Below are 288,358 nucleotides of genomic sequence, written 5' to 3' on the forward strand. Positions count from 1 at the left end.
TAAAGAACTGCCAGGTAATATTCAGAGTATGTTTTTTTTGAAAGAAGGAAGTTATAATTTAAGGGGTTTTTGTAACTTCAAAACAATGAAGGTACGTACTACAAGAAAAGGCTTTTGTGTTTCTGTTCATGGAGTGAAACTATGGAACAGTCTGAATATGGAATTAAAGCAACGTCCAAACATAAAACTGTTCAAAAAGAGTTATAAAAATATGATCTTCTCAAACTATAAAGAAAAGGAAAATATTTAAATTAAGTGAATGTCTCTATTTAAAAAAAACAAAAAAAACAACTCATGATGTGATATTATAGTATATAGTATATCAGAAATCTGTTCACTATTTTTATTACAAATTATATCAGTAAGGAAGCTGACTGATATAATTGATTAACTGATAATTTATGGCAAAGGGGTGGGATTAAATAAGTGTTTACTTCTTCCCACTCCCTTTCAACATGTAAATTAATCGTACGGTTTTTTTTGTATGTAATTAATAATAATAATAATAATGGATTGGATTTATATAGCGCTTTTCAAGGCACCCAAAGCGCTTTACAATGCCACTATTCATTCACTCTTACATTCACACACTGGTGGAGGCAAGCTACAGTTGTAGCCACAGCTGCCCTGGGGCAGACTGACAGAGGCGAGGCTGCCATATCGCGCCATCAGCCCCTCTGGCCAACACCAGTAGGCGGTAGGGTAAAGTGTCTTGCCCAAGGACACAACGACCAGGACAGAGAGCCCGGGGATCGAACCAGCGACCTTCCGGTTACAGATACGCCTGTATGTGGAAAAAGGAGCTAGTTTTCAAGCCAAACTTCGTCTACATGGAACTTTACAATCATATTCTAAATACATGAACAGGAGCATCAATATATTACATTGTTCATGACAGAGTGAGAGATGGGGTACATCCTGCACAAGGTGTCAGTTTATGACAAGACTACCATAGAGATATGTTGTTTTTACAGATTGTATTTCTGAATAGAATCTATTATTGAATTATTCCATGTATAAGGAGCGTTGTAGGTGAGTGAAGTGTGGTGATTGTTAAAAGCATTGCATGTATTTGTTTTGATAATGAATCAGTCTGTTGATATTATTATTATTGTCTTGCATTCCCCCCCCCCCCCCCCCCCCCCCCAATAAAAGTATGAATTATCTTGCATAAATAGGCTGTTGATTTTCTTTACTCATTTCAGTTATTACCAGCAAAATAGTTGCATGTTTAATCATCTGGGAATCAACCCCAAAATTACTCATTTGATTAGACAGAGATCTTTGTCAATGCTGTGTTGGTGTATTGCAATCAGAAGCTGCCTTTTATCTGCTAACTTCCAGTAGCTAGGTTAGAGAGCTGTGTACCATAAACTGTGTGGACACGAGGCAGAGACACACAGACTTATGTTGCTGGAGCACTGGGTCACTGTGCTCACACCCCTAGATGATGCATGGTTCATGGACTGGTAATTATATAGCACTTTTCTACTCCAACTGAGCGCTCAAAGTGCTTTTTACTTCAAGTGACTGTGAGCAACTATGGCTCAATATGTACAACTTATTGTGTAGAGGTGGAGGAAATATAAAAAAATCACCTTAAACTGAACTAATATGAAAGATGAAACTTTTAGAGTGTACCAGGCTACAAATATGCTTTTCAAAGAGTATTGTATCATGGCAGCCTATGATCGCAGACCAACCCTTGGAGCCAGCCTCAAGTGGCACCTGGAGAAACTGAAGTTTTTGCCGCATTGGCACTGGCTTCATATTTCAGCTGCAAAGATTGGTTGTCATTGATGACGACTTAGACCTCAAAGGGTTACCTTCAATTTAGAGTAACTAGATAACAGTACATGTCATTAAACTGCAGGAACTCCAACTGAATAGTTACTTAACAAATTCATTAAATAAAAGCTTTTATATTTGAATTCTGATGATGTGTAAGAGAAGGGCCCGTTGCACAGGGGCAGGAAGAGCAACTTTAAGTGTATAGTCATGTCTTTTACTTTTTAATGAGAGGGTTTTAGGAATGGGACAAAATGAATAAAACTGTGCAAAAAGAAGTGAGATGGAAGAATGATACAGCAGAAAGGAAAGAGAGAGACTTGAGCGGATAGATGGTGTGACAGATTGGGTTTCGGTAAGGCAGGACCAGAGATGCTGATGATAGAAAGAGAGGAGGGGGGATGATGCACATAGACAGGGACATTACATAACACTTCATCAGAGCAGAAGAGGAAAAGGGAGGGTAATAGGAGGAGAGGCTGTCACGCAGACTGTGAATGAGAAGAAACCACTCCTCTATTCTGCAAGAACCTTGAGGCCATGCCCCCTGGTTTGACCCATCAGGAGTAATTACAGTCGGGAAAGGAAAACAGAAATGGATGAGTTCAGAACAGGTTTAAAGCTAGAACTTTTTACTTTTTCAAGGATGCCCTCCTGATAATCACTCAAAATTTTATTTGAACAAATAAAATTTGTTTTTTGTTTTATTAATACAAGAACAGATCAAACTGGTACATGTATTATTGATACGATACTAATCAGTATTTTATGTGTAATGATGATATTTTTGAATCAACAATGAATAATGAAAGAACTGCTATTATAAGCGTTCCTCTCAGCTCTTTTGGGGATAAAAAAAAAATGTATCTCTGCAAATGGATAAGAAAGTTCTTTGCAACCCACCTCTACCCCCAACATCACTGTTTCTGACTTAATCAGTGTAACATATCTGTTGTCACTGATACCTGCTCTGTTTTGTGCTGGGTCTTGCTGTAGCTCTCTGGCTTTCAACATGTGAATGTGGAGCTATGCCACCAAACAAAAATTACTGGCAATTCTGGATCTGACTGAAGTAAGAATATGCCGATGTTCAATTACAGCAGCTACTTTTATTAATGAACATATCAAGTTCTTCATTTCATTTATTTTATTTCATCATTTCATAACAATAGATGAGATTATGAAGTAAGTAGTAATAGATAGTGATTGGTGTCAGATGAATGGTGCCCCCAACTGTGATGAATATATTCATAAGAACAGTCGACAATAGGTGCTAACAAATCCTGGCTTAGGGGATCAGTTAGGTACATGTTGTTATCAATCATATACAAAGATTGGACGTGATTATTAGTGTCTGAATTGAGTTAGACTGGTGTAAATACACAATTACTTTCTGCAAGGAGAGTTCTATAGGAACTTTGTTACTTTGATATTTTGCTTGTTGACCATTTTTGTGCTTGTGTATTGTAAACAATATGTGTTATTTGGAGATTACAAACAAACTGCACTGAATCAAATGGAAGGCATAATCCTAGATAATCCTAAAGAAACCTCTGTGTCCCCCAGCAGCCACTCAGTCCTCTGGTTCGCTAGCAGCTCACACAATTATCTTAACAAATGTGAAAATATTAAAAGTTAAAGGACACAAGGCAGGCAAAGCTGATGGAAACTGCAGATCAAAAAGATAATTTCAAACATTTTATCATAGAATATCCCATGTACCCGGGTAACCTGAGACTAGAATGTCCACTAGCAACCAACAATAGCTACAAAGTGAACTAGCCCTCTTTGTTAATGGGGTTGTCTGAGAAATAATATGACTTACTGCATGGTTCAGCCCATGCAGAAGGTTTGTGGTTCAGTTTTAATGAGTGAATATTAAATATTTTTATTAGCACTAATATTAGACTTTAAATTGAGAACTTCAGAAACCAAATGTCCATTTTTTTTATATAATGTCTCTGGTTGCTGTGTATGTCTCTTAATGTCAAGGATAATTACATTTATAACACAAGATTTAGTTGTATGAAATTATAATTCATTTTCATATTTGGGATTGAAAAATACATCTTGTTAATAACAACTTTTTATCGTCCCTTTCCCAGAAGGAGAGAAGCAAAATGCCCTCACACATAAAACAGCAACCAGAGCCCCTCAATGTGGAGACCAACGGTTGCATATTTTTCTCGAATTTGTCACCCACTGTACGTGTTTTCACATTAACACGCTCCCCCTGAGATGTACGATTAAATCTCTAAATAATCAAGCCAAAACAAATACCGCTGTCACCGGCGGTCCGTAAAGGCAGCAGCTTCCCCTCCCGCATGCAGACTCTGAAGACTCCTCGTTTGACGCTCCAGGCTCCTGATTGGTCGAGCTGTTCGGGGAAAGGGGCGTGGCTCGCGTCTCAGTCCTGGCACCAGTTTGCTCTGCAAGCACCGAAAGGTGGAGAGATTTTCCCCATCACACACTCTTACTGTCAAACACACACGTTCAGCGAGAGACTCGGGACGCATCCACACGGTGAGTTTCACTGTTTTAACGTGATTCGGGACGTGTCATCGCGCGATTGTGTTCTCTGCATCCTGGCGACGCGCCAGCCTCGCGTGGGCCTTTATAAATGAAATGTAATTGGTGCCATATTTATATTCAGGTCTGCAGGCTGCAGTGGCACGGATGCAGGCCTATATTTAGCTTATGATATGGCGGAATCATAGTCGGAGACATCGCTGTGCGCGGTGTTTCCCATCCCAATGGGGAGAGGATGGTGGGCGTGTGAGGAGGAGAAAGAGTCGGGGTGGCGGGGGGTGAGGGGGGTTCAGTGTCTCATGCAGAGGTCCGTGGATTCGTGTCTCTTTGTTATGGTGGTGCCGCAGAGTCGGGATGATACACCCCTCCTGCTGAAAAATCACTACAAATCAGATTCCTCCGATAGTCCTGCTTTGGCTCCTCATTAGTAAGGCAGTAATTAATTGTAGTGGTCTCAGTGCATTTAGCCAGCACCTCTGTCATTATAATATTCCTACATGGGACCGTAGTAGGTTTTACATGATGTTTATCTCTATGGTGAAACAGATGCATCTCCAGTACAGCGAAGGCCTTGTTATATAAAGAATAGAAGAGTATCTGATTTTCTATACATAGTACCTCCCCAGTCGAGACACATACACACTTACACGCAGACACACTCTGCATGCTGTGTGTGTGTGGATTAGAGCGCATTGTTTCGTCTATGCTCATTTTTTCTGCCTTTTCTCTATCTCACACGTGAAACCGCATCGAGCTACAGGACTGTAGACAGTCTGTGGGAATACTATGGGAAAATGGTTGTCTCTATTCTGCACTCAAAGTAGAAATGGATTGAAGGTTCAAGTAAACGGTGCATATCTGCTCTGTGTGTGATAGCTGGAGCCAAAGAAGCTACATGATGCAATGCTGAGTAAAATCTCTAAAGCTGAAGAACGTGGCTGCCCCGTTACATAAAGTGGGCATCATCTGTAGCCTGGTACACGGTGCAGAGCGTATGTTACTTTGACATGCTCAGTGTGTTTGGGGAGACAGACATCTGAAATAATGTACTCTCATTACACCAGTCAGACTCATCTGACACTGTATTTCAAAGTTGTTGTGTGTTTGTTTATAACTGACATTTCATTAAAAACAGATCGCTGTTTCTGTTTGATCAGTTAATTATTTGCTCTATAGATTGTGAAGATGCAGAAAATCGTAATGTTTAAAAAGGCGAAAAGACTTTGCCATTTGATTGATAGTCACCACGGTCACCAACTCATTTCCAGAGGTTTCTCATATCACTTTATTGTCATTTTGTTGCTGATTATAGCAACAACAAACTCATACTACAATGTCATTGTTCCGCATTATCATCTTAAAATTATCATATATAATATCGTTCAGGTATTTTAATATTGTGATATTGTATTTGACTTAAAAGAGGTTGATGGATCTTTCCTTTCTGTGTTCTGAGTTAAAGAAGTAATTAAGCAAAGTCACATTTGCAACATATAGTAAATGGACTGGTTCTTAGAGAGCGCTTTTCTACTCTACTTGAGCACTCCAAGTGCCTTATACACCTTATTCACACAAGCACTTTTTTTGGTGTCTAAGTGCTTTCTATCTAACACTCTGATCAGTGTATTAGGGACAGGCAACTTGAGTTTCAGTATCTTGACCAAGGACACTTTGGCATGCAGACTGGAGCAGCCGGGTATCAAACTACCAACCTTCCAATTAGATGGCCTGTTCTACCTCCTGAGTCACAACCACTCTTGTATGTAGTCGTAGTCTAAAAATGTAATCACCGGGATCTAAACAGCCCTAAAGCTGACCCTTAACTAGAGCATGTGATTTCTGATTACTAAGACTTGGAAGAATGATTATCAAAATTGTTCTTGGCAATCAGGAGACACCCCCCCCCCACCCCCCACCCCCCAATATTCTAACTGGCATACTTTAGGATTAAGTTTATGACAATGAGCAAAGACTGTCATTTAATCTGAAATGACTTAAAATGTCCAACTCACTGAATTGTGAGAACAGGCCGAGTACAACATTTGTATCCAAAACGACCAAAACTTCCAGTGGCTTATTAGCTAAACTGTTCCCATTCCAATGGTGTCATGTTTGGCTGTTTTGTCAAAGCCCCTGGTGTCTCACAGCCCCTGGTGTCTCACATATAGGCGTAAGATATCCTTTGATGATGGTATTATTGGATGCCAAGGGCGAATGCTAAAAACAGGACCAGGAGACTGCAGTTTTTATCTCTTCTCACTTCTTAGCTTCTGGCACCAACACTGCTTACTTAGGGTTAGAAAAAGAACGCTATTTGGGCTAAAACAAACCCATTCAAAGTGATAACTCTGCATGCTAAAAAATAAATGATGCTAAAAGGATAGCCAGTCACCTCAAATTTGACAGTAAGGGACCTGAAGAGTGTATATGTGATGAGTTCAGATTAAAACTGAGCTCAGATATTCTAAATCTTTGCAAACAGGAAGTAATTTTTGTAGGTGAGAGTGCAGAGAACTACACAGTCCAAGTAACCGCAGAGTAGCAAATCAGGATAACATCCAGATTCCAGACCAGGTGCATGAAAATTCCAGATCATGAATATATAAATGAAAAAGGCATGTCAGTTCAACTCCTTTGACTCCTTGAATGTTTGAATCACAGAGATGCTAAATGTAAAAAACGTCAGGCCATTTTTTGCCTGAGACTGCTGGCACAGAAGCTAGATGGATTATCAGAGATGTTTTAATGCATGAGCGTTGTAATGATGATGATGCCATAATTTCTGCCTCAGGGATTGGTGGGATTACATCCAATCCCTCTCAAAGGGATCAACCAAGTAGCCCGGAAGTCAGCAGGCACCCAGCTAGGTATAGTTAACATTTTTGCATCATTTGTAAGGCAATAGGCTTTTCTAGGCTTTTCCACTAAACCAAGCAAACAATATCATTATAGAGCTGGTCAAACCTTCACTACATATATAAGTCATTTTACAGTGTAGCATTGACAGTAATGATCAGTTGTTAGCAGGAAATGTGTAAGCTCTGTTGTCATTCAGTAAGTCAACAAGTCAGCCAGGCAGAGCTTGTACTGTAGAGATACGATCTAATCATGTTGTAGCTTCTCCAGGCGATATCATAGGCCTGGTTTGTAAAATAAGATAAGATGACCTTTATTAGTCCCACAGGTGGGAAATTTGTTAAAATGTAAGAATTATGTAAAAAATGTAAGATTATGTAACAAAATATGGAGTTATCTCATAAGATTTGTGCCCAGCATGAAACCAGGCGATATGAAGAGTGATAGCATTCTGTAGCCATTAGGTTTCTCTGGAACTTTAAAGAAAATCTATGGACTACAAGATGAACTTTATTTGTTATCCAAAACTATGATGTTTCCTATTTTTTTCTGTTAAGTAAAGAAGAATGGAACAGTGGAAAAGATGACTAGATTACCAACAGTTAGTGGTCTACAAAAAAAGTAGTAATGGTTGTGAATGATATTGCTAATTATTAAAGTCCTACGGTCAGGAGGAGTCCTAGGTAAGGAGCTTCTGGAGTTAAGGAGTTTTCCTTTAACTCTGAGCTTCCGTACACCTCTATGGAGAATTTTACCCTATTGTAGCAATTTGTTTCGCTTTTCAGTTCAATTCAATTAAGTTTAATTTATGTAGTACCAAATCCCAACAACAGTCATATCAAGTTGCTTTATATTTTAAGATAAGGACCCTACAATTTATAAAGAACAATCCCAATGATCAGACTGTGAGCAAGTACTTGGCGACAGCAGGAAGGTAAAACCCCCTTTCAACAGGAAGAAACCTTCGGCAGAACCAGGCTCAGGGAGGAGCAGCCGTCTGCCACAACTGGATGGGGGTGAGGGGAGGAAAACAGGACGAAAGACGTACCGTAGAAGAGAGCCAGAGTTTAATAAGAGCTCATGATTAAATGCACAGTGTGTAGTCCTTTCCAACTGATTGCTGTTCTATCTCTAAACACCCATGTTTCATGGTGCACAAGGGATGTGTATTCACCAAAAATGTTTGGGTAACACAAACACCAACCAGGAGTCAAAATAAGCAACTAGCTGTTGAAAATAGTGCGAATACTAGCTGAAATGTCAGACCAAATACATTAATAATAAGGATAAAATTACCGTAGGTAAATTATCAGATAATGGAACAGCTAATGAAAGATAATACTGCTTTTTGTATGCTGGCTCATAAGCCCTTGATTTGTGTGACATATTTGGGTTTACAGCTTGCTGCATTGCTTTTAAGTGACAACACAAGTCAAATAATGCAGCTGTGTTACTCACACATGGAAATAAACTGTCTATCAAATTCCACAAACTTTCATCTTGACACGTTTCAAAACATTATGTTAAGACTAACTGTAAATCCACTGAAATGGAAATTGTGCTTGCAGTCTCACTCCTGCTTAGTAATGAATTCACAGTGAATTAACTTTTCATTAATTCTATATATTTATAAGTTTCCCCCCTCTGAATATTTTAATGTTATCCAGTCAGCTTTTCACTTTGCTAATATATGGATCCTTAACGTGTTACACCAGTCACTTTGAGAATTCCTCTAAAGACTTTCAACAAACTTCACTATACTTCATTTATTATTGAAGCCAATTTTATTGCCAGATTGGGGACAAGGTGCGTTAACCTCCCTCAAACATTTATTATGTCTGATGAAATATATCAGTCACTGAAAGAAACATTTTTGTTATGTAGTGTTTTAATCCTGCACACATTTTATCCGCTACTGGAAATATCAGGTTATGTGCTTTGATTGTACTGTTATCTTCAAATTATTTGGTTCATGTGAGGATTGGCGAGGAGGTGACCATGTTAAGCAGTATGAACATGGTGCTGCGGCCTTATTTGTGGTTACCATAGTGATCTGCCTTGGTTAAAAGGGGATCACATTAAAGCACTTTTCCTGCTTTGTGAAACAGATCTTTTAAGAGAAATGTCGTTGCTAAATCTAAAAATAAACAGTTCAGTGCATTTTTAAAGGTTGATTGATAGCTGTAACTTCAAGATGGAAAGAGCAAAGAGCTTAATTGGTCAACCTCTAATAGTTAGCAAGACAGCAGTTCTTCTGTGAGGACTGTCAGTTTGCTTGAGGGCTTGGCGTTGAACAAAAGTGCTTCAAATGGGAATGCACATCAGATAACACTGTGTATGAAACCTTTAGAACGGGAAAGGCTGGTGTTGTATTGCAGCGGACCCCAACCTTTTTTGCGCCACGGACCGGTTTATGCCCGACAATATTTTCATGGACCGGCCTTTAAGTTGTCGCGGATAAATACAACAAAATAAAACTAGTACTGGTACCGAAAAAAAGAAAATTTATTCATAACACACGTGAAAAGACCCAGGAAAACCGAGTAAACGATAAAAACGATAACAAAATAACGCTGAAAACCGATAAAAACCCTAAAAACTATACATTTCACACCTGAGCCTCAAGTCTCGCGGCCCGGTACCAAACGACTCACGGACCGGTACCGGTCCGAGGCCCGGGGGTTGGGGACCGCTGTTGTATTGGATGTTAAAGTACTTGCTGTATGTGATGATCAGTCCCTGTTACATCCAGGGTATCCAGTGGCATCTGTGCATTGACGGATGGGTTAACATTATAGATTGCATTTAAACAGAGCCTTTAGTATTACTATTAATACCATTACTAGTAACTCAATTATCCATTTACTAATTTACACATCATGATCTTTATCAGATCACCCAGATGAGCTACTTCAATGTGACCAAGGTAAATACCAACAGATATCAAGCACAGTGCAAAAATGATTGTCCATGTAGCCTTTGGAGTGAGGTTCAGTGAATAGATCAAACAATGGCTTCAGAGGCAACAACAAAGGTCAGTTTTTCCTGTGGAGAAAAGAGGCGGAGATTCAAATCAGACCTGACATCATGTGGCAGTTGAACCAGGAATGATGGGAAACACTGTGTCCCTTTCTCATCTTCATATTCATCCTTCTGAGAGCTTCCATTATTATGCGTTCATGATTTGGAATAAGCAAAGGTTATTTCTGTCCTACTGAGCTTAAGATCAGACCAGCCATCAGCCAGTACAGCAGAGCGAGGCAGGAATGAGTATAAAATGTCCCCTTCATTTAAGGCATCAAAACATGCACCCTGCTCCCAGGATGTAAGCAAGAGTTCATTATTTAAACCCAAAGTCTGGAGTGCAGTCACAGTTCATCCCAGTTAAATGTTTGGGTGCAGAAAAATTTTAGCTGCTCAAAATAAGTTGAAGTTTATCCAATCCTTCCATATCCATCCAGTCACAATGTTTATTTTTAAACAATAAAATAAACACATCTCAGTGGTCCGAAACGCAGTGTATTCACTGGCTGAGTCATCCCTAATGGCTTTTCAGTTAAATGGAACTGCAGTTCTGAATACAAAAGGACACATGAGCTCAATGTAATTGTTTCTCAAACTGAATTCATTATCAATCACATGTCACTAAGCACACGCAGTATGCTTAGATGAGTGACTACTGTGTTGTCACTCAATTAGTCGAGTCCCATTTTTGAAGCCTAAGATGAGCATTTTTGCTGTTGCTGCTTGTTTTTGCAAACAGACGTGATGAAGTGATTTGTGACCTCTCAGTCACAAGCTTGGTTTGATGTTTGACATCATATGACAGAATATCTCGTGAAGTTGGATTGCAAACTTGGAAACTTTATTGGTAACTACTAGCCTAACACAAAGACATTTCTTATTTGACTATCAACTGCTTAGTTTAAATGTATCAAGCTTTCATTTATGAAAAGATGAATGTGACTATGGTCATATACAGTTCAACATTTTTACTTTTAGACTTTACTAGAGTAGCTTTGCATGATTTACAGTTCAAAATAAACCTTATTCTTACTTTTGGTACCGTTTCTTAAGTAATCATCCATCAAAAACAAGATGTTAAAGCTCCCTTTTTTCCTCTCTTTAGGCCAAATTCTTGCTAGTACATAACATGTAGCTGTGCACACTAGGGCTGCCACGATTAGTCGACTAGTCACGATTACGTCGACTATCAAAATCGTCGACGACTGATTTAATAGTCGACGCGTCGTTTGAAGCTTTGTAAGATCACAAAAGACGCAGGAATAAGTAGTAGGATTTAAGAGTGTAATAACAGACTGAAACAGAAGATGGCAGCACTGCATGTACAAGGATGCCAGCTGCCGTTAAACCCCGAAGAAGAAGTAGCTCTGTCCCAGAATTCATAGCGCAGCCCAGCTCAGTTTCCAACAATGGCGGCAGCTAGTTAGTGTTAATATTACTCTTATTATTCTTTCTGGGTCACAAAATAAACCTTAAACATATTTTCAGGCGAGAATGTAACTGTGTAAACCTCAAATATCTGCTCAGTTTATCAAGACACCACATATTTTCAAAAGCGCTCCAATGTTTTCGGAGACGTCTGTTACCCACTAGCTCGATAGCTAACCGGGGGCTAGGCTCATTAGAGCCGTGAGAACACCGGACTCCCGGCAAATCGTTTTCAAACCCACCGCCGTCTTTCGCTACTCAGGTTAAACATATATAAGTCACTTAGATAACTTAAAAATGTTATTGTTTGGCTTTTTTTTTAGTATTTTATTTGTTCCTGAGTAAATCGGTTTGGCTGAGATTAAAGTTATAGTTTTACACAGCTGAATAAACGTCAAGCAGACAGCTGATTATCAGAAGTGTGAGATGCTCGAGAATTTACTCCGGTGTCCCGTTATATTTTAGATAGCAAGGAGTTTATTAAACTTCACCGAAACAATCTGTAAATTTCATTAAAATTTAATAAACTATCATCTTGTCTTTATTTTTAGTTAGCACATACACTTAAACACTTAAAGCTGTAAGCTAATGATAGTTATATAAGAGCAGATGCTGCTGGTGCAATAAGCTGTACGCTGTACGTCCAATGGATGCATGATCTGATTAGTCGACTAATCGCAAAAATAATCGGTGACGAGTCGACTATCAAAATAATCGTTTGTGGCAGCCCTAGTGCACACAAACTGGCTGTCTTAGCCATATCCTCTCTTTTGACATCATACTGAACAAAAAAGTAAAAAACTACTGAGCCAAGCTGAGTTTTTACAGTCTAATGAGCCTCTGCTTTTTTCTGCTTTTTGCTATTTGTGCATACATCAACCTCATTATTAAACCTTGGCCATGTTTAACACGAACCTCCACCACTGAATCAGTAAATATGTCTCCAGAAAAAAAAGCACAAGCATAATAGACCCACCTTAATGGACCAAGAATGAAAGATAACAGAAACAGTGTTCTGTTGAATGAATGTGGTACAAAACACAGAAAGAAAAATCTATGAAATCAGAGTATGCACACAGCAAGAAAAAAGTGAGATGGAAAGATACAGTATCATTTCATGCAGATCAGTTTCCATTTGTTCTCCTCTATTTAACTTCACCAGCTCATATCATCTTTGCACTTCTTGTTTTCTTGAGTACCTTGACAACACACACACACACAGAAACTGAAACACAACACAAAGTCACACTTGACAGGTTTGCGCAGTTAGTAATCTGGATTTAGCTGACTTGTCTGAACCTACCCTCATATACTGGAACGTGTGTGTGCGTGTCTGTGTGTGTGTGTGCGTGTGTGTGTGCGTGTGTGTGCGTGTGTGCGTGCGTGCGTGTGTGTGTGTGCGTGTGCGTGCGTGCGTGCGTGTGTGTGTGTGTTATCAGCGGTAATATAAACTGCTGCTCATCAGAGACAGTCTGTGCATGTGTGTGTGTGGTGGTGTCAGAACTTGTACCCATCAAGGAGGAGACAGTGAGGAGCTGCTGAGTCACCATGGCGACTGGCTGGGCAGCCATGACAGGATTTTGTTAACACGTTTTGATGGCATGAGTCTGAAAAACAGAAACCTTCTTATATCACTGATATGATGTTTTTGTCCTGATTCTTTAATCAACGAGAATGGTTCTTTATAGTTACCTCCATGTTTCCTGTTTTCATATCACATTGTTTTCCTGCTGTCAGCACCATGCGTTTGTCACACCAGGTTTTATTAAAAACATAAAAGGAGAAAAGCAAGAAAACATACGTAGCATCTTGAAAGCACGATTGAACTGGTATTGCTTTCAGAGTCAACATTTCTAAACCAGTTAATGGACTCTCAGACACATTTCAGCTCTCTAGATTACTTGCTCCCAATTAAATCAGGGAACATATTTATTCTCCACATCTGCCAGCTTTGTCATCTAGCTGTTGAGAGGAGCTGCCTGTCATTGTGGGACAGATCCCTGCTTGGCATGTAACCACGCAGATGAAATCGACTTTGTTCACCGAGTAGTGAGTGTGGATGAGCTCCTTCTATTTCCCTAAAGCTGCACATAACAATTTGTAACTACTTATTAGAACTTATTTAACCTCAGATGTTACTGCTTGCTGTGGAGTCATCATTCAAATGACTTGCTTCACATTAGATATAGTTGTTTGATCTTTCATTAATATGAAAGTATAGATCAGTAGAGCTTCAAAATACATATGTGCATTGTGTTTAGATTGATGATATGGCACCATGTGGTTAGTCTCCAATAGAGATTTGCAGCTGTGATGGTGGAAGAGCATACAGCCCACTGTCCCTGTCCCTTAACAGACATTGTTGTTTTTTTATTATTTTGAGCGAGCTGTTTTCCTACTTTAAGGTACAGATACATCAATCCAGCTATGTTTAGTTCCATCTGAAATACACACCTTGTCTTAAGGTATTTGACGTCACTAGTACAAATCTCATACCAGTGTTAAATGAGTTTGTGTTTTGTTCCATTTGCGTTTTTGTTTTTTTGTGCAAAGTGCAAATCTATATGAAACGGGTCGATGGAGATGCAGCCAGGATTCAAATTTGGTGGAATGCAATGTCAAGCCAAATTACAGTGTCCTTCTTGATCTTAGATCTGGAAAATGACAATAAATTCAGTACACACATATTGCATTATTCTTTTTTCTTATTACTCCGACTTTCAATACCATGGTAAGTGCTGCTACAGCAGCGATGTGCTCCTCTACTTTTTTGTGAATAAGCCTGATGTATTTAAATGAATATATGTGCTATGTTGACTCATAAAATCTCATAATGAACCAGAATCCTGAATATAACCATGTGTTGGTAACTGTACTTAATACTGTAGCTACAAAAATTTGTGGTCTTCTAAGCCAAGCAGAAGTGCAAATGCATATGATTTTTTTTGCCATTTTTAGCCACCAACGAGTACAGTGAATGTGGGAAAGTGTATGTCCCCGGGGCCACTAACCTCTCCATTCACTGCTGTTACATCATTAGCACAGATTTAGATATTGTACTGTGAGTCATCACAGAGCTGAACTGACCTACAGCTTAGCTGAAAAACTGACTTGTATCTTTCTGTGTAATGAAAACAAGTGTTTTCTAGTCTGTGGTGAGATGAGAACTTGACCAGATGTGTAACAAAATCAGAACTGTATTCATTCCAATTTTGTAAATCTATTTTAACCCACATACAGATGAGAAGTGAATGGAAAAAAAAATTACAGTGTAAAAGAAAATTGTGTGAATTCCATCTTGACAGTAACTGATAGTGTCCTGGAGTCCATCTCTCCACCTGGTTGCATTGAGTCTTCTGTCATGCAGACGTCGGTGGTGAACAAAACAGTAATCACATAGTCACGGTTGTAAGCGTGAAGTGTTAAAGTCAGCAGTGTAGAGGAGCGAATCACCAGTTTTGTTTGTGGCTGAACTATGTCATGAGCTGACTTGTGCTGCTGCTGTAGCTCAGAGGTTTACTTTACGTTATGGACGTAGCTGTGTAGTAATCGCGCAGCAGACCACAGTCCACAGTTCAGTGCTTTTCAGCATACTTGCTTTATTAACGGTTGCTGTTCACACACTCGTGCTGCAGCTTTACAGCTCACACTATACTTCCACTATACTTCAAGCCCCTGGCTGTCACCACTAATCTCACAATGTACTGGGCCCAGCTGCTTGTCTTCCTAGGAACACTATATGATATAATACTATATAATAATATATTAACAATGGATAGTTATGTGCACACTGACATATGTTTAGGACATGCACAAAAGTACCACATTTGGTGTAAATCCCATAATAATCATTGATTATGAATGGTCAGTTCAGTCACATCAGTGATGTTAACTTGGTCAAAACACAATAAGGGCAAGAGATGTTCAGCACCAACGGCCTGATAGCGAATTGAGTCTTAGTCCAACTTCTCAGGCACTCATGCTGCCTGTCATCATCATAGAATCAGTTTCAGCTGGGTCTTCATCTCTCTTTTTAAAATCTAGCTAGCTAGTATTGTTTCCCCTGACGCCTCTGTGTTGCATCAGAATAAAAGTGGTCAAGTTGTTTTCTGCTTTTGTCAGAACTATCAGTCTGGCTTTGGTTGAGAACAAGCGTAGGGATTGGAATTGAGAAGAGCTTCCAAATTCTTATCAATCTCAGCACTTCCTGTTTTCAATGTTGGCACAGTTTTCTGATAAGTGCACATTGCAAAAATATATCAAACTCAACTTGCACGTTTGAGTCATATGCAAGTTTTATTTGTAGTCTATATCTACCATTCATGCTGATCATTAAGAGTGTAAAAGATGGATGTCATCATTTATTATTTGATTTGTCAGTGCTGTTGCTGCTGTATGTTTGGAACCAGAAGTAACATCATTTGAGTGAAAGAACATCAGTGCTAAGTTGTCAGCTAATGGTAGCTAGCTTGGTTGTCAAGCTTCCCCCTTTAAAGAGATCCGGTGTAACACACAGACACACATATCTGCTAAGCTAAAATGATTTGCAAATAAATAATAGACTATAATGGTAAAAGGTAAGTGGACTGGTTCTTATATAGGGCTTCCCTACTCTACCTGAGCGTTCAAAATGTTTAATATAACAGTCCTCACTCACACAAGCACTTTTTTCTAAGGGCTTTCTAGCTACCAGTCACACACTAATACTGCAATGGATGCAAGTTGGGGTTAGTATCTTGCTCAAAGACATTTGGCATGTAGACTGGGAGCAATCAGGGATTGAACTACCAAACTTACAATTAGTTGACCTGCTCTACTTCCTGAGCTTCAGCCTTTTTTTTTTAAACTCTGGAGGTTGGGTCAAACCCAGAAACATACACAGTTGCAATGATGCTGAAAACGTGTACCTTTTGTTCCACATGGAAAGTTGTGAAAGGATCAGTAAGGAAACTGATAAAGAATCAGACTACTGTATCAACAAAAAAAATATCTACAGGATTTAGATAATATCTTGGTAAACTTCTTACCAAGCTTCTTGCTTCTGAAACGCTTAAGAATCAGATTACTCCCTCCTCGAGTTGTTCATTAGACTACTCAGCTGCTTTACCTGTTGGTGCTGATAAACTGTTCTCTGACATGTTACTATCTTATTTCTCTGTCTGGATTAACTAAGGTTGTAAAAACAGCCCGATGTACAACCTGTTCTTTGGATCCTCTAACAGCCTGGGCTATAAAAGAACAGTGGTCAGGATTAGGACCCTACATTCTGTTTCCCTTAAGTACTTCGTTGACAACCGGAGTCTTCCCTGAATCTTTTAAATCAGCTGTGGTAGTACCAATCTTGAAAAAGCCTGGACTGGACGTTGACATGGTCGCAAACTATAGACCCATCTCACGTCTGTCTTTTTTGTCTAAGGTCTTTGAAAAAGTGGTTTTTAAGCAGCTCATTGAGCATTTGTTAACAGACAACGATCGCACTTCAGCTTTATTACTGCTGGATCTAAGTGCTGCGTTTGACACTGTGGATCACTGTATTTTATTGGATAGGCTTGAACATTTTATTGGAGTTACAGGAAATATTTTATCATGGCTGAGATCTTACCTGTCTGGGAGGTCTCAGACTGTTAGTTTTAAAAATGATCTCTCTGAGACCTGGGCAATGAGGCATGGGGTTCCTCAGGGCTCTGTACTTGGACCATTGCTGTTTTCTATGTATCTGCTGCCTCTTGGTGTTCTTTTACGTTCTTTTAATGTAACCTTTCATTGTTACGTTAACGACCTGCAGCTTTATATTCCTCTAACCTTTGGAAATTGTGCTGAGGTGTCTAAACTAGAATCTTGTCTATCTGCAATTAGGGGCTGGTTATCGGATAATTTCTTGCTCCTAAACACTGATAAGACAGAGTACTTGTCAAAAAACTTCAGTACTTGTCCCAAAATTTAATCTTGAAAATTGATGACATAAATTGCAGGGACAAGGTAAAAAACTTGGGCGTGTGGTTCGACATGGTGCTCTCCTTCGAGTCTCATGTTAAAGAGATAACAAAGACCGCCTTGTATCATTTGAGGAACATAGCCAAATTCAAAATCAAGTTTTGCCAAGCGACACTGCAGAGGTTCTTGTCCATGCATTTGTGTCTTCACGTATTGATTATTGTAATGCTCTTCTTTCTGGGCTACCAAAGAAAGGTTTTAGAGGTCTACAGATGGTGCAAAATGCAGCTGCTCACATTTTAACAAGAACTGGAAAATTTGAGCACATTAGCCCTCTACTGAGATCTCTTCGTTGGCTACCTTGTTAGGTTCGAGCAGATTTTAAGATCCTGCTGCTCACCTACAAGGCCAATGGATTGGCACCTTCATACCTCTCCGACCTTTTACACCTTTATGTTCCATCCCGTGCTCTACGATCTTAGGACTCTGGCCTTCTAAAGGTTCCCAGAACCAGAAAAAAGACAATTGGAGAACGTGCATTTTCTTTTCGTGCACCATATTTGTGGAACAACCCTCCCTCAAGATGTTAGGCAGGCATGCTCTGTGGGGGTTTTTAAAATTAAGTTGAAGACACATTTGTTCAGCCTATCCTACATGTCTTAATTCTATGCCTTCTAGTTTTTAAATTCTTATTGTTTTTTACTTGTATTGCTATGTATTGCTTTTATTTATTTATCCTTTTAGTTTCAAATAGCTGTACAGAACTTTGTTTATTATTGTTGATAGTTTTGTAGCCCAGGGATTGAAGGCTACAATGGGCCTACAATTGGATTGTAGACCCATTCTAGGTCCTGACATCCAAGTATATGTAGCTCAGGAAGTCCATTGGCGTATGAATGTGTGGGAATGTTAGACAGTATGCAAAAAGAAAAAAGTGCTTGTGTGAATGAGACAAGTTGTATAAATTGTTTTGACTTCTCAGAGTAGAAAAATCCTATATAATAACTACTTCATTTACCATATGACTGCTCTTTGGTCTTGCCCATAGTGGTGGAGAGGCTGGAATTGGAAATTGATTCTGTAGACAGGTGTGCTTTAATCACATAACAAGTTGAGATCAGGACTATCTACAATTGATTGAGCCAATCTGTGGGAGCCAAAATTCTAGCTGTATTGTAGGGGATCAAATATTTCACTCAGTGACATGCAAATTAACTTCTAACTTTTATATAATAGTTTGTTTTGTGGGGGGATATTTTGGTTGATCTTCTGTCTCTGTCCAATAAAACTGCAATAAAAATTAGACACTAATTAGAATTAGAATGTGAGCTAACTTACAAGTTCAATAGATCAAATAAACTGTGACAGGTAAGAATGTTGTAAATAAACACTTTCCAACCAACTGATAGTTTAATTGTTGATTTTGATTGTTAATAACTTTTTTGCATCAGAAATGTTCATTTATAGTTATAAGAATGAGTCTATAGCAGAAATGTAACTGTATACATTTTTAGTTTTAGTATGACATTTCCTTTTTTGTTTGGTTTTATTGGAGCAGATTATGTGGTCTGACTGAGCACTCTAAGCACTTTAGACAGCATAGCTCATTCACCCATTCACACCTACTGATGCAAGCATTTTTTCTACTTTTTTCTACATAAATTGTTGTTTCTTCAAGATTGAAAAATCTATAATGCAAACTCCTCCCAGAAAACTTTGTCAGCCTGGTCAAAATAATTACAAAACCTAGCTAATACCCTTTTTATGTAAAGCAGAAAAAGGCAGCAATTTGGAAATAGAGCTTAATTGACATTATGTTTTGCGTTACCTCACACACAGTTACAAAAATATCCTCAGGTTAATCTCAGTTGTATTATGATGGTACAGCAAAGTGTTTAAATTCCTGCCAGTGTGTGTGTCATAGCTTGTGTGAGGACTGCCAGTGGTTTGGAGGGTGAAGTGATTACGTTGCAGACGGTTGGCTTCAGACAGGGAGAGGTGGTGGTTTTCGGGTAGAAAGACAGTTTTTAATCCTTCAGACCTGAACAGCTCACTCAACAGTCTTACCGTCACTATCAGCTTTTTCTTTTTTCCTCCTTACTTTATGTACTGCTTTTTCTTTGCCAACATAGTAACATGATAATACAGATGTGTAGCACTGATGTTAAAGTTTATTCTAAGAGGGAACCCGCTGATTGTAGCCATCCTGTTGAAATAATGTTGTTTGTAAAAAAAGAAGAAAAAAAAAGAAAATGTGATTCACAGAATGTTTATTTGAATAGAAATAAATTTTCACATATTTTAAACTTAACTAACTGTCTCTGTTTCGTGCAACTTTCTTGTAGTTGCCCACTATATTTCAACATTGTAATAAAGTTCACAGGTATAGTAACTGTTGACTTTGCAGATTACATTTTTAGAAAACTACCTAAAAACAAACAGAATATATTATTCTGCATCTAAAATGATGAGCATGACCAGCTGTTAACTTTTGGAGTGCACCACTTTTACTAGTACTAGTACTACCTTAAGATAATGTTCTTTCATATGTATTATACATTGTGGGAAGAAATATTGAGAAATATATAAGCCAGATTCACTCTTCTTACAGCTCAGCTGTGATACAGTTATTACAGCTTATTCACTAGCCACTCATTAACTATGCATGCTGTAATGCACATTGGTTTTATCAGAGCTTTTTCATCTGAAAATATCTGCGTACTGCAGACATAAATAGACAAAAAGCAGCTTCAAACTGAGCAGAACTGCAGTCCTGTGATCATCTTTAGTGTTTTTATCATTGTTTTGAGTAATTCTCTGTAAGTAAATCTTCGTATTGAATCTAGAAATTATATACACTGTTACCTTCAAAACGTGAAGCTTTTCCATAATTGGGATTCCGGATAAGCTTCTGTATGGGTTGTATTTCCAGACACAAAACTTAATTGTTATTCTGTATAATTCTGTGTGTCAGTATTGATAAAAAAAAATGTCTGCTATTGTGAGTAACAACAGTAGATAGACAGATTCAATGAGGCAAAAAAAAAGCCCCCCCAAAGAACCCCAAGTCCAGGCCTCTGAATGTTCTGGCTTATGAAACCTGTCCAATGAAGCGATAAATATTGCAGTATAATACGCTAGGAGGGCAATGGAGGCTTCTATTTAGGGATAGTTCATTTTGAAAATTAGAATGATGGCATTATTGAGTACATCCTGATTGTGTTTGTGTGAGGAAGAGTCAGGAGGAATGTGTGACTGTGACACAAAGTACTTGGAATACTTGGAATGAGCACTTTTGGTAAAAATGTATGTTTATGAGAAAAATGAGAGGAGAGTGAAAGAATAAGACACTTGCGTGTGGATTAGCGCAACAGTGAAAACCAACAAGAGAAAACAAGACTGTTAAAGAACCCCAAAGTGACTCTCAGTTTGGGAATGTGTGTGGTGACCACTGTAAGGTGTCTGACCCCTGAAACAATGGCCTACAGTTCTTCTCAAGGCCTGCTAACACTCTACTGTATGTCCTCATCCTGGCTGCTGGCCACAGAGTGTCAGTGTGTGTGTGTTTGGTACAGTTGCAAGACAATGACAGCTTGTTTGCCGCGAGTGTGGATGGAGGGATAAACAGAAATAAAGAACAGGGAGAAAGAAGAGTTTGTAATAGGGTCATGCTGTCTAAGTGTTGGGCTGCAGTGTGTATTTGTGGGATTTAGAAAGTTGTAAGGGGTAATTTCTTAACTGAACATATTGATTTAAGTTATGTCAGGATGGAGTGCATTTCATTTTCTTATTTCCTTCCTTGATGCATCTTATTCCAGAAACGGTTTGTCAGTCAAAGTGTGCCTCTGTGTCATGGATTAGTTTGCATCGTATTTGCTTTTTATGCTGTACTGTATATTACCGCTCTACTTTTCTCCACATTGGAGCTTGCTGAACAGGTGCTTCAATTAAGCATTTAATTAAGCAGTATTCCTCATGATTCCTTCCAAATTAATACGATTCCCAGTAGGGCTTTTCATCGTTTTGATGGTCACTGTAGTGGCTATATTAATTTCTCAGAGTTCTCTCTTTCTCTTATATTTAATATAACCACACTACGGACGGACAAGCGCCTGTTTTTATGCATTGCTGTTAGCAACAATGACAGTAAACAATGACTTGTTTATTTTCCACATAAACCTTTCACAATAAAGCTCAAGATCCTGTTGAGACTTTTCAAAATAAACTGAATCACGTGAAAGAGTATGCAGAGTATTTACGGATGAGAAGTAAAAAAGAGCCGCCAGGTGCTAAAAAAATAAACCTTAGACTCAAAGGTTAGAACAGGCTTTTCCCCGCAGCACGCCGTGTAATAAATACTCACAAAGAAAACGGCGGCCGTTACAACTTATGTCTAAAAATTTATCGGTTAATGCATCGGTTAAAACACTCAACTCCAGCTACATGACGCCCAGCTGGAAACACTTCGCGCAAGTCGAACTGCCCGAGATTCACAGAATTTACAGAAAATGTTAAATCTTTGTGATTTATATCGTTAACGGGACGATAGATGTCTTATATGAGATTTTGGTCATATCGCACAGCCCTAATTCCCAGTTCCAGATGCACTGAAGCATCCCCACAGCATAATACTCCCACTAACATGTTTCACTGTGGGGACGGTGATCTTCATTCTTTCTTCGCAAATAAGTAACACATCTGTGCTTATAGTTTCATCTCATCATCAGTAATTCTTTTCTTTTTTTTCAACTCTGAACTGGTTGCTTTTGTTTTTGGCACGATGCTTTCTCAAGTAACAGTTCAGGCCCTTTGTGAAGCTTTTATATTGTGAGTAAAGATACTCCTCAGTTTTGACTAGATTTTTCAAGCTTTGAACATTTGAAAGGTGCTTAAAAAGAAGTAAATGGTTCAATAAAAAGGTCTGTTTTCAAGTTGCTTATTAATATTTACCCAGGTCATTTTTTCTGAAATATGCCTGCTACTTTCTGTAGATAGAAATAATTTACGTTTTCTAAAAAAGAAGTCATATGTTGAAAATCCATTGCTCTGTTAAAAAAAAGAACTTGGGAGATTTTTTCCTAAAAACTGCCTGATTAAGTTTATAAGTGTAGTGAGCAACATGGGCGCCCGACTAAAGGTGAAGAAAAATATCATTAAGCAAAAATTAATATAAGTAATTTTGTCCCTTTTCTCTCCAGTAACGGGACTATGGACCTGAGCCTGCGAGATGCTCTGGGTGGGGGTGGCGGTGGCGTCCAAGGTGGGGCCCCTGGTGATGCCCTTTTGAAGAGAGACTTTGTGGCTTCACTGGAGAAAGAGAGCTACGATGACAAAGTTGGGGAGACGGTCTCCAAGAGTGACTACCGACCCTTACTGGATGGAAAGGACACCAAGAGCGGTAAGTTGCTACAAGCATTTAAACATGGACATAGGGATTTTCTTCATGTGTTCTTCTGGCTGAATGGGTTGGTTGGTAACCCATTAGATATTTAGATATTTTGGCATCACTAGAGTTCAATTTAAGTTGTCTGCCTCACACTGGCATCCAGTTCACTCTGAAGAACTGAAAAACACAACCTGTATTTACCAGTTGGTTCTGTAGAATGAGCCATCAGTTGATGTGTGCTGGGATCAGCTGTTACTGCAACTAAGCTTGACTTCATGGCCTGCTTGAAATAACATTAGGCTTGCAGCGCTTTTAAAATGAGTTACATCTTATCAATCTGATGGTAAGTGATAGCTTAATAATGACGCTGTGTATTTTAAAGTCTACCACATATCTATATGATAATATATGTAATTTAATAGAAACAGAAAGGCAACATTATGGTACAGGACTCGGTGATTGGATTGTATGCTGCTTAGTTTTTTTGTCATGTTAGAAACACATCAGACAGGCTCCCACTGTCAATCTTTTTAAATCTTATCTTAAAACGCATTTTTATTTACTGGCTTTTAGTACAGCATAAGAGTTATTTGTTATTTTATAGGTATGTTGTATTCTTGTACAGTGTTTTTATTATGTATGTTGTATTCTTGTACAGCACTTTGGTCAACGCTCCTGTTGTAATTAAATGTACTATATAAATAATTAAACCAAACCAAACCTGATCACTTGAAGAACCTCTGGCACTCAGCGTGGATCCAACACTTACTATAATTCAGTTTGACACCATCCTTTTTTAGACAGTCCGTCTCTGGGTCAAAGTTCATTTTCAGACTTTACCTCTTAAAGAAACACAGAAGAAATAATTAGTTATAGAAATAGAAGAAATAATTTCCCAGGCTGCGTTGTATCCTTTGTGACTGCTAACATATTATTAACTTGACACCTTTTTGAAGATGATCGGTGAAAGAGTCACGTCAGATTTGTCCGAAGCTGTAGGAAAACATTAGTGTGGAGGCGGCTGGATCTCAGGGAAGTAATGTAGCACAGATAAAGTTCTGTTAACTGTTCATAATATCAGACAAAATGTGCTGAAAAAGTAAAGCAACTTGAAGCTGACTTGGCCTCAAAATGATAATTTGTCACACAAGCCTGTGATTCAAATGAAAATACCACCAAAGCAAGGTATGACATGACCATGTTAATCTTCCATAGACGTTGAGTTGATCAAAACTGGTGGAGTACAACTGTCCTGTTAGTTTGGCAATGTTTCCTGGCTTGCGGTACTATAATATGGAGAACTGAAGACATATCACTAGATGTTAAGAACGACAGGTGGACAGGGGAGGAGATTTCGATTGCTTTTTGCCAGCACAATGTGTCTGACACTGCTTGGTTACTGACTTTTAATAAATAAATAAATCTGAGATGCTTGTAAAAACGTGTATACAGCAACTGTTGCCTGAATATTTTTCTGTGATTCATTCCCTACATCATGGTAAATAAATACGGTAGCAGTAGTAGTGGTTTTAAAGTATACAAACATTGTCTATGAGGGCACAGTGGAGAGATAAGCTTTGAGGCTTGCCTTCCTTCCATAATTGAACCATAGAGAAATGAAAGAAGGAAATGTTAGAGCATCAAGGTTAAGAGCAAAGTAAAATGGATAGCTAACTACAGGGTGTGAGGAAGAGAACACTGGAGGAAGGACAGCAAAGGAGTCATCCAGTCTGCAGAGTTAAATAGAGAATACACAATAGCTTCATAGACACACAGAGACATGCATTATTATAGCCTTGAGAGAGGGATTTATCTAAATTTCAAGGTGGCTGATTTGTGCTAACAAGGGACTACAGCAGTATTTTAGTTCTGTTAAGTCTACATGTAGAGTCTATAGTCGCTGTGTGGGCCTGTACCAGTATCCAGGGTCCCTTTACAAGGTAGTTTTTTTCCCGTTTCAACTGGGAAATGCTGGGTATAAAAAGCAGAGCACTGCTAAAGCAAAGCTAACCATAACCACAGATTGTTGGGTAATGTTTGTATGTTTTACATACACCTGTGACATTTATTTATCTGTGGTATCACCGAGCACAGCATGTAGACCTACTGATAACTGTTCTGTACTCAGATTTGTTAAACTGTCAAATGGAAACAATGGTTATGGATATGTAGTGATACATTAGATGGTAGAGGTGGCCTCCTCAGGTCACATATTTGGCACTAGTTAGGAGGTCTCCTACAGCTGCTGCTCCCTCGTTCCTCTTTTTAAAAGAATGATGGAGAGGCTTTTCATAGAATTCGAGTTTACAGCTATTTGGTTAATGCTACCATGGGGCCAAGCTAAAGAGGTACTTGGAAACCAAACATCCATTAAGAGAGAAACTTAGCCTTCTTTAGACAAATGATTGGTATGAACCAGATCCAGCCAGATGGTTGGATAGTAGGAAGTAGCTATTTGCAAATAAATAAACAAAAAGAAATAAAGAATTAAGAATTTAATGCTGGGCCCCCAAATGGGCAATCAGAAATATGACCAAAACCAAAAAAAAGAAGAAACATTACCAAAACAAGAATTAACAATGTCACATAACATTGCACAGATATGAATTTAAAAAATGCCAGTGTATGTCCTTATTTTACATAATCACTTATTTCAGTTATATTTAGTTAGCATTTGTTTCACAGATTAATTGTCTATTTTTTAGATTTAGATTTAGATTTAGGGAATAATGAATCTAGTAACGAACCTCGTCCCCTATTCAGAATTGCATGCTGGCTGAAAAAAGAATAACAATAACATTTCACTAAATAATTTATTGTTAGTTGTCTTTTGCATGATAATGAAGATACTTCAGCATCATCATTAATTCACATATACTCACAGATTTTTCTTTAATTCAGAATGGTTTAAGTTCATATAAAACAGGGACAGCTCATGTTCCTCAGATTATACTCTACATATCCAGGCTATCGGGGATCTTCCTGGGACTGTGTGTCACTTTAAAGATTGCTTTAAAGTGTACATGACACTTTGGCTGACCCTGTCTAGACTGAAACTGGCTGTAGGACTGTCGGTCTTTTCTCTCAGGCTTGTTCTCTGCATTTTTTCATAGTTTCATTTTTATTTCACTTTCTCTTTCTCTCAGTTTCTGTTCCATCCCTCTTTCTTGTCTCTCTCCCTTCCTGTCATTGTCATGCTGTGTCGGTCCGGAGACAGTGCTGCCTTAGCATCATTGCCTTCACACACACACACACACATACTCACACAAAGCCATAATTAGCAGCCACCTTGAGGCACAGCATCATCCATCGAGTTGAAAGTGAACCTGTCTGGCTTTTAGTGTTTTACTTGCAATAATCCAGAGCTTTAAGGAGCCAAAATAATGCATAAACCCTAATCTATGGCACTAGTATGGCATGTTGGTAACTAAAGGACATATACTCGATCTTCCCCTTGCTCATACCCCCACACCCAACCCAGTACTGTATCTCTCTTTAGCAGAGTCAAGTGATGTCTTTTCACAGACATCTATACAGTCTGACCTTTGCAGCCAGAGGAGTTGTCCTCTGTTGGGTATGAGAAACAATGGAGTCTACCTCTAACAGGAGTTAACCTTGATGATATCAACATGGTTTGATGATTTATAAGCAGTTTATTATGTTAACATTTTAGTTTGCCTTGCACAATCAGTAGTCTGATACAAAACTCTTACTCTAACCCCCACAAACCAAGCCTAGTCAAGTGCTACAGGCAAACAGAATTATGACTGTCAGAATGAATGCTGCAAGAGTTGTGAAAAAGCTACATTTAATGTCTGTTTTAATGTATGTTAGGCCTGTAAATGGTAAGTAGAGTTGCTCTCAAAAATGAAAAATATGCATATGTTTAATGCAGTTTTTCCAGGCATAATTAGTGCACTACTAATATTTTAGCTTTTTTGGTATTTGCTTAATTCATAGGCTGGATGAAAGTATCGTTGACTTCATTTTTGTGAATAAAAAGTTATCTGCATGTTTCATTTGTCACATATCTGTCCCATTGTGGAAAAAGATACATTTGATATATGAAGCCAAAATTTTGCAGAAGTCACTGGAACATAAAATCTGTATTCAAGTTAGAGATGGTTGACCAGAAATGGTCTTAAAACTGTGATGAGTTGAGATGGAATTGCCCATGCATGAGATTCAATTTTTTCAATTCAATTCAATTGAAATGCAATTCAAACATTAGCTTCAAGGCATTATATATTGCAATGTAAAGTAACAGAGAGCAACCCCACCAATCAAAGGACCCCTTATGAGCAAGCATTTGGCAACATTGTGAAGGAAAAACTCCCTTTGAACAGGAAGTAACCTTCGGCCAAACCAAGCTAAGGGAAGGGCAGCTATCTGCCGTGACCGTTGGGGGGTGAGGGGAGGGAGACACAACGAGAACATCTAAGCATTGGTGACTATACGCAGTAGGCCTGTAGGTCATATGAGTGTTCCTGTCCAAAAGAGAGGATCATACTGTGTCTGAGAGCAGATGTTTTACCACAGGGGTTTCTCTGATGTTGTCATATCACAACTCCTCAAATGCATCAGACACACAAGTGAGACCTGAAATGTCCATTGGAGGCCGACTTTTTTCCATGCCTAATTGACTTGGAAAGAAAAGGCAATCTAAATACAAAAGTTGCACCCAAGTTAAAATAAGTTATTCATATGTTGATTTGCTGTTCGATGTTCCAGACTTCATTAATGACAAACCTGTCAGTAAACTGTTCAATTTGAGTTGCTCAGTCCAGTTGTTAGACTTTATTATACACTGCTGTCTTTTATAGAGTAAAAAGTAATCGAAATTGTGTAAAAATATTAGCAGTGCAATTTTCAGATATATAATAGTTTAAATTAAGGGTGGGTGGTATAAACGGTATATGGTAGAAACAATATGAATTTGGCCAGTGGTAGAGATTTTGACTATACCGCTCCACCGCGATAGCGTATGTTGATGGTGTCATCAAGCTGCGCCTGTTTTGGTTGAAAGTATCGCAGCGGCTGCAAACAATATCATCTGCAAATTATGCCGGGCGACAGTAATAGCGAAGAGACAAAGCATGTTTTGGAATATGAAGAAAGCCAAAAACTGCGCTTCCTCCACTTCCGTACTATTGATTCATTAATGTTGAATTCTCTCGCAGCTGCTCTATTCCCATGTTGTTGCAGTATATTAACGACTAACCTCGTATTGTGGATGGATTATCTCCCTAACCCTCAGGAACCCTCACGTTAACTTTTATCAAGTGGAAAAAAGTTGGCGTTCATCCTCCAGCTTCACTGTGTTTATGTTATGCTAACATAGCTGTGTCGCTAGCAATCACGTAGCACATCATTATATACCAGCTAGCCCAACTTCAGTAACCCTACAAACTTCACTGCTGTTTATTTTCTGTCTTCATTTGTGTTGGAAGTGACAGCAGAGCTGTACGTTTGAATTTTTCAGTCAATACATGCTATATCATGTTTAGGTGGAAACTAGCGAGCTAACTTCCTGTTAACTTCCTGCTAACTTCTAACTCCATTAAATTTAATAAATTCTGTTTTCATGGATTCCTGGATGTTAAACTTAATTGTTACACCTTGTAAAGCAGCAACTCTGATCATTTTATTAAAGATGAAAGAATTTAGACAGTTTTTAACTCTCAGTGATGCCGCAGTGTTCGTTTGACTTTGGACCCTGACTACGGTAGCCGTAATCCTCCAACAATCCATCAAGCGGTGCGGCTTCATAGCTTACCAAAGTCGTACTAAAACATTTTTTGACAGATTTTTGAGCGCCGTGTACCACATATAATCAGTTCGAGGTCAGTAAGCATAACCAGAATTCATACATTAGGTGCGAAAATTAAAGGATTTTAAGTGTGCCTTATAGTATGAAAATACGTTATACCGAAGAAAAGAATATATCGCGATATATATCATTACCACACATGCTTCAAATTATACCGCAATATGGATTTTAGGCCATATCACCCAGCCCTAGTTTCAATAGTAAAACAATTTAATAGTAAACACAATTAATCTGGTATTTAGAGTAGTAGTTCTCTGGAATTACAATTCAAAGACTACTTTCTTAAAGCAACTCGGTAACATAATTCATAAAGGGCATTGAAAGCTGTGCTCTTTGACCTGTTCATTAACAATAATTTTTACAACGGAATAAAAACATCTGTCTGCACTGATTACAGTGACTTTGGTTGCTTTTTGGTTGATCAGACTAATAATCTACATGGCAAAAAATCTGATTCTGGATCGTCAGTAGTAGCCAGGCCAGTCAGTAATTTGAGTGGTATACCAGAAAATACATTGCATTACATTTCCAAAAAGTAGAAGATTTCAAAGTTAGGAGTTTTTCTCCAGGAGGATTTATATCAGCACTTCTTCCAGTTTGGAGGAGCGCTTATTTGATAAGAGAAGAGGAAAGAGGAAAGAGCCAATATACAATCTGTCAAATGGACAAAAATGAACTCTAACAGCTGCCTTAATGTTATACAGGATAAAATACTGCTTTAACATGGTCAACATTAACAGAATAACACAACTTGACTGCAGTTCAAATACATTCTATATTAAGAGGAACTTGGTGAATCATTTTTACATAATGACTTGTTAGACTGGCACATTGACATCTCTAGGTGGATGGTGAAGACACGTCAGACACAATATCAATCAATGTCTCAGACATTGTCAGTCAGCTTCTGTTTTCTCTGCTTTTTTAACTGCATTGTTTTTTCCATGTCCTCCGATTTCTGTTATTCAGTAGTAGCAGGCGTTTACTCTTCCTTTGCTGTGCTCTTAATGTGGAAGTTGTAATGTCTGAGGCCTCAGCTGGGATGAAGGCCTTTAATACACCTTCTTGTAATATGAGCTGAATATGAAGCCAGGTGCTCATGTGTCCTCAATGTCACTGAGGACAGCATGTTTTCGTTCTGCCTCGTTTTTCATCCTCACATCTCATTTTACACAAACAGCACCTACTTTACTGCTTCAGAGTGGACTGAACACGAGTGGCCTTATCTCACTTTACACATAGCAGCGGAAAGATCAAGACCAGTACAATCAGAATTCTAATTTAAGAAAGAAAAACAGAGTATTAAGTGTAGTTCAAACAAATAAATATCATATATAATAAATAATTAAATAAATAATTATTATATTAAATTAAGATAATAATTATTATTATATTAAATTATTTAATTAATGATGCCTTAACACCAATTTCTTGTCATCTCCTCTCAACCAGGCACATGATAATTTACCAGTGCATAGTCATGACCCAGTGTGGAGTACTCTCAGCATTTGTTAAATCTAGATTTATACATATATATTAGGGCTGGGTATTGTCACTGATTTCTAGAATCGATTCAATTCCGATTCACAAGGTCCCGAATCGATTCGATCCACGATTCGATTTAATTAGATTAGATTCGATTCACTTCGATTTGAATCTGGGAAATTTTGACAGTCAGAAATATTATAATTCAGATCAGTACATTTACATATTTTTGTATCTATAAAAAGGAAGCTGACACACGCAAGACTTTGACACAAAGGCCTCTGCTGTGATGCTCACACCTGTGTGAGCATCACAGCAGAGGCCTTTGTGTCAAAGTAGCTGAAGATAAAACACAGAAACACAGAAAAACATGAAGGCAATTTTCCTGGCCTGGGATTTTATAAAAATATTCTGTACATCAAACACGAAAGAAAACCATTAATCAACACATGAACATTACCTCTGAAGTTACAGCGGTTTTATTAGAGACACGGCTAAGCGTTTTGCATTTTGCATAATTTTAAAAAGTTTAAATTTGTTCAGTATTGAACGGCAGAAATTAGGTTTTATTTTCGGAAGTATATAAAACGGAAAAAAAAAACGTCGGCCGACAGCGCTGTAAACAACGGTAGACGGTAGAAGCAAGTGAATAATGCAGAAAACAGAGAGAGAGAGAGCTGTGCATCGTGGTCGAAGCAAAAGAGTGAATACATGACGATGTTTATGTGAAGTGTAGTTTGGATCTTCTTTTGCTGCTGGTTCGGTCAATATTGTTTGGAGAGAGATCAAACTAACAGCTTTAGAATCAGCGCATAAAGGGCGTGAACACAAAGCGCGGACGCGCCGACAGATCAGAATCAGCGAGCTGTCGGCTTTCAGCCCCGACTGTGAGAAAGGCGACATCTAACTGATTCTGATCCGCGGGTTGCGCTGTGTTTAAGTCTTTGTGCAGAATCCGTGTTCCTGCTCACATTTACTGTCTTAGCTGTTTGGTGGTTGTTGAAATTTTGTGAGATTTCACCAGAGATTCTGGCATTTCGGGCAAAATAAATTTATATTAAAAAATCGATTCAGGATTTTAATGAATCGATTTTACGTTATCCAAGCCAGAATCGATTTTAATTGATAAATTGATTATAAAAACCCACCCCCAATATATGTACTCTTTCAAGTCTAATGTTTGACACATCAGGAGTTATACAGTTAAAAGAAGTCATCTGGACCTTCTGCAACATGTGCACTGTACGCTAAAGTAGCTTTGCATGATTCGTGGTTCAAAATAATCCTTACTTCATGTTCTGACCTACAGTAGCATCCTCTCCACTGTGCTGCAACATAAGCCCACTGTAAGTACAAAATACTTTCACAGTGATGAGACTAAAAGTCATACAGAAACATCCTCGCTTGAGGATCAATAAGCTATTGAATCATGGGGTACACTTAGTTTACACACCGCTTCTACATTTTGTTCAGTAAATAAAAACATGATGTAATATATCATGTGTTGTTTGTCTGATGTTGCATTTAAAGTAAGGTGATTTTTTAAATTAAAACCTGTATATTCTTTTTACCATGACTGTTTTCATGCAGCAATAACAAGAGATTAAAAGCAGTTTATTATGTATCTTTTAGGCCTGACCTTGTCACAGTTATTGTACTAATTGTGTATGTTTCATCGTTTGTAAGCACAAATATAAACTCATCAGGAAGGCCAGCTCTGTTCTGGGATGCACCCTGGACCCAGTACAGGTGGTGGGAGACAGAAGGACTCTGGCCAAAATAACATCTCTGATGGTCAGAGTTTCCCACCCCATGCATGTAGATGTTGCTGAACTGCAGAGCTCCTTCAGTGACAGACTGCTGCATCCTAGATGCATGAAGGAGCGTTTGTGCAGGTCCTTCCTCCCTGCAGCTGTCAGACTGTACAATCAGAACTGCTCCCAACAAACACAGATGTTTACATCAGCGCTGTAACTGCAATAAGTTAGTTAATTAACCAATTCGCACTACAACCTGGTTTGCCTCTTACATGTAATTATTTTTATTTAATTTAATAACTGTACAGTACTCTCTGTTTATAGTAACCATTGTCCTTAATGTAAATATGTAAGAAAAATTGTGTATGTTTCTGTTCCGTGTCCTGTGTACTGTTTGTTTGTATATTTGTCTTTTTGGCTGCTGTTACAACCAAATTTCCCCTTGTGGGACAATTAAAGGATTATTCTATTCTATATCTAAAACCACTTTATAGAAAAACATTACAAACTCTGAGTAATGAGCTGCCAATGTCTTCTCTGTAATTTTTTAGTCTTTTTTTCTGTGGAAGTAAAATTTCTTTGTAGTGTTGCTTTTTTTTATTTCTTTGGTAGTTAAACGTCTTTACACTGAATGAAAGGGGAACAATTTGGAGGTGTTTTATTGAAATGATTTATTAATTGTAATTTTACTGTTCCGGCCCAATTTAGGATTAAACTGTACTGAATGTGTATAGTGACTTTAACAGCAGAGTGAAGTTTACCTTACTGTGGGCTCATGGTGTAACACAATGGAAGGAAGCTACTGCAGTCAACTCATGTTTTTATCAAGCTGGGATGTGGCTGTGTTTGTTGAGGCATACTAACGCACCCCTGCAGGAGTATGCTTTTACTGTATGTGTGGTATCACAGTACAGGGGAGGGAGAGAGGAGTGACCTTCTTGGAATATTGTGTGTGTTTGTGTGTGCCCGTGTAAAAAGAAAACACCCAGTGAGAATGTGCGTTTGCATTTGAGGCGTTTTGCATTCCTGAGTGCATGCATTTGTATGTGTGTGTGTGTTGTGCTACGGGACCTTGAGGTCATATATGACTGCAGTACAGTGGAGGAGCAAAAGCAGCAGTGAGGTCATCGCACACACCTTGGCTGTCACTGTCAATAATAGGGATGTGTGTGTGCTGAGTTCAGCTTATCTGTTGAAGTGAATATGACATAAGCGAAGCTTTTACAGCACTTCTGGAAATGGCTGATTGACTGACAGCTGAGCAAATGTGACATCCTAAAGCCACCAAGACAGGCAGAGCAGTTTTCAAACTCAGATGGCTTTTACTGCAAACTTTGAGCTCTGTTAATAATAATAATAATAATAGTAATAATATTAAGAATTATTTTAAAAAAAATGAATAAAAGAGAAAAAGTCAAACTAGAATTTGCTTATTACAACTTGGCTCTAAATTAAAATAATTAAATTGTGCTCCACAAGGTATTTTCTGACACATGGGGGCATAGTGAGATCTATAGCAATATATACGCTTTATTTATCACCAAAACTTTGGTGACTATTAATCAACCAAAACATGAATAACAAGCAAACTTAATAATAGAAATAAAATAATTTCAGATTCAGTTCTCACCATTCGGTTTCAGTTCTACAAGTCAATTTCAGTTCCAAAATTCAGTTTTTTGGGACTTACATCCGGTTCAAGAGTAATCGACCACAGATTAATAGAACTACGTTTTACTAGCGGACCGAAAGTGTTACTGACGGGAATCTACAGCGTCTTGAACTGAATTAAGACTTCAGAAGTCATTCGTCATGTCCAATGACCAGCGGATAAACTCTCAGGGCCCTCTCAGAGCCCTGACAGGGTACAAGAAACTATTTTGTGCAACTTTTTTGTATTTTCAGTTTTGAGGGATACGCCTCTTAAATTTCTCTAACCAGAAATATATGTTAAAAAAACAAAAACGATTTTCAATGTTTTTGTAGTTTATTGCACTTTTTTGCAATTTATGTAATTACTATGCACTTAATGCAGACATATTATTAACATTTGGGCTGTAATGGTTGTATTGATGTATAGCTCCCAAAAATGGCTCTACAGCATGTAAAAATATAAAATAAGCTCTGGCGGACTTGGTTCTATGGTAGGTCTTAAAGGGTTAAAATAAGATACCATTAACACTTTGAGTGCAGTTACAGTTAACAGTGAATATAAATTCTACAAATGAATTTATTGTATAGTGTCACCCCCCTCCACCATTAACAAATGGTTCAGCCCATAGCAGGACCGGCTTTTTTCTTGTTTTCAGCAGCAAGCCATGCCTATGATTGTGCCAGAGCACATTTTGAACAACACCGCCCCATGTTGTGTAGCTTTCTGGATTTTATACTTATTGGGCTACATATTTATTTATTATACAGGCTATACAGTACATAGAATCAAAATTCAGTTGTTTTATGTGGATTTTATGTGAAACTAACATGTTTAATTATGTGGGCTACAGAAAATAATTAAGTTATAGACTATATTTATATGAAAAGCATGTATACTTACTGCATTTGAATCACTTTAACCATATGTCACCACCTGCATATGTGTTTGAAAAAGGCTTTGATTTTGCCACCCCATTTGATTTCTCTGCCACCCTCATGCCACCCTAAGAAAATTTCTCTAGATCCGCCCCTGCTCCAAGGCACACATCGCCAACTGTGAGCACAGAAGCCCCAACCAGTCAGAAGAAGCTTAGCTTATCTTAGCTCAGTGGTTCCCAAACTTTTTACACGCCTAACAAACTAAATTACACATGCAATAAATTACACGTAGCAATGAAATAAACTACGAATTATTTTACGCTACGTCCACATCTACACGGTATTTTTGAAAACGCAGCTGATTCTATGCGTTTGGACCTTTCGTCCACCAGTAAACAGCGTTTCGAATAAACGAAAACTGCGATTTTTTTAAAACTCCATTTTTGCGTTTACGTGTGGACGAGGAATACAGAGTTCGTCACGCAACGTTAAAGGATTGTGCCTTTTTTCACGTCACTCTGTGACAAAAACACGTTTTTGTTTACGTGAGATGAATTTCTACAATTACAGATAGGGACAGAGTGGGCGATCGTGGCTCAAGAGTTGGGAGTTCGCCTTGTAATCGGAAGGTTACTGGTTCGAGCCCCGGCTTGGACAGTCTCGGTTGTTGTGTCCTTGGGCAAGGCACTTCACCCGTTGCCTACTGGTGGTGGTCAGAGGGCCCAGTGGCGCCAGTGTCCGGCAGCCTCGCCTCTGTCAGTGCGCCCCAGGGTGGCTGTGGTTACAATGTAGCTGCCATCACCAGTGCGTGAATGGGTGGATGACTGGATGTGTAAAGCGCTTTGGGGTCCTTAGGGACTAGTAAAGCGCTATACAAATACAGGCCATTTACCATTTACAAAATACTGTTAATCTTAATATCTTCAGTTTTTACACACTTACATATACACATGCAGTTTTCCTGTGTAATAATATTCATTATTGCTATCAATACATTTTTCAAAAATGCCTCTCTGTGCAAAATGGGTTTAAAAACATAAACAGCTGTGGGATCCTGTTTGTGATTTGAACCGGGGAACAAATCGTGGCAGGATCAGCCTGATATTATTTGGATCCCACTGTAACTTTACTGTATAAAGAGCAAACATCTCCAAAATGTCAGGAGTAGTTAGTCATTACAACACGTGTTTGTGAACTAAAAATAAAAAATGTATGATACTGTTTGCCCGTGATTTGAAGAGCGCAGCGCTGCTCCCGACGCAGGGAAAACTAATTCAACCACAGAGACCTACCCTGGCACTTGTGCAGGTGAAGCCAAAGGGAAGATATGCTTCACCATATTTTCTTGTCTGTGGCTTGGAAGGACGTTGGTTTGGAAACATATTTGGCGATGCTTCATCTCCTGCTTAGCGTTTGTGTGGGAGCCCCGTCAAAAATCTGTCCATTATGCTAGCAGTGTCCAAACGTTCTTTTTGTGTGCGTGTGGGCCCCACACTTCGGGAACCTCTGTCTTAGCTAGTGGAGTTGGGGAGTTAAAACAACTTGTTTCAGACTGAGGTTGAACTGAGAGGCTGCACTAGGGCCCAACATGAAATAAATAAGGATTACTTTGAACCATCAATCATTCAAGCTACTATGGCAGAGTCAAAAAACATTAAAATAAAAAATGTGTAAAAACTTTCAGGGCAATAAATGCACACATTATAATGCATTTTTTTAACTGCATCTCCAAAGTGGATATTTAGCTTGTTGTTAGATTAATAAAGCTTCAACAGCCAAACATTTTATTGTATTTATTTATTGACTAATGGACCACAAATTCTAGGTTTGCTTTCTGTTCTCGCTAAGCAAATTTGAGACCACCGCCACAGCTTTAATAGGACAGTGGACTTACTCCTCCCAAAGTTTTAATCCTGTTAGGTTTTTTAAATTGATTATGCTCATTATTAACTATGGGCTTCGTCTATTATTACAGAGCACCTAGAGTGTGAGTTCTACAGAAGAAAGTAGAACTTCTGTTAGACCACTCTTTTGCTCTGTGTCATTCATGTGATTTCTGGTTCATTTGTCTGTGCGTATCTTTTTATATTAACAACAGTTAATTCAACACATCTCCCATTTTCCCCGGCACCATCTGCTTGGTTTCTGTCATCTGTTGCCCCTTCTTCTTTCTACTGCTAAACTTTGTCTCTGACAGCAGTAAAACATAGCCAAGAAGATTTCAAAACTTAGTAATCTTAAAGCGCTGTGGTGCAAGGAGTGATATTCTAGATATAAATATTGGTCAACCCATGAAAAAGCTAAAACCAACAAAATAGTCACTAACTTGAGCACCATAGGCACAACGTGAGGACTTAAATGCGGGTCTCAAGGTTATCACAGTTAGGTGTGCTTATTTACAGTGCAATTACAAACTGCTATATACAACGGTGCTGGTAAGGAACGGGACTCCAGGTATCCAGGGAGAGGTAACAAACATCAAGTCACCAAACACTCTTCACAGAACAATCACTCACAGAAACTCAGGCTTTCCACAGTGAGGGAAAAATCCAGGGAGGTCCCGCAGTGAGGAGCTCGCAGTGAGTACCACCCAGGTGGGGAGAACAAAATAAACAAAGAGCAAGGCGAAGGAGGGAAAAGAGAAAAAGAGAAGAAAAGAGAAGACAACAAACAAGCCAACGAGCCAGGGAGGACCCCCTCCTTGTCCCATGACTGTTCCTTACACTGAAGACTGGAGAGATATGGTTTTAGCTCGGAAACATGGAAAGCATTCACGATGTGTATGTTGCGGGGGCAGAGACTTCACACAAGCAGAGACGGGGTTAACCTCAATCTGGCCTCAATTTCATATGGAACCACTAAAATTTGTGGACAGTTTCTTAGATTCTGCTTGAATGGGTCCCTAGTCAGGAGCCAGACCTTCTGCCTAGGAGTATAGGAGTCTGATTCCTTCTGGAGGAAGGTTGCTTGCGTGGTCTTCCAGATACGGCGTCACCTGCACAAATGATGCTAAACAGATGGGGCAGAGTGCTCACCTTCTATTCCCGGAAAGAGCGGGGATTGGTAGCCCAAGGAGGCCTCAAAAGGGAACAGGCCAGTTTCTGAAGAGGTCATGCAATTATGAGTGTATTCCACCCAGGCAAGCTGCATGGTCCACGCGGTTATTGGTGGAGACAATGCATGGAGTGCAGATTCCAGCTCCTGATTGTTTTGTTCAGCTTGACCATTGGTCTGAGGATGAAAACCAGATGACAAACTGACCTTCATGCCAATTGCCGAACAGATCTCTTTCCAGACCTGGGGGCCGCGATTGGAGACAATGTCAAGAAGGATCCTGTGGAGGCAGAAAATGTGGTCTGTGAGGAGCTGAACCATGTCCAGTGCTGTGGAAGGTTTGGGTTGGGCACCAAAGTGTGCATCTTTTGAAAAGCGATTTACTATGGTGAGTATTACCGTGCTTCAACTGGAAGGGGTCAGACCAGTCACACAGTTGAGAGTGATGTGGGACCAGGGTTGTCCAGGAGTTGGAAAGGGCCTGAGCAGACCTGCAGGAGGAAAGCTGGAAGACTTATTCTGTGCACAGATAGAACAGGAAGAGAAATATTCTCTAGCATCCTTTATCAGTGTAGGCCACCAAAAGAGATGCTATAGGAAGGTGAAGGTCTAGTGGATGCCAGGATGCCATGTAAATTTAGTTATGTGTGCCCAGTGGCATACCTGAGATTATACAGAAGCAGAAATGAAGAGCCGGCTAGGCGGGCCGTTACCTGGGTCGAGTTCAGACTGTTGGGCCTCCAGGATAGCGGACTCAATCTCCTATAAAAGGGAAGCAAGATAGTCGTTTCTCCAGTCGTGTCTTCAGAGCTGGAGTATTGCTGTGACAGAGCATCGTGCTTGATGTTGTGGGAACTGGGTCTGTAAGTTATGGAAAAGTGGAAATGGGTAAAAAACAGGGCCCACCTGGCTTGTCAGGCATTAAGCTGTTCAGCTGTCTGTAGGTAGGCTAGATTCTTGTGATCCATCCAGACTATGACTATCAACTCCTCCAAGGTGAGGACGTCGTCGTTCTGTTCTGCAAGAGAGAGACTGCAACAAGAAGTTTGAATGCAGCTTTGACTGGGTGACACCACTGAAAGGGAACTTTGGGAGAGGTTAGTTGGGTCAGAGGCAAGACAAGACTGAAATCCCAGATGAAGCGATGGTAAAAATTTGTGAATCCCAGGAACCGTTGCAGCTGTCTGCAGTCTCGGACCAGCCAGAGATGCATCCAGCTGGTTCCCAGCTGGATATCCAGTGTTTGTTCCAATCAATGCAGGGGTTGTGTAAACATAGCCGGGGTGATCCAGAATGAGAGGTGTGAGAGGTGCTTTGAACATGTAGAAACTATTCTGCTCCATGTGATTACCCGAAAGGGAGAGAGTGACAGAATTGGTCTTATCAGTGATGTCAGGCAGGTGTTGACCATCCAGGGCACTGACCATGGAAACATTACATATTTGCACCAGGCAGTCATTAAAGTAAAGGTGCAACATTTTGGCCACATGGGAGAGGAGTTGATGTCCCATGTGACCCTTCTTATGCATTATAAGCACTCACCGGCTGCTAATCTATGGTGGTGTTCAGCGGGGGTTTGATGAGAGGGTCTGAGCTGCATTGGCTGCTCTTCAGAATCTTCTCACCTCCTCATGTCTTTCGGCCGCATCAGCAGTGCTTCTGCCCGAAGCAACGAACTCTGGGAATTGGCGTTTTGCGTCTCCTGATGTACCCGCATGTGATCATGAATCCTAATACACAAAGGTATAAGAGAGTCTAGGGAAGCAGGCAAATCTCAAACACTAGGTCATCTTTTAATTCATTACAGAGGTCATGTAATGAAGTTCCCCTGAGGGCATTCTTTCCCAGCCTCTGTCCTTCGCTCCGTTTACCTTGCTTGAGGTTCAGCAGACCAAGACACAGGGCATGCAGTCAAAAGGGTCATTAGCACATTTGTTTTTGTGCAGTTCTTGCCAAAAACGAAGTCCAGTGTCTTATTTCAAAATAAAGCTGTTTGCAATTCTTTAAAGGTTTGTGATTTATATAATATAGAGGCCTGAAACTTAGTCCTTCATGCACCATACATCTTCAGGCATGCTGCTTTATTTGACTTAAACATGTAGACAAAGCAGATAAACACTAGCCAGAGAATATGAATTTAAGGAAATGCAATGTAATTTCATGTCATCCTGTAAAATCACTACCACTCAGTGCTTTTAGAAGGCTTTTGCCATCTTTACAGAAGGAAACACCTGCCATTACAATAAATCTAACCTGTGTTTTCAACTTGGGCAGGCAAGCTGTCGCTTATCTTCATCATCATGTTTATTTATATTTATTCACATCAACACTAAACAATAACAAACAATAATACATTTATAATTAAATTACAATTGATCCTTCAGTTTAAAAATGTTTTACAACCTCTAATAGCTCACTGCCTCCATTACCATTTCTCTCTCCTCTCTTTTACATCCCACTGCTATCCATTGCCTTCTTGGCTTTCTTGTCCGCCCCTTTAAACTTTGAACTCGACTCTTAAGTGCTTGTGTCTCTCCAGGCATAGTGACAGCTGTGACTGAGAATGTGCTGCAGCAGTTTGACTCTAACCTCTTCCGTCCTTGCAGTGTTGGGAAGGTTACTTTTAAAATATATCCCATTACAGAATACAGAATACATGCCCCAAAATGTACTCAATGAGAGTAACGTATTCTGAATACTTTGGATTACTTAATATATTATCATGCTGTTTACAACTACATGAATGTACTATTGCTGTGATTTATTACTGTTACTGAAGGTCCGCGGCTCCGAACCGTAGTAAAGGGACCTCTGGCTAACACGGCGAGTTCGTGTCAGGCTCGTAGCTGAAAACTAGCTTTACTTTGCTGTCTGTTTGCTAGCGAGAGACAGAGAGAGGCGTTGAAAGGCTGCTCCAACAGAACTTATTGTTTTTGGAGGAAAACACGAACACGGTGTACAGTCGAGTCTTAATAGCGTACATACAACTGGGCTCGTCAGGCTCTCTTCTTGGCTGCAGTGGTTATTATTATATTTACATGCTTCCAGCTCCCGTTTTTGCTCGATGACAGCTCGTACTTTTCCTTTTTCTCCCTCCCTCGCTCACAGACACATAACGGGTATGGCAGTCCATTCTCCCTGCGGCACGGACTACACTGCCTATGATGCTACATTCTTTAGAGCTATACCTGTAGCATTCTGCCTGTTAGCTTAGCACAACAACAACAAAAAGGCCTCTCTCAACCAGGAAACACGCAGAGAGAGAATGTCGCCCTGTAACCATGGCAACCGCAACGCTGCCGCCTGGAACAACAGAACGTAGCTGTCAAACAAAACCCAAACAGTCCTGACCCGCCACAATATGAAACAGGGAAGTACCGCCGTGTAATCCATTTATTTCAACAAAGTAACTGTATTCTAAATACCACCTTTTTAAACGGTAACTGTAACGGAATACAGTTACTCATATTTTGTATTTTAAATACGTAACGGCGGTACATGTATTCCGTTACTCCCCAACACTGCGTCCTTGGTATGGAGCGAATATTAGCAGCATATGCGTGACAATATTAGCTCCACAAACTAGTGGCAGGTCGCAGAAACAGGCCAAAGACAGCATGATAACATCGGGAAGATGATGGTAGAAGATCTCTCAATTTTGGGGGTAAAATACTGTCCCAGCTGTACTCCCTTGTGATTTGCACATCTCACCTAGTTCTAAGCTCCCTTCTATAATAGCCGGGCCCCTTTGAAAGCATTTGACTGCATTTCAAAACAAATTTGAAAAACGAGTCAGATTAAGAATTTGCTCAAGACTAATCATGTCTTTTCATTTTATGTCACAGGTCAGGGAACACTCAGGTGTTGAACCTGGCAGTAATATCAAATGATCTTTTATTTGAACCTACAAATAAAGTAAAACACAAAGCAGTGCACAGAGGTGGCAGGAGTACCAACCAGTGAGAGAGACAAATGCAGCAGAGAACTCACAATCAAGAGGAAAATTAGACAACAGCTTTTTCAAGACTAACACACCATTTGCTTGTATTGACAACATGTAGGAAATTATACTGTACTCGTATACAGAGATGGGTAGTAACGCGTTTCTTGTAACGCGTTACTGTAATCTGATTACTTTTTTCAAGTAACAAGTAAAGTAAGGGATTACTATTGCAAAAACGGTAATTAGATTACCGTTACTTTCCCGTAGGAACGCTGCGTTACTGCGTTACTAAAACCGTGATTTTTTTTTGCGAGAATGTCTCATGACAGTGACGTAAGCGAGTGCGACGTTCGTGACAACAGCTGTGTGCAGATCAACAGTGGATCATATATCAAGTGCGGGAGAGAGTATGAGCGTGCAGCGTTTAAAGCGTGGAAGTACTGACCTTACTTTGAGTTTGATTCCATAAAAAGTGACAAAAACATTAGTGTCCGTTGTGCGTGGGAAGAAAACTTCTTTTTACAGCGAAAAACCCCCTAAACTTCCAAGCAAGCACCGAGTAGCTACGACGTAATGGGAAACTCACAGAGAAACTCGTGGATTCTTCCACTGACCGCTGCGGCACACCTGCACCAGGGTAAACCTCCGCCTACCCCACTCCTGCTTTACAGGTGAAAATAGAGCAAAAGGACTGCTAGTCTTTGACTTTATTTATTTTTTGCTGTGTTTTACTTGCATCTATTTGAAAGAGTGAGTGTAAACACACACAAAAAAAATATTTTATGTGCTGGAATGTGCAGAAAATAGGTTTAAATGTTAAACAAATTTCTTCCCGTCAGAGAATGTTGCATATAATATTTTTTTGCTTGATGCATAAAGTTAAAAGATTAAAACTAATAAAACAAGTTTTAAAAAGAGACTTTTCCATTTGATTACATTTTGTATGATGGATTATGCAGAAAAAGTAGAATTGGGCTGAAAGATCTATCGCTTTATCACCTATTCAGGCTGTAAATTGTGTTTTAAAAAGTAACTAAGTAACTAAGTAATTAATTACTTTTGAAAATAAGTAATCAGTAAAGTAACGGGATTACTTTTTTGGGGAAGTAATCAGTAATTAGTTACTGATTATTTTTTTCAAGTAACTTGACCAACACTGCTCGTATATAAGGATTCTAAATATCACATGTATATAGTTTGTATTCAAACATTTGACCTCTGACCTCACGTTTACATTTTTGCCTTTCCTTTAAGTTGGCCCTAAACGAGTTATTCCTAATTCACTATAAACTTTTTAAAGTAAATTTAAAAAGAACAAAGAAAACAAAATCAATAAACAAAATGCATTAATATTCTCTTAAATAATTACTATCCAGTAAATACTGTCCAGAGAGTGATCTGCTTTGGTGGAGGTTAGTGCTCTCTGAGTGATTCTTGTTCAGGACGACTTTCATACTAAACTTCCTAAACTGACCAGTGAGATGTCTATAAATACAGCAGCAGGATTGCCCTCAGCCTGGATGCAATTATCTGGAATCGTTACTCTTGAATAGAGCGGAAGTGCATCTCAGTTCAGCATTGGTGGATGGTTACCTTCACCCCTGTAAGATACGGTCCACGATGGGAAAAAGTGCACTTAACAAAGCCCAAACCTCTGGCCTCCTCATAGAGGAGGCCAGAGGCACTGCACAGCAGGCAGCACAATATGCACTATGACATTGCAGAAGAAATGTTTGAGTTGTGGCTTCCTTCTCAACAACCTTAAAGTGGTATTCCAGAGATTTTCACATCTGTGCTTTTATAGGACCTGAACAATGTTAATCCTTTTAAAGAACTGGAAATTTGGGTTGCAATGTGGTATGCAGATGCACTGCACCTTTAGGCAGACCTAGACAGCTTAAATGAAAGTCAAAAGAAAGCTGACGTGAACTGGCATTGAGATCTCCTAATCCCGCTGATCTAAAAGCATTGCAACTGAGCTGCAACAAATGCTTTATTACAAATCAGGCATAGGAGCGTGATATTGGTGACTGTCATCTAAAGTCATTATCATACTAACTGCCTCATTTACACTGCAGTACAATTATTTTGAGAGGCTGTTTTTGTATAAAAGTCTTGAATCTTAGCCTCACCTGTTATATCAATCTCTCACATGAATATGTATGTCATCTGTCTGTTATATTGGTACATGCCATCTGATTTGCATATCTTCCAGAGTAGTGCATTTTTTATCAGTTGGACTGTGACTTTAACCTGGCTTTTAAAGCGATTTCCTTCCCTCCATAACAGCTAAAGATAGTTTAAATAAGTGCGAGGCACTGTGGTGCAATAAGCATGTGTACAGCACAGTGGGAAGCCCATCACACTGGATTCCTTCAAACTATGCAGTGAGGGCTATTTTAGTGGTGGTTCCCTGCTGCTATGTTTTTGGCTTGTTTCTGCTGGTAGAAAATTTTAAAGGGCTTCCAGTCCAATGATGCAGAAATGACATAAAAATAATGTTTGAAAAAAAGGAGGTGTTTGACCTTGAGGCTTGATACTGGCTGCTTTCCTCAGAGGGCTGTCTGGCCTCTGACTGTGCTTGCACGCACATGCTGCTGCTGCTGCTGCTGCTGCTGCTGTGCATGTGTGTGTGTCTGTGTCTTAGAAGTGGGGGATACAAGAGGAGGGAAGAACAGTGAAACTTTTCAGACATAAAACAATAAACATATTTATCATTTACTCACATAAGTCTATCGGCTACATGCACCTTATATCTATGTAGCACCCACAGCTTCTCGGTGACAAATGCTTCAATTTTTTTCTATCGATGTACTGTAAACATGTGCATGTGCATCTTATACTGTATGAAAAAGGAAAGAAAAACAAACAAAGTTACCTTTCATTGATTTGGTATGTATTTTTTTTATCAGTGATTCTGAGGAAAGCTTAACAGCAACTAAACTTGTTAACATAGACTGTATATAAAAGATGGATGAACAATGCAGAAGCGCCTTAAAGCTGCAATTTTTCTAGTGGCCAGCAGGAGGGGCTCTTCTGGACTTCCAGTTGTACAGAAGTCTTTTGTTTCCTTGGCTTCCTGCTTCACTCACCACTTTCCTGATGATTGTGAACTAGGTCTCTAGATTTAATATTTAATATAAACACAAAATGACTAGACAAGACACATTTAGCTTGTTCACGTTGGTTATATTATCCAGAGGATCTGTAGTGCGTGTTGAAGTCACTGACATAGATATCTGGTGACTCTGAATAACAGAAATCTCTTCTTCTAATATACTTGCTTTTTTCACTAGACACAAAACATAAACAGATTTCCTCAAAATTGTATTATGTGTAGTTATTTATTTTCTTATGGGCAGTTTTCCCAACTCTGCTCAGATCAGCTGGTTCATGCAGTGGCAAAGCATAGGTTCATAGAATATGTCTGTGAAGGTTCTCAGTCATCCAGGTCATCGTAGTCAAAGGAGCTTGCAAAGAAAAGCGTCTGGACTTCTTTAAGTTGCTTGAAGACGTTTCACCTCTCATCCGAGAGGCTTCTTCAGTTCTAAGGTCAAATGGTGGAGAGTCCCAGATATAAACCTGGTGGGAGTGTCCCCCCACAGAGGGACAAAAGGACCCCCTGATGATCCTCTAATCGCCTGAGCCAAGGTGTGGAACTGGGTGTGGGTCCCAATCAGCCAGAGTTTCGGGTGAGCTCATTGTGAAACCTGGCCCCACCTTATCATGCGAATTCCTGAGGTCATATGGCCCAGGATGTGAGTGGGCGTTAAGGTGTCTGGGAAGGGATCTCAAAACTGGATTATAGATGGCAGAGAGTTGGTGTCGTAAACCACCGCCTCTGTTCAAAGATGGTCGCTCACAGTGGACATAGATGCTTCTTTCACTCCTCTTTCAAACCATCTGTCCTCTCTGTCCAAAATGTGAACATTGGCATCCTCGAAAGAGTGTCCTTTATCCTTAAGATGCAGATGGACAGCTGAATCTTGTCCAGTGGAGGTGGCTCTTCTGTGTTGTGCCATGCGCTTGTGGTTCATAGAAAGTTTATGGAAGTTCCTTTGTTGGAAATGTAGCTTCGTTTTCTAAGCAGTGAACATGTCAGATTTGCTCAGAATTATCACTGAGATGTGGATCATCTAATAGGTCCATCTTTCTCTTTAAAGCGATTCACATTAAGTAACTTCATAATAACACAAATACAAAAGTAAGTAAAAGTGTGATAGTAATCGGGAAAAAAAAATATGGGAGACTGGCAGCTGAAGAGAAATCTACTCAAAGGGAACCCAGACAGAAAAAGAAAAAAAATGCTGTGACGTTGAGTCTAGAATGACTCTGCAGTTGTGCTTCTGTGTGTGTTTCTGTGTGTGCTGCTCTATACTCCAAAAATGGTTGCAGACACAAAGGAACACTGGCTCTCAGAGACACACTCATCCAGTGGACCAAAGCTTCCCTTTAATGCACACTTGTTAATTATTCACAGTATCCACCATTACAGTGCTACTGGGCCAGAGCCAAAAGTATGCGTCCCTGTTTCTCCTCAGTACATCTGAAAAAAAAAAACAGCTTTTCAGTCAAAACCAATGCATGTGCATTCATGTTTACAAAGCAACAATATGTTTTACTTTCGGCACAAAGCAGCCATTTGTGACGTGCAGCTTCAGTCAGTTTTGGTTTTCAGCTGCGGTGCCAGTTTTTATGTGTGTATTTCAGGACCACGGACAGATACATATTAGAATCTGTGCTGTTTGTGCAAGAAGCAAAGATCACAGTTCATTTTATTTCAGCTTCTCTCAGCTTCAGCTATTTTCATTTTGGATTGCACTCAAGTACCTTTGCATGTTCCAAATAATACTTATCTTATTCTGGGTTCTTGGTGCAGCCCCTCAGTTCATCCTCTCCCCTTTGGCAGACCTTTGTAAATGGAAAGCCTCAGTTATGCATTAGTTGACTGTATTATATATTATATGCACTATATGTTAGAATCCACCACCATAGTAGATCTCATTGAAACCATATAGTGATTTATTTTGTAATATTTATTTGTTCAATATGGTTTTGTGATTGTCAGTAAAATAACTGTGCAAGTCAGACTTGGAGTTAATGATGTAATGGCCACTGGTAGAGTAACTATTGTATTATTTAGTTAATGCTCGTGTTTCATTGTTAAGATGACAAAATGATTATGTTAAGCTAGATTTATTTTCGGCTGCTAAGGGGAATTAATGGATGCAAATCCTCCATTTATTTCACTTAAAAGATTATATTACCCTTTCAGCTTCTTTCCTTTTGCAGCACTCGAAGGAGCTAAGAAAGTCTGGCTCTCCGTGTCCCATGTGTTTGTAATAGTGGTGATGTTTCTGTCTTGTATATGCGCTTGTGAGTGTGTTAGTTCAGTCCTGGCGTGTGCCTCAGCTGTTGGGAACATGCATCGATCCTCTAAGACACGCCTGTTGACAGGTTGTGTTGCCAGGGGAACCGCAGATGCTGTCATCGTCTCCTTGCGTAACCATGGTGATAGGCCCTTCAGCAGTGTGTTGTGTCTGCTTGCTTCACTGTCAAATGATAGGGCAAAGACACACACAGCATGTGGAGGCAGGATTTGGGAAGCAGCACCCGTTTGATGGGCAGACATCTGACAGAGCAGAGCTACATGCAGACTGACTGAGGTGCACTGTCTCGCTCTCCATGTGGAGCGCTCTGTATGATAGGGACAATGGGAAACTACAACTAGTGCAAAAGTAAAACAAAGAAAAATAAATATATCTCCTGTTCAGTGTAATGAAAAACATGAAGCTGTAACAAAGGTTCTTCATATACAGATACGCTTTGCAAATCTAAAACTAGAAAACTAAAGAGACAGTCGTTATATTCTTATATATTCAGTTGAGGATGACAGTGATAATGCTCTTTATTTCCTCAGGTCCAGGGATGATGTCATCAATGATGTCATCAGGAGGACGCCAAGACCCACCAGGACAGCCTGCCTTCAGCTCTGACTACCTGTCTGGTGAGGGTGAATGGACTGAAAGTCATGTAGTAGATAATTTTATCACTCTGCCTACAGTCACAGGAGAAAACCTCTGTAAACACTGTGATTAATTTTGGGCTCAGTCATCCAGGGCATTTTCTAAAATCTGGTCATTCAAATTGTCAGAAAGGAGGTTTATGCAGGGTATGCTCATTGGCTAATGGCGTGTGATTGACAAATCAAGCTCTCACTAATCACATTGCATCATTCACCCCTTCACATCCATTCATACAAGCACTTTTTTCTGTGCTTTTTTTATGTAACTGCTTTTTATCTAACATCCACACACCCTCACACTCCGATGGATACAGCAGAGAGCAACTTTGTGGTTAATATCTTGCCCAAGGATATTTGGCATGCTGACTGAAGCAGCCAGAGATCAAACCATCAGTCTACCAATTAGTAGATGACCTGCTCTACCATATGTGAATTAAATGTAAAATGTAGCCGTTAAAAAGTTTGAAGCTAACAGAAGACTTCAGCAGTTGACCTATGTACCAAAGTTACCGATTTATACCATAAATTGAGGTTACTGTACCTCATTCAGGATTTGTTGCTCGTTAAAATGCAAAGAGGAATGTTTTTCCTTTAAAGAAAAGCTGAAATCTCTAGTTGGTTAACCTGCAGCCACTTTACTGAGCAAATACTTTGCATTTTCCAATCTTCTCTGGTGTGGGGATTATAAAGTAAGTTTATTATCGTGCATCAATTGCACAGGAATCATGGACAAAGGAAACAGTGAGGAAAAAAACATCCATTTTCAAAGTATCCTGTCAAAAACCATTACTGTGTGGTGTTTCAGGCTTTTGTACATTTTTTGTTGCATATATATCTTTGTTTTCAGTTTTTGTTACTCCATGCACCAAAATAAAATGCAGGTAGAGTTAGATGCTGATTTTATTTGCATTGGTTGACATTTGTTCTGCCCGTTTGTTTGTTCATGTTCTGTCCCACTGCTTTATTTCTTCCTGCTCCTCGTCGTCTGTTCATTTTGCTTCTCTCTTTGACTCTCGGTCCCCACTGTCCTTTCTCCATTTGCCAATTTTCTTTGCCTCTGTCTGTCCGGCTCTTTCTCTTGGTCAGGTCCTATGCGTGGGATGACAGATCAGTGGAGCCTGAACAAGACAAAGGACAGCAGCAAGCCTGACTCATTTCTAGGTCCATTTTACTTTTTCACCTTCTGTGCCATGAATACCTTTAACTGCAAACTAAGTAGCAGGTCACTGTATTTTGTCTCTTCTTGCTTTGAATCTAAATAAAATAAAAAGACTCAAGAATCTGGTGCAGATTCTGGTATTTACTTTATTGTGGGGGTTTTGAAATAAAAATGGGGTTAAAATTGCACATACATGGTCAGAATCCTGCATATAGCATATCTAATATTTCTTTAAATATGCCTTAGTAAGTTTTACTGTCACCGGGCACTTTTAGTACTAATCAAAAGCTGTAAAGGCGTTTGGCAGAATTATAATTGGATGCATTTCATCCATTTCACCACTGGCTTCTCTGTGAGTCTGCCTCATTCACAACTACATCCACTCTGTTCTGTGTACTTGTGCCACTGGTACAAAACAGCCCCTGAACATGATGCTACCACTACCGTGCTCCAACAGCTGGGATAATATTCTTGGGGTTGAAAGCTTTATCATTTCACCTCTCATCCGAGAAACCTCTGCAGTTGTTCAGCTCAGAATTGACGTCTTTTTTTTTCAATAATTGAAACATGCTTACTTCATCACACTACAAACAGTTTCTACCTCTCTGTCAGTGCAACACAGCAGCCTACAAACCTATTGAAGATATGGGCAGCTAATCTCCGAGCAGACAAACCACTTAGACACTGAATTAATTACTTACTTAATTATTAATTATTAATTATGTGACAGAGAAAGTGTTCATAGGAGTTTTTGCAGTCATTTGACAAAACTAAGTACACCCCAAGCGGGAGAATCTTTTTCACACTCTTCTTTACAACATCGCTTCAGTTCACTGTGCTTTGCTGGGAGTTGCTTATGCACAGCTCTCTTAAGTTCCTTCCTCATTATTTCAGTCAGGTTGAGGTTTCCACTGGGTATTTGCATCACCTTAATTCTTTTCCTTTTCACCGTTGTGTTGTTGCTAGTGTGCTTGGGATCCTTGTCCTATTGCATTACCTAATTTTAGCTCTTGGACATGTTGCCTCACATTTGACTATAATTTACATTTTTATAGATAAATGGCCTACATTTGTATAGCGCTTTTCTAGTCCCTAAGGACCCCAAAGCGCTTCACACTACATTCAGTCATTCACCCATTCACACACTGGTTACGGCAAGCTACATTGTAGCCACAGCTGCCCTGGGGCGCACTGACAGAGGCGAGGCTGCCGGACACTGGCGCCACCAAACAAGGGGTTAGTATCTTGCCCAAGGATATTTGGCATGCAGCCAGGAGGCAGCCTGGGATCGAACCACCGACCTTCTGGTTAGTGGCTGGCCTGCTCTGCCACCTGAGCTACAGCTTAGCTTTCGCAGTGACTGAAAGGTAAAACAAGGCTAAATGATCACCCTTCCAAGACAGTGCTTGACAGTTGGAATGAGGGATTTGTGCTAATATGCCAGGTTTGGTGTTTGCCAAACATGGCAGTCAGCATTCTGGTCAAAGGACATTATTTTACAAGTCTTGTGGTTTATATAACGTTACCATCAGTATTTAACTTCTCTCCCAGCTGCATGTGGTATGAGTATATAAAGTCTACAACATTCAAACAGACAGCTTCCTGTTGGTGATGTCGCTCCTTGCTGTTTCTCTCCATCAGGCTTTTCTCAACCTGGGATTGGAGGGACCATGGGGTCCAGTATGCCGCCCTTCCAGACCAGTATGGGCACTTCTCTATTCCAGACTGGAATGAGTCCAGCTATGGACACCCAGAAAAGTTCAAGCCATTTTGGTGTGGAAAGCAAAACCATCAGTAACACCAGTGGGAGCAGTCCCTTTAAAAGCAGCGATCCATTTTCTTCCGGTGGCATGGGAATCCATTCCATGAATCACTCTGCAGGTATCACACTGGAGCTTGGTTGCATGTAATACTGCATTCTGGGGCTGCAGGGGAGGGGGGAGTGAAGGACCAGGGAATCAAAATGTTAATATTGATTCACTTTAATATCGATAATATATAAAGGACTCATAAACTTTCCCAGACCAAATGGGTTTGGTTGCATTTCTAACACAGCTATAGCAACAAGTGGAGCTGCAGCTCAAACGTAACAGTCTAAATCCGTGAACATCACATTTAATTTAATAAAAGCTGAGATGTTATGCTATTCTTGCTTTAATACTACTGAAGAGACGCAAAGGCAGAGCAGGAGGGAACAGTGGTGACAGGAGAAGTAACACCCTGATCACACAGGCCATGCTTTCAGCAGCAGAGGGCAGTCTTTTCTAGTTTTCACCATCACTGGAACACTCCCAGCTCTGCTGTTTTGTTGCTGGTGACCTTATTGCTTTACACTCTGTGCACCCGGCTACTGTCCTCATCATCAATCGACAAACTGGCTCAACAGACAAATGAAACAGTGACCATTTTAAATAATATATCTCCACACAGTGTTCATTAGTTCCTGCAGTGAAGAGAAAATAGTAGCCTAACGTAGATTTAGTACACCACATGACATTTCTAGTTGTCTTTATTAGGAATTTTTAATGTTTATCATAATCAGTAGCAACTGGGTGTCAACTAAATTTGTTGTTGCCAGGTAACAGAAACACAAACCCAGAGCAGTGCATGAGTTTTCCTGCTCATGTAATTGCACTACTAGAATAGAAACATGCATATTCTCCTGCAAATGCTTTTATATGTCTTCATTATGTTGTCATCTACATCTAACTCGAGATTCAGCCAGAAATCCAACCCTGCTATCAAGAGTCAAAAGAAAATGGCCTGCAAAGAAAAACAACTAAAGGGCTCTAAAGCCCACACGTAAACTCTTATACTGACTTTCCAAGTTTCCATTTTAGGCAGAACTTATTAAACATTTAGTAATATTTTTATTCATTAGCCTTTCTGTATTCTGCTTGTTGGTGTACTAAAGATAGTCCTTCTGGCTTAAAGCCAGCTAACAGTTATGTAACAGCTTCTATTGAGTTAAGTCCCCGTCTCTCAGCAGATCTGATGCATCAGTGACACAGATGAATATATACTAGATATTTTCAAAATTGCTCTTCTAAAACCAAAGGTGAGCTCAGCTGTTAGCCATTAAAGGCTACTGTAATGGATGCATTTGTACTAACATATTTTGCAGATAATTACAGTTTGTTGAGCCTTTGACCCTTATCTATGTTAAATTCTTCTCAAGTAAGGACAACAAACATATGTCCAGAAAGCTAAAGAACATCACAATGTGCATTATGTCAATACCTGATAAAAATCTGAAGCTGTGAGCTAGCTAGCTTTATTTGGCTATTGATGAAGCTTTCTCCTACTGGCTGAAAATTGGTGGTTGGTCCCTCTCCTTTTACATCAGTGTTTCCCAACCACTGTGCCACGAGAAATGATCGGGTGTGACCCGGACGATTATCTGGTTCTACCTGATTAGGACTCTTAAGCCACACCACCAAACCAAAAGTGTCACAAAAAGCATTTTGATAATCTTCCCAAAGATAGCGGAATGGGCTCAGTTTGTCCCCAGTATACCTTGTGTGCTTTCTTCTGACCATTACTCATGCTAGGGCCTTCATCTGGGTCAGAATTTTCTCCAGGACTCAGGTCAGATTGACTGCTTTAACTTTTCAAATATTTATCTATTGCTATTATAAGCTGCATGGTCTCAGAGCATGACTATTATGTAATTTCTGTTTTACTGGCAGCTGGCAACCCATTTAATTAGAGCAGGTAGTTGCACTGCCCTCTAGTGGAACAGAATGTAATTGTTTTGCCCGTTAGTCACGCTGGTCGTTTAGAGTACTCATCAGGTGGAATCAGATAATCTTCCACGGCACACCTGATCATTTTTCATGGCACACCTATGTGCCGCAGCACAGTGGTTGGGAAGCACTGCTATAAGCGACCCAGAGGAAGGCCCTAGCATGAGCAGTGGTCACAAGAAAGCAAAAAAGGTATATTGGGGACAAACTTATTATTATCAAAATGCTTTTTGTGACATTTTTTTTGGTGGTGTGATGTTTCTAAAGTGAAATATGCACCGTGGCTCCAAAAGGCTGGGAAACACGGTTTTACATAAGCAAGGTGAAAAAAGCTGAGAAAAATGTAACCTCCCTGCTTTACAATACAGTCAGTAAAGTAGTGAATAGAAATTATACTTCGTTTAAAGATGCTTCCAGTCAATTAAGCAAATCAGTCAACCAATCAGTTTGAGAAATAAATAAAAGTACACTGAAAACCTGGAATTTTCTCTTATTTAGGATTGTTGTTTTTTATTCTGGCTTGACTGTGCAAAAAAAAAAACCAACCTCTTATTTAAGTTAGAGCATTACAAAATAGTCTGCGCCAATGTGTGCTAATAATGATATTATTTTTATTCATTTTCAAGGTTTGTTTGTTTTTTTCTTGTTGTAAAAGGCAAGAAAACAGGTGGTTGTGTTCTTATCTGGTGTCCCAGCAGTTAATAGTGTAAAAGTGGAACAGCAGATGCCAGCAACACCTAAAACCAAAACTAGGTCTTTGTCCCCTCACTCAGAACTCATCTGCTGTCCCTCAATTTCTCTTAACAGTTGTTAACAGTAAAAGACAAGCAAATGTGATAAAAGTGCAGACTTTCAGGTTTAATTTAAGAGTTTCACAAAATAAATTGCATTAAGTGTTGGGATGAGACTCTATGACAGAGAATATGTGGTACAATGAGATACTGATGCAAGTGAGGAAAGGCCATTGTCAGACTGAAAAATCCAAATAAACCTGTCAGGGAGATAAAAGAAGCTAGCAAACACTTTCAGAGTGGCTAAATCAACAGTCTGCTGCAAAAGAAAAGATTTTCTCAAGGCAAAGAAATAAGATATTCATCTAGACTTTCATCCAGGCGTTAAAAACAGAAAGAAAATGGGGGCCTATGTAGTGTAGAATTCCTAATGTAATTCATCTGTAATTCCTAAACAATTAGTGCAATCCTTTTGTAAAACCCTTGAATAAAAGTCTACACTTTAGTCACATTTTGATTGAATTATTTAAAACCCACTGTGGTGGTGTCCAGAGGCAAAGACGCACTCTAACTAACTGTAAGTACGAAGTGAGAAAGCAGTAATGTCATTCCATTGACGCTGAAATCATAATTTTCTGTCGACACAGTTGCCAGAAACATCTTAAAAGTTTGTTTATTGATTGTCCCACATTATCTTTAAGCTTCAGCGAGCATGAATAACTCATCCCTGTTGGCAGGCAGAAAACAGAAACCCAGATTTGGGGTGATGGCGAGTCATGCCCCTCCACTTCCTCCTGTCTCACATCACTGGGTATCTAATGAAGCAACAATAAAAGAGCAAAATAACAAAAACATGTTACTTAAAGTTACTTTTTTTCACAGGGGGATTAAATTGGATCTGTCTAGGCATAGGCACGATTTAGGAATTTACATTCATGGAAGTGTCATCGCTGAGGTGCTTTATTTTGAAAAATAGTCATTTATAACACAAATTCTGTGTGTTTTTTAAGTTGTGTCTACAACTCAGTGTGGGGATATTTCTGCAGGATACTGATGACACATTTCCCAAACATGCTTCTGTTCTTCTGCGTTTACTATCCTGTGTTTAAGGCTTGCAGTCCACTGTGCTCCTGCTCTGTCTGCGGTAAACCTTAAATAGAATTTGGCAAATTACAGCTCATACTGTGTTTTTGCACGAGTCATGTGTTCAAAGCAGCCCATGCTCCAACCTTAATGTATTTCATGGCGGTTTGCCAGAGTCCAGATTAAGAAGTACTCCCATTAAATATGTTATCCTATTAAATATAGATGATAATATCCCTGGTCTTGTCTTCCCTTAGTGTTGTTTATAGCAGGGCAAGCATCAGGTCGTTGGGAGAAAATAGCCAAGTCAATCAATTAAACCATGCTGGGAAAGGTGCCAGATTTAGAGAGGATTGCACCTTTTTCTGGATTTCCATTAATAAGCAGTGATGTAAGACTGCAGTTAGGATGATGAAAAGTAGAAAAAAATATAATATTTTAGATTGGAAGAAGAGCCGATGAGCAGTCATAGACTATTTTACAGTTTGCCTGTTTCTGTCTGTTCATCTTTCTGTTTCTGTTCTCTCTGAGCTGATGACGTGCTTGTCAGTAATAATTGAGAAATATGGATTTAGAGGAAAAAGTCAGAGCCAACTGCGATGCCTTCATTCCTCAAATAAGAGAAGATAGTGGGAACAGACAAATAAGAAGATCATTTCAGTGCAGGCTGAACATTTTTTGCTTTGTCTGCCATTTGATCGTTTTGTGATTCCGCAGTGCGTTCCTAACGCTTAATGTGATTTGAGTGCGTTTGAATGTGCACTTAGTAGACACGCATGTTTTTAATTTTCTTGCATGCTCGCTCCTGTGTTAACTGTGCTTGGTATATTTGTCTGTTTAAGTTGCTTCAAGGTTGCATTGCTCTCACAGTGTGCTTATTTTTCTGTGGCGTGTGTGCGTCCTCCCTCTAAGAGCAACTTTGTATCCTGGATGGTGATGATGATGTTTAAATATTGAGAATTATGCATATTTGTGCAAAAGGACACACATTTACTGGTTGACTGGCACTTCCTTTCAGACTTCACTGGCAATTTGGAAAACAGAAATCTACACCAAACTATATGACCAACTTTCAGTTTTGACTTCCTCTCATTTTACATTATAGTTATTATCATAAAAGAGTAACAACTAAAAACAACATTACCCTACATGCACACAAATGTGCATGTCAATCACAGTCTAACTTGGTCCTAAAAGGTTCCCTCAAACGTTGTTGTCAGTGAAATTTTAGTTAACAGTATATCCAGTCAAATCCAGGCAGCTGGGACACCAAGCAAATATATCTAATGCCTGGTGTAAAACAGCATCTATAAAACGTTTTATGCACGTATGATCTATTATAGTCTTTACAGAACCATAGACAAAACAACAGGTGAGTAAAGCAAATACAGGTTGAATGTATTTATAAAAGCAGGCACCATCACATACAACTTACTGCAATAAATTGTTGAAAATGTTGTGCCTAAAAAGAGCCTAAGAGCAGTCAGACTATGGTTACTATCACTGGAAACCAACCCAGCAAAACAAACTTCACTTCATGATTTTATGTGCATTTCCTGGTTGGCATGTGGCATACCACTAGTACGCAAGGCGGGAATTTATTGCGTATTATAGCATGTAGCCACGTGTGCTTTCCAAATGCATTGCTAATACATCTTCTATAGTACCAGCTTAGGTGTTCCTCCTGTCCAACCATATCATGTGATGTCACTAAAAATGATCTGTCTTCATCTGGTTGTTATTTTACATGTATATGTACACCACACCGAAATATTTCAGCAGGTAATAAATTTACACGAGTAAAATTTTAAAATAAGTTATGTTCCACAAAAATGTCTGTTCTTTGTTTTTTGGGGGATGAGTCAAGGCTCCAGGTGACAGTAATAACAGACGTTTGTTATTTACAGTATTTGTTAAGCAATGAGAATAAGTACAGTTCAGTAAGATAAACTCATAGAAGCCACTTATCTCTACAAATAAACAAAGTTAACATTAGTAGGAAATTAGTCCAGCTTTGCTCAATTAATGTGCATAATTGAACTTATTAACAGGATGCCAAGAACTAAAAGCTATCACTGAATGTCAGAGATGCCTCTAACTTGCATTGGAGAGATATCTACTGAAGTTAACTCTCATCAGGTAGTCCTCATCCAGGGACTCATGTGATACCTTTTTGGTACCCAAAGATGGCCTAAAGAGTAGGCTGCCCTCAGTGCAACTTGCAAGGACCAAGAGTAGCGCTGCCTAAATGTGGTATTTTTCTTTTGTAGAGTCTGTAGCTATTATCAAACCTGAACTTCGAACAATTTTTAGTTAGCTATGTTGGAGTTTTCACACACGTCCTTTCTCACATGTAGCACACATCAGGGAATACTCTGGATGCAAACTACTCTAATTACTTTGGTTTAGACAAAAAAAACTACCTGAATCATGTTGAAGTGGGAGTCAGTGCAACAGTAAGGACAGTGAGGGCGTAACCTCTTGTAATGCACCCACTAAAGAGCACTATTAACAAGACAGCTTGCTGGTTAGAGTTTGTTTTTAGCCTAAAATTGTGTAGCTTCTTTAACGTATCGTCAACCACAATGGTCGTTAAATCATTTTGATTGTATAGCAGCGTCTGGCAATGGTAGACATAACAGACTGGGGGCTTTGATGAAGTTAAGAAATGTCAGCCTGGAAAGCACAACTTAGGATATCAAGCACCACTGAGTGCTCTTGTGAAACCACAGAAACCCTTTCTAAGGTAAGGTACATATCTTGCATAAGTTAACCCAACTGCGTAAGAGGGGGAAAAAATGTCTGCTTTAGCTTATTTCATAAAAACTCATATTTCAACATGAATTTAGAGTAATCCTATAATCTTCACTACATCAAATTACTTTCACTGTCATAGATGCAAGAGTTATTTACCAAAATAGCTGGTACACCCAGTTAAATCAGATTTAAACCTGAAATAACAAGTACAGCTATAGTAACCATAATCTGATGGCTTTTTATCAGGTGTTTCTCTGACACAGTATGTGATTGGTTCCTCCTCTTATAAAACCCTCCCCCTCGGCAGCTCCCATCCTCTCTCCCAGCGGCTCAGTGGATGACAGCAGTGCTACATCCTCCAACTCTGAACCCCTCAGCCCTGACAGAGCAGGGCCGGGGAACGAAGCCGGCAAGCAGCAGCAGCGGCGACGGAAGAAGAAGAGGAAGGGCCGTGATGAGGTCTACGACTTCTTGGATAGCCAGGAGAATAACATCAGCGGGATGCAGGATAAAGGCAGAGGGGAGGTGGAGGAGGACGAAGATGAGGAGGAGAACTGGGAGTGGGAGATCAGAGAGAGTGGAGGAGGGGGTAGGGTAAAAGGCAGAAAAACTAAGAGTCGGGCAAGACTTCCAGAGGAGTGGGGAGCTCCACAGCAGCCTGTCTCTCCCACACCAGCTACAGTTGCCCCTAAGTGGGCTGCAGGTGCTGACATTGGCTCTAGTGACCCCAAAGCTCCAAACTCCATCCCCAGCCCCACTCTACCCTCTGCCCCTGAACAGATACCCACAAGTTTTACCAACTGTTCCCATGTTGGCCAAGTATCAGATTTGTCTTCGCGCTCCTACGAGCCTATGTGTTTAGATGACTTTTCTGTGTCTGTTAAAAATGGGCAAAAGCCCATTGAAGAGAGAATGTCAGCCAAACCTGAAAACCATATTAGCACAGCTGCTAGTACAGTCACCAAGAATAGTTTAGCTGGGGATGTCAGCGGTAGCCTAGCACTAATGACAGGGGACAACCTAAGCCCTGTCTCCCAGACCTTCTCTTTCCTTGATTCAGTTCTCCAGACCCCACCGGGTTCCACTCCCGACTCCCAGACAACCACCCCCATCACCAACACAGCCTCCCTTGCTCCTGCTTCCCTCACAAAGTCAACCCCAGTAGAAACCACTGTCCCTGCTTCACAAGCCGCTTCTGATTTCAACCCTTTCAAGAGCACTTCAGACCTCCCCCCCACTGTGTCCACCAGTCCATCACCTTTAACTTCAGCAGAAACATACCCTTCAGCAGCCATAGCTGGATCGGCCCTCAACGTCGATGCCAAGCCTTTCATCCCCTCAGCCACACTAATGTCCTGCACAGCTACCCCCAGTAATTCGGAGGCCACTCCTGTTGTTAGAACAGCAGCAGTGGCCTCCACGGGAACCGCCGGTCCTGCATCCTCTACCACTTCAGCCACACCTCTTAATTCCTCAGCTGCTTCCTGTAAGAAAGAAGCCACCCCTGCATCGTCATCACCAGACACTCCCCCCAAATGCGTACCAGTGTCCCTTAGCTCAGCCACACCCCCTCCTCCCATCACCCAAGCAGCCCCTCCCTCTCTCCCTGCACACTCAGACCACCAGGAGTCCTCGTCGCCACAGCTCCCCCCATTGGAAGGTTGGTGAACTACAGGGAAGATTATGAATAACATGGAGCTAATTTAAAGAAAAGTGATTGTAGGCTAGGATAGCAAGAAGTAGTGATGTTTGTCTTCCTGTATGCATGGCTCTTTGCCTGCTTGGTGCTCGATCCTGTCGCCTGCGAATCCGAAATAACCGGGGCCCGACAGATATATCCAGAACAGCTTCTGTTTTAATCAGCTTTTAAGATATTTACCTTTACGACAGATAAACATCTGCTCTTTGTTACTACTGCAAATATAATCTGGAAAATATCGCAGACAGAAATTCATTTGTGTCCAAATATATTAATATCCTATGCTGCCAGCATGACTATGGGACACAAATGTACTGTGCTAGTCGGGCCCTACAAACCTGCCAGGGTAAACTGTCTGATTGGATTTTCCTCTGCCTGCCTCTGTGTATCTGTTACTGTGATCATAACAATTTGATAATACTTGACCTGCTGCTGATAGCTGCTGCCGTCTATGCTTGCTCCACTGTCTACTGTTTCGTGTGATTGTCAGCTGCTATGTAACCTCCCACTATCTCCTTTTTGTCTGTAAAAACACACATAACCTGGGTCGCTGCATGGAAAAGCCAGTTTGTCAATGCCTTTCAGATTCAGTCAGCAACTTTGTAGACTTTAATCATCTGCATAGAGGCAAATTAGTGTATCTGGAAGAGGCAAGGTGTGGCCGTGACCATAGACGTCACATAAAAGATGGACAGGATGTAGCCACTGTGATGCCATTCGTTCATCTGCAAACTTTAGAGGAGTGTTTCTGCTGTAGCCATCTTGTCTTTTTGATGCCAAACTGTGAAATTAAGGACTGCACAGTCATAGGATTGCAATGTGTCAGTCAAAATCAGCCTTGAACTAACTAACGCATAACCTTGTTATCTGAACTAATAGCGACTCATCAGAAAAATGGCAGCTGAGGTCACAGAGCGAGGGAGCCCTTAGACTTCTGTACTTCCATTAGACACCAGGAGTTACCACTTCCTGAGTATCAGAAAGCACTTGATTTTTCAGATGCAAAGGCTATGCCCGTCTTTTATACACAGTCTATGATTGCGAACAAGAAAACTGGAAAATGTGTTACAAATTCATCTTTCATTTATTTATTAGGTCGATAAGGCACAAAACCCAGTTTTTTATTTTTTCACCTCTAAAGTTTTCTTTTCGCAGTGATTTTAAAATGCTATAATTCTATTGTAGGTGTTTATTATAAACTATATATGACGTGTTATATGTTAAAGATGCATTACTCCATTCAGCTATTTTCTAAATTCTCTACAATGTAGTATTTGACCCAAAATGAACCAAAAAATCCTCAAATTTCTACTACTTTGAGCCACAGGATGTGACCTTCATCATAAAGTTACCCACGTGTCACCTGTGAGTAGGGCTGCCACAAACGATTATTTTGATAGTCGACTAGTCACCGATTATTTTTGCGATTAGTCGACTAATCAGTGCATGCATCCATTGGACATAAAACGTACAGCTTATTGCACCAGCAGCATCTGCTCTTATATAACTATCATTAGCTTACAGCTTGAAGTGTTTAAGGTATGTGGTCAAAGGAGCTTGCAAAGAAAAGCGTCTGGACTTCTTTAAGCTACTTGAAGGACTTAAAGAAGTCCAGACGCTTTTCTTTCCAAGCTCCTTTGACTACGATGACCTGGATGACTGAGAACCTTCACAGACATATTTTAAGGTATGTGCTAACAAAAAATAAAGACAAGATGATAGTTTAAATTTTAATGAAATTTGCAGATTGTTTCGGTGAAGTTTAATAAACTCCTTGCTATCTAAAATATAACAGGACACCGGAGTAAATTCTCCAGCATCTCACACTTCTGATAATCAGCTGTCTGCTTGACGTTTATTCAGCTGTGTAAAAACTATACCTTTAACCTCAGCCAAACCGATTTACTGAGGAACAAATAAAATACTGAAAAAAGCCAAACAATAACATTTTTAAGTTATCTAAGTGACTTATATATCATGTTTAACCTGAGTAACGAAAGACGGCGGTGGGTTTGAAAATGATGTGCCGGGAGTCCGGTGCTCTCACGGCTCTAGTTAGCCTAGCCCCCGGCTAACTATCAAGCTAGTGGGTAACAGACGTCTCCGAAAACGTCGGAGCGCTTTTGAAAATATGTGGTGTCTTGATAAACTGAGCAGATATTAGAGGTTTACACAGCTACATTCTCGCCTGAAAATATGTTAAACGTTTATTTTGTGACCCAGAAAGAATAATAAGAGTAATATTAAAACTAACTAGCTGCCGCCATTGTTGGAAACTGAGCTGGGCTGCGCTATGAATTCTGGGACAAAGCTACTTCTTCTTCTTTGGGTTTAACGGCAGCTGGCATCCTTGTACATGCAGTGCTGCCATCTTCTGTTTCAGTCCGTTATTACACTCTTAAATCCCACTACTTATTCCTGCGTCTTTTGTGATCTTGCAAAGCTTCAAATGACGCGTCGACTATTAAATCAGTCGTCGACGATTTTGACTAGTCGACTAATCGTGGCAGCCCTACCTGTGAGTGACCATATTTTCATATTAAAGTCAAGTATCGGTCTCTGAACCATTTTCATGTCCCTCATTGTTAGATTAAATCTTGTAACAAGGGACTTCAATTTATTCTTTATATTTCATTGGCCAAAAATTAGGGGATCTAAAAAAAGATCAAACGGTGGCCCTCACCGCAGCAATGTGCTCCGATGTGATCAACTTAAGAAAATACCAGCAAAGAGGAAAATACTGAAAAACACATAACAGAAGTTGGATAAAACACAAGTGAAACAGAAGAAAACGGCACAAAAAAACCAACTTAAAAACACAACAGAAGTGTTTTTGGGGAGACAACAACGTGGACGCAACAGTTACAAAATTCACAAGCTAACAGTAAACTGCTAATAGCAAACACATATGTGCAGTTTTTATGTGAATCATATGATAAAACACACAGACTCCTGTTTCTCTCATGCATGTCTCAGTGCAGTCCTTCACATGTTTTGGTTTCTGTCACATTCATATCGTAACACTTCTCTGCTCTTGTTTTGTGAGATTTTTTTCTAGTTCCACTCTGTTTTATTCAGCTTCTGTTGTGTTTTGTGTGTTTTTGTAGTATTTTTCTATTTACTGGTATTTTCTTAAGTTGCAGTCTGTTTGACCTCTCAGGACCACCAATCTTAAACATAGATCCAAGTTAATTTGTAGGTACAGAGGAATTTATATTTTTGCTCAGGTCATACTTCAGATTACAATCTTTGTTTTTGCATTATTATCCTAATTAGAAGTAACCTTCATGTAACAGGATTTTCCCCTGTTGTTATTACAACAGACAGGCATATCCATCCAAATCTAACCAATCACCAGCCACATAGTAACCTGCAGTTTACTGTCCAGTGCCTGGTAAGGCCTGCCTCCTGTAACCTGAGAAAAACCCTGATGGCACCTCATTCCTTCCTTCCTCTTACTTGAAATGCATTCTAGCATACCCTCCTTATGAAGATTTACTTTCTACTGTAATTCCCTGTGCTTCGCTTTAGTCCCGACCTTAAACCACCCTGACACTCCTGGTGAAATATGTGTTTAATGCTCTTTAGATAAAAGGTTTTGTCAAGTAGCTAGAATTGCGTCTGTCTCTTCCACACAGATCTTGGCCTGAGCGAAAGTTTTCAGGTACATGACTCAATACTCGAGTGTTATTTTAGCGAGAGAGGTCTTAAAGCAGAGGGATTGTTAGAGCTGACGTTGGAGAATTGTGTATAAGACAATGGAGTTAATTGTAAAGCGAGTAAACTTGATTTTTTTCTCTCTCCCTTCCTATTTTTTCTTTTTCATAATGCCACCAACAATGTAACCTCCACAGGTAAGAACAAGTTTCCCTTTTCACTTTTTCTTCTTTCTGACTCGAGGAAGTTTGCACATCCTTATGTCAGATCATTTTGGGGATGTTTAGTATGCTTGTCTCTGTGTTTGTTTGTGGATGACAGTGAAGTATTTAAATACACAGAACACAGAAAATTTATTTTATTTCTAAAAGTGAACTGCGGGATGTTCCTGTAGGTTTAAGATTCTTAAAGCTAATTTGAGATTTCATCCACCTAGCCCAGCATACATCACCACATTACCTTCTTTAGGTGAAAACTGTACACTGTATGTATCTATTCAATTCAATTCAATTTTATTTATATAGCGCCAAATCACAACAAATGTCGCCTCAAGGCGCTTATCTCAAGTCTAAGGTTCATTCCCTCCTTTGTCAGATGGGGTCTGACAAACTCACTAATGTACATGGAAAGAATGCCTGGATCTGTCCATTTATAGTCCAGTTTTGACCTGGAGAATCATGTTTAAACCAGAAATCTCATAGAAAATACATCTAAAATTTTCATAAAGGTATAAGTAAACAACTAACCAGTGACTTTGAATGACTACATAAATGTAAGTGATGATACTTGGCACTCTCTAAATGGGTTGATTTTTATGGTGCCTAAGTCAGCCCCACATCCTGTACGACTCTTCAGTATTACAAATACAGTGATGATGTTTGCTGCGATGATTTTTCACAGATTTTTCCTTAAGTTTTTATTCCACAGTTCAAATTTGAACTGCACATTTCCCATTGTGTTTGCAGAAAACTTTATGGTTTGTTATTGCTGCGATTTAGTGTTACCAAAAATCTCACTGACATTTCCTAACAAAAGCTGGAAACGACTGACATCACAAATTTACTCAGCTGTTTGTTACAGGATGCGTTTGATGTGGTTCACTACACATTACAGTACTTGGAAGACAGTTGTGTTGCATTCCACATGTATTTCTCGTGGTTTACTGTGAGACTGACATCACTATGTAAGGCACAGTGATGTATTGATGTTTTTTTTGAATGACCACAGTTATAGTGAATCTTCCTCATCCAACTTGTATCCTGTAGCTTGTATTTCTGTGTTTGCTGAGAGGCAAAAACGCTAATGCTGGAAATAGAACAGCTCTAATAAATAATTTAAGTTACTGTGAGAGTCATGTCCACGGTGAGTGTATGTACATTTTTCACCACAACTGTACATTATTTCCTTTGGGAATTAGTAGAGATCAAAAATGGAGTTATTAAAGAGTCTGTTTGAGTTTACCTGAAACACAACTTATATGTGACTGCTTAAAATGGTTAGAGTTGTATCCACAACAACATAGAATCAGTGATTGCAGGTTAAATGATTAAAAATATATTTTTAACAGTAGTTTTCAATAATATTAGAGACAACCAGCCACTTCCTCCAAAGGGTGTCTGGTTGTATGATTGCTGCTGTGCTCCGATGTGATCAAATATTAAATATTAGATATTAAAAATTGCTGCTGTTAATGACCTTGTGTGTTAGTCTCTTCACTCTGTGTAGTTTGGTCCAGACTGCGCAGGTTGAATGTTTTTATTACCCAGCCAGTCTGGGAGTTTCTCTCTCCTGACTTTATCTTGACTCCATCTATTTTTAACTCTGCATCTTTCCTCTCATATACAATATTGATGACAGTGACTGTTTCACCCTTATGTAAGGCGAACACACCCTCATTTTTTCAATGTGCACGCAGTCCGAAAGAAAGAAGAAATTGTTGTCGTTCCTGCTGTGTCAATGTGTGTGTGAGACAAAGAGTCTCTGGTATGCAAGTGGCAACCATCTTTTACCTGATGCTGTGTCCTGGATTCGTCCTTGAGAGAGAGCCAGGGAGATTAAATCAAAGCAAATTCTAGAAATTGAGATAACCACCGGGAAACCCAGTGTGTTGTGGTTGGCTGTGTAACACTGCATACAGTCATGTTGCAGTCTGTGTCGGCTGTTAAGGAGGTTGTTGTTGTAGCATCTCAGCCCTGCTCACTGGCTCCATCAGGTGCCTGCTACAGAAATTACACCTATGAACCACTGCTCTCTGAAATCATCACCAAGAAACATGCGCAGGTATCATAATATTGTCAAGTCTCGGCATAACTGTAAATATTCTTTTTTAGTTTTTACAAAGCATTGTTTCGCCACATTCATTTGGCAAAAATCCAATTTTGGTTCTATTTTTGAAGCATTTTATGGTCTAAAACAGCGGTCCCCAACCGTTTTTGCGCCACAGACCGGTTTATGCCCGACAATATTTTCACGGACCGGCCTTTTAGGTGTCGCGGATAAATACAACAAAATAAAACTAGTACCGGTACTGAAAAAAATAAGGTTTATTCATAACACACGTGAAAAGACCCAGGAAAACCGAGTTAACGATAAAAACGATAACAAAATAACGCTGAAAATCGATAAAAACCCTGAAAACTATACATTTCACACCTGAGCCTCAACTCTCGCGGCCCGGTACCAAACGACTCACGGACCGGTACCGGTCCGAGGCCCGGGGGTTGGGGACCGCTGGTCTAAAATGTAGGACAGAGGACAGAGGACAGAGAGGACAGAGTCTATCTGACAGAGTCGCCTTAGTGTTGTTATCAACTTTTTTCATTAGAAAAAACTGGGCTGCATTTCACTTTTTATTCACAAATGTGCTCCACATTTATTTTCAGTGTTTTCAGTGTCTGATTTTTCTTTTAACTGGCAATTAAGATGGAGTTTGTTTTGCATGTGCGACTGCTATCCACTGACAAAGCTGTCACCGCTGCTTGTCTAAGCACTAATTAGGAACATTTGAAGAAGTGTTTAAAGCCATTGCTAACTGTTTCCAGTTAATCGGTGCAGACTTGTTTTCGTAACAATAGTAAGTGCCAGGAGGCTAACACTGGTACAGCAACAGCTTTGCTAAATTAGACAAACACTGCATTAGTCATATAAATATGTTTCCTGAAGTTGCTGGTAATGGTTCCGTTTACGCATAACTAACATTTTACACACAGCAGCTTTCATTTAGCTGCATTTGTTTTACATAAGTAGACAGCCCACATCAACTAATGGCTCAGCATCTTACTGAGTATGTGCTCCAGCCCAACAGACTGACGACCTGTCTAGGGTGTACCCCAACTACTGCCCTGTTGCTGAGATAAATGACAGCCCTCCCGCAACCCTGAATTAGATAAGTTGAAGAAAATGAATGATTGAATTAATAAATAGGTCACAGTTGCTACCTACCTTCCTCCTTGCATGCTGTTTCTGACTTAATCACTGTCACAAATGTCTCAGAACAGCACCTGCCACTAAATATTAATGAATACAGAAAAAAGTATCAGTCTTCTTTTAACTCTAATGGTCTTGTGTAAAATGTACTTTTGAACATTTTGACATTGTTAGCCATAACCAGAGAGCACTCAATATCAAGGTAAACGTGATCACGCAGCACCAGAAGCTTCATTATAAGGACATGGTGAATTTGAAAATTTCAGCTATGTTAGAATTAAGTAAGATTGCATAATCAGTACCATCTTTTCTATTGGTAATGAATAATTATGTGCTAATTATTTCTCATCCTAAGTAATCCTGGTCCTTCATACTCTATGACCAGAAACTGTGAAGAAATTCTGAGTTAGGAGTGATGTGATCTATGTTCGCTTTCACCATGGTCGAGTGTAGAAACTCTAGCACCATATCACAGTAACAGTCACCTCAAGGCGCTTTATATTATTAGATACAAATATGTCTGTGAAGGTTCTCAGTCATCCAGGTCATCGTAGTCTAAGGAGCTTGGAAAGAAAAGCGTCTGGACTTCTTTGAGTTGCTTGAAGTTGAGTTGCTTGAAGACGTTTCACCTCTCATCCGAGAAGCTTCTTCAGTTCTAAGGGTCCCTTAGAACTGAAGAAGCTTCTCGGATGAGAGGTGAAACGTCTTCAAGCAACTCAACTTCAAGCAACTCAAAGAAGTCCAGACGCTTTTCTTTCCAAGCTCCTTAGATTATTAGATAAAGTTCCTACAGTAACACAAGGAAAAACTTCCATTTAAAAGGAAGAAACCTCTGGCAGAATGAGGCTCACTGGTGGACAAAGGACACACTGTGGAAGAAACGTAACATGCACCCAACCTTGAGATGATTGATACTACTCTCATATGTAACAAATATGTAGCTTCAACCTGTTAGTTTATCTTAATGTAGAGACTGGAAACGTGTATTTCACCTAACTATTTTTGCTCAGATATCATCATGACGGCTCATTTGGTTCAGTCACCTGATGACTATGTAAGGTTATCTCCCAGTAGTGTTTACACTCTCTGAAAGGCAGAATTTTACTCACAAGTGAGCTCAACATAAGACATAGATCCTCTAAAGAACAGCTTTGGAGTGAAGATTGACATCTTTACCTGTCTTCTCCTCTGCCCTTTGCATCCCAGTGTTTGCACTATTCCTCCTTCTCCTGTATTTTTATAATTTTTTTCACTCCTTCCCATCTGCTGCCTGTAGATCATCTGAAAGTTGCTGCATCTTCCTGCGTTCCTGCCAATTCTGACTCACTGGCACGTAACGAAAATTGCAATGTAGAGGCTAGAAGTATCTGACAGTCTTCTATTTGCTTATTTGGGTTTCAAAATGTATCTTTTTCTTTCTTATTTTAGGACAAAATATATTGTCTTTGATGTTTTATCAGCTCTAATTTTCCTAATTAAAAATCTCTATGGTGCTTTTAAATTAATTCCAGTCCTAGGAACAACAAGTGGGCTGAGGGGGAGGTTTTGGAAATTATTTTTGCTTCTTGCCCTCCTTTTCTCCCGACTTATCACCTCCATACTTCACTCCAGTTTTCTTCTTTATTTGTAGCCTCAATCCCGTCTCTGGTTAAGTCTCTTCCTCAGTGTATTAGCTTTGTTTAATCTTTCTATTCCTACCGTTCTCCCGCTTTCTCTTCTACCCTTTATCATGTCTCATCTTTATCTTCTGTCTTCCCCATTCCCCCGTCTACCCACCCTCCTTCTCTCTATTTGTCCTTTCTTTTAATGCCCTCCATCCCTCATTTTCTTCCCCTTCCTCCTCCCTCCCTCTTTGCCCTTACTGTCTCCTCCATCCACATCACGTCTTTCCCTCTCCCTCCCAGACTCCCCGCGTTGCTGCGGAACCATAATAATCACCGCATCGACAATTTGGGTGTGGGTGGGGGCTGTGGGGGTGTCGGCATTGATGGTAGTTTGGGAGGGAGGAGGGTTGGGGAGGGCGTTGTCAGGGAGACATGGGAGGCGGTTGCCGTGGAAACACAGAGACTCTGCAAGTGAGGGATGGAGAAGGGGTGGACTGGGTGTGACACTCAGTGAGGTCGAAGAGTTAAAAATAGAAACGCTCTGACAAGATCCCCCTCCCCACCACCACCACCTCCTCCTCCACCACCACCACCACCTCCACCACCTCCTCCACACTGCTCACAGTTTCTCTTTCACTCTCTCTCTCCCTTTTCTGATCTGTGCCACGGGCAACCAGCTGTGGCATGTTCTGCCTTCGTCTCCAGTTTATCCTCGACCTTCAAAAAGAGAGCTGTTTGTGACCTCCACCTCCGATAAACTGCGCCACAAGACTACATAAGATTTCATTTGCTGCTTTGTCTACGTACGTGATTTTGTTTTGCTGCCTCGAGCTTCTATTTGTGTCCCCAGTGGCTCTGTGGTTGAGTTGCCAAAGTTTTAGTCAAGTACAGATTTTTACATTTACACTCAGGAGGCTGTATTTAACAACTTCAAAATTTCTAATCATCAAACTTTCCAGAGATAATTTCTCCAGGCTAAATTTGCATTTACAGCAGGCCTTTCATAGGCAAAGTACAGCCATGTACCATTAGCATACTAATGAAAAGAAAGATTGGAAAGGATTGGAAGGAGCTGGAGTAAAGGAATCAAATATTGAAGCTCATTGCTATCATTTCTCTTTTTGCCTATGAAGATAATATTGAAAATATTATTTAACTTTAATTTGGTTTGCAAAGAAAAAATGTCTTTAACAATGTGCATAGGGTTAGGCTATTCTGAACAGTATTCTGCCTTAAAAATCACAACAGTAATTAAAGTATGCTAACATAGGCAAAAATAGGCCTGATAATGCCAAATAATTGCAGCTATTTAGTCTATAAAATTAAGATTCTTTAATTAATGGCTGAACTAAGAGTTAAGCAGTCCATGCAAACAACGTAACAAAGGCAGACACGAGGCAGAGTACTAGAAATATTCCCAAAACTCAGAAAAAGCAAAACTCATGGGAATTATGCAAAAGCAGTGGAGTTGCAATGCAGGTGTGGAGAGACAATCTGGCAAGGAAGAAATGGAAGCATGAGGTTGTACCTGTAAGTATTGAGTGACTCACCTGCAGTGTTGGGAAGGTTACTTTTAAAATGTATTCCATTACAGAATACAGAATACATGCCCTAAAATGTATTCTGTAACGTATTCCGTTACGTTACTCAATGAGAGTAATGTATTCTGAATACTTTGGATTACTTAATATATTATCATGCTGTTTACAACTAAGTGAATGTACTATTGCTGTGATTTATTACTGTTACTGAAGGTCCGCGGCTCCGAACCGTAGTAAAGGGACCTCTGACTAATACGGTTGGTTCTGTGTCGGGCTCGTAGCCGAAAACTAGCTTTACTTTGTTGTCTGGGTCAACTTTGCTTGCGAGAGACAGAGAGAGGCGTTGAAAGGCTGCTCCAACGGGACTTATTGTTTTTGGAGGAAAACACAAACACAGCGTACAGTCGAGTCTTAATATCTTACTTACAACTGGGCTCGTCAGGCACTCTTCTTGGCTGCAGTGGTTATTATTATATTTACATGCTTCCAGCTCCCGTTTTTGCTGGATGACAGCTCGTACTTTTCCTTTTTCTCCCACCTCGCGCTCACAGACACATAACGTGTATGGCAGTCCATTCTCCCTGCAGCACGGACTACACTGCCCATGATGCTACATTCTTTAGAGCTATACCGGTAGCATTCTGCCTATTAGCTTAGCACAACAACAACAAAAAGGCCTCTCTCACCCAGAAAACACGCAGAGAGAGAGCGTCACCCTGTAACCATGGCAACCGTAACGCTGCCACCTGGAACAACAGAACGTAGCTGTCAAACAAAACCCAAACAATCCTGACCCGCCACAATATGAAACAGGAAAGTACCGCCGTGTAATCCATTTATTTCAACAAAGTAACTGTATTCTAAATACCACCTTTTTAAATGGTAACTGTAACGGAATACAGTTACTCATATTTTGTATTTTAAATACGTAATGGCGGTACATGTATTCCGTTACTCCCCAACACTGCTCACCTGTTGGGAAAGGTGTGGTACAAACAGCGAGAAAGTCAAAGTAACTGCAGTAAAACCAGGAGACAGTTACTCAGCGTTATACAGGTCATCACATTTTTACATAATCATTGTTAATAAATAGTAAATAATAGTTAATTAAACTTCAGTATCTTGTTATTTTGCTATTAAAAAAGTTCAATAATAATCATTTTTAGTAAGGTTGTAATTAATGTTTGAATGGTTGTGTCATTAGTCAAATGTCAATTCTTAGTGAAAGCAGTGACACAGAATTTTAACCGATTTCAGTTTTGTAAATGTCATCCAATAATGTTATTAGACCCACCACACAATATTCATTAATGAAAAATTGTTACTTTACAAACTAACTATTAATCCGTTTTTTATTATTATCATTCCATTTTTAGCAGTAAAAAAAAACCTTTCAAGTGGATTTTTAATTAACTGTCAAGTTCTCAGAGTAACTTGCAAATATTGGATGTTTCACAGCAGTTCTCCAAAGCCCCTCTTCTCTCAGTCAAATAGGACAAACAGCAGAGATGGATGTCAGGTTAGGGAGAAAAATAGGCCGGTAACTGACATAGAGACCTCATTTTGGTTCATATCTGCATATAAACTGATCTGATATTCTTTTTTAACGACATATGCAGTACTCTGCAAAGAAATGAGCCACCCTTCATTTCTTCGTGTGTTGCCTCCAAGGAGCCAGACTTTGATGTCATTTTTTTAAAGAACATTAATCCACAAAACTGTTATATTTGGTAAAAGAAACAATCCATGCTGGGATGGTGGTTATGTAGTTTATGATTCAACCTTATAATTAACTTGGTCAGAATTTGGAGCTACAGTGACTTTTAAACACGACTCAATGAAGTAATTCAGGTAATTAGAAACCTTTAAATTGGTCCAATGTGTGTCAAAGCTGTAACTCTGAGCTATAACTCAAAGCTCATACACATATTTTTAGAGCGAGCGTCAACTTTCTCCACACTGTATGGTATCGGCAGAGGTATTGACTCACAGCTCATGGAGCCAATTAAGGTAGAGGGTTTCTCACATCACATCTCATATTTATAAATTCAGCCTGACTTAACTGGTAGGGAAAAAGCACATGATGTCTTTATAATTATCTGGTTTCCTGAACTGGTAATGAAATGGGATTGAAACTTTGTGTCAATTACAAGTGTAGAAAAACACAATGTGCTTAAGCTAACATCACTGACTGACACTGAGACACAAAAGAAACATCATGTAGATGTGCAAGATTCTGCCCAAATCTGAATGATCCAACTTTTGTTTCATTAAAAGATTGTTTCATCTCTGCTTTAAAGGTTCATAGTCCAAAGTCCAAAATAATCTGTATGTATCTGTTTATGCTAAGCCTTGGTTTAGCCATTTAGTTCATTGATTGATTGAAATGAGCTCAATTGTGTCACAGTAGACAGAAGTTGTAATATTCTTTTTTATACTAGATGGAAACGAAGTGTTGAAAAAAACAAAGCTGTGAAATATTAACTATGTGCCTCATGCTACTTTTATATGTGTCCTTGTCATCATGGTGAACTGCACTGTACTCTAGCAACACAGTGAAACTTGATGTATGGAGTATTAGCTACAGACCACAAACCCTTCAGATCTGATAGTTCAGCAGGTACCTACAAAGGACTGAATACAAAGTGGCAGTCGTCATCTGTCACACTTTAAACCTTGAACCCAGTTGTGAGTTAAACCATACTCAAACATAAGTGGTGCCTGGATTTTTTGCATAATACCTATCCTTTCTAAGTCTAATGGTCTAATGTCTTCCTCTCATGTGGTTACACTAGAAAAATTGTTTATGGATAATTATGTAATAATACTCATTCATTTTCAGTCACGCTTGATGAGCTGTTCTTGCTCTTTTGGCACAGGCCTGGCATCTATTAGGGGTGAAGTGGTGTTTGATAGAGACACTCGACTGCCCCAAGTTGCTTTAAGAGGCAGATTATCTACTGTCTACATATTCAGTAGTGCTTTCTACTACTTTCTAAAGTACTTTTAATCGTTTAATATTATTTTAAGTGTTGAACCATTGGCAGTACAAAAAGATGAAGGTAGCTTTCGGTCTGAAAAGTGAAGCCAACAAAGAAGTGCCTTAAACCTGTGTTCTTTTTAGTGGCCACCAGGGGGTGTGTCCTGTGGTCCTTTAGAAGACTATTAGAAAAAGGCCCTTGACCTTGACCTTGGTAAGCTAGTTTTGTAAATTCATTGTAAAATAATGTTATTAATCCTATCATTCATTACATATAGTTTCAAAACACAGAGAAGATGACGGCAAAAATGCTCATCTTCAGGTTTCAGAATGGGACTTGGTCTTTAGGGGTTAGTGTTACTGATAGAATAGGATTAGGTTCAGTTTTTCATTAAAGTTTTGCCTGGAACTCCTTAATGGAAAAATTCTACACTAATAGAAAAAAATGTATGAGATTTAATTTGTAATGTGATATCTTGTAGTTTCTGAATATTTGTCAGTTTAGCATGTGGGTAAAACAAAATTCAAGGTTAATGCCACGCAGGTTGTTTGGTGACTCAGATGTTAAGATGAAGGTAACACTGCTGGCTGATACTACTAGCACCAAAACATTAGCAGGAGACGGCTGCCTGGGGACTGACGTCTAAGTCATCATCGCTGGTATCCCTAACCCCTTTTTTGAGGAGGGCAACTTGGAGGACTTTGATCTCAACGGGTTAAGTCAATTATGATTGCTAGTTCTTAGTGGCTTCCACCTCTGTATGTACTCAGTGCTGCTGATCAGAAACACCCTGCTTGCCTTGCCATTTTGGACATGCTCCAACCCAGTCATCTAGCGGTTGTGATTTGGCCTCGTTCCAAATCAGTTAGGCCTTAACACCTGCACATTTCCTCCACATACAAGATATTGAGTAAGAGAACCAACTATCATTTATTACCTAACATATCCAGGACTTTCACATTCATCGCTGCACCAAGACAGTCATCATTGCAGTTTAGAGTTCCATGATGTACATACAGGATATTACGAGAGCTTTATCCCCTTTTGAACATGACCTTGGTCCTTTGGAAAGGTTACTTCTGCCTTTAGGCAACCATAAGAATCTCTAGTAGATTGTGCCAAGAAAGAATACTGAATTCCAGATGGTTGCACTCCTTGAAGTCAATTTATTCTCACTGCAGTGCACATGGTGTTTGTGATATGAGTGCAGCACAGAATGTCAGGTCACTCTGGAAACAGCATCATTTGAATGCCTCGAAAGTGGCTGGAAATTTCACTTTGCTGAACAAGCCTACAGAGAAATGTAATGTAATACTGACAGCTGATGAAAGCGTTCTATTCCTCCTTACAAAGGTTTGTCCTAGGCAGAGACCACTGCTCAACTCTTAAAAATCCTTTTTTTATCATCTACGTCAGCTCGCCATGTCATGGTTCCATGTTGATTTTCCATATTTTAATGAGCTGGCGTTGAGACGTGTTTTGACTTCATCTTAATTTAATTATTGGTGTGTTGTGGATGTCATTATAATAAGGGCGCCATTGCCTTATGCTTTGAGTATTACACAGGCATACAGAGCAATCAAACCTAATGAGTCGCTCTTGGTGACACTTAATACCACCGTGCACAAAAGACAGCCACTACTCACTTCGCCATGACCATGTTGCATTAACAGATCCAACCAGTCTCCTTCAGGCAACTTTTGTTGTAATTTGGCCATGTATAAATAAAAATATAGTGCTATATTTCATAAATAAAATTATTTATTATTATTATTTTTTTTTTTTTAAACTTCCTATCCACTCTCTTATATACTTATCTGCCTTAACTTTAAATATAGATATTCTTTAAATGGTAGATTTTACATGATGAGATATCCATTCATTCATTTTCTTATTTAGTTTTAATTGGCTATCAGTCAGATCTCTCACTAGTCCATTTTGCATCACTATTAATATAAAACAAGCACAATGTTCAGTGGACTTTATTACTCATCTGGTCAACATCTCTTATACTAATATATTTAGCTAAATGTGGGACATGTTTTTGACAAGTTACTTTTACCTCAGATAATTTCGCTTGTGTTAGTGATATATGTGCTAAATGTGCACAGTCACCTAAAACATTCACTAGGAATGGGAATTGATAAGGATTTAGTGATTCCACAATATCACTTATTCATTTAATTCCTTATAGATTCTCCTATCGATTCTCATTGCTCCATTTTGAGAGTCACCACCATGACTGAGCAGCACAGACATTAGATTCTTGCAAATGAATTACATGCTGTGGGTCAAATGTTTGTGCCTGTTGGAGGTTTTTCCCCTCTTTGCTGTGATCAGTGTTGGGGCCATTACTCATAATAAGTAATTATTACACATAATACACAGAAAACCTTTTGTAAAAAATAACGCAGTACTTGACTTAATTACAGAAAGCAGAAAGTAAGTCATTATGCCGCTTGTTACTTTACGTTCATGTTACTTTCTAGAATCACCTTCTGACACATTGTCTAATAATCACCATTTATACTAGGGGTGGGCGATATAAACGATATACGATATAAATTTGGCCAACGATAGAGATTTTGACTATATCGCTCTATCGCCATAGCGCATGTTGATGATGTCATCAAGCTGCGCCTGTTTTGGTCGAAAGCATCGCAGCGGCTAAAACCATTATCATCTGCAAATTATGCCGACAGTCATAGCAAAGAGATGAAGCACTTTTGAAATATGGGAAAAGCCAAAAACTGCGCTTCCTCCACTTCCGTAACATTGATTCATTAATGCTGAATTCTCTCGCAGCTGCTCTATTCCCATGTTGTTGCAGCATATTAATTACTAATCTCGTATTGTGGATGAATAATCTCAGTTGTTCTCCTGACTGAAGTTTGGCCCGTGTATAGCATCCTGCTATGCAATTGCATTTGTCCCTGACCACCAGAATCCCTCACGTTAACTTTTATCGAGTGGAAAAAAAGTTACCGTTCATCCTCCAGCTTCACTGTGCTAATGTTATGCTAACATAGCTGTGTAGCTAGCAATCACGTAGCACAACATTATATACCAGGTAGTGCAACTTCAGTAACCCTGCAAACGCCACTGCTGTTTAGTTTTCTGTCTTCATTATGTTGGAAGTGGTAGCAGAGCTGTATGTTTTAATTAGTTTCAAAAATCTCTCTGTCAGAACATGGTATGAAATGTTTAGGTGTAAACTAGCGAGCTAACTTACTGTTAACTTCTAACTCCGTTAAATTTAATAAATTCTGTTTTCATGGATGTTAAACTTAATTGTTACACCTAGTAAAGCAGCAACGCTGATGATTTAATTAAAGATGAAAGAATTTAGACCGTTTTAACTCTCAGTGTTCGTTTGACTTTGGGACCTGATGTGGACGGAGTTTTGGACCCAGATTACTCCGCGAATCTTTTCACTACGGCAGCCGTAATGCTCTGACAATCCATCAATCTGTGCAGCTTACCAAAGTTGTACTAAATTATTTTTTAACAGATTTCTGCACGCAGAAATCGGTTCGAGGTCAGTAAGCACAACCAGAATTCATACACAAGGCACACTCTCAATTTTTGAGAAAATTAAAGGATTTTTAGTGTGGAAAATACGTTATACAGAAGAAAAGAATATATCGTGATATATATCGTTACTGCACATGCTTCAAATTATATCGCGATATGAATTTTAGGCCATATCGCCCAGCCCTAATTTATACCATCATACCATCAGTCCCACACACCAACACCAATCCCTATCCTAATGAGGATACACATATGTTTCTCCTAGTATTTAAATATGAACAAAAATAGACTTTAAAGTAATCGTGACAGTAATTTGACATTAGAAACATGAACAGGTAGAAATGGATCTGACTGCTCATCTGCTTTCACCTGTTGAAGTTCAGTGTCTGGTTGCTGGCCTGGGGTATTCACTCAGCTTTAACATCATGCGGGTTCTTGAATAACTTAGGGTTAGCATGTTGTCTGTGCGGGTCCTTACAAAAAACTGAAGTTGTGTTAGCAGTAAAATGTGGGTATTTCTGCCCTGGACGCTCTTGTCCTTTTATGCAAGAAAAATGAAAGTAATGTTCATATCTGTGTTGTAGACTGTGTCACTATTGTCACACGAACTGAAAACACCTCATTGTAATGCAAGTACAAGGGGAACGGATAAGCGGGATCAACAGGCAAGCAGACATAATCCTGGGAACCTGTTCTGGATATCCATCCCTGCATTCAGTACAGCAGTGTATATTGTTTCATATGCAAAACTAATTTTGTTAAATGGTTATTATTCTTATTTGTGAATAGAAGAAGAAGAAAAATTCTTATTATTGTCCTTATAATTAATAGGAATAACAATCCTTTTATTGTTACTTGTTTTGCTTTTGTTTTGTTTTTTGAATTCCAGTAACAACAAGAAAAATGGAGGCAAGCAAGAGCCTTAAAAAATATATAGCACTATATATTCCAGAAATTTCAATCCAAGAACATTTAGCCTGGTCTAGTAATCGTTATGAATGCAGAATCGGTGGCACTTATGTTAATCCCACTGTAGAGACATTGGCTGCAATTCATCCAGAGATGCTTCAGAGGTCACTTGCAAGATAATTCTTCATGAATAGAAGTTAATGGAGCTAAAGGGCTACATTAAAAAAGGCCAGAGTGTGTTGTAGGTTTTGCAAATATACTATTAAATATATTTTAGGATTTAATACTTATGCCCTTTTTGATCTCTTGTTTTTTTTGACAAAGAAGCCCATTTGTCCATAAAACACCCGCTAATGTATGCTGATCCATCTCTTAACAATAATAACAGGAGTAATTGCGCTACAGTTACAAATATGTAGTGACTTTAAGTGAAGTTAAGTGCAAGTTAGTGAATAAGAAGGAAAAAGAATAATGTGTTTTCTTGCTTTAATCATCTGGTTTCAGTTTATTTGCCAGGAGGAGTGAAATGGTTGAGTGATCTACAGGTTTTGAGCGGTGAAAATATTTATTTTAATTTTTATTGCACAAAAGTAGAAGATAAGAATGCAAAGTGCTTCCAGGACAGAAATAACTGCATTATACTGCTAACACAACTTTGGCTGATGCTAACACAACATGTGTTAGCATTCAACATGTAATGAGCAGTTAGACTTGCAGCATTGTAGCCTCCATTTCTACCTGTTCATGTTTCTACAGTAGACTCACTACAGTACAGTAGAATTTCAAGTGTCGTTGGTCAGAATACTTTATTAATCCCGGAGGAAATTAGGGTTACAGCCGGCAGCACGCTAATGGCGCATGCGCACTTACAAAGGAACCTTCAAACCTTTTTTAACTTTGCTTTGTATTGTTGGTTTTGTTAGTGGGTGGAGCCGTAGCCTAAGGTTTATAGTGTTAACTAGTAACTACATGACAATTACTTTAACATGGTCATTTTAGGCAGTAGCATGAATAACTATCCCAACACTGCTCACAACTGAAACTTCCATGTGTGTGCAAGAAGTAGCTGGTTGTGGTGTTCGAAGGTAATGCTATCACACGGCTGGTGATGGGACATCCCCAACACTAAAACTGAAAACGGGCCTAGATCTGTTAAAAACATGATGAAAATGTCCAGAGGATTTCCAGATTGTTGGCTAAAGCTCCATTGGGCTGCATGCTGTTCTGTTCCAAACCCCACGTCTGGAGTTCAGAGTTGTCACATTGTCATCTGTTGTTAAAATGTCAGATATATTTGGCCCCTGTATAAATTAATTGAACCTCAGTTAAAGTAATAAGTGTAATGAAAGGATCTATAAGGATAAAATCTTTGCACAGGGAAAATGCGAAAAGCGCAAAACAATTTAACTGAAGGCACAAATTAATGGAGACAAGAGTGCAAGGTTCAGACGTAAATTCTTTTGTGTGGCACTTCACGACGTCACTGTGGTAAATTTTATTATGTAGTTTGTCTGCTTTTGTGGACAGTCACTGGCTGATACAACAGGGAGACAAGTCTCACCGGGATGATTACAGTCTTCAGCGTGTCTTTCGCCATGTATCAACATGTGAACACTGGCTGTCATTTGGCAGATGAGTGACTGTGGCAGCCATTGATCTGGTGCTTGTGTGCATGCATGTTCCCCGCATGTGTGTATGCAATCTTTGTCTTCATGTGTGTATGCCTGTGCATGTTTGTCGCTAGGGGTTGGATGCTGAAATCTCGCTCCAGCGAATCAGGGAATATTCCTGGCTGTCATGTGACTGTGTGATGTCAGTGAGAGAGAGAGAGGAAGAGAACAGAGATAAAGACATAGGGAGAGAGTGTGAGCGAGAGAGAGAGAGCAAGGTGCAATTTACCCCCACAGCTGATCAGTGCAGTGCTCAGAGAGAAGCTGAGACGACTAGACTCACACACACACTTCTTTTGGCTCACTTATATGCACATGCACTGTGCACACACACACACACACACATGCACTTTGGGCACGTCAACACACAAACTGGGAGGCATCACTTTAAAAAAGAAAGGATGCATTGCTTCCTCTGCTTTCTAAGCTCATGATACTTTGGATACCAAGGACAGATCTGCCTCCTGGACAAGAGTAAAACGATTCTTACTGGAGAGAGAGAAAAAACTCTGAAGAAGAAAAAAAAAACTACACAAAAAAGGACACGCAATACCAGCAGAGATTATTAGTGACAGCAGCGGGTTTGGACAGCCATTCAGTGGGCATTATCAACAGCAGCTGCACCAGCAGCAGCATCAACAACACAAACCTTCCAGCACTCTCTCTGGCGTCAGCGTCCCTGCGCTCCTGGCCTCTCCACTGTTTCCCTCCAGTCCAGTCTCTATGCACCACAGTGACTGGTACTGCCAAGGCCAGATGGCACTGGGGGGGCAGGTTGCCACTGCAGCTCAGGCAGGGTCCAGAATAACTTTGAAGGAAGATCAGGTGAAATTAGGGCAAGCCAGGATGGAAGGTACATCGTCCAGAGTGATGGCCGAGGCTCCAGGTGCCCAAACCTTCAACATACCGGCACAGAAAATCGATGATGAGGAGTTCAAAGGGGGGAGATTGAGGGAGGGTGGACTTAGGGTGGGGGAGGCAGGAGGGTCATTAGGAAGTGCAGGACAAAGTCCCACTAGCCCCCTGTCCTCCCACTCCTCCATATCCTCTTCGTCACCCTCACCTTCTCTCTCACCTGGGACATCCATTCTGAATTCAGCCTTGGACCCTAAACCTATACCCAAGCCCGACATTGGCCAAAGTAATCTGCAAGCAAAAAATACAGGCAACAAAGATGATTTGGCTGTCCAGGGCCAGGGCTCACTTTCTCCTGCAAATCAGACTTCTGGCCAAGGGAAGAGGAGCACAACAAGCCCTTCCTTCACTGGAAGCACCAACATAAGTCTTGGAAGTCAAGACGATGAGAAGAAATCATCTGGGAACTTATTCGGAAAGCACAGAGAAAATCTTCCTGCAAGTACAACTGGAAACCAAATCCTCAAGCCATATTTAGAAAAGCAAAGTGTTCATACACAACCTGGTGAGACTGCTCTTCCATCTGCTGACTTAACCATGAGCAAATCAGACCCTCCTGCGGCCTCAGCCAACAAAACTACCACTAGTGTTGGACAGAGTGGATTGGAAAGAGAATACTCAAGCCATACTGAAAAGAGAACGTCAGGATCGTGGACATCAGAGGATATTAGTGTTGAAAAAGAGCACGAGGTTGCAAGTCCCAGAATGTGCCGGGATTTAAATGGCGCTGAGGATGGCAGAGCGGGATCGTGTCGTCCATGTAACAGAGAAACAAAAACAAACCATAGCAGTGATGCTCCACAGCGGGCTGCAGTGAGACGGGCAATGTCTGACTGTTCACATCTGTCTGTTCCCATGGTAATGGCAGGGACATACCCCACCAGTATGGCAGGCTCACCAGTGATGGCACCAAATGTGCTGAATTTTACCATGACAGGAACAGCATGCCTGACCAGGGCGCCCTACCAACACGTGGCTGTCCGGCGCTCACTTACGGTCACGGACGGCACCGAGGCGGCTGCTGCAATGGCGACAATGATGGTTTCCCCATTAATAACATCTCCTGTTTTGCCGTCTTCCCCACCCCCAAAGAGACATCATGGAAGCTGCGAGAGCAATTTTCTAATTCCTGTCCCACCCCCTGTTGGAGCGTCAGCTAACGTCTCTCAAGATAGTAAGCTAAACACAGCGGGTAAGACTTCTTGACTCCCTCTATGTGTGTAGTTGTAGTCACTGGAGGCCATGACTATGCATCAACCAATCAGCACACAGTCACGTGTTTTGCTTGACTGAATAATATTTACGTTCTACCAAAAAAAATCAGTTTATACAGCGTATACTTGTCTTGTGTATTTCTCTACATTTTGCTGACATCTAGTAGCATGTAAAATGCCTCATCTGCCAGAAGGTGAACTTAATATAATCCAGTGTTTTGGTTAATAGTGTTTCCCAAATACTATTAACCAATAAAAAAGAATGCCATGCGCGCAAGAATGCTTCTGTGTGGCATAGTGAGATTAGATGCTGCTGTGCAAACAGAAAAGTAGAAACATGCAAAGCCAAAGACTATCGCAGCCATCAAATGGCTCTGTCTTTAAAAAGTCCATCAATGGTAGATCTCACTGTGACCCTGCATGCTCATTTTCTAATGGCTTGGGTAACAAACAAAAGCTGTTTGCCAGTGAGCACATGTTGTATCCTCATTTGTGACTCCTGTTAATGTTGACTTGAAACTAGTGACTAAACCCACAAAGTCATTAGCTTACTAAGGCCACAGGCTTCTATATGGCTTTATTTATTTCCATGCTGTGTACTTGCATTCTTGAAAAACTGTGACAATGTAGTAGTAGTAGCTACGCCCACTGCTTTCACAAAAATGTATATGCATTTGGTGAGATGGGCATTGCAAACTTGTAGGAGCAGCCCGAGGTAGCTAAATTAATAGTGTTACTTCAACCCATAGCCACATTGGATATTGTGAGGCATCCCACACTAGCAAAAGCAAAACCATGAAGACTAAATGTGTAGAGGGTTTTGCCTTAACAGGAGAGTTTATTATCTTCAATTAAATTTTAAATCTTCCTTAGGGGTTGCATGTCACTGGAGCATTAACATTATACACCTAAATTCGTGAGTAGCAGCAGATCTTTCTTTGCCCTTCCTGCCTCTGCACTTCAACTGACCACATATCATTACAGCACAATTGCATTTGGCTAAATTTAGCTGTCTGCTGTGGCTTCCTTTCAGACAATAAGCCAGAGTGAAAAGAGATGCATTTTAAATTTCAGTAAGAGGCTTCATTTCTTTATTAGGCTGCCATATCTGTTTCAGTTTTCACAGAAGCCAGTTTTTATCCACAGCGTGCATCTAGTGTCATTCTAGTTTATGATAGCAGTTAATCAAGTTAATGAGCTGAGTTGAAAGGAGTGTATGGCAGTTGCACATGTCAATATGTGGAGTAATGTGTAATAAAGTAATGTAATAAAGGTATGAGAGGGTTATCTTACACGGCCACTAACTTAAGTTTGGAATAAATGTATAGCTAAGTTGCATGGCTAGTAAACACACTGAAAATAATGTGGACAGAATGACAAAGAATAAAGGAAATGACAGCAGATGAGATGAACCTGCTGTTTAACCAGGTTATAAGATTTCTTGCAAAGGGGGAGGAAGAATCACGATGTTGTATTAGAAGTAGAGGTATGATCCATAACCAGGTCAGTGTTACATTGAAAGCTGTCTGGCCAATAGATGTTCTCCTCCAGGGGACTCGTACTATAAAAAAACGTAAAAGGTTGAGTCTCTTTTAATTGACATCTTCTCCTAACATCACATCTTTATCGTGTTTCATCTTATCTGATGAGTGTCTAACATAGATCATGGTGCAGAATTCTTTTATGAGTGCCTAGAGATATTCAAAGGACATTTTCACAGGTTGAGACCGATGATGAAACAAAAGCATGTGAAGAGGATTATGGGAGAACTCTGATAGATAATTTCCTTTTTATAGCCTTTTATCTATAACAACAAATCATCTATAAGTGTTCTCCCATAATCTTCTGCCTGTTCTCTTCACATGCTTTTGTTTCATCATCATTGCGGGGTGGCTGTAGCTCAGGAGGTAGAGCAGGTCATCTACTGATCAGAAGGTGGGTGGTTTGGTCCCTGGCTCCCCCTGTGTCCATGCCCCAAATTGCTCTCTGAAGGATCCATCGGAGTGTGAATGTGTGTGAGTGTTAGGTAGAAAGTACTTAAAAAGCATAGAAGAAAGTGCTTGTGTGAATGGGTATGAATGGGTGAATGTGGCGCTTTGAGTTGAGTAGAAAAGCGCTATAAGGAGTCGGTCCATTTAATGTTCCGAGACTGAGTAGAGAGGCTCTGCTCTGCTCACTTTTTGCACCATACCTTTATTTTAAGACTACTAAAGTAGCTTTGCATGATATATAGTTCAAAATAATCTTCGTTTATTTCAGTCAGGGCCTTAGTTTACTTGAAGGCTTATTTTTGATTAGCTGCCCTACGTGAAAGGTTTGATCAGCCAGAGTTGTTTACCTGCAATGACCTTTTAAGGATATTCGCTGTCACTGATGTCATACAGATGCAAGAGTAGGAAAAACTGCCTGAAACAGTGTTTAGTGCAGTCTAAAGCCTGATCCAGTTGCTCGCAGGGATTACTTGTACTGACCTCATTATTTGAAACTGTGTCCATGTTTAATGTGAGTATCAATCATTGGAAGTGTTTGTGTGACAAAACATAAACGAATAGGCTGAATAGACCCAATCTGAGATTATTTAATATGTACCATTTGCTCTTATTGTAATGGCTTCTGCTGGTTTACTTTTAGAATAACTGCAAGCCTCTAACTGTTTAATCCATCCATTCAGTGTGTTGTTTTGTTTTGCAGCCTGCAGTTGACAGAAAGCTGGAACATTGATTAGACATTGACACTGACTGTACTCATTCAAATATAGAGCGGCTATTTCTAGCATTTTGTGTGTGCGCATATTTGTTCATAGACACAGTATGTGTGTGTAGGTGAACAGCTTCCACTGACGTGAATCTTTGAGATTCTAAAGGCACACGCCCACACAGACACACTCACAACAGACAGCATGTCTGCAACTTAAGGTGCTGTCTTCATTCAGCACAGAAGGGACTCACAGCTACACGTACCACACGCACGACAAAGTACACAACTGTGAAGGGAGGGGGCAGACAAGTGCACGGCTCAAATCTTGAGCTTACACGACACAGACTGAAAATAAGCAGATATTAAGAACAGTTAGGCTCAGCTAACGGCAGCTTTCATTTAAGACACGTCTTTCAGCTGATGGCATCAAAAGCTTCGTTATGCGCTTGGACTCTCAAACAAGACACAGCTTACAGCAGCTGCAGGTTCGGTACGCATATGTATCGAACAATACAACATTTTTAATTTATTTTATCAACTTTCCTTCTGACGGTGCTGTCTGTGTTGAGCGCTCAGTGGATCTGCGCTCGACAGTGCAGCCTAGGCGGAGTAGTCGAATGCAGATTCACTGAGCGCAGGGCAAGCTAGCGAGACAATGCTCAATGCTCAATTACGCATTGGTGGGAACATTGGTGGGAACTAGTGTGTTAGCGCAGTTAGCTCGTTAACGTGTTGACGCCGTCCAGCCCCACGCACGGGGCGATCCGCGGTAGCTCGTTAACGGAGATTTGCCGTGTTGTGGCGTTAACGTCATTTCAACGAGATTAACGCTGACAGCACTAGTGGGAACACAACAAATATGACTGCACATTTACGCCGACATCATCCTAGTGCAAAGACAAGTGGAAGCAGACAAAAACAACAAGCAGGCATGCTACAAACTTTAGCCGAGTCATTTAGACAGCCGTTAGCACATGATTCTCCTTATGGGGACCTGATATGTTTAATATGCTGCTGAGAATATAGCCCAGAAGAAGCGTATAGTATAGCTTTTATTTTGGAAAGAGACATTTCTCTGTAATAAACTCTCTTTTCCAAAGATGAGGGATTTCTCGATCAGATAGATTTATTTTTTTTATTACTTTGTTGTTTCAGCAACATTAAATTTAAAAACTGTACTTTTGAGTTAAAATATATATTTATAATTTTAATAAATGACAAATTAAAAAGGCATGAACATTTTTTTTGTATCAAAAAAAATATCGAACCGTGACACCAAAGTATCGAACCGAACCGAACCGTGAATTTAGTGTATCGTTGCACCCCTACTATATAGATGTTTTGTGCTCGAACTAGGCACTCAAAGCTCTTTTTGGACTCTGTTAAATTTGGTAGTATCAGTGGTTCCCGTTAATAACAGCAAACTAACGTTTAAAAGCAGTTTGTTTATCAGACATAACAGCAGCTGGTTTATCTGTAGCCCAAAACAGATCATGGTTTTTGTTTTTTAACTGGAGGTCAGAACAAAATCAAATAAATCAGTAAAACAGTTTTTACATAAAATAAGTACTTTACTTCCTGGTTTGGTTTGTTGTCAGAAAAGCTGGAAATGGCATCTTCTGGTCATGTTTTGTTAGTTTGATTTTGCTAGCTGAATACGTTTTGCTAAATGCTAACAGTTATAACCACAAATGCTACAAAGTTGCTTTTTGTAACAGTGAGGCTAAAACCAATGAGGCACATTATACTTAAGTGCTTTTTAATTTGCAGGGTTAATGATGTGAACAGCATATATTTAACCCAAACCGTCATCTTTCATAAGCCTAAACAGTTTTTATTGTGCTTCAGTGTAGCCACAAAGCCAGTGAAAGGAGTGAAACAAAGCTCTGATTTATTTCACCTTCATTTACAATTTACAAAAGTTCATAAACACAATTTACTAAATTGTTAGTTTGCTACAATATCTGTTAACTGCAGCTCAATTAAATATTAAATGTAATATCTAGTGTTATTCATTGTTTTAATTATTTTAAATTCAACATTAAATTTTATAATTTGTCCAACAGAAAAAAAACAGTACTATATGAGGAAGTCAGGAGCAGTAAAGACGTATGTGAGGGTGGTGGAGTAAGAGAGTGGTGATGGGTCATGGTGGGGAGGGTATGACATTAGGTATCTACTTTGAGCCAAGGGCGTAGATTTGGTTTTGGCATTGGTGGGGACGGATGAGTCAACCACCGAACCCTGCCCTGTTTCTTTTTTTTTTTCTTTTTGTCGTTGCTTCTTGATAACAAAAGGAGAAATATACTTGCCTATTCTACATGCTTTTAAACCATTTAAAATTACAATTCATAGTTTTATACGTCAATTATATAATGTTAAATTACTATTAAACAAATGACTGACTAAGTATTTTAGACTTTAGTTTACTTCAGCCATATTCCATATAAATCAGGTATCATACAAACATAAAAATAGCTTCAAATACAGTCATGACAATAAAATAATATGACTTTAAGGACTTAACAACATTACTTCAGTTATAGTACACCAAAATTTCTTATACATTAGCACTAAGGGAACACTGAATGACTTGGTGGTTTTTGTCCATAAAACTACTCGTCTAAGATTACCCCAGAGTAAAAGATCTCTCAGCAAAATTATGCAACAGTTTAGGCACTGTTGCCCCGATCAAATCAGTGAGCTGGGATTTTTCTATTCTAAACATGAACTACTGTTACAGCAACAGACATGGACTACTGGTGCCCCACACAACAACTCAATGTCCACTATGTGAAGGAGCCAAACACATGCCTGCTCCTCTCGTTAACTGAGATAAACTGCTGGCATATTGGTTTTACATCTATACTGTCCAGTCTCTCCTGGTGGACATACAGCAGCATTGTTTAATCTCATTCGAGTCACTGTTAACCTTACCCATCTTTTTAGTCTTCTGAGAGCACTGAAGCTTCTTTTAGCCTCAGTACATGTGTTTTATCCTCAGATTACAATTATTATTATTCTGTGCTTGATGTGCCTCACCTTTGGCCCTGGCTCTTCCCCTCTGACTGCACTAGGACATATTGCCACCTGATAAAATAACACATGGATTCGTGCCATATAAAAAGTGAGATGTGTCAATTCAGATTCTTTGTCAAATACACACTAATGAATCAATTTACATCAGCAGCCTAACAATTGTCATGATAATAAATACTAGTTAATCTACAGCACCAAATCATCAGTCAGTCACCTGTGACCTCGCCTCTTCACCTCTGTCCGAGCTACAACATGGCAGAGCTGCCTCTGTCACCTGATAAATACATGCAGTCACACATGTGCTTCAAATACAGTCATGAACCAACAAGTCATCATCCAATTTCACCTGTGATCTTGTGTCACCATTACTCTCTGAGCTCTGTGTTGGTTCTTCTGTCACCTGACAAATAGGACATACATGCCAATAAGAATAAAATGTGGAGCTGCTTCAGTGTTTCTGTCACTTTGTGCAGATCTTGACTCATCAGTAATGTTTGTAGGGTGAGTGCATTTTTAAACTGTGCAAACTGCACTACAAGGTGGAATATTTGCAAAATCAAGATTACCTCATGACATTTTGTCTCAAAAATTAACCCTATGAATATGTCAGCGCCATTAGGATGAAATTATTGTGTCACCAACATTTTAATGTTAGACATATAATTTTAACAGCCTCTGTAAACTAATATCCGGGCTTACTCGAGGCTGCCGTTTTCTCTGACAGTTTCAATCAAAATTAGAAACTCTACTCTGAGACTGAGATAACTAATAGTGCTGCATGTTGTGCAGTTAGTTTCCAAAACACGTTATTCATGGGTACATACAATTTTAGACCGATGTGGGCCAAAGCCTAGCATAGCCTGTAACGTTACTAAGACGGACACATTTTATGAGTGAACTTGACTTTAAGTAACTTACAGGTTTCTTTGAAAATTACTTTCTTATATCCAGGTTCTTCCTTTTTGCTGCCGTCCTCCTCACAGCGCAGGCTTGCTGCTGCTAAAACTAAACAGAGCTCCCTGAAAGGCACAGCCAATCACATTGGCCATATTTATCACATGACGTAGGACTCCAGTAGAGAACGTAATTTAACTCTTTCTGTGCCTCTAGGTGAATGAGATGTTGACAGATTGTTTTTTTCTTTCTGTCGGGTTTGTTTTTTACTCGAAGAGATCAAATTATTGGTGGGGACAATTCAATAATCGCTGGATATTGGTGGGGACATGTCCCTTCCGTCGATGCCAAATCTGCGCCCTTGCTTTGAGTCCATTCTTGTTGGACAGGTTGACAGATGCAGTCAGGCAGGAGTCTCCGTGGACAATGATGTTTGGAGTTTGTAGACTTCATTGTGATCTGTACTGTGAGCAGGGAGCAGAGGAAGAGAGCCTGGACAGGTGGAGGTATGCACCGTAGAGGAGGGGAATGACAGTGAGTAGAGTCTTTGTGTCTCTGCACGGCCATGTCCTGATTTACACGGCAGTCAGCTGTTTCTTTCTCTCTCTGTTTTACTTACAGACACCAGCATGTGCAGTTGGTTGCTAGCAGCTGTAGCATGGTATGATGGTATAATGGATGATCTGACTTGTTCATGTTGGATGAGTCATATTGCTGGTGTGGCAGGGTGCAGTGATGTGACCGTAAAAACTGAGCAATAAAACCACCAGTTTGTTAATCAGGGTATGAAATATAGTGGAAACCATAGAGCAGTCCTAATGTGTCTGTGGTCCATGTTATTGAGTTTCTCTGAGTTTCACTGAGTAACTAAAGAATAATTTTGATGGTATCCTTTGTTCTCTGTATTTGACATTTTAGTCAGCAAATTGTATGCTGTGATCTACAAACACATATATCACCACGATGCAGTGCACTCAACAAACACTAGCAATCTGAGATCCTAAAAGCAGATATAAAATGGATAACACACAGGTTTCTACATACATAGCATTGCTGAGACAGCACAGATCCTCTTTGCCACCACTTTCCACATAAAAGGCTCCTTTGGTTCGCCTCCCACAAGAACACCTTTCTAGCACAATTAATACTTGCAGCATGTAGGTCAGATGACATATATATATATATATATATATATATATATATATATATATATATATATATATATACATACACACCACCTTTTTCACATTCACTAAGGAATAATTTAGGTAACATATAACTAGTAAACTCAGCTGAACAGCTAAAGGTAAACGTTCAATAGGTCTCAGTCACACAGGCATAGAGACTGGTCAGTGACCCTCGGGCAACCTCTGTTCACTAGAGAAATAAAAGACAAATGGCAACACCAATGACAGCAGACCAGATAAGCTTGCTGTTTAGCAAGATTACATACAGTCAAGACTACCTACAAAGAGAAGAAAGCGATGGCAATAATACATTTGTAAGAGTAGCTAAATCGAAAACAAGGCTAATCCTACTGTGAAGGCTGTCTGGCCAAATTATATTTTCCTCCAAGAGGATTCAAATTTGTTCTGGATGTAATTCATTTTCATTGTTTCTAAGGTTAAGCCTCTTTTAATTGTCATCTCCTTCTCTAGTTTGAGATGTAATAAGGCAATTCAGTGAGGGGGAATGGTTTTTCTTCATCATTGGGTTTCATCTCATTTGATGACTGTCTAACAGATATGATCTTGCACATTGGTTGATGAGTATCCGGATGTATTTTTCCCATGTGAAGACTGGGGCTTCAATGGCGGGGCAGATCAACTTTTTCTGGGGAAATCTGTTTTGTCCATAGAAGCCCATAGTCTATAGATGCGAAAAAAATTCTTGCAACAATGCTTCAGGCACTAAATTTCATACCATTGAAAAGCCTGTTTGTTTCCCCTTTTTATGGGTTGAGGACCAGAGTTGAGTATTTGGGTCACACCCATGAAAAACTCAATCTTGTCTGCCAGGGCCATTGTTTCGTTTACTGGATTGGATGATTGAAGTCTGAAGAAAGAGGACGTATTGGCAACAATTTATTCACTTAACGATGGGGGGGCCTCAGTAGCACGTGGAAGAACATTATGCAGCCACAGCCTGGCACCTCCTCCTTGTGCTGGTCACCAGCTGTGTGACCAGCATTTGTTTTAAGTAAGCCAGTTTGATTGCCCATGCTATACCTCCCACAACCACTTGCCACCTGGTTGTGGACTACACACTTTGGTTACCAGTAGGGATGGGTACCGGTATCCGGTACCATGATGGCACCGGTTCTGACATAAACGGTAATAACCAGACCGAAAAACAGAGCACATTTCAGTGCTTTATTTCGGTGCTTTTTTTTCTGAGCTGTGATACACTTTAGATTCTAGCCAATCATTTTATGTTTCCGAGGATAGTAGGCGGGTCCAGGTACGTACGTTCTTTTAGAGCAGAGCTACAGATTAAAAACGCCCAAGGCGAAGCGGTCAAAAGTCTGTACTTCACAGCAAAAGATGCAAACTCAGCAGCCTGCAACAAGTGCTTTAAGCTGATACTGTTATACTGTCAAAGGAGGTAACACCTCAAATCTGATGAAACACCTGGCAACGCATAGCGTTTTTTTTTAAAGCCGAGAAATGCGCCGTATTTGATAGCTTGCTGCGAGACCTCACACCGGGCACATCTACTGCGGGTGTGGTGCCTGTTATCGGACCCGGAGTTAGCAACATCCCCCAAAAACCCGAAGAGGAGAGTCCTGGCTCCTAGCCCTGCCAGTGTAGCAGAAATGATGAGGATGATGATGCAGCAGCAGCCGTTCTTCTCTGCGTGAGTAGCTTAATGTTGTTCGTGTGTAATTTACGTTGAGTAGGCTAACCGCGTTATTACATTAATGCACGTAAGGTGAACTAGCAAACACCGTCATAGCTACATGCGGCTGTCTTCTTGTTTGATGGGAGATACTCCCTTCACCCTGGCCAAAAAGGCTAAAATGACCAAAGAAAAAGTGGAAAACAGCTAAACATGAGAGGTTTTTGGACAAAGTTTGTGTTTTTTCCATTGTTTAAGCACTGCTTCCAGCCAAGAGTGATACCATATATGCCCCATAGCTGCAGAAAAGGCTAACATTGTTATCTTTTTACAAAAAAACAGCTGAACATGAGAGGTTTTAGGACAAAGTTTGTGTTTTTTCCATTGTTTAAGCACTGCTTCCAGCCAAGAGTGATACCATATATGCCCCATAGCTGCAGAAAAGGCTAACATTGTTATCTTTTTACAAAAAAACAGCTGAACATGAGAGGTTTTTGGACCAATTTTGTGTTCTCCATTCTTTAAGCACCGTTTAAGCACCGGCACCGTTTCAAAAGTACCGGTTTGGCACCGGTATCGCATAAAACCTAAACGATACCCATCCCTAGTTACCAGGATATCACAAACCAGTCTCTAGGCTTGTATGAAGAAGGATTTAAGAAGGTTATTTAAAGCCACAGAAAGCTTGTCGCTGAATCTTGTGCTTCGTATTGCTGAACTATCACTAGTAAAGTTCTATTGTGGCTAAACGCAGGCACCACAGAAAAGGATTGTGTGGCATGAAAAGGACAGTATGTGTGCCTCTGCTCCATTGATTTTGATCGAATTGATCAAACTGGAACGTGTTAATGAAGTGTGCTGCCGACTCAGTATTCTTTTGCACTGGCTGGATTTCACTGTCTGTGAGAAGTTTCTATAACACTCAGTGTTGATTTCTGCCGTTATCGAAAGACTAAAAAAAGACGCTGAGTAATATTGTTTGGAATAAGAGACACATTTTATGGACCTTTGCTGTTCACTGCAGCTGAAGAGGTCAGGATGCCTCATCAATTCCTCCTTTTAGTTTGTTTGCTGCTATATGAATGAAATGGATAATATTGATTTATTTTCACCAAAATCAGACCGGGCCAAAGCTCTGCAATAAATCTCGGCCATCAAGGCCTCTTTAAGCGACTGCAGCAAGTTATGAGTTTGCATTAACATTAGCTTAACCTTCCAGGGCAGGAAGTGACTTCATTTACAGTTTGATAAGCCACCACAAAATAAATCACTGGGGCAGACAACCAGTAAAAAGAGAGAAGCAGCAGGATAAATAGGACAGTAGCACTGAATGCTGAACATACTGTGGCACCTTACCGGCACACGTGAGCCATTCATGTGGCAACTATCTGTGCTCATTACTGCTTGTGCCTGATTTGATCTCTACTGCAGGCTAGTTTGCAGCTCCAGTTAAGAGCAGCATAAGAAAATGGATCTTTTTTCATGACAGCTGTAGATGCTGCTTGATTGTTGGAGAAAGCACAGCAGCAGCAAGCTGCCATCGGTTGAAAGGAGGAAGAGCGGTTATCGCACAGTAAACAGGGGGCAAGAGGGGGGAGGCATTAGGGTACAGCACAGCCAGGCCTTTCCACTGTCACAGTTACATAAGATGTGTCTTCATGGCAACAAAAGGCCTCTGTCGTTTTCTGCTCGCAGCCCTCAGCCCTGCTGTGTCCTTAACCCCATCGACCTCATTAACTATTCCCCTTTGCTCTCCTCATGTATCCCTGTTTACTTTCTTTCTTTCACTTTATTGTCCTTTTTCCTCTGTGGATCAGTTATTACCGCCAAAGGTGCTTCATAACCACGTGACACACTGAAAAACACTGGAATTTATGTAAACACGAGTATTATTACAGTGGCATGTTTAAAGTTTCAAATAATGTGGAAATTTTATGTAGAAGTATCCCTGCAGGCCAAACTTCAGGTGTTTTTTGTACTCTTTGTTCTTCATGATGTCATTCTGTCGTTCTCGTAGTGAGAAAAACACGCCACATTTAATTTGAGGATTTTCACTCTTGGGAGAGGTGCTGAAGATAGTCTATTGATATGATTGATTGATATGATTGATTGATATGATTGCCATATCATCCTCAGAGATGTTAACCAGATACGGAAGAACTGGGGCCATAACACAGGCCTCCTTTCACCGTCGTTGGAGATCATTTTTTTGGTCTCCATGTTCCACCATAACTCAGATCACAGGGCGCAAGCTATTTAAGTATCTCCCAGATTATTAAGGACTCAGTTGGTGGTAGAGCTCTGCTGTTGTGGAATAATTTATTAAGATCACCATCGAGACCTTTAAATCGAGACTAACAACCTATTAATTTCACTTGCAAATGCAGCTTTTAAACCTTCGTGCTGGAACCTCATTTTGTGTTTGCATTAGTTTTATTCTCCAAACTGTTAGAGTACTCTGCACTTTGTAGTTATTAAGCATTTAATGATAGATGGTGTTTCTTAAAAGAAATGGTTTAGGTATTTTGTAATGCTAAATATGCAGTGATATTTTGTATTTCTTATAAACAGTACAATACAAATAAAGACAAATAAAATCTAATTATAGATGAATCATAAGAGAGATATAAGTCATCTAGTTCACAGAAAAGATGACAGATCGACTCTTAAAAAGGGTTCAGGGTTGGATAGGGTTTGACCCCTCTGACATGGATTATTGTGAGGATACAGCCTCACCATTGCAAGCTCTTACATAAGGCAGTACAATAAAATAGATGGTGCTGGCCTGTTTACCAGCCAGACCCAGAATCATCTGCTGCCTCGACCTACATAAAACCTTCCATGTGGAGATTCAAATCTATAAATAACAAAAGTGCAGTTGCAACCAGAAGATCATTTGATGTGATGGATTTTGTTGGTGAACACAACCTTCAACATTAGCACTGTGTCATCATTTAGGTGCCACACTGGATTAAAGTTTGTGCTCAAGCTTGGTCCTGTTTGTATGTCACTGTATATTCTTACATTTCACAGGACAGAATAATCTTTATCATTTCACAGACATGGTTTCTTCATAGCCTCAGATGGCCTTTGCTTACACCGATATGACGAGGGTCATTTAACAAATAATGAGTGCACATTGTTAGTGCCAGAGAAGAAGCTCAGAGAAGATCCGGGACGGGTGGATAAGTCAGCAAATCTCTTAGCAGCATTCAGCTTTGGTTTCTTTTACTCATTACTACATTTGTCTTTTATTTTATTAATTTTTTCAGCAGCAGTCCCCTACCCCCGGGCCACAGACCGGTACTGGTCTGTGAGTTGTTTGGTACCGGGCCGCGAGAGTTGAGGTTTTCAGTTTATGGTTTTCAGGGTTTTTATGGTTTTTTATCGTTAACTCAGTTTCTCTGGGTCTTTTCCCGTGTGTTATGAATAAATCTTCTTTTTTTTGGTACCAGTACTGGTTTTATTTTGTTGTATTTATCCACCATAAATACAATAAACGAACCGGTCAGTGGTGCAAAAAAGTTTGGGATTTAAAACATACAGAATGTTTTAAATTATGCCTGGATGATTGATTTGTGAGGCTGATTTTTATTTAACCTTGTAGAAAGTAAAATGTTTAATGTTTATTAATCCCTTAGGAAATTATGTGGGTTACAGTTGCTCCAGTATAAATATCAATAACAGAAACAGACAAGACTATTTAACAATACAATATGTTACACATTTAAGAAATTTAAGAAATAGCACAATATATACAAATCACTAAATAATAAATATCAAGGATTGACGGAGGTGATTATAAATAAATGTCAAGAATGTTGACAGCAACATTACTGAGTAGAAAAGAGTGTGTGCAAAAAGGATGTAACTATTGCAGTGTTTACAGTGTGTTGGAGGAGCTGTGCAGGGAGATGGCCACAGGCAGCAATGATTTCCTGTGTCATTCAGTGGTGCTTTTTGGTGATCTCAGTCTTTCACTGAACGTGCTCCTGTGACTAGCCAGCCCGTAATGGAGTGGGTGGGAGGTATTATCCTGCATTGTCTTTATCTTGGACAACATTCGCCTCTCCAACATCACCTTAAGGGATTCCAGCTCCATCCCCACAACATTACTGGCCTTGCGGATCAGTTTATTGGCATCTGCGACCCTCAACCTGCTGCCCCAGCATGCAACAGCATAGAGGATGGCACTGGCCACAACAGACACACAGAAAATCCTGAGCATTGCCCAACAGATGTTGAAGGACTTCAGCCACCTCAGAAAATAGAGATGACTCTGGCCTTTCCTGTAAAGTGCAGTGGCGTTTTTGTTTTTTTTTTTGTTAAAGCTAGAGATATAGAGATTTTGAGAATATGAACTAGACTGCACCTAATATGTACATCCTCCTTTTGCTTACTGCAAAGCAGCTTTCAAAATCATGTTGTAAGTTGAGCAGAATCTTGATATTTGATGACATTTATTAGAATTTTGTTACAATTTTGAATTTATATATGTGGGCTCTTTTGTCTCCAGTCACATCCCGTTACTCATTATGCAACAGGGTTTGTTAAAATAGTCTGATGCTAATGACAGCATTCTTTCTTTCACAGTTAAATCTGACAACAAGGACAAGCAGGAGAAGACAGACATCGTGTCTGGGAAAACAGACAAGATTGACAACTTTGACAAGAAGGAAGAACAGCAGAAGGACTACGGCCCAGACAAGAACCAGAAGTCTGAGAAGATAATCAAAAACGAGGAGAAGCTAGAGAAGATGAACGCGGAGAAAAACAACAAGGCCAATGAGAAGGCGGAAAAGGTGGACGAGCCAGAGAAGACCAACAAGGATGAGAAGAAGGAGGAGAAGGGAGTGAAAGGGACGGCCAAGTCTCCCACAGGGAATGGTAGCAAGACCCTGGCGAGCCCTGACAGCAAGAGCAAGGTGGGTCACATACAGACACGCATAAAGAGAATAATTAGTGTCATCTACGCACATTTCCAGCACGCAAACTGCACAGTCATCGTGGCAAAAGCAGTCACCAGATAATTACAAGTCTGGCCTCCCACAGTTCCAACGAAAGCCTGTGAAGTGTCCTTGAGCAAGACACACAATTGTTTACAAATGCTGCAGAAGCTGATCACAGAAATCACAGAAACGTATTTCCTTTATCTCTTGTGTGTGTGCTAGGGGAGGTCTGTGTGTGTCTGTCTAAAGTCTTGGGCTACGTCCACACGTACCCGGGTACGTGTGGTCACTGAAAACGGAGATTTTTAAAAACTCCGGCCAGGGTGGATATTTTTGAAAACTCAGTTTTTGCATTTACGTGTGGACGAGAAAAACAGAGAAAACGTAGAAAACACAGTGTCAAAGGTGTGCACATTTTTTGACGTCACACTGTGCGTCACTTTATTGTTTCGGTGAAATGAATTTCTACAATACTGTTACTGTTAATTGTACTCTCTGCAGTGTTTAAATGCTTACATATACACACACAGTTACTGTCCCTCCACACATACGACTCGGTTCTGCTTCTATGCCCCAGCTTTGTTTACTATTTCCCACCGAGGCTTCTAGACTTCTGATTGGCCAACATTTCTACACGGATAGGAATATATCGCCACCTGTTGCTTTGGCATGTTCCTAGCAGCGTTTTCCTTCTTTTCTGCCTTTACGTGTGGACGGGATTATTTTTTAAAACAAAAACGGAAAATCTCAGTTTTCAAAAATACCCGTGTACGTGTGGACGTAGCCTTGGTCACACCAGTATTTTACCTTCTCAGGCCCATGTCATCATAGGTGGTAACCCTAAGCTTGGTGTGAATAGCGTTTGATGTGCGCCAGTTGGAATAATTGTTTTATTTTCTGATTGACAGGACTATATTACACACACACGTGTGCACACACACACACACACACACACACACACACACACATATATATGCATATATATATATATATATGTGTGAAATTTCAGTGCAACTCAAAATGGTACTCAGTAGTATGCATGTCCCCCGCGTGCTTGTGTGCATGCTGCCAATGAGATGGTATCCTGGGGGATCTCCTCCCAGATCTGGACCAGGGCATCACTGTGCTTCTGGACAGTCTGAGGTGTAACCTGGCGGTGTCGAAGGGACTGAAACCTAATGTCCCAGAGGTGTTCTGTTGGATTCACATCAGGCGAGCGTTGGGGTCAATCATGCTTTATTCTCCAGGAACTGCTTGCATACTCTTACCACTTGAGGCCTGGCATTGTCGTCCATCAGGAGGAACCCAGGACCCACTTCACCAGCAGTGGGTCCAAGGATTTCATCCAGATACTTAATGGCTGCCAGGGTGCTGTTGGGTGCCTGTCTTCATGGATATGCCTTCCCAGAGCATCACTGACCCACCACCAAACTGATGTTGAGCAACATGTTGAAGAATATTACAGACAGCAATATCTCTCCCTTAGAGATAGGGTGAGAAGTTCAGCCATCCGGGAGAGTCTCAGAGTAGAGCCACTGCTACTCCACATCGAAAGGAGCCAGTTGAGGTGGTTCTGACAAGGATGCCTCCTGGGTGAGGTGTTCTGGGTATGACCCACTGGGACCCAGGACACGCTGGAGAGATTATATCTCTCTGGTGGACTTGGTGTTCCCCTGGACAAGCTGGAGTAGGTGGCTGGGGAGAGAGAGGTCTGGGCTTCTCTGCTCAGGCTGCTACCCTTGCGACCCGGCCCTGGATAAGCAGAAGAAGATGGATAGATGGATGGACAAACAGTAATGCAGCCCACGAGAGGACGTCAGGCCCTTGAGCCATCCAGTGTATTTCTGATTGTTTGGTCAGAAACATTCACACCTGTGGCCTCCTTGGGGTCATTTTGTAGTTCTGGCAGTGCTCGTCCTATTCCTCCTTAGACAAAGGATCAAATACCGGTTTTGATGATGTCCTAAGAACCAACCCTTTTCAGCTCTCCTAGAGTAACTGCCTGTTTCCTGGAATCTCCTCTATGCTCTTTAGACACAGTAAACCTCTGGCACTGGCATGTATTGATGTGCCATTCTGGTGGAGTTGGATAATCTGTGCTACCTCGGTAGGGTCCAGTCTCATACTAGTAATAGTTACACTGAGCCTAGTAGTGACAAAAAAATGTTCTTGACAAAAAATATCTTGACCTGTAAAACCATTTGTATTGCCTCAGGTTGTCTCATTGTTTCCCCTCTATTGAACCTGTTTCATTAATCGGTTTTAGCTGCTTTACTGTTAATGAAACAGGTGTATACATACAGAACAGAATTATATACATAATAGACTATCATCTTTGGAGTAAATGAGTATAAATTTAGGAGTAAAGAGAAAAACCCAAAGAACTTTAGTGACCAACTGGCAAATAAACCGCTTTCATACTGACATGTTCCCAGCAGGTAGCATTTAAGCTAACTGTTTACGTTAAAGCCACGAGGCCAGAGAGTTTTCATACAACTTTCTACATCATAAGCTTACACAAATGAAACTCACTGTCCACTAACTGCATGCTAGCTGACGTGTTTGTGAATCTGTCCAGTGTCTGACATTGAATTTCCATATTACATGCAGCTGTGGGCTGCTGCTCATTTTATCTCATTTGAGGCCTGTAATTTCATTATTTAGTAATCATGACCTTTCTAAGCTGGTTATAAATTGCTTAGTCAGTTTTATAATTTATGGCCTGTTTTATGATTATCTATGGTTGCTGGCTGGGCTGCTATATCACGCTGTCATTGCAGTCATTGCTGAGTTCACTGCAGCTTTTTCTTTTTCTATCTCTGTCTTTCTTTTTCTTCCTTACTTTTCTGCGCTCTCCTCCTTTTTTTACTATTATTTTGGCTTCTTTAATTTCATAATCACCAGCCTAATGCAGGTTCCACCAAACCAGATTCTGCCAAATCACGCCCATCCACTCTCTCCACAAATGGCGAGGCCAACTCGGCCAAACGCCCCTCCCCCACCACTGCTTCAGCCAAAAAAAAAAGCCCTGTACCCAAGGCAACTACACCTACTGCTGCCAAGCGGCCGCCAACAGCAACTAGCTCTGCTAAGGCTGCCAAGGTAAGTATAAGTCACAAGGTTACATGTATTTCTTCAGTACAAGCTATGTCTGTATTTGGTAAAGACTGGATGACTTCAGTCTACATTAATATCTAGATATGTCTTTCAGAGTTATAAAATAGGATCCTGACATGCCATTTCACATTTTAAAATATATATTTCACCGCATTTTGAGTGCGATTACGTCACCGCCACGCGACGACGGCTGTCCCAATTCAAAGTGTACTTCAAATACGTACTCCAAATGCGCCGTCGATTTCCCCAAATATCAAGCGTGGTCCGTGTCGCTACCCGATCAGTACCGGAAACCCGATCGGTACCCTGCATGCGCAAATCTTACGTCACTTCCTCTCTTTGCCAACATTGCGACATTCAATATATTTGAATGACACGGTTAGCGCCCAGTTAGCTCTTAGCATTTCTCAACAGCTCTGCCTCTTTTTCGACTACCGGGACATTTAAACAATGGATAATTCGTATCCGCAACAAACTTTTTGCTTTTCTCCTCAACAGAGAGCATTCCCCGATTGAACAACAGCGCCGTAAAATAAGAAGAATGGTGCCTAATTACAGACTTAATAATACAGACTTTGTAATATGTCACGTGAAGATTCAGCAGCCAGATGAAGTGTTTACTGGCAATTGACAGTGATAGCGGACATCATCATCACTATTCCAACAATCCTCTCCACACAGACAAGCATAAACACACTCGACTATCACTAAATCAAATTTAACACTAGGGATGGGTATCGTTTAGGTTTTATCCGATACCGGTGCCAAACCGGTACTTTTGAAACGGTGCCGGTGCTTAAACGGTGCTCGAACTGGTGCTTAAAGAACGGAGAACACAAAATTGGTCCAAAAACCTCTCATGTTCAGCTGTTTTTTTTTTTGTAAAAAGATAACAATGTTAGCCTTTTCTGCAGCTATGGGGCATATATGGTGTCACTCTGGGCTGGAAGCAGCTTAAACAATGGAAAAAACAAACTTTGTCCAAAAACCTCTCATGTTTAACTTTTTTCCTCTTTTTCTTTGGTGATTTTAGCCTTTTTGGCCAGGGTGAAGGGAGTATCTGCCATCAAACAAGAAGACAGCAGCATGTAGCTATGATGATGTTTGCTAGTTCACCTTACATGCATTAATGTAATAACGTGGTTAGCCTACTCAACGTAAATTACACACGAACAACATTAAGCTACTCACGCAGAGAAGAACGGCTGCTGCTGCATCATCATCCTCATCATTTCTGCTACACTGGCAGGGCTAGGGGCCAGGACTCTACTCTTCGGGTTTTTGGGGGATGTTGCTAACTCCGGGTCCGATAACAGGCACCGCACCCGCAGTAGATGTGCTCGCTGTGAGGTCTCGCAGCAAGCTATCAAATACGGCACATTTCTCAGCTTTAAAAAAAAACACTATGCGTCGCCAGGTGTTTCATCGGATTTGAGGTGTTACCTCCTTTGACAGTATCACAGTATCCGCTTAAAGCACTTGTTGCAGGCTGCTGAGTTTGCATATTTTGCTGTGAAGTACAGCCAGACTTTTGACCGCTTTGCCTTGGTCATTTTTAATCTGTAGCTCTGCTCTAAAAGAACGTACGTACCTGGGCCCACCTACTATCCTCGGAAACGTAAAATGATTGGCTAGAATCTAAAATGTATCACAGCTCAGGAAAAAAAAAGCACCAAAATAAAGCACCGAAATGTGAGCTGCTTTTCGGTCTGGTTACTACCGTTTATGTCAGAACCCGTGCCATGATGGCACCGGATACCGGTACCCATCCCTATTTAACACACGTTTGTAATGACACTAATTCAGTTTACAATAGGGTTCATTCGCTCAGTCAGCAGGTGGCGGTATCCTCCTAAACTGCCATTAAACGAACAGAAGAAGAAGAAAACCCGTGCACATGCGCGGTACGGATCGGGTAGACCCGATTTGTACGGTCCGCCTTTGCACATGCGCAATAAGGATTGGGAGTCCAGATCTGTCACTATCTTTTTATATTTTTGTTTTTGTCTACATTATATAACATTTTTCATTATCGGAAACATTTTAAGAAATACTTATTATTCTTAACATCTTAACAGATACTCTGACCTGTAACTATCGTAAAATGCTTCGACCGGAAGTAGAGACCTTTCGCGCATGCGGGGTACCGATTGGGTTTCCGGTACGGATCGGGTAGTGACAGCCCATGTCACTACCCGATCTGTACCGGAAACCCATATATATATCATACTAATCTGACAATACATATAATATTGCCCATATTATATTTACATTACCACAGTGAGATGATTTTAGTCTCATGAACAACATGAGCTAATTGTTATTTACTAGCTAATCTTAAATGACTGTTCAGTACAGAAATGAAGCCCAACTATCATGTTTTACAGTCCTGTGGTCTCAGCCTCAGATACTCAACTAATCAAAGTGATGTCATGACAAAAATGAATGAGCAAAAAACCATTTTTTCTCCTTCATTTCTGTCAAACACAGCTGTATGAAACATTTCTCGCGGTCAGTATGATGGTTGCTAGGCAACCTGAAAAGCGCGACGAAGGCTAGTCCCATTTCACAAGCCTCTCACTTCCGCACTTCTCGTACTTATAGTACGCACCGTACGTAGTACGCGTAGTGCTCGTACTTAAAGCGTGCGGTCTCTTAATTGGGACTCAGCCTGATTCAGCTGTGTTGGAGTAGGGTTGCATCTAAAAGCTGCAGGACAGTAGCTCTCGAGGACTGGAGTTGAAGATCCCTGGATTATGGACTCTGAAATTAAACATACTGTATAATCCTGTGGTCATGCTATTAATAATGTCCTCTCGTTGGCCATGCTTGGATGACACAGGTCTTCCACTGATTGAGAGCGTTTTCATTTTAAAAGCCCTGATTGTTCCATGTGGTTCCAGATATCAGCCACCATCTGTCGCAAATGTCCTTTTTAATCTCCCAATGTTAAAACCTTAGCCTCCTCTTTTCTCTTGTCACTTTCATTTTCTACTTGCATTTGGCTGCACTATAAAAGCCTGGAAAACACTCCTTATGCACACAGCAGTCATACACAAAGTCATATTCAGGAACACAGCTGTTTATCTCTTTTTTGGTTTTTCTTCAGACTCCAGAAAATGGGGAAAAACGTCCACCTGTGCCAAAGGCCACGCCCGCTCCCCGTACAACTGCCAGTAAGAATGGCTCCTCTGCAACTGCTGCAGGCAAGACTGCAGGTACGAGGATACAGTGCAGCATCAGTTCCTTTGCTGCACCTGCAGCATATCTGACTGTACCGGTTTGCATGATATGAAATAAGATAAGATAAGATAAGATCACCTTTATTAGTCACACATGTGGGAAATTTGTTTTGTCACAGCAGAAAGTAGAATCTGCCGTTCCTTACAGTATCTCAACATATCCTCTGTAACAGGAAACTTCAATTTGCTGCTGTAGCTCGAACAGTGACTTGCATTGCACACTGGCGCTGCTCCAGGCTGCATCAACAGGCTAACTGAATTGCTACCATGTGTTAGACTTAATCAGATTCAAGTGCTGGCTTTTGAAGAGCCCAACTGGTATTTTTGTCTGCACATGACAAACAGTATCTCACCTCTCAGAGCAAGGGAGATATGAGCTTTTTGTGTGTACCCTCACACAATATGATTCAGTCACCCAGTTCACAGCATTAGGTGTTATGTGCTGCAGGGTTTATGTTTCATTTTAGCTGCATGAGTGCTCCATTACTCTTTGAGACTTTTGCCCCAGTGTCAACAGTTATGTCCAAGTCCATGATGTTTCTGTCACATCACAGCAGTATTACATACTGCGGCTTTATCAAAAACTGTACATACAGTTACTGGAAACTCATGTTATGCAGTTAACAAACTTCATGTCACCAGAAATTTTTGAGTTTCTGTCTCATTTTGCCTTTAAGCCATCAGCTCTGCAATATTGTAGTAAAAGAAATATGTATGGGCAGAACATATCAGTTAAATAATCACATCCTTGCCAATAAAACCTAAAAGTAGGTGTGATAAATTCAAACTACATCATATAGAAACATATAATATAGTGATAAACAATAGTGTGCACCCACAAAGCTTAATTAAACACAATATTAACAAAACATTTTCAGTTTTAGTCTTTGATTATTTGATCAGTCTGTAAGTCAGCTGATTTGGTTGTCGGGTCTGTATAATCATATCTATTCTAAATGTATTTTACTTTGCCTAAATATTGCATGTAAATATAAATATTTGAAATACTACAAAATAAACTAAAATGATCAAAACTAATCCGAAAAGTAACCAAAACCAAACGACACTAAAAAAAATGTGACAAGTTCATCCAAGTTTCCTTGTCTTTCGGAAATAACGAGTAAGAAAACAACTTTACAGCAAGGTAAGAATGGCAGAGCCGTGATTTAGCGCTTCTAAATTTACCGTGTGTTAGTACGGTAACAGTTTTCTGTAACATCAGCTAGACAGGAGGTGACAACAGCAGTGAATGTACATGTCTATTCTTCACTCTCTTTATAGCTTTGAAACAAATAACTCATGAGATGCTGAATATTGAAGTCTCAGCTCAAGTTAGTCATTAATGTTGTCTGTCATATTATTGGATCATTACTATAATTTAATGTGAAAAGAAGTGTCCTATTCAACAGGGTGTTTATATATATATATATATATATATATATATATATATATATATATATTTTTTTTTTTTTTTTTTTTTTTTTTTTTTTCATGCTCACCTTTCCACTCTTTTTCACTTAACCTAATATATATTCTATATTCCTTTTCTTCCTCTTCTTTCTGGAGCATTAAAATAAGTACCCTAACTCCTCGCAACCTTAAGCCTATTTTTGGAACGGCTAGAGGGGCACCACCTGAGGCTGGAAATGCCTCATTATTTTTTTTGTATTGCTACCTAAAAATTATGGTGAAAAACCTGTTTTCTGTTTTCCACTTACAGCCAACAAGAACGACAAAACTGAGAACAAGACCAGTGAGGCCAAGAAACCCAAGACTACACGTAAGTAACATAAAATACTTAAAATAACAGGTTAATTTTGGGGGGGGGGGGACCACTTTAGGACCACTTTGAGGTATTTTATCAAAGCAGGGACCAGCATGGTAACACAAAATTCTGGGCCCAAACATGGGAGAAGGTTACCACCAAAATTTCAGATGCAGCCCGAAAATTTTGTCCCCCATGATTTTATTCAAACACTGGCAGAAGTGTCACAACACTGGTAGAACTGGGGTAATATAGAGCAATAAGTATGTTAGATTAAATAATTAAGCGACATATTTTATTGTATAAGCATTAAATGTAATAGAGAGAAAACCCCAACAATCAGACAAACCCCTGTGAGCAAGCACTTGGCAACAGTGGGAAGGAAAAACAATGCATACTTTCATAAGAAGTAAATGACATAGTGGTAGGCTTTTACATTTTCACAAATTTTACTATATTATACTAGAATATAAATTATTATACTATTATAGTGATATATAAATTATACTTATTATACTTTCTGTTTCTCTGTAGCCCGTCCTCGCCCAGCCTCAACCGCCGCTCCTGCTACTCCGGCTGCTTCCACCAATGGAGAATCCAGTGCCACTCACCGCCGTCGGGTCATCACCAAACCCCCTGTGCCCAAGCAGACTCCCCTGGATAAGAAACCAGCTGTTCCCCGTGCTCCCCGCACCCCCCGACCCATCAATGCTCCGACACCAGATCTAAAGAACGTCCGTTCCAAGATTGGTTCTATTGACAACATCAAGTACCAGCCTGGTGGAGGAAAGGTAAGACAAAGAGACAGCACAAGAGAGGACTATGAATAATTCAGGACGGTGATGTACCTGTCAAGATTCATGAATGAATGCTTTTCTTGTAACAGCGAATGATTTGGCGATGGGTGGTTTGTACTTTAAATAGCGCATGTGTGTTATACAGCATAATAACATGAATTAATTCCTTTACTCTGGGATTGAGATTGGATGTCAGAATATATTTAATTTAACCTCTGCATATTTCATAGTTGATTTACAGTTTTTCTTTCTGGTCATTCTGAAACAGAAAACATTTTTTAAATAGATAAAAGTAGTGTTGAAAAATGCTGAATTCAAAGCATTTCAAGTGTTTTACCTTAAACTTAACTGTATAATAGGTCCTGGTACAAACTCTCTGAACAGTACTGCAAATCTTTCTCGCAGTAGAAGTAGATTTCCTGAAACATTGTAAATGTGTTCCTGGATCCTCATAATTCTGTACAAACAGTGCCGGTGCCTGGAGTGCAGAAACGATCAGATGACTGCATGCTCTGACTCTGCGGAAAACACTGGATTCAGTTATATTTGCAGTGCCGTACAGCTGTTGGCACGGTGCAGCTATGGTTAGACCTACAGTAGAGAAGAAAACTAGTAATCAATCAATCAATCAATCAAAGATTTATTCGCCACGCGCAGGTTGTCCTGCAGTGAAATGGGACCCCCCCCCCTCGACCTTGCACACACAACACAGACATTACATGGGGATACAAGTCGGACATCGGTAGCGTTACAGAAAAACACTGAAATGTACACTACAGTGGGAAAGTACAAGAGGAAAAAAAGAGACCTCTACTCATGCTGTGCTTCCGTGGTAGGACAGCACAAGAACAGGAAACAAAAAAACTCCTTTGCACAAAAAGCACATAAATGTCCACAGCACAACATTGTGAAAGACATGACAAGCAACAGGATTGGGTGGGGGGTGAGGAGTAATCCGAAGCGAACACAGCAGCCGCCCTGCACAGCGCTACCATTCCAGCGCGGCACACAGACCCGCCGTGTTCCCCCGCAGGAAACAAGCATCGAAGGCATTTGGAAAGGGAGGGGGGTGGGTGTGTGCTTATCAGTGTAAGTGTATGTGTGTGCGTGTCCACAGTTCAGCTGAGACAGTGTCCTCCGCCCTGCCAGGCTAAGTAAACAGTCTACCAACCCAGGTGGCCTTGCATGGAACGGGAAGGAACAGACTCAACACAGTCGTTATCAGGGAGTTTTTGTTTGGCTCCGGCCTTGAGCCCACAGCTGGCGCCAAAGGGGTAGCCGCATCATAATGGGGATTTTTCTTTTACAAACAACTCATGAGAATTTCAAGCTGTTTTTAACACTCCGACACTGGTCTCTCAATCTCCCGTTGGATAGCTGAGACTTCACGACCGCAGCCAACTGATCCGCGATGTAATCCAGAGGTGTTGTTCCGAGTGGATTCTTCCCTGATGTAATCCAATATATGCTCAGAGGTGTTATTCTGAGCCTTCACTGCAGTCGTTAGCGCCTCCAAGCTCTTAACCATGCTGCCTTCAGTGAGCCCTTTCTGAGAAGCCGCACCTCGTCCCATCGTTTCAATCCCAGCGGGCAGCCTTGGGGGTGTTTGAACAGCCGGTTCCGCTTTCTTAATTCTCCGATAAGCCAGGGCCAAGCCAGCTGCGATCAGCAAGAACCCTGTTATCATGGTTCCGAATAGGACAGTCCCGCCAGGCACACGATCCTCCATTTCTGCCACCCGTCCATCGTGTATCTGGCAGGGAAAGTCCCTCCAGGGCACTCGGGCTCTCCCGAGCCCAGACTTCTCGTTGAGAAAAGGGTGTCAATAGCATTCAGAGACCAGCTGATCAAATCCATAATTCTCTGTAGGTTTTAGAAACAGACTGTGAGAGTGTTCCAGGGAAGTGAAAAAAGCACGAGACAAGACAAGGACATAAGAAGCTAAGCAGGGAAGATAAGGGAGAAAAGTGCGACCGCCTTCGCTGAGAGCCAAACGAGAAGAGAGTAAGAGAGAAAAGCAATCCTCACATGAGCTACTGAGTGTATATAATTTGACACCATTTGAAATAACAATAACTCAGAAACATGTCACGTCTGCACTGTGGGCATTTTAAAGGGTGTGTACATGTTAACTGAGAAAATAGCAACTTTACAACTCTATATTCGTTTCCCAGCTTCCATCTAACATCAATCTTTTAACATATTCCTCTTTCTGAAATATCCACTTTTTAACAACATTTTGCTGCAATGCACATGTTCTGACAGATGATGTTCTATCTCAGAATGACATACAGAACAGGAAGCATGCATGCTACCTGTATTCCACCACCCTAAAGTTGCCCAGCATGTCATGACATGGATCAGAGACATGACTGTGTTGTCCGTCTCCCTTCAATGTTATGTGACAGAGTGTCTAGAGGAAGGGGTGTGCCGTCGCTTTGAATCACAGGCATCATCCTCTCTCTGTCTGCCCTGCCATGTGAAATAATGTGTCCACTCTATCCATTATATCTTCTCTATTGTCTGTCAGAGAGTGGTTTTTGCCTCAGAACAATATTGTGCTGAGAAAGTAGCCATTTTGGAAAATGTGCAGGGATTTTTTTCTTTCTTCTTGGGAGTTAATGAGAAGTTTGACGTCTCTCAGACATTTTGAGCTTACTAAAGCTCGAGCTGGAAATCAATTGGATAAGCTTGGAAAACAGAAGCAGGGAAATGGCTAATATGTCTTTTTTTACTTTAAGCAGTGAATGTTTTCTGTTTATGCACAGATAGTAGAAAACATGGACGTGGCTTCCAAATATGAAAAAAACAAAAAAAGCTAATGGGGAAGTGCCTCACGCTGTGTACGTAAAGTGCTCTCTATCTGAGGGCCAGCGGACGGTGATTTGCTGTCTGTTTACAGGTTAATAGGCTCGTTCACTTGTTTTGGTTCATACTGAATAAAAAATGAAGTCAGTTTTATAAAACTTGGTCATATCATGTTTCAAAATCGAGAATTATGTCTATTATAAAATCACAAGCTAATTGGCTAATGACTTGTCATTAACAAATGAGTGTTTCGCACCTACAGCTCCTGGTGGCATCGTCTTTTGTTTTGCAGCCATGAAAATGGTTGATGTCACACTAGCTTCCGTAGTGTTAGCTAAAGAGTAGCAAAATACAGTCAGGCAAATTTACGGACATGCACACACAATGAAATCAGAATAAAATATGTTTATTCTTGAGCTTCAGAGGTTCTGGTAGGGTTGAATGCTAATAACTAAGCTAATGGGTTCAAGCTTTATGTTGATCATTCAGATAATCGGGGCTGATCAAGAACGTCTACTTTGCAAAATGTTGAATTATATTTAAATGTTCTCACAACTAGCAGTTGCATTCCTCATACACTTGTTGACATTTTGTCCACTTGTTTGTATGTTTTTGTGTTTCTCTAGATAGTCAACGTTAATTTGCGTTCTTTTGCACTAGCTACATCAGTTTCATTTCCATGTGTCTGTAGTGACTTTTTCTGAAATTGCAGATACAAAGTGTCTTTCTGTGCTCCAAAATAGATGCACAATGATTAACAAATAATATGTTAATATCTTCCTTTCACATCTATTTACATTCCATTACTTTCTCCTGCCTGGTCATACTGCAGTGTTTGGTTGGGTGTTGTTGTATCCAGCATAGACGTCACCGCTACTCCCATTCAGGGGAACACAATCCATGCACCTTTTCAGCAACACTTAACTTCCACAACCTGTAGCGTTTAGTCATGATTGTATGGCCAATTACAGTTAGATTACTGTAGAAAAGGAGCTGTTGCTTTCTGTGCAAATAGTTCTGTGAAATTGCCCAGACCTTGTACTTTTCTGTGTGTAACAAAAGAGCAGTCGGAGGGGAAAATATTGCTATGAACTGCACTTAACCGCTCCATTCACTCTTTCAGGCATTGTGTTTCACAGGAGCATCTTCCCTGCTTTTAACAACACGCTTTTACTCTATGAAAGCTTCTTTACACAAACACATCGGCGCCCTGCGTCATAATTACTGGCCCTGACTCATTCAGTCTCTTGTGATACTAAATTGCTTTGTCTCTCATATATTTACATTTTCTATTCAGGAGGAGTTTATGTGACTAATAGCCTTTCCCACCTCAGTATTTAGCAATAATATCAGTGCTGTTTATGTGAGCAGTGGTACACTCCAGAAATGTGACATTTCATTTGTTGTTTTCAGACTGTATAAATAATCTCTTTTTTTATGATGGTATTTGATTAGCTTTTGTCACTAACAAAAGAAAAATGTTACAACATTTGTACTAATGTCATGTTTTAAAAAGGCTCCATCTGTTCCAGTTTTCTACCCTCTGAATGCACAATACTTCTGATCTTCATGCTAAGTTGTCCCAAAAATAAATTCTAACATTTAACCGGTGCCACTACTATCAAATATATATTATTATTCATACACCCACACATTTGGTTAATGTATTTGGTTCTTCGGCTTCTTTTTTAAGTAGCTCTAACATCCATTACACACAATTGGTCCAGGCATTTGCATTATTTTGATCACACCCATGTCCTACACCTCGTTGTGGTGTAGCATGTGGTTGGTTGGAGGCTGTATTGACCAGGCTGGTTGTCTCCTCAGGTCTCTTCCACCCCGAACAACAAGACATCAGACCCCTCCACCCCTGCTGCCAAGGCCAGAGTGAGTCCCTGCCATTGACACCCTCACACCCCAGTACATTCACCCTTCTGTCTGCATTCATCACAAGCACCACCTGCTCAACATCTCGAACAACACTCCACCTTGCTGTTCATTCCTACATGCACCTGCATATTCTGTCTGTTGATACTAAAGCAGGTTTCATTGTATGGTATATTTGTAAGAGACAAGTATAAAAAACAACAACTCTAAGGCTAATTTCTCACACCAGTACCTTGATTAATAAGTGTAATTGTTTAAAATCATTATTGGACAATATCATATTATGTCATTATTGCAGTTCTGGACAGGCTCTAACTGCGTTATATAAAGTTTTAAAATCTCAAATTTGCTTGGAGTAAACAGTTCAGTGCAAAGGGAGTCTTGTAGTGTCTGACTTTACTCTTTCATGCAGTATATTCAGTGTGTTTATAACATTCTAGTGAAGTCTAAGAACTTGGAATACTATTTTAAAATGTTTAGAAATCCCAGTGATTTCTTGGCTTAACTTGGATTTCCTTAATATAGAGGCTTGTAGGTGCTTTAACAACAAATCGTGAATAACCAAGAGGTCATTCAGGTTCAAGAATGAGATAAAAAAAAGAGTAATGGCAACAGAAAAAGGATGAATCTGTATGCAAATGGTAAGCAATGTGCAATTTTATGGCGTTATTTTTGTGCCACTATTCTGAGCGCACGTAAAAAAAAATTGCAGGTGCAAGTGTTGCATTTTGAGGAGAAATTTATTTTGAGCAAAGAAAAGCTAAATTTGAGTGAACAAAATTCATTGCTGCGTGCAAAAACTGTATTTCAGCGTTTGCTATTATCCACACACACACACACACACACAATAGCAGCCCCTCTCGCTCAGTTTTTGCATTTGCGCTTGCTCGCAATGTGTTGCTCGCGCTCTCAACATTTCTGCTCGTGCACGCTCAACTCTTTCTGTACACCGTTATATTTGTGCCACAAAACCAGCCAATCACAGACTTGGATGCAAAAAAATCTGATTGTCTGTTTTGGTCTCCAATCAGCTCGAAACGAGGCAGCGGCGGAGGAACACAGAGTGGCGGAGTTTGAAATATTACTCTTTCTGGGTCACAAAATAAACTTTTAAGATATTTTCATGCGAGAATGTTGCTGTGTGAATTTCAAATACCTGCTCAATTTATCAAGACATCACATATTTGCAAAAGTGCTCTAACGTTTTCGGAGATGCCTGTTACCCGAGAGGGGCTGCTATTGTGTGTGTGTGTGTGTGTGTGTATGGATAATAGCAAACACTGAAATACAGTTTTTGCACGCAGCAACACGCTGCTGTCAGATGTGGCTGTGTTGGTCACTTTTGCATGAACAGCCTACCCAAGCTACCCTACCCAATCTGTGAGCGAAGCGGCCCAAGATCACTACCTCCAGAGAGCCATGTGTGGTTCTTCCACATGCTACTGAGCCTCTCCCCCCCGGTTGTTAAATTGATAAATTGTCAGTATGTCTTGTTTTTTCAGACTTCAATCACCCAATCCAATAAACAACACTAAACAACAGTCAATAGCAGTTGCTGTTTGGCGTTGTCAAGTTTTTCATGGGTGTGACACACAACCCAACTGCTGCTCTACCCACAAATGCTTTGTTCTTACAAATATGACACCATTTAATGGGAAATAAACAGGCTTTCCAATGATATAAGATTTATTGCCAAGAAGCATTGTTAGAAGCAAAGAAATAATCAACCAAACACAAATTCACTTACTCTTTGTGCTAAGATTTATCCACTGCAATGATTACAGAACATGGGTAGTATAACAGAGTGTGTACCATTAGCTACAAAAGCTAGAAGACATGATATGTGTACGAATACAAAATGCAAATTAATCTCACGCATTATCTTTGGCTGAAATTGATGTTGCATTCTTTGAAATGTGGTCTCCTCTCATGGATAAGTGTCACTTGGTTGCCACTTTTCAGCGGTAATTTACTAAAATATTTTCATCATCCTGCTTCTTTATCTAGCATAGCATGAGAATCATTAGATATTATGGAGACATGATGAACGAGAACCATGCAGCTGCTTGAAATCAATTAGGATATTTATGATGCGCTATCTGTGAGGAATACAAACTGAGGAGTCTGCTGCTTTTTGTCTGTGTGTTTGTGTGTGTTCGTGCTTACGCATTAAGTGTATGTGCACTTACTGCTCAGTGAGTCATCCTTTGCTGGTGCGACCTGCGTCATCATGCCATTTTCATCCTGGAGAAGCAACACTAAGACAGAGACAGAGAGAATGGAGAAAGGCGTCTTAGGCTTGCTGCAGGGCTTTTTTACAATGCAGCGACAGAGCCAATCAAAGTGATATCACACAAACAGGTTGGTGTTAGCTTATATAGAAGCAGGACAGGGTGGGTGCTTTTGATTCTTCATCATCAAAGTGGCTCATCTGTAACATCTTAAAAGCTTTGACTATTTTCCCTGAGAAAGTTTTGGACACACTAGCGAGTCCACAGTCCTTAGGCTGTGAAAAAGATGAAGACATCAAAGGGCAGCCTATTATTTCCATTTCTGGCTCTATATTTTTATTTTGGGAATTTACTAGAGTAGCTTTGAATGATTCACAATTCAAAATAATCCTTCTTTATCATATACTGGACCTTGGTGCAGCCCCTTAGTTTCTCAGCTGTCTGCAAGTGACAGATGATTGAAATTTGCTGTGTCGCCACGGCCATGCTTTTTGACGAAAACTCAAAAACTCCACATTATGACCCAGGTTTGTAGTTGAGACTAACCAAATATGAAGTTGATCCTACAAAAAAACAAGGAGGAGTTGGCAAAAGTATAACACCATGAATAATCTCCTGAAATGCCATCTTCAATTCAAAATGACGGGCTTCTTGTTGGCAAAATTTCATGAGTTTTCAAGCAGATTAAAGGCCTCAAAAAGCCATTAGAAGTGATTATAGTAGGGTCTTCGTACGTTTAATGCTCCGGCCCTAATGATAGTAGTTTTAAGTAGTAATAATTTTTTTTTAAATTCTTATTAAAAGGTAATTAAAAATGAAAGTTTATTTATGAAGGGTATTTTTTCAAGTCAAGTGGCTTCATTGTCATTTCAACCATGTGCAGTGGTAGTCACAGTGAAACCAGACAGCGTTCCTTCAAAATTACGGTCATTTATATAACAGGCAGTCAACATAGGGAGTGCAAAAAAACAGTGCAACACCAGGCAGAACAGAACGATCCCACATAGCAAAATTGGTATGGATCGGATCTGGCCCACACACCGCAAAGAATGACGGCCCTTTGGTGGCCCAGATCTGGTTTGCCAGATGTGGCCCACACATGGACCAGCAGCAGACACACTGGTGGTCCTGTACTGGCCCAGAACAATTCCAGCTCTGGCCCCAGATGTCAGCCTAATGTGTACCTTAATCAAGACATGCAATAACAACATGCGCCAGAATATAATAGTGGAAAAGTAACATGAAGAAACTCTGTTCAGACAATGAAAGGATTGATTCTTATATAGCCCTTTTCACTATCCCAGATTACTGAAAGTGCTCTATGCAACATGTCACATTAACACACTTTGTCTAAACTGAGTGCTTCCTAACTACATTCATACTCTTGGCATGCAGACTGGAAGAGCCAGGGATCGAACCATTACCCTTCCGATTAGTAGGTGACCGGCTCTACCTCCTGAGCTACAGCCACACAGTGGTAAACATGAGTAAATCCTCACTAGGTTTTGGATAAAGTGTACACTCACAAACCTGTCAAACCTGCATTTGAAACGTTGGCTACCACAGCAGTATAGTATTGCAACATGGCATTTGGGTCTTCTAACTAAAATAGGAAAATAGGAACATAACTAGTGCCATCATTGCCAGACCTGGCACACATCTGGTTGACATACACCAGTCAGTCAGAAGTGCCAGCTTGATGCCGGATCCGGGCCAGACCTGTTTTCTATGAGCCTGGGCCACATAAACCAATCCACAATCGGGCCAGATGTGGCATGCCATCACATAAATGCTGCCATCTATGCCTGGCCCATATCTGGATGACATATGTCTTACCATGCCAGAAGTCAGCCAGCAGTGCCAGCTTGATACCAGATCCGGGCTAGACCTGCTTGCTACATGGGATAGAGATACAAGACAGTGCAAACGCAACAACAATTTAAAGAGTATACATCAACTTACATGTCTAATAGCAAATTTGTTTGATGACATGAAATTTGTACATCTTATAAATATGGAAAATATCAGAAGTCAGGAATGGGGCCCTGTATACTCTACACCTCAAAGTAATTTAAGGTGAGGGTCATTACTAGTCCATCCATTCGCTTCCGCTTATCCTTTTCAGGGTCGCGGGGGGCGCTGGAGCCTATCCCAGCTGTCATAGGGCGAGAGGCAGGGTACACCCTGGACAGGTCGCCAGTCTGTCGCAGGGTCAACACACAGGGACAGACAACCATTCGCACTCACATTGCTATCACTTTGGACATAAATGAAGACAGGAAACTAAACAACAGTGACGTCTGTAGGGTTACTGAAGTTGGGCTAGCTCATATATAATGATGTGCTACATGGTGGCTAGCTACACAGCTATGGTTAGCATAATATAAACACATTAGCACAGTGAAGCTGGAGGATGAACGCTAACTCATGAGGGTTAGGGACAAATGCAACTGCATGGCAGGATGCTGTAAACGGACCAAACTTCAGTCAGGAGAACAACTGAGATAATCCATCCACAATACAAGGTTAGTCATTAATATATTGCTGCATGGGCTGGGCTGTAGTTACATCACAAGGGTTTAAAAACTGAGCTTTAAAATGTACAGTGGTAATAAAAACCGAGAGAGGCCGACAGTGATCCCTGACTGTTTTTAGGGGCTTGTTCAGATTAAACAGAATAAGATACAAATCAATTATAACATGTTAAAAAACATGTTTAGAAGTGACCAAAGTCACATTTTGGCAGGTTGAGTCAAGTTTGCTTTGCTCAAAAATGTCTTTTATCTGCAACATATTACTCAGCCCCAATTCAGAATATAAACCCAGATTGTCCAGATAGGCTTCACACCCAGAGAGACCCGCAAGTGTTAACCAGCCTGATCAAGTTTAGTTAGTCATTGTGCACTGCAAGCCCACTCTACACAATACTCCATCCTAAGCAAAGGGTATCAACCAGGCTACTGGTTGATCACAGGCCATCTACTGAGGGAGATTCAAGATTCAATGTCACATCAATCGGATCACTGAGCTCTTTGGCCCCACAGTATGGTATGCCTTCAACACATTAATTTTAGGACAGCCTCCTTTTGCAGTTTGAGGTTAGCAATCAGGTAGGTTCTCAGTCATCCAGGTCATGGTAGTCTAAGGAGCTTGGAAGGAAAGTGACTGGACTTCTTAAAGTTTCATGAACCCCCAAAAAACAAACGGCATCAGATTTAAATTGGATAAGTATAATTGTTTTCTACTTATACCTCAAACCTATGTCTATAGTGTATGGTAAAGACACTGCAATAATTCAGAGAAAACTCTAACATCGGACAACCTGTTATGAGCAAGCACTTGGCAACAGTGGGAAAGAGAAACTCCCCTTTAACAGGAAGAAGCCTCTGGCAGAACCAGGCTCAGGGAGGGGCGGCCATCTGCCGCAGCCAGTTGGGGTGAGAGAAGAAAGACATGACAAAAGAAATGCTGTGGAAGAGAGCCAGAGATTTTTACATTTCAGTTATGTATCTCATTTGTAGCCAAAGCTGAAATACTAAGGAGAGAAGTTGACCATATAACACGTTCTTCCAGCTTGTAGTGTACTGCTGAAAGCACTTCAGACAGAACAACAGGTTTTTCTGCAAACTAGTCTATTTTTGAATCTTTTTAAAACCACCTTGTGCCCTCTGTTGTTCTGAATCTGTCACTTGTGGTTGCTTTTTTGCTTTTAGCAGCATGTGTTAACACAAAATTACTGTCCACGGCACTCTTCTCTTGCATGCTCTCTCTCATCTTTGAGTGTTTGTCTTATGCTTTTTTCGTAGCTATTGCTGTTTATGGAAGCGCTCTGTTGTTATTCACTCAGTGTTCTCATCTTTTGCTAATTATGCATTCATTTTTGTAAGAATCTGCATTGATTCTTTCTAAGAATGCTTCCCATTAACATTCTCATTTTGATGGTTTGTCACATAATGGACCAAAAGCATTTTTGCTGTCTCATGTGCAGACCATCAATGAGTTTCTATAAAAAATGAATAGCAAAAAGTCTTCCATACTTACAGTACAAGGCTACTCTGTTTCCTGTCAACTAAACCTGCCAGCTGATCAGCTTTCTTTCTTTCTTTCTGTCTTTTTTTCTTTCCTCATGTTGCTTGTCTGTGTGTCTGCCTGCTTGTCTTTAGGTTCAGATAGTGCACAAAAAGCTGGACTTCAGCCACGTCACTTCTCGCTGTGGCTCCAAGGACAATATCAAACATGTCCCTGGAGGTGGCAATGTAAGTACTCCTGAAGCTGGAAGGAGACTCTCGCATTTTATGCTAATTTAACCTAATTTGGACTATCTTGCTCAAAAGGTTGATCAGTCGGGAATGCCCCTTGTGCCTTGTACTCACCTAGCAGGTGTATTTGTTACAAAGAGATAAAATGGGAATTTATGTTCTTGGTATGTAAATCAGGTCCATCGTTGGGGGATGCATATTGTATTGGGTCTTTATTTACACATTCATACAGTATTGCTCTTGCAAAACAATATTCCTGTTCCTGTTTAAACAATTGCCAGATAATCTCATAATCTCATCGCAAGAAATTGAATCAGTCTGACTTATAAACATTGTACTGTCCTCCGGTGTTCTCTGATTGGATCTCTTCAAACAAATTTATTAAATAGGAGCACCCATAAGATCTGAGACTGACAAAAAAAATTCCAAGGTTCAATTCCAAAAATGCACTTTGCGGTTTTGCCTCTGGGTTTAGTTTAATGTTCAGTAATTGAACTGACCGCAGGTGCTCATGCCTACCCTTTCAGGACTTGTTTCTACCTGGTCTGAAAACCTGCTTCACTATCGCCATCTCTCACAACCAGAGTATATACAAAATATTAATTTAGTCTCCAAGTTAAGCCACTGTAGAAGAGCCTTTAAACCTCTAATGGCCATCAGGGGGCAACTCCTGTTAGTCGAAAAAGAGGTCTGATTGTACAGAAGTCCATTAATACATTAACCTGCTGCTAACTTTATGCTAACATTATGTTCTCAATTTAGAATAAAACAGGTGATAAAGCAGGGTATAACAGCCAGGTTGTCGAATCTGATGAATGAAAACCAGAGTCACTGTGGCTGTTTCCATCTTTCACATACTGTAGTCTATCCTCAAAACCACCGCTTTGCTCTGTCAGCTCAAATAAACTGGGTTTTTTTTTCAGTGTGGGGACATGCAGTCATACTAAAAGGTCATGGTAAAAAGAAAGTATACCTTGTGTCATTTTTACTTACTAGTGCTTACCAATTAAAACAATCATTTGGAAGTTTATTGGGATTTGTCTATACACAGCTCTCTTAAGATCTGTAATAGATTTGCTGGTTTGCTTGGGATTATTGTCCTTTTACATTAAATAATTATGGCCAAGAATTAGCTGTAGCAGGCCTCATGTTTGACTCTAGAATACTTTGGTATGTAGAGCTTTGTGGTTGACTCATGGTGACGACATGGTGCCCTGAGGCCTGTACTATGAAGCAGGATTTAATCTTATCAAGGTAACTTCAGCGTTCATCCTGAGTTTCCTATACTAAGAAGATTATTCATTTCTTACTGGAGTATATTGCCATAGAAACTTATGCTGTGAACTTGAACTGCGAAGAAGCTGGTTATTTTCAGATTAGAGATCAACAGGTATGAAATCACCACTTGCTGACCAACAGCATTCCCCGAAGGCTCTTTGGACCTTTGTCGTGAGAGTTTGAGGGTTTAACATTTTTCAGCTGCATCTAAAGTCTTCGCATTTCCCTCATGAGCATCAATATTAAACATAGGTTCTTAGATATAACTTAGCATTACTAAAACACAATACACAGACATATCAAGTTTGTACATAGACTAGGCCTAGCCTTTTTTATCTTTAGTCTTTACTCTCAAACCTTTAAACAGCACCGAGTCTCCAGGTGAGAGATTTAAAAACCAAAGCTGTCAGGAGCAGGTTATGTTGAGAGTGTTGGTTGAAAATCATTTGGATGTTTTCACTGTTTCTTTTAGTTAAAGCATGTTTTATACATGATGTGATACAGTTTCTATGCTGGGGGTTACATTTTACATCTGCAAGCTGCTGCACCTTAGTAGAACCACTGAATGAAGCACAAACTGTGTCGCATTGTCTTGGAGATGTGCATGAATTCATTTGGTGATGAAATGTTACAGTGGATAAAATAATTATTTGAGCTTGCTCACTTAAAAAAGACATGAACACTGTCTAATTTTTATTTCATTTTAATGGAAAGAGACAGGATATCAAGGCAAAATCCAGGAAAAAAAACATCAGCATTTACATTTTCTGTATTTACTTACATCACTGATGTGTTTTTATAGTGGAAGATGACATTATGAATATTTAAACTGGCTTTTAAGGATTTTAACTATTTGTTTCTATTCCATAATATCCGTTCACATTAGGGTAAGCTACAGGTCCAACAAAAGGTTTTGACAGTTTGTGTTACTAATAAAATTTTATCAGCAGAGTTGTGGTCATCTCATTCTCCAGTCTGTCATCTTATATGTGAATCTGACTGATTTTAGCACATGTTGTGAGGCAGGTCATCGTGCCAGCTGCCAACTCTACAGTCATGGTGTGACTAGTTACAGCTCGTCCTGATTTATCTGCACAAACGGAGCGCTGCCGAACAAAACAACAAGGCACCTTCTAAACTAATGAAACAGGTCATAACAGGAAATCAAGCATGATTGGTAAAAAAAGCTGTGAATCAATTTCACATACTCTGTTGCATTGTCAGGAATGTCACGCCTCTATATGAATGCAGCAGGTGCAGTATAATGAATGATAGCGATTTTCTAAAGTGGCTTTGAGTGGACGCTGAAGTGAAAGTTGCATTGTACTGAATGACTTAGAATCTAAAAAGACAAGATTTTTATGTACTCCACCCCAGGTGCAGATCCTGAATAAGAAGGTTGATGTGAGCAAGGTAACATCCAAATGTGGCTCCAAGGACAACATCAAACACAAGCCAGGTCCATCCCAAAACATTTGTGCTTTTTCTTGCCATTAAACCCAAATGGCATCATATTAATTTTTCCTTATTTTTTTAATCCCAGGTGGTGGTGATGTGAAGATTGAGTCCCATAAGCTAAACATTAAGGCTAAGGCTAAGATTGGATCCATGGACAACGTGGGGGCAGGAAATGGACAGACCAATGGACAAAAGGTCACTCTTAAACACAGTTAAACATGTGTTAGCAGCTCACAGAAAATTAGCTTTTGTGGTTCTGCTGATTCATTGTGCCACTACTGGCCACCATGTGCCACCATGAGTTTTTATACTTTGTATGCCTATGTTTCTGTCTGACCCCTACGAACTGTGTGTTTATTTTTGGCTGCAGGAAGAGAAAACTGAGCAGAAATCATCATCACCCCCAAGTGGCACTCAGACAACAGCACCTGGAGGTGTTGCTAAGGAGAACAGCATGAAGGAAACCACACCCACTCCTTTTGGGGGAGATGGACTGAGGGAGCCCCTCAGTGCAGAGAAATGCATCACTGAGACAAGTGGGTGTAAAGGCACACACTCACACACACTGCCTCCATTTTTTATTGAGAATACATACAGTTTACAATTATGACAGGTGTGCTACTGAAGTGCCAAATAAATGAGAATAGGGTTCCTAATCCTAGCCAGTCACTTCACGCTATGCTACTCATATCTGCGAACCCTTAATCTATAAATGTAGGGACTTTAATCTGGATGGTTCATGTGTACAACTATAAGAAATCTCAGAAAAAAATGTAATTGTTCCTTAAAGCTTTTAATGCTGTAGCTAACACCTGTAAGCTAAAGTTAACAGTAAGTTGTGGGTAAAAACTCTTTCTTCTGCTCACTTTTTAATGCTTTCCATTGTACATTTGAAGTGACAATTACACTGTTATAACTTTAACCAAGATTTTTAACTTTTTGTATTTTCCACGCCTGGCTGGAGCAAACCTCTCCAAAGCATTACAATCCCATCTAATGCTGCTTCAGTAGGAAAATCCACAGCTTAAATGGCCTACTGTGTCACTTATTAGCAATATGTAGCTTGAAAGTCACTGTTCTGAGAATTTGCAAAAACTCAATTGTAGTGTCTTCTGTTGCATTCACTCTGTTTCTGTTTATACTGTGGATATAACACTGCTACTGAACCGCAAACGCCTTGCTTTGAATCAAGGATTTTCTTTAGTTATTTATCTGTGTCACCTTGTACCACACAGGCACAATGTCTGCCTGAGCTATTTTGATAGTGCTTTAGATAAGGCTACCTTAGGCTACCTGCTTGACTGATATTATTTGCTCAGAGCCACTTGTGCTGACTTTCTAAGAGATCTCACCTATCAACACAGAATAGCACACAATTTGATTGTTGCCTACAGGTGCAAAATAATAGTCTTAATACACTTTTAGCATCTGAGGAACTTAAGATTGCTATTATCTTTATGGCAATATCTTCAAAACTACAGGAAAATTGTCCAATGTGTGGTTTTATTATAGTTTGCAGACTTATGTTAGCATCTGTATGCTTCTCTCATACTTGCTGTATTCAAATTCAGCAGTCCTCTTTTACTTTCTCACTTTCTATTTCCAGTTAATAGGAAATGGAATATGGCATTTTGGTCTTTGCCTTTCTGGGGTTTTAAAATATGCATAACTATATTTGGACAAGCAGGCAAAATGAATAGCTAACAGTAACATTAGCTGGTTAGGTTGGTAAGTAAGATGACAGAGAAAAAATCCCAGCTCAAAACAAAATATACGTAAACTGAACACTCTTTTCATATCTTTTAGTGTAACCAGAGAGTGAATATGTGGTCATATATAGTACTAACTTCTCAATCACAAGTCTCTGCCAGATTCTATCTAAAAGATATAGCCTGGGAGCCAACGTTGAAGTCCCCTAAACCTACAGTCCTTTTTAATGAAAAGCAGAGGGTGAAGGTTGGCCTTTCAGACAGTATGAACATGTAGTTTCCCTCAGATCTTTCTCACAGTGGTCACATCCAGTTTCCAAACAACAAGATGGGGGAACGTGGAATGTTTAAACTAACAAGGAAGCCATGCCACAGTGGCTACATCCATCTTTTATAAGAGTCGGTGATTTGTAGAGAACCAACATTGCTTTATTGTTGTCATGTGTCATGAAAAGAAGTACAGAGGGAAGCTACAGTGTGACAACAGTAATGGGGTTTTTCAACATTAAAGCATATACACCTATTCTTGTAGACCCCTAAAATAAAAATTATGAATAGTGGTACATGTACAATAGGAGTAAATTAAAAATACATAATGTAGATAGTGTGTGTTTATGAATGAATAAGCACATATACCTGCTCCCTGTTTACATGTCGGATAGAGTAGTGAAGCCAGCTCACCTTTTTACCAAATTATGAAATGAAATAATGAGGAGACCTTCAGAGTGAAGATGAGCCAGTCATGGTGGATAAATTCATCTTTACCACAGCTGGTCTCCAGACTCCCCGAGTTCAGAGGGACAACAGACTTCCTCCACTGCTAAACTCATCTTAATTGATGAATGGCTGTAGCACTAATACAATTTTAAAAATGTCATTTTGATCATTTGCCCCATAATTCATATGAGCTCACAGCAGACATCAGCTAGAGCCTGTAAGGCTGATAAAAACAACAAGCTTGTTTTTCATCCTTGTATCTCTATCATTTTCTCTGTTTTTTCTTCTTTAACTTGTCTCACCTCAGACTGAGTCCCAATGACCCGCAGACCAACCAACTACCACGGCGCAGTCACTTTCCTCTGATCCCGCCCTTCATCTTGCCCACCGCAGCACCGAACTGACCGATCGCCTCTCTCAGTGTTTCTCTGGGATCTGCCTGCCAGCTTCCTGCTACCAACTCTGACCTTTGGCCCCTTGTCACCCTTGGGTTGCCCCACCTACCACAGAGAAAAGTAATTGCTGTTTGTCCATGTTTCTCTGTGCAGGTTTCCACCAGCTTCTCCACTGATGCCATTTCCTTGCAAGCACTGACTAAGGTCATTCCAACCTTAAAGCCCAAATGTAACAACCCCAAAGCAATAATCCCACAATCAATCAATCAATGCTCTATTAAGTATCTTGACCATAGCCACTTTTTCTTATAGAATGTTCACCTTACTAGTGAAAACAGTTGCCTCACATCACAGTAATGGAGCTTTGTTCTAGACCCTCTGGCAGGATTTGACATTTAAAAACCAAACTAACAAAAACAGCACCATTCGTAGGTCATCTGACGTCTCATTACAGGTCAGTCTACAATTCATCACACGTTACTTCTCTTGGTATCAGTGCACCAGTTTGTCTCTACACAATAATGATTCCTTGAATTTTAATATTATGATGTTTGTAGTCGTGGCTGCAAAGAGCACAAAATGAATCTGGTCTCGAGCGGCTATAAAGAGAGATGTCTGGAAGCAAATCTGAAGACCAGTGCAATAGCTTCTCAAAAGTCAGATGGTTTTAGTTCAATTGGAATCGTTCAGCGATGTAACTCGTGCATTATGAAGGCAGCAAGAGGGAGGATACAGGAGCTCTGCTGATACTCTGGGTGGTTTTGGCTCAAAGAGGATTTGGCACAAAAAAATCTGTTTGATCTCAGAGCCAAGTGTTTCTAAAGTTAAGATCTCTCTAATTGACCTTGAAGGAGTGAATATAAATTCCAGCTGAATGAGTGATATTGAAGGATGGTAATAAACCTTGAAATTAAACAGAGTGGCACAGAACACACGCACTCTATAATGTAATGTAGCACTTATGGTGGACAGTGTCAATCACAGTGTCACAGGATTCTTCATAAACATTCAGTCACACCAGCACATTAAATGTCTCCATTTCAGAGTCATTATAGTGTAGATCTGTGGAATCTGTGTGATGGTCTATGGTTGGCATGTCCATACAGGCCAAATGGTTCCTTGCAAATTTTCACTGCTGACTAATAGTAAGCCGTCTTGACAATGCTGAGAGAACAAAGCAGTTTTCAACTGAGGAAGCTATTGTAGGGATCCAGCTGTTTTTCAACATCAGCTTTTATTTCACCTCGGTACGCTCTGAGGCTTTTTTTTTCCTTTTCTTAGTACTTGATTGAAATTATAGGGCACAATCTGTGGCACAGTATAAAAAAATGTAGAAGCTCAGAGAGCTGTTGTGATGACTAACTCTACAGCATGCTTTCTGCTTGCTATATTCCAAGCCACCTGTAGTATTAAGTCATTGGAATTTGTTAACATTTGTTCATATATCAGGATATACTAACAAAAACTTCTGCTTTAGATAAATGAGTACAATTCTTTTTCTTTCTCTGTTACTTACTGTCCACATTCTCCAGAGGAAGTTGAATACTTTGATTTGCAACTTCTTTTCCCAAAAAAGGCAGACGACTTTGTAGATCATTAAAATGTCGTTTGGTGTTAAAATGTCCATTTGAAAGCATATTGTTGAGATATTCACTCAAGCTGAACTAGGGTTTAATGAGTCACTGTTAGCTTTATTTAACCAGGAGATCAGTTAAGAACACTTTGGGTAAAAGCATTTAAAGGGTAAAAGAACATTTCTACACACCTGAAGCCATTTCTACACGCTCACTGGTGAAACACTGCCCCATAGTGGCAGAAGTTTTACTTACATTTTTCAACAATTACAAAAAATTCCTTAAGGTGATCCAACTTTTTTTGAAAAATCCTGCTGATGTTAAAAATGTAATGGATATTTTTTTTAAAATATTTCTTTGAAATTTTGACTTTCATCTATTATTTCAGTGCTTTTGCAAAGCATTGCATTCTGCATTTATTTACATTTTACACATGGCCAACTTTTTGGAAATGAGGTTGCAGATCAATCCTGGTCACGTGGTTTTAGCACAACTCCACAAAGTCGTCTGATATATCAGCACTCAGATATTTTGTTTTGGGATGATGAAGGTATTCAAGTACTAGCTTAATCAACAGCTATTTCAAGACATACAAGTCTTCATTTGAGCTTTGAAGGGTACTACACTTAAAAATCAACATCATTGTTTGGCTCCTGCACTGATTGCAAACCTTCACACCCACTCATTCACCTGCACCCATCATGAGGGACCTCAGCAGTCACCCTGAGCTTGTATGGCATTTCCTGGTCATGTGGTTGACCCCAGTGGAGGGTTTGGGGCTGCAGAGCAACAACCTCTAGATAAATCCTCCCTCCTGCTGGTGCTTTGTAGAGCCCACTCCATAAAACCATTTAGTCACACACATAAGCACAGACTGATACAGGAAAGCACACATATGCTTGCTGGTGTGCATACACAAATAGACACACAAACACAAAGCACCACCGAAAAAAGGTGGCGTGCTGACGACAAAGCATTTCTCTGTTCTGGAATCAAAGCAACTCTTTATTGTTTTTCTTTTTTTGTCTGTCTGTCTGTTATTTTGGTTGTCCATGCCAATATTGTTCAAATAGTGATGAGCTGTGTCAGTGTGATGTTCCTATTATACCATTTTCACGATGGTATCATCGCCTCATTGCACCACCTCCTCATCTGTCACCTCTACCTGTGTCTCACTCCAGTTCTCTGACAGCAATACAGTGTAGGGAAAGCCTCCAGTTACCTGCACATGCACAGGGCGTTCAGATAGAGAAGGACAGACAACCACTGATGTTATCCGGAAGTTATGAGAGGAGAGAGATTGCGTAAATGAAATAATGTATTCATGGCTGATCTAACAACAGAGTTTCCTTTGTAGTGATTTACTTATACTAGACTGGACTGTCTAGTAGATTGAATTTACTGAGTGCTATTTAGTCACCGTGACTACCCACAGTAGCAGACGATGAAATGCCTTCTCTGGCGTATAAATGAGTTTACCCTACATCTGTAGTGTAAATAGAAGGAGCTAAATAGGTTTTGTTTGGTTTTTTTGCTTTAGTGCTTAGTTTATGTGATTTTTTAAAAGTTTTGTTTAAGTAAAAACCTCAAAGTTAAAAAAAATGTAAAAATTGAAACTCTTAAAGTAAACTGGACAGCGGGAACTGCCCAGCTCCAACATGCCATGAATGCAGCAGTATTTCAGCCAAGCACATCCGAGAGGAGCCTGCAGATACTATAATGAAGCCCACTGAGTGTAAGCTATAAAAACAATGCGCGGGATCACAGTACACACACAAAAAACCTGAATGGCTTAATGCTTTATAGGAAATAATCAACTGAAAGCCAAGTGTGCTCATTTTGTTGTAATTCCAGATGCTATCATAAGAAATCAAACATGTTAGCCAGCACTGTGATGTGACTTTGATTTGCTCCGTATCAGCCCGGTAATACGGACAGCCCCGTGTGCTCAGGGTGCATTAAAAGGCTGGGATGGTCTCTGCTGAAAACACTGAGGGATTAGTGACATGTCTGTGGCGTGCTCCCATAGTTGTCAGATGTGTGAAGTGTTACTACTGCATCCATCCTGTAGAGAGCGCTGCTTAGCCTCTGGAACACTGATAGTCTGGCTCTTAACAAAGGCTGAGTGAGAAAGCTTACGTCACTATTAGAGATGCTGCAGAAGGCTTCCATTCTGCCCTCATTCAAGCTATCACTATATTATTGTGTCTGGAACACTAAATATTATCATAATCATACAAATTATGTACAGTTCCCCAGAAAACTCAGAAGTCTCGTGCACTTGAACATAGTCGTGTTCATTTTATTGATGCACTTAAGTGATATTAAAGTTGCTTCACTGTATGTTGGTAAACATTGTCAGCAGTGTACTGTACATGTGTGCTTCTGGGAACAAAACAGTTTTGGTAGCTAGATGACGTTATAATATTCAAAGAGCAAGTGATCAAATAGTCAACAATTAAAGACAACTAAAAGCACCGTTTAAGAATATTCAATATTGTGTTGTTCCCTCCAGATCATTCCCATGCGTCGCCTAAAAGTAACATGTGTTACATGACATATGCGTGGGTCATATGTGAAATTAATGATGTGAACCAACTTTCTTCTGGAGCAGAAGAACAAAAGTATGAAAGCACTTTGGGTTGTGGATCGTGTATATATAAGAAGTAAGGTGTAGCTCCATGCGTGAACATCTGGTGGGATGAGCTGATGTTGTGTGTCTAGATCTGGATTTTTGTGGCATTGTACTGTTGGCTACGATGATTTGACGCTCAGCTCTCCAGTCTGCTCTCATGTTGTTCCTGTTAACATTCCCTGCTTCTTATTTTCTGGCCAAGCTGCAGAGTAACATTCTGTAAGTAGTCCGTTCAAGGTCTTTAATGACGTTTTGGAGGAGCCAGTGGGCCCCTTGATTTATTCTGAGAGCGCTGACTTTAAAACTATCTCTGGTCAAGAACAGGTTTCAGTGTTAGCATACAGTGTGTTAATGTTAGCATACAGATTTTAATGTTAGCATACAGATTTTAATGTTAGCATACAGATTTTAATGTTAGCATACAGTGTGTTAAATAACAAAAGCTGATGTTATGAAATCAAGACTGTTAAAGTGGCCCTTTTATAAACATGTTGAGCTCCATATTTATATTCTTGGACTAGAGTAGAGTTCAAAATAATGCTTGCTCACTTCATCCTATACCTGAAACAAGCCTTTAAATCAGCTTTGTTCTGATTGACGGATCCTATGATTTGGACAAAGTAATCTCACGATTTTTTTTCTATTGTAAGGTAAATATTCTAAAGTAATACAATTATAATGTTATTCAAGTTAAGTTATATACATGACAGAAAATACAGGAAAGCCCCACAGACCCTCTTTAAAGCTATGAACTTTAAGCCTGTTTCATTTCGCAACACATTAAATCAAAGAAAGAATTTGATAACAACAGAAAAATTCAAAAATATTTAAGGCTTTCCACCCTGGCAACCAGTATTTGTACACAAGTTTATTTGTATTTATGAGTATACGCAAACTTTTCAATGAGAAAAAAGACTGTTTGTTAATTTACAAAGTTCTTTAGGAGCAGCTTTTTGGGACCATTGATTATGAGCCAGACAGTAGCCTACAACATGCTTGTATCAATGCTCCCAAGGTAACAGATAAAAAGATTGATGGTGGAGCCTAATCGGTAAGTGGGTTATGAAAAATTTAGAGGCAGACATGTTAATTTATATATATAATATGGCCTTATCTTATAAATGAAAATAATGTGTAGATTTGAAGAGCTCAAATATTCTTATCAGTTTCAAAAAGGCAATCTAGTCCAGCTGAGGTTTAAGTGATTTGAGTCTTTGGATATTCAGCAAGGAACCCAATGGACCCTTCAGTTAGTAAAGTTTTAATAGAGCCATGGGAATATGCTCAGTGTTTACTACAGTCATCAGGACTGTGATACAGTTAATGTTACTTTGGAGCTTGGACAGAAAGTAAGAGTCAGATTCACTCTGATGTCCGTTTGAACTCCCAGTTATTGCACTCAAATACCACCCTTCCACTAGTATTTCACACTGTATATAGACACCATCACGTTTTTATCACTCCACGTGTAACTCAAATTAGTTCAAATGAAATAAAAAGAAGAAAAAAACAAAAAAAAAATCTTACTTCTTAACAGGGTGTAGTGGATGTTGATAGACGGGCATTTACGTTCATAAACCTAGTTAGAGTTGAGGTAAGACATTCTGGTAAGACTGAAAGCATAGGGAAGGAAAAGTGTACTTTTTTTTCAGAGTCTGCCTTTTTTCCATCAAGAAAAGGGCTGCTGAAGTTTCAAGAATGTTTTAAAAATGTATTAAAGATGCAAGATTATGAATACATGTATGAGGTTTGTCTCTGTTCTGTTTTGGAAGATAGCTCACATATGGAAAACACTGTTTACCAGATTCAAACTGACAGGCAGGAAGAGAACCAGTGTGTGTCCACTTAGATATGATCTGAAGAAGCTTTGCATAAAGAGAACATGAGGACACTCCTCAGAATTGGCAACATTTGGTGTGAACTGCACTGACACACACTGGTGAGCCCTTTCTTCTGCCTACCACCACCAGAAAGTAATACCCTTTATTAAACAGCTCCTATGTAGACACCTTGACATATCTACCAACACGGGACTGAATTAAGGCAAGTCATGGACCAAATTATCTTCCCACTGTCAATAACAAAAATAATAGAAAATTTTGAACCTGTTTGTAAAGTAACAGAAAAGTGCTTCTGATGCTACGCAAAGTTTCAAACAAGTAGTGTTGGTAGATATATCTGGAGCCCCTAACCACGTCTCCCACCTGCAGTGGCTCATCAGCACCACAGCACTGAAAAGCAGCTGATTTTACCTGTCCTTTACTATATATACAGCAGCTACCAATTAAACCAGTATTCCAGCTGTTTAAATGTCAAGTGGAGTGGAAAATTACAAGTGTGTGTATTGTATTCTGGTCTTCTGCTTGCCCTTACTCAACCTGAGAGGCAGCAGGCAAAAAGAAGCTACTTTTCAGCACTGTAGAATAAACCCACTGTAGTGTGTGTGTGTGTGTGTGCTGTATTACTTTGTAGGGCGCAACACCATAGCAAGAGCATGCAGAAGACAACAAACCAACTGCTGGTTGTTAGAGGTATCTGTCCTATTAGATAGAGCTTATCTCCCCTTTCAATTCTGAATATTTGGTATGAAAGAGATGTTCATTGTGGTTAATTGTTAACTAGTGATGTGAATATTAATCAAGAAATAAAAAGATGAGCAAAAGTTGACTGTTTTGTCATTTCTTCACACATTTCTCTCACATATTGACAGATTGCTTTCCACCAGCACAAGGCCATCAGCAGCTGTCAGTGGATAAGAAATGTTAACAAGTTTAAACCATTGATGCGTTTGGTGGTAATGAAATGAATAACAGCTGCACTAGAGGGGCAACAATGAGACAACCCACAAAACAGGGATGTTTTACAGGTGAGGTTTTCAGGTGTCAAGGTTTGTTGTGTGTCTCAAGAGTATTGAGGCGATTCCAGCAGACAAGCAGTTACTGTAGGAGAGCTGGACAGGGTTGTAGATGGTCCTTAACCCATCAGCAGGACCATTATCTTCTCTACTCCGTGCAAGGAGGAACAGGATGAGCACTACCAGATCTACTAGATGACCCCCAAACCACTGGTGTGAGTGTCTCTGACCAAAATCAGAAACAAACTGAGGGCCCAACATCCTCTGGTGGGCTCTGTGCTCACTGCCCAATTCTATGTAGTCCAACTGCTATTAACCAAGTACCAGAATCTACTAATGGTGCTTTTTACAGATGAAAGCGGGGAGATCAAAATGTAATGTAATAGATAGTATGCTATCTATTACATGCTATCAGCTATCAGCACACACAAATGAAATTATACTTCAGTGAATCAGTAGATTTGAACATGTTAATCGATGCTAGCAAAAATGATATTAATCAGAAACAACTAGTTAATTGTAAATTCATTGATCTTAATGTTATTTTAATCTAACTTTATAAAATCAGAAAAAAATGCTTCAAAACTTTTTGCTGTATTAACCACATGAAATATTAGCAAACTATAACATTTTGGCATGTAGTTTGTCTGGTCTGTTTAAACAAATGTACCCACTTTGAACGAGTGTGATATTTTTGGCTTTGTTGTCCTGTTGGCTGCTACCCTCTGTATCATGTTACAACCCACCTGATTTAGATAGCAGAAGCATAGAAGAGCTGGAGGACTACACCCTTCTTGGCTGCTGCCTCAAAGCACATTGTGCGCTGTCTATCTTGCGTGCTGCACAATAGCGTTTAATATTTAGTATCTACTGTTATCTACTGCTAGCTAGTTTATTGTGATGGTGCTCTATTTATTATGTTGCTCTTTTTTTGTTTGCTTTCTCTTCTGTTTTTTTTCTCCATACAGGTGATCCAGGTGTTTTGTTTGTTTTTCTTTCTTCGTCTTGATGCATTCTCAATCATTCAGGAAAATAAATCTCCAAAAGTTGATTCTGTTCATCTGGACGTAGCTTTTTCTGGGAGAAACGTTTCGTCACTCATCCAAGTGACTTCTTCAGTCCAAGTCCAAGTTTTTCTTTCTCTCTCTCTCTTTCTTTCATTCTTTCTTCCTGTCCTATCCCCCAGTCATGTCTGTCCTGTTTGTAGCATCCGAAAATAAAATAAATACATAATTATAATAAAAGTCAATCAAATGGACCAATATGGCAAGGCCACGATGATCCACTTGGTAAAATAAATCCGCTTGGCATCTTTCTTGGCCTTAAGACAACAATTCTGATGGCTAAAGATCCAAACGGGGCACAAAAAAGAAAGAAAGAAAAAAAAAGGAGAGCTGGAGGACCCAGATGAACAAAGCATTTGAAACTAAATAGAAAAATTTAATAAACAATTAAATTCTAAATATAATTAAAGTTTGACTGCAGTATTAGTGTGTATTGTTTACATAAATGAATAGTAACTGATGGTACTTGTCAAACTTTAAAATCAATTTACCCAATTTAGGATGGGTAATGAAAACTCTACCTCTTCCCATAATGCATTTACCTGACTGTATTACCACTAAAACACAATGAATTATTAGTACTGTTTCTATAGTTCTTTTTAATGGTGGATGATGAAATTGGACAAGGGTTATTCTCTGACTCGTCAACTGCAGAAAGGACAAAATGAAAACATGTTTAACTGGAGTCGGTGCTTGTCGGGTGCTCTTGATGTCTTCAGTAAGGAAGACTTTAGTTGCTGCAATAGAAAGAAGACAAAAAAGTAATTTGATGACACAAATCAGTGGTGCAGATAAAACACAATTTAGCTGAAACATAGCAAAAGTGCAAACTGTTCTGAGAATGCGGGGAAATTGCTGTGACTTACTACCTTAACTTGAACCTTCTGAAATGCTGGTCTTTGGACATGTTTAGTTGCTAGAGCCAAAGAGTTGGTCTACTTAATTGGTTTGGTGTGTTTAAAATTTCTTTTGCTTTTCTAGGCTAATTAGGCTTCATTATGTGTTTACATTACAGCTTCAGTTCCAGGTGACTTCAAGTCAGGATGTGTCAGAGAAAGAGAGCAAAAAGAAACAGTTAAGACAGTGAACAGTGAACATCTAATTAAAAAGCCAATGTGTGATTGTGGCGGACAGAGGGGGTGTAAAAAGAGCATGAAGAACCAGGTAAGCAAATAGGGAAACAATGAAGTTGGGTGAAAAAACAATAAATATTTTTCACAAAATATTTTACATGCATCTTATGAATGGTTTATGCACTTTCCAATAGTACTCTTAAAAAATACCAGTGAACATCCTAAACAGAACTTTGGACATCCACTGAGACAATCGAAGTTGGGTGTGGGTTAATAATGGTCACTGTTGACCACAAATATGAAATTAAATAAAAATGAATAATAAAGATTAGCCGAAAATAAGCCGTGTGGAGACCAGAACTTCTAGAAGTCAGATGTCCACTTGCTTCTCCCCTCGTCCTTGCCTTCTGGCATGGCATTGTATCTTTGAGCACAAAGATAACCTGTGAAATTCCTGCTGGCTGCCTTCAGCGCAGTGATAATTTTGTGGAAAGTTTAGGAACCACTTCTGACGCACAGAAGAGGAGCAAACAGAGAAGCTGCAACAGGTGATCATTAAGTGACGGACAATAATATACTGTACAGCCATTTGAACTAGGGAACAACAACAATGTATACTGTACTGCACTGTCCTGTTCAACAAATGCAAGAAAGGGCAAGGCAAGAAGCAACCTATTTTAAATGTGAATTTTATATAAAAATTACGCTTGTGAGACAGTTAAACTTCTGCAGCACAATCATTTTTAATTGTATTTTTATCATCCAATTAAAAATGATGGCTTACACCATTAACTTGATGCTACCAATTGAAATACCTCTGTTGTGCACAAACCCAATAGTTATGTCAACAGTATTATCATATTTGATCCTGTAATGTTTTAAAGTCTCCAACCACTTTATAACAAGTCCAATGTTACTGAAGGACTTATTCCGACACAAAAGGGAGACATCACTTGTGTTTTTGCTGCCAGCTGCTGTAGGAATCTCAACTGCTTGGCGCAGCCTACTCCTTTGCAGCCACTCCAACTCAACTCAGTGCTCCTCTTTCAACCAGTCCCAGCAGACTACTGAAATAGAGAAGGCATCTTCAACTAAAAGCAGCAGATCACAACCTGTCACATACTTCCACCACCTGACTTAGGCCCAAGAGCCGTCAGACCTAACCTGTCACTATGGATGATAGCATTAGACACCACCAGATAGGTGGCAGCATGTACAGAGTGCAGCAGGTGCACTCTGTTCATGAGGCGCTGGAAAGGGACTGGGGAGCCGAGCAAGCCGAAAGTGAGCGTGATGAATTGGTAGAATTTGCATGGTGTGGAGAAGGATGTTTTTTTTCTTAGTCTCTCTTAGTCTCTAGTTTCAATATCTCTTGGTCAAATCCAGCATGATAAAAAAAAAAAAACAAGCAGTGCCTAACCGGTCCAGGAGCTCACTGACCCCTATAGACCCGTCTGTCTTTACCAGAACTTCAGGGCTACACCAAGCACTGTAGCAATCTTTTATCACCCTCATGTCCAGCATGCCATGTGATGACACAGCAAGTGGGCGATTTGGAAAGAAACTTTGAGCTGAAAGAAGAAAGCAAAAAAAGCACTTTGTCCCACGGTGAAAATTGTCTGAGCATTGTACAGGTGCTGCTGACAATCCTGGCCCTGACCATATTTTCTGGTTGATAACCTACCCATCATGCAGCTTTGGTCTTAGGTCCAGGGGGTGCTGAATTTCAACTTTGCTTGGGCTTGGGCTTTCCTCTCAGTTTTCTTTAATTAGGTTCAGGAAGAAAATCTAGTAGACGCCTGGGGGACCACCCACACTGCAAAACAGTCCAAATCAATGTTGAATTCTCGCGCAGCTGCTCTATTCCCATGTTGTTGCAGTATATTAATGACTAACCTCATATTGTGGATGGTTTATCTCAGTTGTTCTCCTGACTGAAGTTTGGTCCATTTACAGCATCCTGCCATATGTCCATAACCTCAGGAATCCTCACATTAACTTTTATCAAGTGGAAAAAGGTTAGCTTTACTGTGTTATGCTAACATATGCTAACATAGCTGTGTCGCTAGTGATGGCGTAGCACATCATTATATACCAGCTAGTCCAACTTCAGTAACCCTATAAAAGTCACTGCTGTTTAGTATTTCTGTCTGCATTTATGCCGGAAGTGATAGCAGAGCTGTATGTTTTAATTTTTTCAGAAATCTCTAAGTTAGAACATGTCATATTACGTTTAGGTGGAAACTAGCGAGCGAACTTTTTACTAACTTCCAACTCTGTTAAATTTAATAAATTCTGTTTTCATGGATGCCTGGATATTAAACTTAATTGTTACACCTGGTAACAGTGGCGGTCCTAGCCTGTTTGGCGCTCCGGGCGAACACTCCCTCTGGCGCCCCCCCCACACACACACACACACACACACACACACACACACACACATAAAACATATTAAGGATTATACATTAACATAAAACTGTTGTCGGAACCATACTGAATTTCGCCAGAGAAGCACACACACACACTAACATATGAAGAGAGAGAGAGTATGCATTGTATGCAAACGGCTACCAAACAGACATAATACGTCATAGTCATACAACAGGACAAATCAACAATTGACAATGACTAATTAATATTAAAATCTGTAACATAATGTTTGGAGTTTAGTCTGTTACTGTTACTATTTTTACCATTTCTTTTTGGAGCAACTGTAATCCACATTATTTCCTTAGGGATTAATAAAGTATTCTGATTCTGACTCTGATAGTTTCAGGACCCATACGGTAAAAAAAAATACATTTTTCCTGGCCAAAATATATTTTAAATATATGGTAAATACATGTTGTATTTGTGATGCTCAAAAAAATATATTTTTAAAATTGAAAATATATTTTTTTCAAACCAAAATACATTTCAAAAGATATTTCAGGGTGAAGAAAATACATTTCCAACCTTACAGTAGAATGTATATCAAAGTATCCTTTATTTAAAATGTATTTAGTGCAATAATGATGATAATAATAATAATAATACTAAAAGTAACAACATGTTTTATTTACATCTGCAAAAAACAGTTGGATTCAAACAAAACAGAGTCAAAGGTTTAGCAAGAATTAGGTTGTTTATTGATTTGCTTACAGTATTTCACATTACACAATATCTCACTATAATGTAGCGTTCACTTGACTTTGAAATTATCTGTCAGTGATACAGTAAACAAGATACAACAACTGCTATGTACACTTTAGTTTTTGACAATATATACAATATAGTACTTAAAGGAACACACTCCACTTTTTTTGGAAATACGCTCATTCTCCATCTCCCTCAGAGTTAAAAATGCAGCGTCTTCTTTCTAGATCCGTATGTTAATAGGGCTCTGGAGTGTGATCTTACCGGATGGGGCGTAGCCAGGATTTTTGGTTGAGGCGCCATATTAGCAGGCCAAACAAATGCTTGCTGTGTGGTCGGTTGTAATGTTAGATTCTGGTAAGTTCTAAATAAGTTCATATTACTCTTTTTATTTTCAATGCGCTCTGAGGTCATAGCAAATTAGAACAAACATGCAGAACTACTTTTATTTATAGAGTTGCTAATTATTTGGCATTAATGCAGGCAAACCAGCCTATGAAATGAATGAAACAAATCCTGACTGGGTTCAGTCACTACACATGGGGCACTACGAAATCCCTGCTTCAAACTACATGCTACATTCCACCATGCCAATCAGATTACTTCTTCCATGTGAGGGTGAAAAGGTGACCCTCCTGGATAAGATGGCAAAGGTTTGCTGCGTTTTGGTGAATATGTGCCCCAGTGTGGTAGTAAAACCAGGGGAAAATACTCTTGTTGAATACTCTTAAAAGTCTTGTGTTGTACATGTAGTGATACATTTTCAAAAGAGACAGTAAATTACAGAATGCTAGTAGTGGGTGATATTATAAAAATGCTGTCATGATTTTATGTAAACATTTTGTCATTTGTAAACTATACATGACATTGATTCTACATTATAACTGATGTGATGTTCTATAAAGTGGTTTTAATTAAAAATAGGCAAACATTTGTTTGTTTCTTTATTCAACTTTTGAACAGTGGTAATTAGTAAGTAAATATTCAGTAAATGCAAATTATTTACATGCGCCCCTAAATTAAAACATTATGGGTTATTCAGAACAGAACTATGCTTAGAAAAATATTTTCCCATCAGTTGATCCAACTCCTCCACAGTAGCAGGTGGAATTTTTCTGTTTTGAGGACGGCTTCTTTTACCTGTCACTACAGATGGTCTGTTTATGTTTTGATTGAGAGCCTTTTTTGGGCAGCTGAAGAGGAGAAGTCTATCTTATGGCCAACCATTGACTGTATCTTGGTCATATTACCCAGCAAAACCCAGTATGCAGGTTCATCTGTAACAGTCCTTGTGCCAGAGATCCTCACTGTTGCTTCTACATTAAACAGAAGAGCAGGGACATGGGTGCAGGTCTCCACGACTCCGGCCATACAGGTGCAGTGGGCGGCTTCAACCTTCCCTGTGATGCTCACAATGACCCATGGCTGCAATGCTGGTTGATTCAGTCTTTGAGAGTGCAGTACCTAAAACACACACAGACAAAGTTCAAGACACAAACTTTAATAAGCCAAGGCCGACACAAATGTGTTGTATCTATGTTCAAATACATTTATCATAAATGTAACAAATAAAGTGTTTTTATGTATCCATCTATGCTGCACTAATTCCCACTGGAATATATAAAAATATATTTTAAAATGTATTTTAGCACATATATTTTTTGGCCATTTTTTGTATATTTTGAAATATATTTTCAAATATATTTTTTTACCGTATGGGGATGACCTGCCATTATCCAATGACACATCTGCTTACCTGCATCTTTTGCTCGTTTCTCCTCCTCTTCTTTTCTAGCTTTTCTAAACTGAGCACCTGATGGCTTTGAACTTTTCTTGTCCATCTTACATTGGTTTTAATTTTGCACTCCAGTATGAACACAAACCCCCAACTCGAGGATTGCCACAACAAAACCTAATAGACCTACACCTTAGTTGACAGATTCACTTTGTCTAGGGTTTATTTCTGGGATTTCACACAACCCAGGATTCAAATCATGAATATATAATAGGCTTGGATTTATAACATTATGAATGAAATGTGCTCTATTTAGAAGCAGCCGGCCCCCCTCCCCTTTCCACGGGTTGTGTGAGACTTTAAATCATCAAACTGTAAATTATAAATTTTAAATTGTTATTGATCCCTTTACCCCTGGTCCTAAAGTGTATATTTATTTTCTTACTCTTCTTATATATATATATTGTTTGTTTACTGCTGTAACTGGAGCCTCGTCGTCTCGTCTCTCTATATACTGGACTGTATGTAGCGGAGATGACAATAAAGTTTGCTTTGACTTCAGCACCGAGCAGGCGCACCGAGGGCTCTTGTGCTCACTTTTTGCGTATAGAATTTCGAAAAAAAAACATCGGTGCAAATTATAAGTCTGTATCATAATGTCTGGTGTTTTCGTGTTTGTTGGTTTGTTTTTATTTTGTTTTATTTTGCAAGTTGGTTATTAGATGCTGCTCCAGCCAGCCAGAGAATCCCCCGCCGCCCTGCCCTCTCCTCCCTGTGCCGCAAGCAGTAGGCGCACCTCGCAAACGGAGGGCGCCCTTACTCCCAGCAAATGGGCGATAGAAAACCGATCGGTGCCTATGCCATTCTCAATATGCGCTGGCTGATGTCCGGGCAGCATGAGTATGAGCAATTTTTTTATTTTTATTTTTTTTGCCAATGCCCGTGATGCCGCCCCCCACCACGATGCTGCCCCGGGCAACCGCCCGTGTCGCCCGTATCAAAAACCGCTACTCCCTGGTAAAGCAGCAACTCTGATCATGTTATTAAAGATGAAAGAATTTAGACAGTTTTTAACTCTCAGTGAGGCCGCAGTGTTCATTTGACTTTGGGACCTGAAGCGGATGGAGTTTTGAACCCAGATTACTCTGTGAGGCTCTTGACTACGGCAGCCGTAATGCTCCGACAATCCATCAAGCGGTTAGGCTTCGTAGCTTACCAAAGTCGTACTAAAACATTTTTTGACAGATTTGTGAGGGCTGTGTACCACATAAAATCGGTTTGAGGTCAGTAAGCACAAATGTAAGGCACACGGGATTATAAGGCACACTGTCGATTTTTGAGAAAATTAAAGGATTTTAAGTGCGCCTTATAGTGTGGAAAATACGTTAATTTCTTTTCCTGCATTTGCAGTGTGTTTGGGGTCATTGTCTAATAAATGAAACTGTTGCCAATCAAATGCTGTCCAGATGGTATTGGATGGTGGATTGAAATTTGACCATACTTTTCTACATTTAAAATTCACTCAGTTTTGACATGATCCAAAATCCATCCCCAAACCCTGACAAAGCCACCATGTTCTAAAGATGGCTATAGACACCCAATGTTGTACCTGACCTCTAATGGATACATTGATTTGAACTAAAAATTTCAAATTTGGGTTCATCATTTTATCATTCTCCGCTTCTCTTCCTTAAGAATGGCATCTTGATAGCCAGCAAGTAGTAGATGAAGAACTGAAAGGGCAGATGCATCTCTCAGGTCTTTGCTAGATTTGCTGGAGTTTTTCATCTGAGAATCACCTTGCTGGAAACAAAATGCCTAAAGATACAATTTAAAATGGGTTTTCTTTTGTGACTTGATTGTTATGATGTTAAGTGGCCTCTCCGTGAATCGCTACCTTATCGTGGTGGAGGGGTTTGTGTGTCCCAGGGATCCCAGGGGCTATTTTGTCTGGTAGGGTCTCCCATAGCAAATTGGTCCTGGGTGAGGGACCAGACAAAGAGCAATTCAGAAGACCCTTATGAAGAAAACATAGAGGGAAGACTTTACCCTGCTCGGGATAGGGTTACCAGGGCCCCGTCCTGGAGCCAGGCCCGGGGAGGGTGCCCGAGGGCGAGTGTCTGGTGGCCGGGCCCCATGGCCCCATGGCCCGGCCGGGCACAGCCCGAAAAGGGGACATGTGCCCATCCTCCCGCAGGCCCACCACCCGCAGGAGGCGCCATAGGGGTCAGGAGCATTGTGTGCCGGGTGGCGGCCAGGAGCGGAGGCCCTGGCGGACTGATCCCCGGCTGCCAAGACTGGCAATTGGGACATGGAATGTCACCTTCCTTGTGGGGAAGGAGCCTGAGTTAGTGCGTGAGGTTGAGAGGTACCGGCTAGATATAGTCGGGCTCACCTCTACGCATGGCTTGGGCTCTGGAACCAGTCTCCTGGACAGGGGCTGGACTCTGTCTCAGTCTGGAGTTGCCCCTGGTGAGAGGCGGCGGGCTGGGGTGGGTATTCTAATATCCCCTCGGCTTGCTGCCGGTACGTTGGGGTTTTTCCCGGTGGATGAGAGGGTTTGTTCCCTGCGCCCTAGGGTCGGGGAATGGGTCCTGACTGTCATCTGCGCTTATGTGCCGAGTGACAGTTCAGAGTACCCAGGCTTCTTAGAATCCCTGGGTGGGGTGCTTGAAGGTGCTTCACCCAGAGACTCTTTTGTCCTGCTGGGAGACTTCAACGCTCGCGTGGGTAATGACAGCGAGACCTGGAGGGGCGTGATTGGGAGGAACGGCCTCCCTGATCTGAATCCGAGTGGAGTTTTGTTATTGGACTTCTGTGCAAATCACAGTTTGGCCATAACGAACACCTTGTTCGAACATAAGAGTGTCCAGAAGTGCACGTGGCACCAGGACGCTCTAGGTCGCAGGTCGATGATCGATTTTGTAATCGTATCACCAGACCTGCGACCATATGTTCTGGACACTCGGGTAAAGAGAGGGGCTGAGCTGTCAAGTGATCACCACCTGGTGATGAGTTGGATCAGGTGGCGGGGGAGGACGCTGGACAGACCTGGTGCACCTAAACGCGTAGTGAGGGTGTGCTGGGAACGTCTAGCAGAGGCCCCAGTCCACGAGATCTTCAACGCACACCTCCGGCAGAGCTTCAACAGCATTCTGAGGGAGACTGGGGACATTGAGTCCGAATGGACCATGTTCAGTGTCTCCATTGCCGAAACTGCTGCATTGAGCTGTGGCCGCAAGGTGGTTGGTGCCTGCCTTGGTGGTAATCCCCGAACCAAATGGTGGAAGAGATTCTGGCAAACCGTCAGGCGTCTCAGGAGGGGAAAGCACTGCACTGTGTATAGTGCTGGCGGAGCGCTGCTGACTTCGACTGAGAAAATTGTCAGGCGGTGGAAGGAATACTTCGAGGACCTCCTTAATCCCACTGACACGTCTTTCGAGGAGGAAGCAGAGTCTTGGGATGAAGGGAATGACCCGCCAATTTCCGGAGGCGAGGTCACTGAGGCAGTTAAACAACTCCTTGGTGGCAGAGCCCCTGGTGTTGATGAGGTCCGCCCCGAGTTCCTGAAGGCTCTGGACGTTGTAGGGCTGTCCTGGTTGACACGCCTCTACAATGTTGCGTGGAGATCAGGGGCAGTACCCCTGGACTGGCAGACCGGGTGGTGGTCCCCATCTTTAAGAAGGGGGACCAGAGGGTGTGTTCCAACTACAGGGGGATCACACTCCTCAGCCTCCCTGGGAAAGTCTATGCCAGGGTGCTGGAAAGGAGAGTTCGTCCGCTAGTCGAACCTCGGATACAGGAGGAATAATGCGGTTTTCGTCCTGGTCGTGGAACACTGGACCAGCTCTTTATCCTCTCAAGGATACTTGAGGGTGCATGGGAGTTTGCCCAACCAGTCTACATGTGTTTTGTGGACTTGGAGAAGGCATTCGACCGTGTCCCTCGGGGTGTCTTGTGGGAGGTGCTGCGGGAGTGTGGGGTGTCTGGCCCTTTGCTACGGGCCATTCGATCCCTATACAACCATTGCAGGAGCTTGGTTCGCATTGCCGGCAATAAGTCGGACTCGTTCCCGGTGGGTGATGGGCAGCCAAGTGGCAGAGGGCTTTCACTTTGGTGGCCTCAGAATCTCATCTCTGCTTTTCGCGGATGATGTGGTTCTGTTGGCTTCATCGGGTGAAGGCCTCTAGCTCGCACTGGAACAGTTTGCAGCCGAGTATGAAGCAGCGGGAATGAGGATTAGCACCTCCAAATCTGAGGCCATGGTTCTCAGCCGGAAAAGGATCTAGTGCCCACTCCGGGTCGGGGATGAGTTCCTGCCCCAAGTGTAGGAGTTCAAGTAACTCGGGCTCTTGTTCGCGAGTGATGGGAGTAGGGAGCCAGAGATCGACAGACGGATTGGTGCGGCGGCTGCAGTGATGCAGACGCTGCACCGGTCCGTCGTGGTGAAGAGGGAGCTGAGTGTAAAAGCGAAGCTCTCAATTTACTGGTCGATCTACATCCCTACCCTCACCTATGGCCACGAGCTGTGGGTAGTGACTGAAAGAACGAGATCGCGGATACAAGCGACGGAAATGAGCTTCCTCCAAAGGGTGGCTGGCCTCTCCCTTAGAGATAGGGTGAGAAGTTCGGCCATCCGGGAGGGGCTCAGAGTAGAGCCGCTGCCTCTCCACATTGAAAGGAGCCAGCTGAGGTGGTTCGGGCATCTGACAAGGATGCCTCCTCGGCGCCTCCTGGGGTTGGTGTTCCCGGGCATGTCCCACCGGGAGGAGGCTCCGGGGCAGACCCAGGACACGCTGGAGAGATTATATCTCTCGGCTGGCCTGGGAACGCCTTGGTGTTCCCCAGAATAAGCTGGAGGAGGTGGCTGGGGAGAGGGAGGTCTGGGCTTCTCTGCTTAGGCTGCTGCCCCCGCAACCCGGCCCCGGATAAAGCGGATGAAGATGGATGGATGGATGGATGTTTAGTGGCTTAAAAGCACAACAAACACAAAAAAAACCCCATTCTTTAAAAATGGTCAGGTACATGGAATCAACTGAAAATGAGAAAAAAAGTAGCCGATCTCAGAAGAAAAACTTTAACAGACCTTTAGAAAAACTGGAGAACTATTGTTCAACATCACTTTAAATATTTTGCTATTTGGAAGCAAAATTCAATAAAGAAGATGAGGGATGGGTCAAGGCTTTTACACAGAACCAAAACATCTAATCTAGATGATAACAATGGTGAAACAACTTGAAAGACATTTTAAGGGCCTAGCTATTGTAAATATGTAACCATTACATTTAACCCACCAAAAGTCAGAAATTGTGAAAAAGGACACGCCTTAAGTAGACCAACCAGATAGGATAGCAGCCTAGTATGTGCAGACTATATAACAAGTGATCCTTTAGGATGGAATAAAATTCTGAATATATGTGTACACATGTGAATGCAAGTCAAGATTGCACAACACTGCCCTCAGTTTTTACTGACTAGCCAAGCAAACTTACATCATTTTGGGCTGTATTTGTAGGCAGAAACATCCCAGTGTTTCTCCAATGTGTCCAAATATTGGAACTCTAGGATTGTTCAGCTATGTAGTATTTCACCCAGGATTAAACTATGAGTGAAATATGTCTCACTGTTGCACCAAGCCACACTCTAAAACAAGAATAGAATGCTAACAACGTGTTATTTTCGTGTTATAAATTGTTACCTTTTAGACTTCAATATTTAATGTACAAAATGGCCAAAGTGAAAAAAAAAATTCAACCAACTGTGCATAATTCTTGTTATTTAGCTTATTTAGATCATCAAGGTTAATCTGTTGTAACTTACAGACAGTTTACCCCACTGAGGTATTCCTTACATGAAATTATAATGCAAATCCTCTAACAACACTTGCTGAAGCAGTTCTGCACTTGTTTGGATAGCTTTATACACATTTACACTACTGCACCTGGTGTAGGGAACACAGGTAAAACTACATGTGTCAGATTTAATATTAATATTTGCATAATATTATGGTTGTGGCAACCATAAGGGATGACTAAACAGGGGTTTGCTGCAACACATGTACAGTACATACTTAGTATTAATAGAGGCCTAGAACTGGCTTAAATGAGTTGTGAAGTGGCATGATGGATATAGACTGAACATGTACATGAAAACTAGCTATAAAACAAGTAAACAAGATTGTTATAGTGCCTAATTTTAAGGTAATAATTAAAAATTATAAATAAAAATAAATGAAAAGTTATCCGTTGTTATCAGGACAGAGGGGTAATATTTCTGCTTACTTTTAACATATTCAGCATTTTTATTATAATTGCACTTAAGCTAGTATTGACATCTGTAATGGATGTCCACAACAGGCAGTCTCTGATATACCAATACTTTAACAGTGAAGGCTTCTTAGCCTAAGCTACAACTGGAAATTCTATTGATCAGTCTCCATACAGTGTACATACAGTATATAATGTTAGCAGTGTGTCAGCCCTCATACCAAACTTCTGAACTCCTTTACTTAGTCTAATCTATTCCAGGCACCGTCAAAGGTCCCATTCCCAGCTGTCCAGAATCCTTGTATCCTTGTCTTCTTCAATGACTTGTATATAGAAGGGAAGGTGTGAGACACCTTGTCTCTTAAGTTTGAAGTCTGAGCCAACTGTGGTTTCAGATGTGGTTGCTATTCTTAGAATGCTTGATATTTACTGAAGGTCACTTGAGGAGGTGTTGAGCATTGGTCCCTGCCTCCATATGTCCTCTAGTATTACCCTTTCTCCTTGCCTTCAGTTAGACAATAAAGGAGTTAGTGTTTGGTGTCTTTGCAGTCAGTTCTAGAAGACTTCTGTACATTAAAAAATATGTCTGTTGCTGAAGACTGAATTTCTGTTGAACAGATGAACTTTGCAAGGTATGGTTGAACTTCATCAATCTTTATAATGTATTTGTTTTATATTTACTGTACAGTTAATGCCTATAAATATAAATACCATATACATTTTTGTATTTCTATTCTATTCTGTTTAGCAGATTAGCATTACTGTTGTTCTAATATCTGTTGTAAATCCAAAGTTTTCTTTATACACAGTAATGTGGAAATGTTTTTGAACTACGCCTCGTTTCTTTATATTTTGCGTCCAAGAAACAGGAATTTCTTGATAATGTGTATTTTTTTCAGAATGTTGCATGAATTAAAATAATTGAATTTGTTTGAAATTTTCTTACCCTTTCCTTCCTTCAAAGGTTTTTTTTTTATGGGAAAACCAGGGGAATGAGACAAACTCTGGAATTGCATGTCACTACCAAAGGTGAGTTCTTGGGAGAATTGCTGTTTGGATTTTTATAAGAGGTCACAAATCAGACACATAACTATGCCAATGTAGATATGTGCATATGAGAAAGTCTTGATTATATGGTTGAATTACGCAGTGGCTAAAAGGCCAGACTACTGTCTATATCAGTGGTCATTATTATAAGTTACCCTTGTAAGTAGGACAAATTCTAAATAACATGGTCTCTTTGCAATAAAGAGCTGAAGCTAATTAGAAATCTGCTGGAAGTGCTGAGGGTGCTGTGGCGCTGTGGGGTATTGTAGGGAACCTCTATGTCTACAACTACTAATTGAAAGATAACATTTTAATTTTGTTTTGTCAATGAAAATAGTGAATTTTAAGTTGCTTAGGTTCATTCATGTCTCTAACTATAGTGTCGTTACCAAACTTTTTGTAAACAGGCATGCTGTCACACATGAAAATGGATATGGAAATTTCAGATTAATCAATTAATCCATGAAAAAGGGCGCAAGTTATCAGATGATCAGAATCAACTGATGTAATCGTGTGTATTGTGCTTATAGTACACATGATGAATTCAAAAATATATTGGCTGTTTCTTTTGCTGTTCAGAGGAGCAGAGAGCTAAACTTTATAGTGTTTGGATGCACAGGGCATGATGAGAAGTTCATCAGTGTGTGACTCCTGTGTGAAGAAACACTTTGTGCATTGTGCTCTGCTACCATACTGTCTGCCCTAGCTTTGCCTGTATCCATGATAAGCCATGTTCTGATCATCAAGATATTTTGTCAATCTTCCCATGAGCTAGGTGCCATAGTCACTTTATGTATTTACCCAGTATTTTCTGTATTATTTTTCTCTTATGGTTATCCTTTAGTATTTGACCATGATAAAACTGTATTATTGTCATCAGTGTTTTTACTACTGTATTTTACATTATTAGGACACAAACATGCAAAAAAAGAAAAAAAATCCAAAACATGCACAACCAATATACATTTCAAAGAATGTATCAATTCTCTATAGCTCTTTCCTGGATGGGTGGTGTAGCACCTCTTACATAAAACAATGTTTTCACTAGTTAATTAGGTGGGGAAACTCAGCCACCATCCATTGTCTAGAAACAGTGCATTCAAAAGACAGCATAGGTCCAGCCAGACTTTAGCCAATCTATCATGAGAAACACTGACACACAAACAAACACCCCATAAAGCTGTTTAACATGAAGCTGCCTATTTCGACTCCTGAGGAAGTTTGATGGAATTATAGAACCTTTTTCTTTTCTTTTTTTCATATAACCTTTTTTATCAACTGTTTTCACTCCTCCATTAAGAAATTAATCATTATTTATTAATTAACTTATATATGAAAGATACAACTAGGTTCACATTTTGGACAGAGAGGACGGGTGATTTGAAAGAGGAGTGAAAGAAGTCCACTGTGAACGAACATCCTTGAACAGAGACGGTGGCTTACGACACCAACTGTCTGCCATCTATAATCCAGTTTTGAGATCCCTTCCCAGACACCTTAACGCCCACTCACATCCTGGCCCATCCTGATTAGGTAGAGGATCAATAGAGGGTCCACGACCCTCTTGGTGACACTCCCATAGGGCTTAAAATATGGGACTCTCCACCATTTGCTCTTAGAACTGAAGAAGCATGTCAGATGAAACTTAAAGAAGTCCAGACACTTTTCTTTCCAAGCTCCTTAGAATACAGCTGGGTCATAATGTATTTTTTGTTCTCTGATCAAAAACTCTAAATCAGTCTTTGAGTCTGCAGATTGTATCACTGGATATCATTGTATCACATGATATCCACTCTGCTTTTTTAATAACCATTTAATAGCCATTTTCACACGTGTGATACATTTTCTTGATTCCAAATCATTCGAGAAAAGTGTATGCAGTATCATGTTATATTCAAGCTGCACTTACATTTTACAGTTTAATTTTTTAGTTATATTTCTTACATGTAATATTAATTAATAGGACTGCCACTAATAAGCAACAAAAAAAGTCAAGACACAGTTTCAGATGCAGATTCATTTTATTCTACTGACCAACCAACATGCATAGGGAGACACCGTTACTAATACATCCGATGTCTCAGAAACAGGGATTCAGACCATGTGTTTTACTCCTCATCATGACCTTTCTGGAAACAGAGACACAAACAAGAGAGAATGAAATATTGTTAAGTATTATTGGACATATTAGGTGTTGTAGATTCAATTTTGGACATATTTGTAAAATTAACTTTTAAATATGCAGTTATATGCAAACTGAAAAATGCATCTGTGGATTCTGATGGTAAATGAAATCTTTATTTAAGTCCTAAAACAGATACATGCGATGTGTCATTATAGAAAAAGACACACTTTTAAAAAAAATGTACACATACAAACCTTTGATCCCACATCACGGCTTTTGGCGCGTAGTTTGTTGACCTGGGACTCGGCAATGTCAGCTCGCTCCTCAGCTTCATCAAGCTCATGTTGAAGTTTGCGGAACTTGGTAAGATTACTGTTGGCCTGTTCCTCCTGTAGAACAGAAGGACAATATCCTTAAGATGACCTGCTGTATATTTTCTATATTTCTATATGATTAATAGGCGAAAAGAAATGATGAACACGTGCAATGCTTTTTTAGTGTGTAAAAAAAATGCAAAGACTACTTACAGCTTCCTCAGCAGCTTTCTTGTAGGATTTCACCTTTAGCTGCAACTTGTCCACCAGATCTTGCAGACGGGTAAGATTCTTACGATCCTCTTCTGTCTGGAAGCAAACAAGAAAAAAATTGTATTTCTCTGAGTCAAAGTAAATATGAATTAAACTTTTACTGTTTCTTCCCTCATTCTCTAAGGTGACTCAAAAATACCTGATACGTCAGCTCTTTAATCCGTCTCTCATATTTTCGTATTCCCTTGACAGCATCACCTGATTTCCTTTGTTCAACTTCAACTTCACTCTCCAGTTCTCTGATCTGTTGAACAAAAAGATTACTTATAACATACTAAATATTTTCCTTGTTTGATGATTTGGTAATTTATCATATCGATTTGACTTCATTAACACGATTTTGACTTACCCTGGCCTCAAGCTTCTGAATCTGCTTCTTGCCTCCCTTCATGGCGATCTGCTCAGCTTCATCCAGGCGGTGCTGCAGGTCTTTGATGGTTTGCTCCATGTTCTTCTTCATCCGCTCCAGATGAGCGCTGGTGTCCTGCTCTTTCTTCAGCTCCTCTGCCATCATGGCAGCATCAGTGATGGCCTTCTTGGCCTTCTCCTCTGCATTCCTGCACTCCTGCACTGCCTCCTCCACTTCAGTTTGAAGCTGGGATGTATCAGCCTCCAGCTTCTTCTTTTGGTTTATCAGGCTGGTGTTCTGGTGTTCAGATGAAAAATATGATTTTTTAAATTCCTGAGTATATTTTCAATAGATAGCTTCTGTATCAAGTCTTCTCCAGTCTTACCTGTGAGTGCAGTAGCTGCACTCTCTCACTGACATCCAGCAGCTCTTGCTCTGCAAGTTTGCGGCTTCTCTCCGTTTGATCCAGAGCTGCTCTCAGCTCCTCCACTTCAGCCTGAAGAAGGTTGTTGCGTCGCTCAACAATGGCAATGTTTTCCTTCATATCATCACTGGCTCGCAGAGAGTCGTCCAGCTGAAGTTGAGTATCCTTGAAGATAAAAACCCCCAAAATTTTAACTGATGTTTCACTTTGGTTTTGATTTTTGTTTCAAAGAAGTAGAACTGCTTGTTTATTCAGACCTTCAGATGGGCATGGACAGCCTTAAGTTGTTTCTGGGCCTCAGCTGCCTGCCTGTTAGCCTGGCTTAGCTGGATCTCCATCTCATTGAGGTCTCCCTCCATCTTCTTTTTCAGACGCAGAGCCTCGTTCCTGCTGCGAGTCTCAGCCTCCAGAGAGCTTTGAAGAGTATCCACAGTTCGCTGGTGGTTTCTTTTCGATTGCTCCATTTCTTCATCTTTCTCAGCTAGCTTGCGCTCAATGTCAGCCTTTACTTGGTTAAACTCAAGTTGGGCTCTGAGAATCTTCCCTTCCTCATGCTCCAGTGTGGCCTGTCACAAATAGAAATTAGACACAATGACTACATAACTTGTAATTAATTAATACTCACAACCTAAAATCTTTCAAATTTGAAAAAGGCCACTATGCAGCAGCTTACCTCTGCTTCCTCCAGAGCTGTCTGTATCTCAGACTTCTCTTGTTCCAACTGCTTTCGAATCTTCTCAAGCTCATGAATATTCTTTCCACCCTCACTAATTTGTTCAGTGAGGTCAGATATTTCCTCTGAGGGCATATTGTAAAAAATAAATGCCGTTATACTGTGAACAAACTGTTCTTATATGATTTTAATGGGTAATTAAGTCACCTTGTAAGTTCTTGTTCTCTCTCTTCATGGTCTCCAAATGTTCAAGAGATTCTTCATAGGAGTTCTTCAGTTTGAAGAGCTCAGTGCTCAGAGACCTGGCATCTTTCTGAGAGCTCTCCAGCTCTGTTTGAGACTCCTCGTACTTCTGTTTCCACTCTGCCAAGACCTACAAGAAAGTTTTCATTTTAGATACAAGATTGACCTTCTGCTTCAGTGAAATAATAAGTGCCGGATGAAAACCTTGTCAAAGTTTCTTTGTTTCTTGTCCAGAGCAGCAGCAGCAGCATTAGACCTCTCTACATCCACCATGAGATCTTCAATCTCATTCTGCAGCCTGTGTTTGGTCTTCTCCAGAGAGGAACATTTAGCATTCACTGCTTCAACAGCCTCCTCAGCCTCCTGCAGACGCTGAGCCAGCTTCTTTCTAGGTGATGAAAATATGTATTTGTGGTTAAACGCTCTTTACCTTTGCTGAGTTAGTGGACTTAGTGTATTTGGCTTACTTGGCCTCTTCTAGTTCTTCGGTCCTCTGGATGGCATCAGTTTCATACTTGGTTCTCCACTGAGCCACCTCAGAGTTGGCCTTGGACATGCTACGTTGCAGTTCAGCTTTAGCCTCCTGCTCCTCCTCATACTGCTCCCTGAGCAGGTCACAGTCATGGCGAGCAGACTGCACTGCATGGGCTAATGCGTTCTTGGCCTAAAAGAAAGTGTATCTTTATGCACTGGGTGTAGCAATGGTCTCTACCTAATGAGGTTACACTGATGATTATTTGCTACCTTGACTTCTTCCTCCAGTTGTCTTTTCAGGTCTTCAATTTGCTGAGTGTACGAGAGTTTTCCTCTCGTGAGTTGAGACACCAGAGAATCCTTTTCCTCAAGCTGCCTCAAAAGTTCACCTTATTTAAGCATAACATTAAATTCAGTACCGCACACTGGCACAACTAAAATATGCTGTTCAGGTCTAATGCATACCGTTCTCAGTTTGAAGCTTTGCTCTCTGCATGGTGAAGTCATTGATGGCACGCTGTCCCTCTTCTGATTTTGTTTTATATTCATTCATCTGGTCTTCCAGAGACCTGCACATTTTCTCCAAGTTGTTCTGTCAACAAAAAGCAGTAGATGGCCAATCATGTACACAATTATAAAATTAATGTTTGATTTGGCAATGAGAACAAACCCTAATACCTGAAAGTAACTTACCTTTGCCTTGACAGTTTGTTCCATATTGGAGACCACGTCATCCAGCTCCAGTCTGAGCTCACTCTTCTCCTTCTCCAGTTTCTGCTTGACTCTCTGCAGGTTGTCAATCTGCTCTCCCAGCTCAGCAACACTGTCGGCTTGTTTCTTCCTGAGTGTGGCAGTAGTGGATTCATGGTGCAGAGTGGCCTCTTCGAGGTCTCTGCGCAGTTTCTGGAACTCGGCCTCCCTCTTCTTGTTCATCTCAATCTGGGCAGCTGTGGCTCCTCCAGCCTCCTCCAACCTCTCACTGATCTCCTCCAGCTCTCTGGCCAGGTCAGCTCTCTGCTTCTCCACCTTGGCTCGAGCAGCTCTCTCTGCCTCAAGCTCTTCCTCCAGCTCCTCAATACGGGCCTAGATCGGAGTCAAAAGCAAACCTTGACATTTAATTTTACTCCTCCAAACCATATGTTTTTCTTTTTCTTTTTCATGGGTCTTGTTTGATTCTTTTACCTGCAACTCCTTCAGTTTTTTCTGGAGCTGGGCACTCATCACCTGCTCATCCTCAACTTTACCATTCAGCTGACTGATTTCAAAATCTTTCCTTTGGATATACAATAAAAAGGTTTCACCTGAGGCACAATCTAAAATGTTTTTTTTATTGCTTCATTGTAAACCTGCCCATCTCATCTTACTTTTTCAGCCTCTCTTCGAGCTGCTGCTTATCATTTTCCAGGTCCATGATACTTTCTTGAGCTAACTTGAGGTCTCCTTCAAGCTTCCTCTTTGCTCGCTCAAGGTCCATACGGACTTTCTTTTCTTGCTCTAAAGACCCCTCAAGCTGTGGGGGAAAATAAATATTATTACAATGATACTGATATATGAAAATTATTATTCATTTACTACTAAAGTCAGTCTATGTTCTTACATCATCCACTTGCTGCTCCAGCTTAGTCTTGGCCTTAGTTAGAGTGTTGACTTTGTCTTCCTCACTTTGCAGGTCGTCCAGAGTTTGCTGATGAGCTTCCTGTAAAGCTTTCTTCTCCTTGGTCAGCTTGGCAATGATTTCATCCAATGCAGCCATTTCCTCAGTCAAGTTTTTTACCTATAGCCAAAATAGAGGTTCATTTTAGTAACAGATTAATTTCACAATGACAGTCATTAATAGGTTTGTTGTACCTTGTTCTCAGTGGCATGCTTCTCCTTCTCCACTTTAGCTAGAGTTAACTCTAAGTCATCGATGTCTTTCTTCAGCTCAGAGCACTCGTCCTCCAGCTTCCTCTTCTTAGCAGTCAGTTCTGCATTCATCTCCTCCTCATCCTCCAGCCTCTCTGTCAGCTCTTTGATTTTGGCCTCCAGCTGAATTTTGCTCTTGATCAGCCCCTCACATCTTTCTTCAGCATCGCCTAGATTGTCTTGCTCCTGAAGACAAAAAGTATGACATACGCATTAAGCCGACAAACACACACAATACATGTGATGTTGATATTTGTTGTGATACTGTAAGAAACTATCCTTTAACATACAGCTTGAACTTGGAGCTGCAGGTCGTTCTTTTCTTGGAGAAGAGTGACCATTTTCTCTTCGAGTTCTTTCCTGCGGGCTTCTGATTTTGCATAAGCCTCTTTCAGTTTGGCAAACTCTTCTTTCATGTTTGCCATCTCTTTCTCAGTCTCTGCTGACTTCAGCAGAGGTTTGATCTTGAAGAACATCTTCATCCAGGGCCAATTTTTGACCCCCATGAAGGCACGGATGTTCCACTGGATCACAAGAAGAGCATCCCTGCAGACAACAGATAATCAGTGTTTGTAAAACTCCACCCACTCTTCCGTCTTCATTAAAAATATGTTTTTAATATATTTTACCAAACCCTCACAACATTCTCCTATGCATGTATCTAATGACAGTTGCCGTATTTTGTGTCCATAAGTCCATGAACATATTGCATTTTGATATTTTGTTCAGTGATAAAACATGGTTCAGTGGAAAATATGTCTTGTATACTAGACAGATGATAAATTTTAATGATGCAAATCTGTTTTGACATTGTGCTGTACAACATAAACTGAGTTGGCTAACAGAATTTGACCAAGCTTTGATAAGTTACCTGCGTTCAACAATCTTCTGGAATTCAACTCTTGCCAGAAGGCCTCTTGATCGAGCTTGGATGCCAGTGATGATTAGGGCTAATCTGTCATCTCTCATCTCCTCTAGCAGGCCCAACAGCCCAGCCTTGAAAAACACCTTTTACAGCAACACATAGCAGAGTCAGTAACAGCTTGTTTCTGTTCAAAGTGTTCTATAAGCATGCAAATACTGACCTTGGTGTGTCCCAGTTTGTACTGGTTGTGGTCTATATCTAGAGAACCCAAAAGTTTTTCAGCAGCCTTCTTGTTGTCAATGAACTGTCCCTCGGGAATGGCATTAGGGTTCAAAATACGGTACCTTTGTTAGAAAAACAACAGATGAAAGAGTTGTTTCTTTTTAAGTACATACTAATATGGATGGATGGATACTAATATGCATTTGTTTTAAGAGAACTCAAACCTCTGCTTGAAATCTCCATAGAGGATCCTGTTGGGGAAACCCTTTCTGCAGATCCTGATGCCTTCCAGCACACCGTTACAGCGCAGCTGGTGCATCACCAGAGGGTTCTCCATGGCCCCTGGAGTCTTGGTCTCGTTGGGGATGATGCAGCGTACAAAGTGAGGGTGAGTCGACCTCAAGTTGGTCATCAGCTTGTTCAGGTTCTCCTGAAAGTTTTTCATATGTAAATTGTTGCTATTGCTTTTGACACCAAGTACAGTAAGTATGTAAGTTTCCTTTTGGGTGTTTACAAAGTAGTTGCCATAGTCAATTTTAGTCAGATTGTTGACCTTCCTAATGCAGCCCATAAAGGGTTTGTGTTGCCTGGTTAATTTCAGTGTCTATAACTTCAAAACTGGGCAAATCAGAACAAAGTTTTGAACCTGTATCAAAACAATGAGAATTTCTTGCTGAAGTCATGATGTATAACTCAGTACAATCTCTCCTTTACATTAAAAAATAAAAATGTATACATCTCTTACCCTGTGCAAAGCTGATACAGTTTGGAAGGAAGAACCTTTCTTCTTGCTTCCACCTTTGCCCTTCCCACCAGATTCCTGAGCTAAAAAAAAAATTATGTCGAACTTTATTGAGAGAAGCAACAGATCACAACAGATTTTTAAGGCATTTCAAATCTGTAGAAAAATTAATTACAATACTGTTGTTGTTGGAAATTTTTATTGGCTTCTAATTTTCACCATGGGATGTCTACATACCTGAATCAGCTCCTGCATATCCGGCAAAAAGCAAGGATAAAAGCTTAAGGTTAGACTTCTGGAAAAGACCAACAACAGTCTCATTCAGAGGATCCTTGTTCTTCACCAACCAGTTGTTGATATTATAATCAACAGTTCCAGCGTAGTGCACAAGGGAAAAATGAGCCTCTGGTTTTCCTTTGACAACTCTGGGCTTCTGGAAGTTGCCAGATTTTCCCAGGTGGTTGTCGTAGAGCTTAGCTTTAAAGGTGGCATCACTGGCTTTGGGGAACATGCACTCCTCTTCAAGGATGGACATGATACCCATGGGCTAAGATAAATATAATGAAGAAAAACAATTTTCAGGACAAAAATTTTAACATACATTTTAGTTTTAAGAATAACATGCACAAACAGTAGGATAAAAATAGAAATGTTTTTATATAGTCCAGTGTCACACCTTTTCAATCAGGTCGATACAGGCCTGCAGATCCATACCAAAATCAATGAACTCCCAATCGATGCCCTCTTTCTTGTACTCTTCCTGCTCCAGTACAAACATGTGGTGGTTGAAAAATTGTTGCAGTTTTTCGTTGGTGAAGTTGATGCACAGCTGCTCAAAGGTGTTGAACTGAAATGAAATGGACCACAGTATGTTCATGATTAAAAATGCATCCTTACATTAGGGACAACCATTTATAAGATTATAAGAACTTATTTTTCCAAACTCACATCAAAGATCTCAAATCCAGCAATGTCAAGCACCCCAATAAAATACTGGCGAGGCTGTTTGGTGTCCAGGGACTGGTTGATTCTCACCACCATCCACAGAAACATCTTCTCATATACTGACTTAGCCAGTGCACCGATAGCGTAGTACACCTTAGAACGGAAATATGTGATTCAAAATAAATGGTGTGTTTTCATTAAATCAAAGCCTGACAAAATTCCCTGTAACTCTGTACCTGGGCGACATTCTGTCCTTTGGTGACCCACTCGTTTCCTACTTTGACTCTTGGGTGACAGAGACCTTTGATGAGGTCAGCAGAGTTCAGGCCCATCAGATATGCAACTTTATCAGCATCTGAGAAATAGTGACAGTGATACATTTTTTGCATATTTTATTTTGCACAGTTTGAGATCTTCTGACAAAAATAACATCATCCATTCACATTCAGTATTTTTTACTTTACATTGTACTTTAACTGTTCTCCCCCAGAGTTGTCTGTTTTTCTGGTGGATAGTGGCTCTCACCATGGCTTCTTGCATTTCCAAAGCCTAAGAAATTGATTTTTAACCCTTTGCAGACTGATAGATGTCGTCTGTTCTAGAGGGTTTTCTTTTACATTGTTGTATCCTTCACTTTGTTAGGTTCCATTTAGCTTCTATTTAAGTGATTCCTTGATTCAACAGGTCTGGCCTTAGTCAGGCGTCAGAGTGCCTAGTTATTTGAATATAATCTATTATGTTATAATTATATTTCTTACCTTCAGTACCATCGGCCTCTGCCTGCTCTTCTCTCTGCTTCTGTTTAAACTTCATGTTGCCATAGTGCATGATTGCACCAGTAAGCTTGTAAATACTGTTCTTCTCTTCTTGAGTGAAGCCCAGAACATCAAAGGCTTGCTGATGAAAATCAAAAACATTAATTTTACTATTTTCTTTTTTGTTTTATTAAATGAATTTTGGACTAAAATTGCTGCAGTGCATCTAAGATTCAACTCACATCAGTGGCCATCAACTCTTCAGAATCATTGATAGAGGCTACTGTTGTCTCTCCTTGGGAGATGAAGGCGTAGTCATAAGGGTTGTTGGTGATGAGCAGCATTTCTAAAATTAAATAGAAAATGTTTATTTCACTATGAAATGTATGATTGAGTACAAATCAAACACCTGTCCTGTACTCATACTTACCTAGAAGTTCAGGCTTTATCTGAGACAGGATCTGGTAGAAAATGTGGTAGTCCCTCTCAGCTTTGAGCTGGAAGGTCACACGAGACTTTTCCAAAAGGTCTGAATGAGTTATCATAAATGGTATGAAAGTATGACACACAGTAACACATTTAATAGAGTTTTTCAAATGTTTAATTATGAAATAATACCCCAGTTTTAAACAGGCTTTGCATGGTTAAAGCACTCTTGGTTCATATTTGCAGAGGCCTTCAACCAAACAAAAATGGCTCAGAAAATGGATGATTATCTTAATTTTACTTACAGGTCTCGATGTCAGCCGAGGCCAGCTTTCCTCGGTTGTCAAAATGAATACGGATGAATTTACCCTGGGAGGAAAATGTGTGTTCACTTGTATTTTTGGAATAAGAAGTAACTTCATTTATGAATGTAAACAAGTAGTCTGACATCAGCCAGATACAGAAACTCACAAATCTGGAAGAGTTGTCATTCCTGATGGTTTTGGCATTGCCAAAGGCCTCCAGAGCAGGGTTAGCCTGGATGATTTGATCTTCAAGGGTTCCCTGATTTAGTTAAACAAAAAAGAACCTTGACAAACAGCAATATTATGACTATATTTTGTTTGTCTAACATTAAGAAAATCTTGTCTCATAAGAACCTTCTTCTCTGCAGCTGGATCTTTCTTCCCACCTGGGACAGCAGCAATGCTGGCAAAGTACTGAATGACACGTTTGGTGTTGACAGTCTTTCCAGCTCCAGATTCTCCACTGAGTGGAAAAAAGACATACATTCATACAACTCTTAACTGCTGAAAAAAGACTCTTGTTGGTAAAGTTACTTACGTGATAAGGATTGACTGGTTTTCTCTGTCTGTCAGCGAGAGAATATCAGAAAATCAAGGAAAATGCGACGATGTCCAAACAAAATGTCATTCAAGATGAATGCTAAAAGGGATATTTGTACCTGCCAGCATGTACTGGTAGGCATTGTCAGAGATGGAGAAGATATGAGGAGGAGCTTCAGTCCTCTTCTTTCCTCTGTAGGCAACGACCACCTCCTGGTTGTAGACTGGCAGCCACTTGTAGGGATTGACAGTCACACAGAACAACCCAGAGTAGGTCTGTCATGTAAAGAGAGGGATGTTAAATTTTGTTTCAGATGCGAAAATGTTATTTCACTAAAGATAACTTTCAAATTTGGTAACTCACATAGATCATCCACGCTGCGTAACGCTCTTTGAGGTTAAACAGCACAGCTGGTTCATGGAGGAAGGTGAACATCGCCATGTCTTCAATTTTATCAAACTTAGGCGGGTTCTGAGGGTGCACATTGCAATCCTTCACTGTGACAGTCTGCAAAAAGAAGTACCAGGTATTACACAAAGCTAAAAACGAAAATACATTTGAATGGAACTGATATGATGAATATACCTTTCCAAATTCAGTGTCGACGGTGGCGTTGTCGCCATCGCGGCTAGTGATGGTTGCTTTAACGTACTCAACTTCAGGGTCAGGAACGAAACACTGTTTTTTCATATCAAATGGGCGAGTCTGGGCCTCCAGACGCTCCTTATCTGACTTTCTCAGGTAAGGAGCCGCCGCCCCAAACTCTTTCATGGCAGCATCCCCCATTTTTCAACCTTTAAATGTCTATTAAATGTAAATAAGCATAACCATATATTAACCAAATTCATGTAAGACCCAGGAAAAATTCACACAAAGCAGGTTTAGTAACAGAGACAGTAAAAGAATTTCTAAAAACAACAAAAAATATTTATATTCTTGTATATCAAGCATTTCCGGTAACTTTTAGTATGCAGAAGGCTCAAATTAACGTGTTATGCAGCAGGTCTTTGCATGAGACACAACTACTAAAGGTGTTTGAGGTGTTTGGGTATTTAAGACCAGCAACCCCATACCCCAAAATGCCCATTCTTTTCTGACACACACATGCACCAATAGAAAAATGCATTTAAGTTAACTGATTCAGAAATTCAAGAAATGTAGCTTTAAATTTTACCTAAGGCGTTTCACTCCACAGGAAGTAACGATTTGTGCTATTTACATGAAGTACACAGAAAGGAACCAAAGATCACATATAACATCACAAATTCATTAGACATTTGACAGCAAGGTTCACAGAAACAGGAGTCCTGTCACTCAAATAAATTGCTAACCTATTACAAAATATAGCTAGCAGCAGAAATTTTAATATAATTAAAACATTTATACCTGCGTAGGTGTTCTCTTACCTCTGTCTGTCAACCTTGAGAGAAATGACTGATCCAGTGGCTGACCAGGCTACCTCTCCATTAATAAAGGTTGTAGGTCAACCAAATATGGGAATGAATATCAGAGAAATGGAATCCAGGTTGTCTATCACAAAAAGCATTCTCCAAATTGGGTAGAGCCTGGAGCAGCTATTTGCTGCTCTCACCTTGTGAGCAACAGACTAATGCACCCACATGGGCATGACAAAGAAGGGTGAAGGAGGAGGTGGGGGAGGCTGGGGCAGTTGGTAGTCTGTCTGTCTATCTATCTATCTATCTATCTATCTATCTATCTATCTATCTATCTATCTATCTATCTATCTAATTCTAAGTATCAGTATCTAATTAATTATTTGTAATTAGGTTTAAAACAAATAGTAATCCAAAACACCATGAGATAGAGATTCAGATATTTTAACCAGGGTTTCTATTTTAGGAAACAATAATTAGGCAGATTTTTTTCGGGATGAAAAAAAAAGGATATTTGTTAATTAGAAGGTAGAGCCACCATGTCATAGACTTTTGCACTCTGTCGTCTGTTCAACATATGAATAAAGTAAGCTAGGATTTGTGTCACTTTAAGCATCTTGAGATCTAAAGTTCAACAATAGTCTGTAAAGCAATAGGGTGTAAAACACATTTCAAGAGGAAGAATAAAGAGCAGCTGTTGTCTACAGAGAGGCAAGACAAGGCCAAGGTCGCAGCTGTGAAGTCCCTTTATTATCACTCACCACTGTTCTCAATTAGATCTACACCCTTAGTCTAACCCTGGTCACTCTGCATTCTTTACTTTTCTTTACCAACAATAGATGTGTTCAGATGCAATCCAACCCAAGTTCATGTTTCATGAAAAAAGGGAATCAAAGGGCTGTAACTTTTGTACCAAATTAATATGAACAAAATTATAACTCCTCTATTTTACTAAAGAGCATCTGTAATATGATTCTTCATTTAGCTTCCGTTATCTCTCTGCAGTTCAAGCAAGCATATGAATGGTTCACTGCAACTTTCATGTGTTGTGTTTGTGGGGTCTTCACTCAGCAATATGAGTAGTATAATTGTGTTGCTATGCTAAAATTTGCAGTAAGTCATATTTAATTGATCAAGGTGCATGAGCTCCCTAATAGTGTGTCACATGTAATACATGTGTGTATGTTCTATGTTACTGTAACTCGTCATCAGCTGTTTCTGAACAGAGAAGAAAAATCTTGGTCCGTTCAGCAGATCAATAGTACAATAGTATATAAAATGGGTTTTTGTTGTACTTGCATGTACATCTCTTGGGTCTTACAAATAATGTTGCCTTCCCCTTTCCTCTACACAGTTTTAATAACTAGACAATATGATTTCTGGTGGAAGAGCAGTGGGAGTTTTCCTGATGCTGGACTTTGTTGGTTATTGTTGTTATATTATTATTGTTGTTATTATAAAATTATTCATATTGTGTTTCAACTCTGTCTCTATGATAAAGAGACAGAGATATAAGGAAATACACACAGATGTGAACGTTTAATTTCATTTTTGTATTGATTGATTCGTTTTGCAAAAAGCTTTAGCCCAACATAAATTAAGAGCTCTACATGCAAAGTGTTCTTAATTTTAGAGGTCATAACTCTTCTCACAAGAATGCAAATTATTTTTGTCTTTCTCCAGATGAAGCAAACCTTTTATTTCATTTAGTTTTCTATTAAATAAATGACCTTTTGCCACTAGAACAAAAGACGAGAGGGCACAAATGACCCCTGACTATGTAGCTATATACTTCAACCTGCTATCAGATGTGACATGCAGCTAGTGCGCTTGGCTGGCTTCTGTTGAAATGGAATTGTTTTCTTCCCTTTATCCTTGAGCACAAAGATAACTTGTGAAATTCCTGTTGGCTGCCTTTGAGGGCTTGGCGGTTCAAAGTATAGCTTGGGGACAGCTTGTGACGCAGGTAGTTGAGATTGGTTTGTATTTTTTCTTTGACCAGCAGCAACAGGTGATAACCTCAAGGGAACATAACAATATGCTAGCGTATTGTGGGATAATATATCATTTATATAAAGCAATATACTATAATTAATCTATGTTCAGTGCAAAATGCATGAACAAATTAACCCGCATGTGTTACAAATGAAACCTCTAAAACAAGACAAGGAGGGCAAATCAGCTTTCAAAGTTTCTCATAAGTTTCTTTTCTTTGTTTGTTTGATGAAGGTCTGATGAAGGTCTGGCACAAATTAAATCCTTCTAGAACCTCAATTATGTGACTTTCTATCAGATCCCATTTCCTTCTCCTTTACTTATCCTCTGTCTATTCCAGGCTCTAGGAGAGTACTCTTCCAGCCATTTAAGGTCTCATTCCCAGCTGTCCACGGTCTTTGTGTCTTTGACTTTTATGATCACATGAGCACACAAAAGAAGGTGTGAGGCACCTTGCCTCACTTAAGTTTGAAACTAGAGCCAGCAAAGCTATTGGCAGAATTTGTCCTATGTTACTGTGAAAGGTCACTTCTAAGTGGTGTTGAATTTTAGCAGAGGCTTACAGGAGTTGATTGTTCTCCTCCCTTGTCCTCTTCTTACTCATTCAGACTATGGACCTCTCTATAGGATCAAGTCCAGAGTACTGCTTGTCTTCAGATGAGGTAGTGACCAAGAGATCCTCTGATGAAATATTGAAAAGGTAATGTTGGCCATTTAAAGATTTTATTATCAACTTTTTGTTTTACTTTATGCAGAATTTCTCATTCCTGATTGCGGAAATGGCAAAAATAGAAAACATTTCTTTTAGACCTAATATGCTCATATTGTTAATGTACTATTTCCTCTTGGAGGACACACCAAGACCAGATTATCTGCTGCCAGTCTGTCAAGTCTGCTTGTATCCTGTGCTCCAAATGGCCCTCCCCAGTCTGGCTCCAAAAGGAGAGTGCTTGTTAAAAGAAAGAATGGGCACCACTACTGATGTGAAGGTTGGTAGTTTTCACTTTTATAGTTTAGTTTTTCAGTATGTTAGCCTGTAGTCATATCAAAATAGAAAGAAATAGTCAGAAATAAATGGTTGTGTCTCTGGATGATGTCCAATTTTCTATACCCGAAAGAAGTAGTGAGAAGATGGCTCATATTTATGCAAAAAGAGTAGTCTGTGAGCTTGTTTTGTTAATTATCTATTGTGGGTGCATGTGGAGTAGAAATGTCTCACTGTAGTTCACTTATCAAGCACTGTGTCATTTACAGTTCTGTACATAAGCATATTGTTCTTAGGAGCTTCCTAGAGTAATCATAATAATAATAACAGTTCAAGACTACATTCATAAAATTCTTCTGCATTTTCTAGTTGGTAGTGTCATTTAAGTAAGTGTTATACAAAAAAAAATGGATTTATTGTCTTATTTGAATCAATCAACCTGAATTCTGCAGTCCTCTCTTCACATGTCACTAATTATTCTTTTAAAGTCTTCTTCAATACCATTGTCACCTATTTTAATCTCATTTAAATCCAGAACACCCAAAAAACATTTAAAAAAATGTTAGATGTCATGCTACAGGGAAATATAAAACATATAAAATGCCTGAAAATCCAAAGAAAATGACAAAGCAAACTCTTCTTATCATGTAACATGTAGAGTAAGTTTTATTACTTTCACAGGACTTTTTCCAACTGCCTTCTTTATCAAACTATAAGAAATGGATCTGTGAGCGCCATCTGGTGGTCATTTGATGTTTGACTGACTTCTGATGAATGAGGTATAAAAGCTGCCTACTAATAATACCGTTGTCTACCTTACAAAATAAAGCGCCTTGAGGCGACTGTTGTTGTGATTTGGCACTATATAAATAAAATCGAATTGAATTAATAATAGTCCCAATGGGAATGACTTTGTCATTTATAAGCTACACATAGTTTTCTGCAACACATTTTTATTTCTAAAAGCTAAAAGAAATTGATTTAGTGACCATGGTTTCAAATTTTGTATTCTCTACTATATTGAATACCAAAATGCTTTTTTTATTGTAATGTATTAGTTTTTGTGATTTTGTCTGAAATCACAGTAAGTACAACTGACAACTTGTTCCCTCCTTTTATTGGAAAGAAGTGTGAGAGGGAAAACTACATATTACTATATCTATGGGGAAATTCAGTCAAATTACCGATACATTCCTTATAATGCAATTCTTTAATACCAGTAATAGACATTTAAAACATAACACTTTTACTTTATCTTTGTTGCTATCCTTTTAATTAATTTTGATCTTATTTTTCTACTAGTTTGGTTCAAATTTTATATTTATTTGTTTTGTAAAATCAAGTTTGGTTCTCACCAGTATAAACAGCAAATACTTTTATCAATGAAACTCACAACACTGTTTGAGATGCTCATTAACTTTATTCTACTAAACAAAAACACATGCATAGGGAGACTTCATTGCAGGACCAAGAGGTGTCTCAGAAATGATCATTTCAAGGTGAACTTCATTCTTCATCAAGTCTTTTCTGAAACAAGAAATAGGGGAAAAAGAGGATCATTAGTGATCATTTTTTGATTTGAAAAGAAGAGCTGGATTGTAAATGAAGTGAAAACAATGCTCACTCTACAGTGATTCTGCAGTAAGACTACAATGCATGCTTTCGCTTTTATTTTTGTCAATGATCCTTGAGATAAAAAGCTAGAATTTGTGTTGGTGATCTGTCAGCAGGATGCTAAGAGTCCTACTATTCCGGACTAACACTTTTTAAAGCATGTACACATACAAACCTTTGATCCCACATCACGGCTTTTGGCGCGTAGCTTGTTGACCTGGGACTCGGCAATGTCAGCTCGCTCCTCAGCTTCATCGAGCTCATGTTGAAGTTTGCGGAACTTGGTAAGATTACTGTTGGCCTGTTCCTCCTGTAGGATAGAAACACAATATTGTTTGTAAAGAAAATATTCAGTCAGTGGTCAGATGTAAGGGCGGTATTTAAAATCTGTATAACTTACAGCTTCCTCTGCAGCCTTCTTGTAGGACTTGACCTTTAGCTGCAGCTTGTCCACCAAATCTTGAAGACGTGCTAGATTTTTGCGATCTTCTTCGGTCTAATTAGTACAAATTTTTACATAGTTTTGTTTCTGAGTATAATTTCCATCAGACAAGCTAACTGGTTCAGAATTAAAGTTACCTGATAAGTAAGCTCCTTGATACGCCTTTCATACTTTCTTATTCCCTTCACAGCATCGCTGGCCTTTTTCTGCTCATTTTCCACCTCATTTTCAAGTTCCTTGACCTATAAAATTCAGATCCCACAACAAAATTCAGATAACATCACTTAAATTTAGACCAGCTATTTATTTGATATATAGATGCTGTAGTCAAAGAGATTATAGGGAGAGACTGAAGTTTTATACCCACCCTGGCCTCGAGCTTCTGAATCTGCTTCTTGCCTCCCTTCATGGCGATCTGCTCAGCTTCATCCAGGCGGTGCTGCAGGTCTTTGATGGTTTGCTCCATGTTCTTCTTCATTCGCTCCAGATGAGCGCTGGTGTCCTGCTCTTTCTTCAGCTCCTCTGCCATCATGGCAGCATCAGTGATGGCCTTCTTGGCTTTCTCCTCTGCATTCCTGCACTCCTGCACTGCCTCCTCCACTTCAGTTTGAAGCTGGGATGTATCAGCTTCTAACTTCTTCTTCTGATTTATCAAACTTGTGTTCTGTTTTGAAAAAAATACACATTTATCAGTGTGACAATTGCTTACACAATTAAGCAGAAATGTGTCGCAAAGACAACCTTTGTATCTTACCTGTGAGTGCAGTAGCTGCACTCTCTCACTGACATCCAGCAGCTCTTGCTCTGCAAGTTTGCGGCTTCTCTCCGTTTGATCCAGAGCTGCTCTCAGCTCCTCCACTTCAGCCTGAAGAAGGTTGTTGCGTCGCTCAACAATGGCAATGTTCTCTTTAAGGTCATCATTGGCCCGAACAGAGTCATCCAGCTGAAGTTGAGTATCCTTGAAGATAAAAACCGCCCAAAATTTTAACTGATGTTTCACTTTGGTTTTGATTTTTGTTTCAAAGAAGTAGAACTGCTTGTTTATTCAGACCTTCAGATGGGCATGGACGGCCTTAAGTTGTTTCTGGGCCTCAGCTGCCTGCCTGTTAGCCTGGCTTAGCTGGATCTCCATCTCATTGAGGTCTCCCTCCATCTTCTTTTTCAGACGCAGAGCCTCGTTCCTGCTGCGAGTCTCAGCCTCCAGAGAGCTTTGAAGAGTATCCACAGTTCGCTGGTGGTTTCTTTTCGATTGCTCCATTTCTTCATCTTTCTCAGCTAGCTTGCGCTCAATGTCAGCCTTTACTTGGTTAAACTCAAGTTGGGCTCTGAGAATCTTCCCTTCCTCATGCTCCAGTGTGGCCTGTCACAAATAGAAATTAGACACAATGACTACATAACTTGTAATTAATTAATACTCACAACCTAAAATCTTTCAAATTTGAAAAAGGCCACTATGCAGCAGCTTACCTCTGCTTCCTCCAGAGCTGTCTGTATCTCAGACTTCTCTTGTTCCAACTGCTTTCGAATCTTCTCAAGCTCATGAATATTCTTTCCACCTTCGCTAATTTGTTCAGTGAGGTCAGATATTTCCTCTGAGGGCATATTGTAAGAAATAAATGCCGTTATACTGTGAACAAACTGTTCATATATGATTTTAATGGGTAATTAAGTCACCTTGTAAGTTCTTGTTCTCTCTCTTCATGGTCTCCAAATGTTCAAGAGATTCTTCATAGGAGTTCTTCAGTTTGAAGAGCTCAGTGCTCAGAGACCTGGCATCTTTCTGAGAGCCCTCCAGCTCTGTTTGAGACTCCTCGTACTTCTGTTTCCACTCTGCCAAGACCTACAAGAAAGTTTTCATTTTAGATACAAGATTGACCTTCCGCTTCAGTGAAATAATAAGTGCTGGATGAAAACCTTGTCAAAGTTTCTTTGTTTCTTGTCCAGAGCAGCAGCAGCAGCATTAGACCTCTCTACATCCACCATGAGATCTTCAATCTCATTCTGCAGCCTGTGTTTGGTCTTCTCCAGAGAGGAACATTTAGCATTCACTGCTTCAACAGCCTCCTCAGCCTCCTGCAGACGCTGAGCCAGCTTCTTTCTAGGTGATGAAAATATGTATTTGTGGTTAAACGCTCTTTACCTTTGCTGAGTTAGTGGACTTAGTGTATTTGGCTTACTTGGCCTCTTCTAGTTCTTCGGTCCTCTGGATGGCATCAGTTTCATACTTGGTTCTCCACTGAGCCACCTCAGAGTTGGCCTTGGACATGCTACGTTGCAGTTCAGCTTTAGCCTCCTGCTCCTCCTCATACTGCTCCCTGAGCAGGTCACAGTCATGGCGAGCAGACTGCACTGCATGGGCTAATGCGTTCTTGGCCTAAAAGAAAGTGTATCTTTATGCACTGGGTGTAGCAATGGTCTCTACCTAATGAGGTTACACTGATGATTATTTGCTACCTTGACTTCTTCCTCCAGTTGTCTTTTCAGGTCTTCAATTTGCTGAGTGTACGAGAGTTTTCCTCTCGTGAGTTGAGACACCAGAGAATCCTTTTCCTCAAGCTGCCTCAAAAGTTCACCTTATTTAAGCATAACATTAAATTCAGTACCGCACACTGGCACAACTAAAATATGCTGTTCAGGTCTAATGCATACCGTTCTCAGTTTGAAGCTTTGCTCTCTGCATGGTGAAGTCATTGATGGCACGCTGTCCCTCTTCTGATTTTGTTTTATATTCATTCATCTGGTCTTCCAGAGACCTGCACATTTTCTCCAAGTTGTTCTGTGAACAAAAAGCAGTAGATGGCCAATCATGTACACAATTATAAAATGAATGTTTGATTTGGCAATGAGAACAAACCCTAATACCTGAAAGTAACTTACCTTTGCCTTGACAATTTGTTCCATATTGGAGACCACATCATCCAGCTCCAGTCTGAGCTCACTCTTCTCCTTCTCCAGTTTCTGCTTGACTCTCTGCAGGTTGTCAATCTGCTCTCCCAGCTCAGCAACACTGTCGGCTTGTTTCTTCCTGAGTGTGGCAGTGGTGGATTCATGGTGCAGAGTGGCCTCTTCGAGGTCTCTGCGCAGTTTCTGGAACTCGGCCTCCCTCTTCTTGTTCATCTCAATCTGGGCAGCTGTGGCTCCTCCAGCCTCCTCCAACCTCTCACTGATCTCCTCCAGCTCTCTGGCCAGGTCAGCTCTCTGCTTCTCCACCTTGGCTCGAGCAGCTCTCTCTGCCTCAAGCTCTTCCTCCAGCTCCTCAATACGGGCCTAGACCAAAATCAAGGCACACCATGCCATGAAATTTTGTTGCTCTAAGTTACTTTTCACCACTTTTCACACTTTGTTCTATTCTTTTATCACCTGCAACTCCTTCAGTTTTTTCTGGAGCTGGGCACTCATTACTTGTTCATCTTCTATTTTACCGTTCAGCTGACTAATCTCAAAATCTTTCCTGTGGATGGAAAAAATATATTTTGCTGGTACAAAATAACTTTGTTATGAAAACCTGTGTTAGACGTTCAGTTCTTAATTCTTACTTTTTCAGCCTCTCTTCGAGCTGCTGCTTATCATTTTCCAGGTCCATGATACTTTCTTGAGCTAACTTGAGGTCTCCTTCAAGCTTTCTCTTTGCTCGCTCAAGGTCCATACGGACTTTCTTTTCTTGCTCTAAAGACCCCTCAAGCTGTGGGGGAAAAAGTAAATATATATAAAATGTAAATATATATAAAATGTAAATACATAAAAAAGTATTATTATTTAAAAGTTCTTACGTCATCCACTTGCTGCTCCAGCTTAGCCTTGGCCTTGGTCAGAGTGTTGACTTTGTCTTCCTCACTCTGCAGGTCGTCCAGAGTTTGCTGATGAGCTTCCTGTAAAGCTTTCTTTTCCTTGGTCAGCTTGGCAATGATCTCATCCTGAGCAGCCATCTCTTCAACAAGGTTCTTGACCTGTTGCAAGTAAATGATGCTATTACAAATTCTGTGCACAGCTTAGAAACATGTCTCTTTTTCATACCCTTGTTTTCAGAAATAGAAATATCAAGTACCTTGTTCTCAGTGGCATGCTTCTCCTTCTCCACTTTAGCTAGAGTTAACTCTAAGTCATCGATGTCTTTCTTCAGCTCGGAGCACTCGTCCTCCAGCTTCCTCTTCTTAGCAGTCAGTTCTGCATTCATCTCCTCCTCATCCTCCAGCCTCTCTGTCAGCTCTTTGATTTTGGCCTCCAGCTGAATTTTGCTCTTGATCAGCCCTTCACATCTTTCTTCAGCATCGCCCAGATTGTCTTGCTCCTGAAGATAAAAAGTATGACATACGCATTAAGCCGACAAACACACACAAAACATGTGATGTTGATATTTGTTGTAATACTGTAAGAAACTATCCTTTAACATACAGCCTGAACTTGGAGCTGCAGGTCGTTCTTTTCTTGGAGAAGAGTGACCATTTTCTCTTCGAGTTCTTTCCTGCGGGCTTCTGATTTTGCATAAGCCTCTTTCAGTTTGGCAAACTCTTCCTTCATGTTGGCCATCTCTTTCTCAGTCTCTGCTGACTTCAGCAGAGGTTTGATCTTGAAGAACATCTTCATCCAGGGCCAATTTTTGACCCCCATGAAGGCACGGATGTTCCACTGGATCACAAGAAGAGCATCCCTGCAGACATTTGACTTGTAAACAATTCTGTAGTAATCCAGACTCTGTTTATTTAATGTCAATTAATTGTTTTCTCAGTCTTCAGTTTGTGAGTTTGAAAGTATCCATTATATCTAAATAAATCTGAAAATATTAATTGTCAGAGTAAATTGTTAAATGTTGCCATTGTTGTACTTAAATTTGTAAACTTTTCCTTAAACAGCATGTTTAGATACTCTTTTGTTCTCCTCCACAGCCTGTTGAATGCTGGGGAGGCTGTAATGTTTAACCGCAGGCACATTCCATGTGAGATTCTGGTTTCCTTATCTTGTGATGGATGTTCACTCCCGGCCATTTAGGGGCTCGCCTATGCTTGTATATGGTGAATCATTAAAGTTAGGCCATACACGGGTGTGGGGAGATGGCCTGTGGATAACTAGGAAATGTGGTTAAACAGTTGTAAGCATATATTGTGTGGCGGGAAGTCATGCACACACACACACACACACACACACACACACACACACACACACACACACACAGTGTTTTAACTTTTTGTGACCATATGGGTGTTACAATGGGTGGTGCTTGTATTCACTGAATAAAAGGCTGCAGGGAAGGCTGTTTCTTTGAAGTTGGCTGGGAAACAGGTGAGGAGCGTTCAGCTCCAAGAGCCTGGTTCCGACCAGCCTTCCCTTGCTATCAAGTAAAGACCGGTTTTGATGCATTCTCAATCATCCAGGAAAATAAATCTCCAAAAGTTGATTCTATTCATCTGGACGTAGCGTTTTCTGGGAGAAACGTTTCGTCACTCATCCAAGTGACTTCTTCAGTCTCAGCTGACTGCAGGTTTCCCCAATCTTATAAACAGTACATTTGCATAATGACTGAAACCAGCCCACTGAAAGAACAATGGGCTGTGAGGTCAGTTCCTTAATCATAATTATGCAAATTCTCATGACCATTGATCAACAACCACTGACCAAAACCCACTGATCAATGGCCATGAGTACCATTCACAGAGAGTTGGGGAATGGCTGCAATCACAGATGTATATACATCGGGGAAACCAAACAACCTCTGGCGAAGCGGATGGCACAACACAGAAGAGCTACCTCGTCAGGCCAGGACTCTGCAGTCTATTTACACCTACAGGCTAGTGGACACTCTTTCAAGGATAAGGATGTAACATCCTGGACAGGGAGGAACGCTGGTTTGAACGTGGAGTCAAGGAGGCCATTTACGTGAAAAGGGAAAGACCATCTCTGAATTGAGGAGGGGGCCTAAGGGTACATCTTTCGCCATCTTACAATGCTGTGATTGCAGCCATTCCCCAACTCTGTGAATGGTACTCATGGTCTTTGATCAGTGGGTTTTGGTCAGTGGTTGTTGATCAGTGGTCATGAGAATTTGCATAATTATGATTAAGGAACTGACCTCACAGCCCATTGTTCTTTCAGTGGGCTGGTTTCAGTCATTATGCAAATGTACTGTTTATAAGATTGGGGAAACCTGCAGTCAGCTGAGACTGAAGAAGTCACTTGGATGAGTGACGAAACGTTTCTCCCAGAAAACACTACGTCCAGATGAACAGAATCAACTTTTGGAGATAAAGACCAGTTAAGTTGTTGTCTTGCTTTCTTCGTGGGTGATGAGTCTCTGAACTAGCGGGCCTGCTGAAGCGCAGAACCAACATTAATGAATAAATAAATTACGTTCTTTTTTTAATTTGTACCCTTCATGAAGATGTTTTCAGTGTTCCAAGGAAAATACAATAGCTTGCTAGGATAGTGTAAGGTATTGAGACTATAATACAGTGTCAGAGGACTTTTACACCAAACTCATTTGGTTCAAACTTTTGGACTTCACCTGATCCTAAAAGTAATGTTGTGAAACCTCCTCAAAACTAAAGACCATAGCACACAACCTAGCGGTGTTTTTGACTTTCAGTTAATGAAAGGAAGATGAATGCTACCTTTAGTAAAATGTTTTGCCATTTCTTTGATATTCCATTTTTCATGTAACTTTTGAACTGATTTGAAATCGGAGTTTCATTGTACCAAATACCTGCGTTCAACAATCTTCTGAAATTCAATTCTTGCAAGAACACCTCGGGATCTTGCTTGTATCCTCGTGATGATTAGAGCTAAACGGTCATCTCGCATCTCCTCCAGTAGTCCAAGCAACCCAGCTTTGAAGAATACCTAAGATCAAGAAACCCATGTTGAAGGCACTTTTTGTGTGTGTTAGAATTACTCTTGACCACTTTATTATCATCATGGACATGATAACACTAAGAATAACAGCATATGCCAAAATTTGTTCTATAGTACTGACCTTGGTGTGACCCAGTTTGTACTGGTTGTGATCTATATCCAAAGAGCCCAAAAGCTTCTCTGAAGCCTTTTTGTTATCGATGAACTGTCCTTCAGGAATAGCACTTGGGTTTAAAATGCGATACCTGGAAAAAAAAGTGAGCATTTCAGCTTTATTTTATATTACATAAAATGTCAAACCACAAAAACAAACCAGAATGGATAACTAAGAAATTTGATGTTGCTTTATCTTTATATTTTCCAACTATCGATGCATCTAACAGACACCTCTGCTTGAAATCTCCATAGAGGATCCTGTTGGGGAAACCCTTTCTGCAGATCCTGATGCCTTCCAGCACACCGTTACAGCGCAGCTGGTGCATCACCAGAGGGTTCTCCATGGCCCCTGGAGTCTTGGTCTCGTTGGGGATGATGCAGCGTACAAAGTGAGGGTGAGTCGACCTCAAGTTGGTCATCAGCTTGTTCAGGTTCTCCTGATAGCACATCATAGAGAAAAGAATTGCCATTGTCCTTCAAAATACATTATTCGAAATGATTTTTAAGGTCCTAAATTCAGGAATAATGTTTCTATTAACCAATTTATAACATGTAAAATTATACTGATATTACCCTGTGCAAAGCTGATACAGTTTGGAAGGAAGAACCTTTCTTCTTGGTTCCACCTTTGCCCTTCCCACCAGATTCAGCTGTAAGACACAGTTGTTGTTTGTGGGAAAGTGGGCAGGGGAGGGTTGGGCCAGTAGCTTATTACATGATGCTTTAATAATCACTTGTAAACTAAGATGCTAGTAATTTTTTAAAACCTACCTGAATCAGCTCCTGCATAATTTGCAAAGAGAGTTGCAAGCAGTTTGACGGTAGACTTTTGGTACAATGTCACAACAGTCTCATTCAGAGGATCCTTGTTCTTCACCAACCAGTTGTTGATATTATAATCAACAGTTCCAGCGTAGTGAACCAGGGCAAAATGAGCCTCTGGTTTTCCTTTGACAACTCTGGGCTTCTGGAAGTTGCCGGATTTTCCCAGGTGGTTGTCATAGAGCTTAGCTTTAAAGGTGGCATCACTGGCTTTGGGGAACATGCACTCCTCTTCAAGGATGGACATGATACCCATGGGCTAAAGGACAGAAAGTATAAGTGTTTGTTAAGGACTATATTTGCATTAGTTTTAGCTGAACATGTAATTGTACAGTGTTTCACCTTTTCAATCAGGTCGATACAGGCCTGCAGATCCATGCCAAAGTCAATGAAAGTCCATTCGATGCCCTCTTTCTTGTACTCTTCCTGCTCCAGTACAAACATGTGGTGGTTGAAAAACTGTTGCAGTTTTTCGTTGGTGAAGTTGATGCACAGCTGCTCAAAGGTGTTGAACTGAAATGAAATGGACCACAGTATGTTCATGATTAAAAATGCATCCTTACATTAGGGACAACCATTTATAAGATTATAAGAACTTATTTTTCCAAACTCACATCAAAGATCTCAAATCCAGCAATGTCAAGCACCCCAATAAAATACTGGCGAGGCTGTTTGGTGTCCAGGGACTGGTTGATTCTCACCACCATCCACAGAAACATCTTCTCATACACTGCCTTTGACAGCGCACCGATAGCATAGTTCACCTAACAAGGAAATGCATAAAAGTACACCTTGATAAAGTTTAGTGAATTATTTTGGAATTCTCCAAAAGTTTCATATTATCTCACCTGGGCCACATTTTGTCCCTTGGTGACCCACTCGTTTCCTACTTTGACTCTTGGGTGACAGAGACCTTTGATGAGGTCAGCAGAGTTCAGGCCCATCAGATAAGCTGCTTTGTCAGCATCTGTGGCAAAATAGCAGTTTTGATTTAAAGTCATCAGTGCCCACAGAGATGCTCACTGACTGTAGTTTGTCAATAGTCTTCTCTCACCTTCAGTACCATCGGCCTCTGCCTGCTCTTCTCTCTGCTTCTGTTTAAACTTCATGTTGCCATAGTGCATGATTGCACCAGTAAGCTTGTAAATACTGTTCTTCTCTTCTTGAGTGAAGCCCAGAACATCAAAGGCTTCCTGACAAAAATCAAAAACATTATTTTACTATTTTCTTTTTTGCTTTTGAATTTTGGACTAAAATTGCTGCAGTGCATCTAAGATTCAACTCACATCAGTGGCCATCAGCTCTTCAGAATCATTGATAGAGGCTACTGTTGTCTCTCCTTGGGAGATGAAGGCGTAGTCATAAGGGTTGTTGGTGATGAGCAGCATTTCTAAGGAGATAGAAAAATATAAAATTACAAAATGTCTAGCTGTTTTCCATATAGTGATAGTTCTTAAGGTTAATGACTGTGTACCCAGAAGTTCAGGCTTTATCTGAGACAGGATCTGGTAGAAAATGTGGTAGTCCCTCTCAGCTTTGAGCTGGAAGGTCACACGAGACTTTTCTAGAAGGTCTATAAGAGAAATCAATTATTTGTAACTTATCTGGTATACAGATAAGTTGCATGTAATAGTTAAGTCTACTTTCAAATTTTCCACATAAACACAGTTACTTACAAGTTTCAATGTCAGCAGAGGCCAGCTTTCCTCGGTTGTCAAAGTGAATACGGATGAATTTCCCCTGTTAGGTGGAAAAAAGCAGATTTTAGTTTTGTTTATTCTGTTCCACTTAGGTATTGTCATTTATCATCATATAGCCATGCACAGGGTTGGTGTGACAAAGGAGAATGCTAGGGATAGAGTGAAGTTGAGGCAGATATTCCACTGTGGTGACCCCCAAAGGGAGTAGCTAGAAGAAAAACATGGAGATGATAAAGGGAAAGAAGAATCTAAAGACACTCACAAATCTGGAAGAGTTGTCATTCCTGATGGTCTTGGCATTGCCAAAGGCCTCTAGAGCGGGGTTAGCCTGGATGATTTGATCCTCCAGGGTTCCCTGATGTGAAAATCAAAGACAAGATCTAAAGTGCAAAGCTTCCCAAGTGGAATTGTGATTGTGAAAAGCATCTTGAGGCACTTGTTGCTGTGATTTGGTGCTATACACATACCTATGAATTGAATTGAATTGAATTGAATTGAATTGAATTGAATTGAATTGAATTGAATTGCAAATGTTTGAAAACCTTCTTCTCTGCAGCTGGATCTTTCTTCCCACTTGGGACAGCAGCAATGCTGGCAAAGTACTGAATGACACGTTTGGTGTTGACAGTCTTTCCAGCTCCAGATTCTCCACTGAGTCGAAAAAAGACATACATTTCAAGACCAAGAAGTATAACTCTTAACTGCTGAAAAAAGACTCTTGTTGGTAAAGTTACTTACGTGATAAGGATTGACTGGTTTTCTCTGTCTGTCAGCGAGAGAATATCAGAAAATCAGGGAAAATGCGACGATGTCCAAACAAAATGTCATTCAAGATGAATGCTAAAAGGGATATTTGTACCTGCCAGCATGTACTGGTAGGCATTGTCAGAGATGGAGAAGATATGAGGAGGAGCTTCAGTCCTCTTCTTTCCTCTGTAGGCAGCGACCACCTCCTGGTTGTAGACTGGCAGCCACTTGTAGGGATTGACAGTCACACAGAACAACCCAGAGTAGGTCTGATAGTTGGTGAAAAGAGGAGAGCAAAGTGTTAAATATGTAGAATTTGTGGGAGGGCAGTTAGTGTGTTGTGCTGTCAGCTCACGTAGATCATCCACGCTGCGTAACGCTCTTTGAGGTTAAACAGCACAGCTGGTTCATGGAGGAAGGTGAACATCGCCATGTCTTCAATTTTATCGAACTTTGGCGGGTTCTGAGGGTGCACATCGCAATCCTTCACTGTGACGGTCTGCAAATGGAAATCAAACAGTTAACAGCCATGTTAACCAAAACAGCACCAAAGTCCTTTGTAGACACATAAATAAATAAATAAATATTTTTTTATTTATATAGCACCTTTCAAGACAGAATCACAAAGTGCTGCACATAAGATTACAAGTCATAAAAAGATTTAAAAAGAGAAAATAAAACAGGCAAAAAATTAACCAAAAGCAGTTTTAAAAAGGTAAGTTTTGAGTTGTTTTTTAAAAACAGCTACTGAGTCCACAGTTCTTAATTCTTGGGGGAGAGAGTTCCACAGTCTAGGGGCCATGTACACACTTATGCAGAACCTGAACTTTATTCACCTTTCCAAATTCAGTGTCAGCAGTGACTTTGTCGCCATCGCGGCTAGTGATGGTTGCTTTAACGTACTCAATTGCAGGGTCAGGAACGAAGCACTCTTTCTTCATATCAAATGGGCGAGTCTGGGCCTCCAGACGCTCCTTATCTGACTTTCTCAGGTAAGGAGCCGCCGCCCCAAACTCTTTCATGGCAGCATCCCCCATTTTTCAACCTGTTACAAATGTGAACGTTAGTCTCTAACAATGAATGCAAGCTAGAATCATTCATTGACGATTATTGACGGTGTGAACTGCAGTCGTTTAGCCATCAGTTACCAGGTAAAGTGCGAAAAGAGGCAGGAATAAGCTACAACATCAAAACAGAAGAACAGCAATCATGTCATTACAATGCAGTGTTCTGCTGCCAAGTCTTGTATTATGACATTCATGTGAGTGTCACACGTACCATTCTCATAACTGTTGTTGCAGACCAAGAATGCCACCCACCCACCCACTCATGACATTTTTTTTATTGCTGCAATAGTGTGGTGTCAGTCAAAAACTGATATGTACAGAGGCAAAAGACTTTCAGTCAGTTTTATTTACGTTGCCAAATTACAAAATCTCAGCTTTGCCTCAAGTTGCCGTACAATCTTTACACCATTCAAAACTCATGTTTCAATACTTTGAATTTCAATACAGAATTATGCCATAAAAACCATGATGAGAATAGACACCCACTTACTTAGAGTATTAACAATAAAACTTGCACATTTCTAGTTAAACCATAAAAATGTAAGTCCTAACTGAGGGTCATTCCTGTTCAACTCAAACCAAGCACAGCTTTTACCTAGGGTGGGTTGGATTCCAAAAAGAAGAGCAGGATCTGTCAGGACTTGCTGTTTAGACCAGAAGAAAAAGCAAATTACCACTACCACACAGCATCATAATTTATTACCCCACACTAATACGATGTACATGTAAAGTATGGTGACCTTCTATTCTGAACATTAAATTATATGTAAATGTTTTGCTTACCTTTGACTCTAAACCTTCAATCAAGTGAAACGATGAGCCCTGCAGCTGACATCTGCCCTTCGTCCTTTAATAAAGGTTCTTTATCCACCAAATATGGCCTGAATTTTTGGAGAAAGGTTACACATTAAAAAAGCATTCTCCTAATTGGGTAAGTTGTACTGCTGCTATTTGTTGCGTTCACCTTGTGACAAGCAGGGCGAGAACAATACAGGACAAAGAAAGGGGAGGGCAAGAGGTGGGGATCAGGGACAGGCTTGATATCAAGTGACTCTTATTTTATTCATTTAATTCGTAACGGGTAACTTTATATATTGTTTGTAATACTGATGAAATTTAATACTTCAAGTCATATTTACAATCTTAATATTTATATTTGTCTGGGTTTTACTTACTAGAATATTCCACATGTATTCACTATGTCTGATGAATCTTCAGCCTCCGTTCTATAAAGTCATTATTGTCACATGGTGTTGGTTGTTTGCTTACAGCAGCTGATAATCTTTCCTGATTACAACTTGCATACAAGGCAAAGCAAATGGTCTGTTTAGATTCAGGGGTTATGACAAAAAATAATCATTCATAATTCATTCAAAACCTGGTTACAAACAGTAACTTTGATTTTACTACTTAGCACCTGTCAATTCAATGCCCCCTTTTCCAAATTCCAAACAAAGTAGACAAGCAAAATTAATAAGACTAATTTGCTCCTAAAATATTGTAGCTCTTGAACAGTTTTGGCCTCATTGCTCATGCTAAGATGTTTAATCAGAAAGGCAAACTTCAGCAAAGGTCAGGCATGTGAAAGGAAGGTGAAAAGCATTTCTGGAGTCACTGCTGCTGAAACAAAGTATAGCAGCTGTTGTCAAGTGAGAGCTAAGATCACTCACCACTGTTCTGCCCAGTTTGGTCTTCACCCTTTGTCTCACAGTGTCGTCATGGCATTGTTCCCTCTCCTTTGGCCTTGAGGACAAAGATAACCCTGTGAAATTCTTGTCTGGATTTTTTCTCTCTGATTGTGAAGGGCGGCAGTGTAGCAGAAGTGCATTCTTTGATGTCACGATGGACGGGGGGTAACAGGTGCACATCACTGAAAATGCTCCATATGTTGAAATGTATCTGTTTGATGGTGTTTTCTAAATGTTTGCATTAAAGCACTGGGAAGTTTTAGCTAATTAGGGTTTTATGCCGAGTATTTTCTGTGCCCACAGTCATTGAACATTAAAAGTAGATGAACATTGTCATGGGGAGAAGCAGAGAACAGATTTTATTTTGATATCCTTTATGTGACGCAGACAGATCTCCATTATCAGCCCTTAATAACTGAGGGAATTAGAAATTTGGTTTCCTATGGTAAAATGAAAATGACCTTCACTGTGGTGCAGAGCAGTGTTCCAGTGGATCAGAGATTGCCTTCACATTGTTGGACTCATTCTCATTCTCAGCTGTTTAAGCCCCTGTGGAAATCTTCATCTGCTCTTTGGTCCCTTCCTGGCTTTCATCCCTCATCTAGCTGCCTAACCCCTCTAAGGTAAGGTCACGTGTTCTTTCATGGAAAAAATAAATGGTGTCACTTTATGCTGGGGGTGTCTGTCTAATAATCCTAAAGTATTTCTAAACATCAAAAGCCTAGATGTTAAGTAGTTGACGCACAGAAGCCTGTAGCACAGAGGTGACGGTATTAAAAGGCTGTCAAGCCCCAAAGAGTCAAAGGAAAGACAAACAAAGCCACGGCTTAGATGGTTGTGTGTCTCAAAGTCTGGATAGGAAAGAATAACACGAAGCAATTCGCTTATTTTCTTATAATCTCTCCATTAATAGTGAAGACCTTTGAAAGACAGGGTCAGGGTCAGCTTTCACCTAAACCACTGACAGCACAAGAAGGTGTGCTTCAGTCTCTACTGTCCTGCTGCAGAAGCATAATGAACGGTAAGCCTGTCAAAGATTCAAATAGGAATACATTTGCTGTAAAATGTGCTCTTATTTATTGACATACTCTAATTTCTTTTTTGTGTGTGTTTATATGGTTTATTTCCATCTATATTTGGATTTAATGTGATATATGTTCTCTGAAAGTAGCACAGTGAAAATTGATGATGTCTTTTAAAGAATAATTCTTATTAGTTGTTTTGTTTTACAGCGTTAAAACATCCGTATATCACAGTGAGAGATTGTAAGCAAACCTGAGATATTTGACAGTTGTTTAGTGCATTAGACACGAGGCTTCTTTAACCAATGTTGTTTAGTTACAGCCTGGTCTAAATCATCAGGATATTATGTTACAACAATTATACTCAACTAATTACACTGTTTTTATATTTGACCAGATTATAATGTGTTACAAAAAACACACACAGAGATATAAAGTTAAAAATGCACATCATAAATATAGTAAATAATTTACTCTTGAATTTGTTTGTTTCATTGTTCTGCACGTAGAGATTCTAATACTGTCCTCCTCTGGTTTTAGGGAAGATTTTAATCATATTTATTCAATCGTTTTCTGCTGTTCAGTCACATTGTTGGAGTATTTTAAACTGAGAGTATTTTTTTTCTCTCTCCTTTTACTTAGTGAAAGTAACTATTTCTAGCACTGCCTCCATACTCACCAATGGTCCTTGTGTATATAGTAGCATAAGATAACAAGTGGTATTGTGCTGATGGCAAAGAACTCATCACGTTACAGTTATTTCATTGAACAAGTGTCACATTATGAAGTCTCTTCACTAAAAAAGCTTTGCAGCTAATTTTAAGACATCAGGATCAGTGGTATGGGACCAGACTGAGTAAGAGACATACAAGCACTTTTACTTTGAAAATTACACTTTATTGGGGAAATAATGTTTAGGCTTCATTCTGTTTAGCAACCATAAAATTACCATTATTCTTCCCTCAGATTTATTATAAAAAAACAACAACATTTTTTAGACCATTGCAAGTAAATTTAAGCTGAATACAGACTCTCATTATAGCTTTTCTATTTTTTTCCTAAACATATTTTTGTCTACTTTGATTACTGCAGCTCGATAAATCTCAAAAACTTTCTGGATTGAGTTTTAAAGGCTTCACGCAGAATGAAATCTGCATTTGCAGAAATCTATTTCTGTGGCATATGCTGTATGAAATGATTGTAAATAGGGTGGAAAATATTTTCAGACTAACAGTTAATAAAACTTTGCAGATTTGCGGCTGCAACTGTGAGTGAATATCAGAAAACAGCACAGAATTCGACACAAGGTGGCAGAAGTTACCCACCTAACATCACACCCCAAACATGATCCTGTGTAAAACATATAGTGATTAGTAAACTGATTAGCTTCACATATTGTTAATGTGGTAACACCTTACACTTAATATCAGTTTGTCCTTAAATTCTTTTGGTACTTTATATAATTTTTATACCTTCAAAAACATTGGTATTTTGTCAGTGATGAACACGTGAAATGTAAGTTTTATATGTTATTATTGACAACTTTATGTGGTGCTACTTAAAAATGAATAAGCACACATTAATTTGAATGCACTTTGCTTTATTCTACAGTTACTTTGGAGACAAAGGAGAACCAATAGAGAAGATCCCAAAGGTCTTAGGTGGCCGTCTGTGAGTTTCACTCCTCATCTAGCCCTTTCTGTGATGAAGAATGATAAGAAAGCAAACAATGAGAGACAGATTAGTGACTGAGGACTAACAACACTCAAATGTGTCAGACAATAAGTACACCAGTAGTTGCTGCCTTAAAACTAATATTCCCATCGATCCATCCATTCACTTCCGCTTATCCTGTATCAAGGTTGCGGGGGGGCTGGAGCCCACCCCAGCTGTCTCATGGTGAGAGGCAGGGTACACCCGGACAGGTTGCCAGTCTGTCACAGGGCCAACACATAGACACAGACGACCATTCACACTCACATTCACTCCCGCATTCACACCTGTGGGTAATTTAGAGTTTCCAATTAACCTGCCCCACTAACTGCATGTCTTTGGATGGTGGGAGGAAGCCAGAGAACCGGGAGGGAACCCACGCAAACACAGGGAGAACATGCAAACTCCACACAGAAAGACACCGGCGTGATGGTGGAATTAAACTCAGGACCTTCTTGCTGTGAGGCAACAGCGCTAACCACTGTTATATTAAAATACATCAATAGAAAATAATTTTATTCACTGAGAAGCATAGGCTTCCATAGTTGAGTGTAGCTGATGAGTGTCTCTACTTATCATTTCATTCTATACTAATATTTATAACCTGCCTAGCTAAAAAGTTACAGCTAAGCCAAAAATGTGTTTTTATCTCTACTTTTATCACAGATAACATTTTACTCAAAATAAATTTATTTTATTTTCATGTTTAAATTCTAAATACCAGCAATGATCTTACATTCAACAAATTCACTGAAAATACTGCAAGTAGCAACAACAGTGAGAGCTGGGCTTAAAATTCAGTTCTGACACTGATGAAGATTAAGTATCGCTTTGTCTGCCGCTGTGCTTGAGTTTGGGATGTTTGGGGCACTTTTGGGAAATTTGTAAAAGCCTCCACTTGTCAAATACACCTTAACCTTCCTTATTCTGTTATTCTTTGTAATATAATATTATACATTATATATAATAGTCCTCAATTCATCATATCAGTGTCTACCTCAAGAAGAATTTATTGTTTTGACATTTAAACTGATATTTTCTTCAACTATTCTAATCCACAAGATTAATATTTTGATTTTAGACTATTATTGATTTTTTTCAATAATGGCCATTTTCATTTGCAGAGAATACAATGTTATTAAATCACACTGCAAAATCTAACCAATAAGGAGAGGCTTGAGAATAAATAAGTAAAATAAGCAAATAACATAAATCAGCAGGACTCTCTATGATGACATCACAACATTGATCGCTGTCCAGTGCACTGATATCAGAGAATAACAACCACTTGGCAAAAACAACATCAGAGCGTGGGTCAGGATTCTGTTATTGCATCATGTCGGCTCGGACAAAATCAACACGAATGTTTCATGAGACCAGAAATGTAGCTGAAAAATCTTGAAAAGCTTGTCCACATTTAAGGCTCAAGGCGTGTCTATAACTCACTGAGTTAGCTAACTCCAAATCTGAATTATGATGCTATAACTGGAAATTTAGACGTCTTTGTTTGTTTTGTTGTTGTTGTTTTTTTAATTTGTTGGTTTTTAAGAAGGTAAAAATATGGGTAAGTAAAGCAACACAGACAATATGTTAGCAAGCTTCATTCACAGCATAAGAGGACAAATTAGTATCTGTCCAAAAGCTGGAAATATACAAACACACAAATTAATCACGAGGTCTTTGAAAAAAGAACTATACATATATTTAGTGGATGGCAGGAGAAAGCTTAAAGCTGTTTGTTACATCCAACCTCTGCTCTTTTTATGACTCATATACTGTTATGTTTTTTATTTTTTAGCTTCGTAAAAAAACAAATATGTAAAACTACATATTTTTAGTGAAAACTGTCACCTGAATGAGACAAATGAAGAAGGCTTCTGTGAGATGATAAAATAATAATAACACTAATAAAATAAACTTGCACCACTAACCAACCACTAATGTAAATGCCACTAAAACAAACCATACAACTCAAAATAAATGGATTTTTAAAGCATCGCTTCGAATGTGTTTATTTTGTCCTTTTTTAATGAGCCATTTTACAGATTGCAGAATAAAAACAACTTGAAATTAATCGTGTTGAACTGATAATGACGCGGTGAGTTATCGTGAACATCATAACAGGGGTGGAAAACTAGAGAAGCCGCTTACCTTAGAGCCCACGTCACGACTCTTGGCACGCAGCTTGTTGACCTGAGACTCAGCAATATCAGCTCTCTCTTCAGCCTCGTCCAGCTCGTGCTGCAGTTTACGGAACTTGCTCAGGTGAGTATTGGCCTGCTCTTCCTACAGGATTCAAAAACAACGCAGTCCACAATATTAAGAGGCACGGGGGAGTCGACGTTTCTTGAAGCCACATGATCGTAAAATAAAAGGTGTCGGCACAGATGTAGCCAAAATGTTTGTGTTGCAGCAAAAATATGATATGGTATGTATCGAACAGCTATGTTTAAAACTGCGAAAACTTAAAGTATATGTATGGGAAGGAATATTTAGGTTAAAAGAAAGAGGAAAAAATCAAAGTTAGAGACAACTTTGTTAGGAATAAACTCACAGCCTCCTCTGCAGCTCTCTTGTAGGCTTTGACTTTGAGCTGGAGTTTGTCAACCAGATCCTGCAGACGCAGAATATTCTTGCGGTCCTCCTCAGTCTGAGTAAGCCATGGAGACAGATGAGAGAAAATAATGAACCTTTGTAATATTTCCGAAAACTCTGTGTGAATTATTTTGTTAATCTGTGTATAAAGGGGCAGGATAAGAGGACTCCTATGACTGAAAATGTATATTTGCCTAAGATAAAGCAGCACGTCTAATAATTTATGTCAAGTAACAGGAACACAGACCCCTTTACTCATATCTCACAACTATACATTAAATGTGCTATTAACTTCCTGTTGCTGAAACTGAAACACAGTAAAGGTAAAAATGTGAAGATATTAAATTCTTTAATAAGAGTCACACCCTGGACTTGCTGCTGACGTTAAGGAAACTTGAATCAATGTACAGAATTAACTATAGCAGGTTTTCATTTGTGTAGATTTCACAATAATAATAATTGATTTGAGAAATTACTGACTGAGTCAATTATCTTAAAGTATATGAATATATATGAATATTAATTATTTATAAATGTCTAAAAAAAAAAGACCTGGTATGTGAGCTCCTTAATGCGTCGCTCGTATTTACGGAGTCCCTTCACTGCCTCGCTGCTTTTCTTCTGCTCCGACTCCACCTCGTTCTCAAGCTCCCTCACCTGAAAAGATGCAAAAATCATTTTCTACAAAGACTCTGGTCCACCACAAATTTTAAAGCTGCTTACATTAAGTATAAACATTTATTACAATTTTAATAAAAACACATCAACTAAAAGACAGTAAACTAAATTAAGTTAAAAAAAAAAATACCTGTCATTTTTCACATTTGTGCACTTGTGATTCTTACCCTGGCCTCGAGCTTCTGCACCTGCTTCTTGCCTCCCTTCATGGCGATCTGCTCAGCTTCATCCAGGCGGTGCTGCAGGTCTTTGATGGTTTGCTCCATGTTCTTCTTCATTCGCTCCAGATGAGCGCTGGTGTCCTGCTCTTTCTTCAGCTCCTCTGCCATCATGGCAGCATCAGTGATGGCCTTCTTGGCCTTCTCCTCTGCATTCCTGCACTCCTGCACTGCCTCCTCCACTTCACTCTGAAGCTGGGATGTATCAGCCTCCAGCTTCTTCTTTTGGTTTATCAGGCTGGTGTTCTGCATATTATTAAGGTATGCAATGCAATAATATGAGAAAAAGTGTCCATCTGCACTTTAGAAAAAAAGTAAGTAAAAAGTATTCATACATCTGCATGGTTGCAGTAAACAGAACTCACCTGTGAGTGCAGTAGCTGCACTCTCTCACTGACATCCAGCAGCTCTTGCTCTGCAAGTTTGCGGCTTCTCTCCGCTTGCTCCAGAGCTGCTCTCAGCTCCTCCAGTTCAGCCTGAAGAAGGTTGTTGCGTCGCTCAACAATGGCAATGTTCTCTTTAAGGTCATCGTTGGCCCGAAGAGAGTCATCCAGCTGAATTTGGCAATCCTTGATGAGATAACATTATTCACATTAAAATTTATACCCAGTTTGAATGTAAAACATCTGAAAATTCTTTCACTTTTTTTAGTTTACCTTCATATGTGCATGGACAGCCTTAAGCTGTTTCTGGGCCTCGGCTGCCTGCCTGTTGGCCTGGCTTAGCTGGATCTCCATCTCGTTCAGGTCTCCTTCCATTTTCTTCTTCAGCCGCAGAGCCTCATTCCTGCTGCGACACTCAGCTTCAAGAGAGCTCTGCAGGGTGTCGATGGTCCTCTGCAGGTTTCTCTTGCACTGCTCCATCTCTTCATCCTTCTCGGCCAGTTTACGTTCAATATCAGCTTTAATTTGATTGAACTCAAGCTGGGCTCTTAGAATCTTACCCTCTTCATGCTCAAGAGAGGCCTAGTGGGCAAGAAGTTGCAGAATTACACATAATGGCAGTTAGTTTTACTTAAAAATGTCTTATTAATTATTCAGAGCGTGAACCTCAGCTTCCTCGAGAGCAGACTGAATCTCACTCTTCTCCTGTTCCAGTTGTTTCCGTAACTTTTCCAGTTCATGGATACTTTTGCCACTCTCACCAAGTTGCTCAGTGATGTCAGAAATCTCCTCTATGGGATGTCAAACACTGCGATTAGGATGACTTTAAAGTTTAATGCTGTGTCTACAGATCTTGTGCACAAACACCACCAGCAGATCCTACCCTGTAAATTCTTGTTCTCTCTCTTCATGGTCTCCAGATGATCCAGAGCTTCTTCATATGAGTTCTTCAGTTTGAACAGCTCAGTGCTCAGAGCCCTTGCTTCCTTTTGGGAGCTCTCCAGCTCGCACTGAGACTCCTCATACTTCTGCTTCCACTCAGAAAGAACCTGCAGTGTAACAAAGGCCAACAATAAGTCTGTGTTTGCCAGATTGATTATTCCAATTAGAAATAGTGCTCAAGGAAAGACAGCATTTATAACATTCACATTCACTCTTAACAAATGTGCTCAGAAGGGGGCAGCCTGTTGTGGATTTTTAAAACTACCACACGCTGCATGTGTGTTTATATTCTGCTTAAATAGCCCCTGTGGGTGCTGAGATTTTTTCTAGTGTAAGGCTTTAGAAGCCACCTTGCCTATTGATACTTTTGTCACAAACACTTCAGTGTGTTTCACCTTGTCAAAGTTTCTTTGTTTCTTGTCCAGAGCAGCGGCAGCAGCATTAGACCTCTCTACATCCACCATGAGATCTTCAATCTCATTCTGCAGCCTGTGTTTGGTCTTCTCCAGAGAGGAACATTTAGCATTCACTGCTTCAACAGCCTCCTCAGCCTCCTGCAGACGCTGAGCCAGCTTTTTCCTTAAGAAATCATCATTCAGAGCTGTTTAATTAAAATGCAGCTGTGTGGTGGATAACTAAACTGTGAATTCAACTGCTACAAGTGGCTGCTTGGTCATCCAACAGACAAACTTTTTGTTCGTCTTACATTTTAGTAGGAACATAATACAAACAAAAAGCTGATCTGATAGACGAACGGTAAAGTTTCTTTAGGATAATAAGCCATCTATTTAAATTTCAGACTCTTACTTGGCCTCTTCTAGTTCTTCGGTCCTCTGGATGGCATCAGTTTCATACTTTGCCCTCCACTGAGCCACCTCAGTGTTGGCTTTGGACATGCCACGCTGTAGTTCAGCTTTAGCCTCCTGCTCCTCCTCATACTGCTCCCTGAGCAGGTCACAGTCATGGCGAGCAGACTGCACTGCATGGGCCAGAGCACTCTTTGCCTGTTAAAAGAAAGTTATATGAAGAGGTGACACTTTTTAGGAAATAACTGTCTGGTGCTGTCAGCCGGCACTGAAACTTTATTTCACCTTGGTCTCCTCTTCCAATTGTCTCTTTAGATCCTCAATCTGCTGAGTGTAGGACATTTTCCCTCTTGTGAGTTGAGACACCAAGGACTCCTTATCCTCCAGCTGCCTCGAGAGCTCACCTAATGTTATGGTAAATGTAGATTGTTATTGTTCAGACCCAAAGAACACAAAAATCCTTGTCTGGTTTCAGAATAACAATTGAGTTTTCCAGGTTTAAACACTTTTATACAAAATTGAAGTGGATAGTGTTTTCTATCATACAAACCAACTACATGTAGGTAAAGGAAAAACATACCATTTTCTGTTTGAAGTTTAGCTTTCTGCATGTTGAAGTCACTGATGCAGCGCTGAGCCTCTTCAAACTTTGTCTTGTACTCATTCATTTGATCTTCCAGAGTCCTGCATGCTTTCTCTAGATTAGTCTGAAATTCAACACAAATGTTCAATATGCATGTATTATATCTGTGTCAACATGGCTATGTCAACATTGGAGAAAAGAAATTACCAAATAATGTGATTTTAGCACACCTTTGTCTTCACAATATGTTCCATATTGGAGACCACATCATCCAGCTCCAGTCTGAGCTCACTCTTCTCCTTCTCCAGTTTCTGCTTGACTCTCTGCAGGTTGTCAATCTGCTCTCCCAGCTCAGCAACACTGTCGGCTTGTTTCTTCCTGAGTGTGGCAGTAGTGGATTCATGGTGCAGAGTGGCCTCTTCGAGGTCTCTGCGCAGTTTCTGGAACTCGGCCTCCCTCTTCTTGTTCATCTCAATCTGGGCAGCTGTGGCTCCTCCAGCCTCCTCCAACCTCTCACTGATCTCCTCCAGCTCTCTGGCCAGGTCCGCTCTCTGCTTCTCCACCTTGGCTCGAGCAGCTCTCTCTGCTTCGAGCTCTTCCTCCAGCTCCTCAATACGCGCCTAGATCACAGCCAAAATCACTGTTAAAGACTTTGCTCACTAATAAGTGTTAAACTAGTTTTGATAGCATCACATATTAGTAAGTCATTACCTGAAGCTCTTTCAGTTTCTTTTGAAGCTGAATGGCAATGGCCTGCTCATCTTCAATTTTATTATTAAGCTGGCTGAGCTCAAAGTCCTTCCTGTGGGGAAGAAGGAAGATCCACTTATAGCACTACTTATATATCTTTACTTAATCTGTTTGGAACTATTAGGATGTGAATGTGCTTACTTTTTCAAATGCTCCTCAAGTTGTTGCTTGTCATTCTCAAGGTCCATGAGACTCTCTTGGGTCAGTTTCAGGTCTCCTTCCAGCTTTCGCTTTGCTCTTTCAAGATCCATCCTAATCTTCTTTTCTTGTTCCAGAGAACCCTCAAGCTGAATGTTATTAGAAAGAAGCACACTAATGTCTCCATAATACAAAGGAAAATGGTTCACCAATCAAAAAGTTAAAGTTCATTATAATTCTTACATCATCCACTTGCTGCTCCAGCTTAGCCTTGGCCTTGGTCAGAGTGTTGACTTTGTCTTCCTCACTCTGCAGGTCGTCCAGAGTTTGCTGATGAGCTTCCTGTAAAGCTTTCTTTTCCTTGGTCAGCTTGGCAATGATCTCATCTAAAGCAGCCATCTCTTCAACAAGGTTCTTGACCTGTTGCAGGTAAATGATGGTATTACAAATTCTGTGCACAGCTTAGACACATGACTCTTTTTCATACCCTTGTTGTCAGAAATAGAAATGTCAAGTACCTTGTTCTCAGTGGCATGCTTCTCTTTCTCCACTTTAGCTAGAGTTAACTCTAAGTCATCGATGTCTTTCTTCAGCTCGGAGCACTCGTCCTCCAGCTTCCTCTTCTTAGCAGTCAGTTCTGCATTCATCTCCTCCTCATCCTCCAGCCTCTCAGAGAGCTCTTTGGCTTTTGCTTCCATCTGAATTTTGTGTTTGATCAGCCCCTCACATCTTTCCTCGGCATCTGCAAGATTATCTTGCTCCTAATATTTGATGATATTCATTAGCGTATAAGATACAATATCCATGGTTGAGTGTATAAGGAATACTGTGATTAGACTTACAGCCTGAACTTGGAGCTGCAGGTCATTCTTCTCTTGGAGAAGAGTCACCATTTTCTCCTCTAGTTCCTTTCTTCGAGCTTCAGATTTTGCATAAGCTTCTTTGAGTTTTAGGAATTCTTCCTTCATGTTGGCCATCTCCTTTTCTGCCTCAGCAGATCTCAGCAGAGGTTTGATCTTGAAGAAAAGCTTCATCCAGGGCCAATTCTTAACCCCCATGAAGGCACGGATGTTCCACTGGATCACAAGAAGTGCATCCCTGTCAAAGATCAACCATTAGTACAACCAAACTCATTATGATCAATAACAGTTTTTTTGCTCCCTTCAGTTTATTTATATTTAAGTCTGTCTGACCTCCTTTCATAAATCTTCCGGAATTCCACTCTTGCGAGCAGACCTCTTGATCGAGCCTGGATTCCCGTGATTATGAGGGATAAACGGTCATCTCTCATCTCTTCAAGTTGGCCAAGAAGACCAGCTTTAAAGAACACCTTTAAGAAGCACGAATGACATTAATGTATTAGTGTTGAAGAGTTGAATTACTTTTACTTTTTACCAGATATTTCAAAATCTCTATCTATCTACTAGATAGATAGATAGATGTGTTTCTGACTTTTTCGATACCTTAGTGTGACCAAACTTATACTGGTTGTGATCAATATCCAAAGACCCAAGAAGTTTCTCTGCTCCTTTCTTGCTGTCGATGAACTGGCCCTCAGGGATAGCAGCAGGATTCAGGATGCGATATCTGTAAAATCACAGGTGTAAGTGTCTAGGAGCTTAGTATTAAAATTTTTGAAGGAATTGTATAACATGTGATCCTTTTCTTCTTTAAATAAACATCAGTTAACCCAAAAGCTCTTTGAGATTAAAATCTCTCTTTGAAGAGACACATGACCAAGAAGTGGAATGTAATACCTCTGCTTGAAATCTCCATAGAGGATCCTGTTGGGGAAACCCTTTCTGCAGATCCTGATGCCTTCCAGCACACCGTTACAGCGCAGCTGGTGCATCACCAGAGGGTTCTCCATGGCCCCTGGAGTCTTGGTCTCGTTGGGGATGATGCAGCGTACAAAGTGAGGGTGAGTCGACCTCAAGTTGGTCATCAGCTTGTTCAGGTTCTCCTGATAGCACATCATAGAGAAAAGAATTGCCATTGTCCTTCAAAATACATTACAATTCGAAATGACTTTTAAGGTCCTAAATTCAGGAATAATGTTTCTATTAACCAATTTATAACATGTACAATTATACTGATATTACCCTGTGCAAAGCTGATACAGTTTGGAAGGAAGAACCCTTCTTCTTGGTTCCACCTTTGCCCTTCCCACCAGATTCAGCTGTAAGACACAGTTGTTATTTGGGGGAAAGTGGGCAGGGGAGGGTTGGGCCAGTAGCTTATTACATGATGCTTTAATAATCACTTGTAAACTAAGATGCTAGTAATTTTTTAAAACCTACCTGAGTCAGCTCCTGCATAATTTGCAAAGAGAGTTGCAAGCAGTTTGACGGTAGACTTTTGGTACAATGTCACAACAGTTTCATTCAGAGGATCCTTGTTCTTCACCAACCAGTTGTTGATATTATAATCAACAGTTCCAGCGTAGTGAACCAGGGCAAAATGAGCCTCTGGTTTTCCTTTGACAACTCTGGGCTTCTGGAAATTGTTAGATTTTCCCAGGTGGTTGTCATAGAGCTTAGCTTTAAAGGTGGCATCACTGGCTTTGGGGAACATGCACTCCTCTTCAAGGATGGACATGATACCCATGGGCTAAAGGACAGAAAGTATAAGTGTTTGTTAAAGACTATATTTGTATTAGTTTTAGCTGAACATGTAATTGTACAGTGTTTCACCTTTTCAATTAGGTCGATACAGGCCTGCAGATCCATGCCAAAGTCAATGAAAGTCCATTCGATGCCCTCTTTCTTGTACTCTTCCTGCTCCAGTACAAACATGTGGTGGTTGAAAAACTGTTGCAGTTTTTCGTTGGTGAAGTTGATGCACAGCTGCTCAAAGGTGTTGAACTGTAAATAAAGTGACAACAGTATACTTGTTTTTAATACTAGTGTTTGTCCTGTCTGTGTTATTTCTTTTGTTGTTGTTGTTGAATTGAGGATTCTTACATCAAAGATCTCAAATCCAGCAATGTCAAGCACACCAATGAAGTACTGGCGGGGCTGTTTGGTGTCCAGGGACTGGTTAATCCTCACCACCATCCACAGAAACATCTTCTCATACACTGCTTTAGCCAGTGCGCCGACAGCATAGTACACCTAATGCAGAAATCCCCCTGTAGCTTTAGAATTTACAGATAAACCCATAATGTAAACCTTCAGCTGTTGATCATCTTATTACCTGCTGTACATTCTGTCCTTTGGTGACCCACTCGTTTCCTACTTTGACTCTTGGGTGACAGAGACCTTTGATGAGGTCAGCAGAGTTCAGGCCCATCAGATAAGCGGATTTGTCCGCATCTGAAGAAAAAACATGCAAATTTAATTCTTTCAATGTAAGCATCAGATACAGACACGTTTAACTTTCAGGCTTTGAAAGAGCTCCTCTCACCTTCTGTGCCATCAGCCTCTGCCTGCTCTTCACGCTGCTTGTTCTTAAATTTCATGTTCCCATAGTGCATGATGGCACCAGTCAGCTTGTAAATGCTATTCTTTTCTTCTTGAGTAAAGCCCAGCACATCAAAGGCATCCTAAATTAGAAAAGGGGTGTTTCTTACTTATTTTTACATAGTATCAGAGTGTACAGTGTAGAGTTACAGGGAAGATCCAGGGATAACATGGTATTTGCTCTCCGAGCCTTCAAAATCCTGCATTAAACGAGGACCGAGGATCTGACATCAGATATGTAATCCAGTCTATTCAAGTTGTATTCGCTCACATTTCATGATTCAATGATACTCGGTCATAAATACTCCTAAAAGAAATATAAAGTTAAAGCTGACATCTGGAGTGAAATTTTTTTGTGTGTTATTTGAATTTACAGCCTGTCAGGTTTAAATGTAGAATACCCAAAGTATTAATTGAACTAATATGACTTAATAGCGGCACAGGTGCATATTATTGTTGCATTTCTACTCACATCAGTGGCCATTAGCTCTTCAGCATCATTGATTGAGGCTACTGTTGTCTCTCCTTGAGAGATGAAGGCATAATCATAAGGGTTGTTGGTGATGAGCAGCATCTCTGAAAAGGAGAACCAAAGTTGGATTTTTCATTTTAGTTCTACAGGAGTGTTGTTGCTGGTTCTCGCAACTCAGGTTTTTATTTACCGAGAAGCTCGGGCTTCCTTTGAGACAAGATCTGATAGAAGATGTGATAATCTCTCTCAGCCTTGAGCTGAAAGGTGACACGGGACTTTTCCAGCAGATCTGTAAAGATGTTTGCATTATGTAGGTAGCTGATCATTGCGAACATAGAAATAAATTGGATGAAAGCACAGGAAAGGGACTTACATGTCTCTATGTCTGCAGAGGCCAACTTCCCACTGGCTGCAAAGTGAATTCGGATAAATTTACCCTGCAATGTACGAAGGAAAAAAACATTAAGAGCCTTGGGCAGTGTCAGAATATTACTGTATACCTGGAGTATTTAGGAACCACATTATACTTTCAGAAGTATGACAACTTCACCAAGCTGTGAAACATAGTAACTGCAGGTAGTGACAGAAGTGTAACTAGTAAAGTGATAAAGGTGAGCCGCCCCACATAGATTTCCATCTAGAAAATCTGGGATAAGGGTAACACTCCAAGCATGAGTTTCATTCTGCCTGATTACTGACTAGTCTAAACTCAAGACAAATAGATATAGTACAAGCCTAAGCATAAAAAAACAATCAAATGAGTTACTGTTATCAACAAAACTTTACAAATCTGGAGGAGTTGTCATTCCTGATGGTTTTGGCATTCCCAAAGGCCTCTAATGCCGGGTTAGCCTGGATGATTTGATCCTCCAGAGTACCCTAAGAAGAAAAAAAAGCAAAACCTTTATTCAAAACACTTACACTGCAGGAAAAGCTCTACATCCTGTAAATTGAAGATTCAAACCTTTTTCTCAGAGCCTGTGTCCTTTTTCCCACTTCCAGCTGCAATGCTGGCAAAGTACTGGATGACTCTCTTGGTGTTGACAGTTTTCCCAGCACCAGATTCTCCACTGAAAACACAAATAGAATGATCAAACAAACAGGACACATTATTCTTTTGGCTGTTCCCTGCACGTCAGCTCCAGTATATCCACCATCCCTCCTGTGCACATGTTCAAACCATCTTAGTCTCGCCTCTTTAACTTTGTCTCCAAGCTGCTTAGCTTGAGCTGTGCTCATTTCTAATCTCGGCCATCCTGGAAAGATCCTGGAAAGAAAATCTTCGCATTGTCAACTCTGCCACCTAAAACTATTCACCATACGTCATAGCAGGTCCTTTTCATCCATCCTTTTCACTCTTGCTGCAATCCTTCTGTCACAAATCGCCCCTGGCTCTCGTCTCCACCCACCCTGCCTGCACTCTGTTGTTCGCTTCTCCTGTACACAAAAACATTGCTTCGGATGGTTGACCCCAGGTATTTAAATTCATCTGCCTTCGCTATCTCTTCTCCTTGCATGTTCACCTTTCTGCCTGTCTCACTCTCATTCACCCACACCTCTCCAGACTTTCTTCCAACAGCTCCCACTTTCACTACAGATGACAGTGTTGCCTGCAAACGTTACAGTCCACAGAGATTCCTGCCTGGATTCCTGCCTGACTATCTGTCAGCCTGTCCCTCACCAAAGCAAGCCAGAATGGACTCAGACCCTATTCCCGTTGCCTCGCCTTGAACTCAAGTAGACAATCCAGTCATCTCTATAATAAGCCACCCTCTCTCATTGTACTTGATTTGTCTATGGCAACAAGTGAAAAGCACTATATGAGTTCATTAGAATATGCAATACATATTAACTGTTTTAGAGATATTAGCGACATTTTAAAGCCTTCTTTTGAATTTCTTTCCTATTAAATTAATGAAATGATGCCAACATTAAATCTTTCCAATATACCATACTAAGATCTTCTGTTCAAGGACTTCATTTACATACTAAACTGACAAAGCACCACTTAAGCTAATATTCCTGTGGTTAAGTAGACCATTGAGCATGTCAGCAAAAACTGAAAGGTTTCCAGATGGCACTTAGTACAATTCTCACTGTATGATTTACTGTAATTACCAAGATCAAACAAACAGAGTCAAAATGAGTGACTTACGTGATGAGAATTGACTGATTTTCTCTGTCTGTAAACGAGCAGGACATATAAGTATTTTAGGACAACTCTTACTACAAAATCTTATTTTGATTTCAACATACTTCAACAATGGAAGGTAAATTACCAGTTAGCATGTACTGATAGGCATTGTCAGAGATGGAGAAGATATGAGGAGGAGCTTCACTCCTCTTCTTTCCTCTGTAGGCAACGACCACCTCCTGGTTGTAGACTGGCAGCCACTTGTAGGGATTGACAGTCACACAGAACAACCCAGAGTAGGTCTGATAGTTGGTGAAAAGAGGAGAGCAAAGTGTTAAACATGTAGAATTTGTGGGAGGGCAGTTAGTGTGTTGTGCTGTCAGCTCACGTAGATCATCCACGCTGCGTAACGCTCTTTGAGGTTATACAGCACAGCTGGTTCATGGAGGAAGGTGAACATCGCCATGTCTTCAATTTTATCGAACTTTGGCGGGTTCTGAGGGTGCACATCGCAATCCTTCACTGTGACGGTCTGCAAAAAAGGACACAGTAGGTCTTAATATGGACTTATTTCCAATATATTGAAGGAGATCTATCAATCTAGGATGAATTATGCCAAACAGTTTGAGAGGAAAAGAAGAAAAGCACAAAACGAAGAAAAGCATGTATAACCCAGTTAAGTCGGTTCGGTGAACAGGAGTACACTGGAGGACTGCTGTATCTTTGACAGACATAATTAAATATGGCTATCCACTTTAATGTGACAATACAAATATTGGCTTCTTAAAAAGTTTGCAAAAGTACCCATTCATTACATAAATGCACTCATGGTTGGACTGGCTCTTGTCTAGTCTTATTGTTGACTCAAAGCTTTATCCGTTTCATGTCTTAGAGTTAACCAGCTAGTCTGGAAGTTCTTAATGCAGATCCTCGCAGCTGCAAGGCTACAGTGTGAACTTGTTGGAGTCTTTTAAATGCTTTTTATCCACTTTGCATAAGAACCTTAACATTTAAGGAAAAAATAAATATTTTACATATTTTTGTGTGTGTGTGTGTTTTAGCCAAACAGAGGCTGTAAAATAGTAAATTTCTTATATAACACTTTTCTACTTAAGCATTCAAAGCCTCATTCACCGATTAATACAAGCACTTTTTCTACACCCAAGAAAAATCTAACTTTCACACACATCCATACTCCTGTGAACACATCAGAGAGCAGCTTGGCGTTCAGTATTCCCAAGGATATTTAGGCATGCATACTGGAGACTGGAGCAGCCAGGGACCAAAAGCCAACCTTCCAATTAGTAGATGACCTGCCCTACCTCCTGAGCGACAGCCACTGTATGCTGATATTGCATCTCAAAATATAGAAGAAATTATGTAAAGCTGTACTTTTTACTACTTGGTCCTAAAAATGGTACACATAATTACCTTGAGTGGCAAAGTTTAGGTTGATTGAAATATATTTTTATTGTACTCTTGCTTCTGAGTGCGTTTGACAAAATAAACAAAATTCCATATTTATGTTCAGTTGAGCTCAGCTGTGTCATGGAGAAAAAGACTTTTCTGGTTGTATCTATACTACATTTGTTAAAGGAAAAATAAGTTCACACCATTTTGGTCATAGTTAGGAAACCAGCTGTGCCAACAAATCACTCACCTTCCCTTTCTCAGTCTGAGCAGTGACTTTGTCCCCATCACGGCTGGTGATCGAAGCCTTCACATATTCATCACTGGGGTCAGGAACAAAACACTCCTTCTTCATGTCAAACGGGCGAGTCTGGGCCTCCAGACGCTCCCTGTCTGACTTCCTCAGGTAAGGGGCCGCTGCCCCAAATTCTTTCATGGCAGCATCACCCATTTTTCACCTAGTGCACAACAAAAAGGGACAAATTACTTATGCTGCAGATAAAGATTTTTCTTTTTCCTAAATTTTTTACATAACGTTATATTTCCATTTTTCTCCAGTGTCCATTTGGACACGCTTACCTTTATCCTTACTGAGAAGACTGAGGTGTAATGGTCCTGAGGAAAGATATAATGGAAAATGGTGAGACTGGTCTGCGGCACAGATAAGCCTAGAGCATCAAGATCTAATTTCTCTGTTTGTGAGCACCCATCCTCATGCCTTACCTTGAGATAGAACGGTGACCTGTTGGAGTTTCACCATGAGTTCTCCTTATAAGCAAAGCCCCTCTGCCAAATATGGAGGAGCGCTTTAAGGCCCAGGAATGTTTTTGTGTCTGGTTGGGCTGGGAGTTAGTGAAGGGAGGTGGTTAATGAGTGGTGGAGGGTAATATAGAAATCAGCGGGATAGAGTCTTATCAGTGATGGAGTCTCCCAACGAGGCCATATTTGGAGCTCCGTGCATGCAGTGCTGTGATTAATCATAGGTATCCTCAAGCAGCCAGGGGACCACAATTCAATCTTTAAATAGACATGGGGAGGAATTCCTCTGTCATCATCCCTTAAGTGTGCTTGTGTTGCAGGAACAATACATGTCGTACCGAACAGAGGCATCCTCGTTTAAGACAGGCAGAACTAGCACAGGGTGAAGAATGTTTAAATGTATTTAAATGATGTGTCAGTTACACAGATCCTGCAGGGGTCGAAAAACTCTTACCAAAAATGTATTTTAGTAAAACCTTAAGATGTATATATATTCATCATAGGACAGATACTAACAAAAAGCTGTTCTTTCTGCACATCACTGTTATACATGGTGATTAAATAAAATTAAATAAAAAAATACAAAGATCAAGAAATTCTTATTAAGGCCCTGCCCACACATGCATGAGATTTTCAAAAAAGTTTTGTCCTGTCATCAACTTTTCTACAACATTTTAGACTTTTTGGATGAACTCTTGTACTTGGCGTGCTCTTAGTAGTGCTATCCTTTTTTTCATAAAACCCCCTATGTATGTCTGTGTCAGTGTAGTGTAAGACAAGTAGATGACAACACTGAATTTATCTTTTTTTTTTGTTGTTGTTGCTAAAATTCAGAGTGGAGGCGATTTAAGTTAGTTATTATGTATCAGTTTTGTTTGTTTGTGTATTCTTTGAATAATTTAATCTGATATGATCAGAAATAAGTGAGTTACAGATTGAAACGTAAGTAAGTCAGCTTGAAACCCAAGGTAGTTGTAGTGTCTAAAACCCAACTATAAACTAGGTGTGAAAAAAATCATTTAAATAAAAATAATAATAAGTAGTAATAGTAACTAATAATAATAACTTTAACAATGAAAACTAACTGAAGCAAAATTTTGTACTTACAAAATATAGGTAATTTAGCAATTTAAAACAATTATTATAAAAAAAAAATGCTTTGCGTGTAGTTTGTAGTATCTGCTATAAAACTAGCAAAACAAATATGTGATGCAGCCAGAAGTAGTTTTTATGTTTTATCTATTTTTCTAAAGATTGTGCAAATTTACAAAAACACCCTTAGATAACAATAATTACGAAACCCACCAAAAACAAACGCTAACTGCAATAAAAACTAAAAACTGAAACAACAGTGGAAACAGAAATGAGAAAAAATGTGAAAAATAACCACAAATAAAGCCTTAGTGAAAAATGTGTAACCATGTAATCCCTGCTTAGAGCAACAAAGCATCCTTTGAATATTTTCCCATCCCAAGGATGTTGCTGAAACACAAAAGACGGCGCACAACGTATCTGGGCAGATATTTTAGAGAAGTATGTTATGTATGGTTCTCAATTACTTTAGGAGCTTAGGGAGAGGCATCGTATTGTGTGTAGTTATCACAGAATGAGCTTTGTGGTAACAGAAACAGACATCACATACTGAGTAAGTCGGTCTAAATAAAGAGCATAAGCATTTGAGCTCAACTAGGCGACAAGTGCGGAGTAACACAGACAGAGGTCTGCCACAGGTGACATGCTTGAGATTCACTGAAAGGCAATGATGATGACACACACCAGAGGGCTCAGCATCGCACTGAATCGGTCGTGTTGTGCAAAGGTTACTGTAAAAGGCACCTCCCATTATCAGGCAGCAGCTAGCAAAAGCTGGCCCCATGGTTACAGCCCCGTTTAAATGGCATTGTAACTTTGAAGACAAAGATAACTGTGTGAAATTCCTGCAGCACTTGATCGAGGAGAACAGCCACGGCTTTCAGGGTGCTGCTATTGCTTGCAGCCAGGATCAACTGTAGCAGATGATGGTTTCACACTGATGTCAGTCTCACATAAATCTCCTGAGAGTGACAGATATTATCCCACAGCCTATCAAGTGAGAATGTCCCTGCTTCTTTGTGGGGTCGGAGCTTAACTGCCTTCAACATTGTACCACGATTTACTTTAGGTCATAATAATGATATGATATGTACAATAACAAAGAAAAAAAGAATGCATTAAAACTCTGTTAAGTATAATCCCACCGCTCAGACCTACTGATATATAGTCCCATTAAATGTTATCTGTATAACTTTAACAATATAATACTGTTTAATAATGTGCAACTTACACACATGCATACATTATGCATAGCACTCATCACAGCCAGCAGCTAGCACCAGTAATAACAGCTCCTTGAAAGGTTAAGAGATAAAAGGAGGGTCAATGGCTGCTGACAAGAGCTGAGATTATTTCCATTCTGATAACTTCCCCGGCCCTCTTATTGACAGCTGGCGTCAGCTGGAAGTGAGAGATTCCATGCCCTGCTAAAGAGCAAGTGGAGATAACATCAACCTTAAAGGTCAAACGTGACTGAAATATTTTCTCTATGTCACAACAAATACACATTGTCACCACATACACTTAATTAAATACAAGGTTGGCCTTGGGCCCAGAGGACGTCCACACGACAGGCAGCTTATGTTACAAACTGTATCAGGGAGTATTATGATTTTTTAAAAGAAAAAAGCCCACTTACATAAAAACAATGTTTTTAATGTGCTTTACTCTGTATTTCACTGTAGAGTATTTATAAAAGTGCTGTGTAAATAAAGTTATCACTGCCATTGTGGGTTAGTTTTGCAGTCTGTCTAGATCTGGAAACAGGAATGTTTGGAAGAATTTCAACAATGAAATTAGAAGATTAAAAAATGAGAAGATTCTATTGAGAACTTCAAGGTACAGTCTAATATATAGCTTCATATGTGGTCTAATTACAGAAGCAGGGAATTGCTGTGTCATTCATGGCTTGTTTTATTCACTCGAGCGTGAGCTCCGATATCTTGTTAATCACACTGATAATCTTCAGCGCATGCTGTGGTGTATGTGGTGTGAGCAGAGGTGTGAATGTGCTTTCATTAGCTCATAGACAAACTTCTGTACCTGTGGGACCAAACAAGGAGTTAAAGATATGGGATGTAATAAGAGAAGACAAAGGGCTCCCTAAATTTCACACAAAGGGATTCTGGGGCCTCCCTCTCCTCCCTCCTCTCTGGTCTCCTGCCTCATATCTATATTTAGTCTCCAGCGGAAACAACAACCACTAAGACCTGACAGCAGCACCAAGGCAAAGCTCTAGACAGGTAAGATTAGCAGTTTCTGTAAATGATAAAAGCAATGGTGCCTCTACACCATAGGTGTCAAACTCTGGCCCGCGGGCCAAATTTGGCCCGCAGCCTAATTACATTTGGCCCGCGAAGCCAATACTAAATTATTATTAGAGCTGGCCTACTGGTATTATACAGCTAATATATATATTGTTTAGTATTAAGCTTTGCTTGTTCCATATTCAGTTTTTCAGCAAAACTTGTTTGAGTCCATAAGAAAAGATTCCTTCTTAAATCTGGAGGAAGATTTTTTTTTCAATAAATATTAATGTTAGCCCACGACCTTGTTCCAGTTTTGAATTTTGGCCCACTGTGTATTTGAGTTTGACACCCCTGCTCTACACCATTGCAACTATTAGGGATCAGAAACGGCTGCATTTTCAAATATTATGTTCAAGACACTGTAAAAAAAAAACATTAATTGATTAAAAAGTAAATAAACCAACAGAGTCGAACCTGCTAGATTAAGCATAAAAATCCTGACATGCAGTTTGTATTGCATCCCATTGTGTTTATTTTTCTGTCAATGTTTGCTTGTTAATCCTCTGGAATTCTCCCCAGGCCTTTGGAGCAGACAGACCTGGGCAGGGATTCACTGACCAGCTGCAAGTGATTACAGGCGGTATTACAGTAGGTCCAAGTATGAGCACTGGTTTATGTTTGACCTTGAGGTCCAGGCTCTTGGGCTGTCTTGACCTCTATTTTAAGAACATTTTGTTTTTTCTCTCGTCTCTTTTAGTTATCATCACTATCTCACTGTTTAACTTTTCTATTCTTTCCTACTTCTTCACTCGACTTCAAATTTTCCCATTTAGGCCTAGAGCTTGATATATGCCAGTGCTTTGGATTTTACACCATAGCACATGTGTTAGCGTGACATAAAGCTTTCCAGTAAAGAACTACAGACCTACATTACTTGCTTTTTGTGAGTGTAGACAACTGCTGTTTCCTTGTTTTCACAGCGCTGACAGAATCTGTTCTGAAGCCTCTCCTTATCGCATTTTATTAAAAGTGATTATTGTTCATGGTGTATTCCCCTCAGCATGGTCTGGTCAGTTTCACTATTATAGATTTAACTGAACACTTGTCTGCATTTGTAATTGTACACTGGTGTGCTCTAACCCAGTGTACAATTACAAATGCAGACAACAAAGCTGAGAAGTCGAGATTAACCCATCCCCAACCACAACCAGGTCCTTTCAGCTGTTGGATTGACCCGAAGCAATTCTCCCATTTATCATATATCTATCTACAGTAGCTTGTGAAGCCTTGTGGATGGGCCTGTGTCTAGAATGGGATGTGTCATGAAACCTAAATGTGTTAACTACGAGCCACTATCCCATACCTGACTCATGGTTTATGTTATAATCTACTTCAAAGATACTTATGGGAGGACGCCTTCAAATGTATTTGACATCAATATTTTTTAGCATCTACAACATTGTAGCTGCATTTTCACCATTAATAGGTATATCAAAAATTTTATGTTTTTAACTACCAGTTAATACAGTATAATCCATGTACTATTGCATTATATTGCATGTGTTAGAGGTCATTCAAGTCTTGTACAATTTGTCATGAACCCACTTTGAAAAAAACAGAACGAATACAATGTTGTGCAACAGCTTAATGAGATTTTATTAGCACTACAGGTTGTAAATAGTGATAGTTGAGGGGATCTAAAACACACAGCAGACAAAGGGGTTTCTGTTGACTCCAAAGCTTCACTCCTCATCAAACCCTTTCTGTAGCAGCCGGGGGAGGTTGGAAAAGAAGAAGAGAAACAGCTGTCAGGTCTCCAGATTAGTGCGGCTTTAGTGCAACAAAGCAACTGTATATACATATATATATAAAATTACAAAGTGATATCAACTGACAGAACACATACTCTATCTGTGCTAAAGAGCGAACAGCAGAGCAGCAAACGAGTTAAATGCAGCCACTAGAGGGCAGCACGTGTCAGGGTCAGATGCTGCAAAGTGCATGCGTCAAACCTTGGATCCGACATCGCGGCTCTTGGCACGAAGCTTGTTGACCTGAGACTCGGCGATGTCAGCTCTCTCTTCAGCCTCCTCCAGCTCATGCTGCATCTTGCGGAACTTGCCAAGATGAACATTAGCCTGTTCTTCCTGTTAAGGTTAATGAAACAAACCTGAGTATTTGGAGACAGAAGACGACACCACGTGTAGACTTCACCTCAAACATTAACACACTTACAGCCTCCTCTGCAGATCTTTTGTAGGCTTTAACTTTCAGCTGCAGCTTGTCCACTAGATCTTGAAGCCGCATGATGTTCTTGCGATCTTCTTCAGTCTGTGGAGAAACAAGGTTACACATTTGGCCTGTGAAAGATTGGCAACCTGTTTAGGGTGTACTCTGTGAGGGCTCTGTCAATCACTCCCATAACCCTAAAGCGGATAAGCAGTGAAGAAAATGAATGGATGGATGGTTTCAAACTTACAAATAAATGCTTAATTCAACCTGGGCAAAGGATGTTGATAGTTTCCACAAACCTGGTAGGTGAGTTCCTTGATGCGACGTTCATATTTACGCACCCCCTTCACAGCCTCACTGCTTTTCTTCTGCTCCATTTCCACCTCATTTTCTAGTTCCCTTACCTGGTTGGGGACATGAAATACAGATAACTCTCCAAAGAATTTCTTTCAAGAATTGAAAAATTAAATTTCCCAGAAATAACACAGATATGTAAAAGAAGTGCTCACCCTGGCCTCGAGCTTCTGCACCTGCTTCTTGCCTCCCTTCATGGCAATCTGCTCAGCTTCATCCAGGCGGTGCTGCAGGTCTTTGATGGTTTGCTCCATGTTCTTCTTCATCCGCTCCAGATGAGCGCTGGTGTCCTGCTCTTTCTTCAGCTCCTCTGCCATCATGGCAGCATCAGTGATGGCCTTCTTGGCCTTCTCCTCTGCATTCCTGCACTCCTGCACTGCCTCCTCCACTTCAGTCTGAAGCTGGGATGTATCAGCCTCCAGCTTCTTCTTGTGATTTATCAGGCTGGTGTTCTGCATACAATAAACAAAGACAAATGATGTCGTATGATATGCAGTATTTTTGGTCAGCAATTTAATATGAACCTTTCTGTCTGTGTCACCTGTGAGTGCAGTAGCTGCACCCTCTCTGTAACATCCAGCAGCTCTTGCTCTGCAAGTTTGCGGCTTCTCTCCGTTTGCTCCAGAGCTGCTCTCAGCTCCTCCACTTCAGCCTGAAGCAGGGTGTTGCGTCGCTCAACAATGACAATGTTTTCCTTCATATCATCACTGGCTCGCAGAGAGTCGTCCAGCTGAAGTTGTGTGTCCTAGAAAAATGTTAGATCCTCTGGTTATAAATAATCCATTACAGAAAGAGAAACATGAGAAATAATTACTTTTTAGTTTACCTTTAGATGCGCATGAACAGCCTTAAGCTGTTTCTGGGCCTCGGCTGCCTGCCTGTTGGCCTGGCTTAACTGGATTTCCATCTCATTCAGGTCTCCTTCCATTTTCTTCTTCAGCCGCAGAGCCTCATTCCTGCTGCGAGTCTCAGCTTCAAGAGAGCTCTGCAGGGTGTCGATGGTCCTCTGCAGGTTTCTCTTGCTCTGCTCCATCTCTTCATCCTTCTCAGCCAGTTTACGCTCCATGTCAGCCTTGATTTGGTTGAACTCAAGCTGAGCTCTTAGAATCTTGCCCTCCTCGTGCTCAAGAGAACCCTAAGATGGTCGTGAAATCATATTTTGAACTGTTCTTTTTAAAGTTATAAATATATATACATAAGAGACTGGAGGATATTAGGTTTTAGTCGCACCTCTGCTTCCTCAAGGGCAGACTGAATCTCACTCTTTTCTTGCTCCAGCTGCTTACGGACCTTCTCCAACTCATGAATTGTTTTTCCCCCCTCACCAAGTTGCTCAGTGAGGTCAGAAATTTCCTCTGTGTATGAAAGCGGTTGTGTTCAGTGTACTTTTCTTTTGTACCTGTATGTGTTTGTGCATGTGTTGTGAATGTGCATTCAGTTACCCTGAAGATTCTTGTTCTCTCTCTTCATGGTCTCCAAATGTTCAAGAGACTCTTCATAAGAGTTCTTCAGTTTGAAGAGCTCAGTGCTGAGAGACCTGGCCTCCTTCTGGGAGCTCTCCAGCTCACACTGACACTCCTCATACTTCTGTTTCCACTCAGAAAGAATCTGAGATAGACATTGAGATAGAAATGGTATGAATTTAGGCTTAAATCACTGACCTCTCCATAGTTTCCCCTGTATCTGCACTGTAACAACTCTTTGACAAAGCAAGAGGTAGTTATTTGTCACAGACATGCCAGGTTTATAGTTCAACATGAAGAACAGAAAGCATGATTTTAATGATTAACGTGTTTGCTGTAGTTTAACGATAAAATATGAAAAATACTTTGTCAAAGTTTCTTTGTTTCTTGTCCAGAGCAGCAGCAGCAGCATTAGACCTCTCTACATCCACCATGAGATCTTCAATCTCATTCTGCAGCCTGTGTTTGGTCTTCTCCAGAGAGGAACATTTAGCATTCACTGCTTCAACAGCCTCCTCAGCCTCCTGCAGACGCTGAGCCAGCTTCTTTCTAAAAGTGAAACACAACTGTTTTTATTTTGGGCCATTATTTAGTTACTGAACATTTGTATTCTGTAGCCTTCTATAAAAATTTATCGAAGGCTTGCAGACGTACGTATGTTTATGCTTGCTTCCAATTACATATTAGAAGCTTGTTTTATTTTGTTTTTGCCTGAAAGGGAGCTTCAGGAACAACACTTTCCTTTCAGAAAATGTTAGATTTTACATTTGTTCAGATGACCACAAGAAGTCAACTATGTACGCGGCATTTTTTAACTTTCGAATATAACCAACTAGTATTGTTGTTTTTCTGTCATTCTGGGCCAACGACATCCAGCCCCACGTGCACTGTGGACATTGGGGTGTATGCTCATTACTTGAACTCCTTGATCAAAACGGCTCAAATCAAAACATTGAAGACATAATTATCGTCATCACAGCTGTCGCCACTCAGCAAAATCTTCTGCACCAACGTTGGTATTGGAGGAAAAAAAAGCTACAAAAAACTGTTTTCAAAGTTTCCTCCAGAAGGTCTCGCCTTATCACGTATACCTTCTCTACCTATCATCTGGAAATCTCAGAGCTTCTGTACTGATACATTATTGAAATGGCACTGAAGATCAAACACTCGTGTCTTCAACCCATCCATGGTACCCGCGCAGCAGGTTGTAAAAATTGGGACGTGCACAACATGCCACGCCACCATTGGATAGTATAAACAGGTATAAACAGGCCTTAAAGCAGGTGGTCCTATCTTTACTGTTCTTCTTTTGAGCTCTTTATCATATTTCACAGTTTAGATTAATATCCTTGTTTGTATTTAACTTACTTGGCCTCTTCTAGTTCTTCAGTCCTCTGGATGGCATCAGTTTCATACTTGGTTCTCCACTGAGCCACCTCAGAGTTGGCCTTGGACATGCCACGCTGCAGTTCAGCTTTAGCCTCCTGCTCCTCCTCATACTGCTCCCTGAGCAGGTCACAGTCATGGCGAGCAGACTGCACTGCATGGGCTAATGCATTCTTGGCCTGGATGGATATATATATATAATATATGTATAATGGGGGCAATTATCTTGCAGCTTGGGTTTTTATTTTTAATTTATTTGGCTCTATACTAGTTTTGCATACCTTTATTTCCTCTTCTAGCTGTCTCTTTATATCTTCAAGTTGTTGGTTATAGGAATTCTTTCCTCTAGTCAGCTGAGAAACGAGAGATTCTTTCTCTTCCATCTGTCTTAAAAGCTCATCTAAAGAGGTTCAAGTTCATTATATTCCATTGTTCTGTATTAAATGCGTATGACATTTTAAGTGAACACAGGATAATACAAACCATTCTCTGCTTGAAGCTTGGCTTTCTGAGTGGTTAAGTCACTAAGGGATCTTTGATATTCATCACATTTGGTCCTGTATTCATTCATTTGATCCTCCAAAGTTCTGCAGGTCTTTTCCAGTGTAGTCTAAATATAACAGTTCACAGACAGTCTAGATGTTAATCTGTTATTTGAAGAGTGACCAACCACATTTTTAAACTTACCTTAGACTTTACAGTTTGTTCCATACTGGAGACCACATCATCCAGCTCCAGTCTGAGCTCACTCTTCTCCTTCTCCAGTTTCTGCTTGACTCTCTGCAGGTTGTCAATCTGCTCTCCCAGCTCAGCAACACTGTCGGCTTGTTTCTTCCTGAGTGTGGCAGTAGTGGCTTCATGGTGCAGAGTGGCCTCTTCGAGGTCTCTGCGCAGTTTCTGGAACTCGGCCTCCCTCTTCTTGTTCATCTCAATCTGGGCAGCTGTGGCTCCTCCAGCCTCCTCCAACCTCTCACTGATCTCCTCCAGCTCTCTGGCCAGGTCAGCTCTCTGCTTCTCCACCTTGGCTCGAGCAGCTCTCTCTGCTTCGAGCTCTTCCTCCAGCTCCTCTACACGAGCCTGGTGCGAGATTAACATGTTGAAATGAGTCAGTACTTTAAAAAATACAGTTAAGACAAAAAACAGTGCACATTTTGTCACCTGTAGCTCTTTCAGTTTCTTTTGCAGTTGAATAATGATGACCTGCTCATCTTCAACTTTGCTGTTCAGCTGGCTGATTTCAAAGTCTTTCCTGCATCATTTTTTCTTGTCAGTGTTAGGCAACAAAACAGTGTACATGGTATTCAGTGATGATACTGACTGAACAATGTTGAGATGAATGCTTACTTTTTCAGACGCTCCTCCAGCTGTTGCTTGTCATTTTCAAGATCCATCACAGACTCCTGGGTCAACTTTAGATCTCCCTCTAGCTTCCTCTTAGCTCTCTCGAGGTCCATTCGAATCTTTTTCTCTTGCTCAAGAGATCCTTCAAGCTTATGGCAAAAATGAAATATTATTGCATTTCTGAATAGCTTAATCCCCAATATAGTGTCATCTAAGTAGCATAATTTCAAAAAGTTTATATTTTACATCATCCACTTGCTGCTCCAGCTTAGCCTTGGCCTTGGTCAGAGTGTTGACTTTGTCTTCCTCACTCTGCAGGTCGTCCAGAGTTTGCTGATGAGCTTCCTGTAAAGCTTTCTTTTCCTTGGTCAGCTTGGCGATGATCTCATCCTGAGCAGCCATCTCTTCAACAAGGTTCTTGACCTGTTGCAGGTAAATGATGGTATTACAAATTCCATGCACAGGTTTGAAACATGATTCTTTTTCGTACCCTCATTGTCAGAAATAGAAATATCAAATTAGTCATACCTTGTTCTCAGTGGCATGCTTCTCCTTCTCCACTTTAGCTAGAGTTAACTCTAAGTCATCGATGTCTTTCTTCAGCTCGGAGCACTCGTCCTCCAGCTTCCTCTTCTTAGCAGTCAGTTCTGCATTCATCTCCTCCTCATCCTCCAGCCTCTCTGTCAGCTCTTTGATTTTGGCTTCCAGCTGAATCTTGCTCTTGATCAGCCCTTCACATCTTTCTTCAGCATCACATAGATTGTCTTGTTCCTACCAAATAGAATTCTTGTTAGTGCTCACTTTAATGACACATTTAAAACAATATACAACTATGGTGTCATTCTTACTGCTTGAACTTGGAGCTGCAGGTCATTCTTCTCTTGGAGAAGAGTCACCATTTTCTCCTCTAGTTCCTTTCTTCGAGCTTCAGATTTTGCATAAGCTTCTTTGAGTTTTAGGAATTCTTCCTTCATGTTGGCCATCTCCTTTTCTGCCTCAGCAGATCTCAGCAGAGGTTTGATCTTGAAGAAAAGCTTCATCCAGGGCCAATTCTTAACCCCCATGAAGGCACGTATGTTCCACTGGATCACTAATAAAGCATCTCTAGAAGTTTTTTCAAGTAAATTAGGGATTCAGTTAAGAATAAAATCACAAAACAATAACTACTGAATGTTTCATGACCAGTATCACGTGGCTGTAGAAGATACCTGCGTTCCACCATCTTCTGATACTCAATGCGAGACAAAACACCACGGGATCTGGCTTGAATCGCTGTGATGATTTTGGAAAGACGCTCATCTCTCATCTCCTCAAGCAGACCCAGCAAGCCAGCCTTGAAGAACACCTAACAACAGACATGGGTTTTAAGGTTGGAAAATCCTGTTTTTATTTTTGGACATGTTTACTGATATGAGTAACACCTGAGAAGATACCTTTGTATGCCCAAACTTGTATTGGTTGTGATCAATATCCAAAGACCCAAGAAGTTTCTCTGCTCCTTTCCTACTGTCTATGAACTGGCCTTCGGGAATGGCAGCAGGATTCAGGATGCGATATCTAGAAAATGATGATGTAAACTTGTGCTTATAGTGCAGTGGAAATGCTATCAAAGTTTTGAGATACCCCTACTGAAAGTAGAATGAAGCACACGAGTGTTTTTCATATTCTCTAGTCTAATATATCAGATTTCTTCTTGTATAAAAATATTTTACTGCATAATTAGTAAAAGAAAAAAACTGCAATACTCTGAACTCATGTAATTTCATAATGGAATGTCTGATTCTTTCTGAATTGGTGTGAAAGTCAACAAGGGGTCTTTATACATGTCTGAAAAACAGAACGTGAATTTCTTAATGTATTAGGTAAATTTACTACTTTCAAATATTTTTAAGTATGAAAATCTGTGCTTAATGTACTTATATACTTTTCAACTTTTTTTCTTTTTGAAAACTTGACGACATGATGATTATTGCTCATTTGGAAGCATTTTTCTTTATAGTTTTTCAAGAAATTGAGTACAGGTTTACACTAAAGAGCTTAAAGCTAGCAACTTAGGTAACTCACCTAGCTTCTCCATACTAAATGAGTTTTTCAATTTTTCAATCTTCAAAGACTTACCATGGATACAGAAATACATCTGTAAAGATTGTGGCTCATTAGGGTTGGTTTAAATTACAAATGAAACATACTTTAATGTGAAAAAAAAATTAATCCAACTACCCTAAACCAGTTACTCATGAGCTCCTATCAGTTGAAGCCTATATGGTGCCCTTTCTAACAATCTTTTACAGTTTTATTTTGGGATTTTTTTAGTTAATTTAGGCTGCATATCACAATATCTGTCAATGTAAATATTTTTGCAGTAAAATATTTTACACAAGCACTAGTATTGTTCTTGACAGCACTAACAAGATCCCATTTCATATAATAGACATCTTAGACAGTATGAAAAATTGCTTGTTTTTCTTGTGGTCTGGGTATCTCGCATGTGGGAGCATTTCCAACCTGTGATCTTAATGAGGTAATACCTCTGCTTGAAATCTCCATAGAGGATCCTGTTGGGGAAACCCTTTCTGCAGATCCTGATGCCTTCCAGCACACCGTTACAGCGCAGCTGGTGCATCACCAGAGGGTTCTCCATGGCCCCTGGAGTCTTGGTCTCGTTGGGGATGATGCAGCGTACAAAGTGAGGGTGAGTCGACCTCAAGTTGGTCATCAGCTTGTTCAGGTTCTCCTTTAATGAGGTAAAACAGATATTTAGAAATACTAATGATAGTTGCACGTAAAAACCATTTAGTCCAAGAAATATAAAATATAAGCAGTACCCTGTGAAGAGCAGACACTGTCTGAAAGGAGGATCCTTTTTTCTTCTTCTCTTTTTTTCCCTCGACAGCTTCAGACATAACTGTTGAGAAAATATGTGTTGTTAGTACTAGACAAGAAACCCTACAAATATCTTCAAACTAGATATTCATCCAGGTGTACCTGAGTCTGCTCCTGCATAATTTGCAAACAGAGTTGCAAGAAGTTTGAGGGTAGACTTTTGGTACAATGCCACAACAGTCTCATTCAGAGGATCCTTGTTCTTCACCAACCAGTTGTTGATATTATAATCAACAGTTCCAGCATAGTGAACCAGGGCAAAGTGAGCCTCTGGTTTTCCTTTGACAACTCTGGGCTTCTGGAAGTTGCCGGATTTCCCCAGGTGGTTGTCATAGAGCTTAGCTTTAAAGGTGGCATCACTGGCTTTGGGGAACATGCACTCCTCTTCAAGGATGGACATGATACCCATGGGCTGCAATTTATGAGTGAAAAGGCAAAATATGAGTGTTTTTTTTTTTAAATACCATATTTGAGCTGAACATGTAATAGTTCAGGGTCTCACCTTTTCAATCAGGTCGATACAGGCCTGCAGATCCATGCCAAAGTCAATGAAAGTCCATTCGATGCCCTCTTTCTTGTACTCTTCCTGCTCCAGTACAAACATGTGGTGGTTGAAAAACTGTTGCAGTTTTTCGTTGGTGAAGTTGATGCACAGCTGCTCAAAGGTGTTGAACTGTAAATAAAGAAAGAAAGAAAATGTATTCAATTTTAATCTTTCTGTACATTGTTGTTGTGTTGTTGTGTTGTTGTGTGTTGTATGTTGGGAGAGATGCAGTTTACTGTGATTACTCACATCAAAGATTTCAAATCCGGCAATGTCCAGCACCCCTATGAAGTACTGGCGAGGCTGCCTGGTCTCCAGTGACTGGTTGATTCGCATTACCATCCACAGGAACATCTTCTCATAAACAGCTTTTGATAGAGCACCAACAGCATAGTTCACCTGTGGAATGGGAACACAAGGACCATACAAGAAGCCACAAAGCAAGGAGGGTGTATTCCTCATTTTTGAATCTAAATCTAACCATTTAAAGATAACTGTATTGAAATATGCCTTCTCTTATTCTCTGACCTGGGCGACATTTTGTCCTTTGGTGACCCACTCATTTCCTACTTTGACTCTTGGGTGACAGAGACCTTTGATGAGGTCGGCAGAGTTCAGGCACATCAGATATGCAACTTTGTCCGCATCTGAAGAAAAAATAGAATATTTTGATTGGTTTGATTCTGTGCCAAAGTGCCAAACAGAACCACACTGTACCTTCAGTGCCATCAGCCTCTGCCTGCTCCTCTCGCTGCTTCTGCTTGAATTTCATGTTACCATGGTGCATGATGGCACCAGTCAGCTTGTACACAGAGTTCTTTTCCTCTTGCGTAAAGCCCAACACATCAAAGGCACTCTGTAGAACAGCATACAAAAATGTTTCAACATCCTTAAAGTGAAAATATCACTTTAAGTAATCGGTCCAAAACTTCTACGGTGCTCTATTAGACCAACACGTGGACTTATTAAATGAGAGGTTATAAAATAGCAATAAGTGAGAGCCTGACATCTGTTGCCATGAGTTCCTCAGCGTCATCAATGGAGGCCACTTGGGTTTCCCCCTGTGAGATGAAGGCATAGTCATAGGGATTATTGGTGATCAGCAGCATCTCTGGAAGACACACGAATGAATGAAAAAAGGTGATAAAGGTGGGCATGTGACAATATAGAACCTATGTTTTATATCTTTCTTTATACCGTTCCATGCACTAACCCAAGAGTTCAGGCTTTTTGTTGGACAGAATCTGGTAGAAGATGTGGTAATCTCTCTCTGCCTTGAGCTGGAAGATCACACGAGACTTCTCCAGAAGGTCTGACAAACGTGAAGTAGAAGGTATTTGTGTTAAATATACTGTGTGACTGTTTGACAAAATAAATATTATATAAGTGTTGAAAGAATGTTTGTTCTTACATGTTTCAATATCAGCAGAGGCTACTTTTCCCCTGGTATCAAAGTGAATTCGGATAAATTTACCCTGAAAAGATCATATTTGCATTTAAAAACATTCCTCTTACTGACTAATTCCATAGAAACATAATAGTCACAATACTCATGGTTCAGTTGTAAAAATATTTGGCACTCACAAATCTAGAGGAGTTGTCATTCCTAATGGTCTTGGCATTGCCAAAGGCCTCCAGAGCAGGGTTAGCCTGGATAATTTGATCCTCCAGGGTGCCCTGTCATAATGGAACACTGTGGTTGTTAAATGTGTGAATATTTAGAGGTTATCTCTTTTTTCTGTGTTTTCTTTTTAAATTAAGAATCTCTTTACTAGCAGATTATATGAAATCAGGAGAAACGTTTGTAGTCTTTGCAGGTCTTAAGCCATCATCATCATCAGAAGCAATCCAAGCCTGTCACCCTGGTTAAAAGTGAAAAATTCTTTTGGTTACTGTCAATTAGAATATCTATTTCTCTACTTGTTTTCCATGGTTACCCTGAAGAACAATTTAAAAAAGCCTAACATGTTTTGCTAACATAGTGTTTGAGGTACTTTGCATTTGCATTGATGAGCTCTTGGACCTAAGACAGAGTTTACTACTTACCTTGTCCTTGACACTTGCTTCCTTCTTAACACTTCCAGCCGCAATACTTGCAAAATACTGGATTACTCGCTTTGTGTTGACAGTCTTTCCTGCACCAGATTCTCCACTGCAATTGCAAAGTCACTCATCAATACGTAAATGCACCATATTGTAGAATAATGTTGTGTTGTGTATCCAAGACTTTACATACGTGATCAGAATTGACTGGTTTTCACGGTCTGCAAAAAAGTACGTTTGCAAAGGTTATGTCAGTATATGTCCCAAAACTTAAACCAAACTGTATCTTATTTATTTATTTATTAGCCTTTATTTAACCAGGAAAATCCCATTGAGATTAAAAACTAGGCAGCAGCAGGTGTCTCACAGTTACAGAAATTACTCAAACACAGGCAGCAACAACACACATGCAACAATAAGTGAAAGAATACAAATAAAATTAAATTAAATTAAATTAAATTCAAATAAAAATAAATAAAGAAATAAAGAAATTGTTAAAATGACAATCAATCTAATTGAAACAGTTGCATGTTATGGACTTGGCCTCAAGCATTCGTAGTTTAGATTTAAAAGCACCTATTAATTAAAGTATCTATTAATATCCATCTGTACCTGCCAGCATGTACTGGTAGGCATTGTCAGAGATGGAGAAGATATGAGGAGGAGCTTCACTCCTCTTCTTTCCTCTGTAGGCAAGAACCACCTCCTGATTGTAGACTGGCAGCCATTTGTAGGGGTTGACAGTCACGCAGAACAACCCAGAGTAGGTCTGAGAATATAAAGAAAACCATTGCTGTTAAGGAATAAATGCATTTCTATTTCTAATTTAGAACTTTGTGTTTGGATTTGCTTCAGGCTTTGGACATGCCGCTCATTTGATGGTAACTCCTAGAACATTGTTGTGTCTAGATTCAAGATTCAAGGTCTTTATTGTCAATGCAGTGTGCTAAAATGCCACTTCACCCCAAGCCACCCGTGGTGCATTTATAAGAATATAAAAAACATATCTCCAACAAATATGAGACTAGAAATTACAAATAAGGAATAACTCACTAAATTTGGGTAAAGTTAAGAGATAAAAAGTACTATTACTAACTATATCTGTGTGCAATAAACAAAGACAGGACAGAGGCAATATGAAGTGGCCATGTGCAATTACCAGTGTTGGGAAGGTTACTTTTAAAATGTATTCCATTACAGATTACAGAATACATGCCCTAAAATGTATTCTGTAACGTATTCCTTTACGTTACTCAATGAGAGTAACGTATTCTGAATACTTTGGATTACTTAATATATTATCATGCTGTTTACAACTACATGAATGTACTATTGCTGTGATTTATTACTGTTACTGAAAGTCCGCGGCTCCGAACCGTAGTAAAGGGACCTCTGACTAATACGGTGGGTTCGTGTCGGGCTCGTAGCTGAAAACTAGCTTTACTTTGTTGTGTGGATCAACTTTGCTTGCGAGAGACAGAGAGAGGCGTTGAAAGGCTGCTCCAACGGAACTTATTGTTTCAGAGGAAAACACGAACGGTGTACAGTCGAGTCTTAATAGCTTACTTACAACTGGGCTCGTCAGGCACTCTTCTTGGCTGCAGTGGTTATTATTATATTTACATGCTTCCAGCTTTTTGCTCGATGACAGCTCGTACTTTTCCTTTTTCTCCCTCCCTCGCTCACAGACACATAACGTGTATGGCAGTCCATTCTCCCTGCAGCACGGACTACACTGCCCATGATGCTACATTCTTTAGGGCAGTAGCATTCTGCCTATTAGCTTAGCACAACAACAACAAAAAGGCCTCTCTCACCCAGGAAACACGCAGAGAGAGAGAGAGAGCGTCACCCTGTAACCATGGCAACCGTAACGCTGCCGCCTGGAACAACAGAACGTAGCTGTCAAACAAAACCCAAACAGTCCTGACCTGCGACAATATGAAACAGGGAAGTACCGCCGTGTAATCCATTTATTTCAACAAAGTAACTGTATTCTAAATACCACCTTTTTAAACGGTAACTGTAACGGAATACAGTTACTCGTATTTTGTATTTTAAATACGTAACGGCAGTACATGTATTCCGTTACTCCCCAACACTGGCAATTACAGTAAAGTGAGATGATTGTGCAGTAGGAATGAATACCAGGTTCAAGTTATGAGTCAAGATATTGTACACAAGACGGGACGAAGACGTGCAAGATGCAAAATGTGCAAATATAGTATAATTTAGATGTGTTCAGTAACTATGTGACTGAGGTGTGCAAATAAGCGTATTGTTCCTAGTTTGTAGTAGATTTGTGGAGGTTTTTGAGTTTTTTGGTGAGTATTGTAAGGTGTTTGTAAAAGTGTTTGTGTTTATCAGTCCTTTGGTGGTAGTGAGTTGAGGGCTTTGACTGCTTGGGGGGAAAAGCTCTTGCTTCTATGTCAACATTTTAAGTACATTCCTACTTGATGGAATACAGTATTTGCTAAAGTTAGAAAAAATGAAGCTTCTGAATATTTCTGGCAGCCCCCAATATCAAGCTTAACCACAGTTCATAGGTCATCTTCATGCCAACGTTCCCCAGCCGATCACTTATTGCTTGCCTACAGTTCTTACACATCTGCTATCCTCTTTGCAACCCACTTATACGCAATCTCTTCAGTTTCATGCTGTGTCTGATTTAATCAATGCCATCTCATTCCTGTTCTTTTCAGAACATTTTGCTGCTCCTCATCTGGTGAAAGCACCAGACTGCAAATAGGTTTTACCAGGTTTTCCTTGTTTTTGACTTGCTGACTACTCACATAGATCATCCATGCTGCATAACGCTCTTTGAGATTAAACAGCACAGCTGGTTCATGGAGGAAGGTCAGCATGGCCATGTCTTCAATCTTGTCAAACTTTGGAGGATTTTGTTGCAGAATCTGCGATTCTTTGACAGTCACAGTCTGGAAGGAAGAAAATAGAATGTGTTTTGATGATTTGCGTTATGAAACCAAACATTAACCCTTCTGTTGTCCGTGTTACCTGCTTGTTCTGCCCTGTTATTGTCAGCATTACTTGTGTAGTGTTACAGTGCATACCATAGGCTGTCATTGCCAGATGGCAGCAATACCTCGCTTCATCACTCAGCTGCTCTGTGCTGTGAGTGGAGACTTTAATTGCACTAGTAGACAGGCTTTAAATCATTCATAGATTTACACTCAGATTATCACTTTCTCCCAGACATGCACTCATATGCACTCACATCTAATGTGTTTCCTGTGCTGCTCTAACTGACCTGGTTACTGGAGTGGCTCCAGTTCATCAAAATCACCTGATAGATTTAGTTTTATGGTACAGAGTGGTGTACTGAATGATCAAGTGGACCAGGCAATCGATTGCCTACCACTACAGTATGTACGGTAGGCTAAGTAAGATTATATTTGACTTAACTGCAGTCTCACTGTGCGATAAGAACGAGGGCAAACAAAATGCTAAAAACAACAACGAACTAACCTTCCCATTGTGGGTCTCTACAGTGACCTTGTCTCCATCTCGGCTGGTGATGGTTGCCTTCACAAACTCTTCTACTGGATCAGGGACAAAGCATTCCTTCTTAATGTCAAAAAGACGCGTCGAGGCCTCCATACGTTCCTTTTCCGACTTCCTTAGGTACTGGGCAGCCGCCCCAAACACAGACATCTCTGCATCCCCCATCACAGCACTAATATACATGCAAAGAGTTGGTTCAGAGCTTGATACTTTTTCTTTCTTTTCTTTAAAAATTTACTGCACTCCGTACTTATGCAAATGAAAATCCAACTTATTTTCTTTGTCCAAAACATATATAGAATTTCCACTGATGGAAATATATAATTGCCATATAATTGACCCTGTAATATAAGTTGTTATAAAAACTTTAAAGAAAGATCATTTACCAGTGGGTTCAACTCAGATGACAAGTGAGCTCAGACTTCACTGTATGAAATGATGATTCACCTGCAGTAACCAGAGAAAAAGAGTGTTTAATGAGATTCTGCAACATCCTTTTGGGTCATGTAAATGGACTGGATCTTATAAAGTGCTTTTCTACAATACTTAAGCACTTAAAGTGCTGAATACAACGTGTCTCAGTCACCCAAGTATTTTTTCGACATCTTAGTGCTTTCTATCTAACATTCACACTCAGATGGGAGCAACTCAGGGTTTAGTCTCTTGCCCACTTTGGCATGTAGCAGCCAGGGATCGAACCAGTAACCTTGTAGATTAGTAGATAACTTACCACAGCCATACAAAGTACACCAGTCCAGTGTTAGCTAAGTGTTAAATAGGACCAGGAGACCTTTTAACACCACATTTAAACCTGTTTAGTTTAGACAATGGGAAAATAAACCATGATAACAGCATGCAAAGTATAACCAGACTTACAGAGGCCAGGTGAAGAGAAAGCAGCTGGTAGACCTGCAGGCAAAGCTGGGATCAAATATATAACCCCAGATAACCCTACCTTACAAGGCCAAGGGCACCACCCTGACCTGATAACACACACACACACACACACACACACACACACACACACACACACACACACACACACACCATTTTCATCACTTATGACAGGGCTCTCCGTGGTCATGAGATGATGTCTGGCTGCCCTCTCTGCTTGTTTGTCTCCACCTCTCATATCCAAATAATGTGATTTTTGGGAACACCGCCAGGAACTTTCTGCAGCATAACTCATCTATGACTCACCCAAACATAGCTTCTCTATCTCTAATTCTGCCACACTTTTTTCCTGTCATCTCTTGCACTGAATTCTTCTTCCAAGTGGGGACTGGTCATGGATGGAAACCAGATTCCATTTACTGCCTGGGCAGAAGGGGAGAAAAGGACAGAATGACACTTGAAAGGCACAAATTGCCACCTTATTTACTTATAGTCTACAATGACTCAGTCATTTTTGCCATGGGCAGTGCACCTCCATAGCTTGGACTTTTCTCCTTGTCACCAGTCCAACTTTCAGCAGCTCACAGAGCAGATGGAATCTTAAATGTTATACAGTTTTCACCCAGTTAGGCACAGTTTGCAGGTTGTCTTAAACACATGTTTGTGTTACACATGAGACACAATAATAAAGGAAGTTTAAAAATACATCACAGATGTCATTTCTAAAATACAACTCAGAACTGTTCACACTTGTCGCGAATGATGTTCATAATGACTCGTTACAGCTGATGCACTTCAGAGTGCACAGCTCTGCACACAAGGTTGATACCAGCGACTGAAAACAATCTAAGGGAAAGTAATTTCAGATTAAATGTGGGCCAATCACCATGTTAAGCTGAAATAGTTTTACATGGAATGACAGGCAATTTGAAAACAGACCTGGTATAGTATGAGACTAATATATGTTGGACTTTCAGATATTCAGGAAAGTGTGCCCTTTCACATTTTTCTCAAATTTGTTCATGTTTTAGCTTTTATAATTATATTGGATGAGTAAAAAGTGAAATTGGATAGTATTAAGTAAATTAAAGACTTGAGCCACCCCGTTTTTTTTAACACTTTGCTTATTTTTTTGTTATTTTAAAGGCTCGTCGTGAGCAACAGGTTTTTAGTCTTTCTGAAGGTCTTGACTGCTTTGTTAGTTTTTTTCAGTCAAGTCATTGTAACAGACTATTTTCAAAGGAAAGTTATTTGTTGTTGTTGTTGTTGTTGTTAAGCCGCTGAAGACTGACCTATGAATCATTCAAAGCATACAAAAGGCACCTAGCTCAAGGTCATTTCCAGTGAGCTATTAGCTGATCCACTCTGCAGTCCCACCTGGAAAGTGTCCGATTGGTAACAGCTACATTTTTCAGTCTGACAATGATCCCGAACACACTCCCAATGCAGTAAAAACATTGGATAGAAAAAACACGCAAGGAACACTATCAGTCATAGATCGGCTTAAATCTTGTGCACGACACTGTATACATCTTTTTTGGTTTTTACATTTCCAACACAGCCCCGTGGGATTAAAAAGCTTTTCCAAGCCCTGAACATTCTGTTTTTTGTTTTGTGGAGTGTGGAGTGCATCTGGTTTTGACAGATACAACTGTTTCAAAGGGTTTGTGAGATTGTGTGAGAACAATTAGAAGTTCATATAGTGCCAAATCACAACAGCAGTCAACTAAACATGCTTTAAATGTAAGGTAAAGACTTGACAAAGCCGATCAAAGGGGCACAGAGAGACTGATTGACAGCCTAAACTCCAGGAATTAAATGACCCCCTTTTATTCTAGGTGAGGTTGTTTTTCTGGGGAGAGGTTGGATTTAGCTTGGTGATTGAGTGGTGGTCAGTGTTTTGGAATGACTCACTGAACCAAAGCTTGTACTGATGGTGAACAAGTGACAGACGACTTGGAGCCATGGGCTTCTAATACACTTTCTAATAACAGTTTTATTTTTTCAGTTATTATACAGGAAGTTCCACTTTTGATTTTACATGTGGTTGAATTTGATTATGTCTCACAAGATGTCTCAGAGATCTTCTGCACACTAAATTACATTAAATTACATTACTACATTAAAATAAAATTTTCAAATATGTCTAATTAAATTCTGAGTACACTGAAAGATGTTTGAACATTAACCTGTGACTGATAGTAATACTGAAATCATCCACAGGATAGCCTTCTGAACACTTGCATTTTAAAACTGCAATCCTGAAATGTTCTATTTCTTAGTTTAATTTGAAAACATTTTAACACCTGGCCACATGCAAATCAATGCCAACAGAGGAGGCTATACTGCATCACCACCTCAAGGATTTTCCATTCCTATTGTAAGTACAAAAGCATATTTCTGTGAGTATTGGTTGTATTAATGATATTGTGTCTGTCAGTTCAGGCAGGGTATTATTAGATGCTATTCTTGGTAGCAAATTCTTACACCCATCACACCTCACTGAAGTGATTAGTTGGTCTATTTAAAGCCTCTCACAGCTGCATTCATTCTGTGAAATTCACCCCACCCCAACCTCCCTCTGCTTCAGTCAGACTGTTTTTGTAATCACCACAAACAGATCAAATGGATTTTACAAAGACAGACTTTCATTTTAAGTTTATGATTCAGTCACTATAGAGCAAAAAAAAAAATTTTTTTCCTCCCACCTGGCGACCTGTGCAGCTGCTTTGCGACTGAGTTGCCCAAAGCCTGAGAGTGACCAGTAAAATAATTCAATAGAATCACCGAGCATACACAGATATATCTTAATCACAAGGAGGTTGCTTCCTATTTTTGCTCAAATCACACTAACTGCAATCGTTCCCAGTCAAGCTTTGCAAGTATTACTGTTTAATTTATAAACTCCAGATCTGACAGATGCCAAGGAAAGAAACTACCCCGACCCCCCCCCCCCCCCCCCCCCCCCCCCCCCCCGACCACCACCACCACATTAACAACAATAACTAAAGCAGGGGACAACTACGCTCTCTTGACCTGTATAGTGCACTCTATGTAGTATTTTGCATTGTAGTGACTGTAGACTGGGATTTCTAATCGATTTAAAGGTTTCAAGCGTATCTGAGACCAGAAGCTTTGAAGTTTTCCGACTCCCATTTTGCAATAGGAAGGGATATTGATTCATCTATTCTGCAGAGTGTCCTGTATATTTTAGACAGTAATTTGGAGTTTTTGAGATAAAGGAATTGTACCACATTTTCTTGTTTGCAATTTCACTTGATTAGGCTTAAATTTCTTTTTCAAAATAGATTCAATTTTTTGACATTCAACAAATCCAGTTTTGATAACCATATTGTTTAACTAATGTATCAAATAGAATAAAGTCTTTTCTGTAATTGGCTAATGGGTTCGGGGTCAAGACAGTTTAACTACTGCCAGCTTGAAGGCCTGTGGTACATAGTCGATTATTAGAGATAGGTTGATCATATTTAAGATTGAAGCATTAATTAATGGCAGTTCTCTTTCAAACATTCGTTTCGGTGTCTCACTATGGGGAACGCTCTCTCAGCGTTGTCCTCAGAAGCCTCTGTATCATTACTCCAGCCAGTATTGGCTGGCAGTTGTGCCACTTGCGTCAGGGAGGGGCCACCCTCCTCCCTATAAAAGGGTGTGACGCAGTGTCACTCGTCATTCAATTTCCTCTTCTCGCTTCTTAGAAACCTCATCTCTCCTGACTGTGAACGTGAGTGCTAGCTTAACTGTCCACACGAGCAAGCTAACACCTTGGTCACCGGGCGCTAGCACGGCTCGCGTTTCGAGTCGCCTGCTCTTCACCACAGAGCCAGGTCGGAGAGTGTGTTAGCTGCCACCACGCATCTAGCACAACAGTTAGCTGACCAAGCTAACTGTCTTTGCTACACACGGTCACCAAGCCAAGTAGCGCAAGCGCTAGCCACCACACTAGCTAGGTCATACTAGCTCACCATAGCTACCCGACCGAGAGAAGAAAAGAAAAAAGATCAGCATTAGCCGTCCAGCCATTCCAAGCTAGCTACACCAAGCTTCCTATGGCAGACTGCAAACCGCTGCCCAGAATTTGAAAATTCGCCGTCTCCCCTGGATCTCGACATGCAGGACATGTGCAAGCGCGCAGCCGCTAGGCTCAACATCCCGTGGCCCGCCATACAAACAGAGGTTGTAAAGTCTCGTTTTGACGGTAAGAAATTGCCGAAGGCGAAAAAGACGGGGAAGCATGTGTTGCCTGTTTTCCCTATTCCTATTCATATTTAAGATTGAAGCATTAATTAATAGCAGTTTTGTAGGAATGGGGTCTAAAAGACATGTTGATGGTTTGGAGGAAGTAATTACTGAAGTTAACTCAGAAAGATCAATTGGAGAAAAAGACTAAATGAATATCAATGGTGCTGAAAGTAGCTGTAGATAATATTACATCTGTGAGATGATTATTGGTAATTTTTTTCTCTAATGGTTAAAATTGTATTTTTGAAGAAATTCATGAAGTCATTACTAGTTAACGTTAAAGGGATGGTTGGCTCAAAAGAGCTCTGACTTTTTGTCAGCCTGGCTACAGTGCTGAAGAGAAACCGAGGGTTGTTCTTATTTTCTTCAATCAGTGATGAGTAGTAAGATGTTCTGTCTTTGTGGAGGGCAGCAAACTATTTCTCCAGGCTAAATGATGATCTTCTAAATTTGTGATACGCCATTTCCTCTCCAGCTTACGAGTCATCTGCTTTAGGCTACGTGTTTGAGAATTATACCACAGAGTCAAGTACTTTTGATTTGAAGCCTTATTTTTCACAGGATCTACAGTTTCTAGAGTCATACGAGGTGAGGAGGCAAAGTTATAAGCAAGATAATCAACCTCTGTGGGAGTAGCATTCAGGTAGCTGCTCTGTGTTGGTACAGGGCAATGAAGATGATAAAAGTGGGTGGATTATACTCTTAAACTTAGTTACAACACTTTCAGAAAGACATTTACTGTGATGAAGTCTACAGTCTGACATTAAAGACATTAAATTTAATGACCTCCGATTGACGTAACCGAGTGTCATTACTGCCAACATGAATTATAATTTTATTGGAGGATGATTTTACGGGGCGGCACGGTGGTTAGCACTGTTGCTGCACAGCAAGAAGGTCCTGAGTTCAATTCCAACATCAGGCCGGGGTCTTTTTGTGTGGAGTTTGCATGTGTTTGCGTGGGTTCCCTCCAGGTACTCCGGCTTCCTCCCACTGTCCAAAGACATGCAGCTTGTGGGGATAGGTTAATTGATTAATCCAAATTGTCACTAGGTGGGAATGTGCAAATGAATGTGAGTGCGAATGGTTGTCTGTCCCTGTGTGTTGGCCCTGCGACAGACTGGCGACCTGTCCAGGGTGAACCCCGCCTCTCGCCCTATGACAGCTGGGATAGGCTCCAGCGCCCCCCGCAACCCTGAAAAGGATAAGCGGAAGCGAATGGATGGATGGATGGATGATTTTACGAAACCAATTTGGTCAGGATCTATTAAAAGGGGGGTTATCTTCACTAATCTTTTTGAGAGAGCTTTGCAGATTATTTTAAGTGATATTGGGCGATAGCTGGTAGGAAATATAGGGTCTTCCTGGTTTTAGCAGGGGACTAATTTTGGTAGAATTCATATTTAGTGGTAGTGTGCCATTTTCCTTGATTTCCTGCAACATTCCATGGAATACTGGTGCCGGAATTGTCCAGAATTCTTTGTAGAAATCTGCTTGAAATCCATCTGGACCTGGAGCCTTATTATTAGGTAAACAGTGGCTTCCTGGAGTTTTCCTCATGTCAGCAGTAAATCCAGTGCTATTGCTTGACTGTCTAATAATTTCAGAAGGTTTATGTCAAGAAACATCAAGAAACTGATCAATTTCGTCACTTATATTAATAAGTGAATATAAAGTCTTGTAAAAGTCTCTGAAGGTGTTGTTTATTCTTTTAGGGTCATATACTGTGTTCCCAGATAAGTCATTAACGGCACATATGGTCGTTTTTTCTTTATTTATTTTCACTTTCTCTGGTTCACTTAAGATCAACCTGATTTATTACCATGTTCAAATATTTGCAAGCAAAGATTTCATATTAAATTTTTCTGTTAATAATTTTATTTAATTCTAGATTTGCTTTACGTATTTTGTTCAGCATTTCCTGTCACAGGCAGGAGACAGACTTCTTCTAAGTATTTGATGCTTTCTTCTAATTCCTGAATACATTTGTTTACTCTTTTCTTTTTATCTCATGAGAATGAAATTATTTTACCTCTCATCACAGCTTTCCCTGCTTCCCAGAGAACAGATGCTGATGTTCCAGGCACATCTTCACCATCTAAGCCCAAAAATATTGAATAAAATCTTCATCTTTTAGCAATGATCTATAATCATCATGTTTTAATTTCATCTGTAGCTGTGACAGGTCTATGAGTCTGTCTGTCTGTAGTTTTTTTAAGCTGGATAAACAGCTCCATGCACATTCCATGTGACCAGTATGCTCATACTTGTGTGTGTATAGCTAATGTTGCACGCTACATGTGATGCTCAAATGAATGAGAAAAACAGACAGACATCAGTCAAGTGTAAAAAAAAAGTGCACGAGGTTACATAGAGGTGCAATATGTAGACGAGAGTGGTGTTTGGTGTTGTCTGATTATATGTGTAGATATTAACTTCAGCAAGCAGGAGGTCCTGACAACTCGGTCAGGACCTCCTGCCTTTAGCCTCACTAAAACAAAGCTGACACATCCACAGGATTCAAAATTAAATTTGTCTGCTTGATATACTCAGCTAATCATATGCACATCAGCTGTTCAAGGGCAGTTATTTCAACGCACGAGGACAATGCCTGGCTTTAGACTGCCGCATTCATGTCACTTCTAGTTCCTATGAAGTAATCACAAGGTTAGGGTTCAAATCCCTTACAGACCACAGAAAAATTTCTTTTTCCACTTGACTGTACTCTAAATGATAAATATCGCCATGAATTTGTTACAAATATAACATGGAAACTTCAATTTTATGGAAACTTCTTTTTAGCGTTATCCTAATTTCTTAAAGGATATTTGCCTTTTTACGAGCCGCCACTGTAAATATATGTAAGAATGTATTTTTAATGACTTGTAAATTATGAAAAAGTAAGAAAAAGTAAGGCAAACAGTAGTTCAACTTCAGCTGATATCTCTTGAAAACAAAATACAGATTTTCCAAAACATCTATGTTTTATGTTGAACACATTCTGTTGATGGCATCAGTCAGATTTGAAACACTGAAAAAATAAACCAAAATCTGCGGTCTGGCTTTGTGAAGTCGTTGCTGTTTAAGTTGACTAGTTCAAGATTCGTTGGTGACTTTTTAATAACAGTACTGGTAATGAATGGTGAATGCAGAATGGTGGAGTCATTTTGGTATATGTCAGTTTCTGTGCACCTTGCACCTTTGAAATCCTACTGCAGGAATGAACACCTGAATGTAGAAGATCCTCTACTACTATAATCATCATCATTAATAAATGTAAACTAAATCTGTTTGGTCTGATATGGAAAATATGGTGGTAATTACTAGCAGTCTTCTACTCTGTTGGTGTTCTTTTAAGTACTTTCTAACCACCACACACATTCACACTCTGATGGATCCACTGGGGACAATATGGCATTCAATTTCCTTAGCCAAAGACATTTTGACATGTGGACTGAAGAAGCTGAAGAGTGAACCACCTACCTTCCAACTGGTGGAACCCACCCGAGCCACAACCGCTCGCTGAGCTTGCTGAAGGTTAGCAAGAGATTGTGAGTTGGGTTAAAACGTGAACTTGAGAGTGAACTTAAACAACTACTTCTTACAAGCTTACAACTACTTCCTTCTCTTACTTCAACCTGGTTGCGGCAGATGGCCGCCCCTCCCTGAGCCTTGTTCTGTCGGAGGTTTCTTCCTGTTAAAAGTTTAAAAGTTTTTCCTTCCCACTGTCGCCAAAGTGCTTGCTCATAGGGGGTCATGTGATTGTTGGGTTTTTCTTTGTGTGTATTATTGTAGGGTCTACCTTACAATATAAAGCCCCTTGAGGTGACTGTTATTGTGGTTTGGCGCTGTATAAATAAAATTGAATTGAATTGAATTACAACTAAGGTATGCTGAAGAGCATACATCAGCATCAGCACGCAACACAGGGAACCTTGAAGCAGATGGACTACAGCAGCTGAAGACCACACTGGGTGCCACTCCTGTACAGCTAAGAACAGGAACCTGAGGCTACAATTTGCACAGACTCGCCTAAATTGGACAATAGAAGATTGGAGAAAAATTGCAAGAAATGATTTGTTTCAAGATCTGCTGCAGCACTCAGAGTGTTGGGTCAGAACTTGGTGTGACCAACATGAAAGCAGAGCTTCCTCATATCAATGGTTCAGGCTGCTGATGGGGGTGTATTGTGGGAGAATATTTTCTTGGTGCACTTTGGCTGCTTAAACTCCAACTGGGCATCATTTAAATCACAGCCTGAGTGTTGTTGCTGACCATGTCCATCCCATTATGACCACAGTGCACCCAACCTTTGATAGCTGACAGTAACACACCATGTCACAAAGACCAAATCATCTTAGACTGTTTACTTGAACATGACAGTGAGTTCACTCCACTCAAATATCCTCCACAGTCACCAGATCTCAATCCAATAGAGCACCTTTGGCATGTGACATCAAAATGTACCAAAACGTCTGAGGAATGTTTCCAGCAACTCTTATAATTCATGCCATAATCAATTAAAGTAGTTCTGAAGTCAAAAGAGAGTCCAACCTGGTACTATCAATATATAACCAATGAATTGGCAGGTGAGTGTATACCAGGGGTGGGCAACTCCAGGCCTCGAGGGCCGGTGTCCCTGCAGGTTTTAGATGTGTCCTTGAACCAACACAGCTGATTTAAATGGCTAAATTAGCTCCTGCAGTTCTCCAGAGGCCTGGTAACGAACTAATCATGTGATTCAGGTGTGTTGACTCAAGGTGAGATCTAAAACCTGCAGGACACTGGCCCTCGGGGCCTGGAATTGCCCACCCCTGGTGTATACTATAATTTAATTGTTTATTAACAGTAAAGCAACTGTGTATTACAATTTATTTCACTATTAATTTACCATTTATTAACAGTGTTAACAAACAGGACGTACTCACATCATCATGTTCATTAAATCCTTTAGTGACCCCTCCTTTAGTGACCCCTCCTTTAGTGACGACTGGATCGAAACCATACAGAGTCAATCATACTTTTTTAGTTACTAGTATACTAAGTTTAAAGTAGCCTATCAATAGAATGAAGCGCTCACTTTTGTCCTGTCATTGTTTATGTATTAAGCATGTGTGCACTTTATTAACTGCCGGTGTGATAGATTAATAATAGACCTTTTATTTGCTACCTTGCCTGACCCCGCTGCTTTCCACTGCATGAGCAGACTGGGTGGACTGTGTTAGAGCCTGTGTACTGTCCACACTATCAGTAGCATTCTCCGCCTGATAGCAGGTGGGGAGATAAAGGCTTGCTTTTACAAGAACAGATGTGAGCCATGCACAGAAGATATAGTCATGGAAGAAAAAATATCCACCACAACTACACGGAGAGGCTGAAGCGGTTATTGTCAGGCTGGTATAATGTTACTTTTTGAACAAAATGAGTTTAGTGAGTAAAAAAATAAAGTAAAAAACATAAAAATAAAGAATGAAAGAGGACTCCAGCATGTCTAACCCTGTCTGTCCTTTCTGGCTTTCCAGTTTGGAACATTTTCAGCAGCAGGACAGGGCAGAGGAGATCAGGTCAGCAGCTGTTTGTGTTGCCAGTCAGTCTTTAAGGGGGATTAGAGGCGAGATCCCACAGCTGACAGCTTCAATGACAGCCTGGACGCCACACAGATAGCCGACCCTTTAATGGATCTGGAAGTGGGAGAGGCAGCACATCATTACTAGCTTTCTATCACATCAAAGAGAAATTCAGAGTCACACAGTACAGAACAAGCTTGACAGATGTAGGAAAGATTTCAAAGATTCTGGAAAGAAAATTCCCTAGAGATGTGTCCAGAGACACCATAACAATGGGCAAAACACTTGTGAATGACTTAGCCAAGTTGGGAAATGTAGTTCCAATAAAAACAATCACTCCAACCTTGCAGAGGAATGGAGTGTGAGGTTGCACTTCACTTGGCTGCTGGTTTAGCTCACTGGGATGAGCGGGTGACCATATGCTGCCTTGCAGAGAGCAGCTGGCCTAGGTTTGGTTCCAACCCGTTGCCCTTTGCAGCATATCTTCCCTTTCTCTCTCTCCCTCTGTTTTCCTGAGAAGAGGGAGCATAATCTCATCAAGGTGCAAGGAATCGTGAAGAAGAAAGCTATGTGAAGATTTTGAAAGAAAACCCCAAGCAGTCAGCAGGATAACTGGGTCTGGGTCATCATTTTGTCCAACATGCTGACCCATAATGCTCCCTTTGAAGAACTATTTTCATAAGTTAACATTATTAACTAGGAGCTTACTTGAAGACATATAAGAGACAAGTGTCAGTCGTCTATTTTTTTTTTTTTTTTTGCTGGATAACAATTATTATATAATTATTTTATCTCACTGCATCTGTCATTCTGCCTTGCAGATGCCTTCATGCAACCCACCTCCTCCCCATCTCCTCCTTACCTTACTTGTTACCCAGGCTCCATCCAAGCCTCCATCTTCATCTCCACCACCAGCATCTAGACTCCACTGGGTCCTGCTCTAACTCCTATCATTCTGCTGTGTTCGGCCGTCGGAGTTTAACTGCCAAATAGATTGATTGAAATCTGTATATCAATAAATCATGTTCAATTCTGTCTCCTTTTTAGAAGTGACTGTTGGCATCAGAGGGGTACTGAAACTTGTTTCCGCCACTGAACAAAGTCTTTTTTTTTGACATGCATAACTCGAAATTTTGAGTTTGGTATCTTCAAATCCCTCACTGCTCTATCTGCTCTACAGTTGTACCTACATGATGCCTCCATTACCTTGTGTTGTCGACTCTGTGGTCTGCTACAGCTGAACACAGGATTGTCACACCAGAGGATCGCAGCAATGGCATCCTGGTAAACAGGAGCATGACTCATTGTCACAATGATATCACCAGATTTTGAAAAGCAACTACGAGTATCGAGATTGAAAAGGGATAATGTGACCATTGACTTATTATGGTGTGTGTGTGTGTGTGTGTGTGTGTGTGTGTGTGTGTGTGTGTGTGTGTGTGTGTGTGTCATAGTATAGTCATATTTTAGGGATCCATCCTCCTTTGGGGGCACAAACCAAGTTTACTTAATGAAAATCACCAGACTGGTGAAGGCTTGTTTGAGTTCAGGTTATGTTTAGGGTCCATACTGTCCATTACTTGTTACATGAAAGTGACTGTGACTATTACACCTGTTGCAGTAAACTGTTATGTCTCAGCTGATCCACAGAGTGGCAGGGTTTTTGTTCACCCCCAATTCAACAGCATACACTATACATATAAGTTCTAATATATTATATATAAATGTACCTGTCCACTGGTCGATCACATGAGCATGTGGAGGCTATTATAAGATTGTGCTTTGCATTATTATATATAATGTGTTTTTTTTATTCATTATATTTCTAAACATGAAGAAGTCACAAGCAAAGTGAGACCACACCACAGCACATGTTTAAACAAGGACATAAAAAACATGTATGTATTATTGTAGGGTCTACCTTACAATATAAAGCCCCTTGAGGTGACTGTTGCTGTGCTCTGTATAAATAGATGGACCATGACAGTCTCAAAACAACATTTCTCCATAATTAATTTTAGGCTAATGTTCATTGCCCAATAATGCGTATTTAAATACAAATAGCCTTCAACAGATCGCTCTTCAGTCAAAACTCCAGTTCTCCAAACTGAATATTAAAAAAGCGTAGCTCTAACAACAAGATAATGGTTCTCATTGACTCTCAATAATCCACATTTTTTTAAGACGCGTGGGGTGGGGGATTCTTTCAAGTAAAGAAAAGCTTTTCCTGTAGGTGTCAGCAGCACTACAATAATGAAATCCAAGCACAGAGGGGCTCCGTGTTGCTCTTGGGAGTGCTGTTGCGCTACAGACTGCGCCACTGAATCGACCTCTCTGAATTACCTATCTTACAAACGTTGTTGTTTGCAATCATGTGGAAAAAAGAATCTCAAACTCTTCTTCATCTCACGAGGGTGGAGCTGCTCGGGATAGAAGTAACAATGCAGATGATGGTCAAATAATAAGTTAAAGGAAGATGAACCTGATTTCATCATCATTTCAACTGCTGTAACAAAAGAATTTGCCACATCTCAGATAAAGTGTTTTTAATACTTTACTGAGTATACTTTTAATATTGAACAGATAAGAGAGTGCAGAGAGATGTGGCAGTCTGTGTAAAATTATACTCCTGTAAATCAGACGGTGTTACAGTGTAACAACACATAACACAGAAACACACACACTAATAGAGACATTAGTTTAGGTAATACAATGAGAGTAAATAAAAATACTGAACATATTTCAGTGGCTGATTGAGTTCTCATCATTTTTTTATGCTTACAAAAACTATAAAACTATAGTTGAAGCTTTCTATTTTAATTGTTTATCCATTCATCGGAGCTTATCCACTATTCATTGCTTCTAGCAGACTAATCTTAATGATGCATTAAGTGTTGTCTTGACATATGGCTGTCCAGCTTCATTGGAGGATTGCACTGGACCATTGGTTCAGCACAGGAGGCAGGACTGACAGTAGGCACCAATCTTGAACAAGGGCTTAAAACAGAACATGCTGAAAGAGTTACAGTGACATAAAAAGACAGAGGGGGAATACTGTGGTAACGATACTCCTCCTAGAACACAAACATGTTTTGTAACTTACTCAGCACACTAAACATAGTCTTGGTCAGGTATCAAAAAGTGTGATTCAGATCCTTTCATGTCATGGATTTCATCAACAAAGCCTGCTCATGAGATGCTGGTTACAGTTATGTAATGTATTTCCCAAAATATTGAATTTATCAGAACTAATTTTCTATGAAGTCTACATTGAAGACAAAGCTATTGACTGTAAGTGATTAATGCAACAACACTGAGACTGCTAAGCAGGAAAGATCTAGTGCTGCTTAAAATGAAAGTGAAGTTTACAGAATGGCATACAGTTGATATGGAGTATGAATATAACTGAAAATTAATCTGACCAAAAAGCAAAACAGCTATATATTTAAAAAGTAAACAAAAACAAAGACTTAATAACAACCAATGCAGATGAAATTATAAGAAACAAATAAGAAAAACTGGACTTATTTAGATGCTAAAACAGCACAACAGTACAACGTGATAACAATAATAATAATAATAACAATAATAATAATAATGCCATTTATTGGTATGATGTAAGAGCCACTAAGAGTTGAAGGATCACTGTGTATAACAGAAATTGTTACAGAGAGAGCTCTGTGGACTTTAAGTGACTGGGTGCTGAGAGGACAGAAGTGCCTTAGTCAATTTGGCTCAATTAAAGAAACGAAATGAAACAGAATGACAGCAGACTGCGGAGAGTGAGAAAGGACAGCAAGTGATTGACAGAGACAGACTTCTACAGCAGCTGAGCCTCAGCTCAGATACAGTACAAAGGTTATAGCTATTAATACACCAGGACACATACAAACACACACATAATGTGACACATTTAATTTAACTGATGTCACTTCTGGTTCATGACGCTGCTCAAGTCAGCATTGCTCAGTTTACTCTCACCCTTTAACTTTGCTTTGCATTAATGTGAATAACCTGAAACCCTATGATATCCATCTTACTGTCAAGGAATCCATGTCAGTGGTTCGACCTTCAGCTACTCCAATATGAGCAATGTGACACCTTCAAGGCCCAGGATACATATGACCGGGTAAGAGCACACTATGCACATATTGGGTGGTTGTGAATGACAAGAGCACTGAGGGAGAAGCTACTGTTACACTGAAGATAGCAGAAGAGTATTCTGGAGCTACAACTATGGGATGTCCCTGAGCATTTTTGAAGAATCAGTGCAGGCGTGACCAGTGATAAACGCACAGTCTCATAGTCGCATGGCAGGAAACCAGGAAGGAGAGAACTTCTTCAACAGAAGCTCACTCAGCTCTGAACTAAAGCTGTGAATGGAGAACAGCAAACTTCCCTGACTCAGTAGAAGTGCCTGCTGGACTGAAGAATTTTAGGGCTGGATTTCATGGGTTGTCAAAAGCCAGTTGTCAATTCATTCATACATATCCCTGGAAGTGAATACTAACATCACAGCAGCTAACATTAGTGGACTTTTATCACATCCCTAAGCAACAGTGGATTTCTGGAGGATCAATCGTCATTAATAATCATGCTCCAATGGATCTAATCTTTGAAAACTGCAGTTTCTTTCCCCAAATTCAGTGACTTTATTGTGCATTTGCATTTGTTTGGTCATTGCTACTATCTCCTGGACTACATAAGATGGTGAATTCTTCTTGTTTCTTCTTGAATTCTTCTGCAAATGTAATGTGTGGTTAGCGTTACATGCATTCTGTAGAGGATTACAGATTCATCACATGAAACGGTGAACACTGTAGTGTCTGAGGTGGATAATCTGCACAAACACACTGCTGCATTCAAAGCGAGCAGCAGGTGGCTTTTGTATATTATTTGAAATTCAGTCAGCATTTAGGTCCAAATGTTCCTCAGCACAGTCCTTGTAGTCCTGACAGACCTGGCAGCCAGGTTTATGGGTACCACCTTGTTCCGGCGGCACTTCCACCTGTTGTTGTCAGCACTGGTGATGTTCGGTCCCATGCTGAGTCTTTGGGTGTCTCACCACAGCATCTTTGCCAAGAAGAGTCACTTCCTCTACAGGTGAGACTGCTTCCTGTTACACTTCCTGTCAACTTTGTTCTGTCCTGATATTTAATATTTCATATTCAGTCGATATAATTTCTTCTTCCATCACGTCCTGTCTCCACTGCTCTCATCTCTGTTCTCCTTCTTCCAGGATGTTCTTGCACTCTGGTTGGGGTTGGACCTGCATCTTTGTTGGCTCTTTTGTTTTCCTCCTCTCCTTTTCCATCCGTCGTTCCCTGTCTCTCTCCATCCGCCACCTCTCACGGCTTGCGGTGGCCGGTGGACTATGGCTTGGTTTTTGCAAACTCTTGGACCTCCTGGAGAATGCCACAGGAAGCTGCTACGAACCTTTAGAAGCTGGAACAGTGGTCACAAATGGCCAGACTCTGTTGGTGCTGCGAGAGGGGGAGAGCAAGTCTGAGTGTCTGAAAGCTGGAATGCTGTGGAGGGGATATGAGGTTTCTGAAGACATTTTCCTTCTCTGCCTTTGCTGCCTGCTGCTTGTAGAGGAAACAGCTGTGTTTGGACCTTATTTGAGCCTCGGGGGAATCTCAGATGCCCCGCTGAGAATCCTCTTTCTGTTCTGTGTTCTCCTGCTCTGGCTCTGGATCTTCTTGTTGCTCTGTCTCTTAGCTTACTTTCCTCAGTTCCCCACCCAGCTGCTGGGGGGTGCTCTTGGCTGTCTCAGCTGGAGAGGACTATATCAGGGCTGGTACCGCCTGGGGCCCAGCTGGTACTGCCCCGGGAGGCCTGGTTTGGGACTACTTAACATAAAGGCTGTCGGTAATGATGTGGAGGATGCACAACTGAAACAACTGAATCACGATCACTGTAATTAACTTTAAAAACAAACAAACAAACATTTGAGAACTAACTGTAAAATAAATTGAATTCCAAAGAAACAGATGTACAGTGTGGGTTATCAGACCTCTTAATTCTTTCATGTCAAATATGTTTATTTGCCTTTTCTGTTACGTACAACCGATGATTCACATCTGCTCTTCCTTTGAAAGCTAGAATTGTGTGACAGCCAAATCAATCCAGCACTGGAAAGACAAATGGAGAACACAGAAGCAGATTTACAGAGACATTTTTGCTGTGGACTTCAAGGAATGAAGAAGTGCCAAAAGCTACAGTCCTGTCACTTGTAGCCAGAGGTGGCAAAATATAGACATTCTGTTCTAAAGCAGAAGTTCAGTTCTTTATCATAGCGAGACTATCTCTGCACTCTGTTACATATTCCATATGTACGGGACCCCCATTGGCCGTGGCGTCATACCTCGTACATATGGAATATGTAACAGAATGCAGAGATAGTCTCTCACTCAGAGAACAAAGGTTACAATGTAACCGTACAATAGTTGCATTAAAAAAATACTCCAGTAAAAGTTGAAGAGTAGTGATTAAACTTCTTTACTCAAGTACAAGAGAAAAAGAAAATGAAAAGCAGCTCCTTGAAGGACAATTCTACTAACCATTTTTATGCATCGATAACTGGACCTGCCACTATGTTAATATAATATTAAAATGATATTAGTACATGAGAATACACATATTAGTCAAATCTATATTCTAATGAATGCACCCAGCTTGAATCTGTTGTTTAGGACACAATAAGTAAAATAGTTTTTTCTTTTAAAGAATGTAAAGTGAGATTTGGCAAGTGGGGGAACACTAAGATCTGTTGTACTGGCTCAGCGTGGGGAAAATGCTAACACTCACAATAATTTCGAATGTAAGCTTGAGTAGATTTTCTTAGTAGACAAATTGTGATCAGCTTAGCTGCTGCTCTTTGTGGATTTAAACGACTGACTTCAACATGTGTTTCACAGCCATCTCGGTGGAGTTTCATTTCTTTTTTTCTTTTTTTTGTGCCCCGTTTGGATCTTTAGCCATCAGAATTGTTGTCTTGAGGCCAAGAAAGATGCCAAGCGGATTTATTTTACCAAGTGGATCACCATGGCCTTGCCATATTGGTCCTTTTGATTGACCTTTATTATAATTATGTATTTATTTTATTTTTGGTTGCTACAAACGGGACAGACATGACTGGGGGATAGGACAGGGAGAAAGAATGAAAGAAAGAGAGGGAGAGAAAAAAAACAGAGGGGAGAAGAGACGGTGAGAAAGGGGGGAAGAAAGAAAGAAAAACAAACAAAACAGTTTCATGGAGTTTCATTTCTTACACTAACAGTATACTGGATGTTGCCTTTATACTAGACAGTTGGATGAATTCATTCAGTGAATGAATCTAAGCATCATCAGCTTAAATGCAAATCCATCATCTACACTATATGTAACTTACACTGACAACTACAGCCACTGAGTATCAGGCTAACACAGTGTTTTACTGTAAATTCACCAGATTAATGCAAGCTAACCTGTTTATCCTGCACATAACTACCCTGAATGTTCATGAAACAGTTGATGAAGACATAATTAGTGCATGGTACAGTAGTACCATTTGCTCCAGTTCTTCTTGTTCTTGTCCCCACGCTTTGTTAGACTGCTGACCAAGTCTGTAGGGGCTACTTTGGGGTAGCCCCGTGTGGAAATATCATAAACAAACATAAAGTACCTGCAAAGCTGTGTGCCATGGGTCCTTGATGTCATACTGTTTTGTATATTTTCTTTTTCAGGAAATTTACAGTATAAAAAATAAATATTTTATCAAAATACATCATATACTGATAAAATATGTGATTCAAAATGATAAAATCACAGATAACCTTTGAATATTATTTTTGTGTGCAGTTTGTTACAGAATGTGTCGCTAGCCAAAGCTCCAGCTGACGTTTTTTTTTTCCGAGGAGATAAAAGAAAGAGAGTTAACTTCACTCAGAGATGGAGAAAGATGTAAGAAAAGAAAGGACAGGAGAGGAGGAAGAGAGGTTATGTTTAATGGTAAGAACTGCTCATTGAAACATGATAAATTCCAGTCTGTGTTTTTGGTGATGTTTGTTGAGCTGATAGAAATGTTGTAGAAAAATTATGTTGTGTAGAAATTTCTCATTTCTCTTTAGCGCTAGCTAGATCCTGACTACAATATCACTGGTGCCGCCCACTTTTATACTTTTATACTTTAATAATAGTATAATCGCTATAAATGATACAGTTGAACCTAAAGTAATGAGCCTGTTTTGAAGACGTAAGGAGTAGGTAGTATAGATATTTGTGTTAAAATGTAGGGAGTAAAAGTAAAAAGAATTTTAAAAAAATGAAAAAAATTAATACTCAAATGAAGTACAGATACCTGAAAATTCTACTGAAATAGAGGAACAAAGTATTTGTACTTGTTTGTTATTTTTAACAGAATATAACATGAACAGTAGCAGTAAATCTGACTAGATGACCAAGCAAACTTTAAACGAAGCCATTTTTACAGGGAATTTTTTTCACTGGAAGAAAGTCTAGTTCCATGACTTTATTTCTCCTGTTGACAGTTTTTTTTATTATCTTGTGCTCATTTAATAGATATAACTTCTATTTGATTTTAACTTATGCTAATGCATGATCACTTTATCTAAAATATATTTAATAGTCTTCGATGGGAGTGAAAAAGGGAAAGAACTGTCAAAATAACTTGACTTGGTGTGAAGGCTTAAATACAACATTCAGACTGTTGGAGGTTAAAACAAGCTTTCGTGAGGCAATTTAAAGTCAAAGCTCAGTATACCCAAAGCCAAAGGAATCAGGCAGGTGAACAAAAAACGAAGGCACAAAGCATTGTCTGGAATAGGGTTACGGGGCTCCGTAGGCCTTGGGAGAGAGCTCCGGGGAAAGAATCTGGTGATCGGGCCTTGGCCCTTAGGGTGTAACCGGTTTCTGCTTCACTCTGCTCTTACAGGCCAGCCCAAATAAACTCCTCCACTCTGCATAGTGATGCAGGGTGGATAAAGAAGTCAAAAGTTTGATTCAGAGTGCCAGTAGATTTTCTTTGTGTACAGGCTGTAATCACCTGCTCTGATGTTTACTGCTCTTTGTAGGTTTATGTATATGTACATATGTTTAAAATTATACTAAGGCTTAGGATTCACCCCTATTCATTGTTAGAGGTGTGTAAAATTCTTACACTTGCTCGCTGATAATTTCGCAATTAACCCTTCAAAAATGGTTAATACTGGGTCAAAAAACAAGACAGAAGAGAGATTAAGGCGATTGAGGCCTCCAACCGTGGATCCAAAACAAATGGCAACCTCGGGAGCCAACTCTTATATTCCTCTAGTTAAGTTTCCTTCCTTGTACAGAGGGTACATTTCTTTTCTATTTTTTTCCTAACTGGCCCACCTTGTGTGACTCACAGGCAATGTTCCCTCTAAGCGGCGCACGTGCGCAATTGCGCACTGTTGGCACGGTCTCTGCGCACAGAAAATCTGCGTTGCGCACAAAAAAAAACTAACCTGAATTGAAATTAAAATTAATACTTCAACAATCATGTTTTGCAGTGCTAGACAGTAGGTGACTGGCTGCTCCCATATGGGATTAGAACGATGCCACCTTATCCCATAGTCCAGCCGATGCGTATATACGCAGCCAATCAACGTTGTTGACAGGCTATGACAGCGTCCTTATGTGCCGACACCGGAGTTTTAGCTAGCAAAGTGACATGGCTGATGTGGAGTGAAGCCACGTTAATGACAACGTGTACAACCATTACAGTAGATTTGTTGTGTGTGTCAGAACAATGAGGCGACTGCTGGATGTTACAGGTGTTACAGGAGTCACACATCTCCTGTTGTCAGGCCTGCAGGTATCAGGCTGTTCTCCTTTATCTCATAGTGGACAGAAATATTTTTGGAGTGGCACAAATAATTTGTGTGGCATCAGATTTGATGCAGAACAGCTAATTGTTCTGTAAATAGTTTGAAATGTTTATTTAAAAAAATGCCTTGGCTGCGTTTAAAAAAAATAGCTGCAAAAAACTTTGTTTGCCAAACTGAGTTACTTTTTTGAAGAAGTAACTATATAATTAATTGCCCAACATTGGTCATTATATAGTGTATTTTGCAGACAGAGAGTTACAGGACTCTCCCAGACCACAGACTCATAATACAAAACAGAGCTTTATAAAGAATAAATAAATAAAAAAAAGTAAGTTGTGTTTTCGAAATTGGAGTTGAAGTTATTTTTACTTCCAATAGTGTTAACATACTACACAGCTCATGAACAAGATTTATTTATTAATTTTTATTGTAAGTGGGCTAAAGCAGTTAATTAAAAGTAGTCTAACATAAATGTAAACGCTGTAATTTGATTATTTTAATAAACCATGTAACTTGGATGGATTAGATGCCGGCGTGACCACAGAGCACACGTCTGATGTCGCTCACAGTGCTCCAAGGGATCGCTCAGGGAGTTTGTGTGTTCGCTCAGACACGTGAAAAATTAGAGGGAACATTGCTCACAGGTGTCCTGACATATGTAAGATTTATTTATATTATGCTTTTCAAGAACAAAATGCAGTTCATGGATGTAGCAACCCAGCAAACTACTATTTATTGATAACTTATCACACCACCCTCTAGTCCAAATACGGTTACCAACACTACTGTAGCCATATTATGACTTAAAGCCAGTGGGTAATATCGATGTTTCTTCGCCCATCTTCTGTATCAAATAAATAGTTTAAGAAGACAACTGAATGTCAGCATTTTTATTATTGCTGTATATTTTAATACATTCCTTCCAGCATTGGCTGTACAGACAAACTCTCAAGAGACATTTTTCCACCTTAATTCATTTTATTGATAAAACATCTCCAGAAAGAAAATATATACAAAACTTCAGCCATCAAAGAGCAGTTGATGGCTGCCTCGAAGTCTGACATCAAATCAGCCGTTAAAGTCCTTACACAGTTTTCACAGCACTCGAACATGTTGGGAGTTTGTCTCGTTCATCTAGCACATAAAAAGATTGTGAGCTTCTTATTTGAAAAACAGATAACGTTTCCAATTTATGTGTTTTTCTGTAGGGTGTAAACTCAGTTTTCAACTAAATGAGTTCAATAATCTATCAGAAATTTTTCTAAAAGACAGGAATTCCTTCATTTAAAAAAAAAAAAAAAAAAGATGAGAAGGATCGATGCTGTGTATGTACAAAGCACTCACAGGAAGTACATGACAGAAGACAATAAAGGCATGGTTTTCATTTTTGTTTGCAGATGATCTCAACGTTGCTGAATGTGCATCTGCTGGTCATTCCATCACCAAATAACTACAGTTTGTTCCTCAGTGGCATAATTCAGTGGTGGTGGATGACACTCAAGCCTGCAGTACTACAGCTTCTGAGCGCTGGTCAGCTGCAGCACCTCAGATGGTGTAAACTACAAAGCAGCTTCACTGAATGACTGACCTGCTGTTTGTTGCTAACATGGTAAATGTTACAGACAAGTCTGTGAATATTTTAGGTGTTTAAAGAGGAACGTGTTTGTATTCTCAGTCTTAGTGAGAACTGACACAGGAAATGAAAGCTGGCCTCTAGAAGGTGTCAGTGTGTCGTTAAGATTTTGGGGATAAAAAACAAAAAACGTTTTTTAAAAATGAAAAATCTCAGGGGGGGGGGGGGCATTATCAAGAGAATGAGGGGATGGGGGAGTCAACAGAGTCCAGAGCCTCCCAGTGACTATTCATCATGGCATCATAGAGCTCCTCGCTGCGCTGCATGAAATCTTTGTTCCACAGGTCGACGTCACACTCGGGAATGGGCTCTAGAAAAAAGAAACAATGCAAATCCTCACTCTGCGTCTCCGACATTTCTCTGGATAGATTTTTTCCCCTAATGTTATGTGACTCAGCCTTACCTTCTGCATTATCCTCATCTATGTCTTCAGCCTCCACATGGCTCTGCTGCAGAATGACATCAGGGATTAGAACTACTTTCTCAAACATGCAAATAAATCTGAAAACTGCCTGGATGTGATAATACATGACACTAATTAACACAATATAAACATGGACAATGTGTCAGCTGTGCTACGTGTACTGGGTGTTTACAGTAAACATGTTTCAGTGAACATTTTCACTTGGCAGTGAAAGATCAACAGTTTCACGTCTGTACACTTTGTAGTCAGTTAACTCAGCAGTGTCACTTGTCCTGTCTACACTGAAGCTGCTTTGTTCAATTGGCCCTAAAGAGAGCTGGTGTTTGGATGAATTACTTGTGAGCATTCTATATAACATGATAAATGATGTAAATCTTAAACTTTTGGAAGGAAGCTGATTGTTCTTTAGCAAAGGTTAGCAGCTAAAAGTCATTTTGCTAAGCTTTGCTAACTTCCTGAAATGTCAGTGTTCCTTTAAGCACTGGTGTGAAAGTGTTCCCCTCACCTCTACGGCTCCTGACATGTCTGTGGACATTGGTGGCATCCCCATGGGAGGTGGTGGCATCATGTGACCTGGTGGTGGGTATCCATAAGCTCCGTAACCGTAGTTGTAGCCACTGTTGTAGCCGCTGCCATAGCCGCTGTTGTAGCCGGTACTGTTGTAGCCACCATACTGGTCGTAGCCCCCCCACTGAGAATAGTAACCCTGGTTTCCACCGCTATGGCTGCCATAGTAACCAGACTGAGTCTGGTTGTAGTTGCTCTGGTAATTCTGGCCCTGGCCCCCGTGGTAGCTGCTCATCTTCTGGCTGTAAAACAACAAAAATAACAATTTTTGGTTTGTTTGAAGGTTATCTGATGAAAGATCTTCATGAATAAACATGTCTCAGAGCAGCCTGGATGGATTTAAAGGTGTAGACATGCTGAAACAGTAAACTGGACTTTACTTTTGTTACAGACAAATCAAATATAAATCAGTCATACGGTAATGGTAAAAAGTATATCTATATAATAAACCTAACCGGGTCCTTAGCAGGTGTTAAAGTTTAGGTAAACACTACATCAAACCAGTAACACATGGCATACTGCATCATGTCAATTAGCAAAAACAGAGCCAAAGGTCTGGACTTTGACTGGTCTCCTCCTGGGAAGATGTCTTGAATATTTTAAACTTGTGAATAATCTGAGAATGACTGACTTCAGAATGTTTTGAAGTGGCCTTCTAACCTTTCCCAGACTGATGCACAACAATAACTGCTTCCCTAAGACCTTCTTAGCTTTGTGCTAAAACACACATGAACTCTCCAGACCAGCAAACTGCCAAAACATCTGCTTTTACAGAGGTGGTCACACTTAACTACATCTATTTGATTATTATCATAGTTCTTTGTAAATTATGAGAGTATTATTGTTGGTCATCTCAGGTTGCATTTACTCATTTTAAGACTTGGTATTATGTTATTATGTCCTAAATCTTGAAATTGAAAGAGGGTCTACTTTCATTTTACATGACTGCATTTTTCCAGTCAGGCTGACTTTGAGGCAGATTGAATTTTAAAGTGTGGATTTTAGTTCAGTCTTTTGGTTACTAAAAGACTATCAAATAAGACCTGATAATAAGAAAAAACCCAGGTTTCTATTCCCCAGCACTGACCTTGTGCTACAATCATCCTAGACCTCTTTTCCCTCTCTATGGTTATAAAGCACTCTGCATTTAACAATTGGTCATTATTAAACTCTGACTCTCTTACTCAGAGTGTCTTTTATCCCACCTCCCACTGCTTTTCTCTGTCCCCTCAGTCTAACCGACTGTAGTAGATGGCCCTCCCTGAGCTTGGTTCTGCCAGCGTTCTCCTTCCTTTCTTCCTGTTAAAAAGGTTTTTTTTTCCTTTCCATCATCAACTGCTTGCTCATAGGCCATCACATGAATGTTGGGGTGTTCCTCTCCATTATTGTAGACTCTTTGCCTACCAATATACAATCACTTGTGGTGATTTTTGTTGTGGTTTAGCACCAAGTAAATAAAACTGAGTTCAGGTGAATCCAAACTCCTCTGTCCCATTTTCTTTGGCACTTTCTCTATTCTAGTCTCTCTTATCCTTGTCTGGGTCTTACCTCTTTGCAACAGCAATACTGAGCCTGAGTGGCTTTCCTCCCAGCATCGTACCCTGGCACTCCTCGATCGCCTTCTTCTGCTCGCTCTCCTCTCCAAACTTGACAAAGCCATAGCCTCTGCAAGTCAGAGAACAGTTACGCCTCCTTTGCACCGCCAACGCACACTCCATACTTGGCATTTAATAGCCACTTATAATGAGAAACAGAATATAATGGGTATTATTATGGTAGAACTGAAACTTGTTGTTTTACTTTTAACATGAGGTAGCATCACTTGAATTGTGAGTTGCTCTTGCTTAGCCTATATGGGGAAAACAATAGTTTTAGCATTAAGACGGCAAGAAAACATTTCTTCAGCCTTTTTTTTTTCCGAAAATAGATGAAGATGCACTGATGGTCAACGTCCATAGCACTGCTATCCAAATCATTATTATAGCACAGAAAACAGAAAAGAAATATTACAGTATACTCTTACAACATTCATACAAGAAGGCAATACATCATACTATAGGAAGAAATACAAAATTCACAGTCAAACAGAATAATACTGCTGCTGCTGTCACGTGCACCTCAATGCGCTGACGTACCTTGAGTATCCGTACTGGTCGGTGACTACTTTGGCTCCTTTGCATGAAGGGTACTTCTTAAAAACTTGATGCAGCTGGAAGTCATCTATCTCAGAAGCCAAGTCGCCCACGAAAACTGAGAACTCTGGCCTGAGAGAAGATCAAATATTCTTACTCAGTGTGATAGACTGATATACTGATATGTTGACTGCTTTAGCCCACATCCCACTTAACCCTCTGGGGTTGCCGGATGCGCCGGCACGTCAAAATCACATGACCAATTTAAGACGACACAGCTACAAGATGCAGCACGTCAGAGTCTCCATTTCAACTTGGGTCGAAAGTGCGAACTTCAAACTATATACAAGTTTTTGACCTCTCTGTATTGAATCATATCTGTTATTAACCTCTGTCTCTCTTCCACAGCATGTCTTTATCCTGTCTTCCTTCTCTCACCCCAACCGGTCGCAGCAGATGGCCCCGCCCCTCCCTGAGCCTGGTTCTGCTGGAGGTTTCTTCCTGTTAAAAGGGAGTTTTTCCTTCCCACTGTCGCCAAAGTGCTGCTCATAGGGGGTCATGTGATTGTTGGGTTTTTCTCTGTATCTATGAAGCGCCTTGAGGCAACTTTTGTTGTGATTTGGCGCTATATAAATAAAATTGAATTGAATTGAATTGTGTCAATGGGCCACATAAAACCAGAGTTATGATAAAAAATACACGCGATGTTTTTTTCTGAACAAAACAGTGGTGTTTACAGCGGGAAGAACGGTAAAAACTGCGTTTTCTACAGACAGCGCTAGCAAACACTCTCCGCTTGCGAGTGAAAAAAGAAAAAGAAAAAACACCCCTTCCCTATTGGTGTTAGAGTTTACTATGTCAGCCAATCAAAAACATGATAAGGCAACATGTGACATTTGGTTGTTTAGGGAGAGGGGAAGTTTTTAGGAGTGACACCTGCGATGGAAAGCGGGCGAGAGAAAGAGAGAGAGCGAGTTTTCATATGTGAGACATTAGTGACGTTTAGCGTGTTTAGTGAGGCTGTAGTTAGTTTGTTGTGTAGTTATTGTCTTGTATTGTGTGTCAGTTAGACGCCTGAGGCCTTGGCTGCATTTTTAGGTAAATAGTACCATATAACCTTGTTGTTTGCAAAACTTGTGCATAATTTTTAGAAATGTATATTTCTATTTGCATTTCAAGTTATGAAAATGATTCGTTACACATGTTTGTGGGTTTTACAGTAAAAAATACAACTTTTTTCTACTCGGATTTTGAATTTTTTGTCTGAATTCAGATCAACTGTGCTAATATAGTATACCAAAATAAAAAAAAATAACTCAAATTTCAAATATTTGTGGTTGTGCTGAAAATAATGATACCAAACAAGGCAAGAAAAACATATTTTAAAGGTGAAATACAGAGGTAAAATCAAAAGTAGTCAAAAAGGGCCAATTATACCCTGGACCCCAGAGGGTTAATAAGGTCTGTTATGCAAGTTATCCTTCGTATTTAAACAGGAAGTGTATTGGAAGCTGGATAATTTACGGAACAACTTTGTTCAGTTTTAGATTATAAAAATGTAATTGCCCATTTCCTACCTATAATATAATCTGGACACCTCCCATGATGCATGTCACCCTCAGCTTTCACTGTTTATACAATAAGGGCCAGAAGTTTATGGACATTTTTTTGTCACGTTGCTTCTACACACCACCACAGTGGATTTTAAATCAAAATGTGATTGACGTGGAGGCTTTCAGCTTTAATTCAAGGTGTTCAAGTGAAGTGTTGTGTTAATCGCTTATGAATTACAACCATTTTACTATATACCTACTGTATCTATTTTAAAATCCTAGATGACTTCCTTCTTGAGTTATTGCATTCACCAGATTTTTTGACCTCAAGGTCAGAGGCCTTAATTTGAAACTCCTACGGTGCTTCATTCTCAGGTTGGGTGGCCCATGTTGCCCACCCACCCACCTGGCAAGGTGATGGCAACACCCCAGCAGCCTTTTATGGCTGAGGGTAAAACAAAATAAATCAATAGAAAACTGTTATTGTCCAAAAATGTATGGACCTGTTGCCACTGCTGCATGTCATTAACTTCTATCTTCTCTCTGTTCTCATTTATTTTTTGCCCCGATTGCCATCCGTTGTTTTCGTTCCTCTTTTCTGTGCCCTCTCTTCCTCCAGCTAGAGTTAAGTTAGCTGGAGGAACTAAATTCTACAGAAAACTGCCTCCAAAAGTTTGGAGTTATGTAGCAAACAAAGACTGAATGGAAGTAAAGCCTTACCCTGCTTCTGGCCGTTTCCCATAGGTGGCATAGTTTAGCTTAAACTTCCGGGGCTGCACAAAGGAAGAGAAAAAACACACACTAAGCTCGGCAGACACACCAAAGACATGTAGTATAGCACTGATATTGCTGGAAATAAAAAGTGGAGTTACTATGGTTGTTATTTGGGTTTACATACCTCCACCACCCAGACCAGCCTTTAGCCCATTCCTCAGTTAGTTCCTACCAGAGACTCTATTCACCAGCTTCAAACAAAGTACATTCATGTACAAGCCTCTTAGCCACCTTCAGCAGCAGATACAGCCCAGTGAACAGGGGAGCCCAGTAGCTTGGCCAGCCCACGGGGCCAAACGCATTTCAAACCAAGGAGCAAGCAGCTAAAGCTCACAACTTCCCAAACCACTTGGAACTGAAATTTGAAAGATGGGATGCCTTTTTTTGTCTTGCATCACCAGACTTAACTGGACCAGCCGTCTCTGCAGTTAGTATGAGACAGCTGCACTTAACATGATGTTTAACTAGTTTTGCTTCTTGATAAAACTGGTTTAAACTGACAGGGAAATCATCGCAGTGACGGCACTAAGAGCAACAAAAATCTGGTGTGTTCACAGAGACAATAACAACAGGATGTTAAACTGACTCCTAAGCACCTAACACTTCTGTGTTTCTGTCCTAACAAAGCAGGACCAAGACTAGTTGAGCTCCACTATCCACAGATCAACGGTTAAGTACTGTTTGATAATTCTACTGAAAAAGGAAGGCGGTATTACATGTCAACAATATTTTTGTATTTATGATGAAATAATAATGATGAATAATATATGTGAGTAAATATCAACTGCACTACAGAACTGACCGGGTTTGATCCAGGAACCAGTTTCCCGTTGAGTCTCTGGACACACCGCTCCACACTCGCTTCATCTGCCAGCTCCACAAAACAGTATCCTGCTGAACCGCTGCACAAGAGAACAAACAGTTAGCTATTTTTAGTGTTGAACGAGAAAGAGGCGGGAAAAACGCAGACAGATCAGGCATAACATTATATCACTAACCACTAACATATGAAGTGAATAGCACTCATTATCTTTTCATCATGGCACCTGTTGGTGGGTGATATATTAGGGAGCCACTGAACATTTTGTCCTCACAGTTGATGTGTTACAAGCAGGAGAAATGGGCAACGCTTAGAATTTGAGAGAGTGGAGTAATGCTTTGTGCAATGTTCTTCTGGGAAACTTTGGGTCCTGCCATCCATGTGAATGTCTCTTTGACACTTGCCGCCTATCTAATGAGTGCTGCAGACTGTGTGCAACCTTTCATGGTAACTCTTTCTCCTGATGGCTGTGTGGCTATTTCAGGAGGATAATGCGCCCTGATAACAGGAACAGGAACACAGCAATGAATTTGAGGTGTTCACTTGGCTCCCAAATTCCCCAGAGCTCAATCCAATCAAGCATCTGTGGGATGTGCTGGACAAACAAGTCTAAGTTCTGCAAGTTGTGAGGTGTGGCCTCCATCATTTAAAGGATCTGTTGGTAACATCTTGGTGCAGATACCACAGCACAACTTCAGTGGTCTAGTGGAGTTAATACATATACATTTAGGCTGATGCATATATCCTACCCTGTTATCCTGTGAGTGATGATCTTGACCCCAAATGGAGACTCTCCCATAGCACTAAAGGCCTGTTTGATGAAGTTCTCATCCATATATGGGTCGAGCTACACACAAATACAAAGAAACATCATATGCAGCACATTAGGTTCTGTGCAATATAATACAATGCATATTTATGATTTACTGTATGTTATTACGCAGTAATACAGTACAATGCAACAAAGCATGGCTCTTTGTTCTAAGGCTACGTTCACACTGCAGGTGAAAGCATATCAAATCCGACTTTTTTGACCCTATGCGACCCATATCCGATCATGGTCTCACAGTGTGAACGGCACAAATCCGATATTTTCAAAACCGATCTGGGTCACTCTGGTATGTGGTACTGAATCCGATACATATCCGATGTTTTAGAAAGCGACTGCTGTTTGAATGGTCATGTCGCATTAAAACCGTCTTTTACATCACTGACACAAGACAGACGCCAATTATCAGCGCCAGAGAAGACATCGTGAACGCTTCCTGGCCATCCAGTGTAGATGTTAGTGAAACTGTTGGGAAGACAACGTTGGAGAAACGTGAACATTTTATTTGTACTGTATAATCTGCAGATTCTGACAGAAATCTGCAACTATCCTTTGAAGCACCGCTCCTCTCTAAAACAGCAATAAGGATCATTATTAGGCCATATGTAAATAACAAAATAACTTTATAACTTAAAGCAAAATTAGGAAACGTAAAGTCCGAAACAAGTCTTTATATTAACGGCCATCAGTCAAATACTGTTTGCTCTGGGTCTAAACAGAGCGCGTTGTGTGTGACGTCTTCTTTTGCGCATGCGGGCCGCTTTGAGCGTTCACACTAGAGCGCGTTTGCTGTCACATTTTATTTGTAGTGTGAACAAGCAGACAAAAAAAAAAATTGGATTTGATCAAAAAAATCGGAATTGAGCATTAAGACCTGCAGTGTGAACGTAGCCTAACTGCCACTTGTTTCTACTACAGAAGCTACTACAGAATATTTAGTAAAAATAACCAAATAAACAAATTAAACCTCATTTTAGCATTCCTATGTAATTAAGCGGTTTCGAAATCACATGAGAAAAGGCACAACTAACTAACATGACTGACAAAAAGCGACACATTTGGGATTTTGATGTCGCCCAAACCCACAGCAAAAGTCACAATGCACAACCATTAAAACTGATTAAACTTCCTATAATTTATAATCTTTATAATCTCTTTCTGCTATTTGCACATTTTTACTGTAAATTTCTAAGTTAATTTGTAAATTTTTGTAGTAACCTGTAAATTGTAAATACTGTAAAACTTTTTTCTGTCATTTAATGGTCGGGCATTGCACAGCTACAAGCATTTCACCCCATGTCATACTGTGTATGGTTGTGTGTGTGTGACAAATAAAATTTGATCGATCATCTGTGTGTCTTTAGCACAGGCACAGCGCGCCTCCAGACAGAGGTTGTTGTTTTTTCTTTTTTCAAACTAAAAAAAATTGTCCTTTTGCTTAACCCTCTACCAACTTTGAGTTTAGAGAATAATTTTGTGTGTGGCACTTTTTACGGCTTAATCTGTTAATCTTTGTTGGCGTTATATTTAAACTTTAATGATTAGCTCGCATTACTTGCTAAAGCTCGCTACAATACGAGGAGGAGCCTGGCCACAGACAATAACGTAGACATTAGAGTTGTTTGATGACTTGTCGTCGTTAATCGTTAATATGTGGTATTATTGAATTATGTTACACCAAATCTTTTCAAACTGTGTACACTGGAACTCAGTTTAGTCCAATATTTTACAAGTAGTAGGTTACCCTAACTCAACCTAGCTAGCAATCGCCACACATAGCTAAGCTAAGATCACACACAGAAACATGGATTTCAAACATACATCACCCATCCAGAGACTCGTCTGTCTGTTGAACATCATGGATGCGAGATAAGATGGTAAGAGTATATATTCGTGGTACAAAAAGCAAATGTTTTGTTAAATATTAAAGTTATCTACACGGTCACACTGGACACGTCCATTCGTTGTTCCACTTCCGCCTTAGCCAGCAGACGTGTGCTCCGGTCTTTTCAAATTAAAAGTCTCACTCGAAACTATTGTAGCGGGCGTAGACCATAGGTCGAAATAGTCAGACTTGGGAAATAAGTCAAATTAATAATCACACAAATACATGTGCCTTGATTAATTTATATTGACATTTTGTAGCATTTCGAGGTTTACAAGGTGAAAATAAATATATCAAGACGTAGGACATGTGTGATATGGACGCATTGCGCAGGCCAAAAGTTGGTCCTCATAAAAATATTGTCACACTTTCCTCGATGGAATATTTCATATTTTATTTCCACAACTGTATTTATTACAGATCCGTCCGAGTTAACTTGACATGCAGCTTAAAAATAACCAGGTTCCACCGAGATTTGAACTCGGATCGCTGGATTCAGAGTCCAGAGTGCTAACCATTACACCATGGAACCACCACGCTTGAAACCACCGATGTATTCAAACACTTTTTAATCTGTCTATGTGAATTTCTTATGTTATTAAAACTTTACAATATCATGCTTGAACCGTTTTAGTGCTACCATGTGTCTGCTACAGTAATATCAAAGACTACGCAGCCCATTCCTTCATGCACACATATGCTTTATTGAGAATTCACAGCAAAAGAATGATTAATCACTCACAGAGCAAACCACCTGACAGTAACCCTCACTTCATAGCCTTTAAATAGCACACCAATTTTCATTAATTGCTTCTGATTTAGTTGTCCACTACCCTTTCATGTAAAAAGCCCCAGACGACACTGGAATAAATATGCCACCCAGCTTCCAAATTCAAAGAAACAGTTTATTATTATTGCCCTTATGTGCTGGTTAGAGGCAGAGTGAGTGGTCAGGTTAACCACACAACTGATTTGACCTCTGTATGGCTGGAACCAGAACGATTTAAACAGGTGTCAGAGTCCTATAGAAGACACAGTATTTAAAACCAGTAAACTGAAGTGGCTCATTGCTACCCGACTCCAATCATAAGTCATTTGTTATTAGTTTTATTTTGAATAAAATGTAAATGCCCTGTCCGAACCAAATGCAAATTGAGCCTACTCTTGTTAGAAAGGCAGGGACAGCCAGATAACCACACAGAATAAAATAAAACAAAACAAATTCAAGATAAGTAGGGTCTGTCTATATTGTATTCAAATTCCCACCCCGGGTCGGAAGTGTGAACACTGGTTTACATGCATTTCATCTGAAGCATTGCAGCTGAATACGTCACATCAGAATGGAAGGACTCTGGTAAATTTCCAAAAGTTACACGATTTGGTAACATTTGGTCAACTGATTATCGTTTCTAAAAAAGTGTCCAACAAGAGCAGGACATTGCACCCACTGTGCTCAAGGCTTAAGGAACTGAATACACCATTTAAGCAAAAGTTACAGGTGTCTATGAGCATGGTACTCCTGTTTAATGTCTAATAATTGTATCCTACAGATTCACTGTAGATTGATTTTCCTAATGAAAACCTGCTGCCTACAAGTGTGTGAGGAGAAGGCAACAAAGGTCTGTAACTGACTTCTATCTTAATAATATTTTCTTATATTTTTCTTATTTAATTCAAAACTTATCTTGTAGAACCAACAAACTAATGGAAATAGCATCACTTGAAGACATTTTCACACATGAAGCTCCAGGGTTTTCTGGTTCCAAACAAACTACATATATCATTACAACTGGTTCACATTCAGTCAAGGCCAAGATATCTGGGAATTTACTTTCCATTTTCTAACCATTTGGGAAGGGAAAAAAGATTTAACGCTTGAGTAAATTAAAAAAAAAAAATCTACTGCAGACTTTATGCAGAAAAAATCTTCACCTCAGGATATTTTCCACAGTTGTACGTTCTTATACGTAGCACACATGTGTTGTTGTGTTAAAATGACTTTAGATTTCTTGCAGCTCCTTATGGAGCCACCAGCTTAGAAAACAGTTCTCACACAAAAGCACAAGGTAAGGCAATGTACAGCACTCACAAAAACACAAACACAAAGAAACATTACCCAAGTACTTGAAAAGTCTCTCTAATCCCTCTTAAACTGCCTACAGAGAATGATGCTTGGTATATCAACCGATGTTAGCATAGAAACATTCATTGACAGTCTAGTTTGGTGCAGATCAAACACACTCAAATCAGGTACAATGGAAATTTGTCACACTGTATATTTTACACTTAGCAAACCCAACATCTAACAGCCTTCAAACAGCTGCAGTACCATCAGTCTGTAACAGACCAACCCCACCATTGAACTTTTGGAACAACCCAAAAGGTCCCAAGTCAAACTAAAGGAACAGGTCACTCACAACCTCAAGACACATCCTTGACTTTGTATTTCGCTGGGTATTTTCACAACGTAGCATTATTTCACAGTGAAACAGTCCACCTTCAGGGGTTATAGAAATATCAGACAGACGGTACAGAAAGACTTCAGAGCAGTAAGCAGGAACAGAGGTTCATCAAGCCTGTGACATTTTTAGTATGATGAAGTATTAAGAGAATTAAAAGGCTAATCAAAATTCAAAACCATGCACATAGAGTCAGTGTACAGTTTAGCATCCACCAAATCTGGCACCGGCATTTCAGCAGTTTTTCCCGTCAATTAATTTTCCAAGTGTGTAGACTGCACAGTAGCAGAAATTGTTTTCAAACTGGAGACGATATACATCAGTCCATCTCGGGTTGTTTTACATACACATCTGTGAAATACATTTCTCTATGAAAGGTTTTTTAGAAAACTTACATTTAGCTGATGGCAACATGACAACACTAAATTGATTTTCTTGTGACGGTCTGCTTTTAAATTGATGTCAATGAATGTGACTGAGCTTATGTGGTGGGACTTGTACACTGCTCTCAGCAGAGGTGAGATCCCCTTGCTGTATAATCTGTAGTCTTTAGCTTTGATGCTCTGCTCACGTATGTAAAACGGTGGAGGCGAGGCTGTGTGAAGTAGCTGAGAAGGTGCTGACTGACGTCACGCTAAGTCTGACTCGTGTATTTGCAGGAATCTGAAGGTGAATGCAGAAATATAGGAACTTTTGCATTATTTTAGCTGATTAAAGCTCCCATCACTGAAAGAGAAAGGAAGGACATCATGTGGTGTGGGAAAAAGTCCCTTTACTGTACACATTTAAAAATAATAATCCAATTTAAATCTGGTATGGTTGTTCAATCTTGCAGTCATATCAGACTCCCATACTCTCTGGGAGTTCATATTTGGAGAGCAAACATCACAACCTGTGTCGAAACGACCAAACCTTCATGCAGCTCTCAGGATGAATAGAAACAGGCTGTGAGTCACAACTCGCAGACTAAAAAGCAGCTTTCAGTGTCCAAGCCCAAAGGTGGTCTATCAGGTCAGGAGCATGCTACATCATCAATTTGTATTTGTCCCAGGATCAGACTGTAAATAGCCGTTTGATTTTTATAGGAGTAGAAGCAGACATTTAGGACTACATCTTGTGAAATAAATGTGCTGACTGACTCGTGACGGAATATATTTTACAGTGTAGCCGGGATCGGCTGCAGCCCTCCCACGACCCTGACAAGGATAAGCGGAAGAGGATAGATGGGTGTATATATTACAAGAGACCCTGGACTACAGTTTGATAGACCTGCAGCTCAAGTGTGATCAAGAACAGCAAAGTAAACTATTACACCAAGTGAACTGTGATGTGTTCATATAACATCGGGTAGTTAACCCCATATTACAGTGGAAGTTTATGATATGAAGACATATGGAGTGTATTTGCCCAGTCTCAAATAATACTACTACTATGGTACTATTAGTACTACTACTACTAATAATAATAATAATAATAATAAGGAGGGGGATTACTAAATCTTGATGAGTATTCTAGTGTGCTTGCCTGTAACAAGTTCTTTTCTTAATCTTGTTTTCTCTTCTGATTGTTGTGATAAAGACGATGAACACCAGAGATGTCCCTCTGTGGGTTTTGTTGCAGTGTTCAGTGTTGTGCTCCTCAGTTTGGGGGGTGGGGGGTTGTTTTCCACTGTATGTCCTTGTATGCAAGTTCCTGACAAAAGGAAGACATGTCGGTTCTCCACGCTGCAAGAAAGTATGCTTTCAGAGGAGTGAGTATTCAGAGCCATTGTGCCAGCTGTTGCAGTTTCCAGTCATAGCCAATTTGGCTCCACAGTCCTGCTCTTTTGTCCATGCTGGTAATCGTGACTCCAGTGCAACTTGATGGTAGATGTTTGGTGTCCCATGATGATGAAATCATGCAGGCCTGATTATGTTTCCAGCCCACTCTTGCTAGCTGCTGTGTCACCCTAATCAAACCACCTATGGCCCTGTCTCCGTGTGTTTCACTGCTTGTCATTGTCTGTGTTACCTGGTAGTCTTTTCAGTAAGGCCTCGTGATCTATACCTACACTGGCCACCAGTCCTCCTTCATTTACTGGAGTTCCTCTGTAGTCGATGTTCTCTCCCTTTAGAGTTGTCATTTGGCCCCCTACAATCACAGTGATCACATGATTGAAACGGTCATTGGACAACAATACGTATTTCATTTCTTTTGAAGTATCTGTTTAGGTGTAGTTAAGCCAACATGCAGCCTAAGGTAATAACTGTTACTTTCATTAAGGAGGCTGCATGATTGGTTCAGTTTGCTGTTTGGATTATCCAAAATATTATGGACAGTTATATAAAAATAGAATACTGTATTAAATCTTTTCAAATGAAACTGGAACCAGAAGCTTCTTGACGAGGACTCGTGCTTATTGTGTAGTGATCTCTTTAGCCTCGTCTGAGACGTACCATCTCACAATGCTCTTGTTAATTTCATGAAGTGGGAAAACAGGACAGGCTGAAAAATCTTTGCTACGTTACCCAGTTCGGTCAGTAGTGCAGCACCAGCACAGATGTCCCACTTCTTAATAACGGTGGTGTGGACGTAAACATCTGCCTCCTCTGTAAGGCTTGTCTCACTTGAATGTGTGTCCAGCAGTGACAGAACTTTGTATCCTGAGAAAGACAGAAATATTAAACCATGTTAGCATCCTCATCCGCCATAGCTGAGGTATGACATCTTCTACTGGTGTTTGAAAGCAGGAAAAAAGGAAAAATTTTAAAATTTAAAAACATAAATTAGAAAAAAAAAGCAACAATAAAAACACACTGTGCAGTGTCTTTTCTTAAATTATAGAAACTAACTAACTGACTGCAAAACAAAGTCTTGACATTTAAGTGCAATTAAAGCCTTTGACTTTAAAATATTAAATAAATGTAAAGGACCACTCACCTGCTCCACCTGCTTCTATGATTGTTGTGCTGTTTCCAAAAGCATTCCGAATATAATTTTTAACTTTTCCAGAGTGAGAACGTGATACTATCACTTTCTTAGGGCTGGCGTTGTAGGATGAGCGGCGATTCACATTTGATCCATGACCTACGACTGCCCAGGCTGAAGGAGTGATGAAAAGTACACAGAGAGACGGAAGAAGCTGTAAATGTCTCTTTTTCAGAGAGAAAAAAAAGTCTTTTACATTTAAAAAAATAAAAAATAAAAAAATGTTCTAATAAATGTTTGCAAAAAACCCCAAATACATTTAAAGCAATTTGGCCCAAAGTTACACATGTTTTTTGTATATGTTCAACTTTTCCAAGTGACTGACAAATGCCAATATGCAGGTGTGTGCAGTGTAATAGTGGCGCTCTGAATACAAATAAACACAATAAGTCTTCTGGATTATTTTGCATTAGCAGCTGGTGAATGTTTAGAACATAAAGAGGGAGATCTGTTTTTAGGAGCTGAGACACGAACACAGAGACTTCGAAATGCAGAGCAAGAAGCTTTTTCTTTTTAAACGTGCAATGTATGCACAAAGTGTATCAGGTGTTCGGTGCATCACAGCAAAATAGCCAAACTATTAATGAAGGTGACACCTCGCAGACAGTCAGATAGAGCTGCCTGTGCCTTCTACTGTCAGTCCAAGCAGCCATGAGCCTAGAAACAGAAGTCCTTAAGAAAATCCAGAGGGCTAAGGTTTTTATACCAGCCTATTAAAAAATTCTTTATGGCCAAATTGGGCATTGTAACAGGGAAGTCTACAGAGAATGAGAGACTTTTAGAGCCAGACTCTATTGGCCAAGCTCCAAAGGAAGAGGAACGAATGGTTTCCGGCACTTGACATTTGATTAACTGTGTAGCACCAGAATTTGCTGCTTCTGCACCGGAACACAGCAACTGTGACGCAGTTGTGCTTTACAGTTTACTTATTTACCAAAATGACTTCCCAATAACTTCGAAAAAGAAAACACCCCTGAAAACTCACCAAGTGATGGACTTGGCCAATCACCCAAGAAGCTGACTTCGCTCAACAATTATATTATTGGACTGGATGTGTAACATTAAAATGTGGAGCCTTGTTTAATGTGAAAGCTGCTGAAGCACTTAACCTTACCAGTGAAGCCAGCAAATGGCTGGTGTACAACTCCAATCACAGGTTTACCATCTACAGCCACACACACCATGGTGGTGACATATTTCACCAGATTCTCTGTGGACAGATGAGCAAAGAGGCAGAATGAGGATAAGACAGAAACAGATAAAAAGTCATCTTAATCTAGAATAAAATGCATGAATCACAACAATAATTTATGCTGTTGTTAAAACCCAAAGGGTCCCGTGGCAGTTTAAATGTTTAAGCTTGATATACAAGCGTTTGAAAATGACTCTCTCTGGCTTTACTTTTTCCACAGAAATGTTCCTTAACAACACAGTTATGGATCCCAGCACAATACAAGTATCACTTTCATATTACATTTGCATGGCGCTGAAAGCCTTTCCGCAGCCTCGCATGCTACTTCTTAAGAAATCAACATGCTTCCGTTTAGAAGAACACGTCACTGTGGCCGGTGGAAACGTTGGACGTCGGCGACTGATTGTCAGTCACCTAAATCAACGAATCGTCTCTAAACACACTTCTGCTTTAATTACCGCCCACTGCACGCTTTTCAAGCGTACAGCAACCAGCATACTAATTTTAAACTAAAGTAGGTCATGTGCACAGCCTGTCATCACCCACAGAGACTCAGTATGCGCATACATAAGGACACGTTCACAGAGTCAGTCTCACACATACACATCAGCACCCAGCGTGTTCCTCCATCTGGGAGGCTGCCGACGAAACAGGCCAACATTTAAACTGTTACCCAGGTACATCGTGAGAAAGAATGCTGATGACTTGATATATTTTACAAATAAATTATTATTCAACTTTAATCTTATTTTAATATAAATTATTCATTTATATTAAAACGAGAATACAGCAGAGTTTCTCCTGCTCTTTATTAATAAAGAGATCAATCGTTGTCATATAACACTGTTTTATATGACAATACTGACTGTAAAAACATTTTATCATGATATATTTTTCTTTATTTAACAAATAATGAGCTTTAGAATAAACCAAAACATCTCAGTTGTGCAATTCTGAGCAGATTCTGATGTCCAATGGCCAATGTGTCGAGGAAACAAACAGATCTTTACTGAACTTGTGTAACTGGATTTCTTTTAATCAATTTCCAACAAATGATTTTATACAGTATTGTGCAAAAGACTTGAGCAATCCCTTATTTGTCTTATGTTCTCTTGTCCACACCATGCCAAAATACACCACGTTTCCATCTAACAGCACTTTCAGAAATACTATTTAATGCCTATGAAAATATATTTATTATTTTTGCAGATTTAATTCAAGAAATGGGAATTAATTACATGTTTTCGAGACAGGGTTACTGCACCGAGCGCTCCAATTACCATGGACTACTGTTGCCTTCACCCTCCACATCTTCTCGAGCCCTTCTCTCAGTATTTCTCGAGCGTCTCGCGTTCCTTCTTCCTGATGTTGCTGTCATTAAGTATTGCTACATCTATCACTATCTATCACTACAGCTGTCTTCCTCTGCTTGTCCACCACTACTATGTCCGGTTGGTTAGCCAATCTGTATCTGGAAGTCCCACAGGACCTTAGCTCGGTCATGCTCAACCACCCTAGAGTGTGCGTCCCATTTTGAATAGAATAAACAGACACACACAAATCCTCTATAGTCTATTGTATCTTTTGTTTTGTTTTGAAAATGGTAGATTTGACATCATCGAACATAAAATAAAAAAAACCTCACTGAGAGCACACAAGCTGCCACACTATTAGTTGAATATACCATTCTCCTGTGGATGAGGCTGGCTGAGCATCAGTGATATGCACACCTGTATATTCCTGTGTCGCGTCTAGGGGATCGATCCACACAGTAATGCTCTCGACTGGAATGTCACTGCTCCCCTTAAACTTTTCGGTTATTGCACCTGGAATGTTCTGGCTCCATTGTATTGAATTATCCTCCATGTTGTCGTGTTCTTCACTGTTCACCTAAAAACAAACACACAGAGAGGGAGATTAGTCCCAGGCTACGTCCACACGTACCCAGGTATTTTTGATTTTTCTATGCCTTTCCACCTTTCGTCCACACGTAAACTGCGTTTTTGGTCACTGAAAACTGAGATTTTTAAAAACTCCGGCCAGGGTGGATATTTTTGAAAACTCAGTTTTTGCATTTACGTGTGGACGAGAAAAACGGAGAAAACGCAGCGTCAAAGGTGTGCGCCTTTTTTGACGTCACACTGTGCGCCACATTATTGTTTCGGTGAAATGAATTTCTACAATACTGTTACTGTTAATTGTCTCTACAGTGTTTAAATGCTTACATATACACACACAGTTACTGTCCCTCCACACATACGACTCGGTTCTGCTTCTATGCGCCAGCTTTGTTTACTTTTTCCCACCAAGGCTTCTAGACTTTTTGCACGGTTAGGAATATATCGCCACCTGTTGCTTTGGCATGTTCCTAGCAGCGTTTTTCTTCTTTTCTGCCTTTACGTGTGGACGGGATTATTTTTGAAAACAAAAACAGAAAATCTCCGTTTTCAAAAATACCCGTGTACGTGTGGACGTAGCCCCAGTTTGTGATTTAACTCCCAGATTTGTGGAGTCGCTTATAAATGAGAGCCCTCACCTGCCAACAAATACAAGGCAAGATAATTTGTGTTTTCCCAGGAGATTTCAAGGCAGCATGCAGAAGTAAAGAAATCTGGGCTCACCGTAACTTCAGGGAATGTGTTCTTCAGTAGGTAAAACATCTTTCTGTGAGACTGCAGGTCGCCCATAGTAAATGGATCGTTAGCTCCTTCCTTTGTTTTGCCCTTTGATTTCTCCTGCAGGACATTTTCTTCACGCACCTGCTTTACCTAGAGAGATTTACAAAACAAAACAAAGCTCACAATTTCACCAGCTAATGATGGCTGTGTGTGGCTTACTTTTCTCTATAAATTCATTCATTATCCAGTTTATTCTACACTTTGCAGATGGTTTGCTTGATATCTGTGAAGGAGTCGTTTAGAAAGGTTTTTTTCTTTTGAAACAAAAACATCAATATTTAACTACAATCAAAAACTTCAGCTAGTTGTACGCATAAAGTGTGTGGTTTAGTTTGGATGGGAAGAGATCACTTAGACCAGCCCAGTCCAGACCTGGATATACTCCTTCACATTACCGGCTAAAACTTGCCTGCTTTTGTGTTCCATCAGTGGGTACAAAAACAACCACAACATTTTCTGACACAAATTTGTCAGTGGCAAGAAATTTTATTTTCAGTCATATGGGGCCTAAGTAAAATTGAACTCTTACCTCTTTGCCACCTAGTTCTGCTGCCTCCACTGAGACAGCTAACAGGTCCCTCAAATCCACTGTTCTTCTCTGCCTGCATGGATAAATGGACAAAACAAGGATCGTTAGCTTCCCAATGAAACCGCTTCAACTTTTCCTCACAGCTAACCTGCTGAAACTGTATGAGCCTTATCGGGTTTTATATGATGCTAGAATTTCAAACTCAATAATATTTAGTAGTACTTTTGATACTATGGGGAAAGTTTTGAGCTCATCTTGAAGTAGTAGCAGTAATGACAAGTAAGTCATTTCTTGACAAAGTAAACTTGTTAATTTTTTTAATCAAATTTTCCCAGTTACACGTTAGTTTTACTCAGCTACGTATTTAGGATCAAGTTTGGAGGTTTTAATCATTTCATTACGGATCATGACAGTAAATTATATTTTAGAACCTACTGATAAACAAAGGGTACAGCAAACAATACAATACCTAACACATCCAAATAATTTAATTATTATAAAAGAGCAGCACTATAAAATATTAAAAATGAACTTTGGATAAAGTGAGCTTATGCTAAAATAAAAACAACTGAAAAAAATAAGTTGACACTGCTCTGCCTCAGTCGCAGCTCTTCAGGCCTCAAACAGTCTGATTTGACTGCTCTGTTCTGGATTTCACTCTTTAGTCCTCCACACAGCCATGTGTCGGCTCTGCCACAGCTCAATATGCAAACCATTCAGCCTGCAATATTTATTGATCTTTTATCCAACTACAGTCTGGTAGCCACTACCTTAATGACAATGATTAATGTTGCTATCGGGTGATCGCTAATAAAAATTCACACGCACACCAGCCAGGTTGACATTTCTACTAACTATTTAATAATTCAATGTTGTTGAAATGGGAGCTTGAATGACCTCTGACATTTCACTCATTTTCAGTCCAGTATTTGAACCTGATCATTGTGAGATAAATATATTTCTTTCCTTCTTAAACCACTTAACACTAACATATAAATCATTCACACATAAAAAAGGCATCCAGCTCAAGCGTTCTGCCTACACATGAAAGACAACTTAGCACAGAGCCAATTTTAAATTCTATTTAAGCACTTTATAAGCAGCTATAATAAATCTCAACAGTTTACTCCAATTTCTTTAGTTGAAGTTACAAAAATACCCAAGATAACAGATAACTTTTAGCTGGAAACCTGGAATATCTCTGCATGGTACGAAGTGCATCCTTAGCAAAATAATGTTGAGGAATCTAAACAAGTAGAGGACAAAAGAAAAAGTGAGAGGCCTAAAAAATAAAGATAAGCAGTATCTTAAACTCTTTCATTTTTCAGCATGAAAAAGATCCCAAAGACTCTGCAAACGTAGTAAAAGAGTACCCGGATAGAAAAATGGACAATGGAACATCATCAATCATGGATTGGCATTAGAGCTTAGAGCTGGGATTTAAACATTATTGACTCAGGGTGGGATGATTTTGACAAGAGAACGGAACAAAACGCAGCAAACATCCAAAGAAGAACTTTGAATGTCCTTCGACTACTTAAAGAAATTATAGGAAAGATTACCTAAGAGAGTTCAGCATTTCAAACTTTTTGAAATTACACAAACATGTTTTTGTTGTATGCTTGCATGTTTCAATAAATTGTTGCAGCTATTTAACATTTTTTAGTAAGAAATGAAGGCTGGATCAAGACTTTTGCACAGTACTGAATGTTATTCTTCATTTGCTGGCTGGTCTTGTCAATAAAGAACTAGAAAAGGGATGACATAGCTTCATCTTAGCCTTGTGGTTATAGGTGTGGGTATTTAGCCAAAGATTTGGAGATTTTAAAATGGGCTGAGGCAGTGTTTAGTTCCGAGCAGTGTCACAGAACTACATCGAGGCTAGTCCTAGACATTTTTTAAGCAAAACATACCAGTGCTATCACAGTATTCACAAAACCCACACTGATTACAACCCTCTTAACTAAAGCCAGTTCTCTCCCTCAATTATTTTTTTTCCTAAACTACACAGAGTCGTTTAGAAAAACATATTCATATTCATTCTGCAGGACAACGAACCCAACTGCACAGGCAAAATCATTCAGAGTCAAGTTCAGAACAAAGAGCCCTGCCACATGTTGCATGTGTCTCACAAAGCCCTGCATCATAGTCTCATAGCCTTGAGAAGAACTAAATCCATTGAGACTGTGGCAAGTTATTTCCTTAAATTACTGAAAAATAAAGACAATTATACTTTAATTTTACTGCCTGAAACTGTCAAGTGTTACATGTAAATGTAAGAGTGATATGAGCCTGTGTTTCAAATTACCTGGTGACAGTGAGGTACCAACTGCTATCTGTTCTCAGAGTGCATGTTAGTGAGCTCTCCCTGTATGCTGCCAACGGGGAAGTCCAGCCAGATTAACCTGTCACATATGTGCACCTTCTTCATTCTGACCAGATTTCAGCTCAACCATGAAGATTAACATCAGAGTTTGAGTTACAATTACATCAATTCATCTGAGATCATCTGCCAGAAGGTGTTAATAGGTTCCTTTCTAAGAAACCTTACAGGTAGTTTCTTTGTAAGGGAACGGTACATAAAACCACTGACACTTGCAGACGCCATGTATGATGTATTGTGTACAGTGCAGACATGTGACGGGTTAATCTGGTTGGACTGCCCCGCTGGCAGCATACCAGGAGCGGACTAACATCCGCTCCTGAGTACAGATAGTATAAAGCAGGGGTCCCCAATCCCAGTCCGCGAGGGCCGGTGTCCCTGCAGGTTTTAGATCTCACCCTGGGTCAACACACCTGAATCACATGATCAGTTCATTACCAGGCCTCTGGAGAACTTCAAGACATGTTGAGAAGGTCATTTATCCATTTAAATCAGCCGTGATGGATCAAGGACACATCTAAAACCTGCAGGGACACCGGCCCTCGTGGACTGGGATTGGGCACCCCTGGTATAAAGTGTATGCTGCAGTTGTAGGGCTCACTAGCAGCAGATCCCATAAAAATGTGCGAATAAGAACGTCAGGGAGAGAATTTACTGAACTTTGGCGAAATTACGAACACGCATCAGCTGTGTCAGCTGACAAGAAAATAAATGCATTTTAGAGACATGTACATGAGAATAAAACCACAGACAGACACTCTACGAGCAGTGACAAGTTTTGTCACGTTTTACCACTTACTGTGTTGAGAGGGGAGTCTGGGACCTGAAGGCAGCCAGGCGGCTGGAGATGACCCCGGAATACAGGTGGTAGATGACACCGACTCCAAGGAGACAGAACACCGCCACACCGAGCGGTGACAACCGGATACCCATCGGAGCCATGGCTACACGGAGAGTCTTTTCGGGTTTTTTAGCCGGAAAATGATTACTCAAATCCAAAATAAAAGCACACAAGTGCTTAAAGGAGCGACAGAGAAGCTAGCTGACGTGGCTGTCCCCCGCCGCCAGTCACGAAAACCTAGATCCGCGTTGCCTCACAACTGCCAGCTAATCTTCTGATAAACACGTCGACTGTGCTAAAACAAAGCTGCGAAACAAGCTGTCAAATAACCCAACACACTGGCTATTTTTTAGCAGCTGACTAGCCGTTTAGCATCGTCCGACATGTCTGAGAGAATTCACCCAAAAACGAGGCCACCGCTCCCGTTTAGAACGACATGCCGATTCTCGGACAGTTACCCCGCTCCTGGTTCTCGCTGTTAACTAACTGAAACGAGCCAAGTGTTCACTGGCGTAAAAGGCACAGCGGAACAAACACACCTCTGTTCACTCATTTTCCCTATGCACCTACAGATGTCACGACTGCTCACTTCCCTTCCGGGTTATTGCTGCTTTCGTCACTGCTGTCACTGCTGCTTCTACGTCTTGACATTTTAAAAAAAAGCCGTTTAACTTCCAGATAGCACTTATTTTTATCACTACGAAAATTCTTCCATTTAGAAAAAATACATTAGGATGATTAAAAAAAAACTTACTATAGCCAATAAATATTAGATAAGCTTTGGAAACCGATCTTCACCTAACAAAAAATCATATTTTGTCACAAAAATGTTCATGATTTATGAAAATTATTAGTTTTTAATATTTTTTTTAATAAAATTGGGTTTTTTTTTTAATCCTAATGCTATCCTAATTTGACTTCTTATACATATTAGCCAGTTATAAATGCATAATATTGACTTTGCAAGCATATAGCTTGTAGGCTTGCAAAGTCTCTAATAAGTGACTTCCTTATTTCTTTTTTCTTTTTCTTTTCTTTTAGGAGAAACTGGTTCCCTTTCTAGTTAAAGGTGATTGACATGCACTAAAAACAATATCTTCAGTAGACAAATTCCCAAGTTTTATGTAACACTACACATACTGTGCACTGACAATGACGGATGCGCCTACAGTATGTGCAAACCTCCCGTTTATTTTAATAAACGAATGAAAAAATAAACATGTTTATTATTTATCTATACTCTGTACTAATTTATTTTACGAATCCAGATTACTATCAAAGTTGGCTAGTTGCTTGATTTGTCTGGCCACAGAACAGTTTCCACTTTGCCTCAGTCAATTTTATTAACACAGATACCACAGCAGTGCTTTTGGATCATATTCATATACGGCTTCTTCTTTGCTTTAATCAGTATATTTTGGTGCCACAGCAAACTGCGTTCACAGTTCTGGGATTACTCCTGAGTCCATGCACTAATCACACACACAAATTTCAGCCTAATTGTTGCGCACAGAGATTTCTCCAGATTCTGGTATATTATGCACAGATATGAAAAAAAATTTCAGTCATCTCAATTTTACATTGAGGAAATGATTCTGAAATCATTCTATAATTTGTAAACAGAGTTCTTCCGACTGGTGAACCTCTATCCCATTCTTACTTCTAAGAAACAGATTCACTAAGATGCTCTCATTATTGTTTCTGACCTGTTAGTTGTATCTAGCGACCATCAAATTCAAACTGAGCTAATATTTCCCATGAAATGATACACGTACTGAGACTAAAATATGGGTTTATGTCACTTTCAAATCATTGCTTGCTGTTTTTATTTACATTACACAGAAGATGTATGAAGATCATCATGAAAATCATAGAAGAGAATCTCTGACTTTTGGATTTTAAAGTTCTGCACATGCTGAAATTGAACTTCTTGGCATCAAAAACAATGAAATTATAGATTTATTATTATTTCATATAATGCCTCATTTGAACATGTACACCAAACCACCCCATAATAAGCAGCTGTATAGAATCAGTAAAAAGATATAAATATCTAAAAAACTTGATACGAAGGACCACAAACATAGAGGGAAGGCAGCATCAATGCAGCCCAAGTATCTCTGTTGTTTTGCCATCTGGCACAGATCTTACAGCCTCAAAGTCTTTTTGCTGTCTGCTGATAGTCTGCACATCTCCTCAGCCTCACCAGACCTGGGACTACACAGACATCCTTCGATGTCTGTGGTTCTTCTTAATCACTTTCCCTCTCTTCCTTGCTCTGTTGGCCATTTAACAGAAATGTGGTAACACTTCAGGTCCTCTTCAGACACCAAGTCGGGTGCACGGCTCATGAGGTCATGGCCGCGGAATGACTTGGGGAAGGCGATTACGTCGCGGATGCTGGGAGCTCCGACTATTATTGAGACCAGTCGATCCAAACCTAGAAAAGGACAAAGAAATAAAGAGACAACTTGATCAATATACTGTTCAATATTGCACAATTTACTCTGAATTCACTGTTCAATTGTCCATGCAGGCTTCACAATACATGCAATTTATACTAAGGACCTGGCAGAAAAAAGCTTGATCGTGTTCAGTCGAATGGTACAGACAGATACAGCTGAAATGGGCTAATAGTAAGAGTCAGACAAGTTCAGCACAGCTGTGCATGTGTCAAGTCACATCTTCCAAACCCAAATCCTTCTGCACAATAACTGACTTGCTCACAGTTACTGAAACATTCAGGCCCAGTGCTGCTCTGCTCTGAACATGTTATTCAGGTGCCACTGTGTGCCAGTTAATGACACAAACAGTGACACAGTGTTGCCACCATGTGGTCAAACCAGAAAGTACAGCTTTCAACTTTATCATTTCTATTCAAACACTTCACACAAAACAAATACCAAACAAAGAACCACAAGACTCACAAACTACAGAGCAGTTTGGATTGTGTCTCTGCAGCATGTCTTTTGTCCTGTGTCCCTCCCCTCACCTCCAACCGGTCACAGCAGATGACCGCCCCTCCCTGAGCTTGGTTCTGCTAGATGTGTCTTCCTGTTAAAAAGGAGCTTTTCCTTCCCTCTGTCACCAAGTGCTTGCTCAAAGGACATTTCAAGATTGTTGGGTTCTCTCTGTATTATTTTTTAGAGAGTATTTACAATATTAGGTGCCTTAAGGCAGTGGTCCCCAACCCCCAACACTCGGACCGGTACCGGTCCGTGAGTCGTTTGGTACCGGGCCGCGAGAGTTGAGGCTCAGGTGTGAAATGTGTGGTTTTCAGTGTTATTTTGTTATTGTTTTTATCATTAACTCGGTTTTCCTGGGTCTTTTCACGTTTGTTATGAATGAATCTTCTATTTTTCGGTACCGGTACTAGTTTTATTTTGTTGTATTTATCCACAACACCTTAAAGGCCGGTCCATGAAAATATTGTCGGGCATAAACTGGTCCATGGCGCAAAAAAGGTTGGGGACCGCTGCCTTAAGGTGATTGATGCTGTGATATGGCACGAAATATATAATAACAAAATTGGAAAAAAAAACCAAACAAACACAGTTACTCCATATAACTGAAAAGACCAGCCTTAAATTATTCATTCACAAACTCTAATGCACAAATTGTAATAAAAGTACCATCCAACTGTGTCTCTCCTTCTCTGTTCAGCGTACCATTCTTAAAAATGCCAAAACAAATTACATTAAACAACAGATAAGAAGGAAAAAAGGAAGTATAAGAAAAATGTTAACTTAAGTTTGAACAACAAACATTCTGAGAAATCTCATACAGTTATGAGCTAAAAAATAAAAATCCCACAAATGAATTATAAAACACTGATCCATCCTTGTTGTCTTGGTCCAGCACTGTAAATAATTATGTGGACTTTAGCTCCTGGCGTTGTAGCACGAGACAGTGGTTTGTGGGCTGAAGAATGACCTGCCTAATGAATGGCATGGGAACACTAATAATTACCCAGTTAGTGCTATAGTGGGGATTTATATACAACTAATGGAGAAACATGTGTAACTAAAACCAAGCATGTTGCCATGGATATGTGTTAGCGCTAAGGGCAATTCATGAAAATACACTGATCTCTTTTCAGTGGTTAGGGAAACTGGACCTCCTACAAACAGTATTTGGAGTGAACGCAATGATATCAGGTTGATACTGTGTGGTTAGTAAAAACCCAGTGTGTGCACACATGTAAGTCATATACGAACTCAGTGATAAATCAAGCAGAGTTGAGCTCACCCAGAGCAATGCCTCCATGAGGCGGCGCTCCTGAATCCAAGGCCTCGAGGAGGTGGGAGAGAAGTCCGGGGTCCTCCTGAAACACAAAAACAGTTGGAAACAGTTAGAGTTAACACTGAAACGTCCCACTCTTTCATAAGTGAAAGACTGAACTGCACCAAGATGGAGGAAGCCACTGACCTTAAGGACATTCTTCAGTACATAAAACTGCTCCGAGGCTTTGTGGATGCGAATGGAGCCTCCTCCGATCTCACAGCCATTTAACACCAGGTCATAGTGCTGACCACGAACCTGTGAAATACAGAATTTACAAACAGAATATACATCCTGCATTTTTCTACATAATTAAAAATAACTAATAAAGTCCTACACGAGTACCTTATGTGGATCCGTATAGAGTAACCGTGTGTCCTCTGGCACTGGTGCAGTGAATGGATGATGAGCTGATTCCAGCTCCTCTGGATCATCTTCTTTGGGCAAGAAGAGAGGAAAGTCCACGACCCACAGGAAGTGGAAGGCTGAGGGGTCACGCACTACCACACCATGAGACTCCAGGAGCTTTGCACACTGCAGGCGAAGATGCCCCAGCAATGGGCACTGAGAGCAGAAAAGAGAGTCAGATGAAGGGAGCGTTTGTATGAGCTCTGTGCTTCTTTGTTTGACAGCTGACTCAAACCAGCCTCTTACAACAGTGTGGTGGGAGCCTGCTGCTATCAGAAGCAGGTCTCCTGGCTTGGCTTCAGTCCACTTCAGCAGCTCGTCTGTGACAGACGAAGACAGCAGCTTCTTCAGGGGAGACTTCAATGTCCCGTCTGCTCTGACCAGCACCAGGCTCAGCTCCTTAACGCACGAGGATTAAACACAACTTGTGACTTTCTACTAGTGTTTGTAACACACAAGTGTTTATCTCAGAACAACGTGAGGCGTAAAAGCAAAGAAAGGATAAGAGACCTACCTGTCCAAACTGAGTGTTGGCTATTTGTTTCAGTTCTTCCAAATCCTTCCCAGTGAAAAGTTTCTGTTACAAGAGAGAAAACATAATGTGAGACACACAAATTCGCACAAAAACACATCTTCTGTTCTACATTTTCAGCATTCTCGGGCCACAGGAAATGGTTCTGTTCTTACTGCTCCACTGGGGACACAGACAGCCCGAACGGAGCCTCCTGGTTGGCCAAGAGCTGATTGGAGGAATTCAATTTCCGTGGAAAGGAAGATCTGACTGAGGTCTATTAGCTGCACAAATAGACAAATAAAAAAAAATCATATAATTCACTCATGTTGTACATTAAACAAAAGAGTAAAAGATGTAGCATGTTCAGTAAGAACATAGTTGCAGTTCGGACCCCAAGAAATCAAACACCTTCATGTTGAATCTGGTGTCGGGTTTGTCCACACCGTAGTCCCTCATGGCCTCTTCATATGTCAGAGTTTGGAAAGGAGCCTTAAGAGGACCACGTTCTGCAGGCCAAGAGTACTGCAGCAAACCCTCCACCAGTGACATGATACCTGCCTGGTCCACAAAAGACATCTCTATGTCCACCTGGGAGAAACGACAAGAGGATTTTCAGAATTCAGACAACATGATCCAACATGTCACATGTATGTGACAACAGGCCGGTCTATGGGCCAGACTAATCGGACTATGTTGCTCAGTATGTACTCAGATTACAGGAGAGACACATGGTACTCACACAATCCTGAATTGAAATCTGTGATAAAATATCATAAGAGCAAAGATGGCACCAGTATGTGTTTGCAAATCTTATTTTGGTGCAAAATCAGTAAACCTTTTAAATTACGCACATCATTGTTTGCAATGTTTTCACTCACAGCTGTAAAAGAATTCCAGCAGCAGCAGGATCCAAACAAAAACAGAGCTTTGGAATCAGCTTTAAACATCGAGACAGGCTCGATCAAGATTTACAGTAAATTATATTGTGTGCTTTACTTCAGGCAAGTGAGCTGCCATGTAAAAAGTACAGTTTAATTTAGGGATGCAACGATACCAATTTTTTCAAACCGATACGATACCGATACTTGGATCTGAGTACTTGCCGATACAGAGTACAAAAACCGATACTTCTACCACACACACACAAATGCAGACAAGTTTTATTTTATTCTCTGCCGATAAAAAATAAAATCTTAATAAAAATGAGTTAAAGTTGGCTGTTCCACACTGCTGACATTTTGTTTAGCCTAGCTACAGCAGCCTCCAGTTTCTCAATTTTTATCTGGAGACGCCAGTCTGACTTGTCTAACCCTGTGCCTGTTTAGCGCGGGATGTCCCCCTAGTGGCCAATCTAAAAACTACAACAGAAATGACAAGCCACCCTCTGATTAATGAAATAAGTTGGTATCGGTTAACTTTTACGAGTATGAGTACACACACATTTTAAAGTATCGGCCCCGATACCAGTATCGGTATCGGTGCATCCCTAGTTTAATTATTCTGTATTATTTTATTTTAAATTAGTCCTTTAAGTACTTTATTGTTAAATTTCTTAGCATTTTAAATTATTATTTTTTAGCAGTTTTATGCAACAGTAGGGTGATAAAATATCAAATCTTAGCAGTACCTTTATATATAACTTTTGTGGATTTAAAAAAAATCCATAATGCTTAGGCTCAGCAGAGGACAAAAATATCCAATTTGTCACATTAGTTTGAGAATCCTGGACTACATGCACGAACGGTACGCAATTAGATTTGAAGCATAACGTTTTGATACATGTTAGGATTCCTGTTTTTCACACAAGTAATAATAATAATAATAATAATAATAATAATAATAATAATAATAATAATGATGCATTTTATTTGAGGTCACCTTACAAAAAACAAAATTAATAAAAGGAACAGTAGTCATAAAATACATAAAATAAGTTAAAATTACAAAACAGAGCGTGACAACAGATAAAATCAGCATTAAAGCGAATAAGCCGGTTTAAACAGGTGTGTTTTGAGCTGTGTCTTAAATACGGAAAGGGCATCAATATTTCTTAGTGCAGGAGGAAGAGAGTTCCAGAGCCGAGGAGCAGAGCGACTGAAAGCTCTGCTCCCCATAGTACTAAGGTGTGAGGATGGAACAGTAGGATGAACAGCAGATGATGATCTGAGAGGGCGGGAAACAGTGGTGATATGGAGCAGGTCACACAAAATATGAAGGTGCAGATTTATGGATACATTTGAACGTGAGAAGTAAGATTTTAAAGTTTATCCTGGCTTCTACGGGCAACCAGTGAAACTGCTGAAGAACTGGGGTAATATGAGCTCTCGACGGAAGTTATGACCCAAGCTGCAGAATTTTGAAGAAGTTGAAGTTTATGAAGGGACTTTTTAGGGAGACCAAATAGGAGGGAATTACAGTAATCAATACGAGATGTAATAAGACTATGGACAAGGATGGCAGCAGCATGGGGAGTAAGGAAGGGGCGTAGTCGGTTAATGTTACGTAAGTGGAAGTAAGCAGACCGGGTTATGTAATTAATGTGAGACTGGAATGAAAGAGTATTATCAAGTATGACACCCAAACTCTTAACCTGAGGGGAGGGAAGGGTGGGAGAATTTTCAATGTTAATGGAAAAGCTGTGGGATTTGGTTAAGATAGATGGTGTGCCAACAAGTAAAACTTCAGTTTTATTACTGTTAAGTTTGAGGAAATTGGAGGAGAACCAGGATCTAATCTCAATAAGACAGTCTGAGAGGGAGGTAGGTGGGAGGGATGAATTGGGTGGCCTGGATTCAACACCCAGTATGCTCACCTGTACTTCAGGCAGGTGAGCTACACTACACGGTTTAATTAGCTGTTGAATGCACCAGTCAGCTGATAAAATATTAAAACTAACAGGTGGTCTACACACACAAGTGGTACGAAATCAGGTTTGAAGTCAGACATTTTATTTCAGAAACTGAACAAACTTCTAGCGGTTAAGATTCAAGATTTTCACACAGGCAGCTGAGGTTTGACTCCCAGTATAGGAAAGGACAGTTTAATCATACACTCACAGCTAACAGGACATCAGCCGTTTTCTCTTTTTCACGCATCTCTGTCATTTGTTTTGATTTGTTGCTCATACCGACTCTGAGCTCTGGATAGCTTTTGCAACTTCTCCTGTTAGCTTTTTTTTTTTTTTTTTAAATGTCCATGTTCAGCTGTGTCTGTGAGTGTGCACACAACTATTTGCCTGCACTGCTGCACGTGTGCTGCATATGTCACACATGCATGAAGAGGACTACTTGTAAATAGATATATGGGAGGTTGGCCAGCAATTTCAAGTATCTCATGTCTGAAACAGACTGAAAAATGTATTTTTCTTTTTTTAAACTGTGGCGCTTCAAACTTGTGTGTATTCCATCTCACCTGGGTGAATTCAGGCTGCCTGTCTGGTTTGGAGCCTTCGTCTCTGTAGCACCGGGCTATCTGAAAGTACCTGCCACAGAGGAGACAGAGACAGAAGACAGGTTGTTGGCCATTAACAGCAGGTTCTAATGTGATGGTGAAATTCTGTTATGTGTGCAAAGCTGTCAGCAGTGGAAATCAGTCAGGTCTAAGTGCTTTATTTCAGTATGGGAGTGCAATCATGCTTTGGTTCTTCTCCCTGGTATATAGGCAGTAACATATAAGATTAATACCCCTAGGCTTTTTCTCTTTTATCCAAGTACATGTTTCACACACAGAGTACGAATCTCCAGTATTTGCTCCATGCCACATTTTAGGCTGGTATAGCAAACTTGCTTTAACCTCCTAGGACCTGCGTCCACATATGCGGACATCATATTTTGGGTTATTTAGAACAAAATACTCAATTTTGCTCTACAAGGGCCTGATATCCACTTACGAGGACATTATACTGCTACTGTTCTATCGAAATTTTAAACGAATATCCTCATATGTGGCTCGCATTTTTCTTAGAAACAAAAATCAGGTAAAAAAAAACAAAAAAACAACAACAACAACAGGTAATTGTTTGTTTTTACATTCATCAGGTCCCAATCAGCCCAAATATCAAAGAGAAATTATAAATGCATGCCATGAAAGAGTTCGGGTCTTAGGAGGTTAAAATGGTTTCTTATTAGCTGATGGTGGTCAGAAGTTTGCAGACGCTCATCGTGGACATAAATGTGACAGTAATTTTAAATAACTTCTTTGAACTGTTTTTTTCCAGGGTGGAATGATACATGTACTTTATGTACAGCAAACATCTTTAATAACAAATATAACTTGACTATTATTTCTTTAATGTCCCTTAGAATGCGTTGCCTCGACGAGACGCTTTGAGTAGCCGTCAACAAGCTTGTGGCATAATTCTCGATGGATATTTGACCACCACTTCTTGGTAGAATTTTTAGAGTTCATTTAAATTGGTTGGCTTCCTGGTCCCAGCCTTTATGTGTAACCAACAAATTTTCAACTAGGTTGAGGTTGGAGTATTGGGAAGATCGTTTCAACTGTCCAGCTGTGGATTTGTTGAAAAATATGGAAGTAGTCCTCCTATATTATTTTCTCTATTTTGGGCAATTTACCTGTATCACTGATGGCAAAACATCCCCAAAGCTCGATGCTACCACCACCATGCTTGATGGTTGGTATGGTCCTCTCATCTTTAATCCTCCAAACATACCCCTTGTCATTGTGGCCTAATAACTCAATCTTTGTCTCGTCCAACCATAAAACCTCTTCACTTTCTGGGTCAGCACCCTCTCAGTCCATGTAATATAAAACTTGTTTCACTTGGGAAAGTGGCACTAATGTTCAAGTTCATGGCAGTCTTAAGCCCGGTGCTTCCTGGGTTGTTTCCTGAATAACCTAATCAATTTCCTCTCCTCTGAGGGAGAAATTGGTCTTCTTCCAGACAATCCAAACAATTTGCATTTACATGCAGTTGTTTGCATTTATTATCTTGCAGTATTCAATTGTTTAGAAAGGTCTCCAATAGACCTTCCCAGTTTGTATACATCTACAGGTCTCCTTCCAAGACCTTAAGTGACTTCTTTCCCCATTCTTGAGTGCTGGTCAGTCCAATGAATGCTGTCAAAAATCATTTTTATACTGGCAAAAGGGCAAAATCATGATCACTAACCAGTAGTTAAAAGACACTGTAGAACAGTGGTCCCCAACCCCCAGGCCTCGGACCGGTACCGGGCCGCGAGAGTTGAGGCTCAGGTGTGAAATGTATGGTTTTCAGGGTTTTTATCGGTTTTCAGCATTATTTTGTTATCATTTTTATCGTTAACTCTGTTTTCCTGGGTCTTTTCATGTGTGTTATGAATAAATCTTGTTTTTTTCGGTACCGGTACTAGTTTTATTTTGTTGTATTTATCCGCGACACCTTAAAGGCCGGTCCGTGAAAACATTGTCGGGCATAAACCGGTCCGTGGCGCAAAAAAGGTTGGAGACCGCTACTGTAGAACCTTGTACATACATACATTAAAGACGCATGTACAGTGGGGCAAAAAAGTATTTAGTCAGCCACCGATTGTGCAAGTTCCCCCACTTAAAATGATGACAGAGGTCAGTAATTTGCACCAGAGGTACACTTCAACTGTGAGAGACAGAATGTGAAAAAAAAATCCATGAATTCACATGGTAGGATTTGTAAAGAATTTATTCGTAAATCAGGGTGGAAAATAAGTATTTGGTCACCTCAAACAAGGAAAATCCCTGGCTCTCACAGACCTGTAACGTCTTCTGTAAGAAGCTTTTCTGTCCCCCACTCGTTACCTGTATGAATGGTACCTGTTTGACCTCATCATCTGTATAAAAGACACCTGTCCACAGCCTCAACCAGTCAGACTCCAAACTCCGTCATGGCCAAAACCAAAGAGCTTTCGAAGGACACCAGGAAAAGAATTGTAGACCTGCACCAGACTGGGAAGAGTGAATCTACAATAGGCAAGCAGCTTGGTGTGAAAAAATCAACTGTGGGAGCAATCATCAGAAAATGGAAGACATACAAGACCACTGATAATCTCCCTCGATCTGGGGCTCCACGCAAGATCTCATCCCGTGGGGTCAAAATGATCATGAGAACGGTGAGCAAAGATCCCAGAACCACACGGGGGGACCTGGTGAATGACCTGCAGAGAGCTGGGACCAAAGTAACAAAGGTCACCATCAGTAACACACTACAACGGCAGGGAATCAAATCCCGCAGTGCCAGACGTGTTCCGCTGCTGAAGCCAGTGCATGTCCAGGCCCGTCTGAAGTTTGCCAGAGAGCACATGGATGATACAGCAGAGGATTGGGAGAATGTCATGTGGTCAGATGAAACCAAAGTAGAACTTTTTGGTATAAACTCAACTCGTCGTGTTTGGAGGAAGAAGAATACTGAGTTGGATCCCAAGAACACCATACCTACTGTGAAGCATGGGGGTGGAAACATCATGCTATGGGGCTGTTTTTCTGCCAAGGGGACAGGACGACTGATCCGTGTTAAGGACAGAATGAATGGGGCCAAGTATCGTGAGATTTTGAGCCAAAACCTCCTTCCATCAGTGAGAACTTTGAAGATGAAACGAGGCTGGGTCTTCCAACATGACAATGATCCAAAACACACCGCCCGGGCAACAAAGGAGTGGCTCCGTAAGAAGCATTTGAAAGTCCTGGAGTGGCCTAGCCAGTCTCCAGACCTCAACCCCATAGAAAATCTGTGGCGGGAGTTGAAAGTCCGTGTTGCTCGGCGAAAGCCCCAAAACATCACTGCTCTTGAGAAGATCTGCATGGAGGAATGGGCCAAAATACCAGCTACTGTGTGTGCAAACCTGGTAAAGACCTATAGTAAACGTTTGACCTGTGTTATTGCCAACAAAGGTTATGTTACAAAGTATTGAGTTGTATTTTTGTTATTGACCAAATACTTATTTTCCACCCTGATTTACGAATAAATTCTTTACAAATCCTACCATGTGAATTCATGGATTTTTTTTTCACATTCTGTCTCTCACAGTTGAAGTGTACCTCTGGTGCAAATTACTGACCTCTGTCATCATTTTAAGTGGGGGAACTTGCACAATCGGTGGCTGACTAAATACTTTTTTGCCCCACTGTATGTACATCATCATTAAAAGCCCCAAATTACCATGACATTCATGCTCCCGGCGAGTGGATGAAAACTTGTGACCAGAACTGTATGCTCATTATTCGTTCCCTTTTGACTCCGTTTTCGATCGGGACCAGTGCAGCATTTAAAAACAACAAACATCTTTCTGTTAAATAGCAGATTATGGAGCCTGCACCCACCTGTCTACACCAGCCACCATGAGAAGCTGCTTAAACTGCTGTGGACTCTGGGGTAAAGAGTAAAATAATCCTGGCTCTCTGGAGGGAACCACAAACTCTTTGGCTCCCTAAAACACAAACACTCATTAAGTTCATTAAAATATCAGATATGAAACCGTAACATGTAAGACAAATTAGGTTTTTGCTGTTATATTTATATTTAATAGAACCAAAGATTTTTTTAGAAACTGTTCTTTTAAACCATTAAAGGTGAATTGTTGTGCAAGTTTCTGCTCTTTAACCTGGTAAACATGTAAAAATGTCTACAAATGTCTTACCCCTGGTGTCCTTTTGAACAGAGTGGGAGTTTCCACATCCACAAAGCCTATTCATTACAGTAAAACAACAACAACAGCAAAAAGCATATGAAAATCAGAGCTTGCTACAGCAAGAAGAGATTAGTTCCTGCACCTGGTTTCCTCTTACAGGCAACATCAGTGACAGTCCTGTGATCTTTTATGTCTGGGCAAATTAAAGACAGAACACAAACATGTCCATACCGTGCACATTACAGAGATACTCCCTCATCTTCATCACCAGCTGGGATCTCAGTCTTAGGTTCTTCTGCATCTGTGATGACCTCAGGTCCAGGTAGCGGTACTGCATCCGCAACGTCTCAGACTTCTGGTAAGTAAAAAAAAATTAAATTATTACAGTGTGCTCAATAGTCCACGTCCATGTAACGTTAAGTTACTTACTTTGACAAAGTCTTTTATCTCAAACGGCAGCTTCTGGCACACATTGAAGACCTCCACATTCTCTGCCAAGACTTCGATCTCTCCTGTCGGCATCTCCTGGTTTAAACACACGATTCAAAACAGAATTAGGTGACTAATCACCAAAAGTCTCATTATATTGCTACAGAAAGCAATTTAAGATTGATGAAATGGCATCAATTCACCAGATTATTTAGGACAGACAGTCACTCCTTGGAAAAGAAAGTTTCTGATCCCTGTCCTTTACTACGTTCATTAAAAGGACAGAACATTATTATGCTATTTGATAAATATAGTGAAATATATTGATGAGAGTGTGTTGGTACTTTTTTTTCCCCTTCCGCGTTTAAAAGCAGGCACTCAGTATATTAAGCACAGTGTGACTGGATGCTGTAGTAATTAGGATTCCTGGCTCATGTGGGTTAAACTCAAAGTACAGGAACTAAACTTTCCTCACCACCCCCTGCAGGTGGGTGGTGTTTCACTGCACCTTCAGAAGCATGTACAGACCTTGTTCTCCTGCCCCACTGGTCGGTTCCTGACTGTTCCTGTAACCTTGATGACAGACTCGGGCGTCAGATTGCACAACGTGGCTTTCAAAGCACTTGGAGACTTAAAACAGAGGAAACAAACTATTTAGTTCTTTATTTTACAGCACAGCGTTGGTTATGTTAGTGTATTTTGTTGTTTTCTTCCATACTTCCTGAGGAATTAGAATTTGTGTCAAGCCGCTGAAGTCTCGCAGGATGACGAACAGGTCCTGCCTGTAGGGGGCAGAGACACATACTGTTTCTCAAATTTATATGAGACCCTTTGAACTTTTTTTAAGATTTTTTTCTTAGTTCTCTTGGCTTTCTTGAGATCTTTCAGAGTTTTACTTAAATATTTTTTGGCCTTTTTCTGCTTGTACTCGATAGGGTACAGTGAAGAGTGACGGAGAGAGAGGGGAACACGTGATTCAAACCTGTGCTGGCCACTCTCAGACATACGGCCTGCTCATCCCAGTGAGCTAAACCAGCACCGAGAGGTTTTCTTAAGACGTTTGCTGCTTTTTCACTCATTTCCAGTCCAGTCCTTGCACCTGACCATTTTCAGCTGGTTGTCATGAAGCCATTCTTAAGCAAGGGAAACAGGGAGAAAAGGCTGGGGAACGCCAAATTACACAAGAACCGGTCTTATAGAGCGATTAACCCAAATTGGACACTTTTGGTTTTGGAGGTCAGGAGAGAGGTACAACAGTGGGTTACTACAGCCATCTGTAAAACCCACTGGGGGCTCAGTCATATCAATCAACCAATGGCTGACTACCTGAGATACTGGACCCAGCCACACAGAGTGACTTTCTTCCCCACATCATCTGATCGCAGTTCTCCACAGGTGTGACTCCTGAACGACAGACTGCTGGGACCTGATCATAAGATGGATTTGGGACACAAGTCACAAGTTACACTTTGATACTCATTTTAAGTACTTACTGAAACTGAAGTGAATTTCTGCCGCATTAACAGATATGCAGAAATGTATAGAATTACAGTTTTTACAGAGACGGAAGAGCAAATGTTTTACAAAATAATAAAAGTGTCCAAAAGTCTTAGATAATACAAGCAAACACGTCTCCTACAAAGTGGAAGATTCTAAAGGATTCTAATGAAACATGAATGATGTGGACAAGCTGGAGTCAACTGAGAATCCTGTCCAATAACTACAAATGTAGACAGGCGAAGACCAGTAGAAGAAGTAGTGGCATTGGGCGTACGCACGTCACGTCAGTGTAGAGGCTGGAGTACAGCCAGCTGATGAGTACCTGTGGAGGGCGGAGCAGCCCCGCAGAGTCCGTGTGAGCAGCTCAGATGTCTGAGCTGAGGTCTCCGCAGCAGCCGACCTTGACTGGGAGTCGAAGCTGAGCTCTGATACCAGACAGCATGAGCTCGGAGTCCTGTGAACACACTCCGCAGCACCAGCCTGCCTTTTGTTGCCATTTCTTTCAAAACACAGAGTGAAGCTCAGGCTGAAGAGAGCCTGTTATTCAGAGCCGCGTCTGTCACACTCCTCAGAGTAACAGGCTTGCAGAGTCGTTAAGGTTGTAATGTGAGCATTGTGAAGGTCCGCGGCAGTGAGAACAGGTGAGCTGCCGTTACTCTTCCTGGATCCGGATAAGACTCGTGAGAAGTTTTCACGACTGCCTGCTCATGAGGATGGGCTGCTGTGCTTCCGTGCATCTGTTCAGTCTCATCCAGTCATGTGGCAATCGGCGTATTTTTACCGGACGTGACGTCACGTTGCTAGACGAGAACAGTCAACCTGCGACATGATCGATCTAACTCGCGAGGAAAAAATCCACAAGATTTCATCAATCCCCGATCCTTTTTGTAGAGACAACGCAACTTTTAGTTTAGTTTTACAAGGATGTTATTTAGTCTGTAGCCAGATTCTTTATACGCAACATTAGAATTACAAAACCAACCTCAAGTTTGTTCTCTTCTTAACTCGTTAAATTTGTTTAAGAAAATAAACCACAAAAACTTATATTATAAAGAGTGGCGTCAAACTCGTTTCACATCGTGGGCCACACACAGCCCACTTATGATCGAGTGGGCTGTATGTCACATGACTGGATGAGAACATTAAAACGGGAAATACAAGTGTTTGCCTTATTGGTTAAATATACTGTTTGTTTATTTATTTATAAACTGTGTACACAGGAACAAGAATAAATGTATTTTGCTTAATTGGCTGCATTTTTGTGTTATTCTTGTGATTTCTTATTGGCCTTGTTTATTTAATGCAGGCCAGGTGAACCTTTTTGGTATGGAAAAGGATGGCGAGCCAATGAACGGCTAGGAGCAGGACTCTCATTCTGCAATTGAAGCTTCCACTGGTTGGGTAGGAAGCTATCAAAGACGACGCTCTGTCCCCATTTTCCAAATACACTGATTTCCACAATCATACACACCATTCCCCCCGTTTATGGACAATAGCGCTTGGACATCTCTCATGGACATTCAGATAAAACTCATGGACTTCAGTGTGGATCAGTGGTTTTGATGTGTTATTTATGGGGAACTGTTTTTTGAGAATCTATATTGCTTGGTATAAGCCATAAGCCAGAAGAATTTGCTTAGTTGTCTTTGTGCACCCCCACTGGGTTTTTGATTAATTGAATAGCTGCAGCAGGAGTGATTATTTAGTTTTCCTTTTCTTTTCTTGTTATTTTTCTTTGGGGTTTGGTTAAATACATGGTACCTGCATGTATTTATTAATTACTGCCCATCAGCTCCAGTAGCATTCCTAAATCTTCTGATTAATAATGACCATAATATTTCACTCAATACCTAGCCTGTATTAATTCATTAGCGCTTTATCAGTGTTACACATGACAGCCCACTCGATCATAAGTGGGCTGTGTGTGCAGTGAAACTCCACAATAAATGTGTAAAATGACAGAAATTTGTGATAGTTTGTGATAGTGCATTGCACTGAGTTCTAACAATGACAACTGTTTTAAAGCATCTTCCTAACTGCTTATCTGAGATCAGATATATCTCCCCTTATGGTTTGTTTTCCGCTTCTCCTTGTATATGTGGCCTTAATGTATTATTGCATTCTGTTCATTAATTCTGTGTCTCTACAGATGTCTGTATCGAATGTCTCTGTATTTTCCATATTTATATTAATTTTTACAGTTCCCTTAGGCAGTTCATTGTATCATTTTAAATTTATACAACACTAATTTCTATATTTGCATTTGTACTTTAAGTATTATGACAGTGCTATTATATTTCCCCATTTAAAAGCTTACCATGATCATGGCCAAATCTTCAAATAATCAGGTCAGTGTGTATGTAAAAAGTAATCCCTTTAAGCCCCAAGTTCAGGCGTCACATTTTCCAAACAGCCGGTTTTCTGGTCTTGACAGAGAGACGCTGTCACTACTGTGGTCATCTCAGGCACACAGCCTCACCCAATGCGCAGTTTAAACCTTCTATATGTGAGAAGTAAGAAGAAGATAAGAAGAAAGCTTGGAGAGGAGCTTTTTCCTTTTTCTTTGAAAGGATTGTATGTATGTTCCCAGTAGCAGACTTAGCCTGTTTGGTGCCCTGGGCGAACACCCACTCTCTGTCTTGATATTTATAGTGATCTGTACATATTAGTGCTATTTCCTAAATGTGTAAAATCTGTAACATAGTATTGTTTGGAGTTTAGTCTGTTACTGTTACTATTTTTAGAATTTCTTCTTGGACCAACTGAAACCCACATAATTTCCTTAGGGATTAATAAAGTCTTCTGATTATGATTCTGATTGTTTCAGGATAAATGACCTGCCATTATCCAATTAAAAAACATCTGCTTACCTGTATCTTTTGCTTGTTTCTCCTCCTTTTCTTTTTTTTTTTCTAAACTGAGCACCTGATGGCTTTGAACTTTTCTTATCCATCTTCCATTGGTTTTAATTTTGCACTGCAGAACACCCACCCCCAACACGAGGATCACCACAACATAACCTAATGGATATATACCTTAGTTCACAGATTCACTTTGTCTAGGGTTCATTTCTGAGATTTCGCACAACCCATAATTCAAATCATGAATACATAATGGGCTTGGATTTACAACATTATGAATGAAATGTGCTCTATTTGGAAGCAGCCCCCCCCCCCCCCCCTTGTCGACGGGTTGTGTGCGAGACTTTAAATCACCAAACTATAAATTTTAATTTTTTATTGATCTCTTTACCCCTAGTCCTAAAGTGTATATTTATTTTCTTACTCTTCTTATATTTATTGTTTGTTTACTTGCACTGCCGTAGCTGGAGCCTTGTCGTCTCGTCTCTCTATATAGGGGAGACCGGGGATAGTTGTAACATTTTTTGACATTTCTGTCTGTAAATTGGAGCTCTTTTAAGGTAGTGGATTCAAAATGTAATGCAAAGTATTTACATGTCTCTGCTATTAAATAGTGCAGCTATTTTCTCTGCAGCACAATTACCCATTGCATGGTATGGTCTCAAACACAAAGAGTGAAATGTTACAATTAACCCCAGAGTCTGGGTTAGTTGTAACATATCCTGGGGTGAAATGTAACACAATGAAATAAGGGTACTAACAAAACATTAACATGTAATCTTTTTTATTCAACACATGAATGCACTTAGAGCCATTTATGTAGCTATGTGTGTGTGTGACAGAATGCAGAAATCTAGCTTTTGAACATATTCCAACCCCCCAAAAAAGACAAGTTATGGAATTTTCTGCAACTGAATATTTCATTCATTTTGGTTGGTCTTCCTTGAGTTTGGCCTCATTGGCTCAGTGGGCATTATAACCTACAACTCTTGCACCAACTTTTGAACATAACAATGAAACTGAAAAAATGTAGTTGTTCACCAGCATCGCAATTCCATTACTTTTTATCATGGCTGACCTTGGTGTGATTTGCAAAGTGCTTCAGAAAGATGAGGAAATCTGTTTCTTGCACCCATCCTGATTTATTTCCACTACCAATACTTCCTACTGGTCCATCTCTGACACAGTGGTCTGCATCATGTATGTGTGGGAACACAAACAGTGGAGGAATTGTGTTGCCAATGGCATTAACCGCATATACAAAGGTGACCAGTGAACCTCTCTGCTGATATCATTGCCCCAACTTGTTTAATATAAGTTAAAGTAATAGTGTGGTAAGTTTTAACATCTGCATTATTGTTACAACTAACCCAGACTGTTGCTGTTACAACTGACCCAGACTCCTATAGCCATGAACTAGCTAACATTACAGCCAACGGCTAAAACATTAGCACTAAAGACCTACACAGAATATATCCCCATAGACATACAAATAACATAATTTAAGTTTGATGAGTTTAACTGGAAAGCAGATAATGCTATTAGAAATTGAAATAAAGTAGAAAAACTTAAAAAAAAAAATACAAATTACTTTTTTTCGTGTTAAATTGTCTGTGTTTGACAAAATATGCTGATTTTTCACATGTGATAGCAGAACTGAATTGGACATGTACAGGATGAATCACATCATTTGAAACTTAGCCCTGATTGGAGAAATTGGAAGTGTTACAACTGACCCACGTTACAACTATCCACGGTCTCCCCTACTGTACTGTATGTAGCGGAGATGACAATAAAGTTTACTTTGACTTCAGCACAGCAGCGCACCGAGGGCTCTTGCGCTCACTTTATAGAATTTCGAGAAGAAAAAAAAGACATCGGTACAAATTATAAGTCTGTATCGTAATGTCTGCTGTGTCCGTGTTTGTTGGTTTGTTTTATATAGTTTTTGTCATGGTCTGCGGTGGGTGGCTGGAATTTCCATAGGGCTCCTGAACCTACCTGGGATCCGCCCCTGGGCAGGGCCAGCTCCTGCACACCTGGAGCCTATTGCAGGCAATCAAGCCAGAGGGATTTAAGCCACACATTGATGTTCATTCACTGCCAGTTCGTCATCAACACATGTTGGTAACAGGCCTAATACTTCAAGTTCGTGCTGTGATTTATCTTGTTAACCAGACTCTCTTGTGCTGCAGTTGCTGTTTTCACCTTGGCTCATGCTCCACCTCCAGACTCAGGATACCAAACAATCATTTTGAAAATCCCTCTGTGCCTCACCTGCCTGCCCTCCTGCCATCACACTCCATCTGAAGCCCCGGATCTCAGGTCAGCCTTTCTACGCCACTCAGCCCTCCCTGGATTCAATCAATCAATCAATCAATCAATCTTTATTGGCAGACTTCATGTCCATAAAAACAAGACAGAAACACAACCCCCCCCCCCCCCCCCCCCCAACACAAGGTATAAACCATTAAATATATATAAGTATATAAATAAGTATATAAAACATTTGTAAAAATATAAAACCATAATATACATAAAACACAATTACTTAAAATAAATCAATAAATACACAAACACTTTAACCAGTGCTTTCTCAGACTGGATGAGTAACGGGAACCACTCACTGTCGGATCTGTAAGTGCTAAAATTATACTGTTTCTCGAACCATCCAGTCGTTCTCTAAAATTGAACATTAACTTTCTTAAAAGTGCTTTAAAAGTCCAAACACCCACAGCTACAAACATCTGGCTGGCACTACCACTTCTAGGTATCCTGCAAAGGATTCTCATCGCATCATTATATGCAACATGCAGCTTCAGCATGCTACATTGTTTGTAGGATGACCACAAGGGGGCAGTATATAGCGGCGTGCAATACGCTTTAAACAAAGCCACTTTAACTGGAAGTGAACAAAAGCTGAATTTGCGTGCAATAGTATTTGCCTGCACATAGAGCTTGCATCGTTGTCTGTACATGTCATCATCATCATTCATTTGCTCAGTAATAAAGTGACCGAGGTATTTCACCTTTTTATGAACTTCAAGAGTTTTTTGGGCCAGTTTAAACAAAGGGAAATTTAGCTGTTTATCCTGCTTGGTTCTACATATCAAAACAGCACTTTTAGCAGCATTGTACTCAATGTCATATTGCACACCATATTCAGTACAGACATTAAGAAGATCCTGTAATCCAGCACTGCTTGGACTAAAAACAACCAGGTCATCTGCATACATAAGATGATTTATCAATGTTTTACCTAATATACACCCAGTGTTACAGGCTCTCAGCTGTATGGACAAATCATCAACATATAAATTAAACAAAATTGGAGACAAAATCCCACCCTGTCTGACACCATTGCTGACACTAAAGGGGGCAGAAATACTGCTTCCCCATTTAACCTGCATGTTCTGATGAGCGTACCAGTAAGAGAGAATCCTCACGATGTATTGAGGAACCCCCCCGTGTCTTCAATTTATCAAAAAGTTTTCTGTGGTTCACTCGGTCAAAAGCCTTAGAGGCATCAATGAAACACATGAGGACAGATGAATTTTTAGCCCTATACAAACTGACTATTTCCTTGAGTGCATATATGCACATGTCAGTGCCGTGCTTTGGTTTGAAGCCAAACTGATTATCCAGAGAAGAGATGAACACACTAACTCTGTCAAACAAGATTATTTCTAACACCTTAGATAAAATACTGGCGAGTGCAATTGGCCTGTAATTATCCAAACAGCTCACTTTTGCAGCTTTGTCCTTCATAACTGGTACCAGTAAAATACACAGCATTGAGTCTGGTAATATGCCATGAGTCATAAACCCAGTGAAACAGAGTGCTAAAAGAGGAGCTAGCCTTAAACTAGCATGTTTTAAATGTTCTGCACTGATGTGATCCAAACCAGAAGCTTTATTATCAGACAACCTATGAATGGCTTCATATACTTCATGTGTCCCTACACTTATTGTGTCATTACTCATGTCAAGATTGTCCTCATATGGATCACTTTTTATACAGTTAAACAACGCACTGTAATGCTGTCTCCATAACGCTGCAATATTATCTGCCCCAGAAACACCTTCAACAGTTGATGGTAGAGATGGTTTACAGTTATTAAGAGCTTTCACCTCTTTCCAAAAATCTGCCATATTATTACACAGCATTTTCCTGGCCAAAGAATCTGCTCTCAGCATTTGCTCATTTTTAGTTATAAAGCGAACAGCGTACTTATATCTGGCATTCGCACATTTTTTCTGTTCAAATTCTGGGCCTTGTTTAGGTCTTCCAGCCATGGCCCAACATTTATAAGCTATGCGAGCTTCATCATGATACATGGATACATGTTCTTTCCAGCCAGGTCTGATGTTAAGTTTCTTATGCTTATATTGTTTATCAAGCAGTGTGCCACTTTCATACAGAGCAGTCACTATATCATCATACATGGAGCAGAGTAAATGTTTATGCACAGCATTCTTACAGTTGACATCCTTGCACAAAAGAGCTTCTTTGGGCAAAGAAATGTTGTTCAGATGTATATCGGTATTAATATGATAAGCTAAGAAATCATCTTCACTACATGCTGACCAGTCTAATTTTACACTGGTAGCAATATTAGTAATATTATTCCCAGTTGTTGCTGGCATTTGTTCCACATTCACAGTAAAACCAAAAGGTATATGATCTGACACAGTTACCTCATACCTAATAGTCATGTTTGCTAAAGCTGCATGCCCATCAGCTGTACAGATACAGTGGTCCAGCCATGATGTACTATGCCAGGCTTCACTTATGTATGTATAGCTATCTGCAGGCAGTAACACTTTGGTAGACAAGATAAGATTATTAACTTGACAAAAGTGAGTTAAGTGGTTAGCAAACCGAGAACTGCTGTCTGTGAGATCAGCATTAAAATCACCCAAAACATATATGCTGTAGGTATCGTTGTCTTGAATAAATGCATGAATAAAAGCCAGCCTACTGAGGTATTCTTGCTCATTTTGACAAGATTCATAGGGAGTATAAATATTAAGAATGATAAAACTACTATTGTTCTGTGTATATTGTATACCAATACACCAGTCTACATCCAGTCTAATGGGCTTTATCATAGGGTCTATTTTTTTTATCCCAGAGCACAGCAACATTCTCTTACCCCCCTCTCAACACTCCATGTCCCCTACTGCAAGTAAGAATTGCCACTCCTACAACTTGCCACTTCAGAGCTGCCTCCACTACCTCCCTAACTCCACTGTCTTCTCTCTTCAGTGTGACTGTTCCCTGCTCAGCTCCACTCTGCATCCCGTTCCCTCGCCCTAGCCACGTTTCCCAGGCCGCGCCTCGTCAAACACCACGTCTTATTGTTTTTTTTTGTCTTTGCTACATTTTTTGCACTACGCCTAGTAAATTGTCGCATCATCTGCTGTCTCAGCTCTGGGTTTCTGCACCTGAGTCCTTTTCAGTACAGGCCACTCGGCCCTCGTGACAGTTTTACTTTGCGAGTTGGTTATTAGATGTTGCTCCAGCCAGCCGCCGCCCTCTCCTCCTTGTGCCGCAAGCAGCAGGCGCGCCTCGCAAACGGAGGACGCCCTTACTCCCAGCAAATGGGCGATAGAAAACCGATCGGTGCCCACATCATCTCCAAAATGCGCTGGCTGACGTCGGGGCAGCATGAGTACGAGCAACTTTTTTGTTGTTGTTGCCGTCCCGGGCAACCGACCTATCAAAAACCGCTACTGCAAACACTAAACCTGGACGTGGACATAGAGGCCTGAGGGCCATCTCACACATTTATTCAGAATAAAACAGGTTTTTGTGTTTGTGTACTCGAGGACGTCAACATAACATGTTCAAGTACCCAGTAAACATCAGTGCAGACAGCTGTTCATAAAAATGTCATAAAAACGTGCTTAAACTACTCAAACCAGCCACTGTGACCACTGCTGCAGAGCAGAATGAACAATACTGAGGGGACTATGAGGGTTTGTAGTTTAATTCCTGCACTTGCAGGATCAGTGAGTGTCTGTTTAAAGATAGGCATCATTAACAAAACTTAAACTGCTCCACGACATCACCAACATTTCTGCAGGAGGACAGAACCCCCTGATTTAATCTACCATAATGCTCTGTGATATGTTGTCATGGCAACATGAAGTCAAAAAAATACAAATACAAAAATGCAAAAAAACAGGAGGACAACAAGACAGGCCGCTGGAAGAGCTTTTGAAGCAGGAAAACTTTTCTGGATTTATTTTAACTTAGCTGGAAATTTTGCTAACACAAGTCAAGCTGGAAACAAGGAGGCAGCTGGTTGGATTATATCTGAGGACAGGACGCATGAAGGAGAAGCGTGAGGAGAGAGGAAACAGCAGAGAGATGGTGTGGAGCTAATCGTGGATCAAGTCGAAGAAGCAAGCACCAAAACTGTGAGTAGACATCACCCACCAAGAGCTAAAATTACTGTGCTGATTAAGGAAACATTAAATTTGGTTAGTTTGGGGTCTGGAGCTTCAGGTTTGTGGGTTCAGTTGGTCTGAAAATTGAGGGTAGACAAAAAATGTTTTTTTTCAAAACGTTGTTGGAGGATTCTTACTGTAAGAACTGAAAATGAATCCATGGGTTAAACTGATAAAAAAGAAAAAAAGAAAAAAAAGAAACACAGACGGTTTGAACGTCTGGGTGTGTATCTGCTTTTATTTTTATTTTTTAAAGGTGAATTTGGTTTAATTACATTGGGAAAAGAAAATTGGAGGATCGAGACAATAATATGGCAAAATTTACTGTTTCCTTAATCAGAGCAATGATTTTGATCTGGAATGAAAATGTTAAAGTGGCTTATTTTCTTTCTTCTCTACTGATCACTGTGTTCAATTTTTAGTTACATGTCGGTTTCCAGTAATGCAAACTTTTACTTTTAAAAAATGCATTTTTTTGTAATTTTGTAGAAAAGGCTCTGAGCCTGTGAAAAAAAAAATAGGTATCCACACCCTGGAGGTCACTACAGATCAAAGTAGCTAAGCCCTGGTTAAATATAATTATATTACAGGAGGTGAAAAATATGGGAATGATTGAAAGAAACAAAGATCTGGTTAAAGATTTGGCTTTCTTATTGAAAGAGATGAAAACTATTCCATGTGTGACACTGAGAAAAAACTGAAAGCTTAATAAATCTGGAGGTCCAGTTGTTGTTATACAAATGTGCAAACTTGTTTTAATGACATTAGGAAGAAAAAATGGGATGTTTAAAAAATAACATGGCAAATTTAATTTTGTATTAGATGACAAAGTGATTTTGGTTTGTGCTGATGTCTTCGGAAAAAGGTTTTGGTCACTAATAAGTTGAGATTTAACAGGATAAACTGAGGCTGGGTAATATAATGTACACAGTAGCTATAATGACTATAAATGGGCATCTGTACACCTGTAGATATTTTATCCAACATCAATCACAATTTGTGATTAATGTGAGTTTTAAACATTAAAATTTCTTCATATTTCTGACTAATTTACAAAATAGGAAAAAGAATTTGAGTGTTTTTTCAAAATAAGATGTTTCTAATGGACTTCAAACTTCTGAGCTGTAGTGTAGATTGCAATGATAGTTATCTATTATAGAAGATGATGTAGACGTATGAGGACAGGGAGACACTGTTAAAACGTTATGAGCTGTCTTGCTGCAGAGAAAGTGGAGTCTGTCATCCTTGAAATGCTCCCTAGATAGGCAGCTGGCAGGATTGAATGACGCTCTGCCTCTGTGGTCAAGTACAGACATAGGCCTTAAGCAACCATGAGCCACTGATGAGCGTGAAAGATTAGGAAGCATGCATAAAGTTAGACACCTATGAGCCAGTAATAGGAGAAAATGAGCACGCAATAAAGTGGACTTGTTAGGCAGATTTTGCCATCAGACTTAAAACACTTCAACTCAATTTTTGATGACAGACACAACTAAAACAATCCTGATCAGATACAGACACATGTACACAATACACACTACTGCTCAAAAGTTTGTGGTCAGATTGAAACATTCCTGATTTAATAATAAATTTACATTTGCTTTAACGTAATATTACATGAAGTTTGCCAGTAATGTTTTCACAGATGTGTTTTTAATGAATCAAACATGTTTAATCACTCATGATGTGTTAGGAAATGTCTTCACAGTTATACATGGGCCCACTTTTAGTATCAATCACTCCTGTATGGACAGATCACATGGTTATAAACCAGGTGCAAATTTGATTTCAAATTCAAATTTTATTTGTCACACACACACAACCATACACAGTATGACATGGGGGTGAAATGCTTGTAGCTGTACAATGCCCGACCATTAAATGACAGAAAAAAAGTTTTACAGTATTTACAATTTACAGGTTACTACAAAATTTACAAATTAACTTAGAAATTTACAGTAAAAAATGTGCAAATAGCAGAAAGAGATTATAAAGATTATAAATTATAGGAAATGTGTGGTGGTGCGTGTGGTGATGTGATGTGTGTGAGAGTCCAGTCCTACACCTGGTTCAGGGCCCGAATAGCCTGGGGGAAGAAGCTCCTCCTCTTTCTCCCTGTTTTGGCCTTAAGGGAGCGGAAGCGCTTCCCAGACCTCAACAGTGAGAAGAGTCCATTGTTGGGATGGGAGAGGTCCATCATAACCTTCCTAGCTTTGGACTTGCACCGCTTGGTGTAGATGGACAGCAGGTCAGGGAGCTCTGATTGAATGATTCATTCGGCCGAGCGCACCACTCTTTGCAGATCTTGTCTGTCCTGCTTGGTGCTGTTCCCAAACCAGGTGCAGATCTTTGCTGTCAGGACGCTCTCGATGGTGCAGGAGTAAAAGTTCTTGAGCACCTTCAGTGGCAGATGGAAGTCTCTAAGTCTTCTGAGGAAGAAGAGACGCTGACGGGCTTTCTTAACCAGGGTGTTGATGTGACAGGACCATATCAGGTCCTGAGTGATGTGGACACCCAGGTATCGGAAACTGACCACTCTCTCCACTGGCGTGCCACTGATGATGAGGGGTTTGTAATTCCTCGCCTGCTTTGTAGTGAAGTCCACGATCAGCTCCTTAGGAGGAGGTTATTCTCCTGGCACCAGGGAGAGGTTGAAGATATCCGTGAACACCAATTATTGAGGCGATTATAAAGCAAAAACGGGATGATCCATTACAAACCTCGCAAATTTACGGTTGTTAATCTGCACAATGATTTTGGTTTGTGCTGATGTCTTTGGAAAAGGTTTTGGTCACTAATAAGTTGAGATTTAACAGGATAAACTGAGGCTGGGTAATATAATGTACACAGTAGCTATAATGGCTATAAATGGGCATCTGTACACCTGTAGATATTTTATCCAACATCAATCACAATTTGTGATCAATGTGAGTTTTAAACATTGAAATTTCTTTATATTTCTGACTAATTTACAAAAATTAAAAAAGAATTTGAGTATTTTTTTCAAAATAAGATCTTTCTAATGGACCTCAAACTTCTGAGCTGTAGTGTAGATTGCAATGATAGTTATCTATTATAGAAGATGATGTAGAAGTATGAGGACAGGGAGACACTGTTAAAACGTTATGAGCTGTCTTGCTGCAGAGAAAGTGGAGTCTGTCATCCTTGAAATGCTCCCTAGATAGGCAGCTGGCAGGATTGAATGATGCTCTGCCTCTGTGGTCAAGTACAGACATAGGCCTTAAGCAACCATGAGCCACTGATGAGCGTGACAGATTAGGAAGCATGCATAAAGTTAGACACCTATGAGCCAGTAATAGGAGAAAATGAGCACGCAATAAAGTGGACTTGTTAGGCAGAGTTTGCCATCAGACTTAAAACACTTCAACTCAATTTTTGATGACAGACACAACTAAAACAATGCTGATCAGATACAGACACATGTACACAATACACACTACTGCTCAAAAGTTTGTGGTCAGATTGAAACATTCTTGTTTTAATAATAAATTTACATTTGCTTTAACGTAATATTGCATGAAGTTTGCCAGTAATGTTTTCACAGATGTGTTTTTAATGAATCAAACATGTTTAATCACTCATGATGTGTTAGGAAATGTCTTCACAGTTATACATGGGCCCATTTTAATATCAATCACTCCTGTATGGACAGATCACATGGTTATAAACCAGGTGCAAATTTGATTTAAGGCGATAATAAAGCAAAAATGGGATGATCCATTATAAACCTCGCAAATTTACTGTTGTTAATCTGCACAATGATTTTGTTTTGTGCTGATGTCTTTGGAAAAAGGTTTTGGTCACTAATAAGTTGAGATTCATTATGATAAACTGAGGCTGGGTAATATAATGTACACAGTAGCTATAATGACTATAAATGGGCATCTGTACACCTGTAGATATTTTATCCAACATCAATCACAATTTGTGATCAATGTGAGTTTTAAACATTGAAATTTCTTTATATTTCTGACTAATTTACAAAATATGAAAAAGAATTTGAGTATTTTTTCAAAAAAAGATGTTTCTAATTGACTTCAAACTTCTGAGCTGTAGTGTAGATTGCAATGATAGTTATCTATTATAGAAGATGATGTAGAAGTATGAGGACAGGGAGACACTGTTAAAACGTTATGAGCTGTCTTGCTGCAGAGAAAGTGGAGTCTGTCATCCTTGAAATGCTCCCTAGATAGGCAGCTGGCAGGATTGAATGATGCTCTGCCTCTGTGGTCAAGTACAGACATAGGCCTTAAGCAACCATGAGCCACTGATGAGCGTGACAGATTAGGAAGCATGCACAAAATCAGACACCTATGAGCCAGTAATAGGAGAAAATGAGCACGCAATAAAGTGGACTTGTTAGGCAGAGTTTGCCATCAGACTTAAAACACTTCAACTCAATTTTTGATGACAGACACAACTAAAACAATCCTGATCAGATACAGACACACGTACACAATACACACTACTGCTCAAAAGTTTGTGGTCAGATTGAAACATTCCTGATTTAATAATAAATTTACATTTGCTTTAACGTAATATTACATGAAGTTTGCCAGTAATGTTTTTACAGATGTGTTTTTAATGAATCAAACATGTCATTCACCCACTGTTAAAAAAAAACCTAAGCTTGATGCTTCTCTTCTTAATAGCTACAGACCGATTTCAAAATTACCGTTCATTTCTAAGATTTTAGAAAACGTTGTGGTTAAGCAGCTTATAGCTTTTCTAGATGAATACAGCATTCTGGATAAATTCCAATCTGGCTTTCGTAGAGCTCACTCTACTGAAACTACACTTCTTAGAGTCTCCAACGACATTTTGATGAGATGTGATGCAGGAGAATGCTTCGTTCTGTTGATGTTGGACCTGACCTTTGATACTGTGGACCATCATATTCTGCTAGATAGGCTGAGACACTGGGTGGGTATATCAGGGGCTGCTTTGGACTGGTTTGAATCCTATTTGCATGAACGATCCTTTTCTGTGGCTACCTCTAAGTACAGTTCCTCTTCTACTTTTCTTGCCTATGGTGTGCCACAAACTTCAGTTTTGGGGCCTTTATTGTTCTTACTGTATTTACTTCCTCTTCGACACTTATTGAGCACTTTTAAGGATATTTCGTATCACTGCTATGCAGATGATATTCAGTTATATATCTCCTTTAAGCCCCATGATGTTTCCAAGCTACAGATTTTGCATAAGTGCATAGACTCCATTAGATGTTGGATGGCTGGAAACTTTCTTCAACTAAATCAGGAGAAGACTGAAGTCCTTGTTTGTGCTCCTAAAAATTTTGTACCTAGTGTTATGGAAAACTTGGGTCCACTTGCTACATTTGCAAAACCGTCTATCAGGAGCCTTGGTGTTAGTATTGAGTCAGCTCTGACTATGGATGCCCATGTAAAATCTTTGGTTCGCTCCTGTTTTTATCACTTGAGAAACATTGCTAAGCTGAGTCCCATTGTATCGCGCTCCGAATCAGAAATTGTCATTCATGCATTTGTTTCATCTCGTCTGGACTATTGTAATTCTTTGTTTACTTGTTTATGTAAAGCCTCTTTGGAGCGTCTGCAAGTTGCTCAGAACGCTGCTGCAAAGCTTCTGACCAAGTCCTCCAAGTTTTCCCAACTCACACCCCTGCTGATTCAGCTGCACTGGCTCCCCGTTAAATCCAGAATCCAGTTTAAGGTTTTGACCTTGACTTTCAGGGCTCTGCATGGACAAGCACCAACATATATAAGTGAACTTTTACATCCATACATTCCCAGCAGGTCCCTGAGGTCATGTGACCAGGGCTTGCTTGCTGTCCAACACACGAGGCTGAAAACAAAAGGCGACAAAGCTTTTGGAACTGTGGTCCCCAGATTGTGAAACTCTCTCCCGTTGAGCCTGAGATCTGTGGACTCAGTGTTCGCTTTTAAAAAACAGCTAAAAACTCATCTTTTTAAACTTGCTTTTGGTTGATTTTTATTTTTAGGTTTTAGCTTCTGTGAAGCACTTTGTGATTTTATCTTGAAAGGTGCTATATAAATAAAGTTTTACTTACTTACTTTACTTACTTACTTAATCACTCGTGATGTGTTAGGAAATGTCTTCACAGTTATACATGGGCCCATTTTTAGTATCAATCACTCCTGTATGGACAGATCACATGGTTATAAACCAGGTGCAAATTTGATTTAAGGCTATTATAAAGCAAAAATGGGATGATCCATTACAAACCTCGAAAATTTACTGTTGTTAATCTGCACAATGATTTTGGTTTGTGCTGATGTCTTTGGAAAAAGGTTTTGGTCACTAATAAGTTGAGATTTAACAGGATAAACTGAGGCTGGGTAATATAATGTACACAGTAGCTATAATGACTATAAATGGGCATCTGTACACCTGTAGATATTTTATCCAACATCAATCACAATTTGTGATCAATGTGAGTTTTAAACATTGAAATTTCTTTATATTTCTGACTAATTTACAAAATATGAAAAAGAATTTGAGTATTTTTTTCAAAATAAGATGTTTCTAATTGACTTCAAACTTCTGAGCTGTAGTGTAGATTGCAATGATAGTTATCTATTATAGAAGATGATGTAGACGTATGAGGACAGGGAGACACTGTTAAAACGTTATGAGCTGTCTTGCTGCAGAGAAAGTGGAGTCTGTCATCCTTGAAATGCTCCCTAGATAGGCAGCTGGCAGGATTGAATGATGCTCTGCCTCTGTGGTCAAGTACAGACATAGGCCTTAAGCAACCATGAGCCACTGATGAGCGTGACAGATTAGGAAGCATGCATAAAATCAGACACGTATGAGCCAGTAATAGGAGAAAATGAGCACGCAATAAAGTGGACTTGTTAGGCAGATTTTGCCATCAGACTTAAAACACTTCAGCTCAATTTTTGATGACAGACACAACTAAAACAATCCTGATCAGATACAGACACATGTACACAATACACACTACTGCTCAAAAGTTTGTGGTCAGATTGAAACATTCTTGTTTTAATAATAAATTTACATTTGCTTTAACGTAATATTACATGAAGTTTGCCAGTAATGTTTTCACAGATGTGTTTTTAATGAATCAAACATGTTTAATCACTCATGATGTGTTAGGAAATGTCTTCACAGTTATACATGGGCCCACTTTTAGTATCAATCACTCCTCTATGGACAGATCACATGGTTATAAACCAGGTGCAAATTTGAATTCAAATTCAAATTTTATTTGTCACACACACACAACCATACACAGTATGACATGGGGGTGAAATGCTTGTAGCTGTACAATGCCCGACCATTAAATGACAGAAAAAAAGTTTTACAGTATTTACAATTTACAGGTTACTACAAAATTTACAAATTAACTTAGAAATTTACAGTAAAAAATGTGCAAATAGAAGAAAGAGATTATAAAGATTATAAATTATAGGAAATGTGTGGTGGTGCGTGTGGTGATGTGATGTGTGTGAGAGTCCAGTCCTACACCTGGTTCAGGGCCCGAATAGCCTGGGGGAAGAAGCTCCTCCTCTTTCTCCCTGTTTTGGCCTTAAGGGAGCGGAAGCGCTTCCCAGACCTCAACAGTGAGAAGAGTCCATTGTTGGGATGGGAGAGGTCCATCATAACCTTCCTAGCTTTGGACTTGCACCGCTTGGTGTAGATGGACAGCAGGTCAGGGAGCTCTGATTGAATGATTCATTCGGCCGAGCGCACCACTCTTTGCAGATCTTGTCTGTCCTGCTTGGTGCTGTTCCCAAACCAGGTGCAGATCTTTGCTGTCAGGACGCTCTCGATGGTGCAGGAGTAAAAGTTCTTGAGCACCTTCAGTGGCAGATGGAAGTCTCTAAGTCTTCTGAGGAAGAAGAGACGCTGACGGGCTTTCTTAACCAGGGTGTTGATGTGACAGGACCATATCAGGTCCCGAGTGATGTGGACACCCAGGTATCGGAAACTGACCACTCTCTCCACTGGCGTGCCACTGATGATGAGGGGTTTGTAATTCCACAGCAAATCCAGCATGTCCAAATTAACACTGTCAGATTTGATTTCAACACTTTTAAAGTGTCTATATGGGTCCACACCAGAGAGTGTTAATTTAACTCTTTTTGGAGAGTTGGTATGTTAACTCTGATTTAGTGTTAAACACCAAATCTCTCTGGAGTTGATAATTTAACACTTGGTGTTAAGAGTTTATATATTAACTCTCAAAGAGTATTTTAGTTTAACTACGTAAGAGTTATCTTCTAATTAATTCTAAAAAGCGGGAATTTTACTGTTCTGAACTTCTAGAAATTTCTTTTGGAAATAAACATTTACTAAAAAGACGCAATGGTTTTTGAAAAACATTTATTCTGAACTGTGCACCACAATTTCAAAACATTTTCTGAAAGATGTAACAGTGTACATGTTCTCACTTTCATTAGAATTTCGTTTATCAAAAGGTCTGACATAGGTGAGCTGGTAAATGCAAATAACAGCATTCTCATCACTTATTTCAATAAATACAAAATACAATATGCATGTCCTTCATTCATCACTTTGTGGAACTTCAACGCACTTCTGCTCTCCCCCATATTCCATCTTCACAAGCATATCCTATGTGGAGATTGAATAAAAATTAGTTGACACTAATTAATGGCACAAATCAATTGCAGCACAGTAAAAAAAAAAAAAGGAATCCTTTTTGAGCCATTACTATTTTTTTTACTACTACTAGTATTTTCCCAAAAGACAAGGACACAGGGAACAGGTAATACTGAACTAAATGTAAAACCTCAGCCTTTTTCATTTTTACCTAAACCGTGTGCACAAAACTCTGGAGGAATCTAAGTGCTAACGTAGAACTCAGTCGGGACTCGGGACGTCTGCTACTGCTGTTTGCTCGTTTTTTTATGGGAGATCGTTTTCAGGCTTCAAGTAGCACCATTATATCAACATTTCACATTCTAGACATTGTTTTAAGTGTATTTGACCAAGAAATTTGACTGAAAATTCACATGCAAGCTTTTTTTCAAGGCTGTGGTATTTGCCCGCAAACAATACCTTTCAGCTAGCTAAAACAGAATATTATGCTATCACCGAGCAACATGGCTAATGCCTTTCACACAGCTTTGTCTCAACTCCAAAGAGCCACAGAAGTAAAAGCTAATAACAATAATTGAAACAATCTTTGAAAACATGACTTACCAAGCATGGCAAACAACTCAAATATGTAGAGCAAAATGTTTTGAAACGGCTTCACTTCAGCTTCGATTGGAGCCGTGCTGGGGGCGGAGTCTGTGAATTTACTCTATTGGTGTCATAGCCCCTGTAGGAGTTCAGAGTTAAGAGGTCAAGAGTTAATGTTTCCATTGTAACACCTCCAGATTTGAAATAGAAACACTCATTTTTAACACTCGATTTTAACTACTATCATTTTACACCTCAGAGTTACATTAAAAGAATGTGACTCTACTTAGAGTAAAATTAACTCTAAGACTACTAACACCAAAACATTTAACACTTTTGAATTTGCTGCTTTGTAGTGAAGTCCACGATCAGCTCCTTAGGAGGAGGTTATTCTCCTGGCACCAGGGAGAGGTTGAAGATATCCGTGAACACCAATTATTGAGGCGATTATAAAGCAAAAATGGGATGATCCATTACAAAGCTTGCAAATTTACTGTTGTTAATCTGCACAATGATTTTGGTTTGTGCTGATGTCTTTGGAAAAGGTTTTGGTCACTAATAAGTTGAGATTTAACAGGATAAACTGAGGCTGGGTAATATAATGTACACAGTAGCTATAATGGCTATAAATGGGCATCTGTACACCTGTAGATATTTTATCCAACATCAATCACAATTTGTGATCAATGTGAGTTTTAAACATTGAAATTTCTTTATATTTCTGACTAATTTACAAAAATTAAAAAAGAATTTGAGTATTTTTTTCAAAATAAGATCTTTCTAATTGACTTCAAACTTCTGAGCTGTAGTGTAGATTGCAATGATAGTTATCTATTATAGAAGATGATGTAGAAGTATGAGGACAGGGAGACACTGTTAAAACGTTATGAGCTGTCTTGCTGCAGAGAAAGTGGAGTCTGTCATCCTTGAAATGCTCCCTAGATAGGCAGCTGGCAGGATTGAATGATGCTCTGCCTCTGTGGTCAAGTACAGACATAGGCCTTAAGCAACCAT

General features: G+C 40.0%; 9 protein-coding genes, 2 long non-coding RNA genes and 1 other non-coding gene across 17 annotated transcripts; 3 read left to right on the forward strand and 9 right to left on the reverse strand.

The window, feature by feature from the left end:
- The first annotated feature begins 4,177 nt into the window (after window positions 1-4,177).
- LOC102781692 (uncharacterized) lies at window positions 4,178-124,910 on the forward strand. 5 transcript variants are annotated; one of them, XM_087850676.1, is made up of 17 exons: window positions 4,178-4,311; window positions 22,758-22,957; window positions 47,467-47,553; window positions 48,658-48,732; window positions 50,372-50,611; window positions 57,355-58,707; window positions 94,259-94,590; window positions 97,519-97,716; window positions 100,841-100,949; window positions 102,694-102,753; window positions 103,273-103,529; window positions 108,171-108,230; window positions 114,625-114,717; window positions 117,376-117,457; window positions 117,542-117,651; window positions 117,827-117,992; window positions 120,190-124,910. In XM_087850676.1, exons 2-17 carry the CDS (start codon window positions 22,768-22,770, stop codon window positions 120,192-120,194), a joined length of 3,417 nt encoding a protein of 1,138 aa, XP_087706802.1. In that variant the 5' UTR covers window positions 4,178-4,311; window positions 22,758-22,767; the 3' UTR covers window positions 120,195-124,910. The 5 variants fall into 5 exon arrangements, with proteins under 5 accessions (XP_087706802.1, XP_087706804.1, XP_087706806.1 ...); XM_087850678.1 differs by lacking the exon at window positions 114,625-114,717; XM_087850680.1 differs by lacking the exon at window positions 97,519-97,716.
- Window positions 124,911-143,768: 18,858 nt separating this feature from the next.
- On the reverse strand, window positions 143,769-154,719 carry LOC102781208 (myosin-7-like). The gene is made up of 39 exons (XM_087851420.1): window positions 154,648-154,719; window positions 154,416-154,452; window positions 153,827-154,035; window positions 153,605-153,748; window positions 153,360-153,516; window positions 153,239-153,266; window positions 153,055-153,163; window positions 152,867-152,959; window positions 152,701-152,764; window positions 152,400-152,498; window positions 152,212-152,315; window positions 151,973-152,111; window positions 151,451-151,569; window positions 151,218-151,367; window positions 150,946-151,116; window positions 150,507-150,816; window positions 150,273-150,352; window positions 149,752-149,957; window positions 149,526-149,649; window positions 149,312-149,448; window positions 148,731-148,986; window positions 148,384-148,626; window positions 148,133-148,309; window positions 147,900-148,045; window positions 147,718-147,808; window positions 147,229-147,618; window positions 147,001-147,127; window positions 146,806-146,924; window positions 146,529-146,725; window positions 146,266-146,449; window positions 146,026-146,191; window positions 145,819-145,943; window positions 145,403-145,711; window positions 145,107-145,310; window positions 144,722-145,018; window positions 144,512-144,616; window positions 144,313-144,408; window positions 144,040-144,174; window positions 143,769-143,789 (listed from the first exon to the last, which is right to left on the reverse strand). Exons 3-39 carry the CDS (start codon window positions 154,025-154,027, stop codon window positions 143,769-143,771), a joined length of 5,823 nt encoding a protein of 1,940 aa, XP_087707546.1. The 5' UTR covers window positions 154,028-154,035; window positions 154,416-154,452; window positions 154,648-154,719.
- Window positions 154,720-159,121: 4,402 nt separating this feature from the next.
- LOC102786008 (myosin-7-like) lies at window positions 159,122-171,944 on the reverse strand. The gene is made up of 39 exons (XM_087851421.1): window positions 171,790-171,944; window positions 171,602-171,650; window positions 170,776-170,984; window positions 170,295-170,438; window positions 170,052-170,208; window positions 169,931-169,958; window positions 169,735-169,843; window positions 169,455-169,547; window positions 169,169-169,232; window positions 168,967-169,065; window positions 168,779-168,882; window positions 168,547-168,685; window positions 168,341-168,459; window positions 168,107-168,256; window positions 167,835-168,005; window positions 167,442-167,751; window positions 167,244-167,320; window positions 166,902-167,107; window positions 166,636-166,759; window positions 166,366-166,502; window positions 164,064-164,319; window positions 163,717-163,959; window positions 163,442-163,618; window positions 163,208-163,353; window positions 163,032-163,122; window positions 162,549-162,938; window positions 162,321-162,447; window positions 162,126-162,244; window positions 161,849-162,045; window positions 161,586-161,769; window positions 161,346-161,511; window positions 161,139-161,263; window positions 160,723-161,031; window positions 160,426-160,629; window positions 160,039-160,335; window positions 159,809-159,913; window positions 159,630-159,725; window positions 159,405-159,539; window positions 159,122-159,142 (listed from the first exon to the last, which is right to left on the reverse strand). The coding sequence occupies exons 3-39, from the start codon at window positions 170,974-170,976 to the stop codon at window positions 159,122-159,124; spliced, it is 5,820 nt and encodes a 1,939-aa protein (XP_087707547.1). The 5' UTR covers window positions 170,977-170,984; window positions 171,602-171,650; window positions 171,790-171,944.
- A 269-nt stretch (window positions 171,945-172,213) lies between these two features.
- LOC148098756 (uncharacterized) lies at window positions 172,214-177,476 on the forward strand. Its single transcript, XR_015719967.1, has 3 exons — window positions 172,214-173,317; window positions 173,608-173,715; window positions 175,328-177,476. It is a non-coding gene; the product is annotated as an uncharacterized LOC148098756 (long non-coding RNA).
- Window positions 177,477-177,544: 68 nt separating this feature from the next.
- Window positions 177,545-195,480, reverse strand: LOC102785742 (myosin-7-like). Its single transcript, XM_087851422.1, has 37 exons — window positions 190,579-195,480; window positions 190,250-190,457; window positions 188,978-189,121; window positions 188,735-188,891; window positions 188,611-188,638; window positions 187,420-187,525; window positions 187,242-187,334; window positions 186,829-186,892; window positions 186,646-186,744; window positions 186,456-186,559; window positions 185,928-186,066; window positions 185,718-185,836; window positions 185,486-185,635; window positions 185,216-185,386; window positions 184,823-185,132; window positions 184,625-184,701; window positions 184,280-184,485; window positions 183,986-184,109; window positions 183,716-183,852; window positions 183,365-183,620; window positions 183,041-183,283; window positions 182,766-182,942; window positions 182,526-182,671; window positions 182,346-182,436; window positions 181,865-182,254; window positions 181,632-181,758; window positions 181,337-181,455; window positions 181,053-181,249; window positions 180,641-180,824; window positions 180,187-180,352; window positions 179,970-180,094; window positions 179,577-179,885; window positions 179,286-179,489; window positions 178,870-179,166; window positions 178,577-178,681; window positions 177,984-178,079; window positions 177,545-177,715 (listed from the first exon to the last, which is right to left on the reverse strand). The coding sequence occupies exons 2-37, from the start codon at window positions 190,448-190,450 to the stop codon at window positions 177,545-177,547; spliced, it is 5,832 nt and encodes a 1,943-aa protein (XP_087707548.1). The 5' UTR covers window positions 190,451-190,457; window positions 190,579-195,480.
- A 625-nt stretch (window positions 195,481-196,105) lies between these two features.
- Window positions 196,106-210,814, reverse strand: LOC102785441 (myosin-7-like). The gene is made up of 38 exons (XM_087851423.1): window positions 210,744-210,814; window positions 210,254-210,314; window positions 209,832-210,039; window positions 209,138-209,281; window positions 206,958-207,114; window positions 206,539-206,566; window positions 206,349-206,454; window positions 205,887-205,979; window positions 205,714-205,777; window positions 205,516-205,614; window positions 205,310-205,413; window positions 205,020-205,158; window positions 204,831-204,949; window positions 204,552-204,701; window positions 204,261-204,431; window positions 203,861-204,170; window positions 203,701-203,780; window positions 203,404-203,609; window positions 202,309-202,432; window positions 202,084-202,220; window positions 201,724-201,979; window positions 201,404-201,646; window positions 201,122-201,298; window positions 200,879-201,024; window positions 200,693-200,783; window positions 200,222-200,611; window positions 200,018-200,144; window positions 199,816-199,934; window positions 199,517-199,713; window positions 198,514-198,697; window positions 198,128-198,293; window positions 197,916-198,040; window positions 197,512-197,820; window positions 197,227-197,430; window positions 196,841-197,137; window positions 196,631-196,735; window positions 196,335-196,430; window positions 196,106-196,246 (listed from the first exon to the last, which is right to left on the reverse strand). The coding sequence occupies exons 3-38, from the start codon at window positions 210,030-210,032 to the stop codon at window positions 196,106-196,108; spliced, it is 5,805 nt and encodes a 1,934-aa protein (XP_087707549.1). The 5' UTR covers window positions 210,033-210,039; window positions 210,254-210,314; window positions 210,744-210,814.
- Window positions 210,815-223,822: 13,008 nt separating this feature from the next.
- Window positions 223,823-227,806, forward strand: fitm1l (fat storage inducing transmembrane protein 1, like). Of its 2 annotated transcripts, XM_087850682.1 has the most exons (3): window positions 223,823-223,879; window positions 224,636-225,691; window positions 225,828-227,806. In XM_087850682.1, exons 2-3 carry the CDS (start codon window positions 225,513-225,515, stop codon window positions 226,513-226,515), a joined length of 867 nt encoding a protein of 288 aa, XP_087706808.1. In that variant the 5' UTR covers window positions 223,823-223,879; window positions 224,636-225,512; the 3' UTR covers window positions 226,516-227,806. The 2 variants fall into 2 exon arrangements, with proteins under 2 accessions (XP_087706808.1, XP_006803623.2); XM_006803560.3 differs by lacking the exon at window positions 223,823-223,879 and having other exon boundaries at window positions 224,527-225,691.
- A 3,599-nt stretch (window positions 227,807-231,405) lies between these two features.
- trnau1apb (tRNA selenocysteine 1 associated protein 1b) lies at window positions 231,406-241,161 on the reverse strand. The gene is made up of 9 exons (XM_006803544.3): window positions 240,993-241,161; window positions 239,092-239,189; window positions 238,325-238,424; window positions 237,469-237,521; window positions 235,199-235,327; window positions 234,612-234,728; window positions 233,002-233,305; window positions 232,476-232,521; window positions 231,406-232,382 (listed from the first exon to the last, which is right to left on the reverse strand). The coding sequence occupies exons 1-9, from the start codon at window positions 241,029-241,031 to the stop codon at window positions 232,246-232,248; spliced, it is 1,023 nt and encodes a 340-aa protein (XP_006803607.1). The 5' UTR covers window positions 241,032-241,161; the 3' UTR covers window positions 231,406-232,245.
- A 355-nt stretch (window positions 241,162-241,516) lies between these two features.
- Window positions 241,517-241,588, reverse strand: trnaq-cug (transfer RNA glutamine (anticodon CUG)). The gene has a single exon. It is a non-coding gene; the product is annotated as a tRNA-Gln (tRNA).
- A 148-nt stretch (window positions 241,589-241,736) lies between these two features.
- bpnt2 (3'(2'), 5'-bisphosphate nucleotidase 2) lies at window positions 241,737-254,699 on the reverse strand. Its single transcript, XM_087850683.1, has 8 exons — window positions 254,064-254,699; window positions 250,882-250,954; window positions 250,296-250,442; window positions 249,405-249,564; window positions 247,597-247,692; window positions 246,435-246,596; window positions 246,023-246,157; window positions 241,737-245,645 (listed from the first exon to the last, which is right to left on the reverse strand). The coding sequence occupies exons 1-8, from the start codon at window positions 254,204-254,206 to the stop codon at window positions 245,500-245,502; spliced, it is 1,062 nt and encodes a 353-aa protein (XP_087706809.1). The 5' UTR covers window positions 254,207-254,699; the 3' UTR covers window positions 241,737-245,499.
- A 1,192-nt stretch (window positions 254,700-255,891) lies between these two features.
- On the reverse strand, window positions 255,892-269,578 carry dars2 (aspartyl-tRNA synthetase 2, mitochondrial). Its single transcript, XM_087850684.1, has 17 exons — window positions 269,158-269,578; window positions 268,662-268,761; window positions 268,054-268,117; window positions 267,864-267,965; window positions 267,336-267,431; window positions 267,138-267,261; window positions 266,916-266,962; window positions 266,599-266,705; window positions 262,720-262,789; window positions 259,717-259,896; window positions 259,482-259,589; window positions 259,309-259,371; window positions 259,041-259,193; window positions 258,732-258,950; window positions 258,534-258,644; window positions 258,354-258,429; window positions 255,892-256,545 (listed from the first exon to the last, which is right to left on the reverse strand). The coding sequence occupies exons 1-17, from the start codon at window positions 269,330-269,332 to the stop codon at window positions 256,361-256,363; spliced, it is 1,980 nt and encodes a 659-aa protein (XP_087706810.1). The 5' UTR covers window positions 269,333-269,578; the 3' UTR covers window positions 255,892-256,360.
- Window positions 269,579-286,505: 16,927 nt separating this feature from the next.
- Window positions 286,506-287,589, reverse strand: LOC148098757 (uncharacterized). The gene is made up of 2 exons (XR_015720028.1): window positions 287,363-287,589; window positions 286,506-286,771 (listed from the first exon to the last, which is right to left on the reverse strand). It is a non-coding gene; the product is annotated as an uncharacterized LOC148098757 (long non-coding RNA).
- Between the last annotated feature and the right edge of the window lie 769 nt (window positions 287,590-288,358).

The sequence above is a fragment of the Neolamprologus brichardi genome, chromosome 14 (assembly GCF_056152115.1).
Source record: "Neolamprologus brichardi isolate AB-2024 chromosome 14, ASM5615211v1, whole genome shotgun sequence".
Lineage (NCBI taxonomy): Eukaryota > Metazoa > Chordata > Actinopteri > Cichliformes > Cichlidae > Neolamprologus > Neolamprologus brichardi.

Bases quoted from the DNA above. Each gene is read 5' to 3' on its own strand.
- LOC102781692 (XM_087850676.1), top strand. From the start codon at position 22,768: ATGGACCTGAGCCTGCGAGATGCTCTGGGTGGGGGTGGCGGTGGCGTC. The intron at 50,612-57,354 runs GTATCACACTGG...CCCCCTCGGCAG, and splicing joins TTCCATGAATCACTCTGCAG to CTCCCATCCTCTCTCCCAGC. The intron at 117,652-117,826 runs GTCACTCTTAAA...TTTTGGCTGCAG, and splicing joins GACAGACCAATGGACAAAAG to GAAGAGAAAACTGAGCAGAA.
- LOC102781208 (XM_087851420.1), bottom strand. From the start codon at position 154,027: ATGGGGGATGCTGCCATGAAAGAGTTTGGGGCGGCGGCTCCTTACCTG. The intron at 148,310-148,383 runs GTACAACAAACC...TTTTGGCTATAG, and splicing joins AGCATGCCACTGAGAACAAG to GTAAAAAACTTGACTGAGGA. The intron at 146,450-146,528 runs GTAAGCCAAATA...TTCATCACCTAG, and splicing joins GAAGAACTAGAAGAGGCCAA to AAAGAAGCTGGCTCAGCGTC.
- LOC102786008 (XM_087851421.1), bottom strand. From the start codon at position 170,976: ATGGGGGATGCTGCCATGAAAGAGTTTGGGGCGGCGGCTCCTTACCTG. The intron at 168,257-168,340 runs GTGAGATAATAT...TTTCCTTGTTAG, and splicing joins AGGGACAAAATGTGGCCCAG to GTGAACTATGCTATCGGTGC. The intron at 162,448-162,548 runs GTAAGTTACTTT...TTTTGTTCACAG, and splicing joins AACAAATTGTCAAGGCAAAG to AACAACTTGGAGAAAATGTG.
- LOC102785742 (XM_087851422.1), bottom strand. From the start codon at position 190,450: ATGGGTGATGCTGCCATGAAAGAATTTGGGGCAGCGGCCCCTTACCTG. The intron at 189,122-190,249 runs GTGAGTGATTTG...CCTTTTTTGCAG, and splicing joins CTCAGACTGAGAAAGGGAAG to ACCGTCACAGTGAAGGATTG. The intron at 182,437-182,525 runs GTAAGCACATTC...TCTTCCCCACAG, and splicing joins CTTGAGGAGCATTTGAAAAA to GAAGGACTTTGAGCTCAGCC.
- LOC102785441 (XM_087851423.1), bottom strand. From the start codon at position 210,032: ATGGGGGATGCAGAGATGTCTGTGTTTGGGGCGGCTGCCCAGTACCTA. The intron at 207,115-209,137 runs GTGAGTAGTCAG...TTATATTCTCAG, and splicing joins ATGCAGCATGGATGATCTAT to ACCTACTCTGGGTTGTTCTG. The intron at 202,221-202,308 runs GTATCTTCTCAG...GTCTGTTGTTAG, and splicing joins ACAAGTTTGGGCATACAAAG to GTGTTCTTCAAGGCTGGCTT.
- fitm1l (XM_087850682.1), top strand. From the start codon at position 225,513: ATGTTCCTCAGCACAGTCCTTGTAGTCCTGACAGACCTGGCAGCCAGG. The intron at 225,692-225,827 runs GTGAGACTGCTT...TCCTTCTTCCAG, and splicing joins AAGAGTCACTTCCTCTACAG to GATGTTCTTGCACTCTGGTT.
- trnau1apb (XM_006803544.3), bottom strand. From the start codon at position 241,031: ATGATGTTCAACAGACAGACGAGTCTCTGGATGGGTGAT. The intron at 238,425-239,091 runs GTAGGATATATG...TCTCTTGTGCAG, and splicing joins ATCACTCACAGGATAACAGG to CGGTTCAGCAGGATACTGTT. The intron at 232,383-232,475 runs GTAAGGCTGAGT...TCTTTTTTCTAG, and splicing joins AGATGAGGATAATGCAGAAG to AGCCCATTCCCGAGTGTGAC.
- bpnt2 (XM_087850683.1), bottom strand. From the start codon at position 254,206: ATGGCTCCGATGGGTATCCGGTTGTCACCGCTCGGTGTGGCGGTGTTC. The intron at 249,565-250,295 runs GTGAGCCCAGAT...GTTTGTTTTTAG, and splicing joins ACACATTCCCTGAAGTTACG to GTGAACAGTGAAGAACACGA. The intron at 246,597-247,596 runs GTAAGGTTAAGT...TCACTCCTTCAG, and splicing joins GCCATTTGCTGGCTTCACTG to CCTGGGCAGTCGTAGGTCAT.
- dars2 (XM_087850684.1), bottom strand. From the start codon at position 269,332: ATGGCAACAAAAGGCAGGCTGGTGCTGCGGAGTGTGTTCACAGGACTC. The intron at 267,966-268,053 runs GTATGGAAGAAA...CTCTGTTTTAAG, and splicing joins AAATTCTAATTCCTCAGGAA to TCTCCAAGTGCTTTGAAAGC. The intron at 259,372-259,481 runs GTAAGAACAGAA...CTCTTGTAACAG, and splicing joins TCTGTGTCCCCAGTGGAGCA to AAACTTTTCACTGGGAAGGA.